General features: G+C 43.2%; 4 protein-coding genes and 1 long non-coding RNA gene across 23 annotated transcripts; 2 read left to right on the top strand and 3 right to left on the bottom strand.

The window, feature by feature from the left end:
• Positions 1–9,810: 9,810 nt before the first annotated feature.
• Positions 9,811–82,546, bottom strand: ABHD18 (abhydrolase domain containing 18). 6 transcript variants are annotated; one of them, XM_056563622.1, is made up of 13 exons: positions 82,409–82,546; positions 57,895–58,001; positions 54,223–54,307; positions 51,249–51,349; positions 40,741–40,819; positions 40,437–40,523; positions 33,147–33,172; positions 31,788–31,926; positions 31,167–31,256; positions 30,685–30,786; positions 18,043–18,364; positions 15,526–15,688; positions 9,811–10,656 (listed from the first exon to the last, which is right to left on the bottom strand). In XM_056563622.1, exons 2-13 carry the CDS (start codon positions 57,984–57,986, stop codon positions 10,605–10,607), a joined length of 1,338 nt encoding a protein of 445 aa, XP_056419597.1. In that variant the 5' UTR covers positions 57,987–58,001; positions 82,409–82,546; the 3' UTR covers positions 9,811–10,604. The 6 variants fall into 6 exon arrangements, with proteins under 6 accessions (XP_056419597.1, XP_056419602.1, XP_056419609.1 ...); XM_056563627.1 differs by lacking the exon at positions 82,409–82,546 and adding an exon at positions 76,197–76,312; XM_056563634.1 differs by lacking the exons at positions 51,249–51,349; positions 54,223–54,307; positions 57,895–58,001; positions 82,409–82,546 and adding an exon at positions 48,908–49,014.
• A 185-nt stretch (positions 82,547–82,731) lies between these two features.
• Positions 82,732–122,645, top strand: MFSD8 (major facilitator superfamily domain containing 8). Of its 8 annotated transcripts, none has more exons than XR_008890873.1 (16): positions 82,732–82,869; positions 83,334–83,512; positions 93,635–93,677; positions 105,314–105,435; positions 106,796–106,881; positions 111,940–111,983; positions 116,477–116,717; positions 116,819–116,932; positions 117,019–117,163; positions 117,258–117,316; positions 118,903–119,008; positions 120,573–120,707; positions 120,878–120,981; positions 121,105–121,340; positions 121,837–121,943; positions 122,012–122,118. XR_008890873.1 is itself a non-coding variant. In XM_056563592.1 (16 exons), the coding sequence occupies exons 5-16, from the start codon at positions 105,347–105,349 to the stop codon at positions 122,210–122,212; spliced, it is 1,560 nt and encodes a 519-aa protein (XP_056419567.1). In that variant the 5' UTR covers positions 82,732–82,869; positions 83,334–83,512; positions 84,895–84,986; positions 93,635–93,677; positions 105,314–105,346; the 3' UTR covers positions 122,213–122,645. The 8 variants fall into 8 exon arrangements, 7 of the variants coding, with proteins under 7 accessions (XP_056419567.1, XP_056419572.1, XP_056419579.1 ...); XM_056563592.1 differs by lacking the exon at positions 121,837–121,943 and adding an exon at positions 84,895–84,986 and having other exon boundaries at positions 122,012–122,645; XM_056563597.1 differs by lacking the exon at positions 121,837–121,943 and adding an exon at positions 84,895–84,946 and having other exon boundaries at positions 122,012–122,645.
• An 840-nt stretch (positions 122,646–123,485) lies between these two features.
• Positions 123,486–153,400, bottom strand: PLK4 (polo like kinase 4). Of its 2 annotated transcripts, none has more exons than XM_056563577.1 (16): positions 152,756–153,090; positions 151,099–151,194; positions 150,894–150,989; positions 150,702–150,816; positions 148,455–149,475; positions 144,404–144,504; positions 141,006–141,316; positions 140,796–140,900; positions 140,380–140,482; positions 139,196–139,345; positions 138,722–138,855; positions 131,160–131,251; positions 130,899–131,043; positions 129,997–130,128; positions 129,726–129,832; positions 123,486–124,125 (listed from the first exon to the last, which is right to left on the bottom strand). In XM_056563577.1, exons 1-16 carry the CDS (start codon positions 152,882–152,884, stop codon positions 124,026–124,028), a joined length of 2,937 nt encoding a protein of 978 aa, XP_056419552.1. In that variant the 5' UTR covers positions 152,885–153,090; the 3' UTR covers positions 123,486–124,025. The 2 variants fall into 2 exon arrangements, with proteins under 2 accessions (XP_056419552.1, XP_056419558.1); XM_056563583.1 differs by lacking the exon at positions 152,756–153,090 and adding an exon at positions 153,112–153,400 and having other exon boundaries at positions 123,487–124,125.
• Positions 153,401–159,045: 5,645 nt separating this feature from the next.
• Positions 159,046–223,237, top strand: LOC130361086 (WD repeat-containing protein 49-like). Of its 6 annotated transcripts, none has more exons than XM_056563655.1 (27): positions 159,046–159,094; positions 171,028–171,117; positions 172,569–172,796; positions 175,667–175,755; positions 178,615–178,707; positions 179,189–179,234; positions 179,597–179,643; positions 180,531–180,648; positions 182,773–182,842; positions 183,194–183,434; positions 184,266–184,371; positions 185,785–185,936; positions 188,168–188,270; positions 192,971–193,077; positions 202,576–202,670; positions 202,760–202,814; positions 202,894–202,939; positions 208,442–208,498; positions 212,260–212,422; positions 212,602–212,691; positions 213,929–213,987; positions 214,438–214,579; positions 215,130–215,169; positions 215,271–215,359; positions 217,164–217,309; positions 220,959–221,041; positions 222,833–223,235. In XM_056563655.1, exons 3-27 carry the CDS (start codon positions 172,578–172,580, stop codon positions 222,993–222,995), a joined length of 2,619 nt encoding a protein of 872 aa, XP_056419630.1. In that variant the 5' UTR covers positions 159,046–159,094; positions 171,028–171,117; positions 172,569–172,577; the 3' UTR covers positions 222,996–223,235. The 6 variants fall into 6 exon arrangements, with proteins under 6 accessions (XP_056419630.1, XP_056419658.1, XP_056419653.1 ...); XM_056563659.1 differs by lacking the exon at positions 159,046–159,094 and adding an exon at positions 170,923–170,954; XM_056563678.1 differs by lacking the exon at positions 159,046–159,094 and having other exon boundaries at positions 170,915–171,117; positions 202,763–202,814; positions 208,445–208,498; positions 222,833–223,237.
• Positions 195,558–199,426, bottom strand: LOC130361115 (uncharacterized). The gene is made up of 3 exons (XR_008890882.1): positions 198,829–199,426; positions 197,122–197,239; positions 195,558–196,062 (listed from the first exon to the last, which is right to left on the bottom strand). It is a non-coding gene; the product is annotated as an uncharacterized LOC130361115 (long non-coding RNA).
• Positions 223,238–247,238: the final 24,001 nt, after the last annotated feature.

Genomic DNA, 247,238 nt, shown 5'->3' on the forward strand with positions numbered 1-247,238 from the left:
TTAAGGTCAAAATGGTCATGGTCCTTAAAGGGGTATTCCAGGCCAAAACTTTGTTTTATATATCAACTGGCTCCGGAAAGGTAAACAGGTTTTTAAATTACTTCTATTAAAAAATCTTAAACCTTCCAATAGTTATTAGCTTCTGAAGTTTTCTGTCTAACTGCTCAATGATGATGTCACGTCCCGAGAGCTGTGCATGATGGGAGGATATCCCCATAGGAACTGCACAGCTCCTGGGACGTGAGTCATCAGAGAGCAGTTAGACAGAAAACAACAACTCAACTTCAGAACCTAATAACTATTGGAAGTATTAAGATTTTTTAATAGAAGTAATTTACAAATCTGTTTAACTTTCCGGAGCCAGTTGATATATAAAAAAAAGTTTTTGCCTGGAATACCCCTTTAAGGGGTTAAAGAATAAAGCATTACTATATTGCTTGCACCATATCTGTGCTGGATTTCTTCAGTTTCTAAGATTTTTCAATAGAAGTCGTTTACAAATCTGTTTAACTTTCTGGCAGCAGTTGATTTAAAAGAAAATTGTTTTCCAGCAGAGTACCCCTTTAATACAGCAGCTTCTTCTTCCATCGGGGCCGCTGCTTTAGTAGGCGAGGAATTAAGCCAGCAACTCTATTAAGCAGCCACACATGGTTAATGGCTGTTTGAAACAACAAAGAAAAACATCTAATGCCAGTTTATAAAAAGGTGACAATACACATATTGTACTTTATATTAGAGGTAAATCTTTGCTGATTTTTTGTGAAAAATGCCAAAATATGGTTGGACTTCACAGGCTTCCGTCTTCTTTACATCCATTTACGTGTTCTTTACAGCCAGCCAGGTGCACGTGTGTTCACTTAGATGTGAAAGAGTTGGCACCAGGATACACTATAGGAGGAAGGCAAGTAGGGCGAGACAGTCTGATGCTCTAGAGCAGTGGTCTTCAACCTGCGGACCTCCAGATGTTGCAAAACTACAACTCCCAGCATGCCCGGACAGCCGTTGGCTGTCCGGGCATGCTGGGAGTTGTAGTTTTGCAACATCTGGAGGTCCGCAGGTTGAAGACCACTGCTCTAGAGCTTAGAATGACACAAACTACCTACCTTGTTGCAGACAGAGCACATACCTTCATGGCAAATGTATTTCTAAATGGCCTTATTCAGCAAGCAATACTTCTACAGTGCACTCTGCCTGTCCATGTCATGCTGTTGAGGTCTACTATTTAGTGTAATAGGATTATCAGTACCTATTTGGTACTAATAGGTGCGCTAAGATGGCAGACCAGCATTGCTCTGATGGAAGGAACTATTAATAGCTTCTTCTAAGAGGTTAAACTGCCATAAGTGAGGTTATCTTTTATTCCAGCAGCCGCAGCAAGATCCCAGCTACATGTACCAGCTGTTCCCTCGCTGCTTATCTTACAGGTGCAGTGGCAGTACCAAGGAGATATGCAAGACATATCTTTATTTTCACGTAAAAAGTTATTTTTTTCTCCAAAAGTACCAGTATTTACAGCCTCCTGCAATGGGACACTGAAGAATTGCCATCAGCCCTTATCGCCTCTCCTGCGTCAGTGTCTAAGGCTTCATTCACAAAGCCGTTGCACTCCGTCCAAAATTGGCCGTCAGGCTTTTGTTTTGTTTTTTTATGCATGTAACGGCCCTTATTGGGACGGGGCACAACGGGCAACAGAGGGTTCAAATTTATCCCATTGACTATAATGGGGACCGTCAGGCGACGTTATTTTTTAGCGGGAGTAGCAGGAGAAAAAGACGGTGCATGCTGTAATTTTTCTCCCATCATTTCGTAACGGCCGCTGCACTGCCGGGTCACAACAGTAGTGTGAAAAGAGCCTCAGCGGATTTAGGAGCAAATCAATGTTGGCCATAGACTTCACAGATGACAGGACACTATAGAAGAAGTAGAACAGAAAGTAAACACATTTTTTTTTTATAAAGACCTATGTATAAAGTATTTTTTATACTACAATAAAAACTAAATAATAAACTGCTCTAAAAAAAAAATAAAGGGAACACTTAAACAACACAATGTAACTCCAAGTCAATCACACTTCTGTGAAATCACACTGTCCATTCAGGAAGCAACACTGATTAATGTATTTCACATTCTGTTGTGTAAATGGAACAGACAACAGGTGGAAATTATAGGCAATTAGCAAGACACCCCTAATAAAAGAGTGGCTCTGCAATTGGTGACCACAGACCACTTCACAATTCATATGCTTCCTGGCTGATGTTTTGGTCACTTTTGAATGCTGGCGGTGCTTTCACTCTAGTGGTAGCATGAGACGGAGTCTACAACCCACACAGGCTCAGGTAGTGTAGCTCATCCAGGATAACACATCAATGTGAGCTGTGGCAAGAAAGTTTGCTATGTCTGTCAGTGTAGTGTTCAGAGAATGTAGGGGCTACCAGGAGACAGGCCAGTACATCAGGAGACATGGAAGAGGCCAACAACCCAGCAGCTAACTCCACCTTTGTGCAAGGAGAAGCACTGCCAGAACCCTGCAAAATGACCTCCAGCAGGCCACAAATGTGCATGTGTCCACTCAAACGGTCAGAAACAGACTCCATGAGGGTGGTATGAGGGTCCAACGTCCACAGGTGGGGGTTGGGCTTACTGCCCAACACCGTGCAGGACGTTGGCATTTGCCAGAGAACACCAAGATTGGCACATTTGCCACTAGCACCCTGTGCTCTTCACAGATGAAAGCAGGGTCATACTGAGCACGTGACAGTCTGGAGACGCCGTGGAGAATGTTCCGCTGCCTGCAACGTCCTCCAGCATGACCGGTTTGGCGGTGGGTCAGTAATGGTGTGGTGTGGCATTTCTTTGGAGGGCCGCACAGCCCTCCATGTGCTTGCCAGAGGTAGCCTGTCTGCCATTAGGTACCGAGATGAGATCCTCAGACCCCTTCAGACACCATATGCTGGTGGGGTTGGCCCTAGGTTCCTCCTAATGCAAGACAATGCTAGACCTCATGTGGCTGGAGCGTGTCAGCAGTTCTTGCAAGAGGAAGGCATTGATGCTATGGACTGGCCCGCCCGTTCCCAGACCTGAATCCAATTGAGCACATCTGGGACATCAGGTCTCTCTCCATCTACCAACACCACATTGCACCACAGATTGTCTAGGAGTTGGTGGATACTTTAGTCCAGGTCTGGGAGGACATCCCTCAGGAGACCATCCACCACCTCATCAAGAGCATGCCCAGGCTTTGTAGGGAGGTCATACGGGCACGTGGAGGCCACCCACACTACTGAGCCTCATTTTGACTTGTTTTAAGGACATTACATCAAAGTTGGATCAGCCTGTAGTGTGGTTTTTCACTTTGATTTTGAGTGTGACTCCATATCCAGACCTCCATGGGTTGATAAATGTGATTTCCATTGATAATTTTTGTGTAATTTTTTTGTCAGCACATTCAACTATGTAAAGACGAAAGTATTTCTTACGATTAGTTCATTCATTCAGATCTAGGATGTGTTATCTTAGTGTTCCCTTTATTTTTATGAGCAGTGTATTTAAAAAAAAATAAAATAAATGCATTTAAAGCAAAATTGGCAGCAGGTTGGAAGAATCTTACCTGATGTAATGGACTAATAAGGCATGAGGCACTGATTAACAGCAAACCCTGTTATCCCTTTCCACTGTCCCATTGTGTGTAACAATTTTTATTAATATACTAGTGCCATATTTTAGCCTTTATGTGCACCAATCTGCCCACCGGCCACTGCAACATCGCTTCCTCATGAATATCCAACCCTCTGCAGGGATGTTACTCAAGGCCACTCATCACTGTAGAGGGTCAGATGAATATTCATGAGGAGGCGCTGTTACAGCAAGGGGTGAGCGGAGGTGATGCACCGAAAGGTAAAGTAATGCCCACCAGTGCACTAAACTTCCTCATTAAAGGAGTACTCCGATGCTAGTTTTTTTTTTATGGTAAACTAACCCTAAAGCAAAGTTATATAACATTGTAAATTACTTATCCATATCGCTCTTTTCCTGGTCTTCTCCCGCATTTCTCCTAACAGAAGCTGGCTCCTTTTTCTTCAATCTATGACGCTCGACCGCTGTTTCTTCTGCACCGCCGCTATCTTAGCCCGGTGACTCATCGCTCCCATGAGTCACTGCGGGCTGTGCCGGTCTCCCAGCCCGGAGCCGGCTACTCCCCCAAAGTTAATTTATTCTGCGCATGCGCAGTACTATGCAAATAGCGTAGGGCTAACACTAGGCTCCTATTGCTGCCTACGTTAGCCCTACGCTATTTGCGACCAGACAGACGGATCGTATCATCTTCATCCGGCACTGAAACGGTTAACCTGAGGGTTTTGACCTATCCACTGCCGGGCACAGGTGAGTTCTGCCGTACATTAACTCTTTCGTTGACTGGTCCATGCTTACAGGCGAGTCCATGCTTTTAGCAAGTTTAGAACGCCAGGTATTTGGGGGAAAAAAATATGTATTTTTTTCCTAAAAATTCGATTTATTTCTAAAATAAAAATCTCTCTCCGCCTATATTCACATCCATATGGTAATATTCCCAAAAATGTATCGGCTTTATTAGGGGCGTGGCACGAACGTCACCACCGTCCATGATCTCAGGTATTTGGCGCAGATGGACACATTTTTGTAGTAGTGCACAAGGGTTATGTCAATGTTTCACAACCAGGGTGTCTCCAGCTGTTGCTAAACTACAATTCCCAGCATGCCCGGACAGCCTTCGGCTGTCCGGGCATGCTGGGAGTGGTAGTTTTGCAACAGCTGGAGGCACCCTAGTTGGGAAACACTGCGCTAGTGGGCATATGGAAGCAGGGAAGGAACTTTATTATAATTTATTATAATTTCCTGGGGGGGGGGGGGGGGGGGGAGAGGAGGGGGAGAGAGCAGCAGCTAACAGGAAGCTGGCGCAGGGAGTCATGGGAAATGTAGTCTTTATGACATGGCTGCTTACTGCTACAGGTGGCAATTACAAGAGAATGGCTGGGCCAAATTTGACAAATGAGGTATCGCTGGAAAGGTCTTTGAAAGAGCTATCAGATGAGGTAAACTTTTATTTTTTAAGTACCAGCGCTCCGGAGTACTCCTTTAATATGTTAATAAAAATTATTGTTAAACAAAAAAAAGTGCAGCAGAGAGGTACAATAAAAGTACTTTGTTAATCAGTGTCCCTGCCCTATTGATCTATATCAGCTGATTACATTCTTCTAACCAGATGATGGTTTCCAATTAAAGCTGTCCATAGTCTTTGCAGTGCATCAGTCACCTCTGTATGAGGTACAGAGCTGCGGACACCAGCAGTTAGGGCGTTAAGAGATGGGAAAAATGATACAGTTATTTAGTGTGGCGCAATGTGTAAGGTTACATTGGTAATGTATTCTTAGGCTGGGTTCACACCACGTTTTGTTAAATACGGTTAGCGTATACGGCTGGGAGGAGGGGGGGGTGGGGCTTAATCACGGCGCCTGCACTCAGCCGTATTCGGGAACAGTATTTAATGTAGGTCTAGGAGCCGACCGGAGTGAACCGCAGCCTCCGGTCAGGTTCGTTTTCGGCCGTATGCGGTTTCCCGACCGCAGGCAAAAACGTGGTCGACCGCGTTTTTGCCTACGGTCGGGAAACCGCAAACGGCCGAAAACGGAGCTGTGTTTCTCCATTCCCCCTGTGTGATGTACTGCACTTTTGTCTTATCAACTAATTTCCTGGGACCCGAGCTACTCAAATGACACCTATACCCACCATGGAAAGTTACCCAAATATCTTGCAGCCCTGGATTAACCAAACTCATTTTGTAAACCTTACCATCATTGTAAGATGTTGATACTTGGGCCCAGCCATTTTATACCTCTCTCTCTCTCTTTCTATATTATGTGAACTCTTAATGGATATTACCTGCATGTACAATTTATAAATTGTACAATTTATCCTCCTATTGTAATACATGTTTTTCTTCCCCCTGCATGTCGTACTATTGTATGTAGCAAAGTGTGTTACACTGCTTACTGTAACATATAGAGATGAGTAAAGTTACAGTAATTCGATTCGGCACGAACCTCGCGGCTCGGCAGTTGCTGACTTTAGCCTGCATAAATGAGTTCAGCTTTCAGGTGCTCCGGTGGGCTGGAAAAGGTGGATACAGTCCCAGGAGAGCGTCTCCAGCCCACGGGAGCACCTGAAAGCTGAACTAATTTATGCAGGCTAAAGTCAGCAACTGCCGAGCCGAGAAGTTTGTGATGAATCGAATTACTGTAAGTTCACTCATCTCTAGTAACATACCTTTATAAAAAACTTAAAAAAGTGTCAAGTTGTAGGCTACAGAAACAAGAATTGTCAAAACCATTTGAAGCATCAAAGCAGACTTGAATGTGTAAAGCATATGTGCTCCAAAGGCATATACAGAATAGACAGGTAGATAATACCATTAATGTCTAGTAGTTACGTTTATCAGAAGACATTGCTCATCCCAAATAGCACCAATAAGGGAAAAGATGATTAAAAAAAAGACAATTAATGATAAACTACATGTCTTGAAGGAGAAATATCATGCACAAAAACAAAAACTCCTGGGGATAGGGGATAAGTTTTGGATCACAGGTGGCACAACCGCTGGGACCCCCGTCTCTCTCCGGGAACGGGGTGTGACGACCCCTACACGAAGCGGCGACCGACACGCCCCCTCCATATATCTCTATGGGAGAGTTGTTCGGCTATCTTCCATAGAGACATGTGGAGGGGGCATGTTGGCCGCCCCTTCATGCGGGGGTCAACATGCTCCGTTCCCAGGGGGAGCAGGGCCCCGTACAGGAGATGGTGGGGAGTCCCAGTGGGGCGATATATTTTTTTATTTAAAGGATAAGTATTATGAACAAATACTTACTTTTCTTAACACTTTACTGTCATTAATAACAACCTTTGACATGTCAACCCAACCTGTCAGTTGTTTTTAATGACAGTAACGCTTTAAGTATCTATTGTACCACTGGTATAACCAGGGGCGGACACAGACAGCAGAGGGCCCCTGTGCAAAGAATGTGCCTGGGCCCCCCCCAAGCACTGTACCCCCTCATGTACCTAGACCCCACCGGAGTGCCTCCACTTACCCCGCGCATGTAGTGTCGCCACTTGCCTTGTCCACCACAGGTGGATGGAACGGCTCCTGAGGTGGGCTCCGAGTGGCCCCTGTCCCGCTCAGTGTGCGGCCCAGGCCCGGTGAGTACTCCCCCCGGGTCAGCCTGACCCGTACCTAGCTGGGAGGCAGAGGGCAGTACTCCCCTTTACACCCACACCCCTGGACTTAGCACGACACCCCTTGGCACCCCCTGGTTCCTTGGCTCCTTAGTGATAGAAGTGACTTACAGGCAGGGCCAGACTGGGACCAAAAATAGGCCCAGGCATTTTAAAATAAACAGCCCATTTTTATGGCGGGGGTCTGACTCATGGGACCCCCACCAATCACCTTGGTTCAAGTGGCTCCCCAGATGTTGGAAAGCTGCAACTCCCATCATGTCTGAAGTGACTACAGCTGATGGGACAGTCAGGAGACTACACAATGATATCAGTGACTACAGCTCTGATGGGACAGTTAGGAAAATACACAATATCACTGACCTGAGTGACGTCTTCTCTGTTGTCTTTACTTTTCTTCTTCACCTGGTCCAGACACCAGGACTTCTTCTTCAGGATTCACCATCTTCTCTGCAGAGTCTGACACCTGGACATCATTGGTTCCTTAATTTGTCAGTAGATCCTCATCCTCTGTATAATGACAATAATCATTATAACCTTGCCAAAAACTGTACCCCTGAATATAATACTGCCAACCACTGTACTCCATGAATATAATACTGCCAATCACTGTACCCTGAATATAATACTGCCAACCACTGTACCCCCTGAATACTGCCAAGCACTGTACTCCATGAATATAATACTGCCAACCACTGTACCCTGAATATAATACTGCCAAATACTGTACCCCTGAATATAATACTGCCATACACTGTACCCCTGAATACTGCCAACCACTATACCCCTGAATATAATACTGCCAACTACTGTACCCCCTGAATATAATACTGCCAACTACTGTCCCCCTGAATATAATACTGCCAAATACTGTACCCCTGAATATAATACTGCCAAATACTGTACCAACCACTGAATCACCTCATACACCCCACACACCCCATCCTCAGTCTCCTCATCACCCCATCCTCAGTCTCCTCCCTCATCACCCCAAGAAACCCATCCTCAGTCTCCTCATCACCCCCATACACCCCACGCACCCCATTCTCAGTCTCATCACCCCAAACACCCCACACAACCCATCCACAGTCTCATCACCCCATACACCCCACACACTCCATCCTCTATCTCCTCATCACCCCATGCACTCCATCCTCAGTCTCCTCATCACCCCCATATATCCCATCCTCAGTCTCCTCATCACCCCACGCACCCCATCCTCAGTCTCATCACCCCATACACCCCATGCACTCCATCCTCAGTCTCCTCCTCACCCCATGCACTCCATCCTCAATCTCCTCATCACCCCATACACCCCATCCTCAGTCTCCTCATCACCCCACACACCCCATCCTCAGTCTCCTCATCACCCCATACACCCCATGCACTCCATCCTCAGTCTCCTCCTCACCCCATGCACTCCATCCTCAATCTCCTCATCACCCCATACACCCCATCCTCAGTCTCCTCATCACCCCACACACCCCATCCTCAGTCTCCTCATCACCCCATACACCCCATGAACTCCATCCTCAGTCTCCTCATCACCCAATACACCCCATGCACTCCATCCTCAGTCTCCTCCTCACCCCATGCACTCCATCCTCAGTCTCCTCATCACCCCATGCACTCCATCCTCAGTCTCCTCATCACCCCATGCACTCCATCCTCAGTCTCCTCATCACCCCCATACACCACACGCACTCCATCCTCAGTATCCTCATCACCCCACGCACTCCATCCTTTGTATCCTCATCACCCCATACACCCCACACACCCCTTCCTCAGTCTCCTCATCACCCCCATACACCCCATCCTCAGTCTCCTCATCACCCCCACGCACCCCATCCTCATCACCCCATATACCTTAAGCACCTCATCATTATTACACAGCTGACACCCCCCCCCGGTCCTTCTCATCAACATTAAACCCCCTAATCACTACCCCCCTGACCCCCCCTTCTGGTCCTCCTTATCAACACTATGCTCTCCCAGACCCCCAATCCTCCTTATCATTACACCACCAACCTCTTCAACACCCCTCCTGTCCTCTTCATCATCATTACAATACCCCCCCCCCCCCCCCCGATCGTCGCTCTCCTCACCTCATCTGCTCAGCTTTGCGGCCTTGTGAGGCGGGAGGGTTTGCTGCTCATGTCGCTTCTGCCGGGGTCAGAGGCCATGAAACGTGACGTCAGGGGCTTGGAACAGACGTGCGTGCCTGTGCGGGGCACGTCTGTTCCCATCAGCCCCTGGCCTGTCCGTCTCGCCCGGCCGGTTTAAAGGTAAATTATTGCTGTCAGCAGCAGGTCCGGGACCTGTTGCTGCAGCATTTAGTATGAAGTACTGGCAGGGGGCCCTGCAGGGGCCCAGGCTGTAACCTGGGCCACTAGGTGGGCCCCCTAACACGCTGGGCCCCTGTGCAGCCGAACCGGCTGAACAAGTGATATGTCCGCCCCTAGGTATAACCACTTGATATAACAGCAAATATTAGACATTTTTTATGCTTTCATAAAAGACCGAACATAACTGGGTTTTGGATACTTCTTATTTTTTTAAGAATATTTATTGCATTGATCAGTGAAGGAAAGGCTTGCTGACATAATTCAAGTATACTATGCATATTCTTTTTAGGAGCACTTAGATTTGCTTGGAGATTTTGTTGGGAAATCCAGGCCAAGCTACCTAAGGCTTCTGCAGCAGAGATCCTGGGCAAAACTAAGCACTTTTTTTTTTTAATCAAAATAATTTACTCATCTCTCTCAGATCTTAGTGACGTCGGCCTTTCGCTGATGAAAGGAGAGTAATGGGATGTTTTGCCTTGTTGCAGTCACTCTTTTTAATGACAGCATAACATCACACACTTCATTGTTGTACGATCGTCATCATATAAATAAGCAGAGAATTTGTTAGTCTTGTTTTCAAATAATTTACATTCACAAAAGGTACATTTGATTTTTACTTCTCTGAACAGTTAATATATACTAGATTAAAAAAAGTATAAAAATGTTAAAAATGATTAAAGTATAAACCTTAGACCTTGAAGTCACTGTCTTTGTCGAAAAGGTGATAATCATACACTGTTTAGAATCAAATACATTTTTCATAGCTCTGCAAAAATCAAAGAACACTTCAGTAGAAATGCAAGTGTGTTTCAGTGCCAAAGAGGGTACCACTGGATTAGAAAGGCAGCATTGCCAATACCTAAAAATCTTTCTTCTTTTCCAAAATCAGTACTGATCTTGTCTTAAATTATAACCATTTTTAACTAATAGTATCAGCAATCTTTTAAGGAGACGGAATGGAGGTGGATACACAAAGAAAACCACACAAAATCACATAGGATATTTCTGAAGAAATCGATTAAAGGCATCATAGATTGCTTGCCTGTGGGAGGAAAAAAAACAAAAAAAAACATGGTCAGGTTAAGTGACACTATAACACTATAAATATATTGTCATCTGGCCTAATAACTCTAAGGCCGGATTCACAGTTCGGAGTTTCTGGATGGACAAAATATGACCAGACAGAAATTCCGAGTGCGACTGAACCAGTCGGCGCTAGGACCGCACAGACATTGCCATCCCCAAAGACGGCAAGTTCAATGTTCTAGTGGAAATTTTCAAGCGGATTTTCCATGCGGAAATTCCACCTCAAAAACTCTGCAGTTTGCAGCAGAATCGCATTTTAAAATGAAATTCCGGTCAGAAATTCTGTGGTGTGAACCCGGCCTAAATGTTCTTAAATAGATCAGCATTTCCATTTCTTATCTATGTCCTTTTTCAAACATCTTAAAAAGGGACGTCACCTCTTGATAATAGTCATAGATCAAACGTCAAAGAGGCTGTGCTGAACCACGGCATGCATGCCTCTGCCTTGACAATGACGTGCACTGCTTAGCGCTGGGCATGAACCCTTTACATTAATCAAGTCAGGAAGGGGAGGGGGGGGGGGGGGGGGGGGAAGGGAGGAGGATTTTATGCTTTGGCTCGGCAAGAGATGCCTGATAATGTGCACTTGTCTTTTGTTCGACACACCTCAAAAAGCCAAAGATTGGGTGAATGGATTCATGGAGTCATTCTCAGACTTTCAATAATCTATACACCATCCATTCTGTTGTCTGAGAGCCAAGCAGAAATAAAGTGACACTATAAACAAACAGAAATGCTTTGGCCCCTTTATTTTTAGAGACTGGTGGAGATTATAGCACCAGAAGCCCAATCTATAAAAAAAAAACATATTCCTGGAACAGGAAGCATGACAAACACATATGCTTTAATGGTATGTTGCACACACCAATATCGTATTTTGAAGACCTTGGTTAGCACAAATCTGTATAGCTACACAAAAAATATTGTATAACCCCTTAACCTCTTAAGGACGCAGGGCGTATGGATACGCCCTGCATTCCGAGTCCTTAAGGACGCAGGGCGTATCCATACGCCCGTGGGAAATCCGGTCCCCACCGCTAGCCGGTTTGGGACCGGAGCCGGATGCCTGCTGAAATCATTCAGCAGGCACCCTGGCACATCGCCCAGGGGGGTCCTGAGACCCCCCCATGTCGGCGATCGGAGAAAATCGCATGTCAATTCAGACATGCGATTTTCTCCAATTCCGGGCTGATCGGGTCTCTGGTGACCCGATCACCCGGAAAATAGGGCTGATCGGAGTTGTCAGCAACAACCCCGATCAACCCAAAGGATTGGAGTGAGATCGCAAAGCTGCGATCTACTCCTATCCCCTGCCATTACTCAGAACGGAGTTCTGACCAATGGCAGCGCAGGACAGGGGGTTGCCATGGCAACCCCCCGTTCTGCCCGCCCCTGGATGTCGAGGGGCTCTGGAAAGAAGATGGAGGCCGTACCTGCAGGAGAAGATGCCTGGGGACCTGGGATCTTCGCTGGAGCCTGCAGGATCCTGATCAGGTAGGGAATCCACAGTGGGGGGGGGGGGGGATTGAAAGTGAAAGTAAATCGATCTTTACTGTGGCAACCACTAGGGGGGCCAAACTGCAACTCCCAGCATGCCCAGAGAGCCAAAGGCTGTCTGGGCATGCTGGGAGTTGTAGTTTTGCAACATCTGGAGGGTCACAGTTTGGAGACCACTGTTACAGGGGTGCCCAAACAGTAGCCCTCCAGATGTTGCCAAACTACAACTCTCAGCATGCCTAGACTGCCCAGGCATGCTGGGAGTTGTAGTTCTGTAACATCTGTCCCTTCAGATTTAGCAATTTTCATGACATTTTTGAAAATTGCTGCTCTACTTTGAAGCTCTCTAATTTTTTCAAAAAGCAAAAATATGTTCATTTTATGATGCCAACATAAAGTGGACATATTGTATTTGTGAATAAAAATAACATTTATTTGGAATATCCATTTTCCTTACAAGTAGAGAGCTTCAAAGTTAGAAAAATGCAACATTTTCAAAATTTTCATGAAATTTTGGGATTTTTCACCAAAAAAGGATGCAAGTAACGCCGAAAATTTACCACCAAAATAAAGTAGAATATGTCACGAAAAAACAATCTCAGAATCAGAATATTCGGTAAAAGCGTTTTCGCGTTATTAATTTGTAAAGTGACGGTGGTCAGAATTGCGAAAAAGGGCTCAGTCCTTAAGGTGAAAAAGGGCTGCGTCCTTAAGGGGTTAAGGACCAGGTATTTTTCATTTTTTTCACTTGTTTTTTCCTTCTTACATTTATAAAATCATAATACTTTTAATTTGGCACCTAAAAATCCATATGATGGGTTTTTTTGTGCCACCAATTCCACATTGTAATGACATCAGTCATTTTACCCAAAAATCTACAGCGAAACGGAAAAAACATTGAAGGAAAAAAAACATTTTGTAATTTTTGGGGGCTCCCGTTTCTACGCAGTACATTTTTTGGTGAAAATGACACCTTATCTTTATTCTGTAGGTCCATACGATTAAAATGATATCCTAATTTTATAGGTTTGATTTTGTATTACTTCTGAAAAAAATCATAACTACATGCATGAAAATTTGTACGTTTAAAAGTGTCATCTTCCGATCGCTATAACTTTATTTCTCCACAAACGGGCAGAATGAGGGCTAATTTTTTGCGCCGTGATCTGAAGTTTTTATTGGTACCATCTATGTTTTCATCAGACTTTTTGATCACTTTTTATTCATTTTGTTTTATGGTATAAAAAGTGACCAGAAATACGCTATTTTGGACTTTGAATTTTTTTTGTGTCTATGCCATTAACCATTTAATTAACTATATATTTTTATAGTTCCGACATTTACGCACGCGGCGATACCACATGTTTGTTTTTATTTACACACTTATTTTTTAAATGGGAAGAGGGGGGTGATTCTGATTTTTATTAGGGAAGGGGTTAAATCACATTTATTAACTTATTTATTTATTTTTTACATTTTTTATGCAGTGTTATAGCCCCCTCTAGGGGCTATAAAACTGCATACACTGACTGCAGGCACTGTTCAATCCATTGGCTTAAGAATGCATTGATCAGTGTTTTCTGCGTCGATCGGACAGCCGGGAAGAAGGTAAGGCACCTCCCGCTGTCCTCTCAGTGGTTCAGGACGCCGTAATTTCACCGCGGCGGTCCTGAACAACTCCGCTGAGCTAGCCGGTAAGGGTCTCTCCAGTTTTAGATGCCGGCGTCTAAAGGGTTAATGCCGGACATCAGCCCGATCGGTGATGTCCAGTATTAGCCGCGGGTCCCGGTTACAAATAGCAACCGGATCCTCGCAGATACAAAGCGCGCTCAGCTTCTGAGCGCACCTCACAGATTGGGTGCCGGCCACGGACATAAATATACGTCCGTGGTCCTTAAGGGGTTAAATATGCTGCTGCCTATACCTACTGTGGGGGAACTCTGCTGCTGCCTATAACTATTGTGGGAGAACTATGCTGCCACCTGTACCTACTGTGGGAGAACTCTGCTGCCTGTACCTACTTTGGGAGAACTCTGCTGCCGCCTTTACCTACTGTGGGAGAACTCTGCTGCCGCCTTTACCTACTGTGGGAGAACTCTGCTGCCGCCTTTACCTACTGTGGGAGAACTCTGCTGCCGCCTTTACCTACTGTGGGGGGTGGGGGGGGGGGGGGGGGAGAACTCTGCTGCCGCCTTTATCTACTGTGGGGAGTTGGGGGAACTGCTGCCTACCGCCTATACCTACTGTGGAGGAATTGCTGCCTATCGAATGTTGGGGAATATCTGCTATGTTCCTGCCTAGCTTATATGGGGACAAACTAATAGGGGCTACCTACATAGGGGGTTTTCATACAGGGGGCAACTATGTGGGAAATTTACCTATAGAGGGCAAGACTACCTACCTGGGGGACATTAACTACCTGGGGACATGACCAACTAGGGTCCACTACCTACCTGTAACTTCCGAAAGCAGCACCTAATTTTCTGTCTACTAACACAAAATACTGGCTAACTACATACCTGGCTAACTACCTAAATACTTTGATATCTACATACATACCTGGCTGCCTAACTACCAACCAACATATCTTGCTACCTACCTACATACCTGGCAACCTATGTACATACCAGGCCTTCCTACATGGCTGCTTATCTACCTAGCTAGCCACCTACCTACATATCTGGCTACCTGATCTACCTACCTTCCTACCTGCCCATTTACTGTGCAGGACACAAAGGAGGGCATTATTACAGTTTGTGGGCCTTTAGATGGTAAGATTGTGAAGAGGAGAGGGGGGCACTAAAAAAATGCAGAGTCTAACATATTTGTCTTGCAGATGTTAAGAGATCGACATGGTGGTCTGATGCAGGGAAGAAAAGGAAAGAAAACTCTGCTGATCAGAAAAGACGTAATTGTGAGTCCCTAGATGTAACTGCAATCACTTATATGGTATACAGATCCTGTGTACAGCTGATATCTACCACCATATTGTCCTGTATATAATCACTTATAAAGTATACAAATCCTTATAGTATACTAGTAGTCTGTATAGCGGTTTTATTCAGTAAAGTTTGGCGGTATTGTCCAGTTATTGTGTGGTGGTATATATTTCCTTCTTGTACACTGGTATTATTGGTCACGGAAATTATTTTACCTAAATATATATGCAAGTGTTTCTTACATATATAAATTTTTATTTATTTTGTGTGTGGGATTTGGGTGGAATAATGGCGAATTTTTGGTTGGGGGGCCCAGAGTGTTGTCAGTCCGCCACTGTCCATAGAACATGTAAATGTAGCTGTAAACAATAAAATAGCATTATCAGTACCTGAAAAGCCCTTGCTTAAAGAGGTAGGCACTGACATGGCCACCTTCTAAATATCGAACTTCACACCCAGGCCAAATCTCTTGGAGGCTGCGTACACCAACCCTTGGGACATAGGCATCCTCTTTGGCTTGCACAACTATGATTAAGGTTGGGTCCACTGGAACTGTAACAAATAGATTACTGATGTCATGTCTTCAAGAAGAAAAACAGCTCTCTCTGTAACCAAGCATTGTGAAAAATGTGCATTGATGAAGAAGTGATCCTAACCATGTAGTTCATTCATCTTAGTGGTGTGTACATACTAGTAACTGTGAATTAGCATTATATACTGCTCAAAAAAATAAAGGGAACACTAAGATAACACATCCTAGATCTGAATGAACTGATTGTATGAAATACTTTAGTCTTTACATAGTTTAATGTGCTGACAACAAAATCACACACAAATTATCAATGGAAATCAAATGTATCAACCCATGGAGTTCTGGATATGGAGTCACCCTCAAATCAAAGTGGAAAACCACACTACAGGCTGATCCAACTTTGATGTAATGTCCTTAAAACAAAATGAAACTCAGTCGTGTGGGTGGCCACGTGCCCATATGACCTCCCTACAACGCCTGGGCAACTCCTGGACAGTCTGTGGTGCAACATGGCATTGGTGGATGGAGAGAGACATGATGTCCCAGATGGGCTCAATCGGATTCAGGTCTGGGGAATGGGCAGGCCAGTCCATAGGGTCAATGCCTTCCTTTTGCAGGAACTGCTGACACACTCCAGCCACATGAGGTCTAGCATTGTCTTGCATTAGGAGGAACCCAGGGCCAACCACACCAGCATATGGTCTCACAAGGGTTCTGAGGATCTCAGCTCGGTACCTAATGGTAGTCAGGCTACCTCTGGCAAGCACTTGGAGGGCTGTGCGGCCCCCAAAGAAATGCCACCCCCCCACCACCACCACTACTGACCCACCTCCAAACCGTTCATGCTTGAGGATGTTGCAGGCAGCAGAACATTCTCCACGGCGTCTCCAGACTGTCACGTGCTCAGTGTGAACCTGCTTTCATCTGTTAAGAGCACAGGGCGCCAGTGGTGAATCTGCCAATCTTTGTGTTCTCTGGCAAATGCCAAACTTTCTGCACAGTGTTGGGCTGTAAGCACAACCCTCACCTGTTGACGTGGGGCCCTCATACCACCCTCATGGAGTCTGTTGCTGACAGTTTGAATGGATACATGCACATTTGTGGCCTGCTGGAGGTAATTTTTCAGGGCTCTGGCAGTGCTCCTCCTTGCACAAAGGCGGAGGTAGCAGTCCTTCTGCTAGGTTGTTGCCCTCCTACGGCCTCCTCCACATCTCCTGATGTACTGGCCTGTGTTTTGGTAGCGCCTCCATGCTCTGGACACAGCAAGCCTTCTTGCCATAGCTCGCATTGATGTGCCATCCTGGATGAACTGCCCTACCTGAGCCACTTGTGTGGGTTGCAGACTCAGTCTCTTGCTACCACTAGAGTGAAAGCACCGCCAGCATTCAAGTGACCAAAACATCAGCCAGGAAGCATATTAACTGAGAAGTGGTCTGTGGTCACCACCTGCATAACCGCTTCTTTATTGGGGGTGTCTTGCTAATTGCCTATAATTTCCACCTGTTGTCTGTTCCATTTGCACAACAGCATGTGAAATTGATTGTCAATCAGTGTTGCTTCCTGAGTGGACAGTGTGATTTCAACAAAGTGTGATTGACTTGGAGTTACATTGTGTTGTGTAAGTATTCCCTTTATTTTTTTTTGAGCAGTGTATTTTGCTTAAGCACTTACATTTTATTCAAAGTGTCTTTAACCATATTTATGTTTATATGGAAATTATACCCCTTACACCATTGTGTTTACCACTATGTGCTAGAATACATACCCATCAGTGTGGCTATTTCCTCATACAAGTCTCTGTATATGCCTTTAGAAATATATACAGTGATCCCTCAACTTACAATGGCATCAACATACAATAGTTTCAACATACAATGGTCTTTTCTGGACCATTGTAACTTGAAACCAGACTCAACATACAATGCTACAAACAATCCAGGTCTGTGAAATGTGTCAGTGGCTGGAAGAGCTGACCAATCAGAATAGACATTTTACTGGTAAAACACCTGTATTACTGAAGCGTATGCACTGACTGGCTGTCTGGTAGCGCCCCACTACAGTACAGGGAGGTATTACATGTTCTGTATTACTCTTTACCTGGGCCACAGTTAGCTGCTCCTTTGGAAATCAGGTGAGGGCAGCTGCATTTTACTTTTTTAGGACACTGTGTATACTGTCCAGGATCCTGAGGAAGTTCCTGTCCTCTACATAGACAGTGATTTACAGCAGCTCTTTTTTTTTACTTTTATATGTAAGGATTTGTAATTTTTTTATGGTGTATTTTATACTAATGTTTGATGTTTCTTACACTATGAAGGTATATTTAACTCAGATGTGCATTCAGACCTCCCTTATGTAGCAACTTATGATGTACCTGAAAAGTTGGCCACGTGTGTACATTCATCCATGACTCCTTTCATAAATAACAAGGACTCTCTCTGCAGAGCTTGACTTTTTGCCTGTTCCCTTTTCCCATTTAGGCCACCAGTCATTGCTTGCCCAATAGACTCCCCTTTAGGGTCACCATGAAACATTTCATTGTTATTGTTACTTGATGCTTGTATGGACTCAGCAGATAATGGTTTCCAGGTGCTGTTAAGACGGAAGATACTAGCAGCAAGCTTAAGGTGGGTCAGACTATCAACACTAGCTGGAAAATTTTTCACAAAGTCTTGTCCCATCTTGAAAGAATCTGCCTGAAGATAGAGGAAGAGATATATCAATTAAAAAGTGTATCTGTTAGCAAAATGTTTTTATATGATGTAAATAATATAATAGACACTGGTTAAAAAAAATATTTTGGGTGAAAAAAGTGTATGTCCTCAGCGTGTGAGGAAAGAAAAAAAGACTGCTGGTACAGGTGCTTCTCCACGTTTGTGCTTGGATTGATGAAGGACAGAGAAACTCAGGTATAGATGCAAAAAAAGAAAGAAGGCTTTATTTGCCCAAAAATAAAAGGCCCTCGGTGCACAGAGCCCCGCTTGTCCTCGGGGCCCTGGATGCCGAAGAGGCAGGTAAGGGACCCTCCTCGTACGAACAAGCTGATCTGCACACCGTGGTTTTACCGCGGTGGTTTCGATCAGCCCAACTGAGCTGCCGTGAAGCTTTCACTTTAGACATGGCGATCAAAGTTGATTGCCACATCTAAAAGGGTTAATAGCCACGGGTCCAACCCACTATGACGCAGGGTCACTGTGTGACCCTGCGTTATAGAAAGGGAGCGGGCACAGGGTAATGATGGGCAGAATACCGGTTCATACCGAATACCAGTATGTTTCTCCTGCACGATATGAATTTTTCCTATACTGCAATACTGGTCGGGCCCCTCCCCCCTGAAATGAATTAATTAATGAATTATTAGCCGCAGCGGCTGTCCTCACATCAGGGAAATAATCATATGTTCTCCCCGTCCTTCTGTGAGCCGTTGGCGCTTTAAATTAATGAGATGCGAGCCGCTGCAAGCTGTCACCTCCCCCTGCAAGCGCTAAAAGACTGGCTTTTAGCGCTTGCAGGAGGAGCTGAAAGCTTCCGGCTAGCAACTTAATCGTTTCCAGCGCCGCGGCCGGTGTGAGGTGGAATTTTGCAACCTCACACCGGCATCTCATTCATTTAAAGCATCGGGAGGCCAGCAACGTAACAATTTAAAGCGCAGAAGCCGGCAACTTAACCATTTAAAGCGCAGCGAGTGGCAACTTAACCATTTAAAGCTCAGCGGCTGGGGGGGGGGCGTATACCGTTAAATACAGTGGAACCACCATAACTTACAGAAATACCGTGATATGAATTTTTGGTCATACCACCCAGCACTAGCACAGGGCGTATAGGTATGCCCTTTGTCCCCAAGAGGTTAAGGCACACTCCATACAAATGTACCAACCACATTACATACAGATTAAAACACCCTGTTATAATAGACACTGAGAAGTCATTATTACAGCAGAAATTACAAATATCTATTTATGACATTAACCCCTTAAGGACCCAGCCCATTTTCACCTTAACCTCTTAAGGACCCAGGATGTACGGGGACGTCCCCGCACCCTGGGCCTTAAGGACCCAGGACGTCCCCGTACATCCTGGCGTTTTCCGGTCTCTGCCGCTCGCCGGGCAGAGATCGGAACCGGATGCCTGCTGAAATCCTTCAGCAGGCATCCAGGACAAATGCCGAGGGGGGCCATGTAGGCCCCCCATGTCGGCGATCGCCGCAAATCGCAAGGGAAATCGCCATTGCGATCTGCGGCGATACCGGGCTGATCGGGTCTCTGGGACCCGACCGCCCGGTAATTTCGCATGATCCCGGCTGTCACAGACAGCCAGAACCATGCTAACGTATAGGAGCGAGGTGGCAAGCCTGCCACCTCCTCCTATTCCCTGCGATCCGTCGGTTAGTTAACCGACCAGTCGCAGGAGGGGGGGCGGTTACTTCCTCCCGTCCTGCCGGGCCCCTGAAAGTCCGGAGAGGACGGGAGGAAGACCGGAGGACGCGGCGGGGGACGGGGGAGTGCTGGGGACCGGCCCCGGTACTTACCTCGTCCCTGAAGACCCGGATCCAGACAATGAAGATGGCGGCGGCGGCGACAGGTGAGTAGATCTTCAGCCGCGGTCGGGCCCTCTACAGCAATGCACGTCGCCGTAAAGCGACATGCATTGCTGTAATAGGACCCTGTAAACTATAACTCCCAGCATGCCCAGACAGCCCTTGGCGTCTGGGCATGCTGTGAGTTGCAGTTTTGCAACATCTGGAGGTCCACAGTTTTTGGACCACTGTGCCCTTCCAGATGTTGCAAAACTACACATCCTCAGCATGCCCTTACTGTCCAGGCATGCTGGGAGTTGTAGTGCTGTAACATCTGGCCCTTCAGATGTTGCAGAACTACAACTCCCAGCATGCCTGGACAGTTTTGGCATACTGGGGGTTGTAGTTTTGCAACATCTGGAAAGGCACAGATTGGGAACCACTGTATTAGTGGTCTGCAAACTGTAGTCCTCCAGATGTTGCAAAACTACAACTCCAAGCATGCTGGGAGTTGTAGTTCGGCAATATCTGGCTCTAAAGATGTTGCCGAACTACTACTCCCAGCATGCCTGAGAATGTTTGGGAGTTGTGGTTTTGCAACAGCTGGAGGCACACAGGTTGGGAAACACTGAGTTAGGAAACAATGTTTCCCAACCAGTGTGCCTCCAGCTGTTGCAAAACCACAACTCCCAAACATTCTCAGGCATGCTGGGAGTAGTAGTTTTGCAACAGCTGGAGGTCCCCCCCTGTGAATGTACAGGGTACATTCACATGGGCAGGGGGCTTACAGTGAGTATCGGGCTGCAAGTTTGCAATGCAGCAAATTTTGCGCGGCAGCTCAAACTCGCTGTAATCCCCCGCCCGTGTGACTGTACCCTAAAAACACTACACAACACTTACACAAAATAAAATAAAAAGTAAAAAACACTACATATACACATACCCCTACACAGCCCCCCTCCCTCCCCAATAAAAATGAAAAACGTCTGGTACGCCACTGTTTCCAAAATGGAGCCTCCAGCTGTTGCAAAACAACAACTCCCAGTATTGCCGGACAGCCGTTGACTGTCCAGGCATGCTGGGAGTTTTGCAACAGCTGGAGGCACCCTGTTTGGGAATCACTGGCGTAGAATACCCCTTTGTCCACCCCTATGCAAATCCCTAATTCAGGCCTCAAATGCACATGGCGCTCTCACTTTGGAGCCCTGTCGTATTTCAAGGCAACAGTTTAGGGCCACATCGCCGTACTCGGGTATCGCCGTACTCGGGAGAAATTGCCTAACAAATTTTGGGGGCTTTTTCTTCTTTCACCCCTTATGAAAAGGTGAAGTTGGGGTCTACACCGGCATGTTAGTGTAAAAAAAGAAACTTTTTACACTAACATGCTGGTGTTGCCCTATACTTTTCATTTTGACAAGAGGTAAAGGGGAAAAAAGCCCCCCAAAATTTGTAACGCAATTTCTCCCGAGTACGGAGATACCCCATATGTGGGCGCAAACTGCTCTGGGGGCGCACAACAAGGCCCAGAAGGGAGAGTGCGCCATGTACATTTGAGGTGATTTGCACAGGGGTGGCTGATTGTTACAGCGGTTTTGACAAACGCAAAAAAAACAAAACCCCACATGTGACCCCATTTCGGTAACTACACCCCTCACGGAATGTAATGAGGGGTGCAGTGAGAATTTACACCCCACAGGTGTCTGACAGATCTTTGGAACAGTGGGCTGTGCAAATTAAAAATGTTGTACAGCCCACTGTTCCAAAGATATGACAGACACCAGTGGGGGGTAAATGCTCACTTTACGTCTTCTTACGTTCCTCAAGGGGTCTAGTTTCCAAAATGGTATGCCATGTGGGGGTTATTTTGCTGTCCTGGCACCATATGGGCTTCCTAAATGCGACATGCCCCCCGAGCAAAATTTGCTCTCAAAAAGCCAAATATGACTCCTTCTCTTCTGAGCATTGTAGTTCGCCCGTAGTGCACTTCAGGTCAACTTATGGGGTACCTCCATACTCAGAAGAGATGGGGTTACACATTTTTGGGGGTATTTTCTGCTATTAACCCTTGCAAAAATGTGAAATTTGGGGGGGAAACACACCTTTTTAGTGATTTTTTTTTTTTACGTATGCAAAAGTCGTGAAACCCCTGTGGGGTATTAAGGCTCACTTTATTTCTTGTTACGTTCCACAAGGGGTCTAGTTTCCAAAATGGTATGCCATGTGTTTTTTTTTTGCTGTCCTGGCACCATAGGGGCTTCCTAAATGCGACATGCCCCCGAGCAATATTTGCTCTCAAAAAGCCAAATATGACTCCTCCTCTTCTGAGCATTGTAGTTCACCCATAGTACACCTCAGGTCAACTTTTGGGGGTACCTTCATACTCAGAAGAGATGGGGTTACAATGTTTGGGGGGTATTTTCTGCTATTAACCCTTGCAAAAATCTGAAATTTGGGGGGAAACACACATTTTAGTGACATTTTATTTTTATTTTTTTACATATGCAAAAGTCGTGAAACACCCGTGGGGTATTAAGGCTCACTTTATTCCTTGTTACGTACCTCAAGGGGTCTAGTTTCCAAAATGGTATGCCATGTGGGGGATTTTTGCTGTTCTGGCACCATAGGGGCTTCCTAAATGCAACATGCCCCCCAAAAACCATTTAAAAAAAACATACTCTCCAAAATCCCCTTGTCGCTCCTTCGCTTCTGAGCCCTCTACTGCGCCCGCCGAACACTTTACATAGACATATGAGGTATGTGCTTACTCGAGAGAAATTGGGATACAAATATAAGTATACATTTTCTCCTTTTTCCCCTTGTAAAAATTCAAAAATTGGGTCTGCAAGAACATGCGAGTGTAAAAAATGGAGATTGTGAATTTTCTCCTTCACTTTGCTGTTATTCCTGTGAAACACCTAAAGGGTTAAAACGCGGACTGAATGTCATTTTGAATACTTTGGGAGGTGCAGTTTTTATAATGGGGTCATTTGTGGGGTATTTCTAATATGAAGACCCTTTAAATCCACTTCAAACCTGAACTGGTCCATGAAAAATTGTGAGTTTGGAAATTTTGTGAAAAATTGGAAAATTGCTGCTGAAGTTTGAAGCCCTCTGGTGTCTTCCAAAAGTAAAAACACTTAAATTTTATGATGCAAACATAAAGTAGACATATTGTATATGTGAATAAAAAAAAAAAAAATATTTGGAATATCCATTTTCCTTACAAGCAGAGAGCTTCAAAGTTAGAAAAATGCTAAATTTTCAAATTTTTCATAAAATTTTGGGATTTTTCACCAAGAAAGGATGCAAGATACCACAAAATTTTACCACTATGTTAAAGTAGAATATGTCACGAAAAAACAATCTCGGAATCAGAATGATAACTAAAAGCATCCCAGAGTTATTAATGTTTAAAGTGACAGTGGTCAGAATTGCAAAAAATGGCCGGGTCCTGAGGTGTAAAATGGCTGGGTCCTTAAGGGGTTAAAAGATGCAGCCTTTTTTTTTTTTTTTTTGCAAATCTGACCACTGTCACTTTAAGCATTAATAACTTTGGGATGCTTTTACCTTTCATTCTGATTCAGAGACAGTTTTTTTCGTGACATTCTACTTTATGTTAGTGGTAAATTTACGTAGATACTTGTATCATTTCTTGGTGAAAAATTCCAGAATTTTATGAAAATTTAGCATTTTTTTTTTTTTACTTTGAAACTCTCTGCTTAGAAGGAAAATGGACATCCCAAATAAATTATATGTTGATTCACATATACAATATGTCTACTTTATGTTGGCATCATAAAGTTGACATGTTTTTACTTTTGGAAGACATCAGAGGGCTTCAAAGTTCAGCGGCAATTTTCCAATTTTTCAAAATCTGAATTTTGACCAGTTCAGTTTGAAGTGGATTTGAGAGACCTTTCTGTGAGAAATACCACATAAATGACCTCATTATGATAAAACTGCACCCCTCAAAATATTCAAAATGTCATTCAGTAAGTGTGTTAACCTTTTAGGTGTTTAACAGGAATAGCAGCAACGTGAAGGAGAAAATTCAAAATCATCATTTTTTACACTTGCATGTTCTTGTAGACCCAGCTTTTTAGGGGATTAAAAGGAGAGAAATCACCCTAAAATTTGTAACCCAATTTCTCTCGAGTAAGGAAATACCTCATATGTGTATGCCAAGTGCTCTGTGGGTGCACTAGAGGGCTCAGAAGAGAAGGAGCGACAATGGGATTTTGGAGAGTGAATTTTTTTTAAATGGTTTTTGGGGGGCATGTCACATTTAGGAAGCCCCTATGGTGCCAGAAAAAAAAAACCCATGGCATACCATTTTGGAAACTACACCCCTCAAGGAACATAATAAGGGATCCAATGAGCCTTAACACCCCACAGGTGTTTGACGACTTTTCATTTTTTTCACTAAAATGCAGTTTCTTCCCTAAATTTTAAATTTTTACAAGGGGTAATAGAAGAAAATGCCCCCCAAAATTTGTAACCCCATTTCTTCTGAGTATGAAAATACCCCATGTGTGGACGTCAAGTGCTCTGCTGGCGCACTACGATGCTCAGAAGAGAAGGAGTGCCATTGAGCTTTTGGAGAGAGAATTTGGTTGGAATAGAAGTTGGGGGCCATGTGCGGTTACAAAGCCCCCCCCCCCCCCCCCCCCCGTGGTACCAGAACAGAAATTAATGAGGGGTGCAGTGAGCATTTACGTTTGACAGATCTTTGGAACAGTAGGCTGTGCAAATGAAAAATAAAATTTTTCATTTTCATGGATGTTCCAAAAATCTGTCAGACACTAATGCTCACTGTACCCCTTATTACATTATGAGAGGGGTGTGGTTTCCAAAATGGGGTCACATGGGGTGGAGGGTCCATTGTTCTGGCACTATGGGGGCTTTGCAAACACACGTGGCCTTCAATTCTGGACAAATTCTCTCTCCAAAAGCCCAATGTGCCAGCAGAGCACTTTACATCCACATATGGGGTATTTTCTTACTCAGAAGAAATGGGGTTACAAATTTTGGGAGGCTTCCCCCCCCCCCCTTTTTTTTCCCTTGTGAAAATAAATTTAGGGTAACACCAGCATTTTAGTTAAAAAATAAAAATACAAATACATTTTCTTTCATTTTCACATCCAACTTTAACGAATATTGGTCAAACACCTGTGGGGTGTTAAGGCTCACTATACCCCTTGTTATATTCGTGAGGGGTGTAGTTTCCAAAATGGGGTCAAATGTTGGTATTAATTTTTTTGCGTTTATCTCAGAACCGATGGAAAATCAGCCACCCATTGCACTCTCACTCCTGAGCCTTGTTGTGCGTTCGCAGAGCATTTTACACCCACATATGGGGTATTTCCGTACTCAGAAGAAATTGCGTTACAAATTTTGGGGGTCTTTTTTACTTTTACCTCTTGTAAAATTAAAAATAATGGGGCAACACCAGCATCTTAGTGTAACAATTTTTATTCTCTAACAGGCTGGTGTAGACCCCAATTTTTCCTTTTCATAACGGACAAAAGGAGAAAAAGCCCCCCAAAATTTGTAATGCAATTGCTCAGAGTATAGAAATACCCCATATGTGGCCCTAAACTGTTTTCTTGAAATACGACAGGGCTCCTAAGTGAGGGAGCATCATGCACATTTTAGGACTAAATTAGGGATTGCATAGGGGTGGACATTGGGGTATTCTACGCCAGAGATTCCCTAACAGGGTGCCTCCAGCTGTTGTTAAACTCCCAGCATGCCTGGACAGTCAGTGGCTGTCCGGAAAAGCTGGGAGTTGTTGTTTTGCAACAGCTGGAGGCTCCGTTTAGGAAACTCTACTGTACGATATGTTTTTCATTTTTATTGGGGGGGGGGCGACAGGACAGTGTAAGGGGGTGTATATGTAGTGTTTTACCCTTTATTATGTGTTAGTGTAGTGTAGTGTAGTGTTTTAGTGTAGTGTAGTGTTTTTAGCATACATTCACGTGTGGGGGTTTACGGTGAGTTTCCCGCTAGGAGTTGCGCTGCGACAGAAAATTTGCCGCAGCTCAAACTTGAAGCAGGAAACTCACTGTAAACCCGCCTGTGTGAATGTACCCTGTACATTCACATGGAAGGGGGGGTGGGGGGGCAAACCTCCAGCTGTTGCAAAATTACAACTCCCAGCATGCACTGATAGACCATGCATGCTGGGAGTTGTACTTTTGCAACAGCTAGAGGCACACTGGTTGGAAAACATTCATTTAGGTTCTGTTACCTAACTAAGTATTTTCCAACCAGTTTGCCTTCAGCTGTTGCAAAACTATAAACTCCCAGTATGTTCTGATCGCCGAAGGGCATGCTGGGAGATGTAGTTATACAACAGCTGGAGGTATGCAACTACAACTCCCGGGGGGGGTTTGGGTCTCAGGATGATTTCAGCAGGCATCCTGGTCCGGCTAGCGGCAGGGACCGGAATTCCCATGGGCGTACCTGCATTCTTAAGGACTCAGGATGCAGGGCGTATGCATATGCCCTGTGTCCTGAAGAGGTTAAAGTGGTCTTTCAGGACAAACATTTACAGGCTATCCTAACAACAGGTCATCAATGTGTGATCACTGGAGGGTACGAGCTCTGGGATCTCTGCCAATCAGCAGATCATAGTTTACACAGGCACAGCGGCTGTTTAAATACCGGAGGGTGTGCCTGGTGCTGTAGATCATCTTTCACTTGAGTGATATCAGCAGGCAGTACTATGCAAAACTCTATGTATGGGTGATCAGCAGAAAAAGACACAGCACTGCTGGCACCTTAAAGGGGTTCTCCGGTGCTTAGACATCTTATCCCCTATCCAAAGGATAGGGGATAAGATGCCTCTTGCGGGAGTCTTGCACGCGGCACCCCGTTTATTATCAGTCCCCGGAGCGTGTTCGCTCCGGGTCTGATTACCAGCCGCCACACGGCCGGCGGCGTGTGACGTCACGCCTCCGCCCCCGTGTGACGTCACGCTCCGCCCCTCAATGCAAGCCTACGGGAGGGGGCGGGACTCCCGTGATCAGGCATCTTATCCCCTATCCTTTGGATAGGGGATAAGATGTCTAAGCACCGGAGTACCCCTTTAAGTTGTGCTGATCGAAGAGGGTCACAAACATTAGACTCCTAGGAATAAGCCTAGAGAAACTAAGATACATCATCAATGCAGCTTGAAGTTAGTTTTTAAGGACGATGCTAACAGTTGGTAAGTAGCAGCACATTCTGGAGAAAGTTAAAATGTCTGTCTGGTGACAGTAGAGACCTTGTGTGGAGCCAAACCCCAATTACACTAATAATTCCTTCTTTCAGCACCAGTTATCATGTATTCATGCATATGGTGATAATGTATTAGGTGGTTTACATCCACAATGCATCTAATATAAAGTAGGATGAGACATTACAATCTTTCACAAGTGCAGCCTTAGACTATGGACCAGGAACTTAAAGTCATCATGTCACACAATTTTAAATATATTCTTCTCATATACTAAGGCTAAGTTTACACAGATGTTTACACGGGGGTTCTGATCCCTTCAGTTTTTTTTAAGTTTTTTTTATGTTGAACGGGTCGGAGCAGAATTGACACCGATGGGTCCCACATTTGTACAACAATACAATAAAAACCAAGAACTATTGTCACATAGTCAACAATTATCACCTAACATCTGTCACCAGCATAAAACAGAAACATTTAAAACATGCAGTAAATACAAGGAGTTTGAAATTACAAAGACACTTCACCAGAGTTGACCATTTAGTTATAGCAACAACTACCTTTGGAGTGGTGGCGCTACTGGACTGGGAGCAAAAAGGAGGGTGGAATATTATATAGGTTTTAAAATGTTTATTTTACTGCCATACTGTGGCAAACTTGCACCAAACTGGCCGAGGGATCTGTCAATTTCTCAAATGAAGGCATTTGGAGAATAAGTAGATTTTTTATGCTTACCGTAAAATCTATTACTCGGAGGATCCATTGGGGGACACCGCCTGTGGGTATACCTTGCTGACACTAGGAGGCTGACACTAGGCATACAAAAAGAAAGTTTGCCCCTTCTGGCAGGATATACTCCGCCTACTGACCCTGAGCTAATCAGTTTAGTCCCAAAGCAGTAGGAGAGGGCTGACAGAGAAAGAAACCAGCAGGTGTCCGAGGGAACCAGACAAAAAAGGAACCGAAAACAACCACTCAGACAGAAAACCGAACCATAGAAACAAACACAATGGGTGGGTGATGTGTCCCCCAATGGATCCTCCGAGAAAGATTTTATGGTAAGCAGAAAAAAAAAAAAAAAATCTACTTTCCTCGGTCGGACCAATGGGGGACAAAGAGACCATGGGATGTACCAAAGCAGTCCCCAGTGTGGGAAAATACCCAACTCAGAATCAGGCAGAAGACTGAGCCACTGCCGCCTGCAACACTTTGCGACCCAAACCAGCGTCAGCTGACACAAAGGTGTGCACCTGGTAGAATTTAGTGAATGCGTGCAAGGACAACCAGACTTACAGACTTGCAAGGCCGAAGCCCTATTGCGGAGCACCTAAGAAGCCTCAACGGAACGCATGGAATGCGCAGTCACCTGAAAAGGTGGGACTTTCCCTTTACGATGGTAGGATTCAGAGATGGCAGATTGGATCCACCACAAAATGGTTGCTTTGGAAGCCGGAAGACCCTTGCAACCACCCTCCGGAATCACAAAATGAGTTACCCTGCCGAAAGGATGAGGTGACGGAAAGATAGATCACAATATTATCCAAACCCCACACCTAGATGCTACTCCAGGTGGGGGTGCAAAACCCTTTTCAAAGCACCCTCCCTAAAACTTCACTTTTATTTCCATTGCATGTTAAAATGTTGTTGGGGGTAAACAAAACAGTTTAAAAGCCCAGCTGATCTCGTCCAACTGATATGGGGTATTACTATTTGGTATTCCAAATCATGTATCTCCTGTGCCTGCAGTGCTACAGGATCTGTATTGTTGACACTCAGCTGTATCTAAAAACCGAACACCAAAGCCTCCCCTACATGTTTCGTGACAGCAGTCACGTCATCAGGGGTATATGCTCCAAAGCAGATGCCACTAATCTGGAAACCCTAGCCAGGTTGGAGATCAACTGAGAAAGGGAAGAAACCCACTCTGGGGGAGCGACTCTGCACCCAGATGGACCCCATTGAAAGAGGAGAGGGAGGAGTACAGAAGCAGACCCCCCAAAGCGTGCGCACCGAGCTGATAGGAGAATCAGTGACCCCTTGTGCGAGCGCTGATAGAATATTGGCTGGCAGCAGGAGAAGGCCGGGAGCCCCGCCAGTGCACCCAATGTGGAGTGGGCAGAGTTAAGTGCAGGACCCGGCCACGGCCTCAATTAATTTCCAGCCTGCCGCACGACTTGGCAGAGAAGCAGGCGAAAATTTAAGTAAACTGTGGAGTCGGCTGCGCGACCACAGCCCAGCTGACAGGTGCTGCAGATAACAATCAGTCAAAGAGTAAGCAGTGTCAGGGATGGCGAAGGGGAGGAGAGCTGCCCCGCGGTCCCCGGAGTCCCAACACTGCAATAAAAAGACCAGAGGCCGTATTCCTGCCCCCTATAAATAATAAAAATGAATTGTAAAAAAAAAATAAAAATTGATGAAAAATCCCCCTGGGGCCCCAGGTTTAAAGGGCCCCCTAAAGTAAGGAAGGAAGAGGAAGGGGGAGAGAGAGGAGAAAAGAACCTACAACAGGCCCTAGCTATAAAATAAAAAAAGAAGACCAGGTCTGGAGAACTCCAGACCTGTGTCTGCCTCCTACTAACACTAAGCTAAAACGGATTAGCTCAGGGTCAGTAGGCTGGGTATATCCTGCCAGGAGGGGGTCGACTTTCTTTTTATATATAGATATACCCACAGTCTCTGTGTCCCCCAATGGAGCAGACTGAGAAAGAGAGCAATTTAATTCCATAGGATGCCCCACACACTACAAAGGTTACAAAAATACAGTAGGAAGCAATAAAGATTGAGCTTTATGGGAGTCCTAGGAGATATTAAAGGGGTTTTCTGCTTTATATTAGCTGTGGCATGTTGGAAATATTATACTAAACATTTCCCTGCCGAAGTCTTCTGTTTGTACACTAAGGCAAACACCTGCAATTTTTGACAGTGTTTTATTGCTTGCATTTTCCAGTATTGCTTCAAAGCTAAATTCTATACACAGATAGGAAGAGAGACATGTCACTCAGTGTTAGCAGGGGCAGAGAGCAGCCACAGGGACCCCCACCCAACTGCTTAACTGGGTCCCGGTGGCTTTTTTGAACTAAGATTTCTTTGAAACACTAAAGTGTTTCATAGAAAGTCATATTGTTCTAGGACCTTGTTCCCTGCACCTTTTTCATGCAGTTTAGGCAGCTTAAAAAAAAAATGGTGACCGGTTTCCTTTAAACCAAGCAAATGACTACATTTCCCATGTTCTTGACTTATATGCACCCCTGTTAATTTGGCATTGCAAAAAGACAATTTACCCCACAGTACTCCAGTAGATTCATTATCTCCTCCTCATATACTGACTGAGTGCAGTATTGTTTTTCAAGTTCTCTCCAGCTAACAGCTTTACTTAGAACACCCTAGAGCAAACACATAAAAGAAAATAAATTATGTTTCAATACAGTAAAAAGTCAATCTAACAGACTTGGGAAGGAGACCGATGAAAAAGCAAATATACAATGTATGAGTTTATGGACTGGATTGGTACAACATAAGTTAACAAATCCTCTGGAAGGAATGGCCCATGTGGCTTTAAAAGACAATCCGGTGACATTTATGTCCTTAAGATAATATATGACATTCCCTTCCCCTACACAGAGATGAAGATTAATAGAGAATACCTAACCTAAGGTCAATACCCGCTGGGCCCTAAAATTCCCAAATGCTGATATTAAATATATGGGTACCACCAGTATGTTGGACACAATAACACATACATACAAAAAGGACAGCAGGTTACCGAGGTAAAGACTGCAGAAGCTGTTGACCAAGAAAGGCATGGAATTAAAGGTATTGGTTTAGGCCAGTTGGTTACTGCCAAAGAAGCCATCTAAAAAACATTCAGAAGAAAATAAAAAAAGTCAGGTCAGAAACATAGCTATCCACATTTCTGGATTTCTTCAAACACAGAAATTTCTAAAACTTCTCTATGTGAATTCTACCTAAATGTAGTAAAATAAATGAACTGCTGGTACTGAATAACCTAATGACGGAACTTCTTACTGCACAGCAAAGCCCCAATTATTTTTTTTTTAATGCAGAGTATGCCACTGGAATACTTTCCGCGTTCTTATTTTTATGAACCTAATACTTATTATATATTACAATATTAGTAAAAGTAGAAGTTCGGTCCAGACCAGTGTATGGAAAGGAATCTGACAAGGAATGTTTGAAAAGGCAGAGCACGTTGTAATAATATGGGTTATGCTCCCAGAGAGGCATCGGCTTTGCTGCAGGAAGTAGAAGAATATGTTGTAAATTTTATTTTTCACACGGTTAATTCAAGAGTTCTGTATCACATACAGATCAAAATATGTGAAGAAAAGAAAGCCATATAAAAAATAAACATCTTAGAACTTACATGTCCTCCCATTGAAATGCCAGTCATTCCCAGAGGACCATATCCTTCTCTCTCCAGCCAGTGAAGGAGGGCGGCTGACTCCAGCACAAGTGCACCGCCCATTACAAACAAGTCAGAGACATTCTGTAAGCTTGATCTCCTTTCGTTGCATGAAAGAAGAGAAATAGAACCATGAACAGTCAATTTAGAGTAGCACTGGACTCTTATTACAGCAGGCATTTCATGACCTGATACTGGGTCAGCTTCCTGGCTCTGACTGACTAGCAGTTTAACCGGCTGAATAGGGGAACTTGTGACGCAGAATTTAATTCCAAAATGAAAAGGTTTATTCTTTCGTCAGAATCCACCCAGAAAAGCCCCTTATCAATGGAACTTATGAATTTTGGTGCTTATTTTCACTGCAAATTCTGCACGTGCTTGTCTTGGTGCTAAATGGCTGTGAGATTACCATAACGCTGTGGCTATCTTTTTGTGAACTAGGTATTTCCTGTTGGATTTTGTTCTCAAACTACACATCCCATCGTTCGATGCTTGTAACTTTGAGGTCACTTTCCCCCCCTCCCACACATTAAAACACAAATGAGTTGCATTCCATTCAAAAGACCAGTGTTTTCTAACCAGGGTGCCTACAGCTGTTGCAAAAGCATCTCTCCCACTCAACGGCCATTTCACCCACTTAAGCAGGACAGGCTCCCTTTGCACACCTGACGATGTCATGTTTCGACGCACTGCTACCTGGGAAAACCAGAGACCTGAGTCATTTTGTATGCACAGAAAGGTACAGACACTATATTATTAACTACACTAACTTTACAGCTCCTGTAGCACAGTCAAATAAAAAAAAAATCCTAGAATACCCCTTTAAAATCACCAGTTCATTGAGAAATGTTGTAGCAATGCAGGGAGCCATCTTGGGATTGAGCTCCCCTGCCCGGCCACCTTCTGTGGTGGTGGTCAGTATCATAGGCAGCAAGCTGTAAACAATGAGAACAGAGAACGGGCACAGCATAAAAAGTAAGCAAATTTGCTAACAACATGTATTTGCAAAATTGCTTACTATTGCAATATCTACTAAATAAATGTGAATGTAGGAAACTGAAACACCCTAACTAAGGCTGAAGAAGAAGAAATGTAATTTGCTAGGGTAATCCAATGGAAAGGCTATGTAAATAACTAAAAAAAACTATAATTATTAATAAATATGTTAGTAAGAATAAACTACAGAGTACAGAGGACACTTTCAAATTAAACCCGTTTTATAAGAACCGAAGATATGGATATGACTTTTCCCTTTGCCAAAACACACACAAAAAAGGTGACTACTTTAGTGTCATGTAAATAGTAAACAAGAGGACTTACAGTTGGTCTTTTGGTTTTCTGTATCCATTTAAGGAGGCAAGTCAAGGAAAAAAAATATAAACATATACATCTGTTACCAGTCTGACACCTTAAGGACACAGCCCATTATAACCAATTTTATTTTTGCGTTTATTTTCATTCACAGACCCATGTGAGGGCTCGTTTTTTGCGTGACACCGCTCATTTTACCCTAAAATGTATGGTAAACCCCCCAATAAAAATTCATGCTGTACAATTGATACCCATTATTACATACTTTTCTATTATTATTATACAGTTTTTTAAAAATCTCAAACTTCTTCTTTTTGTTTTTTTTTACAAAATCAGTACGTTTAAAATTGCCCTATTTTGACCACCTCTAACTTCCTTGTTTTTCCATATTCAGGAATGTGTTAGGGCTCATCTTTCGCGCCATTACCTGCAGTTTTTTTTTTTAGTACCACTTTTGCTTATGTGACTTTTTGATCGCTTTTTATTAAATTTTTTGGCAGATTGATGTGACAAAAAAGCTGAAATTTTGGACTTTTTTTTTCTTTAAATGGGCACTGTCGCCAAACTTTTTTTTTTAATATGTTGTAGTACTTAGGTACTACAACATATCTCTAAAATAAATCTATTAAAGAGTTTATTTTAATGTTGAAAACCGGCCAATATGGGTCTCCCTCCTAGTGGCCGGCTGCAGGTTGGCAAGGCATCGGTCTTAATTCATCTAGCCTGCGCTCGCTCCCTGCCAATCAGACAGGGGGGAGCGAGCGCTGACAGCTCATTGGCTCCCTGGCTTCACACGCAGCCACCGCTGCTGCTGCTCTGCACTCTGGTATGGCTGGGGGGGGGGGGGGGGCGCTGTTCGGGGTAGCGCTGCTGCAACTTTTGATTTTCAACACAGGGTGCCTCCAGTTGTTTCACCACTACAACTCGCAGCATGCCCTGATAGCCAGTAGATGTCAGGGCAAGCTGGGAGTTGTAGTGGTGAAACAGCTGGAGGCACCCTGTATAGTGAACTAAGGGCGGAAGTGTCGGCCCCAGCAGGCATCAGCGACGTCGTGTCTGCTGGGGAAGTCTGCCTGGTAGTGAGCACACTACCAGGCAGACAAAAAAACATTTTTAATATAGTAAAAAAAAATGTAAAGGCAGGGAGGGGGCTAAGGATAGATGGGCAATAGGCACGGACAGAAAAAAAAAATGGATGGTGGGAGCTACTGTAAGTTTACGTGGTTCTCCATAGGGGATAATTAACATTTTTTAAATATTTTTTTTTATAGTTTTTATAGACATTTACGCACGCGACGATACCAAATATATTTATTATTTATCTTTTTTTATGCTTTTATGTATTAATATAGGGAAAAGGGGTGATTTGAAACTTTATTGAGGGAGAGGCTTTTTCACATAAAAATTATGTTTTTTTTTTTACATTTATTTTATACTTTTTTAGTCCCCATAGGGGACTATTTATAGCAATCATCAGATTGCTAATACTGTTCAGTGCTATGCATAGGGCATAGCACTTGTCAGTATTATCAATGATCTTCTCTGGTAGATCAGTGCAGAAGACCCCAGGAGATGGACGGAGGCAAGTGAGTGGACCTCCGTCCGTCATCTTGGCTGATCTGATCCCCGCAGCAGTGCCGCGGGTGATCAGATCAGCCATTTTAAGTGCTGCACTGCCGCAAATGCCATGATCTGTATTGATCACGGCATCTGAGGGTTTAATGGTGAAGTGACGCAATGCAGGGCCGTAGAGTGAAGCAATGCAGGGCCGTACATTTACGGTGCGTGTCCTTAAGGGGTTAAAGACAGTCCTCCTGGTTTGACAGACATAACACAAGCTGAAATAAGCCGTTACAAGCCCAGCGTCATCTGATGAAGCCATGGCCAGTACAACTTGCTTGACTGTGCATGTGCCAGACGCTACCAAAACTAGCTTGTAATGAAATAGGTCAGCTTGTGGGACATCAAACAAGCCAAGGAGGAAGTATTTAGCAACCAGCCAGCATACCTTAAAGAACAGTACCACCATGACCACCATTTGGCATTATTTAATGAGACCACAGCAGGTGACATGAAATCACATACATTTTATAGGCAGAAATAGGGGACAGTGGTGGCACAGGAATAAAAAAATAAAAAAAACTATTGACCAGCAGCTGAAATAGATGTATCTTTTAAAGTTCCTTTTGATGGCCGAGCAGATCCTGATAATGAGTGTTGATCTGTATATTCACATGCTCAATTAGTCTTGCAGCCAGGCCACATGGTTGATTCCTGGATTTTTGTGCAGGCCCTTTAGCCCCTTAAGCATGCAGGGTTTTTCCACTTTTGTTTTTTCCTCCTTACCTTAAAATCATAACCCTTTCAACTTTGCACCTAAAATTCCATATTATGGCTTATTTGCGCCACCAATTCTACTTTGAAATGACATCAGTAATTTTACCAAAAAATCCACAACGAAACGAAAAAAAATAAAAAAATTGTGTGACATAATTGAAGAAAAAATGCTATTTTGTACATTTGGGGACTTCTGTTTCTACGCAGTAATTTTTCGGTAAAAATAACACCTCTTTATTCTATAGGTGCATACAATTAAAATGATACCCTACTTATATAGGTTTGATTTTGTCTTCATTCTGGAAAAAATCATAACTACATGCATAAAAATAAATATGTTTAAAATTGTCATCTTTTGACCACTATAACAGTTATTTTTTAGCAGTACCATTTTTGTATTGTTTGGATTTTTTGATCACTTTTTATTCCTTTTTCATGATATAAAAAGTGACCAAAAATACAATATTTTGGACTTTGGAATTTTTTTGCGTTTACGCCATTGACCGTGCGATTTAATTAACGATATCTCTTTATAATTCAGACATTTCCGCATGCGGCGATACAACATTCATTTTTATTTACACAGTTTTTTTTTAAATGGGAAAAGGGGGGTGATTCTTACTTTTATGGAAGGGGTTAAATGATCTTTACTAACTTTTTTTTTTTCACACTTTTTTTTTGCAGTGTTATAGTCCCCTCTAGTGGCTATAACACTGCACTCATTGATCTTCTACACAGATCACTGCCATGCATTAACATGGCAATGATCAGTGTTGTAGGCGGTCGATTGGTCAAGCCTGGATTTCACTTGGAGCAATCGCCGATCGGACGCGCCGGAGGTAGATTAGGTACCCTCCGCTTACGTTCAAGCTGATCGGGACATCGCAATTTCACCGTGTTGGTCCCGATCAGCCCGACTTAGCTGCCAGGAGTGTATTTTTGTTACTTTAGATGCGGCGATCAACTCATTTTGACCTTAAAGGGGTACTCTGCTGGAAACCTTTTTTTTTTCTCAACTGATGCCAGAAAGTTACACATTTGTAAATTACTTCTATTAAAAAATCTTAATCCTTCCAGTGTATATCAGCTGCTGTATGCTACAGAGGAAGTTATTTTCTTTTTGAATTTCCTTCCTGTCTGACCACAGTGCTCTCTGCTGACACCTCTGTCCATGTCAGGAACTGTCCAGAGCGGGATAAGTTTGCTATGGGGACTTGCTTCTACTCTGGACAGTTCCTAAAATGGACAGAGGTGTCAGCAGAGAGCACTGTGGTCAGACAAAAATTCCAAAAGAAAAGAACTTCCTGTGGAGCTGGAAGGATTACGAGTTTTTAAAAGACATAATTTACAAATCTGTTTAACTTTCTGGCACCAGTTGATTTAAATAAAAAATGTTTTCCAGCGGAGTACCCCTTTAAAAAGGACCAGGCCTATTTCCGTTTTTGCACTTTTTATTTTTTCCTCCTCCCTTTCTAAAAATCACAATACTTAAAATTTTGCACCTACAGACCCATATAAGGACTTGCTTTTTGTGTCACCAATCATACTTTATAATGACATCACTTATTTTATAACAATCTGCGGCGAAACAAAAACAAATAAATAAATAAAATAAAAAACGCCATTTTGTAACTTTTGGGGGCTTCTGTTTCCGCATTTCCCTTTTTGGTAAAAATGACACCTTTTATTCTTTATTCTGTAGGCCCATATGGTCACAAGGATACCCAATTTATGTAGGTTTTATTTTATTTTACTACTTAAAAAAAATAAAGTTATAACTACATGCACCAAAATTAGTATGTTTAAAATTGTCATCTTCTGAACCCTATAACTTTTTTATTTTTCTGCCTATGGGGCTATATGAGGGCTCATTTTTTGCACAGTGGCCTGTAGTTTTTATTTTTATGAGACTTTTTGATCGCTTTTTATAAATAATTTTGATGGTATATGAAGTGACCAAAAAAATGCACAATTTTGGACTTTGGTATTTTTTATGTGTCCCCATCAACCGTGCGATTTAACTAAGCTGACATTTTCGCATGTGGCGATACCAAATATATTTATGTTTAATTCCATTATTTTTTTAAAAATAGGAAATGGGCGATTCAAACTTATTAGGGGAGGGGCTTTGATTACCTTTTCATTTTTACACTTTTAAATATTAATTTTTTTAACCCATAGGGGGCTATAACATGCATACACTGTTCAATCAGCGTTATCGGTGCTCTGCTGCTCCAGCCTGCCATGGCTGTCTGGGAGCTTCAGGGCACTGATCGGATGGCGGAGGCCCTTTCAGTTGATCGGGACATTGCGATTTCACCATGATGATCCCGATCAGCTCCGTTGAGCTGTCGGGATCGTTTTCTTTACAATTCAAACACTGCAATCAACTTTGATCTTGGCGTCTAAAAAGGGTTAATCGATCGGAAATATGCAGAAGATACTCACATACAAGGAAGGGAGACATACAGTGGGGGGAATCAGGGCGACAAAGCTCTGTTTCGTACAAGTACAAAAGGAAGTACATCACTTGTACGAAACAGAGCTTTGTCGCCCTGATTCCCTCCACTGTATGTCTCCCTTCCTTGTATGCGAGTATCTTCTGCATATGCAATAAAGCATGAAGATATGAAGTAACGGTGAGTGCTGATTTTTCTTTGAACTCTCTATCAACTGTTTATTCTACGAAGATTGGTAACGGGACCAGGGCGTACAGGTATACCGTTTCCTTAATTACTAGGACACAAGGGCATACCCATACGCCCTGCGTCCTTAACCCCTTAAGGACTCAGCCCATTTTGGCCTTAAGGACTCAGACAATTTAATTTTTACGTTTTAATTTTTTCCTCCTCGCCTTCTAAAAAAATCATAACTCTTTTATATTTTCATCCACAGACTAGTATGAGGGCTTGTTTTTTGCGCGACCAGTTGTCCTTTGTAATGACATAACTCATTATATCATAAAATGTATGGCTCAACAAAAAAACACTATTTTTGTGGGGAAATTAAAACGAAAAACGCAATTTTGCTAATTTTGGAAGGTTTCGTTTTCACGCCGTACAATTTATGGTAAAAATGACGTGTGTTCTTTATTCTGAGGGTCAATATGATTAAAATGATACCCATTATTACATACTTTTCTATTATTGTTGCGCTTAAAAAAATCACAAACTTTTTAACCAAATTAGTACGTTTATAATCCCTTTATTTTGATGACCTCTAACTTTTTTATTTTTCCGTATAAGCGGCGGTATGGGGGCTCATTTTTTGCGCCATGATCTGTACTTTTTTTTTGATACCACATTTGCATATAAAAAACTTTTAATACATTTTTTATAATTTTTTTTAAATAAAATGTATTAAAAAAGTAGCAATTTTGGACTTTTTTTTTTTTCTTTCGTTCACACCGTTCACCGTACGGGATCATTAACATTTTATTTTTATAGTTCGGACATTTACGCACGCGGCGATACCAAATATGTCTATAAAATTAATTTTTTACACTTTTTGGGGGGTAAAATAGGAAAAAACTGACGTTTTACTTTTTTATTGGGGGAGGGGATTTTTCACTTTATTTTTACTTTTACTTTTTTTTACATTTTTTTTACACTTGAATAGTCCCCATAGGGGACTATTCATAGCAATACCATGATTGCTAATACTGATCTGTTCTATGTCCTATACATAGAACCGATCAGTGTTATCGGTTATCTTCTGCTCTGGTCTGCTCGATCTCAGACCAGAACAGAAGACGCCAGGAGCCGGACGGAGGAAGGTGAGGGGATCTCTGTGCGGCGTTCTGAATGATCGGATCCCCGCAGCAGCGCTGCGGGCGATCCGATCATTCATTCAAATCGCGCACTGCCGCAGATGCCGGGATCTGTATTGATCCCGGGTCCCTGGCTCCGATCAGCAGCCGGGATCAGCCGCGCATGACACGGGCATCGCTCCGATGCCCGCGGTTATGCACAGGATGCAAATGTACGTCCTGGTGCGTTAAGTACCACCGCTCCCGGGACGTGACATCATCATTGAGCATTTAGACAGAAAACTTCAGAAGCTAATAACTATTGGAAGGATTAAGATTTTTTAATAGAAGTAATTAACAAATCTGTTTAACTTTCCGGAGCCAGTTGATATGTAAAAAAAAGTTTTTGCCTGGAATACCCCTTTAAGGACTCAGCCCATTTGGGCCTCAAAAAAATCATAACTCTTTTATATTTTCATCCACAGACTAGTACGAGGGCTTGGTTTTTGCACGACCAGTTGTCCGTTGTAATGCTATTACACACTTTACCATAAAATGTATGGCGCAACCAAAAAAATACTATTTGTGTGGGGGAATTAAAAAGAAAACCGCAATTTTGCAAATTTTGGAAGGTTTCGTTTTCACGCCGTACAAATTACGGTAAAAATGACGTGTTCTTTATTCTTTCGGTCAATACGATTAAAATGATACCCATGATAATATACTTTTCTATTACAGTTGCTCTTAAAAAAAATACCGCTAACTTTTTAACCAAATTAGTACAGTAGTAAAATCCCCCTATTTTGAAGATCTATAACTTTTACTTTATCCGTATAAGGGGCGGTTTGAGGGCTAATTTTTTGCGCCATGATCTGTAATTTTTATTGATATCATATTTGCTTATATATAACTTTTAATAAATTTTTTATAAAAAATTTTTTAGAGTAAAATGTTATAAAAAAGCAGCTATTTTGGAATTAGTTTGGATTACCGGCGGGTCCCTGGCTGCAATGAGCAGCCGGGACCTGCCGCGCATGACCAGATAATCGCTCCGATGCTCGCGGTTATGCATAGGACGTAAATGTACGTCCTGGTGCGTTAAGTACCAGCTGACCAGGACGTACATTTACGTCCGGCGTCGTTAAGGGGTTCTGTAGGGAAATATAACTTAACAATGTAACAGAACATTTTATTAAAAACCACCCACAAAGGATATAATAAGGATTTTCTAACAACAGGGAAGCCATGCCAGCCTCTTTCAGCATAGGGCGTGCCATTAACGTTCGCCTTCTCCAGAAATACTACAGATGAGGAAAAAACATATGCATTAGCAAAGAAACTTCTTGTTAAGTCACAGCCATAAATTCTTTTTATAGGGGTTTTCTGGGCATTATACAGTGATGGGCATATTTCATTGATGAACAGGGTTAGAAGCTGTGCACCACACATGTGCAGCTTAGCTCCCACTGAGGTGAATGGAAAGAAACACCATAGTAAATTCACCAGTCCAAGACTTACATGATCACCTGTACCAGCTAGATGGATGCATACAGGCCGATACTTGCTCTTCCATTCTTTAGGCAATATAAATTGAAACCTTAAAAATAAGAAAAAACTAAAAGGTTAACTCTTATGCCAGTCACATTTAAAAATATTCTACATTTATTCTTTCAGGTCAGTCAAAAATTCAGTGCAGTTACACAGTGTCAATGCAGTTATTTTTGCTAGATAAAAACCCCATCACATCTTTTGGTGTAACTGAGGCAAAAAACACATGAGGCTATCAAAAAAAGAGATAATAATGCCTGCGACCCTAGGGTAGAAGGTACACAGTCATCACCAGGATAATAAAGCAACAATAAAAGGTGCCCATACACATAAAATAAAAACAGTCTGAATCAGATAGCTATCTCAGCTGTGTAGAGGTGCCCTGGATAAATCTCTGTGAAAGCCACTGTAAGTGTTTGGGTACCTTAAGGGTTAAAAGGGGTACTCCGCTGCTCAGCGTTTGAAACAATGTTTCGAACGCTTAGAGCCGGGAGCTTGTGACATCATAGCCCCGCCACATCAATGCAAGTCTATGGGAGGGGGCGTGACAGCTGTCACGGCCCTTCCAATAGACTTGCATTGAGGGGCAGGGTGTGATGTAATGAGGGGGGCGGAGCTATGATGTCACGAGCTCCTGGCGCCGACTCTAAGCATTCGGAATGCTTTGTTCCAAACACTGAGCAGCGGAGTACCCCTTTAATAGTACATCTATATGGCCTAGTGGCAGCCCATCTCCACTTTGCATCCAAAGTCCGTGGTAGCCATAAATTGATTAGCAAAATTCTTAAGACTATCTGAGGAACTATGAATGAAGAATGAACCAAATGCTCTTCATATTTTGTGTTAGGGTATGTTCACACGCTGTGGTTATTAACCTACTGAAGTTAATTTGGAAAAAATCTGCAGCATGGAAATATCAGCTGAAAATTGTCCCCCTTTTTAATGACAGCATATTAGAGCTATAGGTCTGTAGCTCTAGCAGCCAAAAGGCCCATACTAATGTGTTTGTTTCTGGAGTACTTAAAGAATACAAGTAGTTATTAGTCTAGTCATGCATCTCCACATCACCCCCAATAGTGGTGACTGACAAGCTGCTGTGGATGTACATATAGACAGAAGCCAGCGAGTCAGTGTAGGGTGGGGATAGTATGCCTTCCTAACAGTATAGACTAGGGCTGCACGATATATTGCTCCTGTGTGCTGCTGCAGGTTGGGGCCGGCCAGAGCAGGTAAAAAGGAGATTTTTGTGCTTACCATAAAGTCTTTTTCTCAGGGGATCCATTGGGGGACACAGACCTTGGGTATATGCTGCTGTCGCTAGGAGGCTTTACACTATGGTAACAAAAAAAAGTTGGCCCTTTCCAGCAGGATATACCCGCCTACAGGCACCTGAGCTAATCAGTTTTAGTCCCAGAGCAGGAGAAGACCAACAGGTTAGAAAAAAAAAACACGAACTGTCCGAGGAAACCACAGAATAAAAATTAACTGAACACACCCTCGGACAGGTAACAGAACCAGGAACACCAGAAAGAAAAGGGTGGGTGCTGTGTCCCCCAATGGATCCTCTGAGAAAAAGATTTTACTGTAAGCACAAAAATCTCCTTTTCTCTATCGGCTCCATTGGGGGACACAGACCTTGGGACGTACCAAAGCCGTCCCTAGGGTGGGCAAAAGAATCCAGTCAGGTGGAAGGCTGGACCACCACCGCCTGCAACACCTTACGGCCCAGACTAGCATCAGCGGATGCCAAAGTATGAACCTGGTAGAATTTGTGAGGCCGAAGCCCTGTTGCGGAGAGCCAAGGATGCTCCGACAGAACGCGTGGAATGAGCCGAGACCCTGAAGGGTGGGGTCTTCCCTTTGCAATGGTAAGCTTTCGAAATAGCAGACCTAATATACCGCGAAATGGTGTCTTTTAAAGCAGGTTGTCCTCTACGGCGACCGTCCGTAAGAACAAAAAAGGAGTCACACTGACGAAAGGAAGAAGTGATAGAGAGGTAGGTCCATACAGCCCGCACCACATTATGGAGCAAACGTTCCTTGGGATGAGACGGGCAAAAGGACGAAAGGATGATGTCCTCATTGAGAAGAAAAGCGGAAACAACCTTAGGTAAAAGGATGGAACCGGACGAAAAACTACTTTTGTCCTGGTGGATGACAAGGAAGGGAGAGAGGCAGGAGAGAGCTGCCAGCTCTGAAACCCTCCTAATAGAGGTAACTGCAATAAGGAACGCCACCTTCCAGGAAAGGAGACTAAAAGAAACCTCCCTGAGAGGTTCAAAGGGAGCGGCCTGAAGGGCACCTAGAACCAAGTTTAAGTCCCAAGGGGGAGTAGGGGATCGAAAAGGAAGGGCAGCGTGGGCCACGCCCTGAAGAAAGGTCCGAATATGAGAATTGGACGCTAGAGGACGTTGAAAGAATAGAAAGGGCCGAAACCTGACCCTTAACCCCTTAAGGACTCAGGGTTTTTCTGTTTTTTGCACTTTTGTTTTTTCCTCCTTACCTATTAAAAATCATAACCCTTTCAATTTTCCACCTAAAAATCCATATTATGGCTTATGTTTTGCGTCGCCAATTCTAATTTGCAGTGACAGTCATTTTACCCAAAAATGCACGGCAAAACGGAAAAAAAAATCATTGTGCGACAAAATCGAAAAAAAAACGACATTTTGTAACTTTTGGGGGCTTCCGTTTCTACACAGTGCATATTTCGGTAAAAATTACACCTTATCATTATTCTGTAGGTCCATACGGTTAAAATTATACCCTACTTATATAGGTTTGATTTTGTCGCACTTCTGGAAAAAATCATAACTACATGCAGGAAAATTTATACGTTTAATAATGTCATTTTCTGACCCCTAAAACTTTTTTATTTTTCCATGTACAGGGCGGTATGAGGGCTCATTTTTTGCGCCGTGATCTGAATTTTTTATCGGTATGATTTTTGTTTTGATCAGACTTTTTGATCACTTTTTATTCATTTTTTTAATGGTATAAAAAGTGACCAAAATACGCTTTTTTGGACTTTGGAATTTTTTTGCGCGCACGCCATTGACAGTGCGGTTTAATTAATGATATATTTTTATAGTTCGGACATTTACGCACGCGGCGATACCACATATGTTTATTTATTTATTTTACACGGTTTTATTTTTTTTTATGGGAAAAGGGGGGTGATTCAAACTTTTATTAGGGAAGGGGTTAAATGACCTTTATTAACACTTTTTTTTACATTTTTTTTGCAGTGTTATAGGTCCCATAGGGACCTATAACACTGCACACACTGATCTCCTATGCTGATCACTGGCGTGTATTAACACGCCTGTGATCAGCATTATCGGCGCTTGACTGCTCCTGCCTGGATCTCAGGCACGGAGCAGTCATTCGTCGATCGGACAACGAGGAGGCAGGTAAGGGCCCTCCCGGTGTCCGGTCAGCTGTTCGGGACGCCGCGATTTCACTGCGGCGGTCCCGAACAGCCCGACTGAGCAGCCAGGTCACTTTCAGTTTCACTTTAGAAGCGGCGGTCAGCTTTGACCACCGCTTCTAAAGGGTTAATACCGCACATCGCCGCGATTGGCGAAGTGTGGTATTAGCCGCGGGTCCCGGCCGTTGATGAGCGCCAGGACCGACGCGATATGATGCAGGATCGTGGCGCGATCCCGCTTCATATCGTGGGAGCCGGCGCAGGATGTAAATATACGTCCTGCGTCGTTAAGAGGTTAAGAGAAGTGAGGGCTAACCGTTGATCCAGACCTGACAGCAAAAAGGAAAGGAGTTGGGGGAGGGAGATTCACACGAACGAAAATAAGACCGCCAGGTACGGTAGTAAATCTTCGCAGAAGAGGGCTTAAGCGCCCTGAGCATGGTGCGAATCACCTGGGGAGAGAAACCTCGAGCCTTTAGAACCAAGGTCTCAACCGCCACGCCGTCAAATGCAGCGATGGTAAATTGGGTTGGCACAGAGGACCTTGAGAGTGGAGGTCTGGACGAGGCGGGAGGCACAGCGGTACGTTGTCCAGAAGTCGGACCACGTTTGCGTACCACGCCCTCCGGGGCAAGTCCAGAGCCACAAGAATGGCGGGAACGCCCTCTGCTTTGAGCTTCCTCAGGACCCTGGGAAGGAGGGGAAAAGATAGGGTAGGGCAAAACCCGACCAAGGGATCACCAGGGCATCCACGGCTAGAGCCAAGGGGTCCCGGAACTTCGTCACAAAGAGAGGAACCTTCTGGTTGTGGGGGGACGCGAAGAGGTCCATGTCTGGAGTGCCCAAGAGGTTGCAGATCTCTGCAAACACCTCCGGATGAAGAGACCACTCGCTGGGGTCGGCTGAGAAACTCCGCTTCCCAGTTGATTACTCCCAGAATGTGAATTGCTGAGATGGCCTGAACTCTGAATTCCGCCCAGAGGAGAATTTTGGATACCTCGACAATCGCCGCTAAGCTACGAGTGCCGCCCTTGCGATTGATGTATGCCACAGCAGTGGAGTTGCCCGACTGGACACAAACAGGGCGGCCCTGAAGAAGGACCTCCCAATGTAGCAGGCAAAGATAGATTGCCCTCAGTTCCAATATGTTGATGGGGAGAAGGGTTTCTTGGGGGACCAAAGGCCTTGGACTGTCCGGTCCCTGAAAACCCCTCCCCAGCCCAAAAGACTGGCATCCGTCGTGATGACTTGCCAGCGGAGGGGCAGGAAGGAGCACCCCTGTAGAAGTAGGGGGGAATGAAGCCACCACAGAAGGAACCGGTGAGACCTCCGAGGAAGACTGATCCTGCGATCGAGAGACAACGGAGATTTGTCCCACCTGGACAAAATCGCAGTTGATGAGGTTGGTAATGAAACTGGCAAATGGAACGGCCTCCATGGCCACCACCATCCGACCCGGGACTTCCATGCAAAAGCGAATGGAAACTGGGGCAAGGTTTCGAAGAATCCAAACCCCTGACAAAAGAGTCAACCGCTTGTCTGGCGGAAGCTGAATCCGGGCAGACGCCTTGTCGAACTGGAGTCCCAGGAAAATTAGAGACTGGGTGGGAGCGAGGTTGGACTTGTCCTGATTGACCATCCAGCCAAAGAGAGACAAGGCCCAAAAGGGTGAGACAGACAGTCTCCAGATTCTGGGCCCTGGTTGGGGCCTTGATCAGGAGGTCATCCAAGTAAGGAATCACGGAGACACCTCTCGTTCGTAAAAGGGCGATCACAGGCGCCAAGACCTTGGTGAAGACCCTCGGAGCAGTGGCCAGACCAAAAGGGAGAGCCACAAACTGAAAGTGGCCTTCCAGAACTGCAAAGCGGAGGTACCGCTGATGTTCTGGAAATATTGGAATGTGAAGGTAGGCATCCTTGATGTCCACCGAAGAAAGAAACTCTCCTTGATCCATGGACGCCACGACCGAACGGAGAGACTCCATGCGGAAATGGTTGAGGAGAAGATGCTGGTTGAGGCACTTCAGATCTAGGATTGGGCGAACGGAACCCCCTTTCTTGGTGACTACTAAGAGGTTTGTTATACAAACCTCGAAAATGCTCCTTGGGAGGAACAGGGACAATTACTCCCTGGAGGAGAAGGGACTGGAGCGCGCCCCGAAAGACCCTTGCCAGAGAGGGGGACCGGGGGACCCAGCAAAGAAAAAAGCGATCCCTTGGAAGGGAGGCAAACTCGATCCCGTAACCATTGGATACCACATCCCTGACCCAGGAGTCCTGCACATGAACGGCCCAGATGTCCCGGAAGAGTAACAGACGACCTCCCGCCCGAGAAAAATCTGCGGGTGGGGGCGTCCCTTCAGGCAGAGGTAGGTTTGCGGGTGCCCGCCCTGGCCGCAAAACAGCCGGAACGGTTGTCCGATTTCAAGGAGGGACGGGTCTGGAAGGAGGGAGCCTTCCTGTCCCGTAAAGGCACCTGCCTGGTCCCCTTATTGGAACCAAAAGTCCGAAAGTACCAGAAGGAGGTCGACTTGCAACGGGAAGTAGCACTGTGAGCCTTATTTTGGGGTAACAAAGCGCTTACCAAAAAGCTGAGAACCAGTATAGGGAAGTTCAGTCAGAGACTTCTTGGAAGCTGCATCTGTATCCCAGGCTTTGAACCACATGGATCGACGGAGAACCACTAGGTTGCCCAGCGGGCTGACTGCATGGAAGCAGAACACAGAAAGTCTCCAGCCTTGGAGAGCTAAGTCAGCCAATTCCTCCGAGGGGGGAAAGAATACCCTGGCGGAGTTGGGAAGCCCAGACTGAAAGGGCTTTTGACACCCAGGCAGAAGCAAATGCCGGAAGAGGAGAAGAACCTGCCGCTTCAAAGGCAAATTTAGCCAAAGTCTCGACTTTCATGTCCGCCGGATGCTTGAAGGAAGCTGCATCATCCAATGGCAGGGTAGTAGCCTTTTATAGGCGGGAGACCGGTGGATCCACAGTTGGAGGAGAGGTCCATCGAGCAACAAGATCCTTGGCGAAGGGATTTTAAGCTTGAACCTTCTTTGTTTCTTGAAACTTGTCAGGATGCCTCCAGGCGGACTCCAGCAAAGCTTCAAATTCAGCATGAGAGCAAAAAACCTTGGGTGTCTGTTGGGCACGGTGAAAGGAAACTTCTGGTGCTACGTCCAAAGTTCTGCCGTATCGGTTCGGTCCATTGAATCAGAGGCAGAATGAGAAGCCTCATCTACAAGTTCTCCAAGAGTTAGAATGGGTGGAGGAGGCCTTGGAAGAGGGAGACACTGACCTGGTACGCGGTTCTGGGGACCCAAAGTGGCGACCAGGGGAGTCTCCCCTAGAAGAGTGACGCTTAAGCAAAGCGGGAGACCTGAGCCAAGTTGGAGATAGACTGGGAGAGGGAAGACACCCAAACTGGACCTGGACCCATGAGGTACAACCCCAGGCGCTGACCTGACCGTTGGGGAGAGGGGGTTGACAGTACATCCACGATGTCTGTGCCCCCTCAATCACAAATGGAGAAACAGTGAATGCTATGTTCCCACCTGAAAACAAGGTCCCTAATCTGGAGTACATTAGGTCTGGAGTACACCAGACCAGCGTCTGCCTCCTACAGACACTAAACTAAAACGGATTAGCTCAAGTGCCTGTAGGCGGGTATATCCTGCTGGGAGGGGCAGACTTTTTTGTTACCATAGTGTCAAGCCTCTTAGCGACAGCAGCATATACCCAAGGTCTGTGTCCCCCAATGGAGCAGATAGAGAAAACAAATGTAAATACTAAAAGTCAGTGTTTCCCAACCAGGATGCCCACAGTTGTTGCATAACTACAACTCCCAGCATGTTCGAATATGACAAGAAGGTGGGGGACATGTCACAAGAAAGGGGGGGGGGGGGGAACGACACATAAGAAAGGGGGGGGAAGTGACAAGAAGGGGGGGACGTGACAAGAAGGGGGGACGTGACAAGAAGGGGGGGACGTGACAAGAAAGGGGGGGGGGGGGAGAACGTGATTGGGGGGTTGGAGAGAGAATGTGAAGGGGGGGGGAGAGAGAATGTGAAGGGGGGGGGAGAGAATGTGACGGGGGGGGAGAGAATGTGACGGGGGGAGAATGTGACATGGAAGGAAGATTGTGACAAAGGGGGGGGGGATGTGGCATAGGGGAAAATGTGATGGGAGAAGATGTGAGAAGGGGAGAAGATGGGAGAAGGGGGGGGGATAGAAATTAAATGGGGAGGTGAAATAGGTGGATAGTTGTAAAACGGAGGAGACTGGACATGAAATGGCAGGATTTCACCATTTATTTATTATATCGCATGGCATATCGAAATCGCAATATTTAGGCCAAAAATCGCAATCGCACATTTTCCCCATATCGTGCAGCCCAAGTACAGACCTATAGCTGTAATATCAATATGATGTCCTTACACAGAGCAACATGTCTATGTCACAGGTGGTAATGAAAATAGACTATACATTTCAAGACTGAACACGACAAAGAAATTTATAGCATAGTAAGAGTTTGGTAAGGCTTATAAAAGAATAAGATACAAGCTGCAATCCGTCATTCTTTTAAACCTCCTTTATTGCAGAAAAAACATCAAAAATAAAGTAAAGTGGATAAAAATGACAGCATAGTTGACCCAAAATGCGTCAACTATGCTGTCAATTTTATCCACTTGACTTTCTTTCTGATGTTTTTACCTGTCTACAATAAAAGAAAGTGGTTTGAAAGAGTGACTGCTTGCAATGTGTATCTTGTGCCTTTCATAGAGAAAAGTCTGTGCCCCACACCCTTTGAGGAGCTGACTTCATCTGTGGTTTCCTTTCCTAATAAAAGAATATTGATTAACCACTCTGCTGGTACATTCTATGTACAAAGTTGTTGAGCAGCCACCATGAGAGCATCACTGTTTTCACCAGACAGATTCCAAAGACAACCTCTTATTCCTTTGGTATTCCTTTGGTTAGGGGGTAAGATGTCTGTCCCGTCTCTGGGACCTCCTGTGATCTAGGTGCAGCTCCCGCCATTCTGTGACAGAGATGTGAAGTCACGCCCCCTCCATTCATGTCTATGGGAGACATAGACCTGAATGAAGGGGGCGTGGCATGACATCACGTCTCAGGAGCAGCGTTTGGGACAAAATGCCAGGAGCTGCACAGAGATCACAGGGGTCCAGCTGCGGGACCCCTGTGATCGATCAGACATCTTATTCTCTATCCTTTTGATGTCTAAGGCTGGAATACCCCTTTACAACCAAGGGTGTGGATTCCGATGAAGAGTGTTATTGGCAGGGTATGCTGATAAAGTTACAGTATTCTAGAACACCTAGTGAAATGAATGAGTAACTATGTAATACATAGCCAGGCTGAGATTACTAGAGGGGTAGTTGTTTCCTAGTGGATTTGTGTTCTGGCTAAAATAGATGTCATTTTCATCCTGTTGACCCTTACTCTATGACGTCCATATGCCCTATCAAGGCACATCAACAAACCTTGCATTCAAAAGACTCTATGGATTTGTCTATCTTCTCAAAAAAACACATTACATTTAGGCCCCTTTCACACTATAAAGTTGTTCCGTTAAAAGACCCGTTATAAACTTCCGTTAGAAAAGCCTTAAAAACGGATGTTAAACGGCCTTTACAAAATCCAATTAAAGTCTATGGGATTTTTTGATTATCCACTATGACCCATTATAGCCAGTCATGAATAATAGACTTTAATTGTGATGGAAAAACAAATTAAAAAATGCACTAATTTTTCTTCCGTCACAAGAAACGGGTAAATTAATGGCCGTTATTTTTAACATTGAAGTCTATGGCAAACGGATGAGCCTTTATGTCATCCGTTTGCACCTGGTTTACAATAACCGTTATTACTTCTGAGCATGCTCAGAAGAGGTGACATCAGTAGACTCCTGCAGTGCTGAGGGACTTCTACTACTCCCATCATGGAACAGACTTGTTTCCATGATGGGAGTAGTAATTCCCCGGCTGCGGGAGTCTGCTGGTGGCTGGGGAGGCTACATTAGCGTTTGTACTACAACCCCCATCATGGAACAGACTCTGTTCCATGATGGGGGTAGTAGTACAGTGGCTGAGGGATTGATCGCACTGGGTCTCACTTCTGAGACCCGATGCGATTAGAAGTTATAAAGCAGGGGGTGGGCGGCATGCTGCGCTCCCCTGAAATGTCGATATATTAATTTTCATTTTTTAAGTTCCCTTCCAGGAGCCCTGAATGGTACGGATGAGCCATTCAGGGCTCCTGGAAGAGGGGTTTTAAACTTCAGTGTGCCTTACTGTATAATCAGATTCCCCCTCAAGTATATTCATTTTATCCCCCCCCCCATGTGTATATATATATGATTCCTCCCCTGCCTGCTGCCCGGTCATCTTCTAGCGCTGTAACAGCGCACAGCAGGGACATGCCATTCCATTCCCTGCTGCTCATCTCCGTATCAGATGGAGATGAGCATCAGGGAATGGAATGGCATGTCCCTGCTGTGTGCTGTGACAGCGCTAGAAGACCGGGCAGCAGGCAGGGGGAGAGTCATACATATACACATGGGAGGAATAAAATGAATATACTTAAGGGGGAATGTGATTATACAGTAAGGCACACTGAAGTTTAAAAACCCTGCTGGGAACCCTGTCTGTTCCATGATGGGTGTTGTAGTACAAACACTAATGTAGCCTCCCCAGCCACCGGCTGCCGGTTAACTGCTACTCCCATCATGAAAACAAGTCTGTTACATGATGCGAGTAGTAGTAGTCCTGGCTGTGGGAGTCTGTAGGCAGGTGTGTTAAAACGGACGTGTATGACAGATGTTATAACGTGTCTTAACGGATGAATATGCCCGGTATTTTGACGGAGGTTATTCAGCCGTTAGCACCCATTATTATACATCCGTTTTTACAAAGAAAACGGATGTTTAATAATGGATGAATACTCATAGTGTGAAAGGAGCCTAACACTACTCCTCATGCAATGTGATGTTGAGAAAGACAGTTGGCAACATTCTGATGAAAAGGTAACATACCTAGCCGTTACTGTCTCAGATGGCATAACATCTGGCACATAGTGGACCAATGGTGAGGTAAAGTGTCCATCATAAATCTTGCAATCTGTTTGTTCTTCAACCTTAATAAAAGAATAAATATCAGTACAGAACTGCCATGTAACCTCAAACAAAAAGGCACGAGAAGCCAAAGCATTATAGGAGTAATCCAGATGTTACTTGTGGACCCCTAGGTTCCAAACCTGTGGTAAGTGTACTCAAGGAGATAATTGTAACATGCCATGTATGCACAGGATATTCACAAAGGTCCTCATGCTGTACCTTTAATAGGTGCCGCATATTGTGTCATCACAGCCTTAGACGACTAAGTTCACATTTGCATCAGATGCTCTGTTCAAGGCCTTTGTTGAAGATTCCATTCAGCATTAGCAAATTGAGCCAGCCGGTTCATCACATTCAACCAGATAAAAAAAAAAAAAAAAAAAATGCTGCGGTTTCTTGTCCAGTCATGAGGATGAATTCTGCTACAGATGGCCCAAATGGGACAGATTGACAAATGGACACAAATGTAAACCTAGCCTTACAGAAATGTGATGACTTTATTTGAGTAGGGGTCACAAATGGGTGTGTGAGATTTTATGGCTGCTGATAGATCTAACTCTGCTACGTATCTGTAACCAGACACTATAATAAACTTTGATTAAATATGACAGTGCCGTCACATCTCGGTGGCAGCACCCGGCACAAAAGGGGATAAGATGTATTAAGCTGGAATACCCATTTAAATGCGCACTGTCAGATATAAAAACTTTTTATATGTTGAACATCTTGGCAAAACAATACTTTTTCTAATATACTACTTTAAAAAAAAATTTAATTTTATTAAAAGATATTTGCCTTTGAAAATCCCACCACTAGGGGTCCCAATACCTCCTTTGACACTGATTTGTCCCACAGCAGCATGAACGTGTCCAAGGGTCATGGACACAAGATGGCTGATTGACAAGGCTGCAGGAGGAACACAGCCTGCAGCAACACTGCTGTAACAGAGTTTTACCAATCATGTGCCTCCAGTTGCTGCAAAACTGCATCTCCAAAAATGCCCGGACAGTCAAAGGATGTCTGGGCATGCTGGGAGTTGTAGTTTTGCAAAAGCTATATGCACACAGCAGGAGGCAACACTGCTGCTGCAAGAAAAAAAAAATAGAAAAAAAAAAAAAAGGAGTTATCCAAACACTGTACTCTCAACTATTACAAAACTACAAATCCCAGCATTACCGCACTGGCAAAGGATGATACACATAAATGACACAGGAAACCACTGTACCTTTAGCACTAAACCTTTGCACTAATTCAGGAACATGTAAGTTATATACTTATATACCATATTGTCTTTGGTGGTAGAGTACAGGCAATCTCCAATAATCAGTGTGTGTGTGTGTGTACACACATCATAAAACCAGAGAGGAAAGGGTTACAGAGCAGGGCTCCCGGGCTCCCGAGAGCAGTTAGTCAGCAGAGTGCAGGAGGGGGAGGAGTCACACTGCAAGCAATAGAGGGACACGCCCCCTCCCTTTGGGAAGATGAAAAATATTTTTTGGTGAAATATCGGTGAGATACATAAAAAAAAATACATGTGCATGATCAGGATTAGGTAGAGTAACATAACACATTAGTTTTTTTGTGGGATCTGACTGGTATGCTTTAGGGGGCTTCTGTGCAGGTCCAGTGCCTCTCCATTTATATACAGGCCTTTGGGTTGACTTTGTGGCACAGTTATTCAATCTGGCTCCAAGAGTGTGAGGAGCATTAATATGGCCAGTGGTAATGCACGTAGAGAAAGGAGCAGCAGAGAAAGGAGTCAGAATCACTCATGAGCTCAGACGCCAGGCACTCATTCAAGGAAGCTAATCGCAGCCGAGGCGGCAGGATGCCTGCCAAGCTTTGCCAGGGACAGTTGAACATGTGCATACTCACAGCTGGGCGTGCAAGTACCATTTTGTACGTGCACACACAGGAGCCAGGGGCTGCCATGCAGGTTACTGATAAATTGATGCTACTCAACATACTTTGCAAGACATTCTTAAAGGGCTACTCCACTGGAAAACATTTTCTTTTAAATCAACTGGTGCCAGAAAGTTAATTACTTTTATTTAAAAATCTTAATCCTTCCAGTACTTATCAGCTGCTATATACTACAGAGTAAGCTCTTTTCTTTTTGAATGTCCTTTCTGTCTGACCACAGTGCTCTCTGCTGACACCTCTGTCCATGTCAGGAGTATTAGCAAATCCCCATAGCAAACTTATCCTGCTCTGGACAGTTCCTGACATGGACAGAGGTGCCAGCAGAGAGCACTTGTGGTCAGACAGAAAGGAAATTCAAAAAGAACTTCCACTGTAGTTTACAGCAGCTCATAAGTACTGGAAGGATTAAGATTTTCAAATAAAAGTAATTTACAAGTCTGTTTAACTTTCTGGCACCAGTTGATTTAAAAAACAATTTTTCCAGCGGATTACCCCAGGGCGTACCTCTAGGCCCGAGTCCGCCCCCTTTCTAGAATGCAGGGCCACGGCCTCTAGCAACGGCCAGGACCCATGGGACCATAACATGGGGGCTATAACATTGGGGGCTATAACACAAACGGTGACTCTGGTCGGCTCATTTTTGACCCGTATGTGGTTTCCTGACAGGACCTAAAACCGTACTATACTACGGTTTTAGGTCCGGTCAGGAAACCGGATACGGGTCAAAAATGAGCTGACCGGAGTCACAGTTTGACTCCGGTCGGCTCATTAAAGTAGATGGATTTCAGCGCTGGTCCGACTGGGATGCAGGAGAGCCCGGTTTGCCCCTCCCCGAGCTGGATCCTGCACCCGTAACGTAAAAACGAGGTGTGAATGCAGCCTTAGCGAGTTGAAAGACCGTGTGTAAAACCAAGAATCAACAGTAATATTTCTAAACATTAGTTTGAACCTCTCAAACCCCAAGAAGTACCTTGTCAATGTACACAGGGTAATCTTTTGGCACCAGGTGCTGACATTTCTCTCTGTTTCCAATTATTTTTCGAAATTCAAATATCCTTAAAACAGTAAAAAGAAAAAAAATTAATTAAAAATGACATTGAAAGAGACAGGGAAGAAAGTTATGTCCGAACAAATCTGTTAGGTTAATGCCCCAAAATTCACCTGCACCTATATCATCTGTATTTTGTAGGAACATGGACATTGTTTAAGTCAGGAAGAAAGATGAAGAAAAAAGAAAAGCAAAAAAAAAAAAAAAAAAACACTAGATCGATATGTACTAAGACTCAGGCATGTGTTTATCTTTTATTTTTCAAAGGCCTCTGAAAAATGTAAGAAGCATTATGATTGAGTGCTATGGGCAACTGCAACACTTTTTTTTAAATCTTCCCAATGGTCCCCATACACTTTAGAGAATCGACAGGTTGACCTAGATTTCACTAATGTGTATGGGGGCCTCTTGTCCCTCCCCTCAACATATTATACCAGGGAAGGGAAGGATCAGGCATGTTGGAGTTCAACTGTACAAAGCTTGAGTCTTGCAGGAGATAAGCCACTGGAAGAGCTGCCTGGTAGAGGCCTGGCTCTCTCCTCCTCAGTCACAACACATGAACGTTTAGCCAATTTGATGTGTATGGTGTGAACAGAACAGGAAAGGTAGCTGTTAGGGATGTCCCGATACCATTTTTTTAAGACAGAGTACTGATACAGTACTCGCCAATACCAATTACCAATACTTTTTTTTCTATGTCATGTGACAGGGTTTTTTTTGTTTTCTTTTTTATGGGAAAAGGGGGTATTTTTTTTTTTGTTAGTTTATATTAGAGGAAGGGCTTTTTTTTTAAATATAAAAGATTTTATTTTATTTAAAAAGGGGGGGTGATTCAAACTTTTATTAGGGAAGGGGTTAATTCACATTTATTTTTTTTACACTTTTTTTCTCCACTTTTTAGTCCCCATTGGGCACTATTACATGCTATCTGTTGATTGCATACACTGATCAATGCTATGCCATAGCAGAGCATTGATCAGTGTGATTGGCACTCCTTCACTACTGCCTGCCATTACTAGCAGCAGCACGGTGCACGTTAAGGGACCTCCGGCCGTCCTCACAGCTGATCGGGATACCGCGATTTCACCACAGTGATCCCGATCGGCAATCCCTGAGCTAACCCGCAGTTAACTTTAGGACTTTTAGACGCTGCAATCAACTTTGATCGCGGCAGCTAAAAGGTTAACGCAGGACATCACCACTGCTCACCAATTGGTGATGTTCGGCATTAACCACAGGTTCCAGCTATGACACGTGCTCAGCTGCTGGGAACGCTGCACAGTTCGGCACCTCCGCGATACCTGTTAGCGGGGGTTCCACCGGTGAGTATCGGATTAGGTATCGGGGACATTTGCATGAGTACAAGTACTGTATCGGGACATCCCTACTGTCAGTAAAACAGACAGTCTACAGCTATTGAAGGTGCATAGGCACCTTTAAAAGGCTTATGTTAGACATAAAAGCGGACAATCTTCTCGGACAAAGTATGTTTAGTGTGACAAGCAAAAATGTAACAAATGACCATGGACGTAGGAACTGGGGGGAGACCCAGGAAATCATATGGGGACCGATAATGGCAGAATCCCCCCCAGTTGTGCCCACGGTCCCAACTTAAAAAGTGAGACTGCAGGCAAAGTTGGGATTGTGGACAGGAGGGAGGAGGAGGAGGAGTTAGCGCAGCAAGGCTTCAGGCACTAGAGGCAGCCTGTCTCTGGTGCCAAACGCTTGGCTGCGCTGACTTTATCTCCTCCATGTTGGTTTGTCTGTCATGGCAGGAGGCATGTGCAGGGCTGCAGTATCATTTGGGCATTTGGAGCTCCAGCTCTTCTCTCTCTCAGAGGGGACCCTATATACATTATGGCTGCAAGCTGTCCATTGCGCTCCACCTTTTAAACTTGTAAACAGAAGACTGGAGGATTCGGCAGAATTACTTACAGTACAGGGTGTGCTGAGCATCCTCCAGTCTTCTTCCCGAGGTCCTGAACTGTCACAGCTTCCGGGTCACACAGGGAGGGGAAGGACTCCAGCATGGCAGTCAGTAGGAACTGAAACTGATTGTCATGACCTGGAAGCTGTGTCTGCCATACTGTCTGAGTCCCCTGCATGACTACAAGGTCTCTGAGTCCTGGTACCATCAATACTGTGTAATGTAATCTATAGAGTGTGCAGACAGAGCTTACAGGTTAGTGAAAGTATTAGTGCACATGTATGTGTATACTTATGTATAAGTGTGCATGCATGTGTGTGTGTGTGTGTGTGTGTGTGTGTGTGTATCAGTGCACATGTATGTGTATACTTATGTATAAGTGTGCATGCATGTGTGTGTGTGTGTGTGTATCAGTGCACATGTATGTGTATACTTATGTAGGAGTGTGTGTGTGTGTGTGTATAAGTAAGTGTGTGAGATTTATCAAAACCTGTCGAGGAAAAGTGGTTTAGTTGCAACCAATCAGATATTCTTTAATTTTTAATGAGGCCTGGGAAAAATGAAAGAAGCAGTCTGATGGTTGCTATGGGCAACTGCACCACTTTACCTCTACAGGTTTTTATAAATCTCCCCGTGTGTGTATGTATGTTCCTGTGTATGTGTGTAAATATATGTTTAGCGACTCATGTCATACATAAACAGCATGTTCGCGCTCAGTGACTATGAAGCAAACCCAGAAGCTGATCTTGCTTCAAAGATGGCTGGTGCCTCATCATTAATGACCAATATCAATTAAAGGGGTATACCAACACTTAAAAGCTCATCATCTATCCAGATTGGGTGATAGCAGAGGGGTCCCAGAGGTTGGACCCCGCCATGATCAGACATTATCCCCTATTCTGTGGATAGGTGATAAGTTTGGAGAAATTGAGTGGAGTGCGTACAGGCAGGTACTTGTGTGAATAATGTACACCACATCTACATCATGATTGGGGTCTCTGACAGGTCATTATAAGTAGAGAGGGCATATAATATCTGGCTAGTGACTACGGGGTGGGAGGGGTGTCATTATGATTGTACAGGGGGTATAGTGGCTACAAGGGGGGGGGGGGCATAATGCCTCCTATGTAGCCACTACGGCTCCTATGTAGTCATTAATATGTCCTCTATACACTGTCAGAATGAACCCACTGTAGCCCCCTGTACAGTCATAAGGCCCCCCTCTGTAGCCTCTATGCCCCCCTGTAGTCATAATGTACACTCTGTAGCAGTAAAATGCCCATTGTGAAGTAAAGAGGGCATATTACTGGCTACAGAGGGGGCATTATGACTGCACAGGGGCATAGTGGATACAGAGGGGGCATAATGACTGTACATGGGGCACATATAAATTAAGCAAAAATGAAGCTCAATTTGGTACAGTTATGCAATATTGAGTGGTTCTGCCCCGTTTTGCTCCTCCCCCGTTGATACGCCCCTTTATGGCTCCACCCCTGCATAGCCACACCCAGTTATAATTCTATCCCCCCCCAGATTTGTTTGTGTTCCTACACCCCTACAAATGATTACGTTATTAGCTAACTGGCAACATATAAACTTGCGGACTACATTTATAAATCATATATGCAAGAGAGATTGCAATACACTTTGTATTCCAATAAACATACCGTTTCAAGTCCTCCGGTTTTCCCCATCCTCGGATGAAAAATTTTGTAAGGAGTAACCGCCTGTAGAGAACATCCAATTTACTCAATCCCATTTGCACAATTCACATCTGAAAATAAAAGAATACATTGTATCTGTTACATACCTTATTTGTGATAATATTGCAAATAAAATCTAAGATCAAAATCTAAAATCTAACCTCAAAGATGCTACATTACTCAATTCAGCAATGTGTCAAAGGTTAGCACTGGAATAATTATTGTGATTATTATTTTTTAGTCAATAAAATTAAGTGCAAGGGTTTTCTTATGGGCCATTTAACTCAGGCATTTTTTGCACATGCTTTTACTTTTCATTCTGATTCCAAGACTGTTTTTTCGTGACATATTCTACTTTATATGTTAGTGGTAAAATTTCATTGATACTTGCATCATTTCTTGGTAAAAAATTCCAAAGTTAGATTGAAAAATTTGAACATTTTGCGTTTAACTTAAATACATTTTTTTCCACTAGAATGCAGTTTTCTCCCCCATATTTAACATTTTTACAAGGGTTAATAAAAGAAAATTCCCCCCGAAATTTGTAGCCCCATCGCTTCTGAGTATGGGAAACCCCACGTGTGGACGTCAAGTGCACTACGGCCGCACTACAATGCTCAGAAGAGAAGGAGTCACATTTGGCTTTTGGAAATACATTTTTGCTGAAATGGTTTTTGCGGGGTATGTTGCATTTAGGAAGCCCCTATGGTGCCTAAACAAAAAAAAAAAAAAAGCCCCACATGGCATACTATTTGGGAAACAACACCCCTCAAGAAACGTAACAAAGGGGTACAGCGAGACTTTACACCCCACAGGTGCTTGACAAATTTCCGCTAAAGTTGGCCGTGAAAATGAAAAATTAGATTTTTTTCACTAAAATGCTGGTGTTACCCAAATTTTTCATTTTCACAAGGGGTAAGAGGAGAAAAAGCCTCCCAAATGTTTTTACCCCATTTCTTCTGAATATGGAAATACCCTATATGTGGATGAAAAGTGCTCTGCAGGCGAGCCACAATGCTCAGAAGAGAAGGAGCACCATTGGGCTTTTGGAGAGAGAATTTGTTTGGAATGAAGTCGGGAGCCATGTGTGTTTACAAAGCCCCATGTGGTGCGAGAACAGTGGACCCCCCCCCACATGTGACCCATGCTGGAGTAGACCCCAACTTTACCTTTTCATAAGGGGTAAAAGGAGAAAAAGCCCCCCAAAATTAGGCAATTTCTCCCGAGTACAGAAATACCCCATATGTGGCCCTAAACTGTTGCCTTGAAATACGACAGGGCTCAGAATTGAGAGGCCTAAATTAGGGATTTGCATAGGGACAGACCCAAATGCAAGAATTACACTTGCGTCCGACATCAAAATTACCCTACAGCAGTGTTTACCAAACAGAGTGCCTCCAGCTGTTGCAAAACTTCCAGCATGCCTGGACAGTCAATGGCTGTCCGGCAACACTGAAAGTTGTTGCTTTGCAACAGACGGAGGCTCCGTTTTAGAAATCGTGCCATACCAGACGTTTTTCATTTTTATCGAGGGGGCTTGGGGGTAAATGTGTAGGTGTATATGTAGTGTTTCACTTTTTATTTCATGTTAGTGTAGTGTAGTGTAGTGTTTTAAGGGTACATTCACACTGGCGGGTTCACAGGGAGTTTCCTGCATCTCAAACTGGCTGCGAGAAACTCACTGTGAACCCCCGTTCGTGTGAATGTAGCCTGTACATTCACATGGGGGGGGGTTAGGGCAAACCTTCAGCTGTTGTAAAACTATGACTCCCAGAATGCCCTTCGGCTGTCAGTGCATGCTGGGGGTGGTAGTTATGCAACAGCTGGGGGCACACTAGCTGCAAAACAGAGTTTGTTACTTAACTCAAAGTTTCGCAACCAGTGTGCCTCCAGCTGTTGCAAAAGTACAAACCCCAGCATGCATGGGCAGCCAAAGGCCGTGCGGGGAGTTGTAGTTTGCAACAGCTGGAGGCACACTGGTTGCAAAACACTGAGTTAGGTAACACACTCTTGTGTTTCGCAACCAGTGTGCCTTCAGCTGTTGCAAAAACTACAACTCTCAGCATGCAGTGACAGCTGAAGGGCATGCTGGGACTTGTAGTTATGCAACAGCTGGAGGAGAACAGTTTGGAGACCACTGTGTAGTGGTGTCCAAACTGTAGCCCTCCAGATGCTGGTATACTACTAACACTCCCAGCATGCCCTTTGGTTGCCTGTGCATGCTGGAGGTTGTAGTTATGCAACAGCTGGAGGCACACTGGTTGCCCATCACAAAGTTTGTTACTTAACTCCGTGTTTCCCAACCAGTGTGCCTCCAGTTGTTGCAAAACTACAGCTCCCAGCATGTCCAGACAGCCGAAGGGCATGTTGGGAGTTGTAGTTATGCAACAACTGGAGGAGAACAGTTTGGAGACCACTGTGTAGTGGTGTCCAAACTGTAGCCCTCCAGATGCTGCAAAAAACTACAACTCCCAGCATGCCCAGACAGCCTTTGGAAGTCTGGGCATGCTGGGAGTTGTAGTTTGGCAACTCCTAGAAGGCAGCAGAGAAGATCATTTACCAGTGATCTTTACTTCTGCCTCCACCGCTGCCTCCGCCGATCCTGCCACAATCGCCGGTGCCTCGCCGCTCCGGCACCTGCCGCCATCTTCCCCCTGCTCTGCCCGCACATCCTCGGGCAGAGCGGGGATTTCAACTTTAACTCTCCCGCCCCCAACTGCCATTGGTCGGTCAGTCATAACCAACCAATGGAAGGGGATAAGAGGAGGGGCACCCCTGCCACCTCGCTTCTATCCTTCAGGAGGGTCGGATCATTCCTATTTTCCAGGCTATCGGGTCACCACAGACCCGATCAGCCTGGAATTGCCGATCAGAATTGTCTTAGGACCCCCCCAGGTGTTGTCATGGGATGCCTGCTGAATGATTACTCAGGGCATACAGGTATCCATACGCCCTGCGTCCTTAAGTGGTTAATCAGCATCTTGGCACATATTTCCTTTGGATAGGGGATAAGATGTCTAGGGGCGGAGTACCCCTTTAAATACACAAAAAAAATTTTCTGTCTTTTTTTCCCCATAGAGGAATACACCCATATTTCAGCTAAAAAAAAGCCAAACCCTTCACATGCTGCAAGTCTGGAAAGTATGTAATTTCCAGGGTTCATCTCTAGTTTCAGTTGTCCAGGAGCTAGTGGGTGGAGCCTAACTTGTACAGTTCTTCCCATATACTGCACACATAGAAGGGGGGATCCTGTTCTCACATCTCTATACACACCCTCAGAAGCAGCAGCAGTGTGGAGGACATAATAAAAGCAGTACTGAGTGGTCTATGCTGTGAATCAAGCTCTAGGGTGATATTTAACCCCTTAACGACAATGGACGTAAATGTACGTCATGGTGAAGTGGTACTTAACGTACATTTAGCGGTGCTCGCGTCATGCGCGGATGTCCGCCATTAACCCCTCAGATGCCGTGATCAATACAGATCACGGCATCTGCGGCAGTGCGGTACTTTGAATGGATGATCGGATCCCCGCAGCGCTGCCGCGGGGATCCGATCATCCAGCATGGCAGCCGGAGGTCCCCTCAGATCGAGCAGACCAGAGCAGAAGATCACCGATAATACTGATCAGAGCTTTGTCCTATACATCTCTACATAGCACTGAACAGTATTTGCAATCAAATGATTACTATGAATAGTCAGTCCCCTATGGGGACATAAAAAGTGTTAAAAAAAAGTCAAATAAAAAAGTACAAAAAAAAAAAAAAGTCAAATAAAAAAGTTAAAAAATTTGAAAAATCCCCTCCCCCAATAAAACAAAGTAAAACGTCCGATAGTCCCATTTTACTCCCAAAAAGCGTAAAAAAAAAAATTAATACACATATTTGGTATCGCCACGTGCGTAAAAGTCTGGACTATTAAAAACATAGTTAATCATCCTTTACAGTGAACGGCGTAAACGTAAAAAAATAAACGTCCAAATAAAAAGTCCAAAATTGATGCTATTTTGTCACATTTTATAAAAAAAAAAGAATAAAATAAAAAAAAAAAAAAGGTATAAAACATTTATAAAAAGTAAAACCTGAGCAAAAGTGGTACTGATAAAAACTACAGATCATGGCGCAAAAGATGAGCCCTCATATCGCCCCATATACAGAAAAATTAGGAAGTTATAGGTGGTCAAAATAGAGCAATTTCAAACATACTAATTTTGTTAAAATTGTTTGAGATTTTTTTTTTAAGCGGTACAATTATAGAAAAGCATATAAAATGGGTATCATTTTAATCGTATTGACCCACAGAATAAAAGAAAACGTGTAATTTTTACCAGAAAGTGTACAGCGTGAAAACAAAACCTTCCAAAATTTGCTAAATTGCGGTTTTCTTTTCAATTTTCCCACATAAATAATATTTGTTTGGTTGCGCCGTACATTTTATGGTAAAATAAGTGATGTAATTACAAAGTACAATTGGTGACACAAAAAACAAGCCCTCATATGGGTCTGTGGATGGAAATATAAGAGTTATGATTTTTAGAAGGCGAGGAGGAAAAAAATGGAAATGCAAAAATAAAATTGGTCTGGTCCTTAAGGCCAAAATAGGCCTGGTCCTTAAGGGGTTAAAGGGGTACTCCGGAGAGGGGAAACATTTTTTTCATATCAACTGGTGCCAGAAATTAAAACAGATTTGTAAATTTCTTCTATTAAAAAAATCTTAATCCTTCCAGTACTTATCAGGTGCTGTATGCTCCACAGGAAGTTGAGTTGTTCTCATCAGTCTGACCATAGTGCTCTCTGCTGACACCTCTGCTCATGTCAGGAACTGTCAGAATCAGGAGAGGTTTGCTATGGGGATTTGCTTCTAATCTGGAAAGATCATGACACATACAGATTTCAATGTGTCCGACAAAAAACGAACAACTCACCTTCCTCTGCAGTATACAGCAGTTGTTAAGTACCGGAAGGATTAAAGGGGTTATCCACCATAAGGTGATTTTAGTATGTACCTGGCAGACAGTAAAAGACATGCTTAGGAAGGATTTGCACTTGGGGCTAAATGGTGTGAGATTACCATAACACTGTGGCTAGCTTTTTGTGAACTGGTATTTCCTGTTTGCGTTTTCTTTTGCCTACAAATCCCATAATTCAATTTTCCTCCCTCCCACACATCAGCCACCCCACCAATTGAAACATGAATGAACTGCATCCATTCAAAAGACCTGTGGTTTTCAATCAGGGTTTCTACAGCTGTTGCATTAGTTGCAGATTGCTCTCTCCCCCAACAAGCGATCCCTCTACCCATTGAAGTGGACAGGTTCCCTGCCATTAGATGACTAGTGAGTCAGGTCTCTGTTGCATTGCAACCTGGGAAAAATCTGAGAAAACAGTAATTTTGTATGCTGTTAAAAATAAATATTGGGGTGAAAATCACATAAGAATTGTGAGAACACTGTCACACACAGGCACAGACACTATATTATGAACTACACTAACTTTACAGCCCCTGTGGCATAGTCAAATAAAAAAAAAATCCTGGAATACCCCTTTAAGATATTTTTGATAGAAGTAATTTACAAATCTGTTTAACTTTCTCACACCAGTTGATATAAAAATATTTTTTTTCCACTGGAGTATCCCTTTAAAACTTACAGCAAGTTCAAGCGTAGCTTCTTTCCAGCTACGCGGCTACGAGCAGACACACTTATGTGCGAGTCGCTGCAAGCATGTCAAGTATACTCGCACACATCGCAGCTGCTCTCGGCCTAGCTCAGGGAGCAGGAGGAGCATCTGCAATGTGTGCAAGTACACCGCACACGCGTGCGGCGACTCGAGCATTGCAGTAGTGTGTCTGCCCGTAGCTCCCCGCTGGGAGCCCTGAATGGCCGGTACTGATGAGCCAATCAGGGATCCCAGTGGGGTTTTTAAAATGGACAATGTGAGGGGGGCAACATATTTTTTCTAATGCGCTGGCGGGGGTCAAATTTTTTTAATGCGCTTGTAGGGGTATATATTTTTATTAATGTGCTGGCAGGAGGCTTATTATAAATGCGCTGGCGGGCTATATATATAGCGCTGCAGGGGGGGGGGGGGGGGGCATAGAGCACTATATATCTAGCCCCCCAGCGTATTTATAATAAGCCTCCCGCCAGCGCATTAATAAAAATATATACCCCCGCCAGCGCATTAATATGTATACATCTATACCCCCGCCATTGCAGAGATATATGTGAATGGTATATCTATAAGAACGCATCCAGTAGCCTATGCATAAGTATATAGATGTGCTGGGGGGGGGGGGGGCAGACATATAGCTTTATCTGCCCCCCACAGCGCTTCTATATACATATGCAGCCGCCGCGCTGTGAATGAATAGAATATCTGTCAGCAACATCGGCCGGGCGGCTGCTGGATGCGCTGCTGACAGATATACTTCTGCATTTGTGCAGCGCTATATATGATATCTCTCTATCTTGTTGCCTGTATGTCGTTTGCACCCATTGTCTCTGAATAAAGCATCGTGGAACACAGCAAGTAGCAGTCCGACTTTCTCTTGTTGCTCAGATTTATCTTCACTGGTTACGGGACGCAGCACCGCTGCCACCACACACAGAGAAGCAGTATCAGCGCATCCCTGGGGGATACAGCATTTGAGGATTCAAATTAGGTAGTGCCAGCTCCATTCTCCTTTGTGGTTCTATATGTGATATCTGTCAGCAGCGCATCCAGAAGCCGCCCCGCCGATGATGCTGACAGATATACTATTCATTCATAGAGTGGAGGCTGCATATGTATATAGAAGTGCTGTGGGGGGTAGATAACGCTATATGTCTGCCCCCCCAACACATCTATATACATATGCAGCTGCCGGCGCTATGAATGAATAGTATATCTATCAGGATCCTCTGGCCGGCGGCTGCTGGATGCGTTCTGATAGATATATCATTCACCAGCGGGGTCACATTATGCGTTGGCGGGGGTAAAGATATATACCGTATTTATCGGGGTATACCACGCACCGGCCTATAACACGCACCCTCATTTTACCAAGGATATTTGGGTAAAAAAAGTTTTTTACCCAAATATCCATGGTAAAATGAGGGTGCGTGTGTATACCCCGATACACCCCCAGGAAAGGCAGGGGGAGAGAGGTCGTCGCTGCCGGCTTCTCTCCCCCTGCCTTTCCTGGGGTCTAGAGCCCTACTGCCGGCCCTTCTCTCCCCCTGGCTATCGGCACCGCTGCCCGTTCTGTCCCCCTGACTATCGGTGCCGGCGCCCCATTGCAGGCACCGATAGCCAGGGGGAGAGAAGCGGCACTGACAGCCAGGGGGAGAGAAGGGGCAGCGGCACCCATTGCCGGCGCCGCTGCCCCGTTGCCTCCCCCGGTTACATAATTACCTGTTGCCGGGGTCGGTCCGCGCTGCTTCAGGCCTCCGGTGTGCGTCCCCTGCGTCGTTGCTATGCACTGCACGGCGCGGAGCATTGACGTCATGCGCTGCGCCGTGCAGCGCATAGCAACGACGCAGGGGACGCACACCGGAGGCCTGAAGCAGCGCGGACCCAACCCCGGCAACAGGTAATTATGCAACCGGGGATGGGGGGAGGCAACAGGGCAGCGGCGCTGGCAATGGGTGCCGCTGCCCCTTCTCTCCCCCTGTCTGTCGGCGCCGGCACCGATAGTCAGGGGGACAGAACGGGCAGCAGCGCCGATAGCCAGGGGGAAGAGAAGGGCCGGCAGCAGGGCTCTAGACCCCAGGGAAGGCAGGGGGAGAGAAGCCGGCAGCGACGGCCTCTCTCCCCCTGCCTTTCCTGGGGGTGTATCGGCATATAACACGCACATAGACTTTAGGCTAAAAATTTTAGCCTAAAAAGTGCGTGTTATACACCGATAAATACGGTACATATAAATGCGCTGGCAGGGGTCATATTTTATTAATGCGCTGGCGGGGGTGATATTTTTATTAATGCGCTGGGGGGCTAGATATATAGCGCTCTATTGCCCCCCCAACACTTTTAACCCCTTAAGGACTGAGCCCCTTTTCACCTTAAGGATGCAGCCCTTTTTTGCAATTCTGACCACTATCACTTTATGCATTAATACATTTGGGATGCTTTTACTGATTATTCTGATTCCAAGATTGTTTTTTCGTGACATATTCTACTTGAACACAGTGGTAAATTTTCGTTGTTACTTGCATCCTTTCTTGGTGAAAAATCCCAAAATTTCATAAACACTTTGAAAATTTTGCATTTTTCTAACTTTGAAACATTCTGCTTGTAAGGAAAATGGACATTCCAAATACATTTTATATTGATTCACAAATACAATATGTCTACTTTATATTTGCATGATAAAGTTGACATGTTTTTACTTTTGGAAGACATCAGAGGGCTTCAAAATTCAGAAGCAATTTTCCACAAAAATCTGAATTTTTCAGGGACCAGTTCAGATTTGAAGTGGATTTGAGGGGTCTTCATATTAGAAATACCCCATAAATGACCCCATTATAAAAACTGCAACCCCCAAAGTATTCAAAATGACATTCAGAAAGTTTACTAACCCTTTAGGTGTTTCATAGGAATAGGAATTTTATAAGGGGTAAAAGGAGAAAAAGCCCCCCAAAATTTGCAACCCAATTTCTCTCGAGTAAGGAAATACCTCATAGGTGGATGTCAAGTGCTCTGTGGGTGCACTACAAGGCTCAGAAGGGAGTAAGTTTTTCTGAAATGGTTTTTGGGGGGCAGGTTATATTTAGGAAGCCCCTATGGTGCCAGAACAGCAAAAAACAAAAACAAAAAAAAACATGGCATACTATTTTGGAAACTATACCCCTCAAGGAACGTAACAAGGTGTTTGACAACTTTTCGTTAAAGTCGGATGTGTAAATGAATTTATTTTTTTTCACTAAAATGCTGGTTTTCCACCAAATTTTACATTTTTTGCAAGGGGTTATAGGAGAAAATGCATGGAGTATGGAAATGTCCCATGTGTGGACGTCAAGTGCACTGCTGGTGCACTACAATGCTTAGAAGAGAAGAAGTCACATTTGGCTTTTGGAAAGCAAATTTTGCTCAAATGGTTTTTGGGGGGCATGTCCCATTTAGGAAGCCCCTATGGTGCCACAACAGCGGAAAACCCCCACATGGCATACTATTCTGGAAACTACACTTCTCAAGGAACTTAACAAGAGGTACAGTGAGCCTTAACACCCCACAGGTGTTTGACAAATTTCCGCTATAGTTGGCCAGGAAAATTTAAATTTTATTTTTTGCACTAAAATGCTGATGTTACCCAAAATTTTTCATTTTCACAAGGGGTAATTGGAGAAAAAGCCTCCCAAGATGTGTAACCCCATTTCTTCTGAATATGGAAATACCCCATATGTGGATGTAAAATGCTCTGCGGGCGAACTACAATGCTCAGAAGAGAAGGAGCGACATTGGGCATTTGGTGAGAGAATTTGGTTGGAATAGAAGTTGGGGGCCATGTGCGTTTACAAAGCCCCCCGTGGTGCCAGAACAGTGAACCCCCCACGTGACCCCATTTTGGAAACTACACCCCTCACAGAATTTAATAAGGGGTGCAGTGAACATTTACACCCCACTGGCGTTTGACATATCTTTGGAACAGTGGGCTGTGCAAATGAATAATTACATTTTTCATTTTCACAGACCACTGTTCCAAAAATCTGTCAGACACCTGTGGGGCATAAATGCTCACTGTACCCCTTATTATATTGCATGAGGGGTGTAGTTTCCAAAATGAGGTCACATGTGGGGGGGGGGTCCACTGTTCTGGCACTATGGGGGCTTTGTAAACACACATGGCCTTCAATTTCGGACACATTCTCTCTCCAAAATCCCAATGGCGCTCCTTCTCTTCTGAGCATTGTAGTTTGCCCGAAGAGCACGTTACATCCACATATGGGGTATTTATATACTCAGAAGAAATGGGGTTACAAATTTTGGGGGGCTTTTTTTCCTATTCTCCCTTGTGAAAATCAAAAATGTAGGTTAACACCAGCATTTTAGTGAAAAAAAAAATTTTCCTTCATTTTCACATCCAACTTTAACGGAAATTTGTCAAACCCCTGTGTGGTGTTAAGGCTCACTATACCCCTTGTTACATTCTGTGAGGGGGTGTAGTTTCCAAAATGTGGTCACATCTGGGTATTTATTTTTTTGCGTTTATGTCAGAAACGCTGTAAAATCAGCTACCCCTGAGCAAATCACCAATTTAGGCCTCAAATGTACATAGTGCACTCTTACTCCTGAGCCTTGTTGTGCGTCCGCATAACATTTTACGCCCAAATATGGGGTATTTCCGTATTCAGGAGAAATTGCGTTACAAATTTTGGGGGTCTTTTTTTTCCCTTTTACCGCTTGTGAAAATTAAAAGTATGGGGCAACACCAGTATGTTAGTGTAAGCACTAACATGCTGGTGTAGACCCTAACTTTACCTTTTCATAAGGGGTAAAAGGAGAAAAAGCCCCCCAAAATTTGTAACAAAATTTCTCCCGAGTACGGAAATAACCCATATGTAGCCCTAAACTGTTTCCTTGAAATACGACAGGGCTCCGAAGTGAGAGAGCGCCATGCGCATTTGAGGCCTAAGTTGGGGATTTGAATCCGCCACAAAAATACCCCACGGCAGTGTTTCCCAAACAGGGTGTCTCCAGCTGTTGCAAAACTCCCAGCATACCTGGACAGTCAGTGGAATGGAGTGTTTTGGAAACACTGCCATACAAGACAGTTTTTTTTATTTTATTGGGGGGGGACGGGGGGGACTGTGTAGGGGTATGTGTATATGTAGTGTTTTACTTTTTATTTTGTGTAGGTGTAGTGTAGTGTTTTTAGGATACATTCAAACGGTTGGGTTTACAGTGAGTTTGAGATGAGTTTGAGCTGTGGCGGAAAATTTGCCGAATCTCAAACTTGCAGCAGAAAACTTGCTGTAAACCCGCCCGTGTGAATGTACCCTGCATGCACTGACAGACCATACATGCTGGGAGTTGTAGTTATGCAACAGCTGGAGGCACATTGGTTGCGAAAAACTGAGTTAGGTAAAAAAAACTCTTTCACAACCAATGTGTCTCCAGCTATTGCAAAACTGCAACAATCAGCATGCATTGACAGTCGAAGGGCATGCTGAGAGTTGTAGTTTTGCAACAGCTGGAGGCACACTGCTACAACTCCCAGCATGCCCTTTGGTAGTCTGTGCACGCTGGGAGTTGTAGTTATGCAACAGTGAATGAACACTTTTTCATAAAAAAATGGGCCTCCAGCTGTTGCAAAACTACAACCCCCAAGCATGCACAGACTACCAAAGGGAATGCTGGGAGTTGAAGTTGGAACACCAGCTGTTGCAAAACTACAACTCCCAGCATGCCCTTTAGCTTTGCATGCTGCGAGTTGTTGCTAAGCAACAGTAGGTGGTGAACAGGACTCGCCTCCTGCTGTATCCTGCCGCCGCTGGTCCTGCTGCTCCTGTCACCACCACCGATCCTGAGGGGACCCCCGCTGGACCAGGGCAAGGTAGGAGACCCCCGCCGGCACCGATCTCCGCTCCGATCGCCGTCCCGATCACCGCCCAGCAGATCGTTCCGACCGATCAGTCACGTGATCGTGAGGCGGCACCCGTGCCACCTCACTCCTGCTGGGTATGGGTAAATGGGGCTGTCTCAGACAGTCCCATTCACATTTTTTTCCAGGTCACCAGTGGCCCGATTGACCCGGAATAGCAGGTCTGAATGGACGCCCGATTTGCCGCGATCGCCGACATGGGCAGTCAGCAGTCATCCCATTCCGATCACCGCGTCCAGAGACACGGTGATCCAGGAAAGCTGCGGCGTGAATGTACGGCGCTGTGCGCTAAGTACTCCTTAGCAGCGCCATACATTTACGGCACTCGGCCTTAAGGGGTTAATATACATATGTCCCCTCACATTGTCCATTTTAAAAACGCCACTGGGATCCCTGAATGGCTCCTCAGTACCGGCCATTCAGGGCTCCCTGCGGGGAATTTAAAAATGAAAGTAAAAAATACATCATGAACATCGCAGGGTTGCGGAGCATGCCACCCGCTCCCCTACTTAATAACTTCTGATCGCATCGGGTGTCAGAAGTGAGACCCAGTACGATCAATCCCTCAGCCCCTGTACTACAACCCCCATCATGGAACAGACCCTGTTCCATGATGGGGTAGTAGTACAAGCACTAATGTAACCTCCCCAGCCACCAGCGACTCCCGCAGCCGGGGAACTACTACTCCCATCATGGAAACAAGTCTGTTCCATGATGGGAGTAGTAGTAGTCCTGGCTGTGGGAGTCTGTAGGCAGAGGTGTTAAAAACGTCCGTACATGACGGATGTTATAACGGGTCTTAACGGATGAATATGCCCGTTATTTGGAAATACATTATTCAGCCGTTAGGATCCGTTCCTTCACCCTAGGGTGAATGAGCAGAGGAGCGCACGCGGGTGACATGATGTGGGGACAGCGCAACTGATAATTGAGGGGGGGTGTTGGGAGAGAAGCGGCGCCCAGGTCACATGGGGGGGGGGGAATATCGTTAAATACCGTGAAACCGCCATCACTTAAAAAAAATACCGTGATACACGTTTTTGCTCATACCGCCCAGGTATGAGCAAAAACATGTATCACGGTATTTTTGCGCTGTCCCCACATCATTTCACCCGCGTGCGCTCTTCTGCTCATCCTCCTACGAGTTGCGGGCCGCCAGCGCTAGAAATCTGTACTATAAATAATGTTTCCCAGGCTGCAAAAATAAACAAAATAAACTTTTAAACTAACCTGCCTACGTTCCCCCGTTGCTCTGCTACCGTCTTCACTGTCCTGCGCTGTGGTCCTCTTGCAGTTACCTTAAGAAAAAAAGAGGATGCAGGGGTGGCCAAAAAAGGAAGGTCCCTGGATCCACCACACATTCACAACAACAAGAAAAACTAAATGGATCAGTTTACATTTTTAATATCTCAAAGTATAAGCTTACAGCTGCATAGACCAGCCTTTTGAGTAAAGGGCTATCCTTTTGCCCCGAAACCTCCAGCAATCCTTTTCATGTTTCTTGATTTTCAGAAATTCGTAAGAAAACTTCCACTTCAGCGGCATTTTGAAATCCAAAAGCATAAAAACCCGTCGGCAGAACCACTTCCCGCACTTCTACCTCTCTTTCAGCAACTACCCCTCAGGTACAATACACTCAATTGAGACCGATGTCCAATTTTTACCCCGTGCAATCCCAAGGGGCTAATATTGCGATGACCTTAATAGTCAACTCTCAAAAACAAGATATCGGATGAAAGACAGACAATCTGTCAAAAAAAGAAAGACAAGCCTTGAAAAATCTGCGAGCTAATACCGAAATAGTTATTCGACCAGCTGATAAGGGTGGAGGTCTAGTCTTGCTTGACTACGAACAATAGGACCGTGAATCCTTACGTATTCTACCAGACACTAATTACTATGCTCCAGTAACCTCAGACCCTTTTGAAAACATCAAAAAGGACCTGTCAACTTTGGTCAATAAAGCAACAGAGGATCGGATTCTTTCACAAAATGAACAGAAATTTATCCTTCAAACAAACCACAATAAGCCGTATTTTTATCATCTGCCCAAGATTCATAAATCTACCACCTCCCCTCCTCGACGCCCAATCATAACTTGCACAAACTCTACACTCAGTAATCTTGACCATTATCTTGATCTCCACCTTCAAACCTATGCTGTTAATTTGCCGAGTTATCTAAAAGATTCCAGGCAGTTAATTGAGCACCTCATCCCACTCCAATGGAAGTCTGAATATGTCCTCATCACTTGTGACGCGTCATCGTTGTATTCCAATATACAACATAATTTGGGCATTCAATGTGTACAACAAGCACTTGAACAAGATTCCCATATTTCCTCTGGACATCGGGATTTTTTTGATTGACTCACTTTCATACATTCTTCATAATAATTTCCTCTTGTACAATGGCAAGATTTTCCATCAGCAACTTGGTACAGCGATGGGCTCAAAGGTTGCCCCTGTTTACGCTAACATCTTCATGGGCGCCTTTGAGACCCAATACATCTGCCACAATTCATCCATTATGCAAAATATTGCAGTTTACTATCGCTATATTGACGATCTGTTTTTTTGTTTGGAAGGGTCCCCCTGAAGAAATTTCCACCTTTCTCCTATACTTGAATGACAATACATGGGGACTACAGTTTACCCTTTATTCTAATAAGGACCGTATTAACTTCCTTGACATTGAAATTATGCACAATGATACATCCTTTTTGACATCCACCTTTTTTAAAAAGGTGAATGCTAACAGTTACTTAGACTTCCGCAGTGGCCATTATAAAAAATGGTTGACTAACATTACTTTTAGTCAGTATAAGAGAATAAGAAAAAATTGTACTGACCAGGAGAGTTTCAAGGCACAGTCCAAAATTCTTCAAAGCCGTTTTCAGGAAAAACATTATCGTAAAAATTTTTTGAATCATTAATTCAATCGGGCTAAAGTACTTTCACAAAAAGATTGCCTCCACAAAAACAATAATAAAAATGAACCAACATCAAATTCTATCAAGGAATACCCATTTGCTTCCAATCTTATTACCTCTTACAGTAGAGACACTCTAAAAATTAGGAATATTATCGCCAATCATTGGCATATTCTAAAAGCTGATCGATTTCTTGGACCGATTATTCCTCCTGTTCCTCGTTGTACCTATAGGAGAGCAGCTTCCTTAAAAACTATTTTGGCACCCAGCCAAGTTAAATGTCAACAGCAAATACACATCCTTCCCATAGACCCTTTGGGAGACCACTCGAAAAGGGAAGCTTCACGTGCAATAGACCACGATGTCTTTGCTGATTACAAATTAACCATAATATCACAAGTTTTGTGTCTTCTACTACAGGAGAAATTTTTTAAATGAAATACCGGCTTACTTGTTCTACTTATCATGTAATTTACATGATTGAATGTCTCCAATGCCTCTTCATTTAAGACTAAATCAGCATCGCTTGAATATAAAAATACATTTTTACTCCATGGTCTGTCAAAACATATTGCTCTCACTCACCCAGATAATGCACCATCCATTAAAATTACACCTATTGACTTTGTCCCAGACAGTATTGGGAACTGGTTTGAGAAATTAAAAAGACTAGAATTATATTGGATATACAAGATGCATACGTTATCACCTCATGGTCTCAATGAGATTAGAGAAGTTATTTCATAACACAGAACAATTACCTTTTTCCCCTTCCGTGGCCTCAACACTTGTCATTCGCAACAGCTGTAACCTCCTTGTTTGTGGCCCACTGTTCTGTCACGGACATATGCGCAATCATAGCCAGTCTTCTTAAGCATGCGCAATCCATACATATGTGATACAGACTCTTGTACGCTTGCGCATCACCCACATCTGTCTATCAATCCTCATCCGGATCTGTTCCGACCCATTTACATTACGTCACGGCATTACTACATGTGAGTTTGATTTGTATTATTACAGCTATACACAATTTTATGCACATTTCTTTACTAATAGCTTTTAATATGTATGCTATATTTTAAACTGTTTTATTGTTTTTGTTACAATATATATATTTTTTAATTTCCAGTTTTACCAGCATGTTGCCGGACTCGGAGGACCTTTTGACTCCGTTTTTAAATAAGCCATTTTGATTTTATTATACATTGCCTGACGAAGAGCCCGGTTCGGGCTGGAAACGCTCTGATGTTACAGCGTTGCATCCCTTTACATTAAATAAAATAATTTCTTCCTTTTGAAGTTTGCGCCCCATATTGACGTCCCATTTTTCCTGAGGTCGATGACCGCTGTTCCTGCTTTGCACTTGCCAATTTTCGCTTGCTGATCAGAGGGACCAGGAGGCTGCACTTCTCTAAGATATGCGCATATAGGTGTTATGCGCTCAGCCTATCCCATCAAGGTAAGAGTCCATTTTTGGCCCCGCTATCCTGACTCTATTGTGACCATCTATATTTTCGGTTTACCTGCACAAGGTGCGCACCGTTTTTTTCTGTTTCCTGTTTCTTGCAGTTACCTTGGGACGGGAAAGTCACAGAGCCAGCCCATCATCGGCCAAGGCGGGACATCGCTGTGGCCGGTGATAGGCTGAGCGCGCTGTCATGTATACTCCTTACATGACAGTGGGCTCAGCCTATCAGCGGCCGAGGCGGGACATCACTGCGGCCGGTGATAGGCTAACGGCTCTGTGACGTTAGCATCCTCAGGACCACAGCCGAGGGACCATGAGGAGGGACCATGTCGGAAGGTAAGTTAAACTTTGTTTCGTTTATTTTTGCAGCGTTATTTGTAGAACCGATTTCTAGCGCCAGCGGCCCGCAGAGGAGCGCACGGGGGTGACATGATGTGGGAACATATTATCTGCGCTGATAATTCGGGGGGGGGGCGTGCGGTTAAGCAGAATGGCGCTCGCGGGTCAAAAATTATTAGTTCCCCGATGTGGGGACATCGCGCTTCGGCGGATACTTCACTCATTCGAGGTGCCCAACCGGTATTGCGGTAAGGGCAAAATTCATATCATGAGGGGAAGAAAAAAAATTGGTATGAACTGGTATACCGCCCAGCCCTACTTCACCCGTTATTAAACGTCCGTTAACAATACATAATAACGTATGTTTATTAATGGGTGAACTTCATAGTGTGAAAGCAGCCTTAACTGTACCAAAGAATATACTTGTGAAGCTGCACTCACTAGGGGGGGAATTCAACGAATTTACAGCCACATTTTTTGCTTTAGCTGCGCCACATTTGCATAAAATGTGGCGCACACTATAAGCGCCCCATATTCAGATATTTAGCACCTGATTGAGCACCCTGTTAGCCAATTATTGCATCGTTAGGCTTTTTGTGCTACTACCACCCTATTTTCAAAGGTTTAGCACCTCTTTCTGGCACTCAAAGAGTCGCAGCTGATACCAAGTATACTTGGTGTTAAATGATTGTCTTTTTGTGCTATTTGCCCTAAATTTTCAAAAGCCCAAACCCACTTCTGAAAATGAGGGGCAGTTAACACTCTTTGAGGAGCAAAATAAAAAGCCCTAATAACACAAGTCTTTGAATATCCCTCCCACTGTGCACTAGGGCTTCACAAGCATCTTCTGGGCCCCAGTGCAGTGTGCGCAGCTGCACAAGCATATTCTTCATCAGGCCTGCCATCAGGAATTTTGGGGCCCCCTACACAACTAAAGGACAGGGACCCTCCATCCGCCCCTAGCCCTCCCCTATGACCCCCCCCATATATAAGGTGCTTTGGAGAAGGCTCTGGTAATATAGTCCCACATAGTGGTAGGCCTGGCCTGGGCCCCTCTCAGAGAGGCCTACAACTCATAGGTCCCTCTGTGCGCAGCTGCACAAGCATATTCTTCCTCAGGCCTGCCATCAGGAATTTTGGGGCCCCCTACACAGCTAAAGGACAGGGTTGCCCGCCCCTAGCCCCCCCCCCCCCCATATATAAGGTGCTTTGGAGAAGGCTCTGGTAATATAGTCCCACATAGTGGTAGGCCTGGCCCACTCTCAGAGAGGCCTACAACTCATAGGTCCCTCTGGACCAGAGGGGCCCAGGCCAGGCCTACCACTATGGGGGACTCTATTACCACCATAGTGGTAGGCCTGGCCTGGGCCCCTCTCAGAAAGGCCTACAACTCATAGGTCCCTCTGGAAATATAGTCCCCCATAGTGGTAGGCCTGGCCTGGGCCCCTCTCAGAGAGGCGCAACCCCCCCCCCCCCCTGCAGGTCACTTACCCCCCACTGTAGGTCGCAAGCCCACTGCCTTTTTCAATTGCCGGGTCCCAGGTGGCAGTGGCGATCTCAGAGTCCCACAGCAGACAGGTGGCAGCAGGTCGGCTTCCCTCTGCCTTGCCACAGCGCAACTGAAGAGGAAGTCGCCACCGGTATCACGGTATCAATGTGCAGCGGCCGTGCGCAAAGTAGTTCCTTCCGCCGGCCCTGGAGGACTGGAGGAGCCAGCGGCAGCAGGTAAGTATAGTGACAGACCCTGTTGGCCCGGGCCCCCATCAGCACCCCCAAGGGTAACGGTACTCGGTTGCCGAGGGCAGCCCTGTTCTTCATGACAGTTTCGCTTTAAATTACACTGTGTGAACACAGGCCTAGGTTTAGAGATTACCTGTATAAAGAATGTTCTTGTTTACAGAACAAAAGCAATTAAAAACAAAGAAAATCCAAATCCACATGTACCTTTCTTATGTGATCTGCTGAGAAAGCACACACATCACATGGCTCGGCGGACAGCTTGCATCTATGTGACAGTACAGCTTGCTATAGCTAGTGCTAGGAGGTCAGCACTTATCCTTTCATTACACTGCTGACAACCCTTTTGTAGAGATCGTGTCCTCTGATCTAGACACTCTGTTACAGTCTGACCTTCACATTTCACCCACTTTCCATTCTCCTCCCACTGCACTGCCCATCCAGGTATGTGCGATAACATAGCAGTGGTAATCTATCAGGAGACAACATGGCGAAAAGGTTTAGAAGATATTCTGAAAAGTTTATAGCGTATATACTGTAAGTGAAGAAACATTACCACAATCCGGTAAGAGACCTGCCTGTAATATAAATTTAAAAAAATAAAGTAAAAGCTCTTGTGGAGCCATAAAATATGTATAGGTTATTGGTCACTAAATAGGAGCTAAACAAAAGTGAACACAGTAGAAATAGATAAAACTTAACAACACTTCTACTACTGTTTTAATTCATGGTTCAAATGACCACACAGTATTGAAAAAACAAACAGGAAAAAGAAAAGATTTCACAAGCTAAACATTTGCTGACGAAAAGTACATATGTACTATGCCGATCCCTGAAATTAATAATCTAATTCATTTCAGGGGTAGACAGAGCGGCATATTGAGGGGGCAGGGAATCATGGCATGGCAGCTCCCCACCTCACAGAAGCGATTGACCAATAGGTAAACAAAGGGCCAGAACTTTACAGCTACGAGATCAACTAATGTAGTGACCCCTCGTTTTAAAGCTGTTCACCCGCAATATAATCCAGTGTATTGGGTTTGGTGCTGGTAAATAGCCTGTCAGTTTTCCTTTAAACCATGTTAACATTATAGGACGGAAACACTAGCAGGGTGATAAATTATACCCCAAATACAGACAGCTTTATGCTACCTCTATTCCTGGAGGCAACTTTGAATACCAAATACTGGTGAGCATCATTATTGTACTGCTTACAGCAGGTACAGTCATGGCCATGAATGTTTGCACCCCTGAAAATTTTCTATTGGAATTAAACCAAAAAGGGAGGAAAAAAGCAGATTGGACATAATGTCACACCAAACTCCAAAAATGGGCTGGACAAAATTATTGGCACCCTTTCAAAATTGTGTAAAAATAAGATTGTTTCAAACATGTGATGCTCCCTAAAACTCACCTGGGGCAAGCAACAGGTGTGGGCAATATAAAAATCACACCTGAAAGCAGATAAAAAGGAGAGAAGTTCACTTAGTATTTGCATTTTGTGTCTGTGTGTGCCACACTAAGCATGGACAACAGAAAGAGGAGAACTGTCTGAGGACTTGAGAACCAAAATTGTGGAAAAATATCAACAATCTCCAGAGATCTAGATTTGCTTTTGTCCACAGTGCACAACATTATCAAGAAGTTTGCAACCCATGGCACTGTAGCTAATCTCCCTGGGCATGGACGGAAGAGAAAAATTTATGAAAGATATCAATGCAGGATAGTTCGGATGGTGGATAAGCAGCCCCAAACAAGTTCCAAAGATATTCAAGTTAGAGAAGGTGAGAGAATGTGACGCGGGAGGAGGGGAGAGAATGTGACGCGGGGGGAGGGGAGAGGATGTGACGCGGGGGGAGGGGAGAGAATGTGACGCAGGGGGGAAGATGTGATGGGAGAGAATGTGACGCAGGGTGAAGATGTGATGGGAGAAGATGTGACTATGAGGGGAGAATGTGACAGGGGAGATAGAAGTTAATTGGGGAGATGTTAAATGGGCGGTGGGCATAAAATGGGTGGATAGTTGTAAAATGGAGGAGATTGGACATGAAATGGCGGGATTTTACCATTTATTTATTATATGGCATCACATATCAAAATCTCGATATTTAGGTCGGCAATCGCACATTTTCCCAATATTGTGCAGCCCTAATAGAGACATAGGGGAGTAGGATCCCCTCTTCAGTCTGTAGAAGCCATCATAGAGGTTACGTTTCACCCACTATCTCAGAGACAACTGATAAAAAAAAAATGCAGAGGAGAAGTCTTATATAAGTTATCGAATGGCTAAATAGTGCTGCTCCTCCAGAGGTGTAGTTAAGCTTTCCTGCATGGAGGGCAAAAAGTCAGTCGGGTGCCCTCTCCCAGGAACAAGGCACATCATGGTTCTTTTATACTTAACTTTTCAGCTGGAATAGGTGTATGTTACTCCTATACAAGCACCAATATAACCAATATCTCCCCACATACAGTGATGACAGTGCAGTAACAGCTGGTGACGTCTACTCTGATGGGAGTCATTGCCCCCTCTCCCAATATTAGCAAGGTGAGTAAATAATAGCTAACCCCCCCCTCCTAATATTAGTAAGGTGAGTACAGTGGGGATTAAAAGTTTGGGCACCCCAGGTAAAAATTTGTGTTAATGTGCATAAAGAAGCCAAGGAAAGATGGGAAAATCTCCAAAAGACATGAAATTACAGATTAGACATTCTTATAATATGTCAACAAAAGTTAGATTTTATTTCCATCATTTACACTTTCAAAATAACAGAAAACAAAAAAATGGCATCTGCAAAAGTTTGGGCACCCTGCAGAGTTAATATCTTGTACTGCCCCCTTTGGCAAGTATCACAGCTTGTAAATGCTTTTTGTAGCCAGCCAAGAGTCTTTCAATTCTTGTTTGAGGTATCTTTGCCCATTCTTCCTTACAAAAGTCTTCCAGTTCTTTGAGATTTCTGGGCTGTCAGTCACGCATTGCTCTTTTAAGGTCTATCCATAGATTTTCAATTATGTTGAGGTCAGAAGATTGTGAAGGCCATGGAAAAACCTTCAGTTTATGCCTCTTTATGTAATCCCCCGTGGATTTTGAGGTGTGTTTGGGATCATTATCCATTTGTAGAAGCCATCCTCTCTTTAACTTCAGCTTTTTCCCAGATGGCATCAAGTTAGCATCCAAAATTTGCTGAAATGTTATTGAATCCACTTTTCCTTCTACTCGTGAGATGTTCCCTGTGCCACTGGCTGCAATACAACCCCCAAAGCATGATTGATCCACCCCCATGCTTAACAGTTGGACAGAGGCTCTTTTCATTAAATTCTGTTCCCCTTCTTCTCCAAACGTACCTTTGCTCATTCCGGCCAAACAGTTCAATTTTAACCTCATCAATCCACAGAACTTGTTTCCAAAATGCATCAGGCTTGTCTATATGTTCATTTGCTAAGTTCAAACGCTGATTTTTGTGGCGAGGACATAGAAGAGGTTTTCTTCTGATGACTCTTCCATGAAGACCATATTCGTACAAGTATCTCTTTATAGTGGAATAGTGTACCACAACTCCAGTGTCTGTGTCTGCCAGATCTTTCTGGAGGGATTGTGCAGTCAAACGTGGGTTTTGAATTGTTTTTCTCACAATCCTGCGAGCTGTCTGATATTTTTCTTGGTCTTACAGATCTTGCTTCCACTGTTCCTGATGACTGCCATTTCTTAATTACATTCCGAACAGAGGATATTGACACCTGAAAACGTTTTGCTATCTTCTTATAGCTATCTTCTTCTTCTCCAGCTTTGTGAGCGTCAACTATTTTCAGTTTCAGATTTCTAGACAACTGCTTAGAAGAACCCATGGTGCTGATTGTTTGGGAAAGGTCAGATGAGTCTGGGCATTTAAAACCTTTGAGATGGACATCACCTGGTCTTCCCAGATGATGATTGAGAACAATCCATGACACTGACAGGTCTCATCTTTGCAAAGGGGGCAGTGCATGCTATAAATTCTGCAGGGTGCCCAAACTTTTGCAGATGCCATTTTTTTGTTTTCTGTTATTTTGAAAGTGTAAATGATGGAAATAAAATCTAACTTTTGTTGACACATTATAAGAATATCTAATCTGTAAATGACTTTTGGAGATTTTTCCATCTTTCCTTGGCTTCTTTATGCACATTAATACAAATTTCTACCTGGGGTGCCCAAACTTTTGATCCCCACTGTAAATAATAGGTAGCCCCCTCCTAATATTAGCAATGTGGGTAAATAATAGGTAGCTGATCCCAAACGAAGGAAGTTGATTCACTACCGACTTACAGGATCCCAGCGGGAAACAGAACCGTTGAGACGCAGACAGCAGGGGCTGTCTCCCATTCTCCCAAGAGCTACAGAACGAACCCTGCAAAATCCTGCACATCGCTATCCTCACCGTGGACATCGCTCCCGGCGCTTCTATTCAACAACTTCGACCAGAAGAGCATCGATACTGCCTGCTCCATTCATCTACTTCCCATTCTGCAGCATGTTGCACTTTACCAATATTTGAAAAAAAACGGCTTAATTCTTCTTGAAAAAGAAGCAGTTACCTATCATTTTCTATGGCCCGATTTTCACTGAATTGTAAATGCTTGATTCATTTCAATGATCTATATACACATTATATACAGCACATAGCACCTTGTCAACCTAATTACTATACCATCATTGATGTAGATACTTTTTAGCACTGATTACTATTATCATTTATATTTTCCCTTCTTATATGGTGTACAGTGCTTATGCATATATATTTTTATATTTATATATACTATTTAAATAATAGGTAGCCCCTCCTAATATTAGTAAGGTGGGTAAATAATGGGTAGCCCCCCTCCTAATATTAGCAAGGTGAGTATATAATAGGTAGCCCCCCTCCCAACATTAGCACGTTGAGTAACTAGGTAGCCCCCCTCCTAATATTAGTAAGGTGAGTAAATAGGTAGCCCCTCCTAATATTATTAAGGTGGGTAAATAATAGGTAGCCCCCCTAATATTAGTAAGGTGGGTAAATAATAGGTAGCCCCCCTTCTAATATTAGTAAGGTGGGTAAATAATAGGTAACCCCCCTCCTAATATTAGTAAGGTGAGAAAATAATAGGTAGCCCCCCCCTCCTAATATTAGTAAGGTGGGTAAATAATAGGTAGCCCCCTCCTAATATTAGTAAGGTGAGTAAATAGGTAGCCCCCCCTAATATTAGTAAGGTGAGTAAATAATAGGTAGCCCCCCCTCCTAATATTAGTAAGGTGAGTAAATAATAGGTAGCCCCCCTCCTAATATTAGTAAGGTGAGTAAATAATAGGTACCCCCCCCTCCTAATATTAGTAAGGTGGGTAAATAATAGGTAGCCCCCCCCTCCTAATATTAGTAAGGTGAGTAAATAATAGGTAGCCCCCCTCCTAATATTAGTAAGGTGAGTAAATAATAGGTAGCCCCCCTCCTAATATTAGTAAGGTGAGTAAATAATAGGTAGTCCCCCTCCTAATATTAGTAAGGTGAGTAAATAATAGGTAGTCCCCCTCCTAATATTAGTAAGGTGGGTAAATAATAGGTAGCCCCCCTCCTAATATTAGTAAGGTGAGTAAATAATAGGTAGCCCCCCTAATATTAGTAAGGTGAGTAAATAGGTAGCCCCTCCTAATATTAGTAAGGTGGGTAAATAATAGGTAGCCCCCCTTCTAATATTAGTAAGGTGAGTAAATAATAGGTAGCCCCCCTCCTAATATTAGTAAGGTGGGTAAATAATAGGTAGCCCCCCTCCTAATATTAGTAAGGTGGGTAAATAATAGGTAGCCCCCTCCTAATATTAGTAAGGTGAGTAAATAATAGGTAGCCCCCTCCTAATATTAGTAAGGTGAGTAAATAATAGGTAGCCCCCCCCCCTAATATTAGTAAGGTGGGTAAATAATAGGTAGCCCCCCTCCTAATATTAGTAAGGTGGGTAACTAATAGGTACCCCCCCCTCCTAATATTAGCAAGGTGGGTAAATAATAGGTAGCCCCCCTCCTAATATTAGTAAGGTGAGTAAACAATAGGTAGCCCCCATCCCATATTAGCTAGGGAGGTAGGTCATAATTAGATTATTGCTGAGGGACACGTACAATTCTATTTCTGGGACACATAGAAGCACTACAAGTATCAGCACTCCTATAACCACATCACTGGGCACAAAGAAGTCACACTGTAGGTCTTCCTGCACTGGCAGTGCCGCCACTACAAGCCATTACCCTTGCCTGTAATCCAGGCAGAGCACCAGTGTGACCATGTGTACACCCGGATATAGTGCCAATGTGCAGGCAGGTGTACACCCGGATATAGTACCAATGTGCAGGCTGGTGAAGGGCACAACAGAGCTGTATGCCAACCCGCACGGAACCAGGGTGACCACACATACTAACCTGAAGCTGGGGCGGCGGTACCACAAGGAGGCGCCGCTCACTGGATGCTTAGCTCTTAGCTCTCACACTGGAAGGACACGCCCGACAGGGGGCGGGGACATGACGTCACTAGCGCATGTGTAGTGCTGCTGAGCCGACGTGTGCGATAGACCGTGACACTGTATACAGTTACTGTGCGGTGACGAAGTATCATGTGCTGTATTATAGTAAACAGCCGACATTCTGCACCTTATGACCACTACTACTCCCAGCATGCCCTGACGGCCTCAAAGCATTATAGAAGCTGGAGGGCAGTGCCTGGGACAACACCAGACTGGTTTGAGTATGGCAGCTCTGTAGTATTGTCAGCCCCCAGTACTCAAATAGCGATGCTTTGTTTGTCCCACAGTAGAGATGGCGGTTTCCTTGTAACGTGTCACGTGACCGCGCGCTCCTGCTCTACAGCGTGGCGCCATCTAGAGGTCAGTAATGCCCCAGCCCTTGTGTCTGTACATGACCTTGAAGGACTGACGGACCTTTTTATTCCTTATATCCGTGATCTTCCAATATGTGGCTCTCCAGCTGTTTAAAATGACAACCCCCCAGAACATTGATCTAGAAGATCTAAAACAGTAGTCTCCAAACTGTGGACCGCCAGCTGTTGCAAAACTACAATATCCAGCATGCTCGGCTGTCCGGGCGTGTTGGGAGTTGTAGTTTTGCAACAGCCGGAGGACCACAGTTTTGACACCACATGTCAGCAACTTCATCACTACTACAAGGACTCAGAACTTTAGAATCACAGTGCGCATGCGCGGGGCGGCCGCTCGTTTCAAATGTTAAAATAAATAAACTTTACAGGCGACTTATTACAGCTTCACGTTCTTATTTGTTTAGCCAGTTATTTGTTTATAAATACATGATTTGTTTTTTTCCCGCAACCAAGATGTCGGGTAAGGGCGGAAGCGATTGGGATTGTCACAAGACCCGCCTGCACCGCGTACGGGAGTTGAAAATGTTCGGTGCTCGTGTTTTCCCGGTATAAGGCAGGTGCGGCCCCTGAGTTCTCTTAGGCTCCGTGTACACTATATGCGTTATTTCCTCTTCGCTCTCAGGTGCATGAAGGTAAATGGAGCAGCTGCGCAGGTCCTGAGATTTAGTTTGTTCAATGTATGTGTTATATATTACTGAATAGTCAGTCTTTAGTTTAGTCCAGTGTTTCCCAACCAGGGTGCCTCCAGCTGTTGCAAAACTACAACTCCCATCATGCCCGGACAGCCAAAGGCTGTCCGGGCATGCTGGGTGTTGTAGTTTTGCAACAGCTGGAGGCACCCTGGTTGGGAAACACTGGTTTAGTCTTATAGGTTCTGTGTAGAGATGAGCAAACTTACAGTAAATTCGATTCGTCACGAACTTCTCGGCTCGGCAGTTGATGACTTTTCCTGCGTAAATTAGTTCAGCCTTCAGGTGCTCCGGTGGGCTGGAGAAGGTGGATACATTCTTAGGACAGAGTCTCCTAGGAAGGTATCCACCTTTTCCAGCCCACCGGAAAGCTGAACTAATTTATGCAGGAAAAGTCATCAACTGCCGAGAAGTTCGTGACGAATTGAATTTACTGTAAGTTCGCTCATCTCTAGTTCTGTGTACAATTGTCATTAAATGTCACTGTAAGTCCTGTCTATAACAGTGATAGGCTATTCGGGCATGCTGGGAGTTGTAGTTTTGAGGTCCACAGTTTGAGCAAAAATCAAAACCTATGCAAAGGAAAATTGGTGCAGTTTCCCATAGCAACCTTTCAGAGTATTTCTTACAATTTTTTTTAAAAAAGGCCTAAAAAGTGGAAAAAAATAAACAATTTGGTTGCTATGGGCAACTGCACCACTTTTCTTCAGATCTCCCCCCCCCCCCCCCCCCCTAGAGTCTTTAGAGTACCTGTCATCAAACCATATTTTGTAAACTTAGGCTGCATTCACAACTCGTTTTTGCAATACGGTTGCCATATCCGTTTTTTTTTTTTTGTTTAAAAAAGTCTCAAAACCGGACCGAACCGTGTACAACCGTATAGACCTCTGTATGGTTTTAAACCATGTACGGTTTGAAAACGGATGTCCGGTTGCATACGGTTTAATACGTTTTTTGGAGAGAAAAAAAAACCGGATACCGTTTTAAGTTTGTCCTTAATTAAATAAAGTTGTTCTTGTTCTATTTGTGGGAAGAACTTTCGGCGTGCACTGCGCATGTGCAAACTGCAAAACCGTAGTGTGCAAACTACGGTTTTGTGTACGGAAAAAAAACGGATAAAACCGCAAATTATGCAAAACGTACACAACTGGATGCTATGGTTGACATGCGGTTTTCTATGAAATGTCTATACATACGGTTTGCAATACGGCTCCATACGTTTTTTGGGAACCGTATTGCAAAAACGAGTTGTGAATGCAGTCTAAGGGTGCATGCACACTAGGTATTTATTTATTTTTTTTCAAATCTTTATTTTTGTGTTTTAGAAGAAAAGTGAACAAATAACCCTCGGACCTAGGTCGCAGCCAAAGTCGTGGGGTACAGGCAAGAACATAAAAACATTTCAACAAGAACATCGGTATATTGTAATATACTACATCAGAGTGCAGTCAGAACAGCAGGATTACTATACCAATTAAGGCTAGGGCATAGCAATCAGGAGAGAGCTCAGTTTAGAGGAGAGCCCATTAGGGTTCACGAGTGGTCCCATAGAGCTCTATATTGTGGTGTGAACAAATGAGCAGAAGAGAGTAAAAGTAGTTGTGTAGAGAAGAATAGGAAAAGGGAAGAGTCATTATAAGTAAGTATATCAATAGAGGTGGGCGCTTCATGAGAGGCCAAAGGGAAGAGCAGTAGGATAGGTGAAGGAGGAGACAGAAACCAAGGCATTAGGGAATGTGGTTTGTTAGGTTGTCATGAAGAAGAAGAAACAGAAGAAGAAGAAAAGAGGTCAGGTAAAAGAAGTAGACTAAAGAAGAGGAGGGTAGATAGGGGGAGAAACGAGGTGGGAGAGAGGAGGAGATAGAGAGTAGGGATGAAGGAGAAGAGACAGTGAGCGACCGCAGTCCTTCGGCAGGGATGTGAAGGGCATAAGGGTTTGGGGAAGGGGGGGGAGGAGAAGCGGGACTAAGGGGGGGGGGATGTATTAAGAGGCGTAGATAAGTGCCGAGCGGAGTTCAAAGAAAATCAGGGCTGTTGGATTTATAGGCAAGCCATGGTTGCCAGGTTGCATAATATGCTTTGTATGAGCGTGTACTCCAGCTAGATAATTCCTCCATCCTACATATTTGTGCGACTCTAAGCAGCCAGTGTGAGGTCGTGGGCGGGTCCGATTTCCTCCAATGGAGGGGGATTAAGCACTTGGCCGCCGAGACCAGGTGTGCGAGAAGAGATCTTTTATGTAAGGGATTCTCCTTGTCTGGAAGACCTAAAAGGACCAAGGTTGGCGTGAGAGAAACCTTGCGGCCTAGGATGGCAGTAATCAGTCTCCCTACCTCACTCCAGAAGGGTTGTATTTTTGCACAATACCACCAAATGTGGGTGAAGGAGCCGCACTCAGAATTGCATCTCCAACACTGGGCGGTAGGCAACAGGCCCCACTTGTGGAGGAGTTCTGGAGTCTTGTACCAGCGTGAAAGTAATTTATAATGATTCTCCTGAAGTTTAATGCACCTTGAGAAACCATGTGAGTTACGTAGAATGGTGTTCCTGTCCGAGTCCGTCAAATGAAGACCCAGTTCCCTCTCCCACGAGTACAGATATGCGGGGATGTGTGCGGCACCTGCGTCCAGGAGGCGTGAGCGGAACGCAGAGAGCCTATGCTTCGAGGATTGGGCGGTCAGGAGTAACTTCTCCAGCCAGGTATGTTTACCTGCGATGTCGCACACTCTGAGGGCCTCTACGCATGTGCTCCTAACAAGGTGTATTTGGAGAAAGTTAATCGGGACATCAGGGAGTATGGTCTTGATGTGTTCAGGTGTGGGGGGTCTCCTGTCAGTACAGAGGGATAGAAGGGGCGTGTCTGTCAACCTGTCCCATATGTCTGCAGGACACTCTAGTGTGGGAGATATTGCGTACGGGATTAGCGAAGAGGGTAGTGAGATCGGTATCACTCTCCTCTCCAAACCACGTCCAGCTTGAGACTGGTCATATTTCATCTTGGTTAACATTGTGCCTTTAAGGATGGGGTTGGAGACAACAGATAAGCTCCCAAGGGTGGGAAGCCAAATGTTCCTCAGGGTCATAGACCGAGAAGAGCCCAGTTGATCGCCCTCAAGTGAGTGCCCACGCAACAACCTCGTCCCAGAGGCTATCTCAGTCCATCTCTGCAAGTGGGTGGCCATGTAAAGGTGTTCAACATTTGGAATGCCTATGCCCCCATCTCCCTTCCTCCTTGTCAGAAGCGCATAAGCGAGTCTGGGTTTCCGACCAGCCCACAGGAAGGCAGAAAACATTCGCCTCCACTGGGACAGGAAGGAAGCAGGTAGTTTCAGTGGGACCATCCGTAGAACATAAACAATTGAAGGGATGATATAAGTTTGGAGTAGGTTGCGCCTGCCCAGCCACGACAGATAAGGTAGTTTGTAGCTAGATAACTGTGTCTTAATTTTCGCCAGGAGAGGGACGTAGTTCAATCTATACAAATCTGACAAGGAGGGAGGGATGGCTATGCCCATGTAAGTGATACTATCAGAGGGCCATCGAAATAGTGACGACGCCTGCAGGCGTTTCACCTGGTCAGGAGGGACAGAAATGTTCAGTATCTCCGACTTGGCGTAGTTGACTTTAAAGTTAGACAGCAGTCCTTAGTGTTCTATTAAAGCTAAGATGGCGGGTAGGGAGTCAGTGGGGTTAGTCACCAGTAGGAGGAGGTCATCTGCAAACGCAGCCGTGAGATGAATGTGGCCTCCAATTGTGAGCCCCCTAATGGCACTATTCTGTCGCAGTGCCTGCAGGAGCGTCTCCATGACGACTATATACAGGGAGGGTGACAAGGGGCAGCCCTGTCGGGTACCGTTGTGTATGGAAAAAGTGGGTGATAAGGTGCCATTGATCTTCAGCTGTGCACTAGGGCCCCGATATAAGGACATGATAGCCGAAATAAAGGGTGGAGGGAAACCAAACTTCCTAAGTGTGAGTTGCATGTAGTCCCACACCATCCTATCAAATGCCTTCTCGGCACCGATGCCGAGAAGGAGCAGTGGTTTCCCGTGTACCCGTGCATAATGGACAGTGTGCATAAGCCACAGGGCATTATGACGCCCCTCCCTACCTTTAACAAAGCCCGTCTGATCTGGATTTATAATGGAGGGCAAGAGGTCTCCCATTCGCAGGGATAAAAGTTAAGCCCAGATTTTAACATCCAAATTCAGGAGAGAAAATGGCCTATAGCTCGGGCATAGTGCAGGATCCTTTCCCTCTTTGGGCAAAATAGTAATATGTGCACCTAGGGCTTGGGGCGGAAGGGGTTCCCCAGACATGAGGGAGTTACACCACTTTGTGAGCTGGAGAAGGAGAATATCACCTAATTTTTTGTAATAAAAAAAGGCAGAGGCCATCAGGGGCTGGGCTCTTCCCCAGGGGAAAGGACTGAATCCCCGAGGCCAGTTCATCCACAGTGCATGGTCTGAACAGTGCCTGGCCCTCCTCCGCGGTGACTGAAGGCAACTCCAGGGATGACAAAAATTCTTTGATGGCCTTGTCTCGGGTGCCCAGGGGCGGGTCTGCAGGATCCAGATTATAAAGAGACCGATAAAAGGCGGTGAATGACTCTGTGATATCGGAGGTGGAGGTACAAACGCGCCCCCGGCCGTCCACTATCTGATGAATGAACTTCCTCTCCTTTCTCTTTTTGATCATCGCCGTCATGAGTCTGCCCCCCTTATCCCCATGGAGGAAGAGCTTCTGTTGGAACCTTATTACGTTTCCTGCATATTTTTTATTGAGGTGGTCTTAAAGTTTGTCCCTAAGGGACGCGAGTTCCCCATCATTAAAACTAGGGCCTGCATCTGCCTGTTGCTGTTCAAGAGTGGCTATTCGGGATAGTAGGTCAGTAATTTGCCTAGAGCGTTCCCTTTTCAATTTGGAGCCTAGGGCAATAAGTATACCCCGAATGTATGCCTTGTGAGCCTCCCAAATAGTCGGCATGGAGACATCAGGGGTTGTATTGGTATCAAACTACGAAGTCATGTGTGTGGTGAGAGACATCAAGTGAAGAGGGTCCGTTAATAGCGACTCGTTGAGACGCCACGTCGAGTCTCTACGTGGTAAGTGTGTCAGTGCCAAATCAGCGTGAACAGGTGAGTGGTCCGAGAGCGTCCTGGGGCCAATATCAGTATTGCTGACAGACTGCAGAACGCTGTCATGGCAGAACAGGTAATCTATTCTGTGATGAGAGCGGTGAGGGGGCTGAGAAGAAAGTGTACGATCTGTCGCCCGGGTGGAAGGTGCGCCATACATCTACAAAGCCCAATTCGTGTAGTTTGTTCCTTAAGGTGAGGGGCGGGGCCGTGGATATGTTAGTGGAGGAATCAAGTGCGGGATGTAACACTAAGTTCAGGTCTGCCCCCAGTATAATGGGGCCTTCCGCGAAGGAGCGTAGCCTCTCAAGAGTATCGAGAAGCCACGGGACCTGCCTCTTGTTAGGAGCATAAAGACTCGCCAGAGTATACGACACTACCCCAATCCGGCCCCGCACAAACAAGGCTCTGCCGTCACTACTCACGTAACTGGAGTCAAAAGTGAAGGGGACATCTCTGTGTAGAGCAATGGATACGCCTCTGGAGGAGGAGTTTGTGCTGCCGCTGTGATACCAATGGGAAAAATAATTAGTGGGGAGGGATGGGATCCTGCCAGTCTTGAAATGCGTTTCTTGTAAAAACAACACAGATGTATTTTCCCTTTTCAACAGTGAGATCAGGCTGTGTCTCTTGTTTGGTGAGTTAAACCCCTTAACATTGTAGGCAAGGAATTTCAAGGAGGCCATTGTAGACCCGGGGGGGGGGGGGACTAGCAAAAAGGTATGAGTATGGGGAGTCAGGAGGGGAGGTGAGGGTGGTCCCAAGTTACTGGTAAAGAGTAAGGTCTCAAGTAGAGGAGGGGGAGGTAGGAGGAAGGGAGGACTGCAGTTGGGAAAGAAGAAGGTGATATATGAGTCAGAGGGAGAGGGAAGTAGAGAGAACAAAGAGGTATCAGCGAGTAAGAAGAAGAGGAAGTAGTACTGTAGTACTGCGCGGAGGATTTACCCGAACCAACAGCCCCCCTGCATCCTAGACAGTCATAATAGAGCTAACAAAAGACCATATGGTGAGGCACCTGTGGGACATACTATTCAGAACTAGCAGAAAAATAACAGTAAGAGCAGTATAAGCAAGTGATCATACCAGTGGGATCAAGTGCAGCAGAGCAGAGGCACAACAATACAAGCACAAACATCATGAAACAACTCGCAATAAACCTGGGAGCTGGCTTAGAGGAACCAGCGGAGAAGGAGGCAGTTCCCACCCAGCCACCACCCCGGACCCCACCAGATCCCACCCATGCTGGACAAAGTAGAAGATAATAGAAGGGAGGCCGGGTAGGGAAACGGAGAAGCAGGGAGAGTGAGGGGAATGTGGAAGGATAAAAAGAGGAAGGGGCGGGGGTGTGAGTGGATAGGGCTAGGGTAGAAGCATGCAGGGGGGGAGTACAATCCAGGGACAAAGAGATGCCAGCATCTTATCCCAACTAATCAGAGATAGTCGTAGGGAACCCCTAGTATCTGTTCATAATTTTTTTTTTTTTTCCCTTCATCTAAAACTACATGACTCATAGGCTAGTACAAGGAGGCCAAGGGGCATGATGTATTAAACAAAGGACCTAAACGGCCTCCTAGTGAGGACCGTAAGCAGTGTAGACTATCTAAAGAGCAAACATATGACGTTCTAGATACTCATCGTCGCTCACAGGCAGGGGGTAGATGAAACTAAGAAGAAAGTCCAGTGCGGGATACTGTCCGGCACCGTCTGGTAAGTCCAAGGATCAATGCTATCGCGGTGGACAGACAGCCATCCGGTCGTCACTGTCCAATGTAGGTGGAGGGAGCCTCCGAGTTCCATAGTGACCAACGTACCTGTAAATGAGAGGGGAGAGAAAACGAGAGGGAAGGGGGGAGGAGATCAGACTTCAGGGATAGAGGTGGCAAATAAGGGTATCGAGGAATATTAGGGGAGGAGGGAGGTGGACAGAGAGGGCAATGTAGGTGAGGTATCCAGGGTAGGGTGAGCAAGTTTCGGGGGTCTTCTCATGTGTAGCTACTGCAGTTCACGTGAGGGATCCCCGCGGTTCCAGCTGGAGAGTATAATAAGGTCAGAGCGAGTGTCCCGTCAGTCATCCCAGGTATATCAATGGTGGAGTCGTCCGTGCCAAGGTGGTAGCAGGCCATAATGTGGATCAGCGAGTATGCACAGAAAGCAGATCAGCGTTCAGTCTGGGGTAAAGTCCTCAAGACTTAGCGACTTTTGGGCAGACTTTTTCTTTTGCTGTTTGGGAGATTTGGGTTTCTCCACCCTGGTCCACGGTGTGGTGTTAGGAAGATCCTGCTTAAAATGGCAAAGCTGCATCGGCAGCCAAGAAGGGATGTTCATAGAAGGTATATCCAGGAAACGCCAGGCTTTATCTAGGTCGTCCGGGTCACGAATAGCAATGTGGTGACCGTCCTTCTGAATGGAGACACCGAAGGGGTACAGCCAGGTGTAGGGCAGCTTCACTTCACGCAGCTTCTGGAGAAGGGGGTTTAGTATCCTGCGCTTAGCTAGAGTGGACGGGGCAATGTCCTGGAATATCTTAACAGGATGGCCCTCAAATGACAGGGCAGGGACCTCTCTGTTAGCCCTGAGGATGGCCTCAGTGTCTAGAAAGCTGAGCAGTCCACATATAATGTCCCTAGGTGGGTCAGGGGCCCGCGGCTTGGGACGGATCGCTCTGTGCACCCTTTCAATAACCACCCTTCCTGCCCGCTCCTCACCTAGAAGTATGGCGAAAATCTGTGTTGTCACCGTGAGCAGGGCTTCGGGCGCATAGGACTCAGGGACCCCCTTCAGCCTAATATTTTTGCGCCTGCTCCTATTCTCCTGATCTTCCAGTAGCAGGAAGGCCCTGTTTATTTGCGACTCCTGGGCTCTAAGTTGGTGGGCAGTGGCATCACAGAAGGACACAGTCTCTGTTAGCGCAGTTTCAAGTTGTTCCGTGCGGTGTCCCACATGTCGCACGTCCACCTTGATCTCGGCTAGTTCTTGCAGTACCGGAGTCATGGCGGACTGCAAAGATTTAGCAATAGCTTGTTGGACTACCTTCCAGATGAAAGTTCTGGTCAAGGAGAGCCTGGCATCCTCTCCTACAGAGTCCACTTGGCCTCCTAGTGTGGATTCTGCCTCAGAGTCCTCCTCCCCTAATATGTCGCTGGTATTCGAAGGTGCCGGCGCCATCTTGGGTTGGCGGGCCGGGCTGCTGGATGGCTTCTTTTTAAGAAATTTAGCCATATCTGCTTGGGTTTTCGGTGGCTTAGCAGGGCCAGGGGTGTCCCCCCGCTTGATTCTTGTCTGCCTTGCCCATTTCGATGGTTCTGTGGTGCTTAATAAGCAGGATGCAGGGTCAGGCTGTGGAGAGCGATGCGGTAATGCGTCCATCCAACTCGACGGTCAGGCTCCGCCCCCTCGCACACTACGTTTCTTAAGATACGGGACCGTATACGGCTGGGGAGAGGGGGGCGGGGCAAGCGCACGCTGCCGTATGCGGTCCCATATCTAATGTATTTCAATGAGCGACCGGAATGAAACGCTGCCTTCGGTTGGCTCCGTTTAGCCCCATATACGGTTTCCCGGCCGGACCTAAAAAACGCTGTTGACTACGTTTGTAGGTCCGGTCGGGAAACCGTATACGGGGCAAAACGGAGCCAACCGGAGGCAGCGTTTCACTCCGGTCGCTCATTGAAATACATTAGATACGGGACCGCATACGGCAGCGTGCGGTTGCCCCGCCCCCGACTCTCCACCCCCCTCTCCCCAGCCGTATACGGTCCTGTATCTTAAGAAACGTAGTGTGCGTGCACCCTAACTCAGATTATATTCCCTAACTACTCCTAACACCCCTTCTGCCCTTAAAAATAATTAACGAGTTATAAAAAGCTGTGTATTATACCTTTCCCCTTGCTCACGTTGTGTCGGCGGGAGAAAGTGGATGTTCCCCAGAAGGCACGACATCACTGAAGCCTGTGAGAGCTGTTCCTCGCCATGCCCCGCACGCACTTCCTGAGTTTGGTCTTCTGCCAGGCCGGGAGGAGACCAAACTAACTGTTTGACTTGCACACAGAACAGAGCCACCTAGTGGCCGTTTTTTCAATCGCATTAAAAACCTATAAAGGTTAACAGCAAGTAAATGGCAAAATGTCTAATAATTACATAAGGAACAATGTATTAAAAGTTTAGTTTGGTGACAGGTACTCTTTAACGTGGAGTGTTGTGTATGTGTTTTAACACTGTTTCCTATTCTCTGATTCTTCTAAAGCTCTGTTCATACTGCTGTCATTTCATCCCCTGTGCCGAGCTATTATACTTAGTTAGGCCCCTTTCACGCTGCTGTTGCTCCCTGTCAAGAACAGCAGTTAAAGTGTGTTATTTTTTTTTTTTGTGTGTCTTTTAATGGCCATTCTCGTGAAGTGAAGCAGCGAGCCCCGACTGCTCCCATTTACTATTATGTGGGCTATTTTTTTAACGGTAATAGTTGGAGAAAAAGACAGCGAAGGCAGTATCCCTTTTCCCTTTTTCTCCCGCTATTCTCATTCCCAGCTCCCGTGTCCTAAAGGTAGTGTGAATGTAGCTTAAAAAATAAGGGCCCATTCACATTCTGGTGCCGCATCCTTCTATTGTCTTCTATGGGATTGTGCACACTGCATTTTAATAAAAATTCTGGATTCTGCTGAAAGAACAAACATGTTCATTTTTGGGGGGGGAATTCTGCGCGGACTGCATTGCCGTAAGTGATGATGGTGCATGCCTGTGCGGTCCTAGCGCCAATACATTTTGTAATACATCTAGGTGGAGATTTTGTAGTGTGAATGGGCCCTAATAAAAAAATAAATCCATTAAAAGTTATTAGGATCTGTCATATCCTTCATGGGTCTTTTATTGAACTTTGAAAATAATAATTCTACTTAGTGACTGCCACAATATGTCTCTCTTCTTTTCACAGGTGTAAGATGTAGGATCAGAGCAGAAAATATTGCTGGAGGCAGGTGAGTTCTGTTACTGTTGGGTAACTAAATCTGCATCATCAAAAACATGCACGTGTGAATGCACCCTTTCACACAAGCGGATCCCCAGCGCGTATTGCGCTGCGGATCTGCCGCTGAAGGACCGCTTTAAGCTGCCTTTACAGGGGCCTGCTCGGAGCGGCAATATGCCGCTACAAGCAGACACACTGAAGCGATGTGCGAGTGGCTGCGCATGCGCGGTGCACTCACACACACTTCGGGGCCGCTCCCCCTGCTCTATGAGCTAGGCCGAGAGCTGCCGCGATGTGTGAGTATACTGTGCATGCACGAGGCAAATCGCAAATAGCAGTGTCTCTGCTCGTAGTGGCGTATTGCCGCTCTGAGCAGGCACCTGTAAAGGCAGCATACAGCGGTTCTTCTGCGGCGGATCTGCAGCGTAATACATGCTGGGGATTCGCTCGTGTGAATGTACCCTTATATGCACGTGTGAACACACTCTTAGGGCGCGTTCAGACGAGCGGATCCACAGCGTATTTTATGCTGCGGATCCGCCGCCAAATGACCCTTAGTTGGTGCCTCAGATGTGCCTGCTCTGAGCGCAATACACCACTACGAGCAGACACACTGCTGCGATGTGCGAGTCATCGCGCATGCGTGGTGTATTCACACATGTCGCGGCCGCTCCCCCTGCTCCCTGAGCTAGGCCGAGAGCAGCCACGATGGGCAAATATACTGCGCATGTGCGCAGCGACTCGCACATCAGTGTGCGTGTTGCTGCTCCGAGCAGGGACAACTGAGGCACCAACTAGGTGGGTCCATCGGCGGCGCTGTGGATCCGCTCGTCTGAACGTACCCTTAGACTAGAGTATATTAACACAGGGATAAAATGCTGCAGAGTTTTGGATTTTCCAAATCCAAAATCTTTTCACTCCTTGTGTGAAACCATCCTATATGGTTATGTTTACACATGCTGTATATGCTGCTGATTTTATACTGTGTTCAGCTATTTATTTATATTGATTTACTCAGCATAAAGTCGGCTGCATATACATTATATGCGAACATACCCTTAATATTATATCTGATAGGGATGGGAGCTCAGCTAATACAGAAGCAGGTATCTGTGGGGTGCAACCAAATGTTTCCCCAGTATGAGAAGTATAAAAAAAAAATTGAAAGCAAAGAACACCAGTTACTAGCACTCACACCCATTTGTATTAACCAAATATCAATATTCATTGCATCAAATACACAACTCAAAATAATAAAGGGAACACTTAAACAACACAATGTAACTCCAAGTCAGTCACACTTCTGTGAAATCACACTGTCCACTCAGGAAGCAACACTGATTGACAATCAATTTCACATGCTGTTGTGCAAATGGAACAGATAACAGGTGGAAATTATAGGCAATTAGCAAGACACCCCCAATAAAGGAGTGATTCTGCAGGTGGTGATCACAGACCACTTCTCAGTTCCTATGCTTCCTGGCTGATGTTTTGGTCCCTTTTGAATGCTGGCGGTGCTTTCACTCTAGTGGTAGCATGGGACAGAGTCTAAAACCCACACAAGTGGCTCAGGTAGTGCAACTATTCCAGGATGGCACATCAATGCGAGCTGTGGCAAGAAGGTTTGTTGTGTCTGTCAGCAAAGTGTCCAGAACATGGAAGTGCTACCGGGAGACAGGCCAGTACATCGGGAGATGTGGAGTAGGCCGTAGGAGGGCAACAACCCAGCAGCAGGACCGCTACCTCCGCCTTTGTGCAAGGAGGAGCAGAAGGACTGCCAGAGCCCTGCAAAATAACCTCCAGCAGGCCACAAATGTGCATGTGTCCTCTCAAATGGTCAGAAACAGACTCCATGAGGGTGGTATGAGGGCCCGACGTCCACAGGTGGGGGTTGTGTTAACAACCCAACACCGTGCAGGACATTTGGCATTTGCCAGAGAACACCAAGATTGGCAAATTCGCCACTGGTGCTCTGTGCTCTTCACAGATGAAAGCAGGTTCACACTGAGCACGTGTGACAGAGTCTGGAGACTCCATGGAGAACGTTCTGTTGCCTGCAACATCCTCCAGCATGACCAGTTTGGTGGAGTGTCAGTAATGGTGTGGGGTGGCATTTCTTTGGGGAGCCGCACAGCCCTCCATGTGCTTGTCAGAGGTAGCCTGACTGCCATTAGGTACCGAGATGAGATCCTCAGACCTTGTGAGACCATATGCTGGTGCGGTTGGCCCTGGGTTCCTCCTAATGCAAGACAATGCTAGACCTCATGTGGCTGGAGTGTGACCGTAGTTCCTGTAAGAGGAAGGCATTGATGCTACAGACTGGCCGGCCCGTTCCCCAGACCTGAATCCGATTGAGCACATCTGGGACATCCTTCCACCAACCCCACATTGCACTACAGACTGTCCAGGAGTTGGCGGATGCTTTAGTCCAGGTCTGGGAGGACATCCCTCAGGAGACCATCTGCAACCTCATCAGGAGCATGCCCAGGCGTTGTAGGGAGGTCATACGGGCACGTGGAGGCCACATGCACTACTGAGCCTCATTTTGACTTGTTTTAAGGACATTACATCAAAGTTGGATCAGCCTGCAGTGTGGTTTTCTACTTTGATGATGAGTGTGACTACATATACAGACCTCAGTAGTGTATAATTCATAGGACTCACATTTAAAACCATTTATAAAGCCTTTAGTCAAGCACACTGCAAAACAGTGGGCTAGACGCTCACCATCAAGGAACACATGCAAACATTGACATCAAACAGATATAGGCTGGCAAAAAATGTATGTAAAAATAAAATAGCCATTGTTACTCCAGGCTTAAAGGAATACTCAGTAAACCGTAACCCTGTCCCCCAATATTGACCAAATTGTGCTAAGTAGCAAACCTAGCACGGGACTCAGACTGTACAGCAGTGGGCTGTAATTAACCTCTAAAGTTGAAAATAACATGAATAAGGGCTCGTTCACATTGAAGTCTGGCTCTGTCAAGTCATGTCCGTTAGTAAAATCCATTCAAACCATTTGCAAACGGATGTAAATGGATTTCATTGATGTCAATGGGATTGTTTTACATTCCTTTGCCGTCTGCTTTTGCTCATTTGGTTTCTTTTCCGTTTTTTTTTTTTTTTACAGGAAAAAATGCCATGCATGCATAATTTTTTTTTTTTCCCGAAACGCATATAATAATTTAACATTGAAGTTTATGAATAACAGATGAGCCTTTAATGTCATCCATTTGCATCAGTTTTTTTCCAATCTGTTTTTGATCCATTATTCCTTCTGAGCATGCTCAGAAAATGTGTGAAGAACCAGGAAGTAGCCAGGCGGGAAAAAAATGGACCCAAATGGACAATTAAGGATATAAACAGAAGCCACTTGTCCATAATTTTTTTTTAAATAGTCCGTTAAAATAACCGACAAATGGCATCCGTTTGTTTGTTAGTAGTCCGTTTTTAGCAGAAATAATGGGAGAATAGCTGGACGGGAGGGAATGGCCATATGACTTAGCTTAACAGAGAGAACACAGTTTTAGGCAAGCCTCACCGTTAAGCTAAGTTTCCACTTGTTTTTTTTTCTGGCAGTTTTTGGGAAACGGCCACTGCAGTATTTGAGCCAAAGTCAGAAGTGGATTCATAAGGGAGGAGAAGTGTAAGTCCTTCCTTTTATATGTTCTATTCCTTTTTAAATACAATTCTGTCTTTGGCTCAAAAACTGCAGTGACAGTATTCCAAAAACTGCCAGAAAAAAAAACAAGTGGAAACTTAGCCTTAAGAGTTGAATGGGTGCAGCCATAAATAAAAGATGAAATGCAAATAGGATATGTAAAAAAAATTAAAGTATTCCAAGGTCTTATGTTTTGCAGGAGAATATAGTGCATGGTGCACACTTGGAGCACCTCATAAGAATGTAGCAAGCAAACGGGTTGGGAGTTTATATTTATATGAGGTCGTATGAGATCATATACACTGCTCAAAAAAATAAAGGGAACACTAAGATAACACATCCTAGATCTGAATGGTTGGACTAATCATATGAAATATGTTCATCTTTACATAGTTTAATGTGCTGACAACAAAATCACACAAAAATTACCAGTGGAAATTGGAGATTTTCCTAGTCCTTATGAAGGAAAATATGGATTTTATTAAAGACAGGAGGCGAACATTTTGCAACTCTTCTTTACTACTTTAAATGATAGCAGCAAGATATAACAATAAAGTTTATAGAAAAAAAAACGTTACATATGCAAATGAAGTGTATTATGCAGCCAATGAGAGGCTAGCACAGGTGATATGAGGCAAGGTAACATACAATACCTCCTCTTCTTTGATGCAAAACATTATAATATAACAACATAAGTAAAAGACACTAGAGATCCATAAGAGTTTGTTGGAATGAAGAAAACAATGTATGAATAAATAAAACATATTCAACGAGAATAATCTTTATAAGTCTGAGAAGGTTGTGGATAACAGTCCTGAAGAAGGATAAACAGCAGTAAACTTCATGAGAAACTGGAAACAGGTCCTATAAGATGTGGAATGGATGAATATCCTGTTGACACGAAGATTCTTGACAATCCGTGAGTTACACTAAAAAGATAGAGACAGAAAACAACAATAATAATAAAGGGATGGGACAAAGGGAGGGAAAATGTTCGCCTCCTGTCTTTAATAAAATCCATATTTTCCTTCATAAGGACTAGGAAAATCTCCAATTTTATTACAAGACTGGAGGCTCCATTTTGCAAGTTTAAAGCTCAAATAATAATAATAATAAACTTGACCAGATTAAACAATAAAACATGTAGAAATGAACAACATTAAATAATACTCATAGAAACATGGGGGTCTGGTCTGAAATAGAAGGTTTTAAACGTTGATTCCGAAGTCCAATTAGCAGCTTTAAGGATATCCGACAAGGATACCCCTGATTGCTTTAGTTTTGTGGACATGGCTCCTCTGGAGGAGTGGGCTTTAAAGATAGAAATGTCAACTCCTGCCGATTGCATAATCTGTTTCATCCATCTGGCTAACGAAGGAGATGACACAGGACGGTAGGGTTTACAGAATGAAATGAGTAATTGAGTGTCAGCACGGTTACGAACAGATTGAGTTCTCTGTTCATAAGCCTGAAGGCAGGAAACTACGCAGAGGTGTTTCTGGTGAGGAAAAGAGGGATAAAACACTGAAAAAAAGAGAAGTTTTTGTACGTCTGTGAATAGAAAAAAAGAACACCGTCAGGTAAGTATTGTCTATGAGAAATATCAAGGGCTCTGACGTCCGAAATTCGTTTAAGAGAGATTAGGCAGAGTAAGGCAGTGAGTTTCAAAGATAGGGATTTCAAGGAAAGGGAATGATTATCCCCTAAGGAAATGATATACTGTAAGAGAATATTGACATCCCAAGTTGAATGGTATCTGGGTAAAGGTGGACGTCTGAATTTTATGCCTTTGAGTAATTTACAAATTAATGGATGTTTACCCACAGAAAGGGAATTAATAGGAGCGTGGTAAAAGGAGATAGCAGATCTGTAAACGTTTATAGTACGGTAGGCCTTACCCAAATCAAAAGATGAAGCTAAAAAATTTATAATATGGTTTAAAGGTGCATGTATGGGATCCAAATCCCGTTGCATGCACCAACTAGTCCAAATTTTCCAGGCTGATCTGTAAGCAGATCCGGTACCTGGAGCCCAGGCGCTTGAGAGAATTTCTCTAGACAAGTTAGAAAGTTCGCAACTCGGGACTGTTGACCCGAAACACACCAGGCTATCAAAGGAAGATTGTTGGAGGATATGAGAGGATGAGGATTCCCTGCCGGATCCTGAAGGAGAAACGGATGGCAAGGAAGTAGGCGAGGAAAATCGATCAGCATTTCTAGAATCTGAGGGAACCAAGACTGTGTTGGCCATTGAGGGGTAACGAGAATTACTGTTGATTTTTGAGATTTGATGAGGAGGAGAACCCTCGGAATAAGAATAAAAGGAGGGAATGCATAGAGGATCTCCGAAGGCCAATATTGGAGGAGGGCATCTATGCCTTCTGTCTCCGGATCGGGGCGCCAGCTGTAAAAGCGATGAACCTGACGATTCAGTCGTGATGCAAAGAGGTCTAGAAGAATAGGGCCCCAAAGAGAATTGATGCGAGAGAAAATTTGAGGGTCCAATTGCCAATCGCTGGAATCCGCAAGGAAGCGGGAATTCCAGTCCGCAATTATGTTGGAAAGACCTGGTAAGTATTCTGCTTTGATAATGATGTTCCTGTGAAGACAGTAATGCCATAGGTCTTTGGCAATGTTGGCTAGGTGGAAAGATTTTGTACCACCAAGCTTGTTGATATATTGTACTGCGGAGATATTGTCCATTCGTAGAAGAATGCAACAATCTGATCTGTTCTTCGCAAAACTCTTGAGAGCGAAGAAACCCGCCAGTAATTCCAAGCAGTTGATGTGGAAGAGTGATTCCTCTGGGGACCACTTTCCTCCTGTCGACGAGGAACCGCAACGGGCTCCCCAACCTGAACGGCTGGCATCCGATTCTATGATCAGATCTGGAACGGAATTGAATATAGTTTTTCCGTTCCAATCCTGAAGGTGTCCTAGCCACCACAGAAGTTCTTCTGTGGTATCTGCAGTAAGAGCTATTTCGTCCGAGTAACCCAAGCCGTTCCGAAGGTGTTGGGCTTTCAGCCTTTGAAGAGCTCGATAATGAAGCGGAGCTGGGAAAATCGCTTGAATCGAAGCAGAAAGAAGACCCACTACACGAGCTATCGAACGAAGAGAGACTGTTTGCTTGTTCAGGATGGAATGAATCTCCCTTCGAATGGTTTTCATCCTCCTGGGAGGAAGACTGAGTTGGGCAGATTGAGTATTTATTAGAAATCCCAAAAATTCTACCTCTTTGGATGGGGAAAGGATGGATTTTTCTGTGTTGATAATAAAACCCAGATTGGAGAGGAGGGACACAGTCCATTGAATGTGTAGCCGCATTATGGATAGGGATTGAGCCATGAGGAGGATATCGTCCAGATAAATAATCAGACGGACACCTCGGGCTCTTAGAATTGCTATAACAGGTTTGAGCAGTTTTGTAAAACACCATGGGGCTGAGGATAGGCCGAATGGTAGGCAGGTGAATTGCCATTTTTGATCCTTCCATAAAAATTGGAGGTAAGGTTGAGATTCTAGATGCATGGGAACCGTAAGGTATGCATCTTTGAGATCTATTTTCGCTAACCAATCGTGTGGTAACAGCAGATCTCTCAAAAGATGGATGCCCTCCATCTTGAAATGTTGATAGAGTACATAGTTGTTTCGGGTCTTTAAATTTATAACAGGTCTGTACCCTCCGTCCTTCTTTTTTACAAGAAAAAGATTGCTCAGGAAACCGTGAGAATGCATGGGTACCTGGATGATTGCCTTTTTGGAGCTTAGTTCTATGATCTCTGACTCTATGAGTGATCTGTTTTCCTCTGATAACCCAGGACTGTGTTTAGAATCCACGGGTCGGATGTTATTATGGCCCAGGTATGGAAAAAATACGCAATTCTGCCTCCTAATGGAAGTGGGGAAGAAAATATCGGATAAAGACTTACCAGCGTTGGGTCGAGATCTGGGATATCCGCGATGTCCTCTGGCTCTCCACGGTCTTCCTCTTGTTGGAAAGAATGGACTGGATTGATAGGTGGAGGTAGGGTTCTGGAATCTGTCTGTTCTTGGGGGGGCACGTGTATATTGTCTCTCATGAGACTGGCGGCTGGGAAAATTGCCCCTTCTTTTCCCAGCCCTGGGTAAAACCCGAGGTTGAAAAACCTTCTTAAGAGATGTTTGGGCCTTATCAAGTGATGAAAATAATGCTACATATTTATTTATTTCTTTAATAAACGTATCTCCAAAGAGAAGGCCATCAGTGGAGGATTCAGGTTCAGTTGTAGCTAGGTTGATCAACTGAGGGTCCAATTTTAATAGAATGGACCTTTTGTGTTCAGTGCATATGGTAGTATTAATGCCACCAAATATACACAGGGCCCTTTGGGCCCATCCTTTGAGGACCTCTAAGTTCACTGGGTTGCCAGAGGAACTAGCCTCTTCAGTGAGGTCCAAAATTTTTGTTAAGGGACCTAGAAGGTCTAAAAACCTGTCTTGGATTGTCTTAAAGGAACGGTCTATACCCTTTTTGGGATTTTTTCCCGATTTGTTCAGGTATTTAATCAGTGGAGGGTCAATTTCAGGGGTAATGGATAATTTCTTTGGGATATTAGGTCTAGGGCATTCTGCTCGTAATCTGTTACGAGTGGCTCTATCGATAGGTTTCCTGACCCATAAAGTTAAAAATTGGGTCACTTGGGGGTGAGGATCCCATTCTCCAGAACGTGGATGCTTAAGCAGACTTGGATCAAAATACGGGATTCCCGCACTGTCCATAATGACTGCTTTAGGGTCCTCAATAGTCACAGTAGATTCCTCATTATCAGATATGTCCTCATATTCAGAGTCTGAGGCATATTCCGAAATCTCACCTTCCTCAGATGAGGATTGGTCAGGGGAAGTGTTATAAGAGTCCGGTTTCTCTCTACGGGATACTCTTTTAACCCGGTTATCATGTTTCTCCTCCCGGGTGGAGGGTATGGGATGCGATTTTTTAGCATCAGTATGCCTGCTTTTGGTAACAGCAGAAGTTGGAACCTGGTCCTTAATCCCTTTAGGTTTTTTATATGATTTAGAAGGACCGGTAGTAGGCATGGGCCGTTTAAGGGTGGCCTTCCCAGACTTTCCCCATCCCCTGGCTAAATTTGAAGTTGAGTCCTCCGCGGACCAAAAATGATCCGACGGGGTAGAAGGGCCAGCCTTGGGGAGTTGTTGATATTTATCATGGGACATGAATAAAGCCATGGATTGGGCCACAATCTCTGGTATACTGGCCATTGCATTCCGGACTGATAAGTCCACCATAGACTGCATGGAGCTGTTATCCATATGTTGAGTATTAGTGGACTGCATGTCTGTAGCAGTTTGTTCATTGGCCATAATTGCAATATATTTATGAGGAAAATTTTTTAATAAATTGGCCAAATGGGCAGAGGGGAAAAAACTATAATTAATGTAAGACAACCTGAACTGGAGTAAGTGTGGTGAATTTATGACAGAAATTGGTTATAATAATACCAAAATATGCCAGTAGGTATCACTACAGGGTAAGCAATGAACAGGCGATAGAATATGGCCAAGAAAAAACGCTTGCAGGAGCGCGGTCGTCTCTGAGGGAGTGAATACTCTGACTGACAGAAGACGCTGGTAGTTCGTTCACGGAGCGAGGGAGAATACCACAGAGGGGGAGGAACCAAAGAGCGCGAAGCTGAGGACCAGCTCGCGTAGTATCGCGAGAAGTCCGGCAGAGCCGAGACCAGCGATACTGAAGGGAGAGAGATGAGGTATGTATACGGAGGGGACAATAACCGAAGGGGAATGTGGAAAAAAACCCAGGGTGAACAAACTCTGAGGAGAAATATATATAACTGTCTGTTTATGACAAAAAAATAAAACAATGAATGAACGGCAGCGGTGACAAATATATATAAGGAAACTATATAAAGGTGACAACTGAGAAATATGAAGATAATGTATATGAAATATGATAATAATATATATATGCTAGAGTGAAATGTGAGATATACTTAACTTCTGAGCGGAGCAGCAAAGAAGAGGAGGTTTTGTATGTTACCTTGCCTCATATCACCTGTGCTAGCCTCTCATTGGCTGCATAATACACTTCATTTGCATATGTAACGTTTTTTTTTTCTATAAACTTTATTGTTATATCTTGCTGCTATCATTTAAAGTAGTAAAGAAGAGTTGCAAAATGGAGCCTCCAGTCTTGTAATAAAATCAAATTTAACAACCCATGGAGGTCTGGATATGGAGTCACACTCAAAATCAAAGTGGAAAACCACACTACAGGCTGATCCAACTTTGATGTAATGTCCTTAAAACAAGTCAAAATGAGGCTCAGTAGTGTGTGTGGCCTCCATGTGCCCGTATGACCTCCCTACTATGCCTGGGCATGCTCCTGATGAGGTGCCGGATGGTCTCCTGAGGGATGTCCTCCCAAACCTGAACTAAAGCATCCGCCAACTCCTGGACAGTCTGTGATGCAACGTGGCGTTGGTGGATGGAGGAAGACATGATGTCCCAGATGTGCTAAATCGGATTCAGGTCTGGGGAACGGGCGGGTCAGTCCATAGCATCAATGCCTTCCTCTTGCAGGAACTGCTGACACACTCCAGCCACATGAGGTCTATCATTGTATTGCATTGGGAGGAACCCCAGGCCAACCGTACCAGCATATGGTCTCACAAGGGGTCTTATGATCTAATCTTGGTACCTAATGGCAGTCAGTCTACCTCTGACAAGCACATGGAGGGCTGTGTGGCCCCATCAAAGAAATGCCACCCCACATCGTTACTGACCCACCACCAAACTGTTCATGCTGGAGGATGTTGCAGGCAGCAGAACATTCTCCACAGCATCTCCAGGCTCTGTCACATGTGCTCAGTGTGAACCTGCTTTCATCTGTGAAGAGCACAGGGCACCAGTGGCGAATTTGCCAATCTTGGTGTTCTCTGGCAAATGCCAAATGTTCTGCACGGTGTTGGGCTGTAAGCACAACCCCCACCTGTGGATGTCAGGCCCTCATACCACCCTCATGGAGTCTATTTCTGACCGTTTGAGTGGACACATGCACATTTGTGGCCTGCTGGAGATCATTTTGCAGGGCTCTGGAAGTGCTCCTTCTTGCACAGAGGCGGAGGTAGCAGTCCTGCTGCTGGGTTGTTTCCCTCCTACGGCCTCCTCCATGTCTTCTGATGTACTGGCCTGCCTCTTGGTAGCACCTCCATGCTCTGGACTCTAAGCTGACAGACACAGCAAACCTTCTTGCTACAGCTCGCATTGATGTGCCATCCTGGATGAGCTACACTACCTGAGCCACTTGTGTGAGTTGTAGACTCCATCTCATGCTACCACTAGAGTGAAAGCATCACCAGCATTCAAAAATGACCAGAACATCAGCCAGGAAGCATAGGAACTGAGAAGTGGTTTGTGGTCACCACCTGCAGAACAACTCCTTTATTGGGGGTGTCTTGCTAATTGCCTATAATTTCCACCTGTTGTCTGTTCCATTTGCACAACAGCATGTGAAATTGATTGTCAATCAGTGTTGCTTCCTGAGTGGACAGTGTGATTTCACAGAAGTGTGATTGACCTGGAGTTACATTGTGTTGTTTGTGTTCCCTATATTTTTTTGAGCAGTGTATTATGCTGTAAGAGCGTTAAGATGGGAATAGACTGAATAATTAATTATTTTTAAAATTAGAAAAGAAAAAAGATTTTGTTTTGCATTTTGTTTTTTAACCATTGATCAAATGTATTGAGACCAGCAATGTTCTATTGCGAACTGGAAGAAGAAGGAGGAGGGAAAAAAAAAAAAAAGTATTACTGGTGTTTTAACATGAGTAAAGGAGAGGAACGCTAGTTGCACATCTATGTTTTGTATTAGTAAGAATTTGTGATGTGTGTCATTAGAACACCCCTTCTTTTGGTTCTGTTCTTTCTTCTCATACATGTTTTCTTAATAATCTGTCCCCTCAGAAAAAAGTGCAGTGCTGACATCAATCATCCTATATGGTGAAATATTCAGTGGTAGACACCATGACTTCAGTGACGGGGGATGATGATGAGTGCTCACCTTTGTTGCGATCCTCAGATACAGGGTAAGACCAAAACATTCAAAATGAAAGCAAGATTTTTTAGCGGTGCTTGTAGGCCTGGAGCAGTTTCCCACATTGGACTTTTTGCTGACTTTTGCACCTATTTTTCGGCACATGAAAGTTTGTTTTCCAAACATACAGAAGCCTGACATTTCTCTGGGAAATTTAAACACACAACAGAGTTAGAATATGGGAATTTAAGAAAGAAAAAGTAAATTTTGGGCACATAAGTATTTTAAAACTGCTGGATAGAGATTTTTGATACAGGGAATAGTTTACAATGCGCCAAATAAACCACAACACACTCCACTTTCAAGAGTCAAGCTGCCGAGACCAGCAGAAAACAGTTGACTCTACTAGACTGTACCCCCCCACAATTTTATGTACCCCCCACAATTTCATGGCACTGAGAATTTATTGGACCAAGTCTGTAATATTTTGGCTTTCTGTTCTGGTGCACCGAGTGTACTGAAATGGGAAAATAAGAGTGTTATAAATGGCTAAATTGCTCCCTATATTTATGCAGTTTGCATTTCACATTTCCACACTTCTTCCTGGCCCAAAGATCCCAAAGAATAATGTACCAAAACTATATTATTATTGTATTTTCCATTATACGGCCTTTTTTTATTTTTATTTTTTTTTTTTATACTGTTGCTAAATTATTAACCTGATTTTACTAGTTTTTTTTGTATCTTAAATTACAAGTATCTTATCATACATTCTGGGGAGAATATATTACTGTATGTATTTCCGACTTTTCTGCTGGGTTACGTCATGATCCACACCTTTTGAAAAGTGGTCAGGGTTTCAGGTAAAAGGATGTGGGACTTCCATGGCCCAGCACATTTACTCTAATTTGCACTGGTAAATGGAGTAAATTATAGTGAAAATCTATTTCTGCTCAAAGCTAAAGTAGATTTGTATGCTTACCACTTGGGCAGGCACAAAAGTGCCAAGTTTGAGAGGCCTATCTGGCATTAGCATGATTTTATATAAGACTGGCATATAAATTTATAAATATAATTGTAAACGGGATGAGTATTTAACTCAGGGAGAGTTCACCACTCCTGGTGTGACGGAGCTTTCAAGGGCCACTAAGCACTCCGCGGGCATTCTGGGTAGGGGAATATGCAAATCAGCTCATTACATCACCTTTTCAGGCGATGTTCCCTGGTATCAGCTTAGCTCCAGTTACGGAATAACTGGACTGGAGCTAAGCTGATACCAGGGAACATTGCCTGAAAAGGTGATGTAATTAGCTGATTTGCATATTCCACTAAATATAATTGTGATATTATTGCTACATTGCAAACAGACTGCTCTTTTATCAGTGCTTTTTATTTTATTTTATTTTTTGCAGCTCGATTGTGGAAACACAACAAGACCATAAAAATAGATGGTGGTCCATCAGAGTTATGTACCTTACCATGTTCCTCAGTAGTGTAGGTGAGTACTTCTTTCCTAACTTCCAACCGAAATATCTATAGCATTTTTAATACAACAGTATCAGGATTGTGGTGCAGGGTGATATCGTAATACATTTATTATAAACTGCGTGCAAAAAGGAAAAAAATAAATTACAGTAGTTTAGCTTGCTGGATGTTTTTTCACTTTTCAAAGGTTGAGACAGTTAGAGTACCTGATTTTTAATCCTCCCAGTTCACTCTCCCCATCATGATAAATAGAGATGAGCGAACTTACAGTAAATTTGATTCGTCACGAACTTCTCGGCTCAGAAGTTGATGACTTTTTTCCTGCATAAATTAGTTCAGCTTTCAGGTGCTCCGGTGGGCTGGAAAAGGTGGATACAGTCATAGGAGACTCTTTCCTAGGAATGTATCCACCTTTTCCAGCCCACCAGAGCACCTGAAGGCTGAACTAATTTACGCAGGATAAGTCATCAACTGCCGAGAAGTTCGTGCCAAATCGAATTTACTGTAAGTTCGCTCATCTCTAATGATAAACCACCCCCTGCCTTTTATTTCTATAATTTTTTTTTTTTTAGTTTTCTACCTCGGTATTGTGCAGGGGAGAACTTCCTTACTTTAGGGTACGTTCAGATGAGCGGATCCACAGCGTATTTTACGCTGCAGATCGGCCGCTGAAGGACCTCTACAGGGTGCCTTTAGATGTGCCTGCTCGGAGTGGCAATTTGCCGCTGTGAGCAGACACACTGCAGCGATGTGAGAGTTGCCGCACATGCGCGGTGTACTCGCACACATCGTGGTCGCGCTCCCTGAGCTAGGCAGAGAGCAGCCGCATTGTGTGAGTGTGGCTCGCATATCGCAGTGTGTCTGCTCGTAGTGGTGGATTGCCGCTCCGAGCAGGCACCCATGAAGGCAGCATACAATGGTCCTTCAGCGGCGTATACGCAGAGTAATACGCGCCGGGGATCCGCTCGTGTGAACCTACCCTTATGCCAGGTTCACACGGCAGATTGTCTGCACGGAAACTCTTGTGCTGGCATGACATGACTACGGAATCCACAGAAGGAATGGACATTTTTTTTTTCTGCGGACACGCCGTGTGCACAGCGCAGCAAAATTCCATTGAATCCAATCCAATGGGACTCTGCTGCTGCAGAATTCTGTATGGAAATTCTGCTGTGTGAATATAGCCTTACTCTGCTAGGCTGCTCTGAACACACAGCCCACAGCAGTTCAGTATGTGCAGCGTTGGGTGTGTTCCTTTTTGAGCTCCTCAGGACATCCGGGGGCGGAGCGGGTGTTCCATCGGCCCTTTCCCGGGGGGTGTGGCAGCCTCCTGGGAAGGGCTTTCCTGTGTGGAGTCCCGGGCCTCCACCTCCCGTTCTTCCAGGCTGGCGGGGGGTGGAGAGCACACAGTGACAGCCATTATTCCGGCTGGTGGGAGAAGATCAAGCAGAGTCTGCAGTAATGCAGGCTCTGCTTCCCAGGCGACGGGTGCCAGCCAGAGATTCAGTGGTGGAAGGAAGGCAAGAAGAAAAAGCTTGAAGTTGTGGCCTGAGAGAGGGCCCAAAGAGTCCAGCTCCACCTACTCCTCCCGCATATAGGCAAGGAGCTGTATATGGCAAGAGAGGATCTGCGTGTGGCTCAGAATCTGGCGAACACTGGATCCAAAAAGAACAGGCCAGAGCTAAAGAAAAGGATCACAGCCCTGAAAAATGAGATTACAAAGCTGGAGGAGAGCAGAGATCCTGGAGGGGAGCGGTCTCTTCTGGGAGAAGCTGGAGAATGATGACCGATTTGCCGCCATGAAATACCCAGGTAAGATGAAAGTGGAGGTGGATGATGGGGAGAGTAGTGGCAGTGAAGAAAGTGAGGATGGCTGTGATGGTGTAAAGGAGGAGGAAGATGATGTTGTGCCTGTAGCTCCATGTGACCCCATGACCACCCAGGACAGCTATATTGAGCCGGCACAGGTGGTGCTTCCGCTAAGCGATAGTGAAGAGGAGGATGTGGAGAGTGAGGCTGGGGGATTGCTGAGGGCTATAGTGATGCAGGAATCCCCAGCCCACCTCAGAATTTTACTTTTGGAGTTGACCTGTGTGAGGATGTGGCGGTAAAGCGCAGGTCAAAGAGGCAGAAGATCCAAGAATCCATACAATGTGTTTTGTCCTTTCCAGCAGTCTGGGCCAGCTGTGAAGCTGGTTCAGGCTGATGGGCCCCCCAGACTGCCAGACCCCGTTTCTGTGGTGGAACCGAGCCAGCATGGGGGGTACAGCATAGCGTCAGAAAAGGCTGTGGGCGCAATAGATGTGAAGCCCACCCATCCTGTTGGTAGGGAGGGGCAGGATGGGCTCATGGTGGCCAGCTCTGGCACCGCCCCAGAGTTTTGCCACTGTGAGCTCGGGGGGGCGGTTCCCCAAGTACTGTGGGCATTACCGGCGCTGCAGGGCACTCCCCTGTGAGGCGGGGGGGAGAGTGTGGGCGCCGGTGGCAGAGGGTGTTGGATCCGTGTACTCGGGGGGCAGTCCTCCGAGTATAGTGTGTTCTGCGGGCGTTGCTGGGCACTCCATTGTGAGGGGGGGAGTGTCCAGGTGCTGACATCATCCGCAGAGCCCCTGCGATCAGGCAAAGCAGATGCTTGCACTGTAAGAGGAGCTGGGGTGCGCCCGGTGGGGCAGCCCCAGACTCGGGGAGTAACATCTGTCATGGAGGAGAAGCCATCGGCGTCGACCCCAGCAGCAGCTAAGCCAGCACAAAAGACTAAACTGAAGCCAGCTGTACTAAAAGTCCCAGCCAGCCCAGAATCTATTAGTCAGAATAGAGTGTAGGACGTGAGATTGATGGGTGTAGTAGTGTATGTGGGAGTGTCAGTGGCGTGAATGTTGGTGGGAGTGGTAGTGGTATGAATGGGAAGTCTAGTATGGATGGAAATAAAGAGGATGACAGTAGTGGTGTGAATGGTGGTATTAGTGGGTCTGGTCTGGAATCACCCCCGGTAGTGACTGCTCCCAGGAGCTATGCCAATGTCGCTGCCGGGAGTTCAGGGGGTCCCCGTTTTCGTCCGGCTCTGGAGGCCATTTGCAACAGCAAAAGGGAAAGAGAGAAAGAAGAGGCTAGAGCCCTCTGTTCCTTGTACTGTGGACCAGGTCCAAAACGGAAGCCTGACTTTGGAACACAGTGCTCTCTGCTGACATCTCTGTCCATTTTAGGAACTGTCCAGAGCAGCATATGTTTGCTATGGGGATTTTCTCCTAATCTGGACAGTTCTTAAAATGGACAGAGCTGTCAGCAGAGAGCACTGTGCTCGTGATGTCATCAGAGAGCTCTTTGTTCCAAAAAGAAAGGAATTTCCTCTGTAGTATTCAGCAGCTAATAAGTACTGGAAGGATTAAGATTTTTTTTAATAGAAGTCATTTACAAATCTGTTTAACTTTCTGGCACCAGTTGATTAAAAAAAAAAAGTTTTCCACCGGAGTACCACTTTAAGGTAAAGTACCGTAATTTTGGCCTGGGATAGTGTATATATGTTAGGGTGAGTATAGGGTCAGTTTCATGAAGGGATAGCGATAGGGTTAGATGTAAGGTTGATAGGGAAAGGAATTTAACTTATATTTTATCAGGATTGCCATCCTTCTTTCTGGTGATGGGGCCCCAAGTGGAGCCGGTGTTTGCCCGTCCTGTAGCGATTCCGCCCCTCACGTACTGAATTGCCCGTCCTGTAGCAATTATTCCCCCCCCCATATCACTATTCACTCCCTGCGGCCCCGCATTAAGTTTAAAAACGCAGGGCAGCCGGGACATAGCGCACGACGGGACGTCACCCCGTGCGTGCGCCCATGGAAACAAAGGCGCCGAGGACCAGAGGATAGAGAAGGAGGAAGACGCGCGCTGGCCAGCTTGGTAAGTGACCAGCGGCACGTCATCTTCGGTGCTCCGACCACCGATCCCGAGACCTACTTCTATAGCCGGAGCGGTGGTCGGAGCACTGAAGTGGGCAGTACACAGGCATACAGCCTCCAGCCATACACTGTATATGGCTGGAGGCTGTATGTCTGTGGGGGAACACTGCCTACATCAGTGGTCTTCAACCTGTGGACCTCCACATGTTGCAAAACTACAACTCCCAGCATGCCCGGACAGCCGTTGGCTGTCCGGGCATGCTGGGAGTTGTAGTTTTGCAACATCTAGAGGTTGGCAGGTTGAAGACCACTGGTCTGCCTAATGTGGGAGAACACTGCCTGCCTAATGTGGGGGAACACTGCCTGCCTAATGTGGGGGAACACTGCCATTGTTGCGAAAATGACATGTGAGTGGCACTTGCCAAGGTAAAGCCGCACATTTCTGAACTGGTCTCTGAAAGACAACAGCAGACGTCACACTGATGCTGTTGCAGTAAATATTCATTATGTTTTTGTGTGAAAATCATGTTTTCATGGTTTTGTTCTTCTTAATGGTTTTGTTCATTTTGTGCACCTATGTATAAATATATACTTAAATATATACCTCCTATGTTTTGAATTTGAAAAAATCATATAGGGGTTCGGTGAATGTGCATATGAAACTGGTGGGGTTCAGTACCTCCAACAAGGTTAAGAACCACTGCTCTAGTGTTTGTGAACCAGAGTGCCACAAGCTGTTGCAAAACTACAACACCCCTGCCTTTGGCTGCCCAGGCTTGCTGGGAGTTGTAGTTTTGCAACAACTGAAGGTACCCTGGTTGGAAAACTCTGCTCTTCAGTCTAGCTCTGCTCGAAAGGAAAGTTATCTGAAATATTCGGCTCTATACACTGTGCTGAGGTCCCACCTGACTTTTGTCTCTGCCAGGCAGCTGCATGAGACAATCTGCTAGCAGGACTGCAGGCAGGACAAGAGGGAGCACCCCTGTTGGCCAAACTTATAGGGGTTAATTTAACATAAAGTTACAAAATGTTATTAAGAGGTATATTAGAAAAGTAATTCAAATATTAATGAAACATCATTGAAGGCTTTCTATTATTTTAGAATTCCTGCTTTTATTCAGAATATTTTGTAAAGTAACACTATTCTTCTTCCTTTTTTTTTTTATATATGAAAAAAGGGTTTTCAATTGTGGTGACATCAATTTGGCCATATCTCCAAAAGGTTAGTTTTGCTAATTGTAGCTATTTACTGTCTGTGTTATAAAATAATACTGAAACCTTGTAGTTTTTGCTTATGATCACTAAGCTTAACCCCTTCCCGCAAATAGACCTGTATGAACGTCCATTTTTCCTGTCCTGCCATTTTGAATGGACGTTCATACATGTCCAATACATTTTCTATCACCGTGTCCTGTGGCTGTTCTGAACAGCTGACCTATGTTACTATGCATCTGGGGACCAATCAGAATGGTCCCCTGCTGCTGATCATTGCATCTTGCGGGGTTTGCAGCGATTCAGGGCTGATCGGGTCTCTGGTGACCCGATAGCCCGGAAAATAGGGATGATCGGAGCTGTCAGAGACAGTCCAATCATCCTGAGGGATAGGAGCGAGGTGGAAGGGGTGCCACCTCCTCCTATCCCCTGCCATTGATCTGTTAGGACTAACTGACCTGCCAAAGGCTGTCTGGGCATGCTGGGAGTTGTAGTTTTGCAACATCTGGAGGGCTACAGTTTGGACACTACTACACAGTTCTCCTCCAGTTGTTGCATAACTACAACTCCCAACATGTCCTTCGGCTGTCTGCGCATGTGGGAAGTTGTAGTTTTGCAACAACTGGAGGCACACTGGTTGGGAAACACTGCGTTAAGTAACAAACTCTGTGTTTTGCAACCAGTGTGCCTCCAGCTGTTGTATAACCACAACCCCCAGCATGCACAGACAGCTAAAGGGCATGCTGGGAGTGTAAGTAGTATGCCTCCAGCTGTTGCATAAGACCCAGCATGCCCTTCAGCTGTCAATGCATGCTGAGAGTTGTAGTTTTTGCAACAGCTGTAGGCACATTGGCTGCAAAACACTGAGTTTGTTACCTAACTCAGTGTTTTCGCAACCAGTGTGCCTCCAGCTGTTGCAAACTACAACTCCTAGCATAAGCTGATAGACCATACATACTGGGAGTTGTAGTTTTGCAACAGCTGGAGACACATACGTTGCGAAAACACTGAGTTAGGTAACAAACTCAGTGTTTTGCAACCAGTGTGCCTCCAGCTGTTGCATAATTACAACCCCCAGTATGCACGGACAGCTAAAGGGCATGCTGGGTAGTGGTAGTTTTGCAACAGCTGGAGGTTTGCCCCCCATGTGAATGTACAGGGTACATTCACACGGGCGGGGGTTTACGGTGAGTTTCTCGCATCAAGTTTGAGATGCAGCAAATTTTCCGCCGTGTGAATGTACCCTAAAAACACTACACTACACTATAACACATAATAAAGGTGAAACACTACATATATATCTACCCCTGCACAGTCCCCCCGTAATAAAAATAAAAAATGTCTCGTATGACACCGTTTCCAAAACGGAGCCTCCAGCTGTTGCAAAACAACTCCCAGTATTGCCGGACAGCCATTGACTGTCCAGGCATGCTGGGAGTTTTGCAACAGCTGGAGGCACCCTGTTTGGGAAACACTGGCGTAGGCTATTTTTGGTATCCGAGGCAAGTCTAATTCTTGCATCCGGGTCCTCCCCTATTGCAAATCCCTTATTTAGGCCTCAAATGCGCATGGCGCTCTCTCACTTTGGAGCCCTTTCGCATTTCAAGGAAACAGTTTAGGGCCACATATGGGGTATCTCCGAACTCGGGAAAAACTGCCTAACAAATTTTGAGGGGCTTTTTCTCCTTTTACCCCTTATGAAAAGGTAAAGTTGGGGTCTACTCCAGCATGTTATTGTAAAAAAATAATTTCTAACCTGCTGGTTTTGCCCCATTCTTTTCATTTTCACAAGAGGTAAAAGGAAAAAAGACCCCCAAAATTTTGTAACGCAATTTCTTCTGAGTACGGAAATTCCCCATATGTGGGTGTAAAATGCTCTGTGACGCACAACAAGGCTCAGGAGTGAGAGCGCCATGTACATTTGAGGTGATTTGCACAGGGGTGGCAGATCGTTACAGCGGTTCTGACAAACGCAAAAAAAAAAAAAAAAAAAAAAAAAAAAAAAGCCCACATGTGACCCCATTTCGGAAACTTCACCCCTCACAGATGGTAAAAAGGGGTATAGTGAAGCTTAACACCCCACAGGTGTTTGACAAATTTCTGTTTAAGGTTGGACGTGGAAATTAAAATTTGTATTTTTTCACTAAAATGCTGGTGTTATCCCAAATTTTTCATTTTCACAAGGGGTAATACGAAAAAAAGCCCCCCAAAATTTGTAACACCATTTCTTCTGAGTATATAAATAACCCACGTGTGGACGTAAAGTGCTCAGTGGGCGAACTACAGGGCTCAGAAGAGAAGGAGCGCCATTGGGCTTTTAGGAGAGAGAATGTGTCTGGAATTGAAGGCCATGTGAGTTTACAAAGCCCCCATAGTGCCAGAACAGTGGATCCCCCCCACATGTAACCCCCATTTTGGAAACTACACCCCTCAAGGAATCTAAAAAGGGGTGCAGTGAGCATTTACACCTCACAGGTGTCTGACAGATTTTTTGAACAGTCGTCTGTAAAAATGAAAAATTTTATTTTTCATTTGCACAGCCCACTGTTCCAAATATCTGTCAAAGGCCAGTGGGGTGTAAATGCTCACTGCACCCCATATTACATTCCATGAGGGGTTTAGTTTCCAAAATGGGGTCACATGTGGGGGGTCCACTGTTCTGGCACCACGGGGGGCTTTGTAAACGCACATGGCCCCCAACTTCTATTCCAAATTCTCTCTCCAAAAGCCCAATGGCACTCCTTCTCTGAGTATTTTAGTTCGCCAGCAGAGCACTTTACATCCACATATGGGGTATTTCCACACTCAGAAGAAATACGGTAAAAAATTTGAGGGGGCATTTTCTCCTATTACCTCTTGTAAAACAATGGTAAATTTGGGGGGAAAAAACAGCATTTTAGTGGGGGAAAAAAAATTGTTCATTTACATATCCGACTTTAACGAAAAGTTGTCAAACACCTGTGGGGTGTTAATGCTCACTGTACGCCTTGTTACGATCCTTGAGGGGTGTAGTTTCCAAAATAGTATGCCATGTGTTTTTTTTTTTTTTTTAAGCCCGGTCACAGGGGATATGAAGTTTGTCGCTGCATTGTTACTTGACAGGAAGGATTACAGTGAAAGTTAACACCAGTATATAGACTCGGGCTATTCCTAATAGGTGATAATCACAGTTAACTTCTCCCACTCCTGCACAACGACCTCTGCACAGGTCAAAGAGCATGCCTAGAAAATTCTGCCATAAGTCATTGTACATCTTGACACATTAGTTTCTAATGCTTCTGCTTAAAAGCATAACGCTACTGCTGTTTAAAATAGCAGATCAGGCAAGATGGCTGAGCCCAAGATCACATACAGAAAATTGTTACAAAAATATTGGGAAAATAAAACCATATTATGAAAAAGAACAGTATGTGGTTTTAAAGAGGACTTGTGGCCAACCCTGCCCAAAAATTGCATTGTATTATTATTTAAAAGCATAGGGTACACTGATCACATACCTTTTTACAGTCTCTTGATATGCCTTCCCATTTTGGAGATATAAAGGTTTATAGCTTGTCTGACAATTCAGGTAATCCGTAAAAAGTTAGTGTAACTGTCGTCAACAAATTTTTTTTATATAATGTAGATAATACAATTATATGTATATTTGTGATATACATTGGTTAAAAAATGTGTATATTTATGGGTGAAAAAGTGCTGTCCCTGCAGCTATTGCATGTGAAAAGTCCAAATGCAGGAAGTGAGGACAGGACAATCAAGGCTCTGTGCAGGCTCCTGGCTTGTCAATCAAACTGCCGTAGCATGTCACAGATCCTCACTGCACAGAGCTCTGCTTGTCCACCCACACTTCCTGTATTTGGACTCATAGAGACACACAAGCAATAGCTACAGGGACAAAAATATAAAATTTTTTTAAATCAATGTATATTACAAATATACATATAATGGTATTATCTACGTTATATAAAATGGTTTTTGTTGATGACAGGTACACTTTAACCAGATTTGTAATTCACTTCTATTTTGAAATCTTAATCCTTCCAGTGTATATCAGCTGCTGTATACTACAGAGAAATTGTGAAGTTCTTTTCTGTCTGACAACAGTGCTCTCTGCTGACACCCCTGTCCGCATCAGGAACTGTCCAAATTACAATCAATTCCCCATAGCAAACCTCTTCTGCTCTGGACAGTTCTTGACACGGACAGAGGTGTCAGCAGAGAGCACTGTGGTCAGACGGAAAGGAAATTCAAAAAGAAAAATACTTCCTCTATAGTATACAGCAGCTGATAAGTACTGGAAGGGTTAAGATCTCTAAATCTAGGTAATTTACAAATCTGTTTAACTTTCTGGCACTAATTGATTTGAAAAAAAAAAAAAAAAAAATATATATATATTTCCACCGGAGTTGCCCATTTAAGTAAAATAAAGAGCTTGGCGATACATTCCGTTTAAATGTCATACTTATAATCCTATATTAATCTCTATGTATCATTTTTTTTTAGATTGACCCAAGTGCAGACACAAGCTTTCTTGGCTGGGTTATAGCTGCTTACAGCTTGGGACAAATGGTCGCTTCACCCTTGTTTGGTTTGTGGTCTAACCATAGGCCAAGAAGAGAGCCTCTTGCGGTGTCCATATCTATCCTGGTAGCAGCCAGCTGCCTCTATGCCTATGTCCATGTCCCTGCCTCACACAACAAGTATTACATGCTCCTTGCCCGAGCACTGATTGGTTTTGGATCAGGTATGTTATTCTAAGTTTTAATAAAGTGAAGCTTGCAGGGATGGGATTTGTAAGTTTTAAAGGGTTAAATTTGACCCTTCTACCTTTTATGTACACTTTAGGAAATGTAGCAGTTGTTCGATCATATGTCGCTGGTGCCACCTCCTTATCAGAAAGGACCAGTGCCATGGCTAACATCAGTGCTTTTCAAGCTCTTGGCTTTATCCTTGGTCCTGGTAGGTATGTTATTTTTGGTGTCATGGTAAGGTATTAGTAATGTAATATGAATAAAGGCATGAAGGAAAATAATTCTGATTTTCAGCATTCCAGGCTGCATTTACAGTAATTGGAGAAGTAGGAGTGACCTTCAAAGCCATTGACCTCCAAGTAAACATGTACACTGCACCATCACTTATGGGGGCTTTCCTTGGCATTGTGAACATTATTTTGATCTTTGCAATATTCAGGTAATTTTTATTTCCTCCAGTACCAGGATAGTCCAAGCGTTGGCTCACATCTGCCGCAAAACAAACATTTCTTATAAAGATTTATCTTTTGCAGAGAACATCAAGTTGATGATCATGGAAGGCACATAGGAAGTATAAACTATGAACCTGAAGGTAGGGGTGTGTGTATATATAATGTTATTTATTGTTCAGCCTACATAGCCAAGTGAACATGCATGTTAATAGATTCATATTCTGTAATTTAAAAAAAGTGCCCCGTCTCTGACATTTCAATGGGATGCAGCTTTCCAAAATAAGTTTTTTCTTGAATCTTTATGTAGAGGTTAAGAGCTGTGATCAGAAATGAGGGGAAGCTGTGGAACAAATACTATAACACGTTCCCTTTGTTTGTATCCAATAAAGTCCTATTGTATAAACTTTGTAATGACTGGACTAGGGTAAAGTGAAATAAATGTTGATGTTGTTTTTAGCAACAAGGGGGCAGACCTAAAATCCAGATCAGACTTGTTGGTGCCTGACATCAAACTGCGTTCTGGAGAATTTGGATGCCAAGTCAACACATTATACTCTTTGAGCATGAAAGCATATGCCGATGTGTTGAAATGAAGAAAAATAGACACCAGTAAGGATCTAAGTGACTATGACAAACTGTAAAATACTTGGTCAGATGATCTCCAAAACAGCAGGTCATGTAGGATGTTTCTGGTATGCAGTGGTTGGTACCCATAATGCATGGGCACCCAAAGTTCTTCGATTCATGTGGAGATCATGTGGTTCATTCTCACAGAGAACTATTAAGAAATACTGTAGCACAGATTGCTTTAAAATATGGACATCAGAACTGGACCATTGAGCAGTGGAAGAAGATGGCCTGGTCATATTAATCTTTTACATCAGTTAGCCTGATGGGTGTGTGGAAGTCATCTACCTGGGGAAGAGATGGCACCTAGATGGGAAGAAGGCTGGCAGAGGCAGCTTGATACTCCATGTTCTGCTGCGAAACCTTGAGTCCCGGCATTTATGTGGATGTTACTTGAATGAATACTACCTAAAGTTTGTTGCAGATCGAGTAAACCCTTTAATGGCAACGATATTTCCTATTGGCAGTAACTTCTTACAGAAAAAGAATGCGCCCTGCCACACAGCAAGAATTGTTCAAGAATGTTTTGAAAATGACACACAAGTACAAGGTGTTGACTTGGGCTTCCAAATTCTCAAGATCTCAATTTGATGTCTGGCATCAACAAGTGTGGTCCATGGAGGCCCCACCTATTAACTTACAGGACCTAAAAAATCAACTGCTAATATCTACCACAGGATACCTTCACTTCATTGGGCTTTGATGGCTATATTAGCTGCCATGGGGAACCTACACAATTGTTATGGCTGATGATTTATTAGTAATATCTTAGAGACGTGGTGGCATGTCACTAAACTGAAAGAGAGCAATTGGGCTATGGTTATAGATTACACAAGTCCCCTTAAGCTTTTACCAGTAGAGAGTAGGCCTGTTAACTCTAGGAGTGCCAGACTCTTACTAACATAGAGGGACATAAATCCATGAAGTAGTGCGATGATAGCCCACTACAATAGATCTGTGTCAGACTGAAAGGGCATTTGTGGGCCTAGTAGGGCCTTGTTGAGCACTGCCAAATTTGGTCTGTTTGGTTTTATATTATGGTTTTATTCCTTATTCTGTTAGCTTAATATGAACCGTTCTTTCACTTAATTTTTTATAGGTACTGATCCAGAAAAAGATAGTGAAGAGCCAGTTGACCAGATCGCAGTTGTCTCATCAAATATTCTGTTCTTCATCATTTTATTCATATTTGCCATTTTTGAGACGTATGTATTCACTATGGAAAACTGTAACTATTTGAATCCATTTTACAGCTATTGTACAAATAGATCATATGTACTAATAGGGGAAGATTTAGCAAGACCTGGGAAGAGAAAAAGTTGACCAGTTGCCCATAGCAACCAATAAGATCACTTATTTTTATTTTAGAGGCCTTTTTCAAAAATAAAAGCAGCAATTTTATTGGTTGCTATGGGCAGCTAGTCAGCTTTTCCCTTTCTACAGGTTTTGATACAGCTCCCCCATAACGTGCAGTAACATTATAAACTGTACACCTATTTTGTATGGATCCTGATTTGCAGAATGTCATCTAGAGATGTAAAACAAATTTTTCTGGTTTATCAACTGAATTATATACCCTGATGTTTTTGGGATCTTCATTTACACAAAGAGTTTTTTTTTTCTCCTTTTAACTTGTCTTTGGAAGTACACCTTAAGGTACCTTCCACAATAAAAAAAAGTGATTGTCTTCATTAGCTTTTGGCGTGGACAATGCCGATGTTAAAGTAATTGGCGCAGAATGACTTCAGTTCAGAATCTGCTGCATATTTTTTGCAGCTGATTTTGCTACCAGTTGAAGTTAATGGGGAGCAAAATCAGCTGCTCAACATATGCAGCAGATCCTGTACGTGTTAACGCAGCCTAAAAGAGGTTTTCCTACAAAGATACATATCACTGTAAAGTGATATATTATGGCAAATTAAACATACACTGCTCAGAAAAATAAAGGGAACACTAAGATAACACATCCTAGATCTGAATGAATGAACTAATCGTATGAAATACTTTCGTCTTTACATAGTGATAAATGCGCTGACAACAAAATCACACAAAAATTATCAATGGAAATCAAATTTATCAACCCATGGAGTCACACTACAGGCTGATCCAACTTTGATGTAATGCCCTTTTTTTGAGCAGTGTATTTCCAAAGTACAAGCACGTCTGAACATGTGAGAGATACGCAGTGCATTCAGAAAGTCTTCAGACACTTTTTATATGTGATATGAGAAGTGTCTGATCCTCTGGGACTAGTTTAAGATTAGGTAGCTAAGGATTAGCAAAGCTTCTCCACATACATTTATTGCCCCTAGATTTATAGTTGTATTGCTAAATAATTTGTCACCCATATGTGCTGGTAAGACACTTCTGGTCTGTGCAGGAATCACTGTGCTGCCAGTACTGGACACACTACATGGATATTTTAGGAAATCAAAAGTTCACTAGGTGGCACCATAATATGTAGTTAACAGCAATGTCTAGTCCCAGTTGATTTATTTATTTTTATTTCATTTCTAAATTGATAAGCACAAACAACAAGGATAAGTGTTGTGTGTGATCTAACAGAGTAAATATTTATTTGTGGGATAACCTATTTTAAATACTTCAGACTGTATGGCATAACATTGATGAAAATGTGTTAGCCGAGACCTAACCTACCTACCGCAATTGTCAACTCACTTATGGCATACATATGTTATCCCATTAGTCTGTAGCATAAAAAGTAAAATTTAAAACCCTTTCTCGTTAACCTGTTATGCATTTCTCTAGGATCTCTACCCCACTTACAATGGACATGTATGCATGGACCAGGTCACAGGCTGTATTTTACAATGGAATTATCTTGGCTGCCATTGGTGTTGAATCGGTTGTAGTGTTTATTACTGTGAAAATTATTTCTAAGAAGTAAGTTGTTGAAATGATACTTTTGTCAGAGCAAAAACTGTTACATATGTATATAAAATCTGAGACTCAGATACTTTTTGCTTTTGCCTGACTGCTTTCTTACTCTATCATTTATAACTTATTTGATTGTAGCCCTTCTACTTTATTTCCTTTTATATATATATATACAGGACTGGAGAACGAATTCTGCTCCTTGGGGGATTGGTTACTATTTGGGTTGGATTCTTTATCTTGTTACCCTGGGGACATCAGTATCCCAGCATACAGTGGGAAGGTAAGGAATTAACTAAAATTAAAGGGGTCATCCAGTGTGAGGGATCTTTGTCCATTGCACAGTATATATTTAAAAAATAAATAAATCTGGTTTTAACTACATGATGTGTCTCTTTATGTACAGACATTCAGAACACAACCAAGCATAACTCCACTTTCTTGGTTTCAAGTCTCTCCACATCTGGCAATCACACAGATGAACCAACGGGGTGTCCAGCTTCTCAGTCCTGGTGTTTCTATACACCAATCATCCACTTAGCTCAGTATATTACGTCTGACATTTTAATTGGTCTGGGCTATCCAGTCTGTAGTGTCATGTGTTACACATTGTACTCTAAAGTTATAGGACCAAAACCACAGGTAATATCTAAAAGCTTGAAAATCACACTTTTCTAATAAAATAAGTTTAATTGAATAGTATAAAAAAAAAAGTGGTGCAAAAGTAATAATGGAGTAGAACTTGTGCAGAATAGGAAACTATATGGCAAGATAATTCCTAGAGTTCATTTTCCCACAGGGTGTATAGACTCCACCACATGCAGACTGACAAGGAAATCTAAATCCTGCTTATTGCTATTGTTTAAAGGCTGATAGTATAACCAGCTGTACTGTGGCATAGTGACAAACTTCTGGTTAGATTCACGACATATGGGCTGTATGTCAATAGTATATTGGTAGAAAGGAATGCAATTTACCTTAATTGTCCAAACAGTCTACTAGTGACTACTTTTGTGCTGTTTCCCTGAATTTTTTTTTTATTGTATTGGTGTCTATGCTGTGCGCACTTAGAACAGTGTTTGTACATAACTGGAGTTCTAGAGGGAGACTACTAACAGTAACAATTTACATTACATAGGCAGTGAGCTCCTCTAGTAGTAGCCTAAACTGAAGACTTTCAACCTCTGCCAGTAACACATCCTTAGTGCCAGTTATGATTTTCTGCTTGCCATGGCAAATAGTTTGGTAAGTAATTGGATAATTTTAGAATGCTGTGTTTATTTATTTTTGTCATTGGTTTTTTTTTTTTTTAGGGTGTTTATATGGGATGGCTAACAGCTGCTGGAAGTGCAGCGCGAACCCTGGGACCTGTCTTTGTCACTGAAATCTATACACACCTTGGACCTAGATGGACCTTTATAATGATTTGTGGCATTGTAGCAAGTTCCATATTACATATGGTGGCAGTATACAAGAGACTTATTGCCTTTTCTGTGAGATATGGCAAAATATAAAAATGATCACTGTCCACCAAGGAACAAAAGCAAAGTATTTTTTTTTAAGCGTACAGACTGGAGTATTTTTTTCTTTCCAGAAAATTAACTGACTTAAATGAGGAGACTTAAAAAAAATGATCATGTATGGAGGAAGACTTGATTCCTTCATCACTAAGGAGCATACGGTGTAGTAACTAATTTTAAATAAAATATTTAACAAATTGAGACCTTGGAGCCAAAACCAGCAGTTGTTTTGTAATAGTAAATTATGTTTTTGGGGCATTTGTGGACAATATTTCCTTTTCGTATTATATACTTAGCTTTACCTTTTTAAATTCTTGGAGATCTTTCAAAACCTGTCCAGAGGAAAAGTTGCCCATAGCAACCAATCAGCTCACTTTCACTTTTCAGAGGCCTTTTCAAAAATGAAAGAAGCGATCTGATTGGTTGCTATGGGCAACTTTTCCTCTGGACAGGTCTTGATAAATCTCCCCCTAAAGTCTATACTTGTATTTACGGTTGAAATGTACTTAGGCTTTTTTGGTTAGAAAAAGATCCAGTTGCACCAAAAAACAAAAAAAAAAATCAAATCTTAATCACTGTAAACTTGATTGTGTTCCAATTAATCTCCCTTGAAGAACTTTGTCTGCATCTCTAGTCTTCCACTGACAACTATTTTATCCAGCCTGGGCCCGTATTTATGAGCAGCCTGATATATTGGGCAAACTATCAGGAGATATTAGTGTGTCTGATGTCTTAAACCGGTGCTTATCAACCAGGGTGCCTCCAGTTGTTGCATAACTGCTACTCCCAGGCACCCCAGTGAGAATAACTATTAAAGCTGGTATCCAGTTTTAAAAAAAAAAGTGTCGGATAATGAGTGAGGGGGCACCGGAGATGATACATTTTGCTTAACTGGACTACTACTTTTAAGCACACAGAGCATTGCTTAGCCATTTCTCAGCTTCGTGCTGTACCTGTTGGCAGCTTTCAGATGTAAGCAAGGGTGACTTTATTCACTGATGGTAAAGAATAACCTCCCACGGTGCATAGGAGTAATGATTTATCAAAACCTGTGCAGAGGAAAATTTGCCCATAGCAGCCAATCAGATCGCTTCTTTCATTTTGTATAGGTCTTGTTAAAAATGAAGTGATCTGATTGGCTGCTATGGGCAACTCAGCAACTCTTCCTCTGCACAGGTTTTGATAAATCTCCCCCAATGACTTTATTTCATTCTTGGTTTTGACTGGAATATTTTCCCTGAACATGGTAAACGTTGCTCGCTTTACAAAAGAATTCCTCTTTAATGCTACAGAACCATTTAATGGAAAGAAGATCTGTTAAAAATCTTGTCACTGCATTTATTATGGATATTTCTGCAGGAAGATTTTTTTTTTAGCATGGTTACAAATATATAAATTAAAATAAAAATACTTTTCATATTACAAAATACATACAACATTTACATACAGACAGTTCTACAAAAAGGAATCATCCATTATATTCGATTCTGCCTCTCCATGTTATGTACATATTATGCCAGAATTTAAAGACATCATTAAGGTATTAGGAAGGAAAAACCTGACAAAAGGCAAAAAGTCTTAAGCCTAGTTGATAAGCAAAAATGATCATGTATTGTGAGTTAAGAACCTTAAAAGGTTAATACAGAAGGCTTAGCAGGGATCTTAAACTGGTGGCCCCCCAGATGTTGTAAAACTGACTCCCAGCATGCATGACAGTTAGCTGCAGCCCATGGCTGTCCAGGCATGCTGGGAGATGAAGTTTTTGCAACATCTGGAGGACCACCTGTTTGAGACCCCTGGCTTATGGTCACGAGTGGCTTGATGAATTTGCGAAGAGCATCAAGATGGAAGAGAGGCACTGTAGTTTATTTTTTATATATTCCGGAAGCTTGTCATTTTCTCCGTGCCTGCAAAACATAAGGCATAATGTTATGGACTAGAGTTTACTTCATGGCCAGTCTGAAATACTACTTTCCTTTATGTCCTAAATAATAATAATTTTATTTATATAGAGACAACAGATTCCGCAGCGCTTTATTAGCAACAGCATCAATGGGTAAGATTCTGCAATAATAGGACAGATTATATCAATTTAATTACACAGACTATATAAGAACTGCTACTCCATAGCCTCACTTTTCTGACCTCCTGTGGACAGGTGCCCCTGTAGGCCCAACTGGACCTGGAGTAACACTGCTAATGTTGATGACCACAAATACTACATCTGGTGTCTCAGGTTGGCCTGGAAGTTGATCAACCAATTCTAGCAAGCTGTGGCCTGTCCAAAGACATTATAATCTAGAGGATTAGGAGAGTCTTCTCTGGCTGGTGTTGCAGGAACCATGTTCCCTTTTTCCTCTCCTATCCAGAATGTCCTAGATTTCTAGATTGATACAGGCATAAACTCTCATAATAAAGTGCAAAATTTGGCATTGTCTTAAGCTCTGGGAAAAAGGCTGTTACAGAGGTCAGAGATGACAGATCTGGCTCCTAAAAGGGACCTTGGTCTAGTTTCTAGACTAACTCTGTAAACCCAAATGTTTCCTTCTTTGGATTTAAAAGGTCTGCTACCATGTGTCCATGAACCTCTTCGTACATTAGTGGGATCCATGCTATAGCAGCCATTGAACCTTACCTAATTTTTCTTCAAAACAGAGTTCTCACTAACTTCAATCTCATTCACTTTTAGGGTGACCTAATACTGATCACCAGACTAAATTACTGGGTTTGTTTCCTGATCTCTACTAAAGAGCAGAAGCGACTTCACTCATGATGTTGGCCGAGCCCTAAATCACCTTTTGTGGAGCGCACCAAAGAGATTTAGAAGAGATGCTTAATCTTTCTCGGGGTAAAATAAAAGGTCTTAAACAGGTACTCCCATGCAAACCTTTTTTATTTATTTTTTTTTTAAAATCAACTATAGGCTGGATATTGGATAATCCAGACAGCCTTCAGTAGAATAGTGCGGCAGTCTGCGGTGCAAAACAACCCCCCCCCCCAAATGGTTAATTGCTAAATCCCCAGTGGTGCTGTTGCTTTAGGAATAAGGCTGCAGCATACATTGCCCACTCACTAAAAAATTGTTAGGCTGCTTTCACACTATAGAAATGTCCGTTTTAAAGATCCGTTATAATGACCAGTTAATAAAACCATCAAAAATGGCCGTTAAACAGCCACTACAAAATCCCATTATAGTCTATGGGATTTTTACATTATCCGTTTTAACCCATCATAGCCCGTTATTAATAACGGACATTATTTTGTGATGGGAGATATAGTGCATGCACTATTTTTTCTGTTCTTTCTCCAGTCACAAAACAACGTCCATTATTAACGGGCTATGAAGGGTTAAAACGGATAATGTAAAAATCCCATGGACTATAATGGGATTTTGTAATGACCGTTTAATGGCAGATTTTAAGGGTTTTCAGAATGGGTCTTTAAAAGGGATGAATTTACAGTGTGAAAGGGGCCTTCTACATCAGACCTTGAGGACTGTTTATTGTAGTTGTTAGAATTACACAGTGAGACTATGGAGTAAGTGTTATATGGGCTGTGCAATTAAAAGGTTACATTTAGGTCATCTGTCCTATTATTGTAGGAAGATAGAATCTTCCTCATTGTTGCTAATTTGAACTAAAGGAAAGCGTTTACAGTGAGTAAAAAAGAGGATACTTTTTCCATCTCAAGGCAGAAAAAGAATCAGTGGCTTTACTGCAGCAAAACACTGGCAATCTCAGATGCAAAAAAGAAAAGCAAAACAGCAAAGGGTTTGCTACAATGTACCAGGGGTGCTCTCTTAATGTAAAACATTATTGAGGAGAAGGCAGCCAAAGCTGAGTGCACAGTGGGTTTAAAGGGTAGCTCCCACCATCCTATTTTATTTATTTTTTGCTAGCCCGTTAACCCCCCCCACCCCGCATACCCTATTCCCTCATTACACTTGCAGTTACTGCAGAGTCCGGCAGCGGGCGTGCAGGGACAGCGGCGGCAACGGCGATGTGCGGGAGTGGCCTCCCAGCCAGTGGCCGGGGAGCCAATGCACTCGCTCCCGCCTGTCTGACAGGCAGGGAGCGAGTGCAGCCTAACTGAAAAAGGACTGACTGCCACTCCAAAATCAGTTCTTTTTCAGTAGGCGGTTTTTAAATGTAAATTAAACCTTTTTAATGGAAAAAAAAAAGTATATTAGCAATATGTTGTAGTACATAAGTACTACAACATATCAAAAAATAAAGTTGGTGACAGTGCCCATTTAAGTCTCTCTTTGCTAGATTACCAAATCCAGAGACTGTGGTTGGTAAGATGTTGTTTTTATACACTGCTCAAAAAAATATAGGGAACACAAACAAACACAATGTAACTCCAAGTCAATCACACTTCTGTGAAATCACACTGTACACTCAGGAAGCAACATTGACAATCAATTTCACATGCTGTTGTGCAAATGGAACAGACAACAGGTGGGAATTATAGGCAATTAGCAAGACAACCCCAATAAAGGAGTGGTTCTGCAGGTGGTGACCACAGACCACTTCTCAGTTCCTATGTTTCCTGGTTGATGTTTTGTCACTTTTGAATGCTGGTGGTGCTTTCACTCTAGTGGTAGCATGAGACGGTGTCTACAACCCACACAAGTCGCTCAGGTAGTGCAGCTCATCCAGGATGGCACATCAATGCGAGCTGTGGCAAGAAGGTTTGCTGTGTCTGTCACCGTAGTGTCCAGAGCATGGAGGCGCTACCAGGACACAGGCCAGTACATCAGGAGACGTGGCAAAAACTCAGCAGCAGGACCCCTACCTCCGCCTTTGTGCAAGAAGGAGCACTGCCAGAGCCCTGAAAAATGACCTCCAGCATGTGCATGTGTCCACTCAGAAGGTCAGAAACAGACTCCATGAGGGTGGTATGAGGGTCACAGGTGGGGGGTTGTGCTTACAGCCCAACACCGTGCAGAAAGTTTGGCATTTGCCAGAGAACACCAAGATTGGCAAATTCGTCACTGGTGCTCTCTTCACAGATGAAAGCAGGTTCACGCAGATATGACAGAGCCTGGAGACGCCATGGAGAACATTCTGCTACCTGCAATATCCTCAAGCATGACCAGTTTGGCAGCGGATCAGTAATGGTGTGGGGTGGCCCAGTAATTTCTTTGGGGGCCGCACAGCCCTCCATGTGCTTGCCAGAGGTAGCCTGACTGTCAATAGATACCGAGATGAGATCTTCAGACCCCTTGTGAGACCATATGCTGGTGCGGTTGGTGCTGGGTTACTCCCAATGCAAGACAATGCTAGACCTCATGTCGCTGGAGTGTGTCAGCAGTTCCTGCAAGAGGAAGATATTGATGCTATGGACTGGCCCGCCCGTTCCCCAGACCTGAATCCGATTGAACACATCTGGGACATCATGTCTCACTTCATCCACCAACGTCACATTGCACCACAGACTGTCCAGGAGGCCACCTCATCAGGAGCATGCCCAGGCATTGTAGGGAGGTCACACAGGCACATGGAGGTCACACACACACACACACTACTGAGCCTCATTTTGACTTGTTTTAAAGGATATTACATCAAAGTTGGATCAGCCTGTAGTGTGGTTTCCACTTTGATTTTGAGTGTGACTCCATATCCAGACCTCCATGGGTTGATAGTTTTATGAATAAATACTTTCAAAATAAAAAATTTAGTTTTAAAATCAACAAAGAAAAAAGAACAAATGACGCCCCCCAAGCCCACCACTCTCGTTTACAAAGTCAGGAGAACATGGCATCACTGAATAGACAATATAGGGGGTCCACACCCAGCCAACACCAAAACAATAGACGCTAAAACAGACATCATACACGCACACTACCGGAGAACCCCTCTGTTTCCTAGGCCCGGTAAAGATGACCAAACTATCCCGGAGAACTGTCCCTCTCTGGGGGGAACTACCGACTCATCTATTAGTAGCCAGGGAATCCAGACCATATCACATTTAATGGGGCATTTACGAATAATATATAGTGTCCTATACAACAGCACATATTTATTAACCAGATTAAATCACCTTGTTATAGGGGAAGGGGAAGTATCCTTCCAGGCCATTATCAAAACCTTCCATGCACAAAACAATAAAAACCTAATAAGAAGGCGTCTATGGGAGCCTGTGACCAGATCCTGAACAACACCTAATAGACAAAACATGGGAGAACACATAGGGGAAGTCCAAGTGATCTGTCATATACTGCAGCACCTCTCTCCAGAGGGGTTCCACACAAGGGCAACTCCAGAATGCACGCAAAAGAGAGCCCACATCCGCATTACATCGGAAACAAGAGTCCAAAGAGGAGATCCCCAATACGAAACAACTTAACCGGAGTGTAGTATAGATGGAGGATGAGCCGTACCTGAATGAGTAAATCCCGAGCACTAATCACCGTCGAGTAATAGGTCTTAGTAACTTCCCACCATTGATCTTCTGTCAAATCAGGGATATCAGCCACCCACTTTGCAAAAGCCAACTCAAACGGACCAGGACCTACCAATTGCAGCAATGCATATGCCTGAGTCAGAGGTTTAGTGAGGTCAGCAATACCCATAAGCAGCTCCACATCCGAAAAAGCCAGGGACGCACCAAGAGAGCCAAACTGCGCCACCACCGCATGTCTCAACTGGAGGTACCGAAACTGGGCACTCCGAGGGAGATTAAAGCGGTCACACATCTCCTGGAATGAGGGGAAGGAGGACAACTCCCCAAACAAATGTATGGAGAATTTGACTCCATGATCGCTCCAGAAACCAGCAGCCTCCAACTCCTGTAGGTGTTCAAAATGAGGATTCCCCCACAGAGGTGCCCTTACCGGTAGCGGGAAGTGCCTGGAAACCACCGACCACACCTCAGCCATGGGTTGATAAATTTGATTTCCATTGATCATTTTTGTGTGATTTTGTTGTCAGCACATTCTACTATATAAAGACGAAAGTATTTCATACAATTTGTTCATTCATTCAGATCTAGGATGTGTTATCTTAGTGTTCCTTTTATTTTTTTGAGCAGTGTATTAAGGTTCTGTTTTTCCAGAAGTTTAAAGGACTTCTCAAATCACATTTATTAGCAAATAATTGTGCTGACATAAGTAAAAATCTGCTTTTTCCATGCTTTGCTGTCTAATACCACTAAAGCTAAAAGAACAGTAAATTGCACCCCACTTGAGAAGGGGCATGTCCTAAATGCCAACAGAGATTGATGCGATCAGATGTCTGAATGCATGGAAGCCCCATATAAGTCTGTGGGACTTCCCAATTCTGATCACTGATCATTCTTGGGCTGCAATAATGCCAGGGACGTTTAAACTGCTGCTTCATCGTGACAATGTCCATTTAATCTAATATGGCAGAAATATAGTTCCACAGTTCAGGACAGAATACAATCCATAACTAAAAATGATATGCAGTACGGAGTACATAGACAAATATGCATGGCAATGAACCTAGTACAAGTCTATTGCAATACAGACTTTTTACCTCACCTGGTCACTTGCCCATTTGGCGCTGTGTACACTATAGAGGAGACTCCAGGCTGAACAACTAGCTGGGAACCATCATTAAACAGCACCCTTACTGCCCCAGTGTTTAACTGTAAAAAAAAAAAAAAAATTAAATGTGTATACAGTAGAAACAATTAAATGTGCCAGCAAACCTGAGCTTTCTTCAGTATTCACTTAGGACTAACAGCAACAATGATTCACTAATCTAGAATTACCATATGTAGTATGTCACTGCAACATGACTTCTACTTACCTGAGATGCCCAGCCAACATTTTTAACAAAAACAGACTTCAAGACGTGGCCAGAATCTGGAGTGTGACTTTTTGAAGCGTTGGAGGAAGGAGCACTTCGAGCCGAAAATACAGATTCCTCATAGGAAAGAATCTATACAGGAAACAGGAGTTAGTTTTTTTCTAATAGAAAATGAATGATTAAATATGGTGGTATGAGAGACTGCATATTCCTCCCTACGTTTAAAGGGATACTCCGCTGCTCAGCGTTTGGGAGCGCTTGACGTCATAGCCCCGCCCCTCAATGCAAGTCTATGGGCTGTCACGCCCCCTCCCATAGACTTGCATCGAGAGGGTGGGGCTATGACATCAAAAGCTCCAGGCCGGCTCCAGCGTTTGGAACAGTTTGCTCCAAACGCTGAGCAGCGGAATACCCCTTTAAGAGATTTCAATTGAGAAAGTACAACCAAGACCAAATATGCCATGTTTGATCAGCTGGGGCCTCATTGATGGGGCCCATACTTATCAGGAGAATAGCCCTTATTCCCCTGCTTTCAGCCCTATAAACCAATGAAGGAGTAAGAAAAAGATCACCAAGAGACAGCACTACTGATGGGCTATCCCCAATCGTTCTGATTGGTGGAGGTTTAACACCAAGACCCCAACCGATCAAAACTTTACATGTCTGTGTCAAAACTTTGAGAACTCTAATGCCATTCATTAGCTGCACACTACAGCAGAAGACATGGATCTAAAACAATGCATTTTATAATATAGCTAAATTCATTGTCTCTGGAATATAAAAGGTCAAACCTGCAATGCATATTTGAAGATTTATCTGAAATCTGCCACATGGTAGTTATTCTAAGCATATTAAAGATCTACAAAATGCATAATACTTATGGAACTAAACAGGTCACTCACAGGAGGATCGACATTAGACACCTGTGGTGAGGTTGAGCAGCCCGATGCCCGATTAGGAGGGTTCTGATCCTTGTGTCCACATACTGACTCCCCAGAAGGTACACCTCGTGCTGGTGGTTTAGGGGAATCCGTGCTTACTGGTCTCCTGTATTTAATAGAATTAAAAAAATCATTAGTACCAATACTAATTTCTAAACACAAAAAAATGGTTTGCATACAAAACTACTTGTGTACAGTGCAAATATGAAAAGAAAAACTTACCTTCCAGTTATATTTGGAAATAACGGGAAATTTTCTTCCTTCTTTTCTTCTATAATTAAAACGGACTCCAAAGACAGGCAATGCTGATGAATCTGTGACACAGACAATCACAACTGAGAATAGGATAGATGGGAAACGTAGGAAAAAAGATACATGTCAGCATTACAGGGATGAGCCACCTTTGGGGCACTCATTACTAATGTTTTGCAAACATGTAATGATTAAATATATATTTCTATGTTTATTAGATATTGCACAGCACAATACAGTACACAAACCATCTAAAATGCTACTACTTGGCATCCTATCTTTCTATGACCCTATTCAAGATATGCCTCGAGAGTTATTCAAATGTACAGCGAAGTGTAAAGTAGTGTGAGCAGAGACTTTCATTACTGGCATCAAAGTAAACAAATCAGAAATATGTATATTATACAATTTACAGTCATGGCCGTAAATGTTGGCAAGCCTGAAATTTTTCTAGAAAATGAAGTATTTCTCACAGAAAAGGATTGCATTAACACATGTTTTGCTGTACACATGTTTATTCCCTTTGTGTGTATTGTAACTAAACCAAAAAAGGGAGGAGAGAAAAGCAAATTGGACATAATGACATACCAAATTCCAAAAATGGGCTGGACAAAATTATTGGCACCCTTAATATTTGGTTGCACACCTTTGGAAAAAATAACTGAAATCAGTCGCTTCCTATAACCATCAATAAGCTTCTTACACCTCTCAGCCGGAATGTTGGACCACTCTTCCTTTGCAAACTGCTCCAGGTCTCTCTTGTTGGAAGGGTGCCTTTTCCCAACAGCAATTTTAAGATCTCTCCACAGGTGTTCAATGGGATTTAGATCTGGACTCATTGCTGGCCACTTCAGAACTCTCCAGCGCTTTGTTGCCATCCATTTCTGGGTGCTTTTTGACATATGTTTGGGGTCATTGTCCTGCTGGAAGACCCAAGATCTCGGACACAAACCCAGCTTTCTGACACTGGGCTGTACAGTGCGACCCAAAATCCATTGGTAATCCTCAGATTTCATGATGCTTTGCACACATTCAAGGCACCCAGTGCCAGAGGCAGCAAAACAACCCCAAAACATCATTGAACCTCCACCATGTTTCACTGTAGGTACTGTGTTCTTTTCTTTGTAGGCATCATTCTGTTTTAGGTAAACAGTAGAATGATGTGCTTTACCAAAATGCTCTATCTTGGTCTCATCTGTCCACAAGACATTTTCCCAGAAGGATTTTGGCTTACTCAAGTTCATTTTGTAAAATCTAATCTTGCTTTTTTATGTCTCTGTGTCAGCAGTGGGGTCCTCCTGGGTCTCCTGCCATAGTGTTTCATTTCATTTAAATGTCGACAGTTCGCGCTGATACTGATGCTCCCTGAGCATGCAGGACAGCTTGAATATCTTTGGAACTTGTTTGGGGCTGCTTATCCACCATCCGGACTATCCTGCGTTGATACCTTTCGTCAATTTTTTTCTTCTGTCCACGCCCAGGAAGATTAGCTACACTGCCATGGGTTGCAAACTTCTTGATAATAGTGCGCACTGTGGACAAAGGCAAAACTAGATCTCTGGAGAGGGACTTTTAACCTTGAGATTGTTGATATTTTTCCACAATTTTGGTTCTCAAGTCCTCAGATAGTTCTCTTCCCCTCTTTCTGTTGTCCATGCTTAGTGTGGCACACACAGATACAGAATGCAAAGACTAATTGAACTTCTCTCCTTTTTATCTTTTCAGGTGTGATTTTTATATTGCCCACACCTGTTACTTGCCCCAGGTGAGTTTAAAGGAGCATCACATGCTCGAAACAGTCTTATTTTTTCACAATTTTGAAAGGGTGCCAATAATTTTGTCCAGCCCATTTTTGGAGTTTGGTGTGACATTATGTCCAATTTGCTTTTTTTCCTCCCTTTTTTGGTTTAGTTCCAATACGCACAAAGGGAATAAACATGTGTATAGCAAAACATATGTTACTGCAATCCTTTTCTGTGAGAAATACTTCATTTTCTAGAAAAAAATCAGGGGTGCAAACATTTAAGCCATGACCGTATATATATTAAAAAAAAAAAAAAAAAAAAACACACAACAACACACAAAATTGTTAGAATGGCACTGTCATGAAATTTTTTTTTGTTATTGTACTCCTTATAGTAAATAAATCTTTCTAATGTTCTTTGTTTAACCCCCTTAAGGACAGGGGTTTTTTCCGTTTCTGCATTTTCGTTTTTTTCCTCCTTACCTTTAAAAAAAAAATCATAAATCTTTCAATTTTGCACCTAAAAATCCATATGACGGCTTATTTTTTACGCCACCAATTCTACTTTGTAAAGCAGTCAGTCATTTTACCCAAAAATCTACGGCGAAACGGAAAAAAAAAAAAAAAACATAATTGTGAGACAAAATTAAAAAAAAACAAAAAAAAAACGCCATTTTGTAATTTTGGGGGCTTCCGTTTCTACACAGTAAATTTTTCGGTAAAAAGGACACCTTCTCTTTATTCTGTGGGTCTATACGATTAAAATGATATCCTACTTACCGTATTTATCGGGGCATACCACGCACCGGCCTATAACACGCACCCTCATTTTACCAAGGATATTTGGGTAAAAAAAGTTTTTTACCCAAATATCCATGGTAAAATGAGGGTGCGTGTGTGCGCGTGTATACCCCGATACATCCCCAGGAAAGGCAGGGGGAGAGAGGCAGTCGCTGCACGCTTCTCTCCCCCTGCCTTTCCTGGGGTCTAGAGCCGTGCTGCCGGCCCTTCTCTCCCCCTGGCTATCGGCGCCGCTGCCCGTTCTGTCCCCCTGACGTCATGCGCCGTGCAGCGCATAGCAACGACGCCGGGGACGCACGCCGGAGGCCTGCAGCAGCGCGGACCGGACCCAGGTAATTATGCCACCGGGGATGGGGGGAGGCAGCGGCGCTGGCAATGGGTGCCGCTGCCCTTTCTCTCCCCCTGGTTGTCGGCACCGCTTCTCTCCCCCTGGCTATAGGCGCCGGCATCGATAGTCAGGGGGACAGAACGGGCAGCGGCGCCGATAGCCAGGGGGTGAGAAGGGCCGACAGAGGCGCTCTAGACCCCAGGACAGGCAGGGGGAGAGAAGCGGGCAGCGACGGCCTCTCTCCCCCTGCCTTTCCTGGGGGTGTATCGGCGTATAACACGCACATAGACTTTAGGCTAAAAATTTTAGCCTAAAAAGTGCGTGTTATACGCCGATAAATACGATATATAAGTTTGATTTTGTTGTACTTCTGGAAAAAATCACAACTACATGCAGGAAAATTTATATATGTTTAAAATTGTCATCTTCTGACCCCTATAACGTTATTTTTCCGTGTATGGGGCGGTATGAGGGCTCATTTTTTGCGCCATGATCTGACATTTTTAGCAGAACCATTTTTGTATTGATCGGACTTTGATTGCTTTTTATTCATTTTTTCATTATATGAAAAGTGACCGAAAATACACTATTTTGGACTTTTTGGAATTTTTTTGCGCGTACGCCATTGACCGTGCGGTTTAATTAATTATATATTTTTATAATTCGGACATTTCCGCACGTGGCGATACAACAAATGTTTATTTCTATTTACAGTTTTTTCTTTTTTTTTTTAAATGGAAAAGGGGGGTGATTCAGACTTTTATTAGGGAAGGGGTAAAATGATCTTTATTCACTTTTTTTTGCAGTGTTATAGCTCCCATAGGGGACTATAACACTGCACACACTGATCTTTTACATTGTTCAATGGTTTCTCATAGGAAACCCCTGATCATTGTCTCTGCCGCGATCAGTGCCGCGCGCTATTAGCCATGGGTCCCGGCCGTTGTTAGAGGCCGGGCCCCGCGTTCTAGAATGGGAGCGGACTCATGACGTCCATGTACGTCATGGGTCCTGTAGGGGCTAAAAAAAAAAAAAAAAAAAAAATTAAGTTTTCTATGTTTTATTTATTTTTGGGATGTAAAGCCTTAGGCAGTCATAACTCACACACTGAACTGCTCTGGGCTGTGTGTAGCAGAGTGAGGGAGGAAGTTCTCCCCTGTATGGCTTCAGATGATGTCACGCTTGCTGGGTAATATCTCTTCCCAGTCTGTGAATCTGACAGACTGAGCAGAAAATACAGAGCAATATCAAGGTAGAAAACTAAAAAATAATAAAAAATAAAGGCAGGGGGTGGTTTATCGTGCTGGGGGCAGAGAACTGGGAAGATTATGACATTTAAAAAGATCATGACAGGTACTCTAACCTCTTCAGGACATAGGGCGTATGGATACGCCCTGAATCCCGAGTCCTTAAGGACCGAGGGCGTATCCTTACGCCCATGGGAATTCCGGCCCCCACCGCTAGCCGGTTGGGGACCAGAGCCGGATGCCTGCTGAAATCGTTCAGCAGGCATCCCGGCATATCGCCCAGGGGGGTCATTATGCCCCCCCATGTCGGCGATCGCCGCAGATCGCTGGACAATTCAGTCCAGCGATCTGCAGCGATTCCGGGTCAATCGGGTCTCCAGTGACCCGGTGACCCGGAAAGACGGCCCCGAACAGCCAGAGCCTGCAGGGGTGAGGTGGCACTGGTGCCACCTCACGATCGCCCTGATTCGTCGGCCGGATTACCGGCCGACCAATCAGGGCGCCTGCTGCGGGTGTCACTCCCGCACCCGCTCCGCCCCTCTTCTGGAGGACGTGAGCGGCTGCGGGACGTGCACCCCGGGTGCTGGGGACCCCGATCCCCGGCGCCCCTGTTGGGATCGGGGCCCCAGGAGCGACGGCGGCGGCGGGACTGACCTGCAGCGTCTGGATCGTTGGAGGTGAGTGACAGCCTCCTGCTGTTGCTTAGCAACAGCTCCCAGCATGCAAAAAGGGCATGCTGGGAGCTGTAGTTATGCAACAGCAGGAGGCAGACCACCACAACTCCCAGCATTCCCTTATGGGCATGCTGGGACTTATGGTTTTGCAACAGCTGGAGGCACATTCTTTCTATGGAAAAGTGTACCTTCAGCTGTTGTCTAACTACAACTCCCAGCTTGCACAAACAGCTAAAGTGCATGCTGGGAGTTGTAGTGGTGCATCTGCTGGTTGCACAACTACAACTCCCAGCATGCCCGTTGGCTGTCGGTGACTGCTGAGAGTTGTAGTTTTGCAACAGCTGAAGGCACACTGGTTGTGAAACTCAGAGTTTTTTTTTTACCTAACTCAGTGTTTCACAACCGATGTGCCTCCAGCTGTTGCAAACTACAACTCTCAGCAGTCACCGTACACCATGCACCGTACATGCTGGGAGTTGTAGTTTTGCAACAGCTGGAGGCACACTGGTTGTGAAACACTGAGTTAGGTCACAAACTCAGTGATACATAACCAGTGTGCCTACAGTTGTCGCAAAACTGCAACTCTCAGCAGTCACCGACAGCCAACGGGCATGCTGGGAGTTGTAGTTATGCAACAGCTGGATGTCCCCCCCCCCATTGTGAACGTACAGGGTACACTCACATGGGCGGAGGATTACAGTAAGTATCTGGCTGCAAATTTGAGCTGCCGCAAACTTTCTGCGGCAGCTCAAACTGCCAGCGAGAAACTACTGTGAACCCCCCGCCCGTGCGACTGTACCCTAAAAACACTACACTACACTAACACAAAAAATAAAATAAAAAGTAAAAAAACACTACATATACACATACCCCTACACAGCCCCCCTCCCCTCCCCAATAAAAATGAAAAACGTCTGGTACGCCACTGTTTCCAGAACGGAGCCTCCAGCTGTTGCAAAACAACTCCCAATATTGTCGGACAGCCGTTGACTGTCCAGGCATGCTGGGAGTTTTGCAACAGCTGGAGGCACCCTGTTTGGGAATCACTGGCGTAGAATACCCCTATGTCCACCCCTATGCAATCCCTAATTTAGGCCTCAAATGCGCATGGCGCTCTCACTTTGGAGCCCTGTCGTATTTCAAGGCAACAGTTTAGGGTCACATATGGGGTATCGCCGTACTCGGGAGAAATTGTGTTACAAATTTTGGGGGGTATTTTCTGCTTTTACCCTTTTAAAAATGTAAAATTTTTGGGAAAACAAGCATTTTAGGTAAAAAAAATATTTTTTTTTTTACATATGCAAAAGTTGTGAAACACCTGTGGGGTATAAAGGTTCACTTAACCCCTTGTTACGTTCCCCGAGGGGTCTAGTTTCCAAAATGGTATGCCATGTGGTTTTTTTTTTGCTATCCTGGCACCATAGGGGCTTCCTAAATGCGGCATGCCCCCAGAGAAAAATTTGCGTTCAAAAAGCCAAATGTGACTCCTTCTCTTCTGAGACCTGTAGTGCGCCAGCAGAGCACTTTCCACCCCCATATGGGGTGTTTTCTGAATCGGGAGAAATTGGGCTTCAAATTTTTAGGGGTATTTTCTGCTATTACCCTTTTTAAAAATAAAAATTTTTTGGGAAAACAAGCATTTTAGGTAAAATTTTTTTTTTTTTTTTACATTTGCAAAAGTCGTGAAACACCTGTGGGGTATTAAGGTTCACTTTATCCCATGTTACATTCCCCGAGGGGTCTAGTTTCCAAAATGGTATGCCATGTGTTTTTTTTTTTGCTGTTCTGGCACCATAATGGCTTCCTAAAGGTAACATGCCCCCCAAAAACCATTTCAGAAAAACGTACTCTCCAAAATCCCCTTGTCGCTCCTTCCCTTCTGAGCCCTCTACTGCGCCCGCCGAACACTTTACATATGAGGTATGTGCTTACTCGAGAGAAATTGGGCTACAAATACAAGTAAAAAGTTTGTCCTTTTACCCCTTGTAAAAATTCAAAAATTGGGTCTACAAGAACATGTGAGTGTAAAAAATGAAGATTGTGAATTTTCTCCTTCACTTTGCTGCTATTCGTGTGAAACACCTAAAGGGTTAAAACGCTGACTGAATGTCATTTTGAATACTTTGGGGGGTGTAGTTTTTATAATGGGGTCATTTATGGGGTATTTCTAATATGAAGACCCTTCAAATCCACTTCAAACCTGAACTGGTCCCTGAAAAATACTGAGTTTGAAAATTTTGTGAAAAATTGGAAAATTGCTGCTGACCGTTGAAGCCCTCTGGTGTCTTCCAAAAGTAAAAACACGTCAATTTTATGATGCAAACATAAAGTAGACATATTGTATATGTGAACCAAAAAAAAATGTATTCGTAATATCCATTTTCCTTACAAGCAGAAAGCTTCAAAGTTAGAAAAATGCTAAATTTTCTAATTTTTCATCAAATTTACGGATTTTTCACCAAGAAAGGATGCAAGTATCGACAAAAATTTACCACTATGTTAAAGTAGAATATGTCACGAAAAAACAATCTCGGAATCAGAATGATAACTAAAAGCATTCCAGAGTTATTAATGTTTAAAGTGACAGTGGTCAGATGTGCAAAAAACGCTCCGGTCCTTAAGGCCAAAATGGGCTCCGTCCTGAAGGGGTTAATCTCAAAATGAAAATGGGTCCATAAAATAGTATGGTCTACACTTCAAAGTGTTCTGTCTGAGAATAATAAAAAAATATTCATTACCTCATTGGCGTGATCCACATAGCACTTCATTTCCTCAGTCAGGCCATTGACTCTGCTCCCATCTTTCAGGGTGTAGGACTTTCCAGACTTCTCTATTACTCGAGTGAAGTCAACTGTCTTGTGAATTTTTGCTCCTAAGAAAACAAATAAATCTTAGATTTATGACAGATCTATACTGAAAGAATAAGTAATGACCACTGCTTGGGTGTTGTTACTATAACCTGCACACATATGCAGCTTCATATACATAAACCCATTTTAAAGTCACAGATTTTAACTTAGAAGGTGGTGACAACTACTTGTTTGTGTGTTGGTTGCAAGCTCCCTTTCCTGCCTGCGTACCATTTGTCTCCTTACCAGGAGGCCTTTTTAAGTAATGTCTGCAGATTAAAATGTAAAATACCAATGACAAATTTACTTTAGATCTAATAATCCTCCATCCTATTGTTCGATGTGTTGAACCTTCCAACTTACCATCATAGAAGCAGACCTCAAAGTCAGCATTGGGGTAGTTCTCCATTAACATGCATTTTGCATATTTAGTGTAGTAGGTAATTTTAGGTGTTTTGGACCTTACAAGCTGGATGAACTTTGATGCATACTGGTATTTTTTCCAGTACTTTTCTGTAAAAAAAAAACAACAAATAAATAAAATTAAGAGTAAAATTTACTTGAAGTTACTATAAAGCAAACAATTCTTATTATTCACCTGCCTCAATACCCCACAGTTCCATCCAGATCCCTCCTAGTCCCTGTTACTCACCACTTTTCATTTGTGAAGAAAATGCCTGCTCAGTCAGTGGCCACAGCAGTGACCAACCTAAGCCAGGGATTGGCTGGGCATGCATTTCCACAAATAAAAACACACTAGATTATATATATTTATTTTATATTATACACACACACACATCGTATTATGGACACTAGAATACCCCTTTATTTGCTCTTCAGAATCCCTTTTGAGACTTACATTGCAGAATGGTAGTTATGGCCCCACTCCAGAGCACAGTTACTTAAAGTGTACCCATCAGATCCGACAAAATATTTTTTTTTTTTTAACAGATCACTCAGTACCTAATCCTGACCATGTACATCTAGTTTTTATGTGTCTAGCACCTTTATTTTTTTTTATTACACTTTTAATTTAGCTCACTAGTCTGAATTCCTCTCAAAGGGAGGGGGCGTGGCCTCACTGTGCAGGTCTCCGCCCCCTCCCTCAGTATGCTGTCTGCTCACATCTCCCCTAACATTAGCAAAACTACAACTCCCAGCTTGTCCTCACTGACAGTAGCGGGACACAAGCTGACAGTGGGAGGATTTTTCCTCCAGCTAAGAGCCCTGCACTCACAGCTGTCAATCAAGGGAGTATGTCCATGACATAGGTGATGATGCATGGACACAGCAGGACTAGTATGTGTCCAAGCAGGCAGGGAGGCAGTTTGACTGGCTTTTTCAGTATGAAATACTGAAAATTTTCTAATGAAAGCAATTGCAAAACCTACTGGTTTTGCAAGCTTTACAGCGTATCAAAAGTTTTTGTATCTGACAGTGCCCATTTAAAGTTCAATATCAAATGTGTCAAAAGTTTCTGGACAGCAGCTAGCCAGCCTACACAACTAGTCAATGTTTGTGCACAACCACATAAAGTATTATATTACCTGGTAAACTGTCAAATGTGTAACTTAACATGTTCTCAGGAGGAGATGGAGGTCGATCAACCAAAGGAAACCCCTTGCCTTCATTTGGATGATAAATATAAATCTGCAAAGAAAAAAAAAAAAAACATTTTTATATATTATATATATATATATATATATATATATATATATATATATATATATATATATATATATTCCGTTACATTAATGAATAATAAAAATGTTAAATACGTAAAATCTCAAATTTAGACAAAACCAAAAAATGTATGATGTAATAAGTAGTGCTACAATCCCACCAGACTCTGCTGACTAGTCACAAGTGTGGACCAATCCATATAAAAGAAGAGGAAGTGGTTGATCGAGGGCCCTACATTATAGATATTACCATATAGAAATGAAACCATACAAACACCTACCAAATTCCCATCACCGGATATACGCAAAACCTCTTTGACTTGTTCCTGAGAGTTCTGTTCTTTCAGAAATTCCATGCAAACGTCTCCAGTATCCAAAATGCTCACCTGCGAAAAGAAAAGTCACATCACATGTGTAGTACCAGTGCAAAAACCAGTCAGCAGAGATGACTGCTCCTTCCATTGTACTGATCAGCCGCTGATGGTACTTACCACAGCATTTTTGGTCTTCTGTCTGATAGGCTTCAGTCTTTCTGAACTAAGTGGAGGAATTATGCTCCTCAGGGAGCAGTAGCTTGCAGCTTGTTGAGGTATCTTAGACTTTTTTTTGTGTGGATTTTCTTCTGAAACTGGAAATGTTCTCATTCCTTTGTGAGCAAAGTCAAGGGAAGAGTCTGTCACTTTTTTCACCGTCACATCGTTCCAGTTGTACATGGGCGTCTCCTGCTGTATGGCCGGTTGGCCGTAATAATTTGCAGCAGAATTACTTACATCGCTGACATCCTGAGTTCTTTGCATTTGACCTGAAAATTGAAAAAAAAATAATTAACCACTATAATAAATTGTACATATAAGTCTATAGACATTGCCTTGGGCTTTACAGCGTACAGTCATGCACTTCTCCCTGCTAATTCTCGAGATCGGTTGGGTCTATAATTATAAAATGTATTTATTGTTATTAATCTCCACATAATTCAACCCCTTTTACAGCACAGATGATTTTGTGAGGAAGAGCCACAGCCAGCTAGGAATTTCCCTTGCAGCGACCACTGCGGAGGACATTTAGTATTACTGGGCTGCCATTCAGATAAACCATTCTATGTAATACATGGACCTGCTCCTACAGCGTGGCTCTTTATTTTAACCCAAAGACAGGGGTCCAAACCAGGGAACACTATGTTGTGCAGGTTATATGGAAGGCATTGGGTTTATGGGACAAATATTTTAAAGAAAATCCCAATGTAGTCAAAATCCCTCAGTAGAATTTTGTTAGGTATATCATCACCAAATAATGTAGAAAAAAATAAATAAAATATATATAATATATATATCTAATCACTTTTTTTTTTTTATATTTTCATACAATATAGGCACTAAAACACGGGATAATAATTATTAGCCAACTTTGCCCTGTAATAGGTGAAGGAATCGGCCAGCAGACATTGGGCTCAGGCCTGCCTTTGTAATGCCACCCTAAAAGGGTCTATTCACATGGCAGAATTTCCACTAGCGGAATTCCACCTCAAATTAAAGCCCATAGACTTCTATGGGATTCCGCACTCCCATTCACACTTCTGAAATTCAGAAGTGTGAATGAGGGTACGGAATCTCATAGAAGTTTATGGGCTTTAATTTGAGGCAGAACTCTACAAGCACCGATCAAGGATCGATCAAACTGCATTGCTGCCCCCATAGACTGCAATGCATTTCTGGGTGGATCTTTTAGGATATCTGCTAAGAAATGCATTGCCATCTAGGGGACAGCAATGTAGTCCACGTGATCCTAGTGCCTCCGGGTCGATCTCCGGCAGAAATTCTGCCCAGAGATTCCGCAGTGTGAACAGGGATGTGGAATTCCTATCGCCCGACGCCCGGGACTAGCAGGTGAATTTGTCCGGCCCTTAGCCCGGCTTCGGGCAAGTAGGGCCGGACCTGACAAGTGCGGCGGCGATCTGCAGTCTGTATGGAGCGGGCTCCCGACTCCTGCCTGCTCCATACTCTGCAGCCTGTGTCCTCCGAAGCAGAGCAGGGGAGATGAGAAGCTGTGTACAGTATTTGTCTTCTCTCCCCTGCTCTGCAGACGTGCGGGGGGAGATGAGGGGGCGTGGCTTATTTCTCCCCGGGCAGACCTGCGTCCTCTGCCTTCACTCCCCCCAGCTGTAGCTTCGGAGAGCTGAGGGGGGGAGGCGCATCTGCACGGGGAGATGCTTGCGGCGCTCACAGGGGAGTATGGAGCGGGCTCAGGACTCCTGCCCGCTCCATACTCTGCAGCCCCCGGCTATTCTCAGTAGCTGGAGGCCGCCACTAATAGCCAGCCGCGGCTGGCTGTTAACCCTTTAGATCGCCGCTGTCAAAGCCGACAGCGGCTTCTAAAGGGACATGTGAATGCTCCCTGGTGGGCTAGTGAGGTGGATCACCCCCCGCAGCGCGATCATGGGGGGAGATCCACTATAGAGGTAGCCAGAGGGCTTACCTCTGCTTCCTCCTGTCCCGCTCTGTCATTGATAGATCCTGACTGGACCAGACTCTATCAATGGATCACAGAGCACACAGATTAATAGAGTTCAATAGAACTGATCTGTTTGAGGAATCTAATGATTCCTCATATAAGTGTAATAAAGTGTAAAAAAAAATAAAATAAAAAAGTTTTAATAAAAGTTTGAAAGACACATATTAACCCAGTGGTCTTCAAACTGTGCCCCTCCAGATGTTACAAAACTACAATTCCCAGCATGCAAGGACAGCCGTTGGCTGTCCGGGCATGCTGGGAGTTGTAGTATTGCAACATCTGGAGGGCCACAGTTTGAAGACCGCTGCATTAACCCCTTCCATGTTAAAAGTTCAAATCACCCCCTTTTCCTATATAAAAACATGTAAACATAAAAAAATAAACATATTTGGTATCGCTTCGTACGTAATTGTACAACCTATGAAAACATTATGTATCCTGTACGGTAAATGTAAAAAAATACCAAACCACAGATTTGCAATTTTTATAATATCCCAGAAAAAAGTTAAAAAGCGATTAAAAAGTCAGATCAATACCAAAATGGTACCGATACAAAAAACAGATTATGGCGCAAAAAATGAGCCCTCATACAGCCTGGTATGTGGAAAAAAAATAAAGCTACAGGGGTTAAAAAATGGCAATTAAATTTTTTTTTTTTAAAAAAGTTCAGAATTAGTAAAACATGACGTAAACGATACAAATCTGGTATCACTGTAATCAGGCGCCTAAAGTATAAAACTAACATGTTACCTCAACCACAAAGTAAATGGCGCAGAAAAGAAAACCACCAAATCTGCAAAATTATGTTTTACTATTTCAATTTCACTTCCCTAAATATAATATATATATATATATATATATATATATATATATATATATATATATATATATATATTTTATTTTTTTTTGGGTTCAGAGAATATGTTATTGAAAAATTAAAAGGTATCATTATAGTAGGTATTTATGGCTATTATAGGGCGAGGAGGAAAAAATTAGAGCGTAAAAGCGAAAATTGGCCGGACAAGTGGATCGTCATGAGGGACAAGTAGATTTTGCTCCATTTTAGTCCTGTGGACAAGTAGTTTTTTTAATAACATTTCCACACCCCTGGTGAACCAAGCCTAACACCCTATCCTGTGATGCATCACCCTCCAATAGAACTAGCCAAACACGGACTTATGCAGGACTCGGCTTTTACGTGTCACAAGAAGCAGCAGGGTCGAGAAGGGGCTGAGAAACATCAGAATGGCAGCTGCGGGAGATTGGGGTAGATTTGTATGGTCTTTATTATGTTTAACATATCACAATATCACTAGGTAGTTCCATGGGTCACAAGCCGACTATTCAGCACATTCTGTAGCACACCACAATGCACACTTACCATTTAGTTGCATGGCTCCGAACCATTGCTGCACAGTGTCAGCTTGGCCCCTTTCATCAGACCTGACACCTGAGAGTTGTGGAGGACAGAAAAATTCAGACCTTAAATCAAAAGAAAAAAAGCAATGTTAAAACTCTCCAAATGGATAACACGCGCACGATGCACATGTGTAATTCACAGACTAATGGTGTGCGTCTGAGGACATGGCATACAGCTGGGCACAAATCCACTGCAGGATGCCAGCGGGAACTTGTGGGTGACATACATGGCTTCATTCCACAAGTTCAGAACTGGCAAGGTATATGATGTCTATCATTTAGTCCATTTCTGACTTTTTTCTACAAGTATATGTTGTGGAACCAGAATAAAATGACTTTTTATCAGTCAGGTTTGTATAATAAAGCGTATAGATTTAAAAAGGACACAAAGAATCCATCATGGAAGCCCCTTCCTTTATCCCAATAATGGCTCACATGTGGAGTAACAATCTCCTCACCCTTTTTTTTAAATACAATAGGAAACATGAGGGGAATTCATTAATTGTTGCCTTGTATGTGCACTATTTTGTGTTTGATGTTCCCTCCTGCGCCAAATTCATCAAAAGTCACACACCACTCGATTTACTGGTTCCTTCGCCCATGGTACCTGTTTAGACTGCTTTACATGAGTGTGGGTTTGTGTCTACTGCAAAAAACTAGTCTAAAAGCGCTGCAAATGGTGGTTCACTTTCAAATGTAAATCAAAAGCAAAAGCCTCACAAAAGTAGCATGGGAAGTGACAGACTTTTTGTGCGACAATTTTAGACTAATAAAAAAAATTTAAAAAAAAGGGTTCTAAATAGCTTGATGAATTCCCCTCCAGATCACGAATAAAGGAAACGTCACTACTTTACAATAAGTGGACAATAAACTGCCATGGGATGGACCCTTTACAATGGCAGCGGATACCACCAGGGGTAGTGGACGCCGACCTTATTGCCGCAGCATCACATGCTCATGAGCTGTGCCTGACACTGCCATTTATGCTGAACTGCTATACCAGACAGAGCCAATGGACATTGGGGGAGATTTATCAAAACCTGTGCAGAGAAAAAGTGGAGACGTTGCCCATAGCAACCAAATTGTTTCTTACATTTTTAAGAAGGCTTCTAAATAATTAAAGAAGCAGTTTGCTATGGGCAACTGGTCAACTGTTCCTCTATACAGGTTTAGCTAAATCCCCCCCCCACTATGAAGTGGCGCTCCTTATGGAAAAACAGCAACAAAAACACGGTAAAACCTCAACGTGTGAACACAGCCCCAGGAGATTACACAAATAAACCTGAAGCCTTTTGAAGCAAGCAGGCCAGATATAATGTGGGTCTATGTTTTTGTTTCCATTTAATGTATACGTATTAAAAACTTGGGATAAAAGAAAGCACGTTAACGGATGCCAAAAACATATGCTGCTGTATGCCACAAAAGCAGAATCTGTTCCCTTACATTACAGAATATGTAATGCAGTGTAAAGGGTTGTTTTTTTTACCATACACAATATAGCTGTTGACCCTTTGTATACAGCAAAATTAAACATATTGCAAACGAAAAATAAAATGTGAACAAAATAAATAAGAATGTTAACAGCAGCCATCCCCAACCGAAATCCAGAAGACTGGGATGTGTCCATTCCAATCTCAAACAATGTGCACAACAGAACTATTACCACAATCCTGTAACCTTACAATGACAATTCATTACGGTTCTAGATAGAAGAGAAATAGGTGTTCAGGTGGCATCTTAGAACGTGGCACTGACATTTCAGAATATTTGCAATCCTAATCACACCTATAGTGACGTTTCATTCCTAACCAGACCTTCATCAGAAATCCATATCACTGCGGAGGACGGTGTAGTTGGTAGAATGGGCCAATTGCTGTGAAACGTGTGGTGTAGGGCAACCTATAGTCGCACCACAGCACACTTGTTTCACGTCAATATATGTATGTTAAAGATTGCATTTATGTTTTCTGAAAATGCAGAGCCAAGTTTTTCGTTACTGCCTATCTAGATCTCGGATGTGGTAACAGTAGGAGGACAAATGCAAATATAGCTACGTGAACTGCAACACACAATACCATGCCCCAGTATATCAGGCACATAAATTCCCTTCTATCATAACAACAAACTGGCAGAGACCAGACAGGTCACTTCTAGCTGCCCTCCTCTGTACCAAGTGAACAAGCATTCTTAAATATTCAGGAACATTCCCCCTACGCATTCTCTCTTTACCTTCTCAAACCTGCAGAACACCATACAGTCATGTTGCCGGAAGAAACTAGATATGTAACTGAGATGTGTTTTTATACCAGTGACATCAGTATGACAGGAACGTTGCCGTAATACCCCAGAGCCCAGGCAGCCATCTGCTAATAGTCCACAGGGGACTCTGCGTACTCCTCTACATCCAGCAGGTCCTAGTAATTACATAGTAACTGGCATTGCCACACAAATGGGGCTCTGTGTACTCTGGGGGTGATCACTTCTACCTCCACCATCATATGTCTATTTAACATACAAACATGATGTTCACTTGTTTTGGATCATTATTTATGTCCTTTTCTCATTTCCAGTGACATGAATGACAGTAGTGGGAAAATGCCAAAACTGCTAGTGTGCCCATACAGTAGGGATCGACCGATATTGATTTTTTTTTAGGGCAGATACCAATAATCTATGACTAGATATGAACGAACTTACAGTAAATTTGATTCGTCATGAACTTCTCGGCTCGGCAGTTGATGCCTTATCCTGCATAAATTAATTCAGCTTTCAGGTGCTCCGGTGGGCTGGAGACTCTTTCCTAGGACTGTATCCACCTTTTCCAGCCCACCGGAGCACCTGAAAGCTGAACTAATTTATGCAGGATAAGTCATCAACTGCCGAGCCGAGAAGTTCTTGACGAATCGAATTTACTCTAAGTTTGCTCATCTCTATCTATGACCTTTCAGGCTGATAGCCGATAACTTATACCGGAATATCGGTATGTTATCGGCCATTTTAACCCCCCGGCCCCGCAGAAGCCGCTGCAGATCAAAGATTTAAAGCGGGCGCTTTAAATCAATGAACTGCAGCAGTATTTGTGGGGCCAGAGACCTCCGCCCGCTTCCCTCCCCCTGCCTGTCCTGGGGTCCTCCCTAGTCCAACCACCACCGCCGCTGCCCTATTGCCTCCCCCATTCCCGGTTTTATAATTACCTGTTCTCGGGGCCCGGGGTCCGCGCTACTTCTAGCTCCGGCGGCGTCCTGAGCTGTCACTGTGCGCACTGACAGTGACATCGCGTTGAGGACGTCACTCGTCATTGCGCAGCGCACAGCAATAGCGCAGGATGTCGCAGGAGCCAGAAGTAGCGCGGACCCCGGGAACAGGTAATTATAAAACCAGGGATGGGGGAGGCAATGGGGCAGCGGCGGCGGTCTCTGGCCAGGGAGGCGGGGCATTATCGGCAAGGTAATTGCCAATACCGATAATGTCCAAAATCGTGAATAAAGACTTAACGGAGTACTCCGCTGCTCAGTGTTTGGAGCAAACTGTTCTGAACGCTCTAGCCAGCATTGGGAGCTCACGACGTTCTAGCACCGCCCCTCAATGCAAGTCTATGGGAGGGGGCGTGACATCCGTCACGCCCCCTCCCATAGACTTGATTGAGTGGCGTGATGTCATGAGAGGGGGGGGGGGTGCTATAACGTCACAACCTCTGGCTCCAGCGTTTTGAACAGTTTGCTCCAAACGCTCAGCAGCGGAGTACACCTTTAACAGGGGTATGCCCACCTCTAGACGTTAAAAGAAATCAAGCTGCTCAGCAATGCTTAGAAGCTGCATAGAGAATGAATGGAGCTCTGGCTGTACATGTGCAGTGTGCTCCCATTCACTCTGTGGAACATTTTACTATCAGCTTGATAGGGGAAAACTTCTTGACATGGGAAAACACCTTCAAAAAGGAATGTCCACGTGTCAGGATGGGGACCAGCAAGCAACCATCAGAAGGTATCAGCAGGTAAACAGATTTTACTTACAGAGTTTTCTCTTTGACTGGAGGAGAGGGAAGTCTATCCAAAGAGCCATGGGCAGCTTTCTCTGGAAACATCTGAGGTAGATCTCCATAACTGTTGGCAGGAGAGGATGTGGAGGTCCTGTACCCACTTAGGTGACCAGGCTTATTCAATGTCTCCACAGAGTGGCATCTGTCCGCAAAGCTGTTTGGTTTACTATGTGTCTGACTACGAGAGGTGCCAGTTCTGTCAGAAGAGTGAGCCCTTCGAAGGTAGCGGGAACGGGGCCTCTCTTCACTGACGACAGTTTTCCTCCCCCTCCTCTCAGAGTCATTTTCCTCTCGCTGACAACTGTAGAAGCTTCCACCATCCACTGTTAAACCATCATTCGGTTGTCTATCCTTGAATTGAAAGATATTCATCTTGCTGGGAAGCGAAGGTCCTGACAAAATCCTTTTTTCCTGTAAGCGCCCACTAACACTAACCCCAGAAGAACCAGTAAATCCTGTAGAAATGGTAGCATGACCACTGTCTATGGAGTCTTCTACAGCTCCGATATCGTCACAGGTGGAGGAGGATCGTGCCGTCATAAATGGATGGTCCAGCACAGATGAAAGACTTAACCGATCCGCAGGGTTTTTGCGTAGCAACTGAAAGATCAGATCCTTCGACGCCCTAGACAAATAACTGGGCATCTCATAGTCTGCCAAAACTATCTTATTCAGAGTGTTCTTCACAGTGTCGGTGTCAAAAGGAGGTCTCCCAACAAGAAACGTATACAACATGCACCCAAGGGACCAAACATCAGATTCAAGACCGTGCGCACTCCTGGTAGCAATCTCAGGGGCAATGTAGTTTGGTGTTCCGCACATTGTGAAGTGCTTTTCATTCGGCAATTTCAACTGAGCTGCTAGTCCAAAGTCTGCAATCTTAATATTCATGTCGCTGGAGAGCAGGAGGTTGGAAAGAGTGAGGTCCCTGTGCAGAATGCCATGAGAATGTAGATACAGCATCCCCTTCACTATCTGGTCCATGAAATGACAAGCTGCAGAAAACAATGAAAAGTGGACATGGATTCAATTCTGGTGGAAATGTACTAACACCAGTGGAAAGTGCAATGTCAAGATAAGGTCATCTCTGTATAAGGCTATGGCTCCAAGGTCAGAATAGACTGACTCATATGGACACTTAGGACCAAGAGAGACCAGAAGTACTCAGCTGTCTCTACATGTACACTGAAGACTGGCTCTACAGAAAGTGGGTGGGATTCTCAGCACCCGGATGCCCACCGATGAAGACTTGACATGCGATATGTCTCTAAAGCTTGTGAACAGATTTTTATTTATTTTATTCAGTACAGTTACACATTAAAGGACAACATGTAAACAAGGTGATTTACATTGAAGGCATCCTATAAACGTGTAGTGAAATGTATTCCATTTAAAAAGGGGTATTCCAGGAAAAAACATTTTCCTTTATATCAACTGGCTCCAGAAAGTTAAACAGATTTGTAAATGACTTCTATTAAAAAATCTTAATCCTTCCAATAGTTATCAGCTGCTGAAGTTGAGTTGTTCTTTTCTGTCTGGCAACAGTGCTCTCTGCTGACATCTCTGCTTGTCTCAGGAACTGCACAGAGTAGAAGAGGTTTTCTATGGGGATTTGCTTCTACTCTGGACAGTTCCCGAGACACGTATCATCAGAGAGCACTTAGACATTAAAGAACAACTCAACTTCAGAAGCTCATAATTACTGAAAGGATGAAGATTTTTTAATAGAAGTAATTTACAAATCTCATGAACAAAGACAAGAAAGTGGGGAGAGCACACAAGGGGCTATATCACCTATCAATATGCGAATATTTGAACCTCCTCAAAGTCTCCTGTGGGGTGCACGTACACAGATATGAAGCAACAAATGAAACAAACAAAAAACACATAGGAGCACTCACCGCAAGGCAGAGACAGTCGGGTCCAGGAGTCCAGTAACGGGTAGCCGGGTCACGGCATAGGCGCTGGTAAAGCGTGGTGCTCGGAGGCTACGCCGGCAGTGGAAACTAGGCTCGGAGCGCCACACCTTACCAGCGCCTATGCTGTCTCTGCCTTGCGGTGAGTGCACCTACGTGTTTTTTGTTTGTTTAATTTACAAATCTGTTTAACTTTCTGGAGCCAGTTGATATATATATTAAAACAAAAAAAAAAAGTTTTTTTCCTGGATAACCCCTTTAATGTATAGCGGTAGCTAGTATAGCTTGTACTACTTTCCACTTACCTTCTTTTTCAGTAAATGGTTTCTTCCTGTTCTTTAAGTATCTGTTCATCTCTCCATTGTGGCACATTTCCAATATCAGGTATACATAATTACCGTCTTCAAAATAGTTGTAAAGCTAAGGGAAAAAAAGATTATTGAAAACGCATATAGAAAGAATTCCGAAAGACAACTCTATGTGCAGAAAACTCATACCTCCAAGATAGATGGATGCTTCAACTGGCAGTGGATCTCCACCTCATTGCGCACCCGCTGCACCATGCCCACCCGCTGCATTGCTTTTTTGTCGATCTAAATCCATAGAAGACATATTAGACAATTGAGCAGATCCAAAATAGTTCTGCCAACTGGCAAACCAAAAATGATGCCTGCCGTATAATAGAATTTCCACAGAACTTACCATTTTGATAGCAACCTCGATGCCAGTATTGATGGACTGTGCCCTGTAAACACAGGCAAAAGAGCCTTTTCCGAGGAGGTTGAGGACATTGAAGTCCTAAAAGAGAAATAAGGATTGGTCATAAAATTGCAGACCTAAAGAAGAGATAATATACAGTGATCCCTCAACATACAATGTTTTTTTCTGGACCATTGTAACTTGAAACCAGACTCAACATACAATGCTACAGACAGTCCAGATCAGTGAGACATTTCACAACTGGAGAAACTGACCAATCAGAATGGGCATTTTACTGGTAAAACCCTTGTATTACTGAAGTGCATGCACTGACCGACTGTCTGGTAGCGCCCCCCTACAGTACAGGGAGGAACTACAAGTTCTGTACTACTCCTTAAAGGGGTTATCCATGAAAAAACTTTTTTTTATATATCAACTGGCTCCAGAATGTTAAACAGATTTGTAAATTACTTCTATTAAAAAATCTTAACTTCAGAAGTACTGAAAGGATTAAGGTTGTTCTTTTCTGTCTAAATCCTCTCTGATGACACCTGTCTCGGGAACCGCCCAGTTTAGAAGAGGTTTGCTATGGGGATTTGCTTCTAAACTGGACGGTTCCCGAGACACGTGTCATCAGAGAGCACTTAGACAGAAAAGAACAACCTTAACCTCAGAAGCTCATAAGTACTGAAAGGATTAAGATTTTTTAATAGAAGCAATTTACAAATCTGTTTAACTTTCTGGAGCCAGTTGAGAGAGATTTTATATATATATATATATATATATATATATATATATATATATATATATATATATATATATATATATATATAAAAAGTTTTTTCCTGGAATACCCCTTTAACTGTGCCAGGGTTAGCTACTCCTTTGGACACCAAGTAAGGGCGGCTCTATTTGGGACACTGTGTGTACTGTATAGGACCCTGAAGAAGCTCCTGTCCTCTACATAAACCATTGTTTCCCAACCAGGGTGCCTCCAGCTGTTGCAAAACTACAACTCCCAGCATGCCCGGACAGCCAACGGCTGTCCGGGCATGCTGGGAGTTGTAGTTTTGCAACAGCTGGAGGCACCCTGGTTGGGAAACACTGACATAGACAGTGATTTACAGCTCCCAGCAGATCTTTCTTACTTTTATATCTAAAGACTTGTTTTATCTATATTAGTTTATGGATGACATTTTGGAGCTTCAGAACCAATTACCAGGTTTCCATAGAGTTCTGGTCTCAACATACAATATTAATCGGTTCCAGGCCGACCATTGTAACTTGAGGGACCACTGTATAGGCGTAACCTCAGATAGGTACACATATAGATTTCTTACAATAAGTGATGATCATATTGAGATCTAAAAAAAGGTAAATCTTGTGTGTTAAGTCATCAGGTCGCCTCTTTCTCCACAAGTTTTCGGTGTATTTTACATGACATAAAATAGATCAGTTAATAGAGAAGTACAGTGAGGACCCCCACATCGAAAACAGCAGCGATCAGTTTGCTTCCATTCTCTGGATAAGTCTGGAATAAGTTTCCCAAGCAGAACTCATTCAGATTAAGCGGTTCTTCCCACTGATCTATGTCATGTACTGAGGCAGACATGATGACAACACACCAGGATGCCCAGTCCCATCCAGATCGCCCTGGTACCTCGATGCTGTTCTCTCCTTGGAGCAGAGGCTTGAGGCCCCCTCCCGGCTGCTTGTCATGTCCTCGATCTGGAGGCTGGTCTCTGGCGGTGAGGTTGGGGAAGAGGAAGGTGAGGACCTTCTCCAGCATGGTGTGCAGCAGAGTAGATGTGCACTATGAGCAGGACGTCCCCGGGATCTTCTCAATCCATCCCGGTTCTGTTCCCGCTGTCCCAACTGACAGCACAACCACAACATGACAACAAGTCTCAGCAAACACAACAGCACCAAGGGAGGAACGCGTCAGCCCCGGGGGACGCCACAGCAACTACCGCTGGCACCATAGCAACCGGAGAGCCCCCGCCGCACAGCGCTTACCTCTATCCTGCCTCCTATGCTGCTCGCCATGCTTCTGCTTAGCTCTGGCCCGGTTCATCCTCGCTAGATCACTACAGCGCCCGGAATTGTATCGACCACCAGACCATGTGGGCACGGAAGGCTAGGGCTCTCGGCGCCCGGTCCCATTTCGGCGACGCAGGTTGTTTTCAAAAAATCCGCCCGTTATAGTCACGTGACGCGATGCAGGTGACGTCAGTGGAAATGGTCCGCGCGCCCAGTAGCTCTCAGCGGACAGCGTCCTGTCTGTTGTCAATAAAGTTTTTTAGTGAATGAGACTCCGGCTGGTTACCATTGCACTGCATAAAGACCAGCTTCTTATTCGAGCGTTTTCTTATACAGTGATCCCTCAACATACAATTGTTTCAACATACAATGGTCTTTTCTGGACCATTGTAACTTGAAACCAGACTCAACATACAATGTACAGACAGTCCAGATCTGTGAAACATGTAAATGGCTGGAAGAACCGACCAATCAGAATAGACATTCACTGGTAAAACCCCTGTATTACTGAAGTGTATGCACTGACTGGTGTCTGGTAGCGCCCCCTACAGTACAGGGTGGTATTACATGTTCTGTACTCTTTACCTGTACCAGGGTTAGCTGCTCCTTTTCCAGTTGAGGGCGGCTCCATGTTACATTTTTAGGACATTGGGGGAGATTTATCAAAACCTGTCCAGAGGAAAAGTTGCCCATAGCAACCAATCAGATCACTTCTTTCATTTTGCAAAGTCCTTGTTAAAAGTGAAAGAAGCGATCTGATTGGTTGCTATGGGCAACTTTTCCTCTGGACGGGTTTTGATAAATCTCCACCATTGTGTGTACTGTACAGGACCCTGAAGAAGCTCCTGTCCTCTACATATACCAGTGTTTCCCAAGCAGGGTGCCTCCAGCTGTTGCAAAACTACATCTCCCAGCATGCCCGGACAGCCTTCGGCTGTCCGGGCATGCTGGGAGTTGTAGTTTTGCTACAGCAGGAGGCTCCCTGGTTGGGAAACACTGACATAGACCGTGATTTACAGCTCCCAGCAGATCTTTCTTACTTTTATATGTAAGGATTTGCTTTATCTATATTGGTTATCTACTTATTTATCTTTAATACTCACTTTTTTTCTTATTTTTGGATGACATTTTTGGTGGCTTCAGAACCAATTACCAGGTTTCAATAGAGTTATGGCCTCAACATACAATGGTTTCAACATACAATGGTCATCCTGGAACCAATTAATATTGTAACTTGAGGGACCACTGTACAGTTCTTTGACAAATAAACCTTTTCTTCTCTTTTTTTCCTCTGTCAGTTTATTTACATAAATGTTGAATAATATTTGGGAACAATCAGGTTCAGAAAAAAAATCTAAATTGTTTGTGTTTTTGCTGAAGAAAAAAACGATATTATACAAAAAGGTATATGAGAACTTATGCGTTTCAAATAAGTAACTGAGGAATTTATGAAATGCCCTTGAGCCACTGAAATATGAAGAGTAAGGGCATGTGCATTATATCTAACTGTATCCAGCCTGGCACAAACTGGGAATAGGCAATAAAACAGGTGCCAACCTTGCCAACTATATACATTTTCAGTATTTTGTAAAACTGAAGGGATAATACGCGGTTAAACGCTGTTGGGCCACTAACCTAAGGGTGGAAATATAAAGACTAAGGTCCCTGCGTAATACCCAACTGCATCCAGCCTGGCCCAAACAGTGGATTGGCAGGAAAGCAAGCGCCAACCTTGCCAACTATATACATTTTCAGTATTTTGTAAAACTGAAGGGATAATACGCGGTTAAACGCTGTTGGGCCACTAACCTAAGGGTGGAAATATAAAGACTAAGGTCCCTGCGTAATGCCCAACTGCATCCAGCCTGGCCCAAACAGTGGATTGGCAGGAAAGCAAGCGCCAACCTTGCCAACTATATAAATTTTCTACATTTTGAATAAGTAACTGAGGAATGTAAGGGGTTAAACGCCATTGGGCCACTGACCTAAGGATGGAAATATCAAGAGTAAGGGCCCCTCCATAATATCCCTTTTATTTTTTAAAAGGGGTAAAAGGCAAAAAAGACCCACAAAATGTGTAACCAAATTTCTCTCTAGTAAGGAAATACCTCATAGGTGGATGTCAAGTGCTCTGTGGGTGCACTAGAGGGCTCAGAAGGGAAGGAGCGACAATGGGATTTGGGAAAGCGAATTTTGCTGAAATGGTTTTGGGGGTCACATTTCGGAAGCCCCCATGGTGCCATAACAGCAAAAATAAAAAAGACATGGCATACTATCTGAGAAACTACACCCCTCCAGGAATGTAACAAGGGGTACAATGAGCCTTTACACATCACAGGTGATTGACAAACTTTTGTTAAAGTGAGACGAGAAAATGAAAAATTTGTTTTTTAACCGTTTTTCCGTTTTTGCATTTTAATTTTTTCCTCATCACCTTCTAAAAAAATGTCATTTTGTAAATTTTGTGGGTTTCCGTTTCTATGCAGTGCATTTTTTGGTAAAAATGACAGCTTATCATTATTCTGTAGGTCCATACAATTAAAATGATACCCTACTTATATAGGTTTGATTTTGTCGTACTTCTGAAAAAAATCATAACTACATGCAGGAAAATTTATACGTTTAAAATGGTCATCTTCTGACCCCTATAACTTCTTTATTTTTCTGCATATGGGCATTTTCTGCGCCGTGTACTGAAGTTTTTATCAGTACCATTATTCCTTTTATTATAATATAAAAAGTGACCAAAAATACGCTATTTTGGACTTTTGAATTTTTATGCGCGTACGCCATTGACCGTGCAGTTTAATTAATGATATATTTTTATAGTTCAGACATTTACGCACGCGGGGATACCACATATGTTAATTTTTATTTACACAGGTTTTTTTTTTTAATGGGAAAAGGTTGGTGATTCAAACTTCTATTAGAAAAGGGGTTAAATGACCTTTATAAAAAAAAAATTAACTTTTTTTTTTTTGCAGTGTTATAGCTCCCATAGTGGGCTATAACACTGCACACACTGATCCTTTACCCTGATCCCTGCAAAGCCATAGCTTTGCATGGATCAGCGTAATAGGGGGTTGATTGCTCAAGCCTGTAGCTCAGGCTTGGAGCAATCAAACACCGATCGGACATGAAGGAGCAAGGTAAGGGGGCCTCCGCTCGCGTCCTAGCTGATCGGGACATCGGGATTTTATTGCGATAGTCCCGATCAGCCCGACTGAGCTGCTGGGAAGCTTTTACTTTATTAAAATAAAATTTTTCATTTTCACGGACCACTGTTCAAAAAATCTGTCAGACACCTGGGGGGCGGTGCACAATGTTCACTGCTCCCCTTATTACATTCTGTGAGTGGTGTAGTTTTCCAAAATTTGGTCACATGTGGGGTGATTCACTGTTCTGACAGCATGGGGGCTTTGCAAACGCACATGGCCTTCAATTCCAACCAAATTCTCACTCCAAAAACCAAATTTCTACCAAATACTCTCTTCTGATTATTGTAGTGCGCCCGCAGAGCACTTTACTTCCACATATGGGGTATTTCCATACTCAGAATAAAATGGGGTTACAAATTTTGGGGAGCTTTTTCTCTTATTACCCTTTGTGAAAATAAAAAATTTGGGGTAACACCAGTAGTAGAAATAAAATAACATTTTTCATTTTTAAATGCATTTTTAAATTTTTAATGCAAAATTTGTGTAATACCTGTGGGCCTTTGAGGCTTGCAGTACCCCTTATTACCTTCCTTGAGGGGTGTAGTTTCCGAAATGGAGTCACATGTGTTTTTTTTTTTGCGTTTGTCAACTAACAGCCACTCCTGTGCAATTCACCAATTTAGGCCTCAAATGTACATGGTGCGCTCTCACTCCTGAGCCATGTTTTGCGCCCGTAGAGCACTTTTCATCCACATTGTGGGTATTTCTGTACTATTAGTGTTACAAATTTTGGGGGTCTTTTTCTCCTTTTACCTTTTGTGAAAAAAAAAAGATATGGGGCAACACCAGCATGATAGTGTAGTGTAAAAAAAATTTTTTTTCACTAACATGTTGGTGTAGATCCCAACTTTTCCTTTTCACAAGGCGTAAAAGAAGAAAAAGCCCCCCAAAATTTGTAAGGCAATTTCTCCTGAGTACAGAAATACCCCATATGTGGCCCTAAACTGTTGCATTGAAATACAACAGGGCTCCAGAGTGAGAGAGCGCCATGCCCATTTTAGGCCAAAATTAGGGATTTACGTAGGGACGGACCAGGATCAGGGCTGGCGTTAAGGCGGGGCAAACTGGGCAATTGCCCAGGGCCCCCAACCCCCAGGAGGCCCCCTGCGGGCTTCCACTGAGCTGCCTGCAGGGGGCCCCCGTCACATTCGGGAAATCCCTGTGTCCCAAAAGATCTTTTTGGGACACAAGGATGTGCCGGTTACCTTTCTGCGGCCCCGCGTTAACTTTAAAAACGTGGGGGAACTATACTGCCAGCCTAATGTGGGGGGGGGGGGGACTATACTGCCAACCTAATGTGGGGGACCTACAACCTAATGCGGGGGAACTATACTGCCAGCCTAATGCGGGGGAACTATACTGCCAGCCTAATGTGGGGGTAACTATACTGCCAGCCTAATGTGGGGTAACTATACTGCCAACCTAATGTGGGGGAACTATGCTGCCAACCTAATGAGGGGGAACTACAACCTAATGTGGGGGAACTATACTGCCAGCCTAATGTGGGGGGAACTACAACCTAATGTGGGGGAACATACTTTCTACCTAATGGGCAGGGGGAACTACAATCTAATGTGGGGGAACATACTGCCAACCTAATGTGGGGGAACTATACTGTCAACCTAATGTGGGGGAACTACAACCTAATGTGGGGGAACTACACTGCCAACCTAATGTGGGGGAACTATACTTTCAACCTAATGTGGGGGAACTATGCTGCCAACCTAATGTGGGGGAACTACAACCTAATGTGGGGGAACTATAATGCCAACCTAATGTGGTGGAACTATACTGCCTACCTAATGTGGGGGAACTACAACCTAATGTGGGGGAACTATACTGCCAGCCTAATGTGGGGGGAACTACAACCTAATGTGGGGGAACATACTGTCTATCTAATGGGGGGGGGGGGCTACAACCTAATGTGGGGGAACATACTGCCAACCTAATGTTGGGGAACTATACTGTCAACCTAATGTGGGGGAACTACAACCTAACGTGGGGGAACTATACTGCCAACCTAATGGGTGCCACCGGGCCGTGTTAGGGCTAGGTGGTACGGACTGGGCAAAGGATGTAGGTGGAACCCCTCCCCCTAGTTAGAGAAGCCCCCTTTTCCCCCCTCCCTTAGCTGAAGGGGTTAACTTTGGTGGGAAGTTATACAGGAAGGGGATGGCTATAGGGGAAGATATAGGCAAGCTGTTCCTTTCCCACTTTCTCTTACCGTGGTGTCCAACAGGAGTTCCCCGCCCTCTCCCCTGTTTTTTCCAGTTTCCTGTTTTCTTGTTTTTTCCTGTTCTCCTGTATATTGTACTTTTCCCTTTAAAAAAAAAATGTTTAATGTTTAATAAAAAAAAAAAAAGCATAAAAAAAAAAAGAATATTATAATAAAGTTATTTATATGTTTATAAAAAAATAAATAAAAAATGGGACTTGTTTAATTATTTTGGATGGAGAGGTATGTTTTAGAGCTTGTGGACTGTATTTTATCCTTCTCGTTGTTTTTTGTTCTTAATTTGTTGCTGCTCTCGTGGCAGGTTTCAATTTGCACTTGACGGGATTTTGCATCTGGTCGTTTCCTTATATTCTTAAGTCACAGCTGGCGGTACAGGAGTCGGTAATTATTAATGGAGATGGATGGCTGAGTTGCCCGGCGGCTTAGGCCGGCGGCTGGCAATGAGCTTCCTGGCAGGTTACCAACCTACGGAAGGTTGGTGGTTAATTGTTACGGTTGTTAAAAGGTATTTATAATAAAGCTCTGGCCGACCACCATGTCCACTTAATAACGTTCATAGTTGTGATGTCTTTATTGGGGAGCAAGGGGAAAGGGGGAGTCCCGGGTAGGCGAAAAATATGCCTTTCGCGGAGTCTGTGGGGGAACTATACTGCCAACCTAATGTGGGGGAACTATGCTGCCAACCTAATGTGGGGGAACTACAACCTAATGTGGGGGAACTATACTGCCAACCTAATGTGGTGGAGCTATACTGCCAACCTAATGTGGGGGAACTACAACCTAATGTGGGGGAACTATACTGCCAGCCTAATGTGGGGGGAACTACAACCTAATGTGGGGGAACATACTGTCTACCTAATGGGGGGGGGGACTACAACCTAATGTGGGGGAACATACTGCCAACCTAATGTGGGGGAACTATACTGGCAACCTAATGTAGGGGAACTATAACCTAATGTGGGGGGAACTATACTGCCAACCTAATGTGGGGGAACTACAACCTAATGAGGGGGAACATACTGCCAACCTAATGTGGGGAACTACAACCTAATGTGGGGGAACTATACTGCCAGCCTAATGTGGGGGAACTATACTGCCAACCTAATGTGGGGGAACTACAACCTAATGTTTGGGAACTATACTGCCAACCTAATGTGGTGGAACTATACTGCCAACCTAATGTGGGGGAACTACAACCTAACGTGGAGGAACTATACTGCCAGCCTAATGTGGGGGGAACTACAACCTAATGTGGGGGAACATACTGCCTACCTAATGTGTGGGAACATACTGCCTACCTAATGTGGGGGGAACTATTCTGCCAACCTAATGTGGTAGAACTATACTGCCAACCTAATGTGGGGGAACTACAACCTAACGTGGGGGAACTATACTGCCAGCCTAATGTGGGGGGGAACTACAACCTAATGTGGGGGAACATACTGCCTACCTAATGTGGGGGAACTACAACCTAATGTGGGGGAACTGTACTATCAACCTAATGTGGGGGAACTACAACCTAATGTGGGGGAACATACTGCCAGCCTAATGTGGGGGGAACTATACTGCCAACCTAATGTGGGGGAACATACTGCCAACCTAATGTGGGGGAACTATACTGCCACCCTAATGTGGGGGAACTACAACCTAATGTGTGGTAACTATACTGCCAACCTAATGTGGGGGAACTACAACCTAATGTGGGGGAACATACTGCTAACCTAATGAGGGGGGACTATACTGCCAACCTAATGTGGGGGAACTATACAAAAATATAACATTGTACTATTCTGATCCCTCTAACTTTTATTTTTCTATATATGGGGATGTATGAGGGTCGTTTTTTCCCGCTTTGATTTGTACTGCAACTCCCAGCATTTCTGCATAGCCAAAGACTGTCCAGGCATGCTGGGAGTTGTAGTTTTGCAGCAATGATTCCATAGTTACCCAGACACTGGGTAATATGATAAGCCAGTGTTTCCCATTCAGAGTGCCTCCAGCTGTTTCAAAATTACAACTCTCCACATGATAATACTGGGAGTTAGTAGGAAGGAACCTCTAGCTAAATTTTTATTAAACAATCTACCTTAAATGAAAGGAAAGCTGTTCAGCACTGTCTGTCCCTGCTGATCAGCTGTATACAGTCTGAGGCTGCTGCTGAGGGGAAGAACCTGGCAGCGCTAGGACCCAGAGGCAGTGCAGCAGTCTGCAGACAAGAGGGCTTGCCATGCAGAGCTTGTTATGATTCTGGGGCCTGCGGTAGACTTGTTGTAGAGATGAAGATTTCTTCTTGCCCAGGCTGTTAATCCCCCCCATGTAGGCATGTTTAAGACAGGAGGGGTGTGATTACAGCCCTGGCCACTGTGACTACTTGCAAACTCTGCACCGCCCAGGGGACTACTTGAGCTGCATTTGCATACAGCGCGGGAAGTTTTATAACCTAATTTTCTGAAGATTACAGTCATCAGCAACTACTATGAAAACATGATAGGAACGTTTGTTTAATGCTCTAGGACAGTGGTTCTTAACCTGGGTTCGATTGAACCACAGGGGTTCGGTGAGTCAGTTCCGGGGGTTCGGCGGGGGAGGACAGGCAAACCAAGCAATTGCTTGGGGCCCCCAAGCTGGCCTGGGGCCCCGAGCAGAGCCGGTGTTTGCCCATCCTGTAGCAATGGGGAAATTCCCCCCATCACTATTCACTCCCTGCGGCCCCGCGTTAAGTTTAAAAACGCAGGGCCGCTGGGACATAGCGCACGCCGGGACGTGCGTGCGCCCATGGAAACAAAGGCGTCGAGGACCGGAGGATAGTGAAGGAGGAAGACGCGGTGGTCAGAGCACTGAAGTGGGCAGTACACAGGCATACAGCCTCCAGCCATACACTGTATATGGCTGGAGGCTGTATGTCTGTGGGGGAACGCTGCCTACATCAGTGGTCTTCAACCTGTGGACCTCCAGATGTTGCAAAACTACAACTCCCAGTATGCCTGGACAGCCGTTGGCTGTCTGGGCATGCTGGGAGTTGTAGTTTTGCAACATCTGGAGGTCCGCAGGTTGAAGACCACTGGCCTACATAATGTGGGGGAACACTGCCTGCCTAATGTGGGGGAACACTGCCTGCCTAATGTGGGGGAACACTGCCTGCCTAATGTGGGGGGACACTGCCTGCCTAATGTGGGGGGACACTGCCTGCCTAATCGACGCCTCTCACCTCACCAAGAAAGTTATCTCCATCCCCAATATGTTACACAATGTCCACTTTGCTACTTTGTAATATTATTTTAATTTTTAATGTTTAATCCAATTTTTTATTTTTAAAATTTTAATTTTTAAATTTTTTCATTTATCATTTACATTGTACATATTTTAATTTGTTATTCTTTTTAATTTTTTTATTTTAATTTTTTATATTTATTTCTATTTTAATTTTATTTTTATTTTCTTCTTTTTTATATTTTATTTTTTCATTTTTATTTTTTATTATTTTTTATCTTTTATTTTTTTTATTTATTTTTTCTATTTTCATTTTTATTTTCATTTTTATTTCTATATTTACACATTTTATTTTCATCATTATTTTCATTTCTTATTATTTCATGTCATCCATTTAATTTATTTTATCTTATCCTTAATTTTTTTTTTCACTCATATACATATTTATTTATTTTTATTTTTTAATATTATCACTAAATATATATATACTGTATATAAATTTTTCTATTTTTTCTATTTTTTTTCTATTTTATTTATTTTTTATTTTATTTGTTTATTTATTTTCATTCAAAACGTGTATAAGAATATATGAATATGCTTTATTATTGTTATTTCTTTATTATTTTTAAGTAATATGCATTCACTGATAATATTGTTACATTGTAAATATGTAGTTTTTTTTGCATGCAATCAGATGGATGCGGTTCTATAGAAAATTATGCAAACTCAGAATTGTTCAATTTAGGTTCGCAACCATTTATATTTCCGTGTTTGTAGTAGAACAATCTAAGCTGCTGTTTAACTGCTCTCCTCTAACATAATATACATATATGTGAATATAAACGTTATCACCCAGTCTGAACTGGATCAATGGATATTGGCTTTAGATGTGTAATCCAGGCCAGATATTATCTCTGATCCTTTAATTAATTAGCTCCAAATGTTAACCACCATATATAAATGATCCATAAGAGAAGCTTCAATACACTGTTTATTTTTCCTACTGAAGAAAGCGTCCTGCAATATAGCAAAAGAACCCTGAAACGCGTCTAGGTAAATTACCGCACCTTGCAATATACTGACGGTGTGAACCTGGCATAGAAACTTACGATTTATTGTAAGCAACAACCACCGCAGCTGCAGTCTGGTCCGGACTTCCACCGTGATTTGCCACCAACCCGAACCTGCTGGGAAAGATCCATCTTCCACTCGCCCTGAGAACACCTTATTCTCCATTACTATCCACCACGAGGGACGCCAGCGCTGTGCCCGCCCTGCAATTTCATCACAGGAGCAACACGGAGGCCACTGGGGACCTTGTGCCAAACCCACCCCTGCACAAGTGACAGCCCTGTGCCAGTGCAGCCGGCGTGTGGTGGACGGAGTTAACATCGAGCGTCAGGAGCGGGTGAGATACATTGTACCAGCAGTACTCAATACAGATCAGTCCAAAGCCTGTATTAGTCAAAAAGACTGAAACAAGTAACCACACAGTGGATATATTATCTGTTCATATATTTACTGCGAAGATATATTGCATCAGCTGCATCAGAGAAGGACATAATATCTTTTTCCAGACTGGTATTTTTTATAAATTTTTTTATATATTTTATGGTTGCCAGAATATAAAGTCTTCCTTTTTTAGGCGATTAATACCACCTGGGCCCAGTGGAATATTCAGCTTTATCATATCTGTGCCAGGATTAGAGTAATTTTATATAATTGTTTTATATATGTTTAATAAAATGTATATAAATTGAAGCATCTCTATATTATTTTGGAATTCATTGTGTACCCTTTGGGGTAAAATTCTAGAAGGATTGGTTATATATTTTTCTTTATATAATAGACTTGACTTGACTGAAGATAGTGACAGCAGACAGAGATGACTTAACTTGATGACTTGTGGCTGTAATTTAGGCTTGAGGCCTCTAGATGTGCTGGACAATAGCTCTGAGACGTCTGGACTGGACTTGACCTTAGCAGAAAGTGAAACACAAGAGAGAGATTGTAGTACCTCCCCCTCTTATAAAGGGGGCTGAACAAGGAGCCCATAGGCCAACTGTGGGCCACCTGGTCACCTGGTGCTCTCTGAGTAAGGCTGGGTTCACACTACGATTTGTAACTACGGTTCCCGTATACGGCTGGGAGGAGGGGGGGCGGGGCTTAATTGCGGTGCCCGCACTCAGCCGTATAGGGGAACCGTATTTAATGCATGTCTATGAGCCGACCGGAGTGAACCGCAGCCTCCGGTCGGCTGCTTTTTCGGCCATATGCGGTTTCCCGACCGCAGGCAAAATCGTGGTCGACCACGTTTTTGCCTGCGGTCGGGAAACCGCATACGGCCGAAAACACAGCCGACCGGAGGCTGCGGTTCACTCCGGTCGGCTCATAGACATGCATTAAAAACGGTTCCCCTATACGGCTGAGTGCTGGCGCCGTGATTAAGCCCCGCCCCCTCCACCCAGCCGTATACGGGAACCGTAGTTACAAATCGTAGTGTGAACCCAGCCTAACAAACATATGACCTAAACATGTGACAAACAATTATCATGTGACTAACAACCATGTGACCTACTTCAAAGGTCCTTTGCACTTAATATGCCACCTATTCACATTATGGGGGAACACTGCAGTGGTACAGGGACTCAACCTGACAGGACTGTAGGACCATATACCATACTGGGACATCACACATGGTTCTCAATCATCAGCAATTTTCATGCAGGACAATGCCCCCTGTCACACAGCAAAACAGGTAAAGCAGTTCCTTGAAACTGAAAACATTTGAAAGAATGAAATGGCCATATTGATAGATACCCAATAGAAAACCTCTGGAAAATCCTTTGTGACAAAGTTATGGCCAAGAAACTCCCAACAGACTGGAAGAAGAGTGGAGAAAAATCCTACCAGAGCAGTGTGAGAGACTAGTGATGTCTACCAACCAACGCCGGTTCCAATAACCGATCAGGGATAAGAACCAACATTAACTCAAACTGGGAAAAGTGGAAATCAATTCAGAAACTCTTCTGAATTACCGAGTCGATCTCCATCTGTCACCCGTCCGGTCGCTGAGTGTGTGGTTGCCGAGCTGGTTGCGGCGGAACCTCTACAAACTAGCAACTAAATGGAGGAAACAAACAGAAGAGTGAATGAAAAAAGGGAAAAAATTAAACAAAGAAAAAGAACAAAACTAATATAGGCACTTTGGAAAGTAATATGGACGATTTTAATATTTCCATTCTCACAACGCATTCCACTCCATCTCCTCTATCACCTAAGGCTCCTGTCCCAGCATTTGATCATAAAACACCCACTGATTCATTCAATCTTGAAAATTCTATCACCAACGTATCTTATATGCTCCTGTCCTTTACTAACCAATAACACTGCAATTGTTCCACTAATACATCCCAAGCATCAAACAATAACAAAATATTTCCCACCCAAAAACAATATCAATTCATTACCACCACAATCACTACAAACTCCGATATCCCCATTCTCAACACAGAATCCTCCATTCTCCTCAAAAAACACAAAAAGAAAAATAGACCACGTGGATGTAGGGGAGGACACTCAAGCAAGAAAAGAACCAAAATGGTGCAACCCTCAGAACAGAAAGTAAAACTATTGAATCTCTCCACTCATATTTTACAGGAGAATGAGATCTCTCTATTGACAAAAGGATTATAATTTTGTCCCTCATCTCCCCCAGATTCTTTCCAGTTATTTTTAGATCTTTAATGATTTTACCCGTAAATTAACCCTTGCACGCTTTTTTTCCATTTCTGAAAATAAAAAGGGCAATCATCTTTTGACAAGTGATGAACCCTTTCCACATCCGAGAATACCCCCACATCTTCCCAGTCGGTTGGGCACACCTCTGTGAAACGTGGAGGTACACAAGAAATCTTCTTTTTACCCACTAGGACATAGAGGGAATTTTGTGGAGACTTTTTATTCCATGGTCTGTAATGAGTTCAGACAACTTGGGGATTCACCAGAAACATTGTATAACCTCACAATCAGGTCTAAAAAGCCTGAAAAATAATAAGGAATTAATTATCAGACCCGCGGAAAAAGGGGGCGGAATTTTACCTAATGACCCTTCCCCTGAGTATTTTATGTAATATAATATTTTTTGTAAAAAAAAAAAAAGGCTGCTGATTCCTCAATTTTAAATAAAAAGTAATATGATTTTTTTTTTTAAATAAAAAATTACCAACTTCCAACCTTTTATTATTTGCCCAAAGTCCACAAAGATGAAACAAACCCTCCGGGAAGAGCAATTATCTCCAGAGTAGGAGCTATTAGCTGCCATCTTTCGCACTTTGTGGACTTATTTTTACAACAATACGTTATTAATTTACCAACTTTAAAAAAAAAAAAACTCAACTCAGTTAATAAAAGAACTACAATCTCATCAGAGTGTGGATGTTCCCCTCCTCCTGTCCCTTGTTGTCAGCGCACTTTACTCCAACATTAAGGAGGAATCAGGTAAAGGTGCAATAAAATACTTTATAGATGGTGATGAAAACATCAGCACCACACAATCCCAATTTTTAATAGACCCAATTATTTATATTTTGCGTCATAATATTTTTTCTAATAATGACCAGATTTTTCGGCAGGTGCGGGGATGTGCCATGGGGACTCGTTTCGCCCCAAGTTACGCTAATTTGTTCATGGGGCGTTTCGAGTCCCTTCATGTCACTGATCCCCGCATCCTGTTTTACAAAAGGTGTATAGATGACCTTATCATTTTATGGAAGGCTTCCAAAGAAGAAGCTACATAAATAATAATGAGTGGGGTTTGGTGTTCACCCCAAATATGTCAAAAACATCCCTAATTTTCTTAGACCTTGAGATTTTTAAAGATGAGAGTCCATATCTTCAAACACGTACGCATTTAAAAAAAAGTAGATGTAAATAGTTTCCTGAATTTTATCAGTTGTCACTTTCCAAAACACCCCATATGGCCAGTATCAAAGGATCAGAAAAAATTGCAGCAAAAATGAAGATTTTTTAGTCAATCTAAGATTTTACAGACAAGATTCGTGGAAAAAGGATACCCCAAAAAGTTTTTATGTACTGCTTTTAAAAAAGCTAGTACATTATCTCAGAAGGTTTTGGTGGAACAAAACGGAAAAAATAAGAAGACTAATAATCATGAAAAAAAAAACACAAGAAAATATCATTTTATTACTACTTTTAACAATGCACCCAATAAAATACTCGCTTTTATCTGACTCGATCCTGAAGAAAATATTACCTGTAAAACCAGCGATTACTTATAGAAGAGCTAAAACTCTCCGTAACCATTTAGCACCTAGTAGACTGAGCAAATTAAAAGAGATACCTACTATTATTCCTTCCAAAACTTCCCTGCATGGCACTTTCCGATGTGGTATATCCAGATGCCTTTGCTGCAAATTGATACCTGCAGAAGACACTTCCAGCATATCCTCTTACTCCACTGGCGAAATAATAACTTTAAAAGACCATTTAATTGCTCCTCCTCTTATGTAATCTACCTCCTCTCTTGTAAATGTGTCATCCAATATATAGGTAGGACCATACAACCCTTACGGATGAGGATGAATAAACACTGACTCAATATTAATATGAATGTTATGCAGCACAGTGTCTCCAGACACATCACATTAAATCACACTGGTGACACTGACTGCATCACGCTCTGTTATAGAATCAATTAATACTGATGTACCTACCGATTTCAGCGTCTCATCCACAGGGAATCTTTCTGGATTTTCCGTTTTAACATGCTCTGGTCGGAGGGCCTTAATGAATGCATTGAGAGAACAGATGCTCGAAGTTTCGCAATTACATGATTTTCTGTATTTTTACACTTTTTTTCTTTTATCATCTGCACACCAATAACCAATATTTATATACATATACTTTTTATTATACTTTTTTACTGTTTACATATATTTTAATTATATAACCTGTAAGAGTAATATGACATCTTTTTACCTGTTCCGATACATCTTTTCCGGTTCTGATGTCAATTTGCCCTGTCTTGTATATATATAACCTTCCCACTTCATTCCCATTGTATCACGCCTGATGAAAGGGTTCACTCCCAGAAATGCGTTGTGTGAACTAAATGGTGGACACTTTCTAATACCTATGGTTTTTCATCCTTGCTGATCCTCACCTACTTGCCAGCGGACACAACTTCCCGGATTCACCCTTCTCCTCACCTAAGTAAGTAATGATGGAATGCTACTGTTACGCCGAGCGCTCCGGGTCCCTGCTCCTCCCCGGAGCGCTCGCGGCGTTCTCCTCTCTGCAGCCCCCCGGTCAGACCCACTGACCAGGAGCGCTGCACTGACACTGCCGGCGGGGATGCGATTCGCATAGCGGGACGCGCCCGCTCGCGAATCGCATTCCAAGCTACTTACCTGTCCCGGTCCCCGGCTGTCACGTCCTGGCGCGCGCGCGGCTCCGCTCTCTAGGGCACGCGCGCGCCAGCTCTCTAAGATTTAAAGGGCCAGTGCACTGGCCCAATCACTGTAATTACTCCCACCTGCTCCACGCCTTTATAACATCACTTCCCCTTCCCTGCATTGCCGGATCTTGTTGCCTTGTGCCAGTGAAAGCGTTTTGTGTATGTCCCAAGCCTGTGTTCCAGACCTTCTACTGTTGCCCCTGACTACGACCCTTGCTGCCTGCCCTGACCTTCTGCTACGTCCGACCTTGCTCTTGCCTTGTCCTTCTGTACCGCGCCTGTCTCAGCAGTCAGAGAGGTTGAGCCGTTACCGGTGGATACGACCTGGTTGCTACCGCCGCAGCAAGACCATCCCGCTTTGCGGCGGGCTCTGGTGAATACCAGTAGCAACTTAGAAACGGTCCACCGGTACATTCCACGCCAATCCCTCTCTGACAGAGGATCCACCTCCAGCCTGCCGAATCCCGACAGCTACTGTATGTGTGCTGCCTGCCTGCTTGGTCTCAGTGCACACAGGTTGGCTCTATAACGTTTACACACAAGAGGAGGGCAGTCCGGGAGATACATAGGCACTGAATAGGAACCAGAAGTGTACCTATCACAAGGCGCGCCACCATTTCCTCTAATCCATCGCAGTGTTTGGTGCTGCTAGAGACAGACTTTGCATGACAACAAACAGTGGACAGCAGGTTCAATGGAGTTTGAGACCCTCTAGTGGTGGCAGTTTGGATAGATTTTTTGGCATTAAAGGAGTAGTCCAGTGGTGACCCAGTGGTGAACAACTTATCCCCTATCCTAAGGATAGGGGATAAGTTTGAGATCGCGGGGGGTCCGACCGCTGGGGCCCACTGCGATCTCCTGTACAGAGCCCCGACAGCCCGCGGGAAGGGGGCGTGTCGACCTCCGCACGAAGCGGCGGCCGACACGCCCCCTCAATACAACTCTATGGCAGAGCCGAAGCGCTGCCTTCGGCAATCTCCGGCTCTGCCATAGAGATGTATTGAGGGGGCGTGTCAGCCGCGGCTTCGTGCGGGGGTCGACACCCGCTATCTGGCCGGAGAGCCTGGCCCCCGTACAGAGAGATCGCAGGGGGCCCCAGCGGTAGGACCCCCCACGATCTCAAACTTATCCCCTATCCTAAGGATAGGGGATACGTTTTTCACCACTGGACTACCCCTTTAAGCATAATTTTAGGTAAATAAATTGATTTGCACTTTTGGCTATATTATGAGCACAAGTTAGTTGGAATGACAGTGACTGTTTATAGTGTACCTCCATTACATAGGAAAACAATTACAATGCAGGTGGAATAATTGTCTTTCTAAATATATTTCGGATGCAAATCAAAAAATGTTGCAGTATCTTGCAATACCTTTTTTTATTGGACTAACGTCATTTTGTAGAGACAAGCTTTCGGGATTCCTCCCTTTATCAAGTCCAAAGCAAATCTAAGCTCACAAGCAGAAGACACAGGCTACATCTCACAAATATGCAGGGGTTAAGACAATAGATGTGGAGAATTCACACTAAGATGGGCCATAAATTGTCCTGCTATAGGAACATAGACTACATAGATAAGGATGAGAAAAAGGGGGGAAAGAGGGGGGAGCAGGGGAGAGACTGGTAATTAAGCAGGACATAGTGAGATGCAAAAGAGAATCCAGTATATAGTAAAACACAAGTGCATGCACTGACTGGCTGCCTGGTAGCACCTGCCTACAGTACCGGGAGGTACTACATGTTCTGTACTATTTACCTGTGCCGGGGTTAGCAGCTCCTTTGGACACCAGTTGAGGGCGGCTCCATTTTGTATTTTAGGGACATTGTGTGTACTGTACAGGACCCTGAAGAAGCTCCTGTCCTCTACATAGACAGTGATTTACAGCTCCCAGCAGATCTTTCTTACTTTTATATGGAAGGACTTGCTTTACCTACATTAGTTATCTACTTATTTTCTTTCATCCTCACTTTTTCCCATTTTTGGATGATATTTGGGGCTTCAGAACCAATTACCAGGTTTCCATAGAGTTCCGGTCTTAACATACTATGGTTTCAACATACATCGGTCGCCCTGGAACCAGTTATTAAAGGGGTACTCCGCTGCCCTGCTTCGGAAGCTCCGCTCACCAGTGTCCGGAAGTTTCTTGTTCCGAATGCTGCGTGCGGACTTCCGTGTTCAGGGCCGCCCCTCTTGACGTCACGCCAGCCCCCTCGGGACGACAAGCCCACCCCCTCAACAAAAGTCTATGGGAAGGGGGCGCGACGGCCGTCGCGCCCCCTTCCCATAGACTTTCGTTGAGGGGGCGGGCGTGACATCACGAGGGGCAGCCCTGAACACGGAAGCCCGCACGCAGCGTTCGGAACAAGAAACTTCCGGACACTGTGGAGTACCCCCTTTAATATACCTTGAGGGTCTGTACATTGCTAAGATTTTTAAGTATTAACATTGTATCAAACATCTCTCTCTCAAAAACATTTGTTACCCCTTTTGTATAAAAACGTAGTGAGCACATTCACTATTATTCTGGTCATGTTTTGGTTTCCTTCACACATCCGAGATCTGTGAATAAAGGAATGAAATGCTATTGAGCAATGACATTTTTGCCTCTCTCCTGTTTAAAGAGATTATATTAAGAGGCATCTGGCACTAAAAAAGATCAGTGACCTCTTTAGAAAGGTATTTGCATTCACTATTGTTCTACCTCTTCTTACCCAGTGTCACTGAGTGTTTCTAAATTATGTCACCATAGTAACCTCTACATGGCCAACTACAGGAGCTTTTCTGTGCAGACGATAGACTACACACGTTTCCAAGGCAGTGTCTTCTATACCCTCCAATAGTAAGTACTAAAAACAAAAACTCTTAGACTTTTACAAGTACCAAAAAACTACTATGTATCATCTTATATGTGCACCTAAATGTCAATATTTTACTACATTTTAGTACTTGATAACTCTGATGACTTCTGCATTGATATTGACAATTACATCAGCGCAAAATAACTTCTGTATTGTGATCAGCTGATCTTTGCAGGCCCAGCTCGTGGAACCCTTGGCAATCCTGATATTTTTAGGGATTTCATCTAGTAAAACTTTAACCTGTAGTCTGTGGCCTCCTCGCTGGAGTGCGTCTCCTGGCTCATTCTAACAATCGTGGGGGCCTAAGCACCAAGACCCTGAACAATCAAAAAGCAACATTTTGGGGGTTCTGTACAAAGTTGGTGAAATAAATGTGACTACTTAAAGGGGTTTTCCATGAAATCAAATTTTTTTTTTCTTCATATCAACTGGCTCATGAAAGTTAAACAGATTTGTAAATGACTTCTATTAAAAAATCTTAATCCTTCCAGTACTTATCAGCTGCTGAAGTTGAATTGTTCTTTTCTGTCTGACAACAGTGCTCTCTGCTGACATCTCTGTCTGTCTCAGGAACTGTCCAGAGTAGAAGCAAATCTCCTTAACAAACCTCTCCTGCTCTGGATAGTTCCTGAGAAAGACAGAGGTGTCAACAGAGAGCACTGTTGTCAGACAGAACAACTCAACTTCAGCAGCTGATAAGTACTGGTAGGATTAAAGGGGGTACCCTGGTGGAAAGTTTTTTTATTTGTTTTTTTATTTATTTTTAAATCAACTGGTGCCAGAAAGTTAAACAGATTTGTAAATGACTTCTATTAAAAAATCTTAATCCTTCCAGTACTTATTAGCGGCTGTAAACTACAGAGGAAATGCTTTTATTTTATTTTATTTTTTTTTGGGGGGGGGGGATTTCTCTTCTGTCACGGCCACAGTGCTCTCTGCTGATACCTCTGTCCATTTTAGGAACTGTCCAGAGCAGGAGAAAATCCCCATAGCAAACATATGCTGATCTGGACAGTTTCTAAAATGGACAGCAGAGGTCGGCAGAGAGCACTGTGGTCGTGACAGAAGAGAAATCCAAAAAGAAAAGCATTTCCTCTGTAGAATACAGCCCCTAAAAAGTATTGGAAGGATTAAGATTTTTTTAATTGAAGTAATTTACAAATCTGTTTAACTTTCTGGAGCCAGTTGATATGAAAAACAAATTATGTTTTTTCATGTAATACCCCTTTAAATGATCTTGCACTACCTTTAGTACCCATGTTTGTAAGAAGAGAAACCTTATAGTAACAGGTGTACACTAGAGAACAAAAGAGTTATCATTTTAGGCTACAGATTGAGAAATGGTATCGGTCCACAGTATTAAGCATTATACCTTGTGTCAGCTGAGTAATCTAATGTGTTCATATGAATTTTATGTCATGTTTTCCTACAGTTGGCAGATATGGAAGACAAAGTATCATTGCAAGATGGCTTCCAGGAGCAGGATAATAACATAGTTTCCTTCCACCTTCCTGCAATAGTAACAGAAAGTAATCCACACAGGGAACCATTTATCCAGATAACTCCCATGCCCGATAATACCCTTCTGGCAGTCGGACAAGATGGTTTAGTAACGGCCTGGACGCCAGATCTCAAGCTAAAGAAAAGCCGGTGTATTTTGGTAAGTTTGGTGGACCAACTTGTCATGGAGAGAGAGAAACTGCTTGTACTACTACATGTACTGGTGAGCAGGTGAACCCACAGTGCCACCTAACCAATCTGGTTTTGGGGCACTCCTGGGGCGTTATCTAAACAGCCGCCGAGTTTTACCATTTAACCCCTGTACAGGAATATGGACTTCCCTGTAGGGGGCTACTAGGTTGCTACCTCTGAGTGGTCCCAGTGTACAGTAGGTGGGCTCAGCAAGCTAAAAGATGCAAAGCACAGGGGGTCCGACTGAGACGAATCCAGGTACAATTGGTGATCCTGGGCAGCATATATGCGGAGTCAGAACAGGCAAACAGGTCTGGATTGACAGTGTAGGGTCATAATCACACAGTCCAAGGTCAAACACTGGAGAGGCCGTGAAAGGTCACAGAGAAGAGGAGGAATGATAGAAAATGGTTACTTACATGCTCCAAATTTATTAACCCCCTTGTGATAGTATGATAAATATGTCACACATAAGCAAAAACAAAACAAACATAAATGACTTCAAAACACAAATCTTTTCAGCCTGGTCCACATGATCATATGTATTATGGGAAACGTATTGAAGGCTGTGAGAAAACCTTTGCAATCTCTGGACAAACAGGTCAGAACCCATGACTTAGTCAAGAAAAAGATTGGGAAACCACCAAAACCTATAAGAAGCCTCACACAGAAGCTTCAGTATAGTATGCAAAATGATGACCATATTTTTACTTACTTTTCAGCCCCTTTTCAGTGTGGTGTCTGTAACTATGGGATATGTTTTGATAAACTCCCAGAAAAGTAGTTGAAATTCCAGCACTGTGAAACAGTTTGATATATTAATAAGGCTTCTTTCACACTACCGTTTTCGCCCCGGTAGGTGACGTCCGTTAGGAAGATAGCGGGAGAAAAATTTGTGCATGACACGTCTTTGCCCATTATGACTCCCGTTAGGCTAAGTTTACACTTGATTTTCTGTGTGCGTTCTTGTGCGTTTGAAAAACGCTGCTGCCAGATGTTAGCTGTAAATCAACGAGAAATCGCCAAATTTCACTTTGCGTTTTTCAGTTATTTATATATTTATTTTTTATTCTTTTGGCTTTTTTTTTAACTCTTTTTTTTGCATTTTTCAGCTCCTTGGTGTTTTTCCAAAGTCGCAGCATGTTGAGCCTATGGCGTTTTTTCCCCTGAAATCGTGGCGTTTTTCTTCCATAGAAATCTATGGGTGTAAAACAAGCCAAGAAGAACGACATGTGGGTTTTAACTTTGGCATTTTTGCAGGCAGTTTTTATTCTTTTTTTTTTTTTGGACTTTAGCGATCCAAAAAAGTGATGGAGATACCTTTTTTTTAAATATAATTTTGTAGGGTATCATTAAAAAAAATATTAAAAAAGATACAGTAGTGATGGAAAAAATTGTATTTAACGAAATTTATCTTTATTATAACAACATTTTTATTAATTTTTATACAGGGATCAATTTATGTGGGCGGGCAGGGCACAAAAAATGTAACCGACAATAAAAAAAAGTGTGTGTTTTTTTCACTTTTATTTTTTTATTTTTAGATAGTACTACTCCCAGCACGGAACACACTGTTCCATGATGGGAGTAGTAGTACCTGTACTAATAGACAGATCACCCGCTGTGATGCTCCTGTATAATGTATGGATGCGGCCGGCCGCTCTTCTATGGTCCCCTGCACTGTCGTATATATATACACACCTATTCATATTTCCCTCAGAGAGCTGTGATTGGCCAGATGGTTCCAGCCTATCACAACTCTCTGTGGGAAATATGAATAGGTGTATATATACATCAGTGTAAGGGACCATAGAAGAGCGGCCGGCCACCTACATCTATACATTATACAGGAAGATCACAGCAAGTGTCAGGAGTGACACCCTCTGTGATCTTTCCTTAACTGCAGGTACTACTGCTCCCAACATGGAGTGTACTCTGCTCCATGATGGGAGCTGTAGTACCTGCATTAATAGATAGATCACAATAGGTGTCAGAAGTGACACTCGATACGGTCTGTCTATTAATGCAGGTACTAGTATTAATGCAGAGTGTGCTCCATGTTGGGAGCAGTAGTAGCTGCAGTTAAGGACAGATCAAAGCGGGTGTCACTCCTGGCACCTGCTGCGATTGTCCTTCATCCCTGAGATGCAGAGCGGCTTTCTCCTGCCCTCAGATCTCTGCTCTGTATTCCGGCTGGCCACTCATTTATATTCATATTTCCCGCTGAGAGCTGGGATTGGCTGCCACCATCCGGCTAGTCCCCACTTTGGGCGGAAAATATGAATGAGTAAGGTGAATTTCTATTCATATCACTGGCCGGCCCCGGAGTATAGTGCAGAGATACGAGCGCTGTATAGAGCCTCTCCGCATCTCTGCTATATTATGGACGATCGCATCGGGTGTCAGGAGTGACACCCGGGGCGATCTGTCTATTAGTACAGGAACTACTACTCCCATCATGGAACTACTACATCCCATCAGCATGGCAGACTGCCAAAATTTTTTACATTTACTTCTATGGAGTTACGAGACAAATTCCGCATGAAGAAAGAACATGTTCATGCGGAATGGAATTCTGTGACAGAATTCCGCTAGCGGAATTTCCTCAGTGTGAACTGAGGAGAGGAAAGTTAACTAAATACTATGGGGTATGGCACTGCTGAATGAGTTGTAGAGGAATAAGTGAGCAGAATTACTTGTGGAAATTCCTTTCAATTCCTCAGTGTGAACATACCCTAAAACTGTCATCAGTGTTGACATGTTAAATAATATATCAGTAAAATTTTTGTACATTATATCTATACTGTGCAAATATTAAAGTTAACATTTGTTTTACAGGATGAGAATAAACAACCGAACAGGAAAATTAAATGGATTTCTGATTCTACATTTATGCCCCAATATAACAAGTTAATTGTTGGAACTTGGTAAGAATGTCATCCTATCACTAATGCATCATGCATTGCTGCATATAGTACAGAATAACTGTGGCGATGACAGCACATTAAAGGGGTATTCTGGGCAAAAACATTTCATCCCCTATCCAAAGGATAGGGGATAAGATGTCTGATTGCGGAGAGCCTGCTGCTGAGACCGCCCGCGATCTCTTCCTTTCCGGGACTGGGGACTTGATGTCACGCCACGCCCTCTCCATTCATGTCTATGGGAGGGGGCGTGATGGCTGTCACGCCCCCTCCCATAGACATGAATGGAGGGGGCATGGCGTGACGTTACATCCCCCAGTCCCGGAAACACAGAGTTTTCTGAAACTGGAGATTCAGCACCCGCATAGAATTCGGGTGCTTCAAGGAGATCGCGGGGGGTCTCAGCAGCAGGCCCCCCCGCGATAAGACATCTTATCCCCTATCCTTTGGATTGGGGATAAAATGTTTTTGCCCGGAATACCCCTTTAATGTATCAAGAACACATTGGCCCTCATTTACTTAGAAAATCGGGTTGTAAGTCTATCTTGCTTTCTTACCCGATTGCTATTTTCCCCTGGTATTTATTATTATGTCGCATCCTGTTTGTCGCACGTGGGTTTTGTTGGTTTTGGTTTCCAACTCCTCTGAGTTGTCAGGAAAAAATCCACAACAATTCAACAAATTTGGGTTGGAAACCTTTATAAATACGTGGGAAAGCTCAGAAATGTGGGGTTACGCCCCTTTTTCGGGGTTGGGAGAATCCAAATCGGGTCCGTCGGGAAAATTTTTTGCATTGTGTCGCAGACTGGCGCACGATGTCTGCGGCATGTCGCAGACAAAGATGCGACAAAAAAAAACGATAAAACAAGTCGGGTTTAGAATAGTAAAGGAGGGCCATTATTAGAACAGAATTCTCTGATTATGGACCCTCTTTAAGGGTCTATTCACATGTACAGTATTCTGCACAGATTTAATGCGCAGGATTTCAAGCTGTGTTCAGTCATAATTTTACATTGAATTCTGCAGCAGAAAATCCTGCGTATCAAATCTGTGCAGAATAGCTTCTGAACACGATTTTCACCTGGTAAGAAGTATTAAAAACAGGATCACCCACACTATCTTCTTGTATATTCAGGTTAGTGTGGGTGACCCCGCTGAGCAGCGGAGTACCCCTTATCAGTACTTATAAGCTACTGTATGCCCTAGAGGAAGTTCTTTTCTTTTAAAAAAAAATTTCTATTCTGTCTGAGCACAGTGCTCTCTGGTGACACCTCTGTCCATGTCAGGAACTGTCCACAGCAGCATAGGTTTGCTATGGGGATTTTCTCCTGCTCTTGACAGTTCCTGAGACAGACAGAGGTGTCAGCAGAGAGCACTGTGGTCAGACAGAAAATAAATTCAAAAAGAAAATAACTTCCTGTGGAGCATACAGCAGCTGATAAATACTGGAAGGGTTAGGATTTTTAAATAGAAGTAATTTACAAATCTGTTTAACTTTCTGGCACCAGTTGATTTAAAAAAAAAAAAAAAAAAAAAAAAAGGTTTTTCACTGGAGTACCCCTTTAATGGAATAAATCATGTCTTATCAAGTTTAGGAAATCCTATATGTTAAGGTACATGAGAACCAATGTAGCCAGTCATAACATAGGGTTAACAATGTTCCTTGAGATGCTGTAAGAAATAGAGTAAAAAGAGAAGAAAAGAGAAAGGTGGGGACCATGAGGGACCATGAGGTATCAGTAGGAGGCCACTTGAGGAATCAGGGTGTCACATCACAGGGTGTTTCCTCCTTTGTACGCAGCAGAGCATAGTTCATTACCCTGATTATGCCTCTCAGCTGTGATGCACCAGACCTATCAGAGAGTGTGAAGCCTGGTCCAGTATCGGTTAGTCCTGGTGTCCATGCCTCTGTAAGGCTGGCTATTTATACTCCTCCTGGTTTACCTGCTTATTTTTGGCTTGTTCTTTGACTACTCTTTTTGCTTGCTCTTTATGTACAGTGCGGCTATCTCTGTTACCAACGTGGCTAGGTTGACATAAAATAGATAGCGGCACAGTGATAAGTTTAGTTTGTGCTTCCCGTGTTTGTCCTGTTTGCTGCTTATTTTGTCTTTGATGTGTGAGTGACTTCTTGTATTTGGACTGGGCAATGGGTAACATAAAGTGCAACGTGGATTCCAGAGAGCTGGGGATAGAGATTTCTGTCATCTAGTGAATAATTTGCAAAACTGCCAGCTAGAAACTATGTAGTGAGACACAGCTCCTCCTAATAAATGTTATGATTCCTCCTGCCTTACCGCAGAACTCTAGCACACATCTGGGACTGCAGGGTAACAAAATTTGATAATTTCCTCTGCATGATGCTGCATTTTCTACCTCTGCTGACCCCCTGGAAGTTTATGGGGCTCTCCTGAAGGGAGAACCCTGAGGCACCAGTCTCCGTGCCTGCTACGCCAACAGACAATGGAGGCTGCAGGCTCTGCAACTCCTGGGCTTTTGGCTGAGCCAACCCGGGCTGCTGTTTTTGCTTAGATAAGGCGGTGTAATCTCACTCTCTTTTGCTTAACAACACAAATGGGCACAGTGCAGTCTGATATCTCGCTTTTACACCATGACTTGCAAAAGGTCACAGACCATACTTCACTGGCCTCGAAGATGCATTGCCTCCCCTGCTGCGGGTCACTAAGCACCATGATCAGGATATTGTGTTCTTAAGGGCCAAAGTGGACAAACTCCAAAATTGCCTAGGTAGGAATGTATGGATTATCGGAGTTCCCCTTTAGGTATCCCAATGTAAGCATCAGATCATTTAGGAGGTTTGGTAACTAGTAAATTACTACAACTGTGTGTTTCTGTTTCCAGTGACAGAGAAATTCGTCTTTATGAGGTTTCCAACTTTGAACCATACTGCCAGTTTGTTGGTTTTGAATCAATGCCTCTGCATCTAGGTTACAGGTAATCTTTACTTGCTTTATGTCAGTGTATTATGTGTACATTATTTGTACAGTATTTTTCCACCTGAGTTTGTTTTGCTTTTTTTTTGCTCAAAAATAATTTTGAAAAAAGTCTTCTACCGTGAATGTCATTCTGGAAAAATAATCACGAATATTCTTTGACATAACGCCCATGTAGTAAAAAACAAAAAGAATATATAGATCCCCTTAGAGGGCAATACATTTCTGAGCGGATCTTCCGAAATTCCATCCAGAGATTCCAGAGTGTGAACCTAAGTAGAAATTCAAATTTAAACTCTTTTATTGAATGGACTACTCTCTTCCTAGGCCAAGTTTAAATAATATAAATTCAGTAATAAACCTTAATCTAAACAACAAGGTTTTTGATCAAATCTCAGATACTTCGTTTAACTATTGCTATATGCTATGATTGGTCTTTTTACATTTTTAGCCATGTTTAAATTGGGTTTCTTTTATTTCAGTTTACGCGACGCAGACGAGTGTATAATTTATTTTGGCGATGAGCAGGTACATCATTATTTTGAGTATTTTTAATAACACATACTGTTCAATAAAAGTGTAGATAATCTGATGCATACTTTTAAATATTGTGTACTTAAATAGGAGATAAAAACACAATAAAGCTCTTTTACAGAAACAATGGGACAGTTACTGAAAAGTTGGCATCAAAATTTGTGGTGTTGAATTTGCCCTTTAATTTTACTAGTTATGCATATGAAATATTTGTTTTTGCAAGTCATACTCAACAAATGTTGAAATGGTGGTATCAACTTCTGTGGTATTTTATTTGCAGCATTGCATAATGTTATTTTTAATTTAACAGTTAGTATTTGATTTATTAATTAATGGGAATAACTGTTGTGTTGTAGGGATGTGTCAACATGATAATAATGTCCCACATGGCAGAAACTCTCAGGTATGGAGAAAACGTGTGCATGGAGAGTTTTATATGATTTCTTACTGATTACTTTTACTTTTTTTTAAACATATTCTTTTAAGAATTTTTGATGATTTTTCTATATACTATCTAGCTTAGATAAAATAATCCCCAAATTTTGCAGTTTTCATTTAAAAGCAATATTCCTGCTTCGTGTCTTAGGCGCAGGCTTCATTTAAAAATATATTTATTTGCTTATGTTAGTTACTCCAGGCAAATGCAAAAAAAGTGATATAGATAGAGTTAAAGGGGTATTCTGGGATTTTTTTTTATTTGACTATGCTACAAGGGCTGTAAAGTTAGTGTAGTTCATAATATAGTGTCTGTACCTGTGTGTGACGGTTTTCTCACAATTCTTCTGATTTTCACCCCACTATTTATTTTTACCAGCATACAAAATGACTGTTGTCTCAGATTTTTCCCAGCTTGCAATGCGGCCGAGACCTGACTCACTAGTCAGCTGATGACAGGGAGCCTGTCTGCTTCAATGGGTGGAGCGATCAATCTGCAACTAATGCAACAGTTGTAGGCACCCAGATTGAAAACCACAGGTCTTTTGTTTCAATGGGTGGGGTGGCTGATGTGTGAGAGGGAGGAAAATGGAATTGTTTGATTTGTAGTCAAAAAACATAAGTCAAGCAGGAAATACAAGTTCACAAAAAGCTAGCCACAGTGTTATGGTAATCTCACAACATAGCCATTTAGCCCCAAGACAAGTGCAGATCGTTCCTAAGCATGTCCATTACTGTCTGCCAGGTACATACTAAAATCACCTTATGGTGGAGAACCCCTTTAAACTATGTAACAGTTAATGATGAAAACAATTTTATTAACTTTCTATAAACTATTTTTGTAAAATAAAACAGGAACTGGACAAAATGCGAAGTTGTGGATGAGATTCCCAGTATAGCAATAGATAACATCACAGAACGGAATCATGTAAAATATATACGTTGGAAGGTGCATAATGATTGGGTCACACAGGTAAGACAATTTCATATTGATCTGTCACTATTGTTTAGTAACAGGAACTCAAATGCTCTGGTGCCTTGGATTTTTGGCATCTAATATTAAGCAAGGATAAGTTTACATCTACATCAGAGCTTCATTCTGGGGGCTACGTTGCAGATTCCTTTTAAACAGTGGGAATTAAGTGATCAAATGGTTTCCATTGTGTAATGGACAGTCCAGCTCTGTTTTTGGCCTTGAATGTTATCTGTGACAGAGGCCCCCGAATGGAGCCTCCCACGCAGATTTAAACGAGGCCTAGGTAAGGCTGCATGCACACCATGTTTTTGCAATTCAGTTCCCGTATCAGGTTTTTGATGAAAAACCGATTCCTCAAAACCTGACTAAACTGTATCAAAACATGTATACAAATTTCAACCCATATACAGTTAAAAATGATGTCCGGTTGCATCTGTTTTTTAAGAAAAAAAACATACACGTTTTTAACTTTTCACTCCATTTTGAATAAAGTTTCACTTGTTTGATTGAAATTCCAAGAAAAAAACCTGTGCAAAGTTAAAAACCGTATGGAACATACACACATACAGTTCTGTACGGTTCCCATTGACTCCAATGTTAAAAAAAAAACGTATACAGTTTAATATGATTTTTCACCCGGAACAAAAACGTGGTAGACAACGGTTTTGGATATGGGTAAAAAACCAGACAAAACCATATAGGACGCAAAACAGACAAAACTGGATGATGCGTTTGACATACAGTTTACAATGTTGAGTCAATGCATACCGTTTTCTATACGATTCCGTACGTTTTTGTTTCTTGAAACCCTATACGGGAATTGTATAGCAAAAACGTGGTGTGTATGCACCCTAAGAAAGGTTCCTTTACAGTAAGCTAGTGAACCCCAGTGACTATGGCCACACACATCTATTCCACTGCAGCTTTACATCAAGGAAGATGAATGATCACATAGAGGCAATAGAAGAAAACAGCCTGTACATTAATGCGTGTGTATGATGAACACATACATTTCCATATACCATACACCTTATCTATATTCTATAAAGCACATTTTTACACAATTTTTACACAATTCACATTTCCTCTTTTAGGTTAGTTAGGCCAGGATTTTTTGTCCCACAAACAACAGTATGCATTCTTAAATTGACTGAACATTCAAATTTTTGGACTACATTTTTCACTTTAAAATGAAGAGATCCCATGGCTGTACACTGTGGTATATGTCAGCATATTGGCGGGCTAGTTCTCTGACCCATGACACAAGTGTAAGTCTATTTTCTAGTGTGCACTTACTTGCACTTATGAAGTTTAATGACTTCGGCCTAAGGGTATGTAAACTTATGACATTAATTGTCAGATGAGATGGAAAAATAAGTTTGACTTATAAAAACTGTCCTATTACATATTGTACTTATCCACCTTGCTTCTTATGTGGTGATTTTTTTCCAGTGAACAAAAGCTTTAAAGAGTACCTATTATCAACTAAACGTTCCCTAATCCCCTTCCCCATCTGTCCCTGTCTCTAACTCTATCTATCCTAGCGTTTATTTTATTTCTAAACCCCATAAAATTACCTTTTTATGTTCATCTTCGGTAGCTCAGATAGGAGCGTCTGAGAAGGGAGGAAGTGGGTGGGGCCTGGCAGGCACGACGTCATCTGAAGCCTTGCCTGACCGCTTCCGCCCTTCTTCCTGTATGCAGGTGGAGTGCAGGGCAGGGACGGTGTGAGGTGTAATTTTGCACATTTGCATGGGTCGCAAAATTCCACCTCACACCGGCAGAGTCAGGAGCGCGCCTAGCAGAGATGACAGGCGGGAGCTGCGCTGAGTATCAGATTTCGGACTCAGCCACCAGGCCGGCGTGAGTCCGAAATCACCAAAAAAAGGGACTCCTAGGGAGACCCCTAATGGCCATAAGTTTAAACACCAAAAACACATAGAAGAATAAAAAAAATGTAATAGTACCCTATTAGAAAAGTGTTCTATTTATTATGCATTATAAAATATAAAAAAAAAAATTTCAGAGGTACAAATCATGCTGGAATGAAAAAACTGGTATATTATTAGCTTTGTGTGTATTTATCTATTTATAACTTATACTTTTCTTGTTCATCCTCAGATCAGATATGTTCATTCAATTGAATCCACTATCTCAAGTTCCAATGATGATTACACAGCCCTTATAATAGGTAGGTGGTATACACTAATGAATAAATAAAGCTCAGGAATCTTTATATAGGTAGAGCCAACTAAGTGATCATTTACTTGTCTGTCTTTCTAGTTATGCCATTAAAACAGTTTTAGTTCAGTTCACACATCCGTGTTTTTGCTGCAGATATATTTACAGCAGAAAATATGCGCATTTGAACTGACCCTGAGGCTGAAGGAAAAACACCTACAGTTTGGTTATATGGTATTGACTAGAATGTCTTGAAATATGGGCCCCATACTTGGTCAGATGTTACAGTTGGTAATTACAGAAATGTTTTTTATGTTTGTACTATGTTTATATTGTACAAATTGTTGTGGACTTTGGACAGGTTGTGTAGAGGGGACCAAAAATGTACAGAAGCGCCTAAAGGACCTTATGGAATCTGACAGCGTGAAAAGCAAAAGATCTTTGTTGGCTGGAAATGTTCCTCTCAAGAGAAATATCAATGATGAATCCCTGTTTAGGGTTAAGAGAGGCGTCAAAACCTTTGATTTCTCCAAAGAAGCTAATATTCTAGTAACTGGAGGACTAGACAGGATTGTCCGTGTTTGGAATCCATACGTACCTAGGTAATTAACATGTTCTGATGCTCCGGTTCACCAGATCTAATGTTTGTGGCAAAGGACTTCAATGTGTCCTTCCGAGGAGAAGAAGCAGCACTCCAAGCTTGTAATAACACTTCAATTCTTTATTCTCCCAGTGTCAAATGGGAACAGCAATGTTTCACCTCTTCTATTGAGCCATTCTCAAGCCCTGACTGAAATGCCGCCCCATTTAATTGAATAGGGCCAGCTATGGTCATCTCTTAACCAGCGCTGCAGCTTATTCTTTCTTAGAATTAGTTAGGGTACCAGAGATTGGACCCCCAATGATCATAAAGTGATGGCATATCTTAGCTCTATGCCATGCTTGTCTTATTCTTTAGGATAACTATTTTCAAGTAGGGCATATAATATAATATAGAGACAGGGGCTACACCTCAAAATAATAATACAATACCAAGAGAACATATCCTGTCTGCCTATAATATCTATGGTCAAATGTTTAGATTCAATTCCACCATTGAACTATACAACAATGCTTTATAATAATGCAAAAAAAAAAGAGAAAAAAACTTATAAAATGAAAAATAAAACAATCAAAGCATATCAACTGAACTGGATAGTGTGGGATGGGAGAACATAGAGGTGACATTGTGGAAAAAATTTTAAAAAAATAATTGAACACCTTATTAAAATCCTTAAACACCTAATGAGTAATAAAATCTCTCTTGAGATAATATTTTTAAGAAAATTTTATTTTAAACCACTCAGGTTCTTTCTTTATTTTTTTATTTTTTTTTATTTTAAGTTTGGGTATATTGATCTTAATGACGTTTTTTTCCCTCCTTTTTGCAATAGTTGGCCCACTGGTTTGCTGCGGGGACATTCATCACCTATAACCTACCTACAGATTGGAGATGAAAACACAAAAATTTACTCGGTCTCTACAGACTGCACTGTGATGGTAAACTGTTTTTCTGTTCAGCAGGCATATGTTATCTAGTTCATATAACAAAGATTTGCTTCACATTGAATTTTTTAGACATCCTTTAAAACATACTTAATACATAACAACATATATCCATAAAACGTACTTAATACATATCAGAGGCCATGTTTATAGTATGGAAACTTTGGATAAGAAAGTTTTTCTCCCTTGATGAATGGATTTAGGTTTTGCAGGCTAGCATAACAGTCAGGTTCTTGTAGATATTAGGTTAATTACACAGTACATACCGTATCTCACATAAGTGAGTCCACCTCTCACATTTTTGTAAATGTTTTATTATATCTTTTTTGTGACAAAACTGAAGATATGACACTCTGCTACAATGTAAAGTAGTGAGTGCACAGCCTGTATAACCGTGTTTAAAGGGGTGCTCCAGGGAAGTTAACAAAAATAAAAATGTGCCAAAGCCACCACAATACATGTAGTTATCCTTGTGATATAGCCATCTTCCATGGCCCCTGTTGTCTCCTAAATATTATTTTTCTTTGCTTGCAGCCCAGACTACAACTCACAGCAGTCAGTGTGGCTCTGTGTAATGGCTGCCAGCCAATTGCTTTTACTATCTGTGGGCATGTTGTGTTGTTGTAAACACAGTCAGCAGCACACACTGTACATGTCTTTTCTTTCAAACTAGCTTTCCCTCCAGCAATAAATCATGCTATGCTCTGAATGGCAGCAGTCAGTGATTAGATCTACACCAGGCATAGAGCAGCATTATGTGCTGAGTTGTGACTGAGAATCTTCACAGGAGACACTGGACTTCTCTGCTGGCAAGATCTTCACACAGGGAGGGTGAGGGGAGACTGTAAAGCCAGAGCCCTAGACAAGACAGAAAACATGTGGTGGTTGTCTTCCAGGAAGGTGGGGGCTATTCTCAGTGAGGGCTTTGCACAAAGACAAGGTGGATCTGATAATTACATCTTTCTCTAACTCCCTGCATGTAAGTGACAGCTGAAAGAGGGAAACTGCTCTATATAGCTAATGAATTATATTTAGACAAACAAATAGGTTAGTGAGAGGGAAAGGATGGGCTATGGGTTAAGTTCACCGGAGTACCCCATTAATGTTGTGTCCCCTCAAAATAACTCAACACGCAGCCATTAATGTCTATTGGGTCCAAAGTCTCAATGTTTTTGAACCTTGCAACATTCATGAGTCACATGACACTGGGAGGGAAAATGGTTAAAAGGCCCAATTTAGACATTTCCACTTAGGGGTGCACTCTCTTTTGTAGCCAAGGTTTAGACAATATTGGCTGTGTGTTGAGTAATTTTAACAAAAATGTGAGGGGTGTACTCACTTATGTGGACATACTGTACATGAGCAAAATATGTGATCCTATCTTCTATTTATCATTACAATTAACAGGTATGGGACATAGAAAATCACACCTGTCTGATGAATGTAATATCCAAGGCGAGCCAGATCAGAGGAGATATTGCTGCATGTTACTTTGCACATAATCTCAGAGCTCTTTATATAGCAACTGAATGCCTTTCTGCACTGCAGCTACGGGAAACGTATGTATTATGTCATGCTACAATATATCAATATTTGACAATAGTATGGAAAAATTAGATGGAAAAAATGGGCAAAAAAAATTTAAATGTGAAACTAAAAAATACTTATTTTTTTGTAGCTAAATATGTGACATATAAAGTGATGGTGTGTGCATACATCATTCTGGGCAGGAAGGCTCCGATATAGTAGTAATGGGGGTCATAGATTGGCAGTTTTGTTTTCCCATACATTACAATTTAATAATCTAGAACCAGAAGGTAGAAAAAAACCGGAAACAAAAGTCATAAAATAAACATCCTACCTAACAAATAAAAATAAATTACATCATTTTATGGTATTGTCTAATAAGGTGTATAGTTTTCTGCTTAGGTGAAAACTATACAGTGAATAGTGTTAATGATGGCGGCCAACTTACTTTTACTTTTAGTCATAGTCTTTTGATGAAAATTCCATTTAAGTTCTAGTCATATTTTAGTCATTTGCTTAATTTTTGTTTTAGTCGTATTTTAGTCGACAAAAATGTGCCTCAGATTTTAGTAGATGAAATCTCTGGCAGATTTAAGGTGAATAAACTTTGATGGGTTTAATTAAAATGAAATATATGCATTTCTCTATAATTACCAGTTGTTATTATATATGATATAAAATGTCTTAAAGGAGAATTGCGGTGCAACACTTTTCACTTCACCTGTGCCCGGGCTGCAAAGACAAAAAACAAACAAATGTTAACTCACCTTCCTACGTTTCCCCATTGCACAGATATCAGCATCCTGTTCTTCCAATGCTGCTCTGCTTCTTGGGCTCCGTGATTCATACTGCCCTCAGCGTATCGCCGGCCGCGCCGATGTCCCGCCGTCATGTAAGGAGCCAGGGCAGCAGGCAGCACCGAGCCCAAGAAGCAGGAAGCAGAGCAGCAATGGAGGAATGGGACACGGATATGGGCACAATGGAGGAACGTAGGAAGGTGAGTTAAAGTTTTTTCTTTTTTAAGTTTTTGCAGACCAGGCACAGGGGAAGAGAAAAGTGTTGTGCCCCAGTTCTCCTTTAAAGCATACCTATAATATCCCACAAAAAAAGTTTTATATGTTACTCAGTACCTAATCCTGATAATGTACATATAATTTTTATGTGTCTAGCACCTATATTTCTAACAACAACCTATACCTATCTGTTGCTCCCTTGCTTTGTCATTCTGTGCTCTGGAGGGCGTGTGTCCTCACTCTGCATGACTCATCTTCCTCCCTGTGTGTTGGGTCTTTCCATCCAATCACTGCAGGCTGCTCTGTAATTCCCTATTCACTTTTTTGCATGCTTCAGTCTGATAGGACAGGAGAGAGCACAGAGGTGTGCTAGCCCCGCCCTCACTTAGTAGACTTTGTCCATGACTGTGCTTCAGCTTGGACAAAGATGATGCTGCAGTCAGACAGGATTGTGTTCTGGATAGTATAGGGTCTTTTTTATAAGCCAAGATTTCTTAAAAAAGGAAATACAACTTTCTTATAAAGTATATTAGAAAGGCTAATGTTTTGCTGAGATGTACAACATATAAAAAGTTTTTGAATCTGACAGTCACACAAATTTAAGATTGAAGAGTTTTGAGAATTAATTATTTTTTTAATAAAACCAAATTTCACATAAAAAAGACTATTGCTTTAAGTTCTTCATTTACACAAAGAAGTATGTCCATTAATGCAGCATTACAACATAAGAAGCAGTAAATATTGCCAATGCATATGACTACCTGACTACCTGAAACACTCCAGTGTTACAAAATTATACGGTGCTACTGAGGTGGTGGAAACATGGAAAAGATGATACTAACCCAGTAGCTATGCTCCTGCAGTTCTTGTTTGGCTCTGTCTGGTACCCAGGTCTACGCTATTCTTCCGGCTTCTAAGACAAGCTCATGTCATGGCAGAACCTTCCTGCTTACCCAATTACTAGCGGAGAGGGGCCAGTGATTGTCAGAGGGGTAAGATCCTCCTGCGAGAGAGTTTGCCTTAGAAGCTGAGAATAAAGACAATAGGGGGGGGGGGGGGATGCCAAATGGGAGCTGTGGGGAAGCATGGCTACTGGCGACTAGATAAGTATAAGTATCGCCCCAGCAGCACCATATTAGATTTTGTAAGACACTGGATAACCCCTGTATAGATAAACCAAGTGAATGGAAGGCATTATAAGGAGCATTCATAGCGATAGTTAAGGTTATTTTCTGTCTTGTGTGTTACAGTGCCATTCTCCTTGGACCCCCATCTGCCTCCCACAGTGAGTCTGTCACTTGCTGTCTGTATAACCAGCTCTATCAGCAGATGATCAGTTGCTCTGAGGGATCAGTAAGTACTTTCTTTACATATTTTGGAGCAATGACTGCTGCACAGCGTGTGTATGTATTGTATTGCTCTCTCTCTGACCCCCTGCGCCCCCCCGATAAACTGTTTGAAGAGGAATGCAAGCCCTGGTGTAGAGCCTTGCATGGGACTGCTTTCTTAATCCTGGCCCAATGAATTTCTAACCATTACAGCCGGCTCCCGCGACGTGCGTGTCCAAGCCCGCCTGCTCCTTCAACATTGGTGCCCAATCCCACCTGTTTCCATAAACTTTCTAAAAGGTGTCTTTTGCCTAGTTAGAAAGTGAAAGAGGTGCAGGCAGCTTAAAGGGGTACTCCACTGGCCAGCATTTGGAACTATTAAAGGGGTATTCCAGGCAAAAACTTTTTTATATATATCAACTGGCTCCGGAAAGTTAAACAGATTTGTAAATTACTTCTATTAAAAAATCTTAATCCTTCCAATAGTTATTAGCTTCTGAAGTTTTCTGCCTAACTGCTCAATGATGATGTCACGTCCCGGTAGCTGTGCATGATGGGAGAATATCCCTTGCATGATGGGAAAATATCCCCATAGGAACTGCACAGCTCCCGGGACGTGAGTCATCAGAAAGCAGTTAGACAGAAAACGGCAACTCAACTTCAGAAGCTAATACCTATTGGAAGGATTAATATTTTTTAATAGAAGTAATTTACAAATCTGTTTAACTTTCCGGAGCCAGTTGATATATAAAGAAAAGTTTTTGCCTGGAATACCCCTTTAATTCTGAACGCTGGCCAGTGGAGTACACCTTTAACACTATTTCCCAGCTTTCCCAGGCTCCTAAATGGCACATCTGCTTAGTACTGCAACAAACATGGCTGCAATTAATTTACAGGGGCTATGCATGAAATGATACAGCTATAACAATATACTGTGCCATTCAGAAGCATTGAAAAACTAGGTGAGAATATATGACCTAGCTTTTTCATATTTCTGAATGGCATATCTGCTTATAGCTGTATCACTTTATGCTCAGGCACACATTAGTCCCTGCAATGGTGCTGAGGCTAGTGCTGTGGTCAACTTGCCCTGTGGTTGCATTAATAAGCAGATTCAGTTGCCTGGGAAAGCTGTGTGTGACGGTCAGACCCTGTAATGACTCATGACATTGTAATTATTACAGGGTCTGACGTCACACATTGCTATAAGCAGATAAGCCATTCAGGAGCATGGAAAAGCTGGGTAGGACATTCTCACTTAGCTTTTCCTTGGTATAGGAGATGTCCAGCAGTCACAGGGTTCCGTTGTAAAACATTCTTGAACTTTATGAAAGCAGATGAAAATCCAGTATACATGACTACATGGAACAAAAGGACAGGTCTGACATGTTTCAACATAAAATAAAAACTGCATTACCTACATTTGCATCAATACTCACTTACCCATCTCTTCAAACGTATTAAAACATATTGGAATCCAAATACAGTGATCCCTCAAGTTACAATATTAATCGGCTCCAGGACGACCATTGTATGTTGAAACCATTGTATGTTGAGACCATAACTCTATGGAAACCTGGTAATTGGTTCTGAAGCCACCAAAATGTCATCCAAAAATAGGAAAAAGTGAGGAATAAAGAAAAATAAGTAGATAACTAATATAGATAAAGCAAATCCTTACATATAAAAGTAAGAAAGATCTGCTGGGAGCTGTAAATCACTGTCTATTTCAGTGTTTCCCAAAGAGGGTGCCTCCAGCTGTGGCAAAACTACAACTCCCAGCATGCCCGGACAGCCTTCGGCTGTCCGGGCATGCTGGGAGTTGTAGTTTTGCAACAGCTGGAGGCACCGTCGTTGGGAAACACTGGTCTATGTAGAGGAAAGACGCTTCTTCAGGGTCCTGTACAGACCACGCAATGTCCTAAAAAATGTAAAATGGAGCCGCCCTCACCTGGTGTCCAAAGGAGCAGCTAACCCTGGTACAGGAAAAGAGTACAGAACATGTAATACCTCCCTGTACTGTAGGGGGCGCTACCAGACACCAGTCAGTACATACACTTCAGTAATACAGGGGCTTTACCAGTGAATGTCCATTCTGATTGGTCGGCTCTTCCAGCCATTGACACGTTTCGCAGATTCCATAGCATTGTATGTTGAGTCTGGTTACAAGTTACAATGGTCCAGAAAAGACCATTGTATGTTGAAACTATTGTATGTTGAGGCCATTGTAAGTAGTGTTGCTCACGAATATCAGCAATTCGAATATTCGTCGTGAATATCGCATATTCGCGAATTCGCAAATATTACAAATTTCGCGATTAAAATTCGCTATTACGAATATTCGTCTTTTTTTCAAACTGTTTTAAAAACTGAGCACATTGTAGGGATCTCCTTCGACTGATAAATGCAATGCTTGCATCATTAACCCCTTGGGGACGGAGCCCATTATGACCCTAAGGACGGGAGCATTTTTTGCAAATCTGACCACTGTCACTTTAAGCATTAATAACTCTGGAATGCTTTTACTTATAAATTTGATTCCGAGATTGTTTTTTCGTGACATATTCTACTTTATGTTAGTGGTAAATTTTCAGCGATACTTGCATCCTTTCTTGGTGAAAAATTCAAAAATTTCATGAAAAATTTAAAAATTTTGCATTTTTCGAGCTTTGAAGCTCTCTGCTTATAAGGAATATGGATATTCCAAATAAATTATATATTGATTCACATATAAAATATGTCTACTTTATGTTTGCATCATAAAATTGATGAGTTTTTACTTTTGGAAGACACCAGAGGGCTTCAAAGTTCAGCAACAATTTTCCAATAATTCGCAAAATTTTCAAAATTGGAATTTTTCAGGGACCAGTTCAGGTTTGAAGTGGATTTGAAGGGTCTTCTGGTTAGAAATACCCGATAAATTACCCCATTATAGAAACTACACCCCTCAAAGTATTCAAAATGACATTAAGTCAGTGTTTTAACCCTTTAGGTGTTTCACAGGAATAGCAGCAAAGTGAAGGAGAAAATTCTAAATCTTCATTTTTTACACTGGCATGTTTTTGTAGACCCAATTATTGAAATTTTACAAGGGGTAAAAGGAAAAAATCCTCTCAAAATTTGTAACCCAATTTCTCTCGAGTAAGAAAATACCTCATATGTGTATGTCAAGTGTTCGGCGGGTGCACTAGAGGGCTCAGAAGTGAAGGAGCAACAATGGGATTTAGGAGAGTGAATTTTTCTGAAATGGTTTTTGGGGGGCATGTCCCATTTAGGAAGCCCCTATGGTGCCAGAACAGCAAAAACCCCCACACTGCACACTATTATGGAAACGACACCCCTCAAGGAACCTAACAATGGGTACGGTGAGCCTTAACACCCCACAGGTGTTTGACAACTTTTTGTTAAAGTCGGATGTGTAAATGAAAAAAAAAAATTTTTCCACTAAAATGCTGGTTTTTCCCCAAATTTTACTTTTTTACAAAGGGTAATAGGAGAAAATGCCCCCCAAAATTTGTAACCCCATTTCTTCTGAGTATGGAAATACCCCATGTTTGGACGTCAAGTGCACTGCGAGCGAACTACAACGCTCAGATGAGAAGGAGCGCCATTGAGCTTTTAGAGAGATAATTTGTTTGGAATGGAAGTCGGGGGCCATGTGCATTTACAAAGCCCCCCGTGGTGCCAGAACAGTGGACTCCCCCACATGTGACTCCATTTTGGAAACTACACCCCTCACAGAATGTAATAAGGGGTGCAGTGAACATTTACACCCCACTGGCGTTTGACAGATCTTTGGAACAGTGGGCTGTGCAAACAAAAAAATAAAATTTTTCATTTTCACGGACCACTGTCCCAAAAATCTGTCAGACCCCTGTGGGGCGTAAATGCTCACTGTACCCCTTATTACATTACACGAGGGGTGTAGTTTCCAAAATGGGGTCACATGTGGGTATTTATTTTTTTGCATTTATGTCAGAACCGCTGTAAAATCAGCCACCCCTGTGCAAATCACCAATTTAGGCATCAAATGTACCCGGTGTGCTCTCACTCCTGAGCCTTGTTGTGCACCCGCAGAGCATTTTACGCCCACATATGGGGTATTTCCGTACTCAGGAGAAATTGCGTTACAAATTTTGGGGGTCTTTTTTTCCTTTTACCTCTTGTGAAAATAAAAAGTAAAGGGCAACACCAGCATGTTCGGGGGCCGAAATTCCCACGGGCGTATGGATACGCCCTTCGTCCTTAAGTACCAGGACGCAAGGGCGTATGCATATGCCCTTCGTCCCCAACAGGTTAAAGACCCAGGGATGAGACTGTGAGGCGAAAGGTTTCTGCATGCGAATATTCGCAATTCGAATATTCGCAATGCGAATATTCGTGGAAATTCCGCCCTACTTATGCCTGTGAGCCAATGAGAGTTCTGTAAGCACAATTGTCAGAGCTTAGCAACGTCCCTAGCAATGTCCCTCGCATGATGTTATAGCGAGCAGACGAGGGAAATTTCGCTCTTAATTTTGCATTCGCAATAGCGAAATTTCGCAATTCAATAAAACGTCACGAATATAACGAATATTCGAATTTCACGAATATGGGAGGGATATTCGTCCTCCTATTCGCGAAATATCGCAAATTCGAATATGGCCTATGCCGCTCATCACTAATTGTAAGTTGAGGGATCACTGTATGTTATAAACAGAGAAATATAATGTATCTTTGATGCAGGTAATGAAGACGTGGGATCTCCTGACAGGGCAGCTTGTGGCTGAAGTAGGAGCTGCTCATGGGCAGTCTGCGGTCACATGCATAGCACTGGACGCTGCTGGAAATAGGTATGTAACCTATCTGCATGTAAGGTTTCTTCTTCCGTAGCGATATTGCCTATAAGTAAATGACATACCAACTGGCAATGTAAGAAGGCACATGTCTTTACTACTGTGCTACTGAAAAGCTCGAATTTCTTATATTGCAATGACATAGGATAAAATACATTTCTTTATATACCTTTATTTATTGTTTAATAGAGGGAGATGCCTACAACTATAATATTTGCCCATGTTACAGCCTGATATACAGGGTTATTGGAAATGATGGTGGAAAAGTATAGCCTGTATCCAAGATTTATCTATACACTACAAGTGACATGGCAGGTGTCTATGTGGCAGTCAAGTTCTGTCCAGACACGTGCCACCATATCTTTGTGCATTGTCTTAGGTTGAAAAGATCTAATTCCTAAGGTTGCAAGGTGTTAGATCTGGTGATCGTGGAAGCCATCGCAATATTGGTGAAGTACTACTGTATTTCTAGAGTGGAGCAAACTTCAGTTTGCCGGACTCGCCAAACTTTTCGGAAATCGCGAGTTCGGTTCGGCTCTGTTCGATTCGAACCGGCAATGAAATAAGCCCCTAAACACATTTATAACACTGCCTAACAGCTCTAAACCCCTGTCTAACATAATTTTAAAGTGTTTTGAAGGCTCAGTTTTGGCGACTTGCGGTAACCCATGGTAACTATTACAGCTAGCCCATTTTTTAGGCTTATCCCCACCAAAATAAAGCAACATAAAGTATCCCTTTTTGTGTGGTAGAGATGACAGCACAACAAGTACTGAAGGTGTTTGCGGAAATCTATTATATTCACAACTGTATTCACAGGCCCTATAGATATACTTATAGTTGCCATTTTGTGGGTGGCACAGATCAATGCACCTCAATGGCTACTGTAGCTGGTTCAGGAACACTATTATAGGGAGAAATCATTACTGTGTTGACAGGCCCTATAGGTATATAGGTGCCACTTGAATATGCTTTGTGGGTGGGTGGCACAGATCAATGCACCTCAATGGCTACTGAAGCTGGTGCAGAAACACTATTATAGGGAGAAATCATTACTGTATTGACAGGCCCTATAGGTATATAGGTGCCACTTGAATATGCTTTGTGGGTGGGTGGCTCAGATCACTGCACCTCACTGGCTACTGTAGCTGGTTCAGAAACACTATTATAGGGAGAAATCACTACTGTGTTGACAGGCCCTATAGATATATAGTTGCCACTTGAATATGCTTTGTGGGTGGGTGGCTCAGATCACTGCACCTCACTGGCTACTGTAGCTGGTTCAGAAACACTATTATAGGGAGAAATCACTACTGTGTTGACAGGCCCTATAGGTATATAGGTGCCACTTGAATACACATTGTGGGTGGGTGGCACAGATCAATGCACCTCAATGGCTACTGAAGCTGGTTCAGAAACACTATTATAGGGAGAAATCACTACTGTGTTGACAGGCCCTATAGGTATATAGGTGTCACTTGAATATGCTTTGTGGGTGGGTGGCACAGATCACCCCACCTCACTGGCTACTGTAGCTGGTTCAGAAACACTATTATAGTGAGAAATCACTACTGGGTTGACAGGCCCTATAGGTATATAGGTGTCACTTGAATATGCTTTGTGGGTGGGTGGCACAGATCACTGCACCTCACTGGCTACTGTAGCTGGTTCAGGAACACTATTCAATTCAGGTATATGCAAGTATAAGCCTTGAAAAAGGCTGTGGATTTGTGGTAGCAAAAGATAAGCTCTTCAGAGGCTGCGTGTTTAAGATGTCCCCTTATATGCTGTTTTGGTGTATAAGAGCCCTATAGGATTGTTGTGTGGGAATTGAATCCTGTTCACACACACAAGGTCTCTATTTCTAATCTTTAACTCTCTATGTTTCTAATCACTAACTGTTCCTATTTCTGTCTCTCTCCCTCTCTCCAGCAGTTCTGCTGCTCTGAATGCAATGGGGGACGTCACTGCCTCTTATCTGTGTAAAAATGCCCTCCCCTCCTATTGGCCTTTGTGCTGATTGACACAGTAATCAGCAAATCACATAATAGACCTGGGTTATTATGTGATGTGCTGATGTCCCGACATCATCTCACTGCCCCCTGGCCATCCGGCTTCTTCCTTCTGCCAAAAAAACATGCTTTCACGTCTTTTTTCGCTATTTACCAGCTTGTGCGAGCCGAACTGGTTAAAGCTGGAGTGTTTGCTGAGCCGAAAAAATCCTAAAGTTCGGGTCGAATCCAGGTTCTCCACTCATCTCTAGTTAGTTCCAAGGCAGCTGATTCAGCATTTCAAGAGTTTCATTCACGTATTGGTGAGCATCCAAATTAGAATGTTGGATGGAAATCTGTGGCATAAGCCATTCCTATGACATGTCCTGATAGGAGTGGCTAGTGACAGTAACCTTGGCAAAAAAAGAAGGAATAGACTTTTCATCTGCTCATTGCAGAGAACACATTTACTTTAATGGTCAAACAGAGACGCTTTATTGAAAAAGGTTAGCAATCTCAATACAGAATATCAATATGTGCATTGTAAAACCTAGAAACAACGGCCTGCAAGGCCTATACAAACAGTTAACAAAACAATATATTCACGCAGAGCCCATACATCGCATTATAAGAGAACGAAATCCTATTAGGTCAGTAGGTGACAACCTCATAGCTCAATATAAAGATAGGCAATGTGACATAGTGGGGCTGTGGGTGGAAGACAGCCACGGATCCCACACCTCATTGAACCTTTCAGTCCTCCCGTATAGCCGACAATTTCTCCTATTAATTCTGATTACAAACACATTTACTTTAGGAGAGTCCTTCATGTACTTAATAAAGGCGCATGGTTTTTCTGAACCCCAAATTCTAATGTTGTAGCGATTGACCTTTCTGCTGAGGTGAAATGTTGTCTCATCATTGAATCCAGCTGCCTGTGAAATCGTCCTCTTCAATCGGCCCTTCATGGTTTGTTGTCTGGCTTTAGCGCCTGAAGATGTAATATGTATGGTTTACAACATATAGGTCTTTGTAACATACTCCATACTGGGGTTTGTGGCATCTGTGAATCAGACTTCAAGGTGATGACTTGGCCTCCAAATTCCCCAGATCTGATTGATCATAACAAGTTTGATCTATGGAGGGGCTACCTTGTAAATTACAAGTCTTAAATGTGCTACTAATGTGTTGGAGCAGATACCACATGTCACTTCTAGAGATCTTGTGGAGTCCATGCCTTAAAGGGGTACTCCGCCCCTAGACATCTTATCCCCTATCCAAAGGATGGGGGATAAGATGGCAGATCGCCGCGGTGCCGCTGCTGGGGATCCACGGGCGTTGCGGCACTGCGCTATCATTACAGCACAGAGCGAGTTCGCTCTGCATGTAATGACGGGCAATACAGGGGCCGGAGCATCGTTACGTCACGGCTCCGCCCCTCGTGACATCACGGCCCGCCTCTTTCAATACAAGTCTATGGGAGGGGGCGCAGCGGTCGTCACGCTCCCTGCCATAGACTTGCATTAAGGGGACAGGCCGTGATGTCACGAGGGGCGGAACCATGACGCCCTGTATCGCCTGTCATTACGCACAGAGCGAACTCGCTCTGTGCAGTAATGATAGCGGGGTGCTGCAGCGGGGATCCCGGGGGTCCCCAGCAGCGGCACCGAGGCGATCTGACATCTTATCCCCTATCCTTTGGATAGGGGATAAGATGTCTAGGGGCGGAGTACCCCTTTAATGGATCAGAGCTGTTTTAGTGGCACCAGTAAAGCCTACACAATATTATACCGTTGTTTTAATGCTATGGCTTATTTGAATATATCAATTGTTCGTACCCGACACATCGTAAAGGGTTTTTAGCACTTTTTCCCAAGGCTGTTCTTTTGTTGTACACATATTATAATGCTGTAGTTTAGCTACACTCTCCGATATTATATATATAAAATAATTTAATGATATTTTTTGAGTTCCTGCCTGTATGTTTGTCTACTGGAGAGGGAGATTAAACAAAACAAGAAAACAAAAACAAAACATAAGCGATACTTACCCCACACAATCTCCAGCCACTGCCGTTTTGATGCCTGGTTACTACTGACCAGCGCTTCCCAATGCACATCTCAGGAAATGCCTGTTTAGCCAATCACCAGCCACAGAGTAAGCATTTCCTGTGTGTTGAAATGAGATGTGGATTTGCCGTGTTTTTTTAAATTATTTGCACCCAAAAATCTTTTGGCCTCTGTACATCAGGAGCTTTCCCAGCATGTATTCTATAAGGGGCCATAAACACTAAACATAGCCTTAAATGGGCACTGTCATGAAATAAAAAAAATTGATATGTTGTAGTACTTTTAAAACAGTTTAAAATCACTTTTAAATTCGGCCACTAGGGGTCGCCCTCCTAGTGGCCGAATGCATTCAGCAGTGACGGCACTAGTGAATTTCGACTCATTGAAGCCTGGCAATGAGTCGAAATTCACTCACTGCGGTGCTCGCTCCCGTCTGTCAATCAAACAGGCGGGAGCGAGCGCTGAGAACAGAAGAAGCGCGCATTGGCTCCCCTGCTCCCTGGCCTTGCACGCCGGCCCCGCCTCCCGTCGCTGCTGTCCTGCCTGTTGTTGCACTGTCCTGGTATGTCTTGGGGGGGTGGGGGTGTTCGGGTAGCGGGTGTTCGGGTAGCAGGGTTCAGGTGAGGGGTAGCGGGGTTCGGGTTGCGCCGCGGCCATGTATTGTTTTTAACACAGGGTGCCTCCAGTTTTTCCCCACTACAACTCCCAGCATGCCCTGACAGCCAATAGATGTCAGGGCAAGCTGGGAGTTGTAGTGGTGAAACAGCTGGAGGCACCCTGTGTAGATGAACTAAGGGCGGAAGTCAGCTCCAGCAGGCATCATTGCCGTCACCCCTGCTGGGGAAGTCTGCCTGGTAGTGAGCACACTACCAGGCAGACAAAACTGCATTTTTTATATAGTAAAAAAAAAATTAGGCAGGGAAGGGGTTAGGAATAGATGGGAAATAGGCAGGGACAGAGAGGGGAAAAAAAGGGATGGTGGGAGCTACCCTTTAAAGGAGTTTTACCATGAAAATGTTAGGTCTAAACTGATGCATTTTGTAAAATTAAACATATTTGCAGATGTAAATGTTTTTGAAAGGCAGCCATACTAATATAGGCTGGGTGCTCTCTTTTTTGCTTGTTGCCATGGAATACGTCTGGTGGGTAGTTTTCTTTTCTGGTCAGACATGCTCAGTTGCTCAGTTCTCCTCACACACAGTGAATATACAGGGAAATAGACTGCAGCATAAACAGATGCTACACTGCATAAAGATAACTTACATGTTTGATGGTTGTATAAATAGCAGTATTAATGGGTTCACATTGCATTATTGTTTCTGTGGTGAGGGTGTTGATGAAGGGCAGATGTTATTACCTTAGGGGCACATGGCATTAACTCCTTGTATTCATGACGCCAGGGTGTGGTTATGCTCTACACCACCCGAGGTATGGCCGCTGGTTCCTGGGCGCGGGGCAAATAATCACTTCAATGCAAGGTTACGGAACAACGGCAGCTTTACTGAGACAGACAGGTGTTATAGTCTTTACAGCTCAGTTAGGCCCAAGGGGATGACCAGTGACTTTAGGAGACTTGAGGGCTCGCTGGGACTTGTAGAGGACTTGAACTGAATAATGAAATCCCAGGCTGACTTTAGACTTGACAGACTTGACTATTCTGACTAGACTTCTCCCCTGTATTTGCTTACCAGGATTTGACTTTCACCTGAAGGGGTTTATGGTTGGTGGAAGCGTGGCTGCGTGACTAGGCCTTGGTCTCCCTCAGGACATCAGACACTCTCAGGTCTTAACTGTACTGCTCCTCAGCAAGGTCTAAACTGAAACTAAACTAGCTCCACCCAAGTATATAAGGGAGCATTTGGGAAGACTCCCATAGGTCACCTACAAGTCACCTGGTCACTGGCACCTTCCTTGGTTACAAAGGCTTAGTAACCACATTTAACGGCACATTAACATCAGAAAGATAAATTAATAACATAAGTCACTGTTAAACATTTGGCATCTGTAGAAGGGTGGTGGACCCAGGGGGCACTGACATAGAGTCTGCCACACAGGATTGAAAAGGGTACAGGAGGGCAACTCCTGTACTGGGCCACCTCATTTCCGTATCCGTTCAACCTATATGTTTTATACACTTGAAAAGGAAAAAACATTTTTTAATGAATGCCAAAAGACAGATGCTGCTATATGACATACAATAAAATCTGTTTCCCATTGACTTTATAAAAAAATATAAATAAATAAAAAAAACATATATGTTTCTTTTTTGCATACAGCAAAATGAAATGTACTGTAATAGAGACAGAAACGCAGTGTGAACCCACCCTCTGTTGTAAAATGATTACATCATATTAATGTACCTTACATTATCTATCTATATTTTTTTAGCCATTTTTTTGTTTGTCTTGGAAGCTTTAGCGTGAAGTGTTCATTTGTATGTATTACATTTAATGTTTCATTGTGAGATATAATGGCTAGCAATCATCTTGTAGCGTGCATTACTACATCACCTTCGCCATTGTCATATGTAACCCGCAACCTGTAATTATACACCTGCCCGCCAGCAATGTGAATTAGAAGGCGTACCCTCTGCAGAGGAGCTAACCGTCTTTCCTAAGCTTTTAATCCCTCACCGAGGTAAATAGGAGCCTGTATCTTCAGTTGGTTTTAAACATATAGTTATTATCTCAAATTGGTCACAAGTGGGTTTACTTTACATTAATACATGGCTGATAATACACAGTTGATATCCCATTGATCCCCCATAGGATTTAACCACTTTACCCTAGTTCTAATTGACCAGTGACATCCAACGAAATGTCTCTATGGTCTCTATAATGTCCCTGTTGTCTCATTATACTGACTGTAGGTAATTCTGATCTGTAATCTGACCGGACCACAAATGTTCTTGTAAATCAGTCATTATGATACAATATTCATAATAAAAAGGCATCTGCTCTGTAGATGTCTCTTTCAACATTAGAAGGATGTACTTGATCAGTTATTTTACAGATTTGTGTTACCAGTAGAACTTCTTTCCATATGACTTATTTAGAGTTTATGTCCATCATAACATATCATTATACCGTCTGTATTCCCTTTATTAACACGTCTTGCTCTGTTGCACCTGGCCTGTCTATGTATTATGGAGTTATCCTCCAATAAGTCTGTAGGGTTGTGAGAAATGTCAGATTATGGTAGCCTGCATTCTATGATGAAGCACAAAATAGCATTCCATTGCTGAAAGGGATAAAGCCACCTACTTGTGAGACTTTTGTGAGACTGCTCCTGTGAGACCATATCTGAAAGAAATATTATCATTGCTGATTGTAGGTTCCTTATAGGTAAGAAATAGTCATCTAAACTGATAAGTGCTATACAAGTCAGTGGAGGACAATATTCCAAGGCAATGTATCACTCGTAGTGATGTAGGGGATAGGGTGCTTTGGTCTTAAAAAGATCTGATCTCACTCACAAGATATTTTCTAGTACTATAGATACAGCAAAACAATACATCTAATGATCACTTGAAGTCTTAATAAATTCTTATAGAAAAGTCTCATATCACAGATGTGGAGACTGGTACAGGTGCAGATTAGATGCACCCTCTCTCCACTTGAGTGTTAGACTTCCATGGTTTAAGGCAGATGTCTTGAGAGAGGTATACTGGGGAATCTGGGCTACCGTACAAGGCTGGAGAGCTTTTAGACGCCTTTGTAAACTGGACCCTTATGCATTTGTTCTCCTTGGTGGCACGCTGCCATTGATGTATACCTAGAATAGGACGGTTGCCACTATATAATGGATCTTCTTTCTAACCCTTTTATCCTTCTACCCTTCTCAGTATCTTCCAAATGTCCACTGTTTATTTACCACCATTTTCTATTCCCGCAAGCCAAACATTATTTAGATTCTACCCTCCCTCTTATCCCTGAATCTGTGAGAGACCACCCTCTTAATTATGTGTCTGTACAGGCTAGGATATCGTTCACTCATTGAGCTCTCTGTATACATTGCTTAAACTACCTATTACTTGGCAAGACCCCTCCCCTGGGTCTAGTACATGGGCTTCTTAATTGTAAGCTACCCTGAAGCTTTAGGGTACACTCAAGGGTCTGCTAGGGGGTGAGTCAATGATTGAAGTTTGGGTGCCCTTTTAAAAACCAAATCTCTGCAGTTAGGGAAGGAAAGTCCTTTGGGACAGAGCCTAATGAAAAGTATATATTCTGGAGCCTTCAGCAGAATACCTACCTTCAACCATTGAAGTCAAATACTCAAGTGGAGAGACGAGGTACCTCAACGTTTGACAAAGCCAGCTCTGACCAGATCTCGGGGAGATCTATTGTGACATGTTTTAAATACATGGTGATGTGTTAGTGGCAGGACTGAGGATACAAATAGAGAGTTTATACTTTTAGGGTTTTAGGGAATTGCTAGCAAGTGATATGCAACTTAATAGCCTATGGACATATTGAATTAAGAGACGTAAACATCTCTATATCCTCTCTTATAAATATAGTGAATAGATATTCCCAGATATCTGCTACCTTACTTAGAAAGTAAGAGTAAAGATAACACATTTTAAGGGTACGTTCACACATACAGGATCCTGCGCAGATTTGATGCGCAGGATTTGTAACTGCAGATTAGAAGCGGTGCTCAGTCATCTAGTTTACATTAAGATCTGCAGCAGAAAATCCTGTGCATCAAATCTGTGTATGTGTGAATGTACCATAAAAGGGGTTATCCTTAGTATACAAGAAATCAATCCCTGAGGGGGTTTTGGAATTTATAATTATTTTCTTTTCACCCAACTTTGTATTTTGATAACTATTTGTTAGTTGCCTTATCGGCGAATTTAGCGTAGGTTCATACCATATTTATTTTATTGTTTTTCTCCATCTTAGAATATAAAAATAAAGACATTGCATGCCAGACACCAATGGACCCAACAGAACCCACTGGCTTTATTTGGGCCCATTTCCATCATATTGTCTGGCATTTTAAAATACTATATAAAGCAGCATGCTGTTCTATTTTATCCTATTTTTTGAATGAATTTGCTATTGAGGCTCCTAAGGGAACGTCTGAGGTAATAATCTGAAGTCTAGTTTGCATTTACAAATTTATAGTCATGATTATAAAAAGTCTATAGAATTTACATAATACATCATTCATGCATTTTGATTATTTTTGATACTTAGGGGTAGATTTATGAAAACCTGTTCAAAGGAAAAGTGGAGCAGTTTCCCATAGCAACCAATCAGATTGCTTCTTTTACTTCTAAAATGGCCTCTGAAAAATAAAAGAAGCGATCTGATTGGTTGCTATGGAAACTGCTCCACTTTTCCTCTGCACAGGTTTAGATACATCTCCGCCTTAGTCTTTACTACGTGTCTTGTACTGTACATCTGTGCTCTGCTATGTATTTACAGATTGACATCCGGTGGTAAAGATGGGAGCCTAAAGCTGTGGGAATACACCTCAATCTCTCTCACCCCTGTGACAACACTTAGACAAGGGAGCACAGGTTACTTGCTGGAGAACGCATTTCAATCTCTAAATTAGGTATCTAACGACATACCTGTCCATGACTGTTTTGGTTTTGCTATTTCCCAGCAGGCTCAAGTGGTGAAATCAGTGACATCACCTATACAGAACACAACAAAAATCAGTATGTATTGTTTGCTTTGGCATAGAGTCTTTGTCTATTGTGCAAATGAACTAACTATCAAATAGTTTTATATTTAAAGGTACATAGTATCCATTTCTTATGATGGACAGATAAGGATTTTTCCGGTAAGTGAGAACAAGTCCTTAACTATACCCTTTGTAACTTGTAAATTGTAACATTATGTTGCTGCTTAACACACAAAACTGCGCACCTGGCGTGCATGCCACACTTTCCAAGGAGAGAGCTGTGTGCGAAAAACAAGCGACTTAACCCATTAAGGACCCAGCCATTTTACACCTTAGGACCCGGCCATTTTTTGAACATCTGACCACTGTCACTTTAAACATTAATAACTCTGGAATGCTTTTAGTTATCATTCTGATTCCGAGATTGTTTTTTCGTGACATATTCTACTTTAACATAGTGGTAAAATTTTGTGGTATCTTGCATCCTTTCTTGGTGAAAAATCCCCAAATTTGATGAAAAATTTGAAAATTTAGCATTTTTCTAACTTTGAAGCTCTCTGCTTGTAAGGAAAATGGATATTCCAAATAATTTTTATTTTTATTCACATATACAATATGTCTACTTTATGTTTGCATCATAAAATTTACGTGTTTTTACTTTTGGAAGACACCAGAGGGCTTCAAAGTTCAGCAGCAATTTTCCAATTTTTCACAAAATTTCCAAACTCACAATTTTTCAGGGACCAGTTCAGGTTTGAGGTGGATTTGAAGGGTCTTCATATTAGAAATACCCCACAAATGACCCCATTATAAAAACTGCACCCCCAAAGTATTCAAAATGACATTCAGTCAGCGTTTTAACCCTTTAGGTGTTTCACAGGAATAACAGCAAAGTGAAGGAGAAAATTCACATCTCCATTTTTTACACTCGCATGTTCTTGTAGACCCAATATTTGAATTTTTACAAGGAGTAAAAGGAGAAAATGTATACTTATATTTGTAGCCCAATTTCTCTCGAGTAAGCACATACCTCATATGTCTATGTAAATAGTTCGGCGGGCACAGTAGAGGGCTCAGAAGCGAAGGAGCGACAAGGGGATTTTGGAGAGTACGTTTTTTTTAAATGGTTTTTGGGGGGCATGTTGCATTTAGGAAGCCCCTATGGTGCCAGAACAGCAAAAATCCCCCACATGGCATACCATTTTGGAAACTAGACCCCTTGAGGTACGTAACAAGGAATAAAGTGAGCCTTAATACCCCACAGGGGTTTCACGACTTTTGCATATGTAAAAAAATAAAAATAAAATTTCACTAAAATGTGTGTTTCCCCACAAATTTCGCATTTTTGCAAGGGTTAATAGCAGAAAATACCCCCCAAACATTGTAACCCCATCTCTTCTGAGTATGGCGGTACCCCATAAGTTGACATGAAGTGTACTATGGGTGAACTACGATGCTCAGAAGAGAAGGAGTCATATTTGGCTTTTTGAGAGCAAATTTTGCTCGGGGGCATGCCGCATGTAGGAAGCCCCTATGGTGCCAGGACAGCAAAAAAAAAAAACACATGGCATACCATTTTGGAAACTAGACCCCTTGTGGAACGTAACAAGATTTAAAGTGAGCCTTAATACCCCACAGGGGTTTCACGACTTTTGCATGCGTAAAAAAAAGAAAAAAAAAATTCACTAAAAGGTGTGTTTCCCCCCCAAATTTCACATTTTTGCAAGGGTTAATAGCAGAAAATACCCACCAAAATTTGTAACCACATCTCTTCTGAGTATGGAGGTACCCCATAAGTTGACCTGAAGTGCATTACGGGCGAACTACAATGCTCAGAAGAGAAGGAGTCATATTTGGCTTTTTGAGAGCAAATTTTGCTCGAGGGGCATGTCGCATTTAGGAAGCCCATATGGTGCCAGGACAGCAAAATAACCCCCACATGGCATACCATTTTGGAAACTAGACCCCTTGAGGAACAAAACAAGGGGTACAGTGAGCATTTACCCCCCTCTGGTGTCTGTCAGATCTTTGGAACAGTGGGCTTTACAATTTTTTTTATTTGCACAGCCCACTGTTCCAAAGCTCTGTCAGACACCAGTGGGATGTAAATTCTCACTGCACCCCTCATTACATTCCGTGAGGGGTGTAGTTTCCGAAATGGGGTCACATGTGGGGTTTTGTTTTTTTTGCGTTTGTCAAAACCGCTGTAACAATCAGTCACCCCTGTGCAAATCACCTCAAATGTACATGGCGCACTCTCCCTTCTGGGCCTTGTTGTGCGCCCCCAGAGCACTTTGCGCCCACATATGGGGTATCTCCGTACTCGGGAGAAATTGCGTTACAAATTTTGGGGGGCTTTTTTCCCCTTTACACCTCTTGTCAAAATGAAAAGTATAGGGCAACACCAGCATGTTAGTGTATAAAGTTTATTTTTTTACACTAACATGCTGGTGTAGACCCCAACTTCACCTTTTCATAAGGGGTGAAAGGAGAAAAAGACCCCCAAGATTTGTTAGGCAATTTCTCCGGAGTACGGCGATACCCCATATGTGACCCTAAACTGTTGCCTTGAAATACGACAGGGCTCCGAATTGAGAGCACCATGCGCATTTGAGGCCTGAATTAGGGATTTGCATAGGGGTGGACATTGTCTACGCCAGTGATTCCCAAACAGGGTGCCTCCAGCTGTTGCAAAACTCCCAGCATGCCTGGACAGTCAACGGCTGTCCGGCAATACTGGGAGTTGTTGTTTTGCAACAGCTGGAGGCTCCATTTTGGAAAGAGTGGCGTACCAGACGTTTTCATTTTTATTGGGGAGGGAGGGGGGCTGTGTAGGGGTATGTGTAAATGTAGTGTTTTTTTACTTTTTATTTTATTTTGTGTTAGTGTAGTGTAGTGTAGTGTTTTTAGGGTACAGTCACACGGACGGGGGGTTACAGCGAGTTTCCCGCTGCGAGTTTGAGCTGCCGCACAAAATTTGCTGCATCGCAAACTTGCAGCCTGATACTCACTGTAAACCCCCTGTTCATGTGAATGTACCCTGTACATTCACAGGGGGGGGGGGGGGGGGGACCTCCAGCTGTTGCAAAACTACAACTCCCAGCATGCACAGTCTCAGTGCATGCTGGTAGTTATAGTTTTGCAACAGCTGGAGGTACACGGGTTGGGAAACACTGAGTTAGGAAATAATGTTTCCCAACCAGTGTGCCTCCAGCTGTTGCAAAACCACAACTCCCAAACATTCTCAGGCATGCTGGGAGTAGTAGTTCGGCAACATCTTTAGAGCCAGATGTTGCCGAATTACAACTCCCAGCATGCTTGGAGTTGTAGTTTTGCAACATCTGGAGGACTACAGTTTGCAGACCACTAATACAGTGGTTCCCAATCTGTGCCCTTCCAGATGTTGCAAAACTACAACTCCCAGTATGCCAAAACTGTCCAGGCATGCTGGGAGTTGTAGTTCTGCAACATCTGAAGGGCCAGATGTTACAGAACTACAACTCCCAGCATGCCTGGACAGTAAGGGCATGCTGAGGATGTGTAGTTTTGCAACATCTGGAAGGGCACAGTGGTCCAAAAACTGTGGACCTCCAGAAGTTGCAAAACTGCAACTCCCAGCATGCCCAGACGCCAAGGGCTGTCTGGGCATGCTGGGAGTTGTAGTATACAGGGTCCCAATACAGCAATGCATGTCGCTTTACGGCGACATGCATTGCTGTAAAGGGCCCGACCGCGGCTGAAGATCTACTCACCTGTCGCCGCCGCCGCCGTCTTCATCGTCTGGATCCGGGTCTTCAGGGACGAGGTAAGTACCGGGGCCGGTCCCCAGCACTCCCCCGTCCCCCGCCGCATCCTCCGGTCTTCCTCCTGTCCTCTCCGGACTTCAAGGGGCCGGGCAGGGCGGGAGGAAGTAACCGCCCCCCTTGCGATTGGTCGGTTAACTAACCGACAGATCGCAGGGGATCGGAGGAGGTGGCAGGCTTGCCACCTCGCTCCTATGCTTTAGCATGGTCCTGGCTGTCTGTGACAGCCGGGATCATGCGAAATTACCGGGCGGACGGGTCCCAGAGACCCGATCAGCCCGGTATCGCCGCAGATCGCAAGGGCGATTTCCCTTGCGATTTGCGGCGATCGCCGACATGGGGGGCCTACATGGCCCCCCTCGGCGTTTGCCCTGGATGCCTGCTGAAGGATTTCAGCAGGCACCCGGTTCCGATCTCTGCCCGGCGAGCGGCAGGGACCGGAAAACGCCATGACTTACGGGGACGTCCTGGGTCCCTAAAGCCCAGGGTGCGGGGACGTCCCCGTACGTCCTGGGTCCTTAAGAGGTTAAACTTCTTTTACACACAAACTCAGACTAACTTCCACCAGCCTTACAATGGCATCTAAACTGGCACCATGCTGAGGTATTTTTTTGCCGTGCAACATTTTATATATTTGTCACACACACATCAAAATTCCCTGCATGGAGAGTAGCCCATAAATTATGTCTTCCCCCACAGTGTTCACATGTTTAGAAGCGCACAGGCCTTGATAAAGCCCCCCCTATCTATATATATAAAATGTGTGTGTGTGTGTGTATATATGTATGTTCCACAAAAACGTCCAAACGGCTAAAGATATTAACATGAAACTTGGCACACATGTTACTTATATGTCAACAACAAACATAGGATAGGTCATTTAACCCTTACTCATCCCCATTTGCCAGGGGCGGGGTTTATGTTTAAAGTCCCATACAAGTCAATGGGAAATATATGTTACTGCATAACTTCCAAACGGCTGGAGATATTTCAATAATACTTGGTCACATGTTACTTATATGTCCACTTAAAATATAGGATAGTTAATTTAACCCTTAACTACCCAATTTTGTGAGGGTCGGGGTTTTTGTTTAAAGTTCCATGCAAATCAATGGGAAATGTATGTTCCCACATAACTTCCATACGGCTGGAGATCTTTCAATACCTGGTACACATATTACGGGTCGGGATAGGAGGACGGGATAGGAGGACAGGATAGGAGGTCAGTATAGGAGGTCGGGATAGGAGGTCGAGATTGGAGGACGGGATAGGAAATCGGGATAGGAGGTCGAGATAGGAGGTTGGGATAGATGGACTGGATAAGAGGTCGAGATAGGAGGTCGGGATAGGAGGTCGAGATAGGAGGACGGGATAGGAGGTCGGGATAGGAGGTCGGGATAGGAGGTCGGGATAGGAGGTCGGGATAGGAGGTCGAGATAGGAGGTCGAGGTAGGAGGACGGGATAGGAGGACGGGATATGAGGATGGGATAGGAGGTCAGGATAGGAGGTCAGGATAGGAGGACGGGATAGGAGGTCGGGATATGAGGTCGGGATAGGAGGACGGGATATGGGGTTGGGATATGACAACAATATATGAGGATGGGATATGAAGTCAAAAGCTTCCTCCTTTGTTTATTTTCCTCCCCAACAAGAATTAGGAAGGAAAAACCGGGCAACGCCGGGTACTCTGCTAGTATTTTTATAAAATGAAATTTTATAAGAATTGTAAAGTGGTTTTAGTTCCCCTTCAAGAAGTCACAACATTTATGCTAAATAGACAGTCTCTTTAGATACATATAAGAGTTTTTAGCTCTATTTTCTTTTACAGATTTTATTTGGTTTTTTTTTACCTTAAAGCAGGAGGCTGTAATATCGGAACATGTAATGCCACAATTTACCTGGAACAATGATATGGTGAGTTGTATTTTTCTTTACAAAAGGTGAAGTTGGTGAAAAGGCTAGACATGGTGAATATTTTCTGTAGCGGATCTGCAACACATACATGACGGAATAGGTCATGCATTTTACCACGTTTGCTGCAGGAGTTACGCTATGCATTGAATAGGATGCAATCTATTGGGAAAATCTGATTTTTGCTGGGGGGATCTAATAGTTAGCAAGCATAGCCTGAATCCCGTGCAGATTCTTTATTCTACATTTGGATAAGATTTTAGTAAAATAAAGCAGTATTCTGGGATGTATAATGTCACCCTTATTAGACAGTGATGTCAGTGATACCCTAAATGATGTTACAGCATGAGTTGCCAGACTTGTTCAGCATGGGATCTATTTTTGTGGAACCCAAATAAATTCTACCAGTTAACCCCAAATGGGACATATGTAACACAGAGGACACTACTACAATAAGGGGCTCAAGCTATATTTGCAAAAAAATTGTACAAATGCCTTTTTATACAAGATTGGAGTGCTGTCTGTCTGTAATGTTCTCCTTTCATCAGCAGATGGCAGACAGTGTAGGAGAAAGTATAATATGGAAGGTTTTAACCCCATATTCCCTCTCTGTGTGGGCCCTATGGAATGTACGCCCATTTTACAGTTGCCCCAGAGGCCCCCATAAAACTAATAGTAGCCATTATTAGCAGGGATATTGAGGGGCACCTATTTATGGCAGTATAATGAGAAATTTCAGTGTTATTTGGCTTATACATATTATTCAGGTACTGGGTAGTGGTATTATGTGGGCTGTATATGGCAGTGTACAGTAAATTTGTATTATGCATAATGATTCATACAGCCCATGACTGGACTGCACGCCAATATCTATATGTTATAACTGCACTTCAATATTATATATCCCACTATATATACAATGCCAGTTATCCTGTATACATTTTACTATATGCAGTTCCACCTCTCCTATATACATCTTACTACTGTATATACAGCACCGCCCAGTATTCCTTGACACAGCCTATGGCTCCGCAGCTGACCCAAAACTACAACTCCCAGCATGTTGCACCATAACCTATACTATACTACGATATAGTGCAACATGCTGGGAGTTGTAGTTTTGGTTTGGGGCAGCTGCAGAACCATAGGTTGTATCAGGGCATGCTGGGAGCTGTAGATAGTAACTAACTTCAACTAACAAATTCAATAGAAAAGTCACATCAAAACAAAAATAGTATCGTTAAAAACTACTGATCACAGCACAAAATATAAGTCGTCATACAGCACCGGTATACAGAGAAATAAAAAAGTCATAGAGATCAGAAGAGGACATAATTTCCCCTGCATATGTACTGCATCTCTTTTATCAATTACTGTGATGTCACACATATATAATTATTATGCACATGAGCATGGCCGGTATTTTTTTGCAAGAAAGGTGGCAACCCTACTCAACAGCCATGACGTCTTCATGCCTGAGCATTTTGCTTATCTTCTTTACCTTGCTATAACATGTACATTAGCCATCAAAGACTATATGAAAATATATCTACTAGCCACAAAGGGTGGTTAAAGGCACACTGTAAACTTAGAGTGGGGAATTTTTTTAAAGAGTACCTGTCACCAGACTAAACTTTTAATATATTGTTCCTTATGTAATTATAAAAAAACTTTACTTTATTTACTTGCTGGTAAAATTCTCAACCTTGATATGTTTTTAATGTGATTGAAAAAATGGCCAGTAGGTGGCTCTGTTTTTTTCCCTGCCACAAATCAAACAGTTAGTTTGGTCTGTGCCTGACAGGAGACCAAACTCAGGAAGTGTGTGTGGGACATGGCAAGGCACCTGCTGGAGAACGCCCACTTTCTCCTACCAGGAGCTTACACAATGTGAGCAAGGGCAAAGGTATGATATAGAGATTTGTAAAGCTAGGAAAAGATTTTTAAGAGCAGAAGGGCTGTTAGGAGTAGTTAGGGAATATAATCTGAGTTAGTTTAGAAAATATGGTTTGACGACAGGTACTCTTTAAGTCTGCACCTGGTGTAGAGTGTTTAAAAGTTCTAAATTTGTGTGCCGACCCAAGATTTGGTCAAAAAAGTTGGGGCTTTTTAATGCTCTGTGCTACCCAAGTGGGAGAGTGCTAGTAGGTGTAAATTGTAGTAGAAATCTACACTGGCTTTGAGGTGGCATAGATTTCCGAGGCTGCCACGTGGGCAGCTTTGAGGCACCTTGATTTAACAAGAGGCATGCACCTCTTGATAAATACAGTGAGACTGTATACTGGAAGAGGTTTTCTTAAAAAGTACCAGTTACCAAATAAACTTTACTAAACTAACTCTGGCTATGTTCCCTAACTACTCCTAACACCTCTCCAGCCCTTAAAAAAAAATTCAGAGCTTTAAAAAGGCTGTGTATCTTACCTTTATTCTTTCTCACATAGTGCAATCTCCCAGCAGGTGAAAGTGGGCGTTTCCCAGCAGGCATGACATCACTGAAGCCTGCTGGGGGACCACTTCCGCCCTCACATCATTGCAGTGCTTTGATGAATAGAAGACCTCAAGCTCTGTGCAGCTTTCAGTGAATTTCTATGCATGTTTCAGTGAGGCTCTTTACAGATTTCAGTGACGCTCTGTGCAGCTGTCAATAAAGCTTAGTGCAGAGAAACACTTCTTGGGAGGAGACCAAACTCACTGTATTAATTGTTTCAGGGAACAGAACAGAGCCAACTAGTGGCCGTTTTTTCTATTAAAAGCAAGTGAATGGGAAAGTGTCTACTAATAACACAAGGCACAGGAAAAAAGAAAAAGGGATACGTGCCCCTAGTGAATTATGTCAAAATTCACAATACATATGATAAGTGGAGATACACTCACCAAATAGGGTTGCGCTCAGAGCACAACAGCTCAGAAGACATCTAGTAATAGCAATGGTAGCTCTGGACCTGCAGCCGTGGCTCATCCGGTGTTAGCGCTGCTAGTCTGGTAAATGGAGACTGGTAGAGGGTAAGAAAAATCCGAGCTTCTAGGCACTGGTCCAATTGGTGTAAAATAGGACACAAGGTTCACGTCCTAAAATATGGTTAGACAATCTTCACAGATACACTGCCCGAATCAGTTACATTACTGTAATACCACAAAATACCACATAACCAATGTTTCTGCATTACCTAATAGGGTACACACTACGAATGACATACATTTTTTTAACATGTCTGTAAGTTTATGTATAGTTTGCCTATTTTAAATGCAGCTACATGCATAAGAAGTTTTGTGAATTACCTAATTGAAGTGACCTTTACAAGGACACCATGAGGATATTTATTGTTAGTCTTGCTGTCTATGTGTATGCGCCTTGCCTGATGAAGGGTCCGTTACGGACCAGAAACGCGTTGCTGTAGTGCTAATAAACCATATTTTAGGACATGAACCTTGTGTCCTAACTATTTTACACCAATTGGACCAGCGCCTAGAAGCTCGGATTTTTCTTACTCTCTACCAGTCTACTAATTACACAAGGAACACTATATTAAAAGTTTTATTTGGTGACAAGTACTGTTTGAGGCTGACGTATAAACAGAAAATTCCCCCCAGAATATTTATTTACTTCTCTGTTGAAATCGGGAAGAGAATAGAATGGTATTCTAACATAACAATCGACTAGTCTCTAATTTCACCAGTCCACCAGTCGATCACGATTATATTACCGCTACTGTGTTACTGAATAAAGATATATCCACATGCTTTTTTTTTGCTTTTTTATCAAGAAAAATGAACATGGAGAAAACAAATTTGGTCTGGCTTCCTCTTCCTCTAATATTGCTGCTATATCGAGTTGTACTGGTGAAGTTTTTGTGTGGAACCTTGAAGCTGGGGATCCCCTCTGCCATTTTTCCCCTTTTAATAGAGAAGAATTGGATGCTGAAATAGGTATCTCCATAGCAGAAGACAATGATGCTTCGGGCCTCTTTACCTACTTTTTTCTTTCCTATACTAGTAATAAGATAATTTCTACATATATTTATCATAGTGATTTATCAGTATACACAGTAGATTTTCATACATTTTATTTATTTATTATTAAAGTACGTTTCTTTGCCGCTTTTTAGGTAATTTAGTCATACACAAAGCTGTTTTTCTTTCCACGAGATGTGATAGGAAAAAAGACTCTGCAGTTTTGATAACCAGTGGATCTAAAGGTAGGTTGTGGCTTTGCCACATTAGCAAGATTAACTATGCGTGCTAGACTCATATATGGCCCCTTTCACACTCCAAAATTCTCTGTTTTTAAAGGTCGATATGAAGTTCCATCTGAAAATCAGCTGAAAACGGCAGTTCCAAAATTCTATATGGCCGTTAGAAAATCCCATTATAGTCAATGGGATTTTTCTAATAGCCGTTTTAACCCATTATAGCCCGTTATTAACCCCTTAAGGACACAGCCCTTTCCCCCCCTAAGGACTGAGCCCTTTTTCGCAATTCTGACCACCGTCGCTTTACGCATTAATAACTCTAAAACGCTTTTACCGAATATTCGGATTCTGAGTGTTTTTTCGTGACATATTCTACTTTATTTTGGTGGTAAATTTTTGTCGTTACTTGCATCCTTTTTTGGTGAAAAATCCCCAAATTTCATGAAAATTTTGAAAATTTTGAATTTTTCTAACTTTGAAGCTCTCTACTTGTAAGGAAAATGGTTATTCCAAATACATTTTATTTTTATTCACAAATACAATATGTCCACTTTATGTTGGCATCATAAAATGGACATATTTTTACTTTTTGAAAAAATTAGAGGGCTTCAAAGTAGAGCAGCAATTTTCAAAAATGTCATGAAAATTGCAAAATCTGAAGGAATAGATGTTACAGAACTAAAACTCCCAGCATGCCTGGGCAGTCTAGGCATGCTGAGAGTTGTAGTTTGGCAACATCTGGAGGGCTACGGTTTGGGCACCACTGAAACAGTGGTCTCCAAACTGTGACCCTCCAGATGTTGCAAAACTACAACTCCCAGCATGCCCAGACAGCCTTTGTTCTCAGGACCCCCCTCGGCGATGTGCCGGGATGCCTGCTGAATGATTTCAGCAGGCATTACGGTCCGGTCCCCAACCGGCTAGCGGCGGGGACCGGAATTCCCACGGCCGTATGCATACGCCCCACGTCCTTAAGGACTCGGGATGCAGGGCATATGCATACGCCCGGTATCCTGAAGAGGTTAATAATGGGCTATAACTGGTTAAAACGGCTATTAGAAAAATCGCATAGACTATGGGATTTTCTAACGACTGTATAGGATTTTGTAACGGCCGTTTTCAGCTGATTTTCAGACGTAACTACGTACAGATCTTTAAAAAATGAGAATTTTGTAGAATGAAAGAAGCCTATATAGTTATTATACCCTAGATTTTCACAATACATTTATTATCTTATTTTTAGGCTATATTACTTTCTGGAATATTGTTGGTGGAGGCAAAATGTTTGCAAGGTTTGAAGGTGTGAGTATCTTACCTTACTTGGTTGGTTTACATTATTATTATCATAGATAGATTTCTCCTTATACATATATGTAATATATAATTACTATAGTCAGTATATACAGTCTGGAATCAAATAATAAGAATAATGGCAAACAATTACTGAAGATAGCTGTTCACATGCTTATCATGCCATCACATACAGATATGTCTTATTATCTAAGCAGTGTAGACAAAAACACTTGGAGCCGGGGACACTATAATGGTAACAATAGCAGCGTGTATACTAAGTTCATTAGAAGTTTGCAAGAGAATGGGGAACAGCACCATAGTTTATTGAGAGTTTATTATTTTCATGGATTTTTTTCAGCTTGATACATTTCTGTATTCATTCTGATTCATTGTATATACTGTACAGTGATTCCTAAATTCTAAATAACATAACCTGCATTGTTAATCTTGTCATTGCAGTCACAGTACAAGTGTATGGTAAATGCCATCGCTGTCAGTGAGGACGACTCCATTCTATGTGCAGCTGACCAGTTATTCTACATCTATGTCTGGAATATATCCCAGTATGCACTGGGGGCACCAGAGGGGCAGCCACCTGTCCGTGAGTGGCTTTACGGTATTTTATCTCAAGTCGGTGTATACATTAAAGGGGTAGTCTGGTGGAAAACTTTTTTTAAATCAACTGGTGCAAGAAAGTTAAACAGATTTGTAAATTACTTCTATTAAAAAAATCTTAATCCTTCCAGTACTTATTAGCTGCTGAATACTACAGAGAAAATTATTTTCTTTTTGGAACACAGTGCTCTCTGCTGACATCTCTGTCCATTTTAGGAATTGTCCAGAGCAACATATGTTTGCTATGGGGATTTTCTCCTACTCTGGACAGTTCTTAAAATGGACAGAGATGTCAGCAGAGAGCACTGTGCTTGTGATTCAGCACAGAGAGCTCTGTGTTCCAAAAAGAAAAGAATTTCTTCTGTAGTATTAAGCAGCTAATAAGTACAGGAAGGATTAAGATTTTCTTAATAGAAGTAATTTACAAATCTGTTTAACTTTCTGGCACCAGTTGATTAAAAAAAAAAAGTTTTCCACCGGAGTACCCCTTTAATAATGAAAATCTTATATTCATTTGCTGACATTTGTCTCAACAGTACTGCACTGCTGGCGAGCACACATGAGTGATATTACAAGGTAGGGACTTTTCTTTATTTGCCTGTGGTTGAATGAATATAGTTTCAATGGTATATATTTAATCATCCTAAAGCGTGTCTTTATTTATGTGATTTCTACAGAGTGATCCCTGTGAAGAAGCACAAGGTGATTGTTACTACAGCCCAGGACTGCACTGTGAAGCTATGGACTATACAGGGGGAATATATAGGTAATATTTAATGACCGTATATACAGTGACCCCCCGACCTACGATGGCCCCAACATACGATCATTTCAACATACGATGGCCTCTCAGAGGCAGCATCAACATACGATGCTTTTGTATTTCGGGCCATCGCAGAAACGGCTATCAGGCAGCGCAGACTGCTTCAGCTGCCACCAGATAGCCGTTTACGATGCCCCGTGTGGTCCGCTGACTATCACTCACCTGTCCTCGGGGCTCCGGCCCGTCCTCTTCGGGATCCCCTGCATCGTCAGTGCTCTCCATCGTCGTCATCACGTCGCTGTGCACGCCGTCCCTTCATCCAATAGGAGCGCCGTGCATAGCGACGTGATGGCGGTGACGGAGAGCGAGGATGCCGGGGAAGCAGGGGCCTTGCCGGAGCGTCGGGGACACCCCTGGGACGCGGCGACAGCGATGTAGGGCGACATTCAGGGCAGCGTTGACGGGTCCGGAGCGGCGGGGACAGGTGAGTGTAACCTCCAATACCAGTGGTCTTCAACCTGCGGACTAGGGATCGACCGATATAATTTTTTTTAGGGCCGATACCGATAATCGGTGGAGTTTAGGGCCGATAGCCGATAACTTATACCGATATTCCGGTATAAGTTATCGGCTATTTATCCCCCAGCGACACCGCTGCAGATAATTGATTTAATACGAGCGCTTTAAATCAATGAACTGCAGTGGCTTTTGCGGTGCCATAGGCCACCGCCGCCACCCGCTTCTCTCCCCCTGCCTGTCCGGGGGTCCTGAGACCTGCACCGCCACCGCTCCCCCCACCGCCGCAGCGCGACCAATCCCCCCGACCCACCGCACCGCGACAGCCCCCCCGACCTGCCGCATCGCACCGCCCCCATTGCCTCCCCCATCGCCGGTTTTATAATTACCTGTTCCCAGGGTCCACTCTACATCTGGCTCCGGTGGCGTCCTCCTGAGCTGTCACTGTGCGCACTGACAGTGACGTCACATCACGCACGTCACGTCACTCGTCATTGTGCACAGCGTAACGCAGGACGCAGCAGGAGCAAGAAGTAGCGTGGGCCCCGGGAACAGGTAATTATAAAACCGGGGATGGGGGAGGCAATGGGGCTGGGGCGGTGCGGTGGGGGGTGCGACGCGGTGCGGCGGGTCGGGGGGGGGGGGGGCGTTCGCAGTGCGGTGGGGGCGTTGTGGGGGGCGGGGCATTATCGGCTTATTGGCAATGTAATTGCCGATACCGATAATGCCCAAAATCCTGATTATCGGCCGATAATATCGGCCATACCGATAATTGGTTGATCCCTACTGCGGACCTCCAGATGTTGCAAAACTACATCTCCCAGCATGCCCAGACAGCCGTTGGCTGTCCGGGCATTCTGGGTGTTGTAGTTTTGTAACATCTAGAGGTCCGCAGGTTGTAGACCACTGTCCTATACTTTACATTGCACGGATCGCTCAACATACGATGGTTTCAACAAACGATGGTCCGTTTGGAACGCATTACCATCGTATGTTGAGGGACCACTGTAATGTATATACAGATTGGAAATATGCATCTTAAAGTAGTAAAATGTGAAATTGCTCATACATTAGTAAAATAAGTGACGTAGCCAAAGTTTAATTTGATGTTTCAGGTATTGGCATTTTATATTTGGTTGTGATGACCATTGTTCCAAATGAGAACAGGTGCAGCCATACTGGTCGTCATGTCAGAGAATTATGTGCACCAACTTTAGATTCAAATATGGCAGGAAATTGTATGATATATTGCAGCAGATTTTCTAAACTAGATAGCACTTTGAATTCCTAGGAACATTTGGGCAAAGTAAACCTTGGTGCCTCAACAAGATTGAACCTAAGAAAGAAGAACCCGGTGACAATAACCAACCATCACAAGCAAGTGAATGTGTCCAAGCTGCAGAGGAGGAACAGAAACAAATGGACAACATTTGTGAGGTCAGTGCAGGATATAGATGGACATCTCAGAGTGACACCTGCTGTATGTAACCGGCTTTTCACACTGGCACATAGAAGAGAGTCTCAAAGGGGTACTCCGGTGAAAAACTTTTTTTTTTAAATCAACTGGTGCCAGAAAGTTAAACAGATTTGTAAATTACTTCTATTAAAAAATCTTAATACTTCCAGTACTTATTAGCTGCTGAATACTGCAGCAGAAATTCTTTTCTTTTTGAAACACAGAGCTGTCTGCTGACATCACGAGCACAGTGCTCTCTGCTGACATCTCAGTCCATTTTAGGAACTGCCCAGAACAGCATATGTTTGCTATGGGGTTTTCCTTTTACCCTGGACAGTTCCTAAAAAAGGACAGAGATATCGGCAGAGAGCACTGTGCTCATGATGTCAACAGACAGCTCTGTGTTTCAAACGGAAAATAATTTCCACTGTAGTATTCAGCAGCTAATAAGTACAGGAAGGATTAAGATTTTTTTTTAAGATCTGTTTAGGCCTTCGTGATGCAACATTTTTTTTGTGTAAACACATTTTTTTTTTTCAATCAGCAGAGCGGTACAAGGGATTAATTTTTGGCATCTTACATTATAATATAGTCTGAAATTCCATCCAGAGATTCTGCAGTGCCTATGATATTTATTTGGAAAGCTAATCCTTTGATCTACTTCTACTAAAGCCACTTTTGGTTCTGCTACAGTTTAGCTTTAGTACAAACTAAGTGGCAGTCAGCCAAATCACTTCACCTGCAGTATCTAGTTCTTGTCAATCCTTTTTCTTTAGACAAGATTAAAGGGGTTATACAGGAAAAAACTTTTTTATATATATCAACTGGCTCCAGAAAGTTAAACAGATTTGTAAATTACTTCTATTATAAAATCTTAATCCTTTCAGTACTTATGAGCTTCTGAAGTTAAGGTTGTTCTTTTCTGTCTAAATCCTCTCTGATGACACGCGTCTCGGGAAACGCCCAGTTTAGAAGAGGTTTGCTATGGGGATTTGCTTCTAAACTGGGCGTTTCCCGAGACACGTGTCATCAGAGAGCACTTAGACAGAAAAGAACAACCTTAACTTCAGAAGCTCAAAAGTACTGAAAGGATTAAGATTTTTTAATAGAAGTAATTTACAAATCTGTTTAACTTTCTGGAGCCAGTTGATATATATATTAAAAAGTTTTTTTCCTGGATAACCCCTTTAAAAAAGAAGTAAAACATAAAATCCCTCTATTGTGCAGCCATATACATTGTATATACTATGAACAAATACAAAGGAATGGGATGGAGTAATAAGTGGATAAACATGTGACTTTATTAATAATTCATTACATATTAAAAACAAATACAAATACAAGAGGGACCGCTGGAGAGACGCCACCCCACGGGGGGGCATCTCTCCAGCGGTCCCTCTTGCATTTGCACTTTTGATTCTATTTATTGGTATGTATACTGTCTCCAGGCACTTTATAGTTGTTGAGGTATATCCTCTATGGGATTGTGCAATAGAATGAGCAGTAGTACAACGTATGAAATGTATTTAATACTATAGTTTACATTGTGGACTTTCTGGAGTGACGCCCTCTTCTCCACCACAAGTTGTTTTCTCCCTCTGTATGATGTCTTTTCTTGTTTTTAATATGTAATGAATTATTAATAAAGTCATATTCTTATCCACTTATTACTCCATCCCATTCCTTTGTATTTGTTCTTAGTATAAGGAGTGTATAGTAGGGCCATATGTAACAACACTATATATATATATAGGTATCATAGATCCCTAATTATAATAATATATAATATATTGTGCCATAATTTTGGTTATATTGTATATACTATGTATCTACTAGCCTGTAGTGCAATAAGCCGTATATGTCTGCAGTCCTCCTCATAGTACAGCAAGCAGGAAAGTATATATCCTTAATCAGGAGGATATATACGTCATGTACTGTCACTATGAGGATTGGAGACATCTGGGGGGCTCAACTCATGGGGGACAAATGTCCACCTTAAAATGTTCCTACCAGCCTAAATGGCTTTTTTTGGAGCTGAGTTACTCTTCCCATGAGGAGTCTTTTTTCTGATAAGGTTCTTCCTTTAAATAACACAAATTTCTAGCAGTCAAAAAAGAGAAGGCTTCCATGCATGTAGTCCATTCTCCCAGTGATAAGCTTTTCAGATCCAATGAGGATGTAGTAGAGGTGCCTCCTCTACCAACCACAAGTTGGGTTCCCGACATCGACAGGAGGCAAGTGGGGGGTTCATCAAAAATGGAAAGGCTTCATATGAAAACCATTCATTCAGTCTTTCAATTCCTGAAGGAAGGAGAATTTCCACTCTAGACCTAAAGGACACGTACTTGTACATCCTGATTTGTAACCATTGCAGATTCCCTGCACATAAGCCTGGATATAAGGCAACCTGCTTCACCTCTAGTTCTCACCTATTCGGGATTTATTCAACATTGAATACATTTACCAAAATGTTTTCTGCATTGTCAATGGCTTAAGAGTTAGGTATGACATATATCTTCCCTACACGGAAGAGGGGCTGGTTAAAGGGGTACTCCACCCCTAGACATCCTATCCCCTATCCAAAGATAAGATGTCTGATCGTGGGGGGTCTTGCCGCTGGGGACCCCCGCAATATACCATGCGGCACCCACCTGTTTCTTGTCCGGAAGCGCTGAAGGGTCTGGGTCACGATTCCACCCCCGTGTAACGTCACGCCCCGTCCCCTCAATGCAGGTCTATGGGAGGGGGCGTGACGGCCGTCACGCCCCCTCCCATAGACCTGCATTGAGGGGGCGGGGCGTGACATCACACGGGGGCGGAGTCATACCCCTTCAAGCCAATTTAGTGAAGTCTCTAACAGCAAATTTTCATACTATAGTTATATACCTTATATCCTGGCGTGGATAGTCAACCAAGAGAAAATAGGGGATAGGGGATAAGCTGTCTAGTCTAGGGGCGGAGAACGCCTTTTGGGTGTATTCACACGTAGGCAGATTTGATGCGCAGGATTTTCTGCTGCAGATCTTAATGTAAACTAAATGACTGAGCACAGCTTCTAATCTGCAGCTACAAATCCTCTGCATCAAATCTGTGCAGGATCCTGTATGTGTAATGTACCCTGAAAGTGCAAATGTTGGTATTTGTAAGATTTGAAAATCTGTTCATACTACATATGTTTTCCAAAATAATAGAAAAGAACATGTCATTATACCATAGGTTTCTATGGGAACAATGTATAGGGGGTAGGGATGTAGAAAATATTTAGCACTGGAGTCCAGTCCTGTAGTAATAGACCATCTTCACTTCATCCAAATATAAGCAATCACTTCCCCCCTTTCAGTCTAGCACAAAACTTGACACCAAGTATAAAGGAGTTATAAACCACCTCCTAAAATAGCAGAAAGGTGATTGGCCAGTAACTAAAATCTGAAGGTATCGGTATTGTCACATGGTCATAGCACTCAGTCCACCTTATTGCTATGTTGGTGACTCAATTGGATAGTCTATTAGCCAGTAGTCATAATGCATGGCTCATTTTACTGTATCATTCTGCAGATAGAAATGTTGAGACTAGGCAGGACAAAGAGGAACAGGTAACAGAAGATGCCATTATATGTGCTTGTGTTCCAGGTCGAAGCCTCTTCCATCACAATAGATGATAAGTACATTGCAGATGAGCTGAAAGAAAGAATTGCTGTCAAATCGAAAAACAGGTAAAGTATCAATTAAAGGGGTTATCCAGTTGGAGGGGTTTTCTCTGCAGGTAACAGCAGTTTAAAAAAACAAACTGTCACTCACCTCCTGCGTTCCAGAGGTGGCTCCGGTGACCCGCTCCAGTCCCCGGCTGCACTCCTCTTCAGCTCAGAAGAAGGCGCCCGGAGTGTTACACTGCCCCTCAGCCAATCACTGGCCACTTTTGTCGCCAATGTTTAGACATTAATGGCTGTGTGTTGTGTTATTATGAGTATTATATCACAAAAACCTGGGACACAAAGGCACAAAATCCCTTTAATATCACTTCCCTAAAACCTAACTTTTATTAGTACTATGTAAAAATATGTATCAAGTGACCCAAATAAGGTTAAAAATCATCTGTCACTGCCCTACCATGTGTTTTGAACACTCAATGGACTAACCATCTTTATAATGCAAATGCACAACGGAGTCTGAAGTACTCTAAATAATATAAACTGTAGTGGCAGTTAGGGATCGACCGATATCGTTTTTTTAGGGCCGATACCGATAATCGGTGGAGGTTAGGGCCGATAGCCGATAACTTATACCGATATTCCGGTATAAGTTATCGGCTATTTATCCCCCCCCGCGACACCGCTGCAGATCATTGATTTAAAGCGGGCGCTTTAAATCAATGCACTGCAGTGGCTTTTGCGGTGCCATAGACCGCCGCCGCCACCCGCTTCTCTCCCCTACCTGTCCGGGGGTCCTGAGACGTATCACCGCCACTGCTCCCCCCACCGCGTTGCACCACACCTAGGTTTGCCTCCAGCTGTTGCAAAACTACAACTCCCAGCATGCCCGGACAGCCGTTGGCTGTCCGGGCATGCTGGGAGTTGTAGTTTTGCAACAGCTGGAGGGCCTACTGTAGGTATAGTATATTATACAGATCCCTGTCCATCCCAGAACCCTGACTCACCTTCCCAGTTGCTGCAGGCTCCGGCCTAGTAACGCTGCATAGACGCCGCTGTGCAGTGACATCCGTGCGCAGCGACGCACCTGACGTCACGGCGTAGCGGCGTCTATGCTGCATTACTAGGCCGGAGCCTGCCCAGAGTGGAGAAGAGGACCCCCGGAGAAGAAGGCAGCCCTGACCGGTTCACCCTCCTCCCGGAATGCCGCCGGACACTACAGGAAGGATGGATGGCCCGGACCACCCCCATTACGGGTCAGTTTAATTTTTTTTATTGACTCGGAGGGTGGGGGAGGGGCCCGACCGGTATAGCGGTATGGGCAAAAATCCATACCGTGGGAGAAAAAAAAACGGTATCCGGTTCATACCGGTATACCGCCCAGCACTACGGTGATGGTTGTGAAGCGGTGCGGTGGGTCGGGGGGGCGGTCGCGCTGCGGCGGGTCAGGGGGGGGGGGGTCGCGGTGCGGGCGGTGTGGGGGGCCGGGCATTATCGGCTTATCGGCAAGGTAATTGCCGATAACGATAATGCCCAAAATCGTGATTATCGGCCGATAATATCGGCCATACCGATAATTGGTCAATCCCTAGTGGCAGTGTTAAAAAAAACATTGAAAATTAACCCCTTTGCATGTTTCGGTGCAGAACATTAAACACTGTTATACAGGCTGTGCACTCACTACTTTACACCATAGCAGAATTTATTCAGTGTTGTCACATGAAAATCTATCAAATATTTACAAAAATCAGGGGTTAATCTGAATATAAGAGGAAAGCACTAACCTTGTATTTTACCAGGAAGCACCATATGTTCATGGCTCAGTTTTTTTTACCTGAATCTGCTTCTTTTTAACAGAACAAAGATGGCGAGTCCAAAACAAGTGGATCTCCAGCAAGCATGTGGGAGACTGAACGCCTACAAATCATTGCAAATATGTGATTTAATGTCAGTTTCAGCTGTCATTCAAAAGCCAAACCCAGCAGCAGAGCTCAATGACCCATATGACCTGGCTTTCTAGCTTCGTTATGCTTAGATGATCACTGCACTGTTACTGCTTAGAAAAGCCTATCTATATATTATGATTATTATAAGAGAACTAATGATAACAATTCTGGGTCCCTTGTCTGTAAATGTCACTTACAATACCTTCATCTTCAGGTCTTAAAAGAGTATTCTAGTGGGAAACATTTTTTTTTAATCAAGTGGTGCCAGAAAGTTAAACAGATTTGTAAATTACTTCTGTAGAAAAAATCTTAATCCTTCCAGTACTTGTCAGCGGCTGTATGCTCCACAGGAAGTTCTTTTCTTTTGGAATTTCTTTTCTGTCACGACCACAGTTCTCTCTGCAGACACCTCTGTCCATGTCTGGAACTGTCCAGAGCAAGATAGGTTTGCTATGGGCATTTGCTCCTGCTCTGGACAGTTCCTGACATGGACAGAAGTGTCAGCCGAGAGCACTGTAGTCAGACAGAAAAGAAATTCAAAAAGAAAAGAACTTCCCGTGGAGCATACTGCAGCTGATAAGAACTGGAAGGATTAAGATTTTTAATTCTGTTTAACTTTCTCGCACCACTTGATTTAAAAAAACAAAAAAAAACATTTCCACCGGAGTACCCCTTTAAGGTAGCCAAATATGTTAGATTTTCAACTTCTATGTATGATGACCTTTTTTTTTTTTTTGCTGAGTTATCCAGTGTCTATGACCATATTTCTACTCTTCATCCGTATACAAGTGAATACTAATAACTACCAAGTTGAGTATATTACTCTAGAGAAGTAAAATGTTAATTGATGCTCTTTGTATCCTATGTATCTTCTGGTCTAATGCTGCTATAACAAGATGTAATGTGAAAACAGGATAATGTTGGTTTACATCCTATTTATAGTTTTTACAGTTAACAATGTTTTCTTTTTTTTTTTAACAGTCACTTTTGCACTTCAGTGTACGTAAATAATGATACTGATACTACTAAGTAAATAAATGCTGCTTTAACACATAAATATGACCTTGGTTTTGTATACAGGAGCCTAAAAGACAGAGCAGGACCCTCTTTATATCCTAGTAAATACATATAAACATCCAACAGTACAGGACAATAAATGTATAGAAGAAGAATGCTTTGTAATGTATTTAGAAAGACAATTATTCCACCGGCATTGTAATTGTTTTCCTATGTAATGGAGGTGCACTATAAACAGTCACTGTCATTCCAACTAACTTGTGCTCATAATATAGCCAAAAGTGCAAATCAATTTATTTACCTAAAATGATGCTTAATGCCGAAAAATCTATCCAAACTGCCACCACTAGAGGGTCTCAAACTCCATTGAACCTGCTGTCCACTGTTTGTTGTCATGTAAAGTCTGTCTCTAGCAGCACCAAACACTGCGATGGATTAGAGGAAATGGTGGCGCGCCTTGTGATAGGTACACTTCTGGTTCCTATTCAGTGCCTATGTATCTCCCGGACTCCCCTCCTCTTGTGTGTAAACGTTATAGAGCCAACCTGTGTGCACTGAGACCAAGCAGGCAGGCAGCACACATACAGTAGCATTCCACCATTACTTACTAGAAGCCATTTTTCAGAACTTGCTTGGATTTTGCACAATACAAATATATATATATATATATATATATATATATATATATATATATATATATATATATATATATCTTAGCATTAATGATGATGTGCTATGCATGCTGCTTGCCTGCATTGTCTCAGTCCTGAGTGGTTACAGTAATACTGGTACAATGTGAACACTGACCATGACCCTGAATATTTCTGTGGGGATAATGCTACAGGACTCTGTACACCAGTCAAGAAGCGGCTTGGAGGTAATGGCGAGAAAGTAGTGCCAGAGTTACTTGAGCAGCTTGACTCTGTCTTTATACATTTAGCAACCACCATCAGCTCCAGGAAAGGTACAGTTTACTTTTATACGCTATCAGCTACTGTATCTAATGATGTCTGTGGCTCTTAGCAACAGATACAGCTGATAGATTCTCTCTGAATTCAAACCATTCAAATTACCGGTATATCTGAACGTACGTTATTAGGAGTTATGGTCCAATGACATACAGTGATTTTATGGAAGGAATCAATTAAGGGGATGTGATTAATTGTCACGCACCTGAATGCGAGCGGTCATGAAACTGGATGTGGATCCTCTACCTGTGTGGCTGATGACTCGGACCATATCGGGGAGCGGAGTCTAAGGTGCTGCTGGTCTTCACCAGAGCCCGCCGCAAAGCAGGATGGATTTGCTGCAGCAGGCAACACCCAGGTCACTACCCCTGACACGGCTCGACCACACTGATAACTGGGCGAAGCAGGGTACCGGAGGATGAGGCAGAGGTGTAGTCAACATAGCAGAAGGTCTAGGCAGGCGGCAAAGGTTATGAGTAAAAAAACGTAGCTGGAAGGTCAGGAAACACGAGTAGGCAAAACAGGCAATGGGAACGCTTTCTCTTAGGGAATAAGCACTGAAGATCTGGCAGGGGGCGTGGGAGGTGCTAATAACTTATAACATGGTAACAGGCGAATTCACTAATTATGGGCACACTGGCCCTTTAAATTTCAAAGCTTCGGCACGCGCACACCCTAAGGGACGGTGACGCGCGTGCCGTGGCTGAGAGGAAGCAGCTGCAGGAGTGGAGTGGTAAGAGACGGGCCAGGATTCGCATGCGGGTGTCTGTGGCTGGAGCGCAGTATGTTACATTAATACTGGATCTTTGTAGGTTTCATACAAGTATCACTTTTTTTTTTACTTATACACTGACTGTATTATATTCTAATCTTTCAGATGTAAAACAGGTGTACAGGAAAGTTGATATCTCATCTTATCTACTTTTCTGCTGTTTTTAATTCTTCTAGATTATTCAAATATTGGCCAGCTATTGTACAGCATGTAAGTATTTTTCAAATTGTGGATCTTTAGTACTGTTTGTCACAGGATGGGACAAAAACTCCAACAAAACAAATGGATAAGATCAGTGGAGTATAATAGATGGATGGACGAAGTAGCATAAATAGTATAATAAATAAATGAATAATTGGTATGTGGTGAGTGGGGTGTTGAAATGGTGTAGCAGGGTCTGGTGGTATTAACCCTGTGGGGCAAGGTGTTATTAACCCCTGATTTGTCGTGATGCCAGGATATGGTTGTTTTCTGTATAAGGCCCTGCCGACAACCAACCCAAAAACGGCAGGCAATAAAGGAATGTCCACATCAGGAATTATGAGATAAGTGGAACTTTTACTTAAACTTCTTACAGAACAGTTTTTACAAATATGCAGTTTCTCTAGAGGCAATCGGGCTGCAGGATGCCTCACAGGCTTGCTGGGACTTGTAGTATTGAGATGATTTATGCAGGCCACTGTGCTACTAATTGTATTCTTGTGTTGAGTAGTAGTCACTAGAATTGTAGATAGAGATTGATAACTCACGTTTTGAAGTGGCTGCAGGTTCTTTAGGCTTTGGTCTAGATGAGATGAATTTAGTAGATGCAGAGATTGTGCTTCTTTAGTGTCCCGCAGGAAGAGAGAGAATTTAGAGACTACAGCCCCTTATATACTAGGTGGGCTGGACTAAAGCCCATTGGTTGCAAAGCCTGTAGGTCCTGTACCCAGGTAACTCTAGGTAGATCACATGACAGTAGATCACATGACCCAGGAAGGTCCTATACATTTGTACAACTTTATATACAATGAACAATATGTACAATACATTTACAAAGCGTTTATATGAAGCGGTAACTGATGAGCAAGGGTGGGGGGGATAAGCCCTGCAGGAGAGCCCTATGGACTGCAGGGACTCTTCCTGAGGGGACTAAGGAAGGGTACAGGACCATGTCCTGTACCGGGACACCACAGGTATAATAAATAAGTGCTTGGGTAAAGCACTTGTATTCAAATAGGAATACTTTTAGTACATTTATTGAGAAGCAAAGAATGTCTCATAGCAAATCAAACATGTCAAAGATATAGGGGGGTATTTATCAACGGATTTATGTGTTTTTTTGTGTAACTTTGGTGCAGTGTCTTTTTGTACCAAAGTTTGGCACATTTTCTCCATTGTCATTTTAAAATTCCTAAAATCACATGGTCCTGTGTGTGATTTTTGCTTTGGTCAGTAATTCATCATTTGTGCAAATCAATCTTTGGTGCAATTTTGCTCCTTTACTCATTTCACCGCCAAGAAATTTTGTACATGTAAAACACACATAGCATTGTCAGAAAATGTAAAGGCGTCAAAATACATAAATTTTTTTTTTCCGTGAAAGCAGCAACACCACCGGGGCTGCTCACTACTATCCTGCAGCATAGTTGTCTCTGAGGGATCTTCACCCTCCGATGAGCCAGCATTGGACATGGCCGCACAGGTTCAGGGAAGGTAAGCACTAAAGTAACCAAAAGAAAAACCACATTTCAGATGGTGGCTTTAAACTCCAGAATGGCTGCTCTACATGGTAAAATACACTCACTGTCCTCTGTGGCGGTAAGTTCTGTGTAAAAGGTGCTGTGAACAGCTGATTTTGGCCTTTGCGTGAGAATTACTAACAATGTGTGCCAAATGATAAATTTGGCGCACGTCCGCAAAAACCAAAGTGAACAAAAAAAGGGTAAAAAACTGTCAACAGGCAAAATTGATAAATACCCCCCATAGGCACTATTCTGTAATCTCTCAGACTACAACGTACAATGGTAGCAAAAAGAAAAGTAGAGGGATTCATTCAGATCATTCATAGAGCACAGGACAGAAAGACACAGTAAAACTAATGATGTAAGCTGTTCTAAGAGTTCAAGTTTTGTTTTTCTTCCATCTCCCTGGTGTTTTGTAATTTCAAGGGATTAGGAATAATCAAAATCCTGTTTTAGTTTACTAGCACATTCCTTGTCCCTATTACCAACAGCAAAACCGCATGTGATATCATGCAAATTGCTGTGGTTTTGCCCCACACAATATTTCCCCCTGCTCCATAACGCAACAAGCACAATACCGTTGTTGCAGATGTTTGTTAGCTGCACAGTTATCTTATGTGTAATGGCGATGGCTTGTTCTCATCAGTGTGTGGAGCCTACTGGCAGACGGGTTACCTGTTATTTGTGTGGTCCACGCATTAAACTGGTCATTGATCCAAACAAGGGTTTGCGCTCCCATTCTGGACCTGAAGCACCTAAAGGGTTTTCCATGAAATTCCAATACTTAGCCCTATGTCTTCCAGTGGGAATATAGCAACAACAAAAACCTGCCTACAAACCTCAACTGCTCCCCTGGCACTGCAGCTGTCTTTTGGAATCCTGTGTTGTTCTTCCTTGTACTGGTTCTGACATCTCAGTACATGCTTAGCCAATCACAGAGTAGAGTAGTCAACAGAACAAACAGAAACCAGAAGATATGACCGCAGCCGTGCGAGGTTGAGGTAAGTATGCAATTTTATTCCATGGGTTCATTGGAAAGCCTCTTTACCTGGCATGTCATCTTTTGACATGCAAGATCAATATCTAAAGCAGATGAATGCCGGCTCACCTCCCCTGTGCTCTGCCGGATCCACCCGGACCAGGTGTGTGACAAACAAGATAAAGATGATCCAGCAGAGTAATACAAATTACAGCTTTATTGAAAGTAAAACTAGTACATGATATCGTAGATAGTGAGGAAAATTCTGGACGCGTTTCGAACGGCAATTCGTTCTTTGTACTGTGACAAAGAATGGATTGCCGCTCGAAAAGCATCCAGAATTTTCCTCACTATCTACGATATGATGTACTGGTTTTACTTTCAATAAAGCTGGAATTTGTATTACTCTGCTGGATCATCTTTATCCTGTTTGAAGATCTAATAAAGTTAGAAGGTTGCCTGTTTTCTCCACTCCCTTTCCTTGCTCAAGGAAGATCAAGGAAGCCTCGTTAGGGCGCGTGTCCCTCTGAAGCTCCCAAAGCAAAACTTACGTTGGGGTAAGTATGTATGGATCTGGCACCACATATGGTTTTGAGATTTTCTGTTTGTTAGTTTTCCAGGATTTTTTTTTATTGAATCGTTCATTCGTTAGTAAGCAGTATAGTTTATCTGCTATCCCATATGTTTTGTAAGGTAACTTTTGCTTCATCTACTTACAAGCTTCCATATTTCTATCCTGTGGTCCAGTGTTTGCGTGTTCTCATCCGTAAATACAGTCCAGTATGTGTTCTAATGTCCATGTACTTAAAAGGTGATTTTTTTAATGCTTACATTTAATAAAGGTATATTTTGTTTGTATTAAATGTACCTGTCAGATTCCACACACATACAAAAATATGCTACTCAGTAGCTTATCCTGGCTGTGATTATTTAATTATTATGCCTGGACAAGTTTAATGCTGCTGCAGGACTGGGGTTAGTGTCCTGGTAGGTATGGGGACCCCTAATGGCCGGATTTTCAGGAGCCATTTTCCATATTAAAGATTAAAATAATTTTAAACAACCAGATTACAAAATATCTTTAATTTTCATCAGTAACAACATATACATTTGTTTTTGGATCTGACAGTGCCCATTTAAATCAGTTTTCATTTGAACACTTGGTTATAAAGTGTTGCAGGCGATGGTGCCTCAGACATCCACCTAAATGAACTTTATATCTTCCCCCACCCCCCCAGGCACTGCTTTATAAGAGGATTTTTGGGCTCACTATAAAATCTTTTTGACATTGGGAACATAGTTCTCTCTCATTGTTTTTCAGAGTTATAAGTTCCTCTTTTTTAGTGTGGTTCTTTTTAAAATGAATAACTCTCTGCTGGAAGGCTGGATACAGATGACATAGGAGAAACCAACTTTTCTTTTTTTTTTTTTGTTCGTGTCAGCCATGCTTTGGACTTAATTTTTTTTTATTGAGGTAAATACATTTTTAGATGTATACTGTCTATATGCTGAAATTACATAATTTAGTTGACATGCAAAAGTATCTGCTTTGGTATATATATATATATATATATATATATATACATACATACATATACATACACACATATAAAATGCATATGTAATACACTGTAGTTTCCACTAGGTGGAAGTAGTAGTTATGAATTTGTACACTAATAATTGTATCATCAATAAACAGCATCATTTAGGCTTTGTTCACATTTATACTGCTCAATATTAAAAAATGCATCATTTAACCTACTGGATTGCCATGTGTTTTATAGTAAAAACAAAAAACATTAACCTCTTCAGGACACAGGGCGTATGAATACGCCCTGCATTTCGAGTCCTTAAGGACCAAGGGCGTATCCATACGCCCGTGGGAAATCCGGTCCCCACCACTAGCCGGTTGGGGACCGGAGCCGGATGTCTGCTGAAATCATTCAGCAGGCACCCTGGCACATCACCCTGGCACATCGTCCTGAGACCCCCCCATGTCGGCGATCGGAGAAAATCGCATGTCAATTCAGACATGCGATTTTCTCCAATTCCGGGCTGATCGGGTCTCTGGTGACCCAATCACCCGGAAAATAGGGCTGATCGGAGTTGTCAGCAACAGCCCCGGTCAGCCTAAAGGATAGGAGTGAGGTCGCAAAGCTGCGATCTACTCCTATCCCCTGGCATTATTCAGAACAGAGTTCTGACCAATGGCAGCGCAGGACAGTTCTGCCCGCCCCTGGATGTCGAAGGGCTCTGGGAAGAAGATGGAGGCCGTAACTGCAGGAGAAGATGCCTGGGGACCTGGGATCTTCGCTGGAGCCTGCAGGATCCTGATCAGGTAGGGAATCGACATTGGGGGGGGGGGGGGGGGGGAATTGAAAGTGAAAGTAAATCGATCTTTACTGTGGAAACCACTAGGGGGGCCAAACTGCAACTCCCAGCATGCCCAGACAGCCAAAGGCTGTCTGGGCATGCTGGGAGTTGTAGTTTTGCAACATCTGGAGGGTCACAGTTTGGAGACCACGGTTACAGTGGTGCCCAAACAGTAGCCCTCCAGATATTGCCAAACTACAACTCTCAGCATGCCTCAACTGCCCAGGCATGCTGGGAGTTGTAGTTCTGTAACATCTGTCCCTTCAGATTTAGCAATTTTCATGACATTTTTGAAAATTGCTGCTCTACTTTGAAGCCCTCTAATTTTTTCAAAAAGCAAAAATATGTCCATTTTATGATGCCAACATAAAGTGGATATATTGTGTTTGTGAAGAAAAATAAAATTTATTTGGAATATCCATTTTCCTTACAATTAGAGAGCTTCAAAGTTAGAAAAATGCTAAATTTTTAAAATTTTCATGAAATTTGGGGATTTTTCACCAAAAAAGGATGCAATTAACACCGAAAATTTACCACCAAAATAAAGTAGAATATGTCACGAAAAAACTCTCTCAGAATCAGAATATTCGGTAAAAGCGTTTTTGTGTTATTAATTCGTAAAGTGACGGTGGTCATAATTGCGAAAAAGGGCTCAGTCCTTAAGGTGAAAAAGGGCTGCGTCCTTAAGGGGTTAATAATCTTTTTTTCACATTATATTGGAGGCTCAATTTGGAGCCCCCATAGGAGATTTCATCATATGTACATGGAAGAAATGCACAGCGTGCGACACCATTTTCCCTATGAAAATGATAGACACCATGACTGAACCCAAAAGACTCAATTGTGGGTCAATGGGAACAGTTAGACACAGTGTCTGTTGTTTAACAGATTCGGCACGCCATTGGTTTTACTTTTCTGCTATAGAACAAAAAAACTATAGGACAATGCAAATGTGAACTCAGCCTTACTGAGTAGAATACCTAATGATATGGAAACCATTATACATAAGTAAATAAGAATTTGTAAACACTTTTTACATGCTTTGTGAAAATGAGTATAGTTCTCTTTCCTTGTAAATTTTTCTTCAGATTTCCCAATTTTTACCCTGTTTATTGCTATTACTGTTGAACCATACAAACCATAAATACTGCTTTTATCAACTGGAATGAAATATGCCAAAATTTGTCACATCAGTGAAATTACCCATGACATTAAAAAGGCCTACTCAAGGTGAAGACAGGATAAAAAGGCCAAAAGAGATACAAATGTGTGCACATATGCGACTAGCACAAAAAAATTATAAAAAAATAAAAAAAGAATTGTGTACATGAGATCTGAAATCCGGAGCAGAATTAATTAATTTCTAACGTAATGATTTAGGCTGAACATGTCAAGCAGCAGTCAGAACTGTTGAATGCAAGTTGGGAATCTCTTTTTTGTATGTGCATATCATGAACTCCATTATAGATATTTAGCTTTTCCAGGCTATATAGGAAAGATGGACAAATGGAAACTTTTCTCTGAAACATCAGAAACCTCATCCAGAACTCAATACACTTCCCAACCCAGCCATCTGTATATAAATATCTCAGTTTGTGCTTAAATCAGTAATTTGTGGGAATGAAAATGCCTGGTTGTACCAAATACAGAGCCAAATGAAGTCCAACCAATGTAGAAATTGCTACATACAACTACTGGAATGTGTATCTGCCAAGAAGGAATTTGTATTAAAAAAATAAAGACAATTCTACACTCAGAAAGTTCCCACACGATTCTTGAGAACTATATTATATACTCATTTTCTTACAATCTGTTATTTATTAAAATGTTATTACCCCTTTTGTAAAAGAATTTACACTGTTTAAATGAAGCTCCAGTAAAGGAAAAGATAATTTCTATGACATATGTCACACAGCAATGTTAACAGTGCCCATACAAATGTGCAGGTCAGAGATTAATAGTGTCAGTATATATGCCAGCAGAGTTCCCCTATAATACAACACTCTGACCTACACCATGACCCTAACAAGACCTCAAATGAAAGCAGCCAAATCAATATATCTGTCTCTTATTGTGCAAAAACATGATCTCTGTCGTCAGAGATAAGTGCTGGTCAGGCCCAAATGATCACTGTGGTGTTCCTAGGAATCTAGGACACTCCGGTCATTTCCTTCAGTATTACAGAGAAACAGGTTTTACTTTTATTATAGCAGAAAGATCAAATTCTGAGCCGGATGCTGGATATACAGTGGGGATCAAAGTTTGGGCACCCCAGGTAAAAATGTGTATTAATGTGCATAAAGAAGCCAAGGAAAGATGGAAAAATCTCCAAAAGGCATCAAATTACAGATTAGATATTCATATTATATGTCAACAAAAGTTAGATTTTATTTCCATCATTTACACTTTCCAAATAACAGAAAACAAAAAAATGGGGTCTGCAAAAGTTTGGGCACCCTGCAGAGTTAATATCTTGTAATATTTTTGTAGCCAGCCAAGAGTCTTTCAATTATTGTTTGAGGTAACTTTGCCCATTCTTCCTTACAAAAGTCTTCCAGTTCTTTGAGATTTCTGGACTGTCTGGCACGCACTGCTCTTTTAAGGTCTATCCATAGATTTTCAATTATGTTGAGGTCAGGAGATTGTGAAGGCTACGGCAAAACCTTCAGTTTATGCCTCTTGATGTAATCCCCCGTGGATTTTGAGGTGTGTTTGGGATCATTATCCATTTGTAGAAGCCATCCTCTCTTTAACTTCAGCTTTTTCCCAGATGGCATCAAGTTAGCATCCAAAATTTGCTGAAATTTTATTGAATCCATATTTCCTTCTACTCGTGAGATGTTCCCTGTGCCACTGGCTGCAATACAACCCCAAAGCATGATTGATCCACCCCCATGCTTAATAGTTGGACAGAGGCTCTTTTCATTAAATTCTGTTCCCCTTCTTCTCCAAACGTACCTTTGCTCATTCCAGCCAAAAAGTTACATTTTAACCTCATCGGTCCACAGAAGTTGTTTCCAAAATAAATCAGGCTTGTCTATATGTTCATTTGCAAAGTTCAAACGCTGATTTTTGTGGTGAAGATGTAGAAGAGGTTTTCTTCTGACTACTCTTCCATGAAGGCCATATTTGTACAAGTATCTCTTAATAGTGGAATAGTGTACCACAAACTCCAGTGTCTGCCAGATCTTTCTGGAGGGATTGTGCAGTCAAACGTGGGTTTTGAATTGTTTTTCTCACAATCCTGCGAGCTGTTCTGTCTGATATTTTTCTTGGTCTTCCAGATCTTGCTTTAACTTCCACTGTTCCTGATGACTGCCATTTCTTAATTACATTCCGAACAGAGGATATTGACATGTGAAAACGTTTTGCTATCTCCTTATAGCCTTCTCCAGCTTTGTGAGCGTCAACTATTTTCAGTTTCAGATTTCTAGACAACTGCTTAGAAGAACCCATGGTGCGGATTGTTGGGGCAAGGTCAGATGAGTCTGGGCATTTAAAACCTTTGAGATTGACATCACCTGGTCTTCCCAGATGATGATTGAGAACAATCCATGACACTGGCAGGTCTCAGCTTTGCAAAGGGGCAGTGCATGCAATAAATTCTGCAGGGTGCCCAAACTTTAGCAGACACCATTTTTTTGTTTTCTGTTATTTTAAAAGTTTAAAAGATGGAAATAAAATCTAACTTTTGTTGACATATTATAAGAATGTCTAATCTGTAATCTGATGCCTTTTGTAGATTTTTCCTTCTTTCCTTGGCTTCTTTATGCACATTAATACAAATTTTTACCTGGGGTGCCCAAACTTTTGATCCCCACTGTATATGGCTATGTAATGTACAATGCTCAAATAATAATTTTCACTGGATAACCCAAAATAATTTTACTGTTTGGTTGCTATGGGCACTTTTCCTCTACACAGTTTTTTTTTTTTTTTTTTGTATCAAAACATGTGCAGGGGAAAAGTAGAGCAGTTGCTCATAGCAACCAATCGGAAAATCTGATTTCTTCTTTAACCTCTTAAGGACCCAGGACGTACGGGGACGTCCTCGCACACTGGGCCTCAAGGACCCAGGATGTCCCCGTACGTCGTGGCGTTTTCCGGTCTCTGCCGCTCGCCGGGCAGAGATCGGAACCGGATTCCTGCTGAAATCCTTCAGCAGGTATCCAGGGCAAACGCCGAGGGGGGCCATGTAGGCCCCCCCATGTCGGCGATCGCCGCAAATCGCAAGGGAAATCGCCCTTGCGATCTGCGGCGATACCGGGCTGATCGGGTCTCTGGGACCCGACCGCCCGGTAATTTCGCATGATCCCGGCTGTCACAGACAGCCAGGACCATGCTAACGTATAGGAGCGGGGTGGCAAGCCTGCCACCTCCTCCTATACCCTGCGATCTGTCGGTTAGTTAACCGACCAATCGCAGGAGGGGGGGCGGTTACTTCCTCCTGCCCTGCCCGGCCCCTGAAAGTCCGGAGAGGACGGGAGGAAGACCGGAGGACGCGGCGGGGGACGGGGGAGTGCTGGGGCCCGGCCCCGGTACTTACCTCGTCCCTGAAGACCCGGATCCCTGCGATGAAGATGGCGGCGGCGACAGGTGAGTTGATCTTCAGCCGCGGTCGGGCCCTTTACAGCAATGCACGTCGCCGTAAAGCGACATGCATTGCTGTAATAGGACCCAGTAAACTACAACTCCCAGCATGCCCAGACAGCCCTTGGCGTCTGGGCATGCTGGGAGTTGCAGTTTTGCAACATCTGGAGGTCCACAGTTTTTGGACCACTGTGCCCTTCCAGATGTTGCAAAACTACACATCCTCAGCATGCCCTTACTGTCCAGGCATGCTGGGAGTTGTAGTTCTGTAACATCTGGCCCTTCAGATGTTGCAGAACTACAACTCCCAGCATGCCTGGACAGTTTTGGCATACTGGGGGTTGTAGTTTTGCAACATCTGGAAGGGCACAGATTGGGAACCACTGTATTAGTGGTCTGCAAACTGTAGTCCTCCAGATGTTGCAAAACTACAACTCCAAGCATGCTGGGAGTTGTAGTTCGGCAACATCTGGCTCTAAAGATGTTGCCGAACTACTACTCCCAGCATGCCTGAGAATGTTTGGGAGTTGTGGTTTTGCAACAGCTGGAGGCACACTGGTTGGGAAACATTATTTCCTAACTCAGTGTTTCCCAACCCGTGTGCCTCCAGCTGTTGCAAAACCACAACTCCCAAACATTCTCAGGCATGCTGGGAGTAGTAGTTTTGCAACAGCTGGAGGTCCCCCCCTGTGAATGTACAGGGTACATTCACATGGGCAGGGGGCTTACAGTGAGTATCGGGCTGCAAGTTTGCAATGCAGCAAATTTTGCGCGGCAGCTCAAACTTGCTGTAATCCCCCGCCCGTGTGACTGTACCCTAAAAACACTACACTACACGAACACAAAATAAAAAGTAAAAAACACTACATATACACATACCCCTACACAGCCCCCTCCCTCCCCAATAAAAATGAAAAACGCCTGGTACGCCACTCTTTCCAAAATGGAGCCTCCAGCTGTTGCAAAACAACAACTCCCAGTATTGCCGGACAGCCGTTGACTGTCCAGGCATGCTGGGAGTTTTGCAACAGCTGGAGGCACCCTGTTTGGGAATCACTGGCATAGAATACCCCTATGTCCACCCCTATGCAAGTCCCTAATTCAGGCCTCAAATGCACATGGTGCTCTCACTTCGGAGCCCTGTCGTATTTCAGGGCAACAGTTTAGGGTCACATATAGGGTATCGCCGTACTCGGGAGAAATTGCCTTACAAATCTTGGGGGTCTTTTTCTCCTTTCACCCCTTATGAAAAGGTGAAGTTGGGGTCTACATCAGCATGTTAGTGTAAAAAAATAAACTTTTTACACTAACATGCTGGTGTTGCCCTATACTTTTCATTTTGACAAGAGGTAAAGGGGAAAAAAGCCCCCCAAAATTTGTAACGCAATTTCTCCCGAGTACGGAGATACCCCATATGTGGGCGCAAACTGCTCTGGGGGCGCACAACAAGGCCCAGAAGGGAGAGTGCGCCATGTACATTTGAGGTGATTTGCACAGGGGTGGCTGATTGTTACAGCGGTTTTGACAAACGCAAAAAAAACAAAACCCCACATGTGACCCCATTTCGGAAACTACACCCCTCACGGAATGTAATGAGGGGTGCAGTGAGAATTTACACCCCACAGGTGTCTGACAGATCTTTGGAAGAGTGGGCTGTGCAAATTAAAAATGTTGTACAGCCCACTGTTCCAAAGATATGACAGACACCAGTGGGGGGTAAATGCTCACTTTACGCCTTCTTACGTTCCTCAAGGGGTCTAGTTTCCAAAATGGTATGCCATGTTGGGGTTATTTTGCTGTCCTGGCACCATAGGGGCTTCCTAAATGCGACATGCCCCCCAAGCAATTTTGCTCTCAAAAAGCCAAATAGGACTCCTTCTCTTCTGAGCATTGTAGTTCGCCCGTAGTGCACTTCAGGTCAACTTATGGGGTACCTCCATACTCAGAAGAGATGTGGTTACAAATTTTGGGGGTATTTTCTGCTATTAACCCTTGCAAAAATGTGAAATTTGGGGGGGAAAACACACCTTTTAGTGATTTTTTTTTTTTTACGTATGCAAAAGTCGTGAAACCCCTGTGGGGTATTAAGGCTCACTTTGTTTCTTGTTATGTTCCACAAGGGGTCTAGTTTCCAAAATGGTATGCCATGTGTTTTTTTTTGGCTGTCCTGGCACCATAGGGGCTTCCTAAATGCGACACGCCCCCAAGCAAAATTTGCTCTCAAAAAGCCAAATATGACTCCTTCTCTTCTGAGCATTGTAGTTCACCCATAGTACACCTCAGGTCAACTTATGGGGTACCTTCATACTCAGAAGAGATGGGGTTACAATGTATGGGGGGTATTTTCTGCTATTAACCCTTGCAAAAATGTGAAATTTGGAGGGAAACACACATTTTAGTGAAATTTTATTTTTATTTTTTTACATATGCAAAAGTCGTGAAACTCCTGTGGGGTATTAAGGCTCACTTTATTCCTTGTTACGTACCTCAAGGGGTCTAGTTTCCAAAATGGTATGCCATGTGGGGGATTTTTGCTGTTCTGGCACCATAGGGGCTTCCTAAATGCAACATGCCCCCCAAAAACCATTTAAAAAAAACGTACTCTCCAAAATCCCCTTGTCGCTCCTTCGCTTCTGAGCCCTCTACTGCGCCCGCCGAACACTTTACATAGACATATGAGGTATGTGCTTACTCGAGAGAAATTGGGCTACAAATATAAGTATACATTTTCTCCTTTTTCCCCTTGTAAAAATTCAAAAATTGGGTCTACAAGAACATGCGAGTGTAAAAAATGGAGATTGTGAATTTTCTCCTTCACTTTGCTGTTATTCCTGTGAAACACCTAAAGGGTTAAAACATGGACTGAATGTCATTTTGAATACTTTGGGGGTTGCAGTTTTTATAATGGGGTCATTTGTGGGGTATTTCTAATATGAAGACCCTTCAAATCCACTTCAAACCTGAACTGGTCCATGAAAAATTGTGAGTTTGGAAATTTTGTGAAAAATTGGAAAATTGCTGCTGAACTTTGAAGCCCTCTGATGTCTTCCAAAAGTAAAAACATGTCAATTTTATGATGCAAACATAAAGTAGACATATTGGGGGAGATTTATCAAAGGATTTAGACTGGTTTTTCTTGTCTAAATTTGTCGCACAGGAAGTCGCAGTCTAAATCTGTGCGACTATTCTGCGACTTTTGCTCTAGAGGATTTTTAGAACATGATGCATGCTAGTCTATTTTAGACTGAAATGCATTGAAAAATGCATTGGTGCTGAATTTATCAAGTGCGACTTTTCAGCGACAAGTCGCATAGGCTGAAAGTACACCGAAATGTCAGACCATGTTGGAGCAGGTTTAAATACAGACTAAAGCATAGATCATGCAGTCTGTGCACAGAATTTATCAAGAGCTGTGCGCCATTTGATAAATTAGGTGCACAATAGACCAGACTAACCCTCTGTAGTTTGGTCTATATTGATGCGGGACATAGACAACTTTGATAAATCTCCCCCATTGTATATGTGAATAAAAAAAAAGTTATTTGGAATATCCATTTTCCTTACAAGCAGAGAGCTTCAAAGTTAGAAAAATGCTAAATTTTCAAATTTTTCATAAAATTTTGGGATTTTTCACCAAGAAAGGATGCAAGATACCACAAAATTTTACCACTATGTTAAAGTAGAATATGTCACGAAAAAACAATCTCGGAATCAGAAGGATAACTAAAAGCATTCCAGAGTTATTAATGTTTAAAGTGACAGTGGTCAGATGTGCAAAAAATGGCCGGGTCCTGAGGTGTAAAATGGCTGGGTCCTTAAGAGGTTAAATATATAATATTACTATGTTGGCCATTGTTTATACACCGCTAAGAAAAATAAAGGGAACACTAAGATAACACATCCTAGATCTGAATGAATGAACTAATCGTATGAAATACTTTCATCTTTACATAGTTGAATGTGCTGACAACAAAATCACACAAAAATTATCAATGGAAATCAAATTTATCAACCCATGGAGGTCTGGATATGGAGTCACACTCAAAATCTAAGTGGAAATCCACACTACAGGCTGAACCAACTTTGATGTAATGTCCTTAAAACAAGTCAAAATGAGGATCAGTAGTGTGTGTGGCCTCCACATGCCCATTTGACCTCTCTACAACTCCTGGGCATGCTCCTGGAGAGTCTGGTGCAATGTGGTGTTGGTGGATGGAGTGAGACATGATGTCCCAGATGTGCTCAATCGGATTCAGGTCTGGGGAACAGGCGGGCCAGTCCAGAGCATCAATGCCTTCCTCTTGCAGGAACTACTGACGTACTCCAGCCACATGAGGTCTAGCATTGTCTTGCATTAGGAGGAACCCAGGGCCAACCGCACCAGCATATGGTCTCACAAGGGGTCTGAGGATCTCATCTCAGTACCTAATGGCAGTCAGGCTACCTCTGGTAAGCGCTGTGCAGCCCCCCCAAAGAAATGCCAGGCAGAACGTTCTCCACGGCATCTCCAGACTCTGTCACATGTGCTCAGTGTGAACCTGCTTTCATTTGTGAAGAGCACAGGGCGCCAGTGGCAAATTTGCCAATCTTGGTGTTCTTTGGCAAATGCCAAACATCCTGCACGGTGTTGGGCTGTAAGCACAACCCCCACCTGTGGACGTTGGGCCCTCATACCACCCTCATGGAGTCTGTTTCTGACTGTTTGAGTGGACACATGCACATTTGTGGCCTGCTGGAGGTCATTTTGCAGGGCCCTGGAAGTGCTCCTCCTTGTACAAAGGCAGAGGTCCTGCTAGGTTGTTGCCTTCCTACGGCCTCCTCCACATCTTCTGATGTATTGGCGTGTCTCCTGGTAGTGCCTCCATGCTCTGGACACTACGCTGACAGACACAGCAAACCTTCTTGTCACAGCTCGCATTGATGTGCCATCCTGGATGAGCTGCACTACCGTGAGCCACTTGTGTGGGTTGTAGACTCTGTCTCATGCTACCACTAGAGTGAAACATCAGCCAGGAAGCATAGGAACTGGGAAGTGGTCTGTGGTCACCACCTGCAGAACCACTCCTTTATTGGGGTTGTCTTGCAAATTGCCTATAATTTCCCCCTGTTGTCTGTTCCATTTGACAATCAATTTCACATGCTGTTGTGCAATCAGTGTTGCTTCCTGAGTGGACAGTGTGAGTTCACAGAAGTGTGATTGATCTGGAGTTACATTGTGTTGTTTAAGTGTTCCCTTTATTTTTTTTGAGCAGTGTATCATATGCACCAACATATATACTATACCATATACACACTCCTATTTACCAAATATAGCATGCCATATATACCTTTAGATAACTAAATTGTACCTGTAATTTGTACAAACTTTTTATATGACGTACATAACAGCATTATAAACAAACTACACCCTCAGGTGTACAGCCCCCCGCCCGCATCCCCCCCCTTGCAGCTGTACCTAATTCAGTGCACGGATCTCTGTGAGCCACTCACAATAAAATTAAGTCATGGATAAAAGGCTACTTGATTAGTCAAAACACGTCAGATTTTTATCCTGTCTATCCTGTTACAATTTTAAAATGGATTAACAAAAAAAAGCTGGTGCTAGAAACATTCGTTCTACAATAATACCGTTCTATTTGTAATATACAGTTGAAATCAGAAGTTTACATTCATTATATAAAAAGACACTTATGAATAAACCTTACCCGTTTTAGGTTAACTCAAAAGTTTACAAACGCTAGGATTACTATGCCTTTAAGCAATTTGGGACAGCCCATATGATGATGTCATGTCTTTGGAAGCTTCAGATTTATTGGCAACATCTGAGTTCGAGGCACACCTGCGGATGTATTTTAACCCCTTAAGGACCAAGGACGTACCGGTACGTCCTTGGTCCTGCTCTCCTGATATAACGCGGTGGGCCCGGCGTCATAGTGATGCCGGGACCCGCCTCTAATAGCGCGCAGCGCCGATCGCGGCGCCGCGCTATTAACCCTTTAGCCGCACGCTCAGAGCTGAGCCGCGTGGCTAAAAGTGAAAGTTGCCGGCTAGCTCAGTCGGGCTGTTCGGGATAGCCGCAGCTAATCGCCTGTCTCCTCGCTGTCCGATCGCCGAATGACTGCTCAGTGCCTGAGATCCAGGCATGAGCAGTCATGCGGCAGAATCGTCGATCATTGGTTTCCTATGAGAAACCAGTGATCAATGATGAAGATCAGTGTGTGCAGGGTCCCTATGGGAGCTATAACACTGCAAAAAAAAAGTGAATGAATATCATTTAACTCCTCCCCTATTAAAAGTTTGAATCACCCCCCTTTTCCAAAAAAAAAAAAAAAAAAAAAAAACACAGTGTAAATAAAAATTAAAATAAACATATATGGTATCACCGCGTGCGGAAATGTCCGAGTTATAAAAATATATCATTAATTAAACCGCTCGGTCAATGGCGTGCGCGCAAAAAAATTACAAAGTCCAAAATAGTGCATTTTTGGTCACTTTTTATATCATTTAAAAATGAATAAAAAGCGATCAATAAGTCCTATCAATGCAAAAATGGTACAGTTAAAAACTTCAGATCACGGCGCAAAAAATGAGCCCTCATACCGCCCCATACACGGAAAAATAAAAAAAAAAGTTATAGGGGTCAGAAGATGACAATTTTAAACGTATTAATTTTCCTGCATGTAGTTATGATTTTTTCCAGAAGTCCGACAAAATCAAACCTATACAAGTAGGGTATCATTTTAATCGTATGGACCTACAGAATAAATATAAGGTGTCATTTTTACCGAAAAATGTACTACGTAGAAACGGAAGCCCCCAAAAGTTACAAAACAGCGTTTTTTTCAATTTTGTCGCACAATGATTTTTTTTTCCGTTTCACCGTAGATTTTTGGGCAAAATGACTGACGTCATTACAAAGTAGAATTGGTGGCGCAAAAAATAAGCCATCATATGGATTTTTAGGTGCAAAATTGAAAGAGTTATGATTTTTTAAAGGCAAGGAGCAAAAAACGAAAATGCAAAAACGGAAAAAACCCCGGTCCTTAAGGGGTTAATGCACCCCAGAAACACACTGCTTTTGTGTGTAACATCATGGGAAAGTCTAAAGAAATCAGCCCAAAGATCTGGAAAAGAATTGTGGACTTGCACAAGTCTGGATCATCCTTGGGTGCAATTTCCAAATACCTGCAGGTGCCTTGTTCATCTGTACAAACAATTAAATGAAAGTACAAACAAGATGGGAATGTCCAGCCATCATATTGCTCAGGAAGAAGACAGGTTTCTGTGTCTCAAGAGATGAACGTGCTTTGGTCCGACATGAGCAGATCAACCCAAGAACAAAAGCAAAAGACCTTGTGAAGATGCTGGTAAGATTGTGTCATTATCCCCAGTGAAACGAGTACTGTATCAACATGGGCTGAAAGGCCACTCTAAAAGGAAGAAGCCATTATTCAAAAAAAAAAAAAAAAAAAAAAGCCAAATTAATATTTGCAAATGCACACAGGTACAAATACTTACATTTCTGGAGACATGTCCTGACGAAACAAAATTTTTTACTGTTTGGCCATAATGACGATTATTACATTTGGAGGAAAAAGGGAAAAGCTTGAAAGCCTAAGAACACCATCCCAACTGTGCAACACGGAGAATGCAGAATCATGTTGTGGGGTTGTTTTGCTGCAGGAGGGACTGGTGCACTTCACAAAATAGATAGCATCATGAGAAAAGAAGATGTGGCAATACTGAAGCAACATCTAAAGACATCAGCCAGGAAGATAAAGGGGGACTCCACCCCAAGATATCTTATCCCCTATCCAAAGGTTAGGATGGGATAAGATGTCTGATTGCGGGGGTCCTGCCACTGGGGACCTCGCAATCTCTACTGCAGCACCCACTTTCACATGTCCGATGACTCACGATAAAGGGGCCGGAGGTATCATTACGTCAGGTCACGCCCCGCCCCGCCCCTCAATGCTAGTCTATGGGAGGGGACATGGTGGCACAAGGGAACGGGGGCGTGGCGGCACAAGGGAACGGAGCCGTGACACCCCGATACTCCAGCCCCTGTATCATTAGTCATCAGAAACGGAGCGATCTTTACTCCGTGCAGCTGGTGACAAGTGGAGTGCAGTAGAGATTGCAGGGGTCCCCAGCGGTGGGATCCCCAGGATCAGACATCTTATCCCCTAACCTTTGGATAGAGGATAAGATGTCTAGGGGCGGAGTACCCCTTTAAAGCTTAAAGTGGAAATGGGTCTTCCAAATGGACAATGTAACCAGTTTGGCAGTATGCTTCGGGTCAAAGTGGCTTAAGGATAAAGTCAATGTTTTGGAGTGGCCATCAAAAAGCCCTGATCTCAATCCTATTGAAAATTTATGGACAAAGCTGAAAAGGCAGGGGCGAGAAAGGAGACCTACAAATATGGCTCAGTTACACCTGTTTTCTCAGGAGGAATGGGCCAAAATTCCTACCAACTATTGAGAATCTTGTGGAAGGATATCCAAAACAATTTACCCAAGTCATACAGTTTAAGGGCAATGCTACCAAATACTAATGAAGTGTATATAAACTTTTGACTTTGCAGAAATTCATAAAAATGCCTTAAAAAAAATTCTCTCTCATTATTCTGGCATTTGGCAAATATAAATAATTTTGGCAATCCTAATTGACCTAAAACGGGTAAGGTTAAGTCCGATTTCATGTCAGATAGTGAGAAAAACATGCATATGTGTCTTTTTATATAGTGTACTAGCTCAGTACCCGGCGTTGCCCGTTTTTTTTCCCTTCCTAATCCTTGTTGGGGAGGAAAATAAACAAAGGAGGAAGCTTTTGACTTCATATCCCGTCCTCATATAGTCTTGTCATATCCGACCTCCTATCCCGTCCTCCTTTCCCGTGCTCTTATCCCGACCTGTAATATGTGTACCAGTTATTGAAATATCTCCAGCCGTACGGAAGTTATGTGGGAACATACATTTCCCATTGATTTGCATGGGACTTTAAACAAAAACCCCGACCCTCACAAATGGGGGTAGTTAAGGGTTAAATTAACTACCCTATATTTTAAGTGGACATATAAGTAAAATATGACCAAGTATTATCGAAATATCTCCAGCCGTTTGGAAGTTATGCAGTAACATATATTTCCCATTGACTTGTATGGGACTTTAAACATAAACCCCGCCCCTGGCAAATGGGGGTAAGTAAGGGTTAAATCACCTATCCTATGTTTGTTGTTAACATATAAGTAACATGTGTGCCAAGTTTCATGTTAATATCTTTAGCCGTTTGGACGTGATGCTGGAACATACACACACGTTGAGTTTTTTTATATTATATATATATATATATATATATATATATATATATATATATATATATATATATATATATATATATATATATATATATAGATGTAAACTTATGGCTTCAACTGTACATTGCTTTAAAAATGTGTATATTTTTGGGTGAAAAAATGCTATTGTCTGTGTGTCTCTTTGAGAATTCCCAACACAGGAAGAGAGGACAGAACAAGCAGGGCTCTGTGCAGACTCCTGACTTGTCAATCATCCTGCTATGTCAGCTGGGGGCGTGTCAAAGAGCCTCAGAGTGCACAGAGCCCTGCTTGTCTATCCACACTTCCTGTATTTGGTCTCCTCACAGAGACATACAGGCAATAGCTGCAGGGACAAAAATATACACAATTTTAATGACTGTATATTCCAAATATATATATGTTATTTTCTACATTATATAAAATGTTTTTGCAAATGACAGGTTCACTTTAATGAAGACTAGTAAAATATATGTATTCAGTTGCAATGGCAATACCTGGATGGTTTGATTGTTCATGAGCATCAATTTTCCCCCCCTGCACGCTAGCACCATATTATATACCGTATACACTTGAGTTTTCGTGGTGAAAACGCCCCCCTCGGCTTATACTCAAGTGAACTCTCCGCCTGTCAATCCCTTCATCAGTGGTCTTCAACCTGCGGACCTCCAGATGTTGCAAAACTACAACTCCCAGCAAGCCGATGGCTGTCCGGGCATGCTGGGTGGTGTAGTTTCGAAACCTCTGGAGGTCCGAAGGTTGAAGACCACTGCGGCCTTCGTCATCATCCAGCCCCCACAATCCCGTTTGTGTCCGGTTGTCCACTACCTCCCACCTGACCCTCGTGTGTACCGTATATGCTCGAGTATAAGCCGACCCGAATATAAGCCGAGGCCCTTCATTTTACCCCAAAAACCCAGGAAAAGTTGTTGACTCGACTTTAAGCCTAGGGTGGCAAATACATCATCCCCCCATGTAATCATCCAGACCCCCATCATCATCACCGCCTGTCAATCCCTTCATCAGTGGTCTTTAACCTGTTGCAAAACTACAACTCCCAGCATGCCCGGATGGCCGATGGCTGTCCGGGCATGCTGGGTGTTGTAGTTTTGAAACCTCTGGAGGTCCGCAGGTTGAAGACCACTGCAGCCTTCGTCATCATCCAGCCCCCCCCCCCGCCCTTTTGTTTTGTACTCACCTCCCCTCAGCGGGAAGTTAGGGTGAGCTGGTCCGGGCCATCTATGCTGCAGGGACCGTCCGGTGGGGATGGTTAGTCATTGCGGGCTGTCCATTTTCACCGGGGGGGGGGAACTCTTCTCTGCGCTTTGGGCCTGGCCTCGGAGTAGTGACATTGCCTTGACGACGCCGCACAGGGACTTTCATGCGCAATGTCCCTGTGTGTCGTCGTCAAGGCAACGTCACTAGTCCGGGCCCGAAGCGCGGAGAAGAGGCCCCCCCCCGGTGAAAATGGACAGCCTGGAGGTGAGTACATAACAAAGGGGGGCTGGATGATGATGAAGGCCGCAGTGGTCTTCAACCTGCGGACCTCCAGAGGTTTCAAAACTACAACACCCAACACGTCCGGGCATGCTGCGAGTTGTAGTTTGGCAACAGGTTGAAGACCACTGATGAAGGGATTGACAGGCGGTGATGATGAAGGGGGTCTGGATGATGATGGGGGTCTGGATGATTACATGGGGGGATGATGTATTTGCCACCCTAGGCTTATAGTCGAGTCAACAACTTTTCCTGGGTTTTTGGGGTAAAATTAGGGGCCTCGGCTTATATTCGGGTCGGCTTATACTCGAGCATATACAGTACACACGAGGGTCAGGTGGGAGGTAGTGGACAACCTGACACAAACGGGAGTCGTGTCTGGGGCCGGGTCTATTGTTATAACCCAGTAATAATTTTATACATAACTGAAAACTAAACATTTTTCATCCATTATAAATACTTTGCTGTGCTGAATAATATTGATTGGGCAGGTTTCCAATTTTTAGATGTCTATATGGTGGAATGTCATGATGGATTTAACAACCTATGAAGGAGACCAAAGAAAGTGACATTAGGAGGATGGGAGTAGTGGTGAAAGCAGCAGAAGTATTGGAAATGTATCATACCAAGTAACTTGGCTCTCTGTGCTGGAGGAGAGAGGACCAGCAGACAGTGGTTCTGTTAAGCAAGTAGGCAGTGGAGAACTGCACCTTCCTCTGCTCTGTTGAATGCCAGGATAGGATTACAGTCCTCCCCTGGGTTGCTTGTGGATTTTAATTGTTTGTGTACTACTGTGTGTCCAATAAAGTTTTTTCTTTTTTTGTAATCCTTGGTGTGCATCTTCACTTTAGTAGCCAGCTTTTCTGTCTCTTTTATATATACGAATTCCAGGATAGATCTAACAACCTATGAAGGAGACTAAAGACAGTAACATTAGAAAGATGGGATTAGTGGTGACAGCAGGAGGATGGGAGTAGTAGTGACAGCAAGAGGATGGAAGTTGTGTTGACAGCAGGAGGATTGGAGAAGTGATTGTCACCCCTACTCCCATCTTCCTGCTGT

Source organism: Hyla sarda, chromosome 1 (assembly GCF_029499605.1).
Source record: "Hyla sarda isolate aHylSar1 chromosome 1, aHylSar1.hap1, whole genome shotgun sequence".
NCBI lineage: Eukaryota > Metazoa > Chordata > Amphibia > Anura > Hylidae > Hyla > Hyla sarda.

Excerpts from the sequence above, each read along its gene's own strand:
- ABHD18 (XM_056563622.1), bottom strand. The coding sequence starts at position 57,986 with ATGGGATTGAGTAAATTGGATGTTCTCTACAGGCGGTTACTCCTTACA. Across the intron at positions 33,173-40,436 it reads TGTTAGAAAATCCTTATTAT|GGATACAGAAAACCAAAAGA; the intron begins ATCCTTTGTGGG and ends GCCTCCTTAAAT. Across the intron at positions 18,365-30,684 it reads ATCTACTGGAGTACTGTGGG|GCAGATTCTTTCAAGATGGG; the intron begins GTAAATTGTCTT and ends CTCTATCTTCAG.
- LOC130361086 (XM_056563655.1), top strand. The coding sequence starts at position 172,578 with ATGGAAGACAAAGTATCATTGCAAGATGGCTTCCAGGAGCAGGATAAT. Across the intron at positions 179,235-179,596 it reads TTTATTTTGGCGATGAGCAG|GGATGTGTCAACATGATAAT; the intron begins GTACATCATTAT and ends GTTGTGTTGTAG. Across the intron at positions 188,271-192,970 it reads TCAGTTGCTCTGAGGGATCA|GTAATGAAGACGTGGGATCT; the intron begins GTAAGTACTTTC and ends TCTTTGATGCAG.
- MFSD8 (XM_056563604.1), top strand. The coding sequence starts at position 105,347 with ATGGTGAAATATTCAGTGGTAGACACCATGACTTCAGTGACGGGGGAT. Across the intron at positions 119,009-120,572 it reads ATATTTGCCATTTTTGAGAC|GATCTCTACCCCACTTACAA; the intron begins GTATGTATTCAC and ends GCATTTCTCTAG. Across the intron at positions 120,982-121,104 it reads TCCCAGCATACAGTGGGAAG|ACATTCAGAACACAACCAAG; the intron begins GTAAGGAATTAA and ends CTTTATGTACAG.
- PLK4 (XM_056563577.1), bottom strand. The coding sequence starts at position 152,884 with ATGCTGGAGAAGGTCCTCACCTTCCTCTTCCCCAACCTCACCGCCAGA. Across the intron at positions 141,317-144,403 it reads CGGAGCCATGCAACTAAATG|GTCAAATGCAAAGAACTCAG; the intron begins GTAAGTGTGCAT and ends TTCAATTTTCAG. Across the intron at positions 138,856-139,195 it reads TGAGGTCTGCTTCTATGATG|GAGCAAAAATTCACAAGACA; the intron begins GTAAGTTGGAAG and ends TTGTTTTCTTAG.